Source organism: Phymastichus coffea, unplaced genomic scaffold (genome assembly GCF_024137745.1).
Source record: "Phymastichus coffea isolate CEN01 unplaced genomic scaffold, Cenicafe_Pcof_1.1 PCOF00091, whole genome shotgun sequence".
Classification (NCBI taxonomy): Eukaryota; Metazoa; Arthropoda; class Insecta; order Hymenoptera; family Eulophidae; genus Phymastichus; species Phymastichus coffea.
The window spans coordinates 143922-431115 of NW_026706902.1; the positions used below are offsets into that span (position 1 = coordinate 143922).

General features: G+C 40.5%; 19 protein-coding genes across 33 annotated transcripts; 11 read left to right on the forward strand and 8 right to left on the reverse strand.

Moving 5' to 3' along the window:
* The first annotated feature begins 26681 nt into the window (after nt 1-26681).
* Nucleotides 26682-27031, forward strand: LOC131669310 (uncharacterized histidine-rich protein DDB_G0274557-like). Its single transcript, XM_058944094.1, has 2 exons — nt 26682-26793; nt 26853-27031. The coding sequence occupies exons 1-2, from the start codon at nt 26682-26684 to the stop codon at nt 27029-27031; spliced, it is 291 nt and encodes a 96-aa protein (XP_058800077.1).
* A 6823-nt stretch (nt 27032-33854) lies between these two features.
* LOC131669304 (sialin) lies at nt 33855-39053 on the forward strand. Its single transcript, XM_058944088.1, has 7 exons — nt 33855-34289; nt 35595-35821; nt 35906-36142; nt 36220-36307; nt 36385-36605; nt 36671-37201; nt 37273-39053. Exons 1-7 carry the CDS (start codon nt 34220-34222, stop codon nt 37393-37395), a joined length of 1497 nt encoding a protein of 498 aa, XP_058800071.1. The 5' UTR covers nt 33855-34219; the 3' UTR covers nt 37396-39053.
* A 22-nt stretch (nt 39054-39075) lies between these two features.
* Nucleotides 39076-42510, reverse strand: LOC131669303 (protein CIP2A homolog). The gene is made up of 9 exons (XM_058944087.1): nt 42072-42510; nt 41780-42001; nt 41161-41657; nt 40927-41101; nt 40515-40853; nt 40249-40454; nt 39696-40179; nt 39393-39632; nt 39076-39306 (listed from the first exon to the last, which is right to left on the reverse strand). Exons 1-9 carry the CDS (start codon nt 42180-42182, stop codon nt 39082-39084), a joined length of 2499 nt encoding a protein of 832 aa, XP_058800070.1. The 5' UTR covers nt 42183-42510; the 3' UTR covers nt 39076-39081.
* Nucleotides 42511-42711: 201 nt separating this feature from the next.
* On the forward strand, nt 42712-59070 carry LOC131669274 (CAP-Gly domain-containing linker protein 2). 3 transcript variants are annotated; one of them, XM_058944041.1, is made up of 19 exons: nt 42712-42896; nt 43634-43771; nt 48745-48897; nt 49019-49177; nt 49892-50093; nt 50718-50922; nt 51445-51498; nt 52645-52785; nt 52865-53029; nt 53393-53413; nt 53991-54165; nt 54236-54907; nt 54993-55114; nt 55186-55498; nt 55584-57423; nt 57504-57594; nt 57857-58095; nt 58173-58351; nt 58430-59070. In XM_058944041.1, exons 2-19 carry the CDS (start codon nt 43672-43674, stop codon nt 58474-58476), a joined length of 4878 nt encoding a protein of 1625 aa, XP_058800024.1. In that variant the 5' UTR covers nt 42712-42896; nt 43634-43671; the 3' UTR covers nt 58477-59070. The 3 variants fall into 3 exon arrangements, with proteins under 3 accessions (XP_058800024.1, XP_058800026.1, XP_058800025.1); XM_058944042.1 differs by lacking the exons at nt 42712-42896; nt 43634-43771 and adding exons at nt 44360-45211; nt 48329-48397 and having other exon boundaries at nt 58430-59069; XM_058944043.1 differs by lacking the exon at nt 51445-51498 and having other exon boundaries at nt 42713-42896.
* Nucleotides 59071-59981: 911 nt separating this feature from the next.
* LOC131669311 (uncharacterized) lies at nt 59982-61531 on the forward strand. Its single transcript, XM_058944095.1, has 5 exons — nt 59982-60112; nt 60213-60433; nt 60527-60881; nt 60963-61339; nt 61412-61531. Exons 1-5 carry the CDS (start codon nt 59982-59984, stop codon nt 61474-61476), a joined length of 1149 nt encoding a protein of 382 aa, XP_058800078.1. The 3' UTR covers nt 61477-61531.
* A 355-nt stretch (nt 61532-61886) lies between these two features.
* LOC131669272 (protein phosphatase Slingshot-like) lies at nt 61887-167483 on the reverse strand. Of its 2 annotated transcripts, XM_058944038.1 has the most exons (11): nt 167144-167483; nt 158205-158263; nt 129121-129280; nt 108295-108473; nt 102023-102088; nt 69798-69992; nt 68240-68509; nt 67566-68131; nt 67002-67475; nt 66303-66761; nt 61887-66235 (listed from the first exon to the last, which is right to left on the reverse strand). In XM_058944038.1, exons 1-11 carry the CDS (start codon nt 167198-167200, stop codon nt 65031-65033), a joined length of 3690 nt encoding a protein of 1229 aa, XP_058800021.1. In that variant the 5' UTR covers nt 167201-167483; the 3' UTR covers nt 61887-65030. The 2 variants fall into 2 exon arrangements, with proteins under 2 accessions (XP_058800021.1, XP_058800022.1); XM_058944039.1 differs by lacking the exons at nt 158205-158263; nt 167144-167483 and adding an exon at nt 132022-132409.
* LOC131669273 (ATP synthase subunit a) lies at nt 83289-84545 on the forward strand. The gene has a single exon (XM_058944040.1). It carries the CDS (start codon nt 83294-83296, stop codon nt 84455-84457), a length of 1164 nt encoding a protein of 387 aa, XP_058800023.1. The 5' UTR covers nt 83289-83293; the 3' UTR covers nt 84458-84545.
* A 1579-nt stretch (nt 167484-169062) lies between the features above and the next one.
* LOC131669318 (zinc finger protein draculin-like) lies at nt 169063-176872 on the forward strand. Of its 4 annotated transcripts, XM_058944105.1 has the most exons (9): nt 169100-169195; nt 169441-169485; nt 170257-170412; nt 170500-170909; nt 170984-171127; nt 171237-171323; nt 171436-171500; nt 172804-173322; nt 173640-174685. In XM_058944105.1, exons 3-9 carry the CDS (start codon nt 170382-170384, stop codon nt 174124-174126), a joined length of 1743 nt encoding a protein of 580 aa, XP_058800088.1. In that variant the 5' UTR covers nt 169100-169195; nt 169441-169485; nt 170257-170381; the 3' UTR covers nt 174127-174685. The 4 variants fall into 4 exon arrangements, with proteins under 4 accessions (XP_058800090.1, XP_058800089.1, XP_058800091.1 ...); XM_058944107.1 differs by lacking the exons at nt 172804-173322; nt 173640-174685 and adding exons at nt 175220-175716; nt 176038-176194; nt 176405-176872 and having other exon boundaries at nt 169063-170412; XM_058944106.1 differs by having other exon boundaries at nt 169063-170322.
* Nucleotides 176873-177280: 408 nt separating this feature from the next.
* LOC131669312 (beclin-1-like protein A) lies at nt 177281-182789 on the reverse strand. The gene is made up of 15 exons (XM_058944096.1): nt 182599-182789; nt 182199-182380; nt 181956-182090; nt 181690-181875; nt 181553-181618; nt 181367-181477; nt 180523-181293; nt 180220-180438; nt 179810-180145; nt 178908-179084; nt 178717-178848; nt 178413-178601; nt 178284-178337; nt 178121-178210; nt 177281-178050 (listed from the first exon to the last, which is right to left on the reverse strand). The coding sequence occupies exons 2-15, from the start codon at nt 182367-182369 to the stop codon at nt 177781-177783; spliced, it is 2907 nt and encodes a 968-aa protein (XP_058800079.1). The 5' UTR covers nt 182370-182380; nt 182599-182789; the 3' UTR covers nt 177281-177780.
* A 357-nt stretch (nt 182790-183146) lies between these two features.
* Nucleotides 183147-190021, forward strand: LOC131669316 (peroxisomal acyl-coenzyme A oxidase 3). 3 transcript variants are annotated; one of them, XM_058944102.1, is made up of 11 exons: nt 183147-183267; nt 186818-186962; nt 187371-187496; nt 187563-187718; nt 187790-187937; nt 188014-188304; nt 188381-188788; nt 188855-189088; nt 189163-189317; nt 189394-189687; nt 189762-190021. In XM_058944102.1, the coding sequence occupies exons 1-11, from the start codon at nt 183263-183265 to the stop codon at nt 189852-189854; spliced, it is 2055 nt and encodes a 684-aa protein (XP_058800085.1). In that variant the 5' UTR covers nt 183147-183262; the 3' UTR covers nt 189855-190021. The 3 variants fall into 3 exon arrangements, with proteins under 3 accessions (XP_058800085.1, XP_058800086.1, XP_058800084.1); XM_058944103.1 differs by lacking the exon at nt 183147-183267 and adding an exon at nt 186554-186610; XM_058944101.1 differs by lacking the exon at nt 183147-183267 and adding an exon at nt 186571-186718.
* Nucleotides 190022-190165: 144 nt separating this feature from the next.
* Nucleotides 190166-192981, reverse strand: LOC131669320 (beta-1,3-glucosyltransferase). Of its 5 annotated transcripts, XM_058944112.1 has the most exons (11): nt 192705-192981; nt 192550-192644; nt 192093-192190; nt 191904-192013; nt 191637-191825; nt 191424-191554; nt 191180-191360; nt 190986-191121; nt 190766-190913; nt 190431-190704; nt 190166-190351 (listed from the first exon to the last, which is right to left on the reverse strand). In XM_058944112.1, the coding sequence occupies exons 3-11, from the start codon at nt 192160-192162 to the stop codon at nt 190184-190186; spliced, it is 1407 nt and encodes a 468-aa protein (XP_058800095.1). In that variant the 5' UTR covers nt 192163-192190; nt 192550-192644; nt 192705-192981; the 3' UTR covers nt 190166-190183. The 5 variants fall into 5 exon arrangements, with proteins under 5 accessions (XP_058800095.1, XP_058800094.1, XP_058800092.1 ...); XM_058944111.1 differs by lacking the exon at nt 192550-192644; XM_058944109.1 differs by lacking the exons at nt 192550-192644; nt 192705-192981 and adding an exon at nt 192312-192506.
* Nucleotides 192982-193290: 309 nt separating this feature from the next.
* LOC131669315 (E3 ubiquitin-protein ligase RNF10) lies at nt 193291-197594 on the forward strand. The gene is made up of 11 exons (XM_058944100.1): nt 193291-193877; nt 194456-194631; nt 194692-194903; nt 194980-195070; nt 195144-195325; nt 195393-195588; nt 195678-195809; nt 195888-196119; nt 196196-196447; nt 196528-196696; nt 196786-197594. The coding sequence occupies exons 1-11, from the start codon at nt 193802-193804 to the stop codon at nt 197234-197236; spliced, it is 2169 nt and encodes a 722-aa protein (XP_058800083.1). The 5' UTR covers nt 193291-193801; the 3' UTR covers nt 197237-197594.
* A 146-nt stretch (nt 197595-197740) lies between these two features.
* On the reverse strand, nt 197741-201415 carry LOC131669317 (heat shock 70 kDa protein cognate 4-like). Its single transcript, XM_058944104.1, is given in 5 exon segments — nt 197741-199205; nt 199208-199284; nt 199286-199835; nt 200559-200786; nt 201279-201415. Coding segments are annotated over 4 exon segments (1968 nt in total). The 5' UTR covers nt 200767-200786; nt 201279-201415; the 3' UTR covers nt 197741-198072.
* Nucleotides 201416-205041: 3626 nt separating this feature from the next.
* LOC131669288 (protein D7-like) lies at nt 205042-207514 on the reverse strand. Of its 2 annotated transcripts, XM_058944064.1 has the most exons (7): nt 207311-207514; nt 206697-207182; nt 206500-206634; nt 206175-206363; nt 205884-205973; nt 205758-205796; nt 205042-205591 (listed from the first exon to the last, which is right to left on the reverse strand). In XM_058944064.1, exons 2-7 carry the CDS (start codon nt 206862-206864, stop codon nt 205439-205441), a joined length of 774 nt encoding a protein of 257 aa, XP_058800047.1. In that variant the 5' UTR covers nt 206865-207182; nt 207311-207514; the 3' UTR covers nt 205042-205438. The 2 variants fall into 2 exon arrangements, with proteins under 2 accessions (XP_058800047.1, XP_058800048.1); XM_058944065.1 differs by lacking the exon at nt 205758-205796.
* Nucleotides 207515-212076: 4562 nt separating this feature from the next.
* LOC131669287 (malectin-A) lies at nt 212077-214050 on the forward strand. 2 transcript variants are annotated; one of them, XM_058944063.1, is made up of 5 exons: nt 212077-212334; nt 212398-212947; nt 213020-213202; nt 213286-213343; nt 213424-214050. In XM_058944063.1, exons 2-5 carry the CDS (start codon nt 212591-212593, stop codon nt 213630-213632), a joined length of 807 nt encoding a protein of 268 aa, XP_058800046.1. In that variant the 5' UTR covers nt 212077-212334; nt 212398-212590; the 3' UTR covers nt 213633-214050. The 2 variants fall into 2 exon arrangements, with proteins under 2 accessions (XP_058800046.1, XP_058800045.1); XM_058944062.1 differs by having other exon boundaries at nt 212415-212947.
* A 1444-nt stretch (nt 214051-215494) lies between these two features.
* LOC131669294 (205 kDa microtubule-associated protein-like) lies at nt 215495-268815 on the reverse strand. Its single transcript, XM_058944073.1, has 10 exons — nt 268378-268815; nt 265348-265457; nt 265037-265248; nt 264781-264963; nt 264559-264702; nt 263594-263687; nt 259933-260097; nt 227375-227947; nt 220348-220706; nt 215495-219643 (listed from the first exon to the last, which is right to left on the reverse strand). Exons 1-10 carry the CDS (start codon nt 268557-268559, stop codon nt 216704-216706), a joined length of 4962 nt encoding a protein of 1653 aa, XP_058800056.1. The 5' UTR covers nt 268560-268815; the 3' UTR covers nt 215495-216703.
* Nucleotides 262666-266504, forward strand: LOC131669295 (fatty acid-binding protein 5-like). Its single transcript, XM_058944074.1, is given in 6 exon segments — nt 262666-262898; nt 265621-265738; nt 265816-265876; nt 265878-265992; nt 266071-266175; nt 266251-266504. Coding segments are annotated over 5 exon segments (390 nt in total). The 5' UTR covers nt 262666-262898; nt 265621-265689; the 3' UTR covers nt 266311-266504.
* Nucleotides 268816-272240: 3425 nt separating the features above from the next.
* LOC131669280 (unconventional myosin ID) lies at nt 272241-281060 on the forward strand. The gene is made up of 15 exons (XM_058944055.1): nt 272241-272669; nt 275415-275521; nt 276017-276212; nt 276602-276821; nt 276907-277122; nt 277206-277409; nt 277491-277689; nt 277761-277930; nt 278013-278273; nt 278344-278588; nt 278665-278827; nt 279180-279512; nt 279587-279777; nt 279863-280111; nt 280189-281060. The coding sequence occupies exons 1-15, from the start codon at nt 272581-272583 to the stop codon at nt 280397-280399; spliced, it is 3054 nt and encodes a 1017-aa protein (XP_058800038.1). The 5' UTR covers nt 272241-272580; the 3' UTR covers nt 280400-281060.
* Nucleotides 281061-281137: 77 nt separating this feature from the next.
* LOC131669293 (ubiquitin carboxyl-terminal hydrolase 5) lies at nt 281138-284881 on the reverse strand. Its single transcript, XM_058944072.1, has 14 exons — nt 284822-284881; nt 284486-284595; nt 284283-284408; nt 284034-284210; nt 283847-283953; nt 283250-283774; nt 283110-283181; nt 282830-283019; nt 282605-282754; nt 282366-282544; nt 281908-282287; nt 281603-281821; nt 281419-281528; nt 281138-281351 (listed from the first exon to the last, which is right to left on the reverse strand). The coding sequence occupies exons 2-14, from the start codon at nt 284579-284581 to the stop codon at nt 281280-281282; spliced, it is 2403 nt and encodes an 800-aa protein (XP_058800055.1). The 5' UTR covers nt 284582-284595; nt 284822-284881; the 3' UTR covers nt 281138-281279.
* Nucleotides 284882-287194: the final 2313 nt, after the last annotated feature.

The window sequence follows — 287194 nt, forward strand, 5'->3', positions numbered from 1 at the left end:
ACCGCGCGCGGACTTTTCTGACTCCTCCTCCCCCCCTCTCCTCGTACTCCTATCTTCTCTACTGCCGGCCGAGGCATAAAAGGACTGCGAAAAGGCTTAATCGCTCGCTGTTTTAATTAAGATTGAAACCATTTGGAAACACTCGCCAAGCGAGTTGGCTCTATCGACGAAGCATTATAAATAAGAGTGTTGGAATGACTTTACCTTTTCATAGCGACGCGCATTACTTGTATTGCATTACTGACTTGCAAACACTGAACCATCGACAATGAACTAATCGTTAATAGGCCGTAAATGTTTTATAGTTTATACGACATTTTCAAAATCAAACCATTAAAGCTTCCTAATTTTGTATTTAATTATATGAGCTAAAGGCGCTTCCGTTTATTCGCAATGTCCAGCGACAAGGATAATGTACCACAGACGCATCTGTAATTATTAAATGACTCTCTAATGGAAGGAAGAAGCTTAAAATTAATTTATCCGTAAACTGAAAGTAAGCAGCTCTCTCGAAAGTAAGTAAGAGATTTCGTGATTTTCATTAAAAACTGAAAAAGCCGGCTAATAACCGTTTAACCGGCAGTCTAACAAGTGTGGAAAAGCTTGCGCGGGGGGAGGGGCAAAGTACGTGGGCCATTAGCGCGCGAAGAGAGGGACGTGGTGGCAGCTCGGCGGCCGATGTAAGGTCGTTGGCGAAACTTCGGGTCGGAAAGTCAGTATCATTGATTTTGCTAAGCACGATATTCGCGTACGGAGGTGGCAAACTTGAACGGAAACTTGGTCCGCGTAGCAGCATCGCGAGTTCTCAGGGTATGTACGACGACCATTTTGCGGTTGGCGCGTGTACACACGTACACGCGCTCAGTGTTGACCACTAGACGACGACGTAAGAGTGTCAGCAGCTTGCAGTGACTTTACTCCAACACTGACCAACGTCCGCGCACTAAACTCCCACCCAACGGCGGTAGCGCAAATGTCGTTAACGTCCGAGGTGTATCGCGTCCGAGGCAGTAGCATAGCGCACCTCGACAACAGTTTGCGCGCTGCACATGCCCATGCCCATGCCCATCTACGCCGCACACGCTAAGTGCGTGCCTCTTTGTTGTCTATGCCTCTACGGCTACTCGACTCTGATATTTACGTACAAGTGCTCAGGGCCGACCTTACTTCTTTTACGAAAAACTCTCAAGAGGACTATTCCAGCTCTTGCTAAAGTCTAGTGGGCACGTTCTATGGTGCTATTATTGCGTTTCAGATATCTTATCCACAGTTCTCTTCGATAAATTCAAATAAAAACTTGATTTCATTTGAAATTCATATATAATTCTGCGCATAAGATATCATTGCTATGGGAATTCTCGTATGTATTTGCTTTTGCGTGGGCTGGAAATCTAACAAAATCTATTTTTACACGACTTTTTAAAAATATATATTTCAGCCGTTATAGCGATATGAGTGTAAGAAAATAAAAAATTGAAACAGCCAAAGCAAACAATTTTTGCGCACAGAGACAAGGATCCTCCGGTGTTGTCTGCGGGATCTCCGACACGGGACTCGTCATGTTCAAAAGTCAAACACAACAGTCCTCGCGGTATACTAGCGCAGTAGTCGCGCAACAGCGTAGTCTCTCTTGCTCTCTCCGGCAAAGCGCTGAATAACTCTCGTCGTCGGACGGCAACGCTGTGCAAAAACTAAATAAGCAAAAAAGCAAACGCGAGAGAAGACAGTGGGCGCGCACGCACAAAAGGAAAAATCAGCGGCTCGAGCGCGAGGTATGCGCGAAAGTTTAAAGGGAGCGAAAGCGCGGTTGAATTGTTCAAGGAAACAATAATAAAAGTTGTATTAATTAAGAGGGCGAACCGTAGAATTGCTCTCGTTAGAAGCGCTCGCCACCGGAATTTTCTCGCGCAACGTTGCCTCTGCCACCCTCCCCCTCCCCTTCCCCAGCCCGCCCCCAAACAAACAGGCCTTATCGAGTTCGCTTTGTTTCTTGCCTCTGTACGACTCGACTGCTGTCACTATTGTTTATTTCTTCGCCTTGCTTTCTCCAAGCGTGTCGCGCGAATATTTTTCAGCTGCCGTGTGGCGAGTCAATTAAATTAACTTGTCCAAAAATAAGAAGTGGCCTGTTACAATGTAACGACTTACTTTGCCAAAGACTCCATTGTCGACGCTCGCAAGCCACAAAAATAATCTCACTGCACAGCCGACACATAGCGATTCTATAGAAATCGGTTGAAAGGTAGAAGCACGTAATAGGGCTGTTCCTTTCGGCATCGACAAGACCGCAAAAGCGATACACAGCTCTGTCCTTTAACAGGCGCGCGCGGCGGACATTAATTGGCGAGAGAGATCTTTGTCTGAACGCGCGAATCGGCATTGTCGCGCCGGTATATGCCGTAACTGCCTGCTCTGCTCGCTTACGGTTCGCTGAACTCATTCAATGGATTAGCCGCATCTCCTACGTTGCGCGTCACGTAATTGCGCCGCGAATTTCAATGGCGGAGAGTTGGGCCGAAGGTCACACAGAGATATTGCACAGAGCTTGACAATATTCTTGTCGCAAATGAGCGCGGGCGCAGGTGTTAACGGGGGTATTTTTGTTGTCCTTTTTTCGGCGAGATTTTCTGGTTTGTCGCGCGAAATGATGAGCTGCTACGCTGAAACTACATTACTGTCTTCGCTGTGGTGATGCTCATTTTTACGCTGCCGCGTGCCTGGTTATAACTCGGCATCGTCACTACTGCGCTGTTGGCGATGCGGAAACAAAAATGTTTTGTCAACACTTACCGCTACTGCGACAGCGCCGTTGAATGCGAGCCTTCTCAGATGTGGATATTCTCGTTTTCATTGTTGACTGAAAGCAAACGAACAAGTTTTCTATTTGTAGCTTTTGATCAAACGTGGCATGGCTACTTTTATACGGTTTTACATTTACGTTTGACCGTTTTATCGTTTTAATTGCGTCAATATTGAAATAATCAGCCAAGTCCAACTTATTTCTCGCACTGAACGCAATCTGTTCTTTAAAAATAAAAGGTAAGGACCGATGAGATTCTCAATGGCGTAATGATGCAATCGCAAAGTCTCATCGAATAATTGAAAAGAGTTAGAGCATCGCGTAAACTCCAGCGAAAGTACATCTAAGCTCCATTGACGAAATAAAAGCGGCAAAACGTGCAATACGATTCGACAAAGCGTCTACCGCAAAGCGAACTGGAAGCGTCCTTCTGGCGCGGCTGTTTTTCAATCTTGATGGCAATATCCATCTATCGAGCGAGCTTGCGAAATCGAACAAAGGAGCAGTCTCGCGCGCCTTGGTCGGTTCACTTTAGCACGAGCCCGCGGAAATGAGGGTGAGAGGGGGTCGCGTGCACGGACAATGGACGAGCGAGAAACAAAAAGTTGCTCTCTCCTCCGTACTCCTTTGACGGCGCCTCGTCACCGATAGACTTGGATTGCGCGCGAGGCGACGACGACTCGGGGATAGAGAGCACGAACAGATTTTAATATCGCGCGAGAAATTTGAAAAGTTCGACGAGATCGACAGCACAGGTGCTCCGACGACAGAATTAAAAGGTGAAAATAGCGAAAAATTCATTTCTTCAAACTCTAAGAATACAGAGGCGAGCAAACTTTCACGTCTAACGTGTCGCCTTTCGTATACCGCTTCAAACCTAGTTAAGCAGACGAGAAACCAATCAAAAATCTACACTTCATTTCATCTTAAAATAAGAACTGCTCGTAATAAAACTAAAAAAAACTCAATTGCTCTATGCGAAATAACGTTCACAGTCGGCGCCGAAAATACCAAGTTTCGCGCCGTCAATTCCATCTCCCTCTCAATAAACGCCTTCACAAAGTATACCACTTATAAAAGCTCTTCTCGCTCGCGCGGCCTCGACGCGAAAATAAAGCGTCCGCGTACTTCTTAATAAACAGAGAGAGAGAGAGAGAGAGAGAGAGAGAGAGAGACAGAGAGAGAGAGACAGAGAGAGAGAGAGAGAGAGACAGAGAGAGAGAGAGGAAGGGAGAGTAGGATGGAGAGGAGAGAAATTTCGAAGCGTTGCCATCATCTCATCTCGTTATGGGACTGTGCCCGCACGCATGCGAGTGTGGCAGGCGGAGCTGGGCCAGTCGCAAACGGCAACGAAATGGAGCATTCCTTTACGAGGACGCCCTTACCGCTCGTAAAGCGACGACTTTATGATGATAATTATAGGAGAGCGTAGTAAATCTACGCGCTGGCCAAGGGACTCGCCCGTCATCATGGATTCGCACGCGCTCATCCCCACACCCGTTGCTGCGGATTAGCCAGGTACGACGTACGACGAGCCTGTGTGGCACTCGAGTTTTTGCCATCCACGACTTGTGCAATAACGATAATTTTCCTTTGCGGTTAGTATAAAACATTTTCCAATCTATATGTAGAAGAGATCGATACGTTTACTCATCGCAGTCAATTTTTATTCGCACGTCGAACTTCTTTTCTTAATAATCAGCTAAGCGACTAAAAGCTTTCCTTCGCCGAGTGATATAATAACATTTTATGAACAGAACTCCAATTCAAACTGAATGATATCATATCAGTGATACACATACCTATTGTAGGAAATAGATTCAGACCTCTATATCAGCAAGAATTTCATTTTCATTTCTATCGCTCAAAACAATCCACTCCAACTTGTACATGAAGCATTCTGGCATATCGTATATACATTTTAAAAAATAACCAGAATGTACTGAAATAATAGTATAGAAATGCGAGAAGGTATCGTATTTGTTCAGTCGGACGGACAGTGGCGCAATAACTACCTTGTTTCCACAATATTCTGCAAATTCTTACGAGTACTTGATTTACCAAGGCCGGAGGTATATTCGATTACGCTCTGCTAGTTCTACACGTTTCACTCTACCACATGTCTCCTCCTGTATAGGTATAATGTTATTGCGATAACTTTTGTGCATGAGCCATACTTCAATTTTCCAATTGAAGCTACAGTAGCTGAAGTATGCTTTTACTCTTGAAATTGCTGATGCGAGAATTACAAGCTTATAACCGATGCTCTACAAGCTCACGTTAGCTATATTTCACAATTAAATGATTTTACTGAGAACTCATTCATAATTAACTGGTTGAAAAAACGCTTTATCCGACAACTTAAATATCACTGCCAAACAAATAGCTCGAGGAACTAGTATCTTAGAATCTCTTCGGCAAAGTAAAAGCACTCCGAAAAACTCTTTCCAATTAAACTTTCCTAAAGAGCCCTTGCCGAACATTTTTCGAAAAATCTGCCTCGGTGCATCTACAGCGTGTTTCTAATTTTCTATTTGCATTCTCGTCTCGCTCGAATTCCCGTGGTACACAGAGCGAAGTACGAATTCGAAAACGAGGCTATCTCTCTTCTGCTCTCTTTAGCATAGACACACACACGCACACACACACACACGCACGCACACGCACACACACACAAAGAGGATTGGTGTGAAAATACGCTGGCGGCACTCTCGCATATAAACGAATGAAATAGAAACTTGGATCGCGTCCGTCTGTCACGTATGCATATCTTGGGACGAGAGAGAGAGAGAGAGAGAGAGGGGAAGGAGGAAAGGAGGGAAGGAGTTGGAACTGACCTCCCACGGGACATACGTGGTGGTCAACACAGCCGAAACTGTCGGCGAAGTTACGTAAAATAGTTAGCGACACTTTCGTATGTACATGTGTGTATCACGTGCGTGTGCATTTATACAGTTGCATCCATGAGAAAGAAAATCTAAAAGGGGATCAGACGCCTCTGTGTGTAGCTGTGTATGTGTACATCCCTTGTCTCTGATGTATGGGCAAACACGCGCCGGGGACTTGTCTTTTCTTCGGTGAGATACTACGGCTACGTGACCGATACGCCTGAAATACTGGCTTTTCTATTTGCGGAAAGGGTAGCGCTCTGGAGATGCATGACATGCTGTGTTTTGCGATTGGACTACGTGATTTGCGAGGTTGGATGAATAACGTTCGTTATTTTTTTCTTTTCATCTCGAATAAGTTTGTTTTTATATTGAAACACCTTTTTCTCATGCTCTGTCAAGGACGTTTCTCTTTCGCTTTCTTGCCCTTTCTGCCGCTTTCTTTCTCTGTCTAGTCTGTAATATCAATGCTTTGTCATTCAACTAAGTACCCTCTTAAAAGCATTCGTGCCAATTTTAAAAAATGAGAATACTACGATAAGAGATACTTGAATGACGAAAAGCTATATACGGAGACAGCTTTAAAAATCAATGAAACAGTAAGATAAGGGATTATTTTAAAATAAACACGAAAAAGCTTTACCCTAAGACTTTCCGAGTCCTTTGTCCCTTTGGTCGGCGTCTCACCAAAAACCTTAATATCATTACCTTCATTAGTGGCGGAAACCAGTCCCGATTACAATACCTAATGAACCCATCGTGCGCATTTTCTCTGTCATTCGCAAAGCGCCTTCTTTTTTTCTCCTCTTTGAGATCCAAGGAATTTCTCGGGCTTCTCTAATGTAAACGACAACCTCATTGTTTTCTTTCTTCGCTTTTAATTCTTCGACTAATTTTGTGAGTGCTACGTTGGCGTGGTGAAACAATCACCGGTTTCCAATGTTTGTCATGCAAAGCAGTCAGATGGATCGAATTTTTCTTTGTATTAATTGATACTGGCAACTTAACCAGAAAAATTTTATCAATCTCTATACGAGTGTTTTTTTCAATGATGGCATATTTATGATGAATTTTTATGGAAACTGGATATATTTATTAATATACATTTTCAAGTTTTAATTCAAATCAAATTTCGAAGAATTAAAGCGTAAAATATAGAAAATCAAATTATCGACAAAATTTTTCCGAAATCCATATGGTTTCAGTTTTCTATAATTTAATCACCTAATTTTTTGTTACCTCACATTGATTTCTTTAAATTTACCATTTCTAAAACTTAATTTACATAACAGTTTTTCTGTGTTAACAATTTATAAGAATTGGAGAGATTACAATATAATTTATTTAAAATGGTAGAATTTTCCTTTTCATCTAACGTAGAAAAAAAGATTTATATATAATAGCTACTTCTTGTTACTATTAGTTATTAAAAAAAGTAATTTGTCGAAATTTTCTTGTATGGTACGAACATGACACTGCTTAAAAGCTTAAAAGTGTGGTATATTACTATCGCATTTCTATTTTATTTGACGTAACACTTTAAGAATCTATATCGAAATTTTTGAGAATATTATTACGCAACAAATTATCAGTTGCTTCTCAAAATGAAAAATATCTCTCGGAAAAATAGTTCTATAATTGATTTGCCAAAAGTCTACAGAGAAATAAATATTCGAAAATTTTCGCAATCACAGAAAAAGAGAAAGAAAAAAAAATAAATCAAATTAGCATCCAATACATTAGCATAAGAACCATAGCCCCATACGTCATGCATGAAAAATATGTATTAAAAGCGTACGTGACACGTCGCGGAGTCTGGAATAGAAGAAAAAAGTGAAGAAGAATTTGTAGAACGCCTCCGGTCTTTATCGAAAGGTCCATTCCTCAGGGGAACAGAACGGACGCTTTGGGTCATCCGCGCCCCCGCCGCTGCCGGTATCCCGTCACGTTACATGAAATATAGATTTCTCTAATGCATCGATATACATAGAGTTAGCGTCCAGTTTTGCCCGTCGGCCAACTTTGCTCCCTTAAAACCGTGGGGATCGAAATAAGGAGAGAGAGAGAGAGAGAAAGCGAGTATTTTCTTGTTCTCTTTCGTGAAATCCGTCATATTCAACTCTCATGCGACAAAAATCCATCATATTGTTGAGGATTATGGATCATAAGTGCGATTTGACGAATGTATCATTTTTTCAAAAATTTAATTTAATACAAACAAGTACTAAATTAAACTTGTGGAGATGAAATGACAATAATCATCTGTATAATTCAAGTGACAATAACCTTGAGAGTTTTTATTTATAAATCACCTAATACCAATACGATTTTAGAAACTATTTGTATATGCTAATGTTCATAAATACATCAAATTCCACTAGCAAAAATATGGGTATGTTATTCAAATGCGCAGAGAAATTTCATTTCCCATGCTTGCCGTGGAATATCGTTGGCGTAGGTAAAACAGTGTCGCTGAGGCAAATATTAAATTTCCTTGTATTTTAATTATAAAATGTAGCTCGGCCGCACGTAAGTAAAAGTTGCTGTACGCCGGCGAGTGAATGACCAGAGAGGCGAAAAAACACAGCGGCGACGAGCCTGAGTACATCGCCAGAGAGGGAGAGGAATTCTTGCGTAAGAGCCGCAAATGATTTGTGAATATGCAAGTATTATAGGGGGAGAGAGAGGAAAGAGCAAACGCGAGCCGAGCTTGTATATCCGCGGGGACGTTAAGGGTCAGAGAGCGAGTGAAAAAAAAAAGGCAGCGAACTCGGTCTCTTGAGTGTCTAAAGCACGGAAAATATTTGAGTGGACAGCCGCAAATTTATCGCGCGAGCCGACCCTTAATTTTCCACTCGTTGTATATTTTCACTTTGTGTCATCTAAGAGAGAGAAAGAGAGAGAGATAGACAGACAGACAAAGAGGACGTACGCGCGTATATACAATTTTTTTACGGCGTCATCGTTATCGTCGCCGCAGTTGGAAAGCAGATTTATTAACATTTTTTCGCAAACGAGTTGCGAGAGCTACCACGGAAACTAGCATTGGCGGACGATAAATTTTATTGGGTGGTAAAAAAAGCAAGAGATGAGGAGCTGTAAGTTCTGGAGTGTATGTAATTTGCTAATTGACAGATACAGTTTCCGTACCGCACTTTTATAGCTGTAATAATTGTTTCACGATTATCCAAGGATCGCGCGAAGTCTTTATTACCTTTTGCTCGAGACTTTACAAGCTGTTAATAATTTGTAATTTGATTTCCCTTGTTTTATTACTTTAAGCTGCACTTACTTCTATTTAATTTTTTTTTCTTCTCTTCTATTGCACTGAAAGCTTACTTTATTGAGCTTTTTATCTTAACATGAGACCAATCGAATTTGATTAAAAAGTTGAAAAAACTAAAGTTAATGTTGTTGTTATTAATTGTAAACTTCAAGAAATACGTCCACTTGGAACGCTACAGAGGTACATTAGGTACAGTACGCATTAGTCTTAATTCCCTATAGTTATGCTTAAGTAAACCCACCTCCCCCGCCATTTTTTAAAATAGTACAAAAGAAGAAAGCTTCACACGCATCATGACTGGACTTACAGTTAAATGTGGAATCCGAACAATCGATGGTTTTAAGATCATATATAATTATCATTTGTTTCTTTCGGATAAAGTCAAAATAGAAATGTGTACAATATTATCGGAATTCAAAAATTGATGTGTTAAGATTACTTAAATTTTATCAATAAATACATAATCATCGACTTTTATTACCAATTATTTGATCATACCAGAATGGAACTACTTCCCAATACTTTAGCAATTGATTGCGCCACGCACAGATAATACTTCATTCGTTGCCATTAAATGCCTAAAGTAAACAATTACAAGAGACAAATGCGAGTAATAAGTCATCGAAAGTACCAATCGACGGATAGTAAACACATCTGTAAGATTACGCCGTCGACCCTCTCGGCTTTGGCTCGCACCTGCAACGTAGAGGGAACGAGGACGGGAGAGGGGTCAAAACCTATATAATACACTCAGTTCGCAACTTGCCATATCTTACCCGGTCAGTGACGTCGATTAATCCGGTATTTCGTAGGAAACCCTTGGGAATCATTAGAGGCAAAGACGCACCTTGCAAGGCAAGTTGCGAGCTGATGCAGAATCTGTCCAAAATAGCTGGCTCCTTGGCCGTCGGGATTAAAGGTGCATTACCGCCTCTCGTCCCTGATTGGATACCAAAAGAAGGAGGCCGAGAAAGGGGTTCAGATTCGGCCGTTCTGTGCATCAACACTAACAGCTTTTGCCTACTTACTAATAGATGAGCACCATCACGTTAGTTAACTTTTATCAGCTGTTTAGTTTCATCACATACCTTAGTTATTCTTTCGTGGAAATTGTTTTATATATTTATTTTATAATATTCTAATGATTAACTGGTATTAACCAGCAGCGTACTGAAGAGGAACTTCCTCTTGTTTATAGTACATGTTTATAGTAAAAATATATAAGTAACAACATAAATACTATAAACTTTATATTTTAAAAAACTTGATGATAATATAAATACAATAAAAAAAGTAACTTCATAGAAGCTAACATATATTCCGTACCTGCTATCAATTTTTCTAGTTATTGTTTAACAATTTTTTTATAACTGCATAAAACTTTTAGTTCTATGAGTGTAATCGATTAATCTATTAAAAGTAATAACATTCTTACTGTTGTTAGTTTTAGGAATACAAATACTTTTGATTCTTCATTTGATATTATAACATAAAAGTTCTAGTGCATAAATTTAGTCTAATCGTAGTGGCCAATTTTTCTTTATAAATTTCTTTTTACTAGTTATTTTCAGATGTTTGCTGAATATAATTGAAGTAGATACACAATGCTTGTCAACACCTCCCTATACCTCGATTAGATGCCGTAATAAATTCATAATTACACAAATGGAACCAGTATTTTTTTATTAATGACTTTGGTAATCTATAAAAAATAAATAGCACATATTTATCTTTGTTAACGATGTAATTAATATGACTAGACTATTTTAAATTATAATCAAATATTACACCAAGATATCTATTAGTCTCTACTCTTTTAATGCATTTATTATGAATTTAGTTTTAACATTTGAAAGTACACTTATTTTATAAATACTAAAAGTCACATGGATTATTTTATCAATGTTCACTGATAATTTATTTAGCTACATATTTCAGTAATTTTATCTATAGCGATATCGCAACTTTGATCCCTCGATATCACAGCAGTGTCATATAGTTCCTATAAGATCATTTGCTTTACCTCTTACGCCATGTTTGTAAAATTTTTACAGTAAAATATTATGATCCACCATATAGAATGCTTTAGCTAAATCCAAAAAGGTTCCATCTGGCTAAACAGACGAATTGATATACATGTATTAAAAAGATATCTTAATGGTAAAGCAATATGATCAATTATGGTTTTGAAAACTGTTCAACTTTATTTTTATTTTACACACTACTTTTATAATTTACTATGTTATAGTATAATGAAGAAAAAGTCTCATCAATAAATTTTGGTAATTTCAATTTATCGTTGTTTAAATTTTTATTTAAACTTAACTGATGTTCGACATTAAAAAACGGTTATTCAAATGATACATAATTTAAAAAATAATGTACTGAGTTTTATTTTGTTGTATCCTCCTAAATCAGCCTTCGCCAAAATTCAAATAAATCGCATGTTAATAGTAATCACACGTATTTTGAATTGTCAACGTCGTTGGATAAAAATATGTTTATATCGAAGTCTTTCTTTTCTTTCAATGAGTAAAATAAAAAGTTTTTTTCCATTTCACTAGATTAACAACGGTGAGGCAGCCCAAGTGAAAAAGTACTTTAAATAACGAGAGCGATCACAAAGCAAAGCGCGCGGGCTTTGTAAAAAATTAGAGCCAACAAGCGTAGAAGCACGTCCGTAGCAAGCGCAGTCAAAGTAAGAAAAAAGCCACTCGATCGAGCCGTGAATTCCAAGCTGGAAATCAAGGTAGGTAGGTAGAGAGAAAAGGCCTTCCCCATCTTGTAAAAAGCTTACCTTGCCGCATACGGAGAGCCATCGAAGATCGTAGCTCGCTTCGGCGAATCCTAGACGAGAGCTCGAAAAAAGCAGCCCTTCGAGAGTGGAAAAAAAGAGGAAGCGGAAAACTAGCGAAGAGGGAGAGAGTTGCGCTGTGCGAGTGCAAGGTGCAAGAGAAGGCAGAGGCCGCCCACGGGGCGTTCCTCCGGCCCAATCGTCGACGTCTACCCCCACTATCGCATTCAACGCTCTCGTCAGGGGAAAAACGCACTGACCTCGATACGCGAACTACGGATGGACGGAGGAGAGCAAAAGAGGAGGCTAGGTGCTTGCTAGAGCTTTTTACACCAATCCTTTTTGCTTCGCTGCGCCGTGAAAAGAGATATGTGTGCTGCTGCTGCTCCCGCGAGCGCGCCAGCTATAGCTTTCGCAGATCTGCACTGGAATCGCAAATTTTTGGGATAATAAAGCGGCCTGCGGTGAGCCTTTGATGTTCCCGACGCTTTTGCATCTGTTGAATTTTGCGTTTTTGTTGGCAAGATGCCTCTCCCACACTCATATTTTTTTCTTTACTTTACCAACTTTTTGATGAAAATTCAGAGCAGAACTTGTGCGTGTTCCGGCATTTTTATCCTTCTTGTAATTTTACGTAGAAAAGTGTAATTTTGCGTATTAGCTACTAATACTGAATGTGCGGGTTTCTGTTGAATCAGTACTAATGTATTTTTTTGCTCGTGCTGTTTCGTGTTAATATTTTAATTAACGTTATTTTCCATACTTAAGACTGTCTTTTCAAATTTGTTTCTGTTTATTAAATACAAAATCAGCCATTTATAAAGGCAAATCTATATTATTTGCGTGAAACATCCATAACAGAAGACGTCAGCACTATCAAAGTAAACAAAAACATCGTTCCAGTCTCGGAAAAAGCTGTAATCCCCGAAGCGTCCTAACACATCGACACGAGTGTTTATAAGGGCCGATGGGTCGCGTAGTCAGAGAGGTGTTTACGCGCGCATAACTCGTCGAAAGCAAAAGAAAACGAGTAACGCGATCCTCGGTGGAGCGATTTAATGACCGGGAATCCTCTTTATGGTTTTGCGCAAGAAGCGCTCTTGCTCTCGGATCCCTCTCCCTCAACGGCAGAGAATCACTTTCTTCTAGTCTTACTTTCTCTCTCTCTCTCTCCGTCTGGCGTTTACTTTATATTTTAAGCTGTACACTGCGTCGGGGTAAAAGGACGCAATACTCGCCACGACAATACGACCCGTCACGTATTTAACTTGAGAACTCGTTCTCTCCCTGTGAATATTGTGCCCTTTGGACACGAGGCCAAGTCATGTTCGCTACTTTTCAAGAGCTTTTACTGTAAATCCTCTTTAATTGTAACATGTAAATTTTACTCAGATATTTTTTGTTCAATGACAATAACCGTACACTGATATCGTGTGACAATTAGTTTTTATTTAATTTTTCATGTACCGTGAATATATATAAATGTGTTTGCCTACAAATAGACAATCATTAATGCATTTTAAATTGAAATATATTAGAGGCGGCTCTTATTGACAACTTACACGTCCTTTTATAATCAGCAGAAAAATTAGAGAAATCATACTTTAGTTGTTGCTGACGCTCAGCTAGCGAGCGAGACAATTATTCATAAGTTCGCGAGTACTGAGGTATCTGTAGTGCTTGTGATCGGCGTACAGCCAGTCGTCGCGCGTGAAAAAAAGGAATAACAGGATAACAGGCGATCTTCACCCATCGGTCGTTGACGCACCAGCGATAAGATCGTTATCGCATAATCACCAGAAAGGCGATTGGGCGCTGTCGGGCGATATGGATGCATATGCACGAGTCGTGTATTTCATTTTCACCTACCACCTCGAAAACGAAAACGAAATACATACATACGCTTAGCGCGCGAAGTGTAAACAAACGTGCAAAGCGATCCGTAGCCGTGCTACGGCCACAAATTATGTAAATGGTGTGCGGCTATTAGCGTTAAGTTGCGAACGGAGAGCAACAGGGCTTATCGATAAGCTTGAAACGAAAAGAACGAGTATGGATGATTATTAGCGGCCGAAGATAATGAGAGCGGCGAATATGTTGGGTGCGTCTCTCGCGGGAACTCGCGCGATGGCAAACGGTCAGTGATGACCCTCCTCGCGTCACCTATGAGTGAAAGATAAGCGCGTGAAAGCGCATTGCACAGTTACAACTACTGCCCGTAGACTCCCGCATTAGCCCTCGCATGGGCTAAAGGAGCCATGCACATGGCGACTTGCAAAATATAGGTTTCCGCAATTGAAAGACATAAACCGAAGAGGGATACATATTTACCATGTTCCTCGGAGAAGAAGGCAGGTAGTGAGCCACCATTATCGCCGATATGTTAAGTTTATTTATATAGTGTTTGTTAATTAATATCCAAATTATTGTTCTACCTTGCGTCAAGATCATCTTTTGCCGTTCACTGTTAAAACTATTATTCTTTATTGGCGTTAAATCTGTGGTTTAAACTACAAACATCGTTGCAATAAATCTTGTTAAACACGACAACAATGTAGATGCACATCGCATCGTAACTTATTCCCATTTTACCTCACCGGAACATTAGCGCTGCATTTAAAACTTGGAATAATAGCTTAATTAATCCAAGGAAATTACATAAATACTCAAAAATAATCTTACATGAAAGATTCGTAGACGTGTATAGATGGAGCGCACGACATGATCTATCAAAAAAAGAAAAGATTCACTAGTAGTCCCCCAGATTTTTCGCCATCTCAACAGACTTATCAATGACAAGCAACTCTGTCTCTTCGACAATTCAAATTTGTCATTTAGTCAGCAAGATAAAGAAGAATACGGTGGCGAGAAACTCGGTTTTGGTAAAAAATAAAATCGGGGGCAGTAGGAGAGCTCGCGCTCCGTGATTTTCGTGTGCAGCAGCAATAGCAAACGCCCCCTCGTCATAGACCACGCGGCGCGCAAGCGGAGCCCGGGCAATTGAGTTAGGAAGGAAGAGACCAGTTCGGCAAACACTTCTCGGCTGCGCTCAGATTTATGACTTAAAAAAGTCCAAGAAAAAGAAAGAGAGCTGCTCCCCCGCTGCGCCGTTCTCCCTGTAATGTACTGATCTTGCCTTCGTCGACGCCGACGACGCACGACCCGTTGGTTTTCTTTCTCTTTGACTTTATGCTCCCTTTTTTAGTTGGACGATCGGTGTAGTTTTTTAGTATTTTTTTACATCTCAACAATGTTATATAATAAGAACACCGAAAATTCATTTGGACATATGATATAAACTGACACTAATTTTTTCAACGGCGACAATTAATGAGCCCTGTCAATGATCATTGCTCTTGGGAGTTAGCGCTCGAATAGGCTTCGATAAGTAATTGCACGCTTTTTTAGTATATCGTCTGAACCCGTCACCTCGACATCTCGCTCTCGCATGGCCGAAATCTCTCCATCCAGGCGCGCCTAGCATCCTCGGGCTGCTTCTCCTTAAGACGCAAGATCCCGAGGTATATAGTTGTTCACCCCCTGCAGACTCTCACGCACCCTCGGTTATACTTTTTTCGTTTCTCTCACTCCCGTGACCGGTCCGGTATCATCCTCGCTTCATTCATTCGCTGAAACATCCATGATTTATACGACTAGCGTCCCGACGCTCGAGGACTTACGGATTTCCTGCATCTTGATCTCTATCCCCGCTTGCTTACTTGCTTTCTTTCTTTTCTTCGCGTACCGTTGCGAATCTTCACGCTGATAAAGCCTACTCTTATTACCGATAAGACGAGCTTTTAATTTTATCAAACATTGCCTTGCTGATTTATTGCGTCTTTTTTTCTCCTTCTTTTTCCTTTTCTTCTCTGTGTCATTATAATGAGAATGCTATCACTATAATAAACGGAAAAAATATTTATCAGGAAAAATATGTAACTGTTGTCAAATGTATTATTCGAAAGCATTTTTTCTCTTTCTCATCAAACACGTAAAAGTTGGATTAAGCTCTACATATACTAAATTTAGAAATGGATTCGACCAAACAGAATGCAATATGTATAAAATTGTAGAATCTTCAATGAGGTTACAGTTTAAACAATCTTATTGTCGATATAAATTACTGCCCATATCCAAATCCTAGATAAGTCGCAAAGTAATATGGAATGAGACATAAAACGAAAGGGGACACGTCGTTACGTGCGAAACGAGAGTAAACTGGCATGAAAAGTATTAGCCCGCCACTCTCGCAAATTAAACTACAAAGTTGCCTCTCTCTCTCTCTCTCTCTCTCTCTCTCTCTCAGACGATCTTAAGGGCAATCACTTAAGCAAATATGAGAATGCGCGCGAATGCGGCACATGTGGGCACGTGTGTATCGAGGCGAGAAAAAAAAGAAGGTTGCCTATATGCGACGACAGAGAGCGCAGCACAAGAGGATAGGGGTCCCTAATTGAGAGACGAAGGAGTAGTCCGACAATTCCGATCACATACGGCCCTGTTTGGCCAGGAACGAGGTTTGCTGATTCGTATGGATATGGGAACGCGGTGTGCTGGCTTGGTTTCTTTGGCACGTAAGATACGGAAGGACTGTGAAAAAGAGAGACCGAAGTTAGATTAGAATAGGTTAACAGTGTGTATGCATACGGGGTGTGTCGGCTGCGGGTAAGCTGTTGCAAACCACGTACCCGTTTTAATATTTTCGAACCTGTAAGTTCGAATATCAATCAATTTCATTTGAAAGAAAAATCGCAATTCGGATCTTTCTCAACATACGATGTCGAAATAAGAAGCAACGTTTAACATGTGAAAATTGAAGATCCCATTAATCAACGGAAGCTATCGACTTGCGTCATTCAATCAGCTAATTCTTTGATAGCCGTCTATTACAGATCAAAGGAACACCCAAAGCACATCGAGCAAGCGGCTTTAACCTATTGGTCTTGCGTACTAAACTAAGATTGTATTTGCTTTGAGGGGCTTTTGTGCTTGACTCGAAATCTCAGGTCATCCTCGTCTTCGCCTTAGCTAAGTCATGAGTAGAGAGAGAGAGAGAGAGAGAGAGAGAGAGAGAGAGAGAGAGAGAGAGAGAGAGAGAGAGAGAGAGAGAGAGAGAGAGAGAGAGAGAGGCAATAGGGCAACCTGCAGAGTTTCGGCGTGGCCATTTTGATCTGACCATAAAGTTCGCTCGCTAGAGAAGTCCAAGGACACGCGACTCCTTAAACTTGACCTCTAAGCAGTTACGTCGCTCGCTCGCTTGCGCTCTCTCAAGCAAGTATAAGTTTGCGCGCTGCCAAAGTTTTGCGCGGCGCCCAAGCCGACTTTCATAATGCTTCGGCGAAATTTTATTACCACGACCGACAACGCCGGCGCATTATATCCACGAGCAACGCCGTAGGATAACGAGTGGACTCGCGGATATTTGCATATTGCTTTCTGCGAGTTCGCCAACCAAGATTTGCTAACTGTTGATTCTGTTATTAATGAGACCGATTAAGATTCCAAAGTTGCGTTTGTAAAGTTTCGAGCTTATCTCTCTCCTCAAGATTTTCCTCGATTTAAGCTGTTGACAAAAGTTGGCTTGGTTAATTCGAATGTTTAGTTAATTATCAACTTTATCATTGCTAATGCTTATTTATTCGAGATTATTAATATTTCATTATTTACAAAAATTTCATTTTTATTTCATTTTCAAACAATACATTATAGTTGAAGATTGTGTAAATAGTAATTGAAAAGTGATACGTTGAAAAATCATCAATATTTTAATTACAAGTATTCAGGATGACAAACATTTCCGTGTATCGGATTCATTTACTGGAAATAAAAACTGCAATAAATGCTATTTAGTGAGAAACTTGTTAGTCAAATGACGTACATTCGCATCGATCTAGAAGAAGTAGAAAATGAAAACAATATTATCGACTGCAAGCGTCCATTCAAGCAAATACCGAATTTCACTAATTTCTTGCATGTAACGCGCGATTGAGCAGTCAAGCTATACATACATAAGCAAGCGACAATTTCTTATGTGTCGCGTGATCAATGAAGGCGGCCTGCTGCGTCGCGTCGCAGGTGCTATTGCGGACGGCGAGGAATATTGTGCCCGCCTAATCGGCCGGCCTGTCACTCTGACCGCAGAGCCCCCCGAGGACCCATAAATCGAAAGTTCGAAGCGGCCGCACTCTCTCTCTCTCTCTCTCTCTCTCTCTCTTGTGCCCGCGTATGCTAAAACGCCACCCCTGCCCTTCCACGAGATAACTCGGGAGTAAACTTCGCCCTGTAGCAAAACTTACTTAGTTAGACGAAAGAGTCGCCTTACTTTTCAGAATCACTCGCCCACCACCAGCCGATGGGGGATTAGAAGGGCGTCAATGAGATAAATGCTGGACCAACCGAGCAAGGAGCGCGCGAGATCTTGCCAAAAAGCGACAGTTATACCACAGATAGAAGTTCGTTGTGATCCTCCACCCCCTCCTTCGAGTTGCTGAGTTTTACACATTTATTCATGATGCCAGGCCAACTCGCCTCGGAGGTGGGTGTTTGCTACCTTAGAAAGTGCACTTTGAGACTGTCCAAACAAAAGGCAATGTCCGATAACGGTACCCTTTGTTTGGACGAGCATCGATCGAGTGAAGCAAAAATATCTGTCACTGCATGCACGAGTTTCGAAACTCTAATCACAATAAAACTTTGGCATACCACTTGGCTGTCGCGCGCGTTTGCTCTGAGGGTAAATGGCACTCGTCACACTAAGAGTCTTATTCCCTGTGGTAATTATCGAGGATGAGAAGAACTTTCTAAAGAATGTCATTTGCACCAGTCACGCGTGCGTCTCCTCATTTAAAATCCCCGAAATAATTACACCGAAAATACCACAAATTTCGCGAAGCAATCAACCATAAAGACGTTATAGGATAAAAAACGAAAGAATTCCGCGGACAAAACAATTAGCCGAGCTCGCACAAGAAGATCTCGTCACAAGGGGGTTGGTTTCAGGCTTCGCGATTTAACGATGGGTGAATAATTACCTATGGCTTTATGACCCAAACTGCTTGGCGCAGTTATATTTATGAGCCGACAATGACGCCGCGACAAACAACGCCAGAGCTGTAAAACAATTTGCCGTGCGCTACGTGGACTCGTACTACTGAAAACGAAGCACCTGTCGTACGAGCTATCTAGTGCTCGGGGAATCTTTACGGGATAGTCGACGGTTAGTTGATGGTGAAAAAAAAGCACAGCTATTCTATCAAAGTGTCGTTATAGCATTTCGCAAGATAGACTAGTGAGACAAAACTATTCCGTACAGCGTTTGATGGCCACGAACAGGAAGACACGCGTATCACGAAAGCCAATAACAACCATCGAAGAACGCGTGAGAGATCGTTAATGGCTCAAAAGCTTCTCAACAGCGGAATGCTATACAAGGATCGTTTATACGTACCGTTTTTACATAAAAACTGTCGAAAACGCTTGAATTACAAATTCAATATACGAGCGATGTTATTTGTTGTTCAATCGAGGAAAATGGCTTTTAAGCAATTTCTACCGCTAAGGTTAGTCACGTATTCACAACTGTGAAATTCATCGGCTAATATCGGCTTTCCGAAATTTTATTTCGTTAATTTCACTTAGACCTTTGACCCTTTCTCTCCGACAGTCATCGAGTTTCAGTAAAAGGCTTAACTTATTAAAAGTCCAAACCCTCTTAATCATCTTTTATCTAATCACATCTTATAGAGCTACACGTTTTCCGGCTGAACAGTACGAGTTAGATTCACGTTGGAATTTATTGTTATTTTTGTAATCATATTATCATTGAAATGCAATAATTTATTCAAATAATCATAAACGAAAATATTTTGTTAAATTGAACTTATTCTACTTATAATCAAAATCAAGTGATAATTATAGTATTTAGTGTCATAATATAGTAAATTTCTTATATATGAAAAATAATGTCTTGGTCAAAAAGATTAATTTCTTTGTAAAATATACCAGAGTTCATCAATCATTTCTGTTACATATAAACTATATTGTAAATTTCAACACATAACCAAAAAATGTTGGTTATATCGGAAAAGTTGCAATCTATTTTTACTAACACATACTTTAGAGGGAGCAATTGAAGTATTTGTAAAAAATTAGGCAAACTTCTCATGGTAGTAACAGCCTGTGAAAAACTTACAAAGTCAGTTGCTCGAGGTGGAAGCTCGCTTGTCTCGAAAGGCCTGTGTCTCAGCCCAAGGCAACATCGGCGGTAGTGGCTTGAGCGCAGAAAGGAAGCATATGGCAAATAATGCGGCGTTTACGGTTCCCCCGATATGGTGCGGCGTTCTCCCAGAGAGAGAAAGAGAGAGAGAGAGAGAGAGAGAGAACGATGGAAGATGGTTTGAGGGCCGGTTGGTAAGGAGGCAGCGGCTGCTGCTGGCGGTGGCGTGGCGGTCAGCGCGTATGCAATATGCCAAAGTTTCGAGGCCTCCTGCTTCTGCTCTCTCTCTCTCTCTCACTCTCTCTCCTCGGGAATCCACTGAGAGAACAGTATAGCGCTCTGGTTTGGGAATTTAATTACTGTATAGTGCCTAGATTGTAGCTCGGCAGCCGGCCCGGAAATAAACTCACCATTGTCGCACACCAGGTCAAGAGAAAGAGAGTGGGGGGGGGGGTGACAAAGAGAGAGAAAGAGAGACCAGACTCTTTCGCGCGCACGAGACATTTTGATAAAGTGCTATGAAGCGATAGAATGAGAAAAAAGTGAGGGAGGATGTCTAAGAGTTTGCTTTTTGAATAGTGAAAAAATTATTAATAGACGGTTGGATGATCATCACTTGATTAAATTAAATTAAATCGAGCTTGTTGCTTAATACAACAATAAATAGCATAAAGTGAGAACCAATTAATTGGTGTCTTTTCTGGAACTGGCGTTACTTAAAAGGAAATGAAGTTGGGACTATAAATTGTTTGTATTTTGATAAAATAAAATGATAAAAATTAACATAGACGCAATTTATCGATATAAGCAGCTAATAGTGATTGAATAACAAGTTGTTAAAATATACAAAATGATTTATTAGTTGATAAAATCTTGCAATTGTATTCGCATGCTTCTTCAAAGATCCTGTACAAAGACAAAATGAGTTAAACTCTGACTGGTAATAAGAACACACAAAAATGCTAAAATGATCATAATGCTAAAAATTTCAAATAATGAACATCCAAAGAGCGATGAAAAAGAGAAAATTGCCGTGGAAAAAGTGTACGAAGCCGCTCAAAGTAGAATAATAGCGGCCCGCTGCTGCCTATCTCCTTACACACTTGACTATACACAGATCGCAGATCTCGCAAATGCGCGCTCGGTCTAAGCGCAATCCAAATAGGAGGCGCTCCTACTCTCTCACTCTCTCGTTCAGCTTGTCTCTGGCTTCGCTTCGAGGTAGCGTTTTAATGCACGCTCTCTCCCGCGGAATATCGAAATCTCGTCTTATAGGGCTGAAGTGGATGCGGAGCCGGCGGAAAAGCGGTGCGGTGGCGTACGTATATAGCGCGCGAGCGGCAAGCACGGCGTATCGGGAAAGGATAGAGTGAGTGAGTGAGTGAGGGCTAAGACTAAAATGAAAGTTGGAAGCGCCGGGACTTGCCGCAGCAAATCCGGCTTGATTAAAACACTGTTGGAGGAATCCCGCGCGCATACCCCTTTAGCTTCTATCTCCTTCTCTCTCTCTCTCCCTTCGACGAGCGCTTATATACGCCTCGACCTTATCCCGGGCTACGGCCGTCACACTCGTAGAGAGAGCTCACGTTGGTAAAATAAGCAGATTTATGATTAGCGCATTTTCGACCGTGCGCACAGGCTTTCAGATTTTAATGCTCTGTACCGAGTGTTTAGGAATCAATAGTTTCTAGGGAGCACTCCTGGCTTTCAATTGTATTTCATTACGAAGGGAACGTCACTTTTATGATAATTACAGTACAGAAATAGCAAATAATTCTAGACGGCAAATAGCTTCAAAGTATCAATGTCTATACACATCCTTCGATTGGAAAGCATTTGAAGGGTTAGCTCATATCTTCAATAGAAGCTGCTTTCATTGATCGCTCAGCAAGAAATTTCCTTTAATTGCATTAAATTACATCGCAGAACCGTCATAACTTTTTGCATGAAATTTTAGTTAGCATCCTCGAACCTCAATGACACATCAGCATTCAACGAAAGCGTTCAATTTGCCCAAGCAACACCAAAACAATAAAAATCGGTAACCCTTTCAACAGACAAAAGTTGAACGTTGGTGGCGGAGGGAGTGAGTCGCTTGGAACAATTCTTAGGCTGTCTCTTTCTCGACTAAGCCAAAGCACTTTTCTCTCCCTTTCCGCTTATTTGAGCGTGCACACGCTGGCGTAAGAGCAAGAGGGAAAGCGTTACGTATAATCTTAATGCAGTCTTATGCGAAGCGGAACGAAGGCTATATTTCATTATAACCCCGCAGCCCTTTCTAGGCTCACTACTAACCCTTTCCATTTGGGCTAGATATTGAGAGAGGATCGGGGGCGATATCCAAAAGCGAAGAGGGACTCCTTTCCTGAGCCCACTCTGATACTCTCCGCAGTGCGAAGGTGGAGAGGGGGTCGAAGAAATTATCTCGGCAGGACAGGCGCAAAAGAAGAATGCTAAGAGTATATCTACGGAGGGAGATATGAGCGTGAGTTTAGCGCCAGCACAGTGGGATATCGCGATTGGCGTGGCGAACCTTCCTGTGTTCTCCCAGATGATTTTCCATGCTCGCGCAGTGAGATATTACCCTCTGCGTTAAATCCCTGTCCTCCCGAAGAAATCTCGAGATACGAAGGACTGAGTTAGTCTTTGAAGTTTCATCTTAGCTATCGCTCAAACGAAGCCCGTTATCGTACAGGTAATATTCGAGTTAATGGCTTGCCTGACCACGTACTTTACTTATTCTACTTTAAATATAATTACAATCGTGTGACTATAAATAACAAATTCTAATATATTTTTTTAAATAAATACTCACGGAAGCCGCAGACATTATTTTAGGGATGATTTAAATGGCAATTATTAAATTTAATGCATGCTTCATTTCGCCGGGACATGCGTAAATTAGACTCCGAAAGCAAAGTTGCACCCGCATCAGTCTTCACTCGTCCTACCTAGCGTACTACGCGCGACATACAGGTCTCCGCGTTTTGCGGTTGGCCGAACGCTAGCTTCGCACAATTTTAAGCTCGTACAACATGCACTCTCCGTACATTCGGCCATCTCAAACTATACACTAATATACTCATGTTATACCGAATATCCACGTGATTTATCACTTTGCTTTCCACGCAATAACAAAAACTTTCAATAACGTGCAAAGTTTCAAATTCGATCTAATGTTGGTTATATCAAAATCATTCGAATTAATTTCTTTTCTTAATCGCTTTTTCACAAGTCTTTTATTTCGTTATATGTACAAGAAATACTCAAGAAAAGAGGAAAACTATTTTTTTAACACATGCCGGCCTTTTGAAAATACGCTGTCGCCTAACAATTGCAAGACTAATAGGTAATCAAATCGCAAAGACTACTTTTTAAACTATTTTCACTATCACTCTATTCACTATTCACTATTAACTGGAAGACCAATATAAAATATATATATATATATATATAATGAAAGCGATCCTGAAAATTAAGAACTGTAGGGATCAAAAGACATCAATGATTTTTAAAGTCATTTTTAATCTTTATGATTAACGTAACATAGTACAAACAAATGGCATGCCGTCTTTATTGCGAAAGACTGTTGGTGTGGGTCATGCCGGGCTTGCAGCCAGTTTTACATTTGTTGCGGACCCCTGCAACGGAGTCTCCTTTATCGTATACTGTGATAGGATTGCAGAGCGTCAACGCACGCTTGATAAACCATTGATTTTATTCTTCCGAATAATCAAGTCTCGCAAGTTGCAAACACGCGTGACAAAAAGTCACGCATATATGTTAGCCTGGAATCTCATCGTAAGTATTAGCACATGACTCGGCAAACTCGCACGTCAGCTCGTCGAGTTATTGGCTTCTGCCTTTTCCACGTCCTAATGCACTTTGCATCTGTTCTGTTAATTGTTTTTTTTTTTCAATTTTTCGTAAATATACAATAAATTTAATTTATGTACTATTTAGTTTTCGTACGTTTTTAATTATTTTTGTATTCATTGTGAATTATTAACATCTTAAAAAAAAGAATATTTACGTTATTTATTAAATAATAAACACTAGAAAATCCATCAATTATATTGATAGATTATTTTTTCAAAACTTTAGTAGACGAAGAACTTTTTACAAAAGATGTTAATACAACTACTATATTTTGTTTAATTTAATATTCTGTTTTATAATACAGTTTTGGAATATAAATGAAGATAATCACTATGCTGGCTAACCTCTCTAATTAAACACATAATTAATTATATAATTATCGTTATGTTTGTTCACTGAGCACAACAAAAAATTATTTAAAATAAATCAAGAAATATAATTTGATTAGTATATTCTTTTAGCTACGTCATCAACTGATATAGCCTAAAGACTATTGAGAACCTTTGTTTAAATAATACAAGACTTTCGTGTGTCTTCGCTTCAACATTTTTCACTGATAAATTCCGAAGCGCAATTTTAGGAAACTGTTTGTTATCGTAGACCTTCAATTTCCAGAATAAATTCTTTTCTGATAAGTAACAAAACTATTTGCTTACAAATACTTCCTTTTCATTAAAAGACAAATGATTTCACAATACATATGGTCTTACTGTAAGTAAAGCATTCTTCATCTACCAGTCAATATTTACAAGTAGTAGTACTGCCTTACAATAAACGCTAAACTAATATTATAAGAATTATAAAAGCCACCGCACATATATCTCAATTACGAAAACGTCACATGCGAGAAAATTACTTAAAATAGGGAAAAAAACACGGTTTATGAAAGCTTTTCTCAATATTTTAAATAAAGTGATTCTATAATTTTGTAACTAAATAGAATAGATATTACAAATGTTATTCCATCTACTAAACATACCAACCAAAAAAGCGAACAAGAGAAAATTATTTTGAATGACCGCTATTTGATGCTTCATTTGAGGAAGGATAAAAACATTGAATGGAAATATGAAAAGCAGTGAAGCAGTGGACGCGTATGAAGCGAAGGAAAAAGATAAAATTGAAGCGTCCGTGGTGTAGTGAAAGCCCAGTAGACAAGATAGGAGGTCATCGCGGGTAAAATCCATGTAGGTTGCATGCGCTTTTGCCCGCGGCTGGGCCAGATTTTCGGGCAGCGGCGGAGCGAAGTCGCTGAGCAAGCTCTCGACTCTATACAGCAATCAAGCTCCGCTGCAGCATGGAGTTCTCCTCGCCGCTGGGCAGTGGTGGCGGCGGCGGCGGCGGCGGCGGCGTCGGCAGCAGCGTTTTAAGCCGAGAGTGCTGCGCCGGATGGACGGACGGACGGACGGACGAACGGAGAAAATGGTCATGACGTTACGGGGTACTCGCTCGCTCCAGGAGTTGCCTGAATGAAGGCAGCGCGCTCGTATTTACGACGTTACAATGCCCCAAGGGCTCGACCCTACGAGAAACCTCCTGAGAGAGAGTCTCTGCGCGAGCAAGCAAGCGCGTATGCGTGTATGTACTTGCTCTTTGCCTATTTAGATGTAGCACCCAACCCATACGCCCCGCTGCCACCGCCGCCGCCGTAACGACCGTCTAAAACTCGCGTTTTTCACGCCCAAGCAACAACAAGAGGATGAGGTTGCGCCTCGGAGTTTCTTATAGTTTCCGTGTCCCAAGCGTACGTTCCGATGTGAGCTGTTAGATATCGTATCCGGCATTGCACCCTAACGTACTTTATTTTGATGAGCCTGACAATGAGCTTTGAATTGGCATTTTTACTTCGGATAAATTTTACTGATTTTTCTTTATTTTTTTCTCGGCAAGCGACTTTCACATACATAGATAAAACTTCCGGTTGATCATCAAGTTAAATCTAAAATCAACATAAATATCATCAACCATTTATTATCACAATTTGTAAGTTGGCCTTTGCAAAGCCTTCAATAACAAACCTTTTAATTTACACAATTACTTTTATTGGATATGAGGATATTTCGATATGAATTGAAATGTAACTAACGTTACAAACTGATTCATTTCAACTATATTTCTTAATCCTGAAGCATGCATGTATTTAACCATTAATAAATATTGTTATATCGCTCAAAGGCGTCGTCTTATAGTTTTCTTTATTCCAAGGACTTTAAGTTCATTTTTCAAATTTGTAGAATGACACTATGCTGCCTAAGTATACCCATGCATATTAACTGCGATTTCTATTTTCGTTAAATATTTTTAGAAAAAATATTACATACTTCATTTAAAAACTTTTCGCATACAAATCTATTTTTTACTCTAGTTATTAGAATACTATACTTTCGCGATGTAACAATATTAGTCTAATAAATATTTTAGCTTTAGTCTCGAAACAAATTATACAATATTTTATCTTTTCCAGCAATAGATGAATTGTTTCATTTCAGGATTTTTGTGCTTATCAGTCGCAATATTGTTTACTGAAGCGAAAAATAAATTTCCTACTATGGTAGTATTTCTGTTAATCCTATTGGGTCTTTGAATAATACGAAGCTCAAAAATAGTTTAACTAATAAACCTATTTAATTAAATATTAACTATATTCGTCAACTTAATAGTCAGACAAACAATACTGCAATAGCAAAATTATCTCAACATAACTAATAACACTGTCGCCATGCAACATTCTACATCAACTTCAACTCAAGTATCTAATCCTCCTATCTAGAGATATATTTATTTAAACGACTTATCTTCGATTTAATAATATTAGAATCATGGCCATCACCGTGGTTATAGCTATAATCATAATCATAAATATCACTATGGTCACAATCGCAAACATGCTCGCTGTAACCGTCACAGCTATTAGCATATCCACGATGTTTTGTAAGTATCATCACAAGCACAATAATGACTTTAGCCGTCATCATTATTATAAACTTAAGGTCATCGTCACCATCACCAAGAATACGATTATAAAAATAAGCTTGAGTACAGGCTCCAAAATCACGAAGGATATCATCACAAATTTGGCCACCATTATCATTCGGAGTATCACGAGGAACATAAGCACGAGTGCCATCGTCACCACGACCACAAGCACAAAAATGACTACAACCATTAATACAAACACGATCAACACGACCATAATTATATTTAGACCCGGTTATCGTCGTCGTAAACTCGGCCACAAACATCATTACCGGATCATACAAATATTTCATGACTATTTCTATGTCATCACATTGACAAAAGCATGGAAATCGCCCGGAAAAGCAGAGACTTGGACCACATTACAAGCGAAGTCACTATCATAACTATAAGCATTCATAGATAATTTTGGTAGTGATTTCGTTTCTTTCATTAAAAATTACCATTTTTAGAGACATGAAAGATTAATAACAGCTGTAGTAATAATAGCCAATTATTTTATATGAAAAGCGTCACCTGAGTGAAGACTGCAATACTCTGTGAAGCTTAAAGTTTTTGCAATTATATTCAGTATTGTTCGATCAATAGTACAAAGTAATCATGATACACTTCGTATCATTAATTCTGATTGATTTGGATATTTTAATAGCTATTAAAATGAAACGGGTCCTTGAACTGTTTAAAAGCATTATCCGACATTTATCTTTTTATTTTTAAATTTAAAAAACCAACATACCATAATCTAAGTGATAACTTTGAGATTTGGGAATACTAAAAATTTTCTATCGGCCAGTTAAGCTTTTCTACTATCAATATGTAGATTAATAGCTGTCCTTTGCCCTCATATACGCATCTATTCATTATATTAAAATTTATTACTAAAATTAATAAAATATTGCACGTTCTTGAGTACAGTTTTACTAATTTCTAAATAATGTCACTTAAAGCCGGTTAAAGAACTGATGCGTGTAAATGCTCTCATTCCTGTAGTCCTAATTTCAAATCAAATGAATAGAATATACAAAAAGTACAACCAAAGGTCACTCGGCATGCATATGTAAGCAATTCGAAATATACAAGCAATGAAAACAGTCAATGCCGAGTAAAAGGTGACAGTAAGTATTATATAAATCTCTGTAAGCGGATTAGACCGTCTGGTTTTACGCTATTTTAACTAAGCGTGTTCTACTATCTTAGCCGGATTAGCCTGACCTTAAACAGATTTTTTTCTCACTGGGGTTCTCGTAGAACTTTTTTTTTTGATGTCTCGAATGATGCGTTAGATATTTTCTAATAGATTTCATGCCTTCGACGTAAGAAAATAAGCTTTTCTTTGTTTAAAGTATATGAGTACTTCTCGATGAAAATTTTCGACAGTCAACTTATATTTGTCGTGTTTATAAAACATACAGTCCGATGTATAGTATCATACCCAACAATCATCACAATACACAATAAATCAGGTGATTAGAAAAAACTATATCAATAAGAATGTATAGTTGACGAAGGCTCAAACAAGTAATGGAGCACTTTCTGTTGAGCAACACGCAAACTTTGAGCGCTTTAAACTTTCATCCATCGGCAATAAAGGCGGACTATTATCCTCTGCAATTGATCCCCTATTCTGGTGCACCGACAGTGAGTCACCATTAATGTATAATCCTGCAAGCTCGAGAAAAATCGTTGCCGTTATGGTAAATAACATTGGTCTACAGTGGGCTTTACCGACCGAGTGAACTTGCGGGGTACATGTTGAAAGGAAGCTTCAACTTTGCTGAATTTACCTACAGAAACTAACGCGGACGCGATAGTATCCTTTGATCGCATTTACATAATTCAAAATGAGAAAGTTTTATGACTTCAATATAAGTTTGATTTTATTTACGAATTTGATTTCCTATTATTTGATACTCAAAGTTTAGTTCAAAATCACAAAAATGAAACTAATGAATATTTTAGTTGATATTCTTTTCTGTACAGCTAATTACACATCTCTGGTAAATTTTGAAAATAAACTTAACCATTGAATAGTACATTTATTTAAATACAAAATGGCGATCATGCGCTTCACCTGTATCTATCTACTAATACTAACAGCCTTGAGCACTCCGACCCTTGACGAGAAAATTAAAAACAAATACTCTCTCTAATTTCGTTAACTTAGGCCATCAGAATTAAAGAAAAATAAATTAAAAGTTTTCAGACAAACAGCGGTTTTATGATGTATGTATTATACGTATTATCGGACATGTTGATTTTTTTGAAACTAAAATAAGTTGACGTAAAGCGAGGAAGGCAGAGAAATCTGGGTAGGCAGCTTTTTATTTTCTCTGATGGAGAGTTAAACCATGACGCAGGTTAAAGCTAAATATCATACAGGAGTATTTGAGAATTTTCATGTCTTGTTTAATTTGCGAAGCAGCAGAATAATCTAACCGATTAATGTCCTATATTTCACCCGAGTACTGAATAAACCTATATATATCGTGGTTCTCTTTAATTGAACTCTATAGTTTATCTGTCCATCATTCGTATTTTCATGAAGCAAACAAAACGACTAAAAATATGAAAAAACCAATGGAATAAAATTCAACAGGATTGCCCGATCATCCAATAACCTTGTTAAAATAAGTCACTGAATATCATATTACCAGCCAAACTAAATTACACCGTGGACGTTCATAAATTGTTTCCGCGATAAAATCTCTCTGGCTAGGATAAGGCCGCTCAAGTTTACGAGCTTATGCGATCTACGTATGAGTGCAATCCGTTTTCTCTCCCTCTTCCACGGATAGCAACACCAACCTTCTCTCTTTCGCTTTCCTCTCCTTCATTCTCAATTCTGAGCATCATGTTTATTTTATGCGGCTGGATATATCTATTACGATTTTCCGCGATATATTTTTACGTATAAGAGTTCGATCTCGCAATACGGTATTTATATCGCGTGTAGATCAATGTTATCACTTGCTTTTATTTATTTGATAAATTGATGTAAATTATGGTTGATCCTACTCAAGCGAATATTAATCTTGATAAATGATTCATACTTATGCACTTGCGAATATTAGTATCACTAGCAATTGCTGATTGTAGTGCACTCAGAATATTTAACCATTCAACTCAATCCGATAAGTTAATTTAACTTAATATGTAAAGCAAATATGATGAGAGCTTTCATTCCATAAAATCACAACAGATACTTGTTTTGGAACAACAAAAAGCGTTGATTAAGGATTTGAGTAAGCTCTAGTTCTCTACTACAGTTTTAATCAGAAAAGAGAGTGCGACAAACAGACAGGTCTTAGACAGAGCTCAGAATTGAGGTTGAAAAGCGCGGCTACACGCCCCGAGAGCTGCGAAAGGGCACAAGAAATGGCCACTTGTGACCGCTATATACAATGCTAGGTAAACTAGCATGCGTGCCGGTTAAAAGGGACTAAACCAGACAGCTTAATTAGTGGGATTCTATACTGTCTCTAGTTTTTTATACTTTTATTATTTGTAATATTTAAAATTTTGAATAATTATTTTTTTTACAATAAGTAGTTTTTACGAGACATTGTTATACTACTTTTCATATTGAGTTTATGAAAAAAAAAAATATACTTACTCCGCATTTGTTTTCCAAAACTATTTCATTTTATTTCTGCCTGCCACTTTATCAAAGTATTTCTTCGTTGTTATTAAAATTCAAACTTTTAAAACGCGTTCTCGATCAAGTTTCAGTTTATTTGCCTGAACTCTTACCAAACAGGATAATTAAATTCAAAATGTTAATTGTTTTACATTTCGATTAATTGATTAATAAAAGACTGGAATTCATTGGCATTTAAATTCCTACTATAAATCTAATTTATGCACCGACATAAATTTTGCAGCTGACAACTTTAATGAGCTTGGCAACTTCAAAGTGGCTTGCCGAAGAAGTGATAACTTTCAAGCCGATAGTATATGCACAACAGTATGTGTATTCCGTAAATAATTTTTAACTTACAGGCAACGTAAACAATAGAATTGGAAATTGATTGGAATATGAAGAAAACGACTAAACATTGCAAGTATGAAAATGAGAAAGAGTGCAGGATGATTTCCATTAGCTTGATCAACGTACGCGCAAGTAGTACGAGTCAAGTGCTGCGGAGCCAGCTTTCAATTCAACGCATGAGCACGAGCGCGGTACTGCTGAAGCGCGCATTACCGCTCGCGAAAACAATGAACGCGTCAGCGAATAGAAAGTATCGTCTGCAGGAAAGAGGGTCGCAAAGTGAATGCGAAGGGTGAAGCGCGTAAACAAGATTGTTTTCCGTGATTGAGAGGATGCCCGATAGCTTCAAAAGTGTTAACTGGCGCTCGGGAACTCCCGCTTCATTTGATTAACGCGCGAACGCACGCAACGCAATTTTTTTTTTACCAAATAACCATTTTCTTTTGACCGGATAAACAATGAAAATGCAACGGTCAGTCGAGCAGGGAGAAAAGCGAATCGATTATTCGTGTATTTGCTGGATGCACACCAAATTTGGATAAATCAAGAGTATCACGGAAGAGGTCTATCATCCGCGGGCTGTCGTTGTAATCGATATAATACTCGCTCGGAGCCGGCAGCGAGCGAGGAAGCGGATAAAAGAGCGCGTTTCGTGGCCGAGAAGTTGGAATTAAAACGGATTGTCGTCCACGAGTACGAGCGCGAGGAAAAATCGGTTGGAAACTTTGGCAAGAGGGTGGGCGCGCTTGTCAAACTTCTTGCCAACTTTCATACTTGTACGTGTAAAACTGCTGTAACGACTGCCAGCGCACACTGTTTTTTCGCGATTTTACGTGTTTTATTCGTTATTGGCTCGCAATACCGTGTGTCGATCGATCCAACGCGCAATCACGTTAACGCTCGAACGGTGCAGCTCTGGTTGTTTACGTGCACGATGCGCGCTCACGTGGTGCGCGCGCAGAAAGCGCGAGCGGCACACGCGAGCAGCCGAGGCGGCCGCTTAGCGGCTACTGCTGGCGAAGAGCTTCAGCCCCAGACTCTATACTACTCCCTCTCTCTCTCTCTCTCTCTCTCTCTCATACTCTCTATCTCTCTTGTTCTTTCGCTTTCTCGCTTGCTCTCTGTTCTTGGCTTATAAAGTTTGTTTCTGCCGCCTGTAAGAGACTCTTTCTGCCGATCATTTTTAAATGGCCTTAGTTTGTTCTTCGAGTTTTATCGCGAGGCTATATCCTCCCTCCCCCTCTTACTCTTCTCTCTCTCTCTCTCTCTCTCTCTCTCTCTCTCTCTCTCTCTCTCTCTCTCTCTCTCTCTCTCTCTGCGCTTCGCTCTTTTTTCATTCACCAAGAAATGAGAGTTTGGTATGATTAGCGCCCAGTTGCAAAGTTCGAATGGGGGAATGCTAATTATTCAGATTTGAATACGTTGATTGGATTTCTTGCTCTTTTCCTTCTTCTTTTTTATTTCATGATAATAAAAAAAAGTTTGTGGTTCGTGGCCTTCTTTGTGTGACTGATGTAGAATTTTCATCTGGCGAATCTCATTTCTGTTTCGCGAAGTAAATATTTATTGGAACAAAAAAAAAACAAAAAAATGGGTTATGACATATGCAATGAAAATGCCAATATTTAATTGATTTCTTATAAACCTGTTAGCATGGTGAAAATATTTTGGAAAAAAGAATGAAAATGATATTATTGAAATCTGAAAGAATTCGAGAAAATAAGTAGCCTAACAGGTTTATTTATATCAATTAAAATCGATAAATCCAATGCATAAGCGCATTTTGTCTACTCGTAACTATCTTATCCTCATTCACCTTGTCATATATATTTACCCCGAATTATTTTCGCGACATAATCCTTTCGCCTAGTTGCGTTTTTCTTATTTTATCTTTTGCACGCGACTGAGCTTTAACTATACACACACACACACACACACACACACTTATGTGTGTTAGCTTGCTTTGTCTCGATGCCGCCGCCGCGAAAGTTGGCGCACCCCTCGGCCCGCCTTTCTCTTTTCCATTCTTCGCGAAAACTTTCTTTCCACTTTCCCCCTCGTTGAACGCTTTAACTCCGCAAGCTCTCCCTCGAAAAACTTACGATGGCACGAACTCGACTAACTCGATATTTGATTATTTTTTCTTTGGATATATTTTTTATCAATATGCCAATTCGTAGGTGCATCAGATTGTCCGACATCAACTGTTATTGTCAAAATAATTATCCGAATATTCATTGTTAACTTAAAATTTGTTTCAATAACTGATCGAATATACATTAATAAACAATCTCCGAGCTGTATTACTTGTACATCAAGAAATACATGTGCAAGTAATAAATATACTTTTCGAACCATGGATTTCTATCTCACAAGATACGAAATTTACTTAATCAAGTGATAAATCAAGTTTACAAAAATAATTTTAAGTACTGCTTAATTTAACCCGTCTTCTTTAATTTTGAGTAAAGCCTACTTGTTATTCTCCAATTCGACGTTATTAATTCATTTTGTATGCATAAAACCATAATCAAAGCTTCACATAAACAGAATAGATATGCTCTATTCCAAGAATTGTTTCCTATTTCTACATAGATAAATTAGTGCCATTATAATAATTGAATATATAAAAAAATAATTATCAAAAAAATGATAATGGCTGTGCGTGGTCTGAAACGAAAATAAGATGTCAAACAATTATCCCTGTTTAAAATACTATTTATTTGATTCGGTCCAACAACAGCGTTCTACAAAGTGGTAAAACAACTTCTTACCTGAATAATAAATCTGTTGACGCAACTGTATACATTTGCGCAACAATAAAAATATAATTTTACGATAACCCAACGATAATCGAAAACTTTATCGTTTAATAAAGCTCTTATCTTGCAAAAGCATAATCCGCTGATAGTTGTCACCTCCACAGGTTGATAAACGACAAGGAAAACATGCTACAAATTGGCTAAACGAACGGAGCACAACAGAGAGCAGACAGCGCGCCACGAGTAAAGAACTCCGTTTCCAATGCGCATGAGCGAGTCAAGTAGTTGCCTTCTGCAAGTGTAAGTGAGACAAAACACAACGCAGAATATCCATACGGTATTCACGAGCGTAAAAAGAGGAAAAAAAGAGATAGTAGTACGTCGCGGCAGTGATGGTGCAGTGGTGTGTGAGCAAGACCGAGACATAAGATACGAAGAGGCGTACTCGTGCGTCAGAGTATAGGAAAGCAATATGCTGTTCGGATGTGAAAGCCAGTAACGTCATTAGCACCACAGGCTCTCTCGATTTACCGCGACGCAAAAGACTTCCACGAGAGTAGGCTACAAGAAACAACAAACAAAACGTATAAGACGCTTTAACGAATCAGCAGGACGGTGTTGACAAAGAGTCATGGAGGTGCTAGATCCCAGCGTCTCCAGGGACGATCATCCACTTTGTCTTAATGACACTCTACAGAAAGGTAAATCTTTCATTCTGCTGCTATGCTCTCAGTGTTTATTTATGTTGACGCATACTAACATTGACACCTACAACATCAATTTGTACTCCTCTTCATATATTTATATTCAGTCAAGATAATTTTTTGAGGACCTACTATAAAACTAAACATGTTCTAAAAAAAGAAATATTCATATTCAATTGCTACCATTGTCGTAATCAGGTTTCTTCTGTTCACGGGCGTGTTGTCAGTGTATAGGTACCTTTGTTGGAGAGTCTCTGACTAACAGTAACGGAATGACACAATACTATATATAATAATAATGGTAAATGCTGTAATTAAGCATTAATTCTTTCATATAGGGTGATGACACGAAATAAATTCAAGCGAATTTATATTTTTTATACACTATAAAGTAATGTTTTGACTTTTTTATATCCTTGCTTGTACAACTTTACTTTTTCTAAAACCTGTTATTAACGTACAATCGCTAATAACGCAGTAATTATTGCTCTCGAAAAAGCTATCAAAGAATAGTACAAAGTGATATGTGACTATATATAGACATACTTCTAGGACTGTAGTACTCTATAATTTTTATTTAAACAAATGTTATATGTAATCTAATATTTGTCAATTACAAATATCAGTTTTAAGATTGTCATCTCTTCAATTGCATACTGATAAATTCAAATTACAGTTAACTTTATATCATTTTTTACAATACTGTAAAAAAAATGAAATTCCTGTTTTATCACCAAAGCTTTGGTTATTTTTTTAGTATTAGTATTATAAATAAAATACATAAAATCAAGTACATAAATAAAATAGTGTACTATTCTTTTGAAATTAACTCAGAAATATCTTTGTACACTAGTACTGAAAAGACTTGAGTCAGTAACAGATAAAAATATGATTAATTGTTGATTTGCAACTGCTCTTTTTTTCAAAATACCTCTTATATCTTTTGAAATTTTTAAGCAAAGTCACTTATATAAATTGTTGGAGCTTGGCATGAGAACAAAGCTAGTATCAAAATGAAATTTAACGTTATTGAACTTGGGTTTTTTCTGAATATATCTGTGAAACTAGTGATGTAAGCAAACATGATATGAGCTGTAATAATCAGCTGCTTACGGAAGTTAAAATAAAAATGTACATATGAGTTGTAATCAACATTAACTTGTGTATGTTTCATCATTATCTCTTTGTATAAAACACAAAGCTAATTCTTTTTGAGTTGATTTTATATCAGAGCAATGATTTCTATATCTATTAACTAAAAATTATTATTGACTCATATATTAATATATGTTTTTATTATAGTTTATTCAACAGAAAATCCAATAAGAGATACATCATCATGCATAAAGGCAAGAAAAATTTTTGGATTTCTTGGTTTTCTTGGATTCGCACTAGTCTATTCAATGCGAGTAAATTTATCAGTAACTATTGTTGCAATGGTAAATAAAACCAATCCACATCATACCAATGCAAGTCTACATAATAATTGTTCAGAATATGCTCCTAGTCCTAATCAAACTATTATTCCAGTAAGTTGCTATGATGGTATTTTAAATAATCATATTTTTTACTTAATGTTAAGATCTTATTAATAATCTAATATAATTTTTTAGAGTAAAGGAAGCTTTGATTGGAATGACAAGGATCAAAGCATTATTCTTGGTGCATTTTTCCTGGGCTATGTTTTAACAAATGTACCAGGTGGAAGATTAGCTGAAAAAGTTGGTGGAAAATTAGTTTATGGATTAGGAGTATTCCTAACTTCAGTTCTCACAGTTATCAGTCCTTTTGCTGCTATGTGGGGTTTTTATCCTTTCTTGATCATTCGCATAGCAGAAGGTATCACTGAGGTAAATAATAATTTCTGCATATTTCAATTTTCTTATGCAGTTTTAATTGTATAATTGCATTTTTAATATATTTTCAGGGTGTTACCTTCCCTTCTATGCATAGTATGTTAGCACAATGGGTACCACCTTTAGAAAGAAGTAAATTTGCAGCTTTAGTTTATGCAGGTAAGTTAACACTATGTATAGAGTGCATTAAAGCAAATTAATGTGACACTATTTGCTAAATGATTTGTCTCTTACAGGTTCAAACTTTGGAACTGTAATTTCTATGCCACTGAGTGGTTGGTTATGCGACCAAGAACTGTGGGATGGCTGGCCCCTATCATTCTATTTATTTGGTGGTCTAGGAATTATTTGGTATGTCTTTTGGTTGCTATTTGTATTTGATACTCCTGCAAAGCATCCGCGAATCGATCCACAAGAAAGAGCATACATAGAGTCTCTAGTAGAGACCAAAAATGAGGTATATAAAACCAATTCGTTGAAATACTAAAATAAATGTGACCTCTAACAATATGTTTATAATAGGATAATAATGATAGCGTACCATGGCGATCAATATTAAGCTGTTTGCCACTGTGGGCAATAGCTATAACTCAATGTGGCCAGTCATGGGCTTTCTACACCCTTCTGACCAAATTGCCAACCTATATGAATGATATCTTGCGTTTAGACATAGAACAAGATGCATTCCTATCAGCTTTACCGTACTTGACGGCTTGGATCATGGGTTTGGTGATATCCGCTTTAGCAGACGCTTTGCTGGCTCGAAATCTTATTTCTCCATTAGCGTCGTTCAAATTTTGGAACAGCGTAGCCTCACTAGGACCCAGTCTCGGCTTTTTAGGAGTAATCTGGGCTGGATGTGATAGATTTACTGTGATGATGATGCTGTCAGGTTTAGGTTCTCTCTATGGTGCTGTTTACGCTGGAAATCAAATGAATCACATTGCTCTTGCACCTCGCTACGCGGGTACTTTGTATGGCATGACCAATGCTCTAGCGAACGCTTGTGGATTTTTAGCACCCTATGTTATCAGTTTGATCATCGGTGAACATGTAAGTTGCGTTTTGTAATTTATTACTTACGTGGACAATAGGTATGATGTTTTTTACGGTTATTTTTGCAGGAATCAATGGAAAGCTGGAACATAGTATTTATGCTTGCGGCAGCCATCAATTTGGGGGCAAATTGCTTCTATTTGTTGTTCGCTTCAGCAAAGGAGCAGTCTTGGAACCGAGGAAATAATTGATGACACGTATTTAATAAGAAAAAAAAGACACTTAATGTGATCAGCGACATGCCGTTGGATCGTCTTGCTCTCAGCACATTTTAGCTTATAACGTTTTGACAGCTTCATTCATTTTCTAAAACAATGTTGATTATTGTTTTTTTCTTATTCTGAAAACAATTAAAAATTGTTATATTTTGAAGAAAAAAATTGGTATAATTAGTATATCTATTTAAAAAGTATTGTTTTGTTTGAATGTTTGTTCAATCAAACGGTGATAACTTAGACAAAATATTTAGATTTAAGAAAATGATGCGAGTGCTGACAATACTATTATACACTATTATTTTCGTCGCATTAGCTCTCTTATTTTTTTCTATAAGTCTTTACAATATATGTCTTAAAATTTTACAATAACGTTATTTCAATTACGTTAATTACGTTTTATCTTAAAAAATTTTCTACGTTGTATGCTCAATTGCAAACATGGCCTTCCATCTATTTTTAATCTACTTTTTTACGTTTGTGATAATTTATCCACTTATTGGTTAATATAATATGTATTTACCGTTACATATTTGGTGAACGGTATGTTTTAGAAAAATGTAAAGGTGTTAAAGACTCTCAAACTCTATACTCATAGTCTACATCTAAAGAAAAATGCGAAATTATGTTACAAAAAATTTATATGAAAATATTAAACTTTTCTAAAAGTATACCGTTTGCAATTATCTATTGTAAATATAAAGCAAACCAAAACTAGAGTTGATTTTAATAAAAATTTTGATATTTATTGCGCAATTGGTGTCAATTATAGTAAAATTCCGATTGATCGTGATTAGATGAAAAAATTTAATGATTACGAACTAGAGATATAAATTGTTAAGAAAAATTTAGGAATAAAATATTGAAAATAATAATGTATAAACCAATAATACCATTAGCTTTAATAATTCATAATATAATATTCAGTATTGAAAAAATGCATTTCATTTTATGACTAAGATCTTGCTGGAACGAGATATAATAAATTGTTTAATAGTGAAATGAAATAACCTTCTAAATTGACAAGTGCAAATTATAAATTACTATGTTTACATATCAGAAACGTATTTTAGTGATTATATTACGATTCCAATTGTAAAAATATATGAGATGGAAGTAGTGAAAATATAATATGTAAAAAATAGTATAGTTATTTTAATAATAATTATCATCCATTAGTGCTGAACATATAAATATTTTTTTAGATCTCTGCCTCGATCATGAAATAAAAAAGGAAACGATTTCAAAAATTACAGGCAATATATAGTACAAAATACATCTGAAATCCTTAAAAATTAATATAATGTAAACATTCCATTTGCAGCAGTTGTAAACGTAAATATTGATCATTATAAGAGACTGAAGAAATTTATCGATTCTTCTTATAAATTATTGTCATAGGTAATATTTAAAACGGAAAACCAACTGCCTTACGATATTTTATAATTTACCAGTCGTGTGAAAAAATATTGTAAATTAAAAAGAATGATAGATGGTTTAATTTAATCTACTTTTTAAATAACAATACATAAAGGCATTTATCTTCGGAAACAGTTATATTTACACCGTACTATTGTTTATAAATTGGACATTTTTGTAAATTATACATAAAAGTTATTGAATTTGTACAGTATCGTAAAAAAATCGTTTATGTCGCATTATTTAAGCGCTTAAATCGTCCTTTTTCTTTGCTGTTAACTCAAAAATCATATCACGCATACGACTCAAATCATGCAGATCATTTTGCAATTTTTGGACCATTGCTTCTTTCTCAGCAATTGTCTTTTGGTACATATGACACTGCTGAGCTTGCTGTTTTAGTTCTTGATCTAATGCAGCTATATCTTGATTATTTGACGTAATTTCTCGATTCTTTTCTTCGATAATCTAAAAATATAAAAAGTATTATTATTGAATAAATATATGAAAAAAGCTTATGTATGTAATGGAAATAAACGTTAACAATACTGCACCTGATCTTTTTTATTCATAGATTCTTGTAATTTTTGAAGTAATTTACTGATTTCTTGCTTTTCAGTCGTTACTTCTTTTAGTTTTGCGCTTAGCTGTTCATTTTGAGATATCAGTTCTTTCACTCTATCGATTAATATGGGAATTTCTTCAGTTTGTTTTTCCAAATCTTTCAGACGCGTGTTATAAATATAAATTTGATGTTCCTTTTCATTAACAATTTTTTTCAATCCAGTGATTTCCTGAAATAATACAATAGTTTATTTTTAACTATAAAATCTATGCTAAAACTTAATCTTATATACCTGTGCTTGTGTTGAATGTGTGTGCTTAGTCTTGTCTTCTATTTCTTGAATTTTCTTTTTTAATGCAATTTTTTCTGCCTGAGATCCTTCCAAACATTGTTGTGTATTGAATAAAACTTGATGTAATTGACCTGACTGAGCCATCAACTGGGCTAATCTATGCTGAAGACTTGTGGCATGATTGGTAGCTGCTTCTAAACTAACTTGCATAGCTCTTTCTGCATGTCTCATTGTTGCCATTTTATACTCATATAGTTCCATTACAGCAGATGTTGTTATATCTGATACTTTATCAGTTTCAAATGCATGTTCAAGCTTTGCTATAAATGTATCAAGTCTTCCTTCTTGAGCCATTGAAAATAGTGGAATTGAATCATAAGCATGGCCATGCACCAAAGTTTCTGGTACTTTTGTTATAGTTGTTTTCTGTTGAACTAAAATCAATGGCTCTAGTTCTGCCATACATTTTGCAACAGCGGATATACTGGAAAAAATAGATTTCTAAAATATATTTAGCTTTATTATACAAGCTGTGCAAAGCTTTCAAATTTACCATTCTTGTGGATATCCCACTGTAGATGTCAATTGTAAAACTTTTTGCTTGACATCGCTGTCTCCAGTAAATAAAGCTGTAGCCATAACAATCTGCATTTTTTTCTTCTTTAATATTTCTGTATACAATGTAAGCCACTGAGTATTATTAGTTGCCAAATCTGCTACAAGAGCTAATGCATGAATGTAAAAATCTGTCGATGGATCCTAAAATGTTTGTTCAAATTTCTTCAATTTTGAATTAAAATTATTTTAATAACTACTTACATGAAACAGATTTCTTGGTTTTTCCAAAAGTCTTGAATCATTGCTTGAATCCAGAATAGTTCTTAACAAACCTTGCATTTTTGGAACTGTCAATACTTCTAATACTTTGGTTCTTATTGCAGGTGTCTTAACTAACTCTTGAAAGAGTTGCATTAGTTCTGTCAAATTTTTTTCATTTTCAATTGTGTTTGTTTCGTGATTTCCATCCATGTCATCATCCTCTTTGATTAGAAGTGTCAATACTGATAAATCTAGTTCCTCTAGTACTTCCAAATTATTTTTGGTTCTTCGAGAGTCCACCACAATATTTCTAATTAAGGCCAATGCATTAGTACAAACCTATATAATACATATTTCATAAAAAATATGTTATACTTATACTTATTTTATGAGTTATAATTAAATGTATTACATTGTTTATAGGCACACGTGACACAGCAACTTTCACAATTGATGGATATAACTGAACTAAATCTGTTGCTTTCAACTTCATTAAAGAAAGTAGAAATTCCATTATAAGATTAGAACATTCTTGGTCAGATTTATCCTTGAGAGTTTCCAAAATATTTTCCACATCTTTGAAATAACTAAAAGCATTAATATGTTAGCATTGTGAAGTAAATAAATGCAGTAACTGTAGACTTACTTGGGATATTCTAATAAAACTGATCTAAAACGTTCATTTTGCCTTATATCATCAAAAAAATCAACAATGTGCCTCAATAAAAGAGGATCTTGATTTTTTAAAGTAGGAATAATATTTGTAAAAGTCACTGTTGCGACATCTAAGATATATGAATCTAATATATCACTGTTTGCATGTTCTAAAATAATTAATAACTTGCAGCACTGTACTCTTATATTAATATTTTGACCACTTGTTTTAACTACACTTTGCAAAAATGTTTTAGTATTTACACTTCGCATCAACACATAAACTGCTGGTAAATTTTTATAACATAAGTTTACCAAGACACTTAGAGATAGCATAATTACTTCTTCCTCAGTAGATTGAATTACCCATTGAGATAAAGTTTTTATCAAATATGGTAAGTGTGCTTCTTGCCACGAAATTTTAATGCCATAAGTTAATTGTTGTAATAACTTTAGAGCTCTTATTCGTTTTTCTGATGTCAAATTAGCCTAAGATAGTAATTGGCACATAAAAATATAATGTGAAAGGATTTGTTAATAAAAGAATATCAAAAAATCAAGAATATCAAAAAAAGAATATCAAAAAATCAAGCAAATTTAAAAAATCTTACCTCTAACAGTCTTGTTAAAAGTGGTGCAAATTTATAAGTATGAATAAGAGCATGTCTAGCTGCTGAATTTTTACAGGCAGTTTGCAAAACATCTACAGCATTCCATATCAAAGTTGATCTTGATCCCATAGTATTCATCATCTCATATAGACTTACATAAAACAGTGCAGACACACTCGAACCAGGATCAAAAATATTATAATCTAATGATGCACTTACAGCCTGAAATTAAGTCAACATTATTATAACATAAATAGTATAACTTTCCAATTATAAATATTTGAATACATACATCAAGGTTTCTTTGTATCATCGAAGCTGAGGTCTCATTAGGATGTTTTGCATACTCTGATGCAGCAGAAATAAATGATCGTATATACTGAAAATTCTCGATTTCTGGCATTTTGTTACATTAATTTACAGGTCACAATTAGTACAGTATATCACTGAAACATACTTTCATATATCTTGATTAGTCTATCATACAAATATATAGTACGATATTGGCACAAAGGGAAGAAACGTCAAACAAAATGCTAATGGTTATCAGTCAATATATATACTTGATTGTCAAAAAAAATGGCAATGAGGAGATCCACAATAATAACTGACAAATACACTAGACAAACACTAATTTAGCCAAGCAGACGCGACAAAGAAAACCTAACCGCAAGTACGACACGCGAAACCACACAAAAATTTACAAGCGATTTAGTGATTTGATCCAAGCATGGCGCGCGATGTTGTCCGTTAGTCCTCGCGCCGTTCATTTTTAAATATTCTACGTACCCTCCCTTTTTTAAACGCGCCAATCCTCGCTTTGGTTGTCCTTTACTGCCACCACGCGAACGCGGACGATTCTTCAACTTCGATTAGATACCATTATACTATTGCACACAACGAATCTACTCTACTCTTCGTTCGTTCATGAGAAGGGCGCGCGTGAGCAAAATATGTGCGTAAACGTCATGCTTGAGATCTCAAAGCTCGCGATCGCACCGTAATAATACCAGTTGCGATATCTGTTTGTAAATTGAGCGATGTATCCGTAATTGGCCTCGATTTACCTGTGACTGTTCGCACGTGCTGGTGCTGTGATCAAAGTTCGAAACTGTGTGTACGTGGTAGATTTTGTTGTTGTAATAACGGATGCTGCGTATTACAACATTTTGTATATAGACTGATATAACCTCAGTGCAATGCACATTTTTTTAATTGAAATTGATTTTACCTTTGAGAGATTAACGTTCCGCCTCGAGAACTTTTTACTTGCAATTATCAGTAGTGTCCATCGGTGGGATCTATTAGCTAGATTTAATTGATGTTATTCAAGCTATCAGGTCACAATAAAAAGAATGAGCTTCTTTGTTAGCTGTTAATTATTGGTTTTTTAACTGTCCATTGTAGACTACACTATCTTAAATATGATACCTTTGAAATCATAGATCATCTATGTAGTTGGATGTTTTTTATTTGTTGCTCAATACAATGTTTCAACCTACATGATAAGTTACACTTATCATTTTACCTTATTGATCTATTGTCTTTTAATGTAGTGTAATCAGAGCAATCAATAATCATTGAAGTGTCTTGTGGCAGTGTTATATTTCACACCCTTCTACAGTGCCTAACATATAATTGATACGTAAAAAAAGTTACAAGCAATGTCAAAGTTCTATCTGAACTCAGTTGTTCTCTCAACTTGGTACTAATCAAATCTGTTATATTTTCCAATTTCAATACTTCACCAAATGAGAGTTTGCAAATTAGTTTTGTTTCTGCGATACATAAAAATGTGCATTGCTTCTGAAAAAACCAGTGTAGTATAATAAAAGTGCTTCTTTGCTGTTTTAGTATTGTTGTTAGTGAGTGCATAAATTAATAGTTCAAAAATGGCTGATAAGCCTTCCGGAATCAGACCGCCTTCAAAAATTGGTAGACCGGGCTGTACAGTAACCCCCAAACCAGCCATTCCATCATCACCATCAGCAAGTAAGCTTATAAATGCAATTTATAAGGTATTTTTGAAAAATATTGGTATTGAAAAAAAAGATTTCCTTAAAATTATTTTGTTAAAGCATTCTATATTTTTATACACATTATATTTATTATTTACAAGAGAAATAAAAATAATCATGAAAATTTATTATTTTCATTAAAATGAATATTAGATTTTTAGTTTTAATTTGATAAAATAATTTTTGTTGGAAATTGAAGAAGATTTTATTTCTCAGTAACCGTTGTCAATACACATTTTATTATTATATTTGATCGTTTATACTTTTTTCCGCTTTGTAATTCTGAGGTGAGTAATTTTCGAACAATTTTTATTCAAACAATTAATTACTTTAACTTGTCACATTCAATGACTAAACAAACGTAATAAAATTAAAGTGTGCACATTACTCTGGTCAATTCGTGAGAAGGTTCGAAAATGAAACAGTAATATGCCGATCATTAATAATAAATTACTTGAATTGCAATTTCAATGTATTAAAAAATAATTATAAGATATTAAAACCATTAATAATAACGCTCTACTTCCATTGTCATTTAATATTCAAACGTACATTATCCTTCTCCGCGCAGTAGTTGGAATTCAGTATATTATTAGAAGCTTTTATTTGTCCCACTTGCATGAACTGTTTGAATAAATATTTTCATTGGGATCCCTTTTCAATGGAGAGAGCAGCACAATGTACAAGGTATACAGCACGAGGTGCAAGCGTAGTGTGTAGTATTGTTCATTGATTTAATATTTGCGTAGTTTATTTACTAACAAAATAGGCAAAATCTTGAGAATTCTAACTTTACAAAAATTAGTTTGACTACATTCATCTATTACTACTAAAAATTATTTGTTCAAAATGAAACAGATTTAGAAAATTGAGTTGAAAAAATCGGTATAATTCAATCGTGACTAAATATACCAAATTACCACATATTATCTATATTGAGATTATTTTATTCAATTAAGAGAATATACGTACGGACACGCACGCACGCAGTACGCACACGCACATTCAACGTAAGATCGACTTTCCGATTCCAAAACGTGAAGAAACTGTCTACACAAATGGTAAAGATAAAAACTATATTTGCGGGAAAATACCATGTGTTTAATCAATAGTTGCAGAACAACAAATAAAAGTTGCTCGAAGTTTAAGGACAACATTGGAAAAAAATGTGCCGTACATTTCTTTTCACCATGTACTATAAATATATATATACATGTGTTCTCCCACCGTACGCCAGCAATGCGCGTGCGATTCGAGACGCCCACGCGCCGATGGTGTACACACAAGTATCCGAGCTGCGCGCGAGAAGAAGCATTCGCGAGTCTCGATCGAACCGCAGACACCTGAGGACTTAGCGAATCTCGAGTGTATCTATTTGCCGCAGTCAAGACGGGATCGTTCAAGAAAAGAACTCGTAAGACTTGTCTCCAACAAATTCTTTCGTTTATAATAATAACAATAACATCCGTCTACGTGTTGTAACAAAGGGTTCATTTCTTCCTTTTTTTTATCATTGTTACGAAAGTGTACGTGAGAGAATATTAATATTTATTTTCCCCGGGTTGGGTTTTGAAATATGATTTAATCGAGTTGTTGTTTTTGCGAAATAACGCGCGACGAATACTGATCAATGCTAATGTTTCATAGCTTTTATATTGTTTCAAATCACAAAAATTATTAACCTAGATATTCGCACTCGCTAATGAATTTTCTAACACAACGAATCATTTTGCAGACAAACTTGCTGTATTTTTCGTATAGCGACCTGGTAGGTTATCGTGGAATTTAATTTGCTAAAATGATAAACACACCAAAGCTAGTCAAACTGCTTATTAACTAAATAATACAGTCTTGTAAAAGATACATTTTCTTAAAACGATAAACGAGGAGATTTTAATTACATTTGCAAATGTAAATTTACGTGACGATCGACGCACAAATCTTCCCAAACAAGACAAGAGTTGTTAAATCCGAAAATGTCGAGCCACTCCTAGTTTTCATTCGATCGGAATGATGTTGCATATCACTCTCGGATATTCGACTTATTTCGTGAGGTTGCATTGTCGGTACATAACAAGAAATCGAGGGCGATCTTACCTCATTGGTCTCGGCTCAGTCATCGTTTAGTGACGCATGCAACTCACCGATAGCATTATGCAACAACGTGCTGACTTCTTGAGTGCATTTGCATTCGAAAAGTTCGTTTTGGCAAAAAAGGGGGTTAATGAGGGCTTTGTTTGACTTAGTTTTGTAATGATCGACCGCCAGCTTCAGTTAATCGTTTCGAGGTCGAAATTCAAGCTTCGTTGCTTATCTTCGATTTTATCCTCAAACTAAAATTACAAAAACTTATTCACACTCGTGAAACTTGGGCTTTTATTACACGAGCTCGATTCTCCATCCAACGCACCGGTGATTCGATGATGTTGCTGCGATTTCACGCCATCACGTGAATTGCCATTGTAAAAGTATTACACTACTAATCAAACTTTACAACACCAACGATAATTTTATCTCGAAATCCATTACACACTGAGGTTAATTGGAGCGCGCGCGGGGCAACCAAACTTTACAATCTCAGAAATCTCTATGCGCTGAAAGTTCGCGGCCGCATGTTTCCAGGAAATATTTTGATTCCATATTCGCGACGTTTCGTTGCACAACATTACCGCCCACACAACGGACAGTTTCCTCCTTTTTTTGTTTTCGCGTACTGGCACCTTGGAGGTATGTAAACAATGTATTCAAGGCTTTTCTCACGCGTATGGGTTTTCTTAATTAGCGTTGGCAAGAGATTTAACCAAGGACCACGTAATAAAGGATTGATGTCACTTTACACGCCGATATATCGATTCGACTTGTAAATGGTAATCACGGAACCATAGAGCAATAAAAAATATATGATAGAAGGTTATAAGGCATGTTCAATAGTTGGCGTGTCAGTACTATTAATTAGATGGCTCGCAAGTATTGTTGTTAGTCATCGTATTGACGAGAGAGAGCGAGAGAGAGAGAGAGAGAGAGAGAAAGAGAGGAAAGAGAGAGGAAATGATATGTTTTGGCATTCACTAGTTTTATCGATTGTATTATTTGTTTTATTTATTCAAGTCTTTGGAAGTGATTCAAGTAGTTGGGTATTTTCACTACAATAAATGGAAAACTATTTAAAAATGAAGAATAAAAAATCAGTCTGACGAGTCGTAGAAAACTATGCGAAACGGATTAATTCTACGATCATTCTCGCAATTTCGAAATAAATCGTAGCGTCGTAAATGAAATTTCGTACTTCTTTTGAGCACTCGCGCATTAACTTGAAAGGATATTGCCGATCGAAGCAACCATTCATCAAAGGCATTTAAAAAGGCATCGCGAATAATCAAAGCTCGAAACAAGATCTTAGAAAAAAGTCATTCCTCGTATAGACACATCGTGGTAATTTAAATATTGAGTAAAGGCCAAAACAAGAAAAACTCGCAGGCCATATACGTAAGCTTATAACTTTGACGAACGTCGATTAAGCAAGATGATCAGCAGTGGTGTGTTTGTAAGGAAAAACAAAGTAAAAGATCAGACAAACGTTGTCAGTCATAACAGTGGAAGATACGATATCGTAAATTCCATTTGCAAAACACCCACGACATAACTGGCTGACGCGACCTACTACTATCGCATACGCCCACGGCCTTCATAAATACCTAATTGCATCTCGCTAAGCTCAGCGATACTCAGATATCAAAATGCGATCGCTCTTGGTTACGAAGAATCACGATTCTCTTCCTGCTTGGGTTTCACGCGCGGGTCAGCGTGGCGACTGCCACTCCGAAAAACAATGTCATTGTTGCGTCGGCCGCCCGCCTCTGCCTTTTAATTTGCGATCGCGCGGAACGCCTTGCAAGTCCATGGTTGCGTAATCCCTTGCAGCTGCGGCGCTACGCGTCGCGCGCGCATCTGTTCTTGAAAAGACGAGCAATCTCGGCGTCTATCGTTCCATCGTTCCATCGATGATTAATTTGCAATATAGTCAGAACTATCTGCAAGCAAACTGACTGCGGATGGATGTTTACGAGCGAATGTGCTTTGAGTGTTGCTCGGGGCTTTGCACGTTTTGCCCTTCCATGCACTGTACGTAGTGTCCACTCAAACAGAACACTCACACAGAAACAGAATTTCATCGCTGCTAGCTGTCGTGCGTCCAGCTGAGAAATCGAGAGACAACGACCGGTTACGTAGATTTTCACGCGCAAAATTACTAAAACTAATTAATACTAATAACTAATGTCAATGCGATAAAGTCAATTGGAAATGTCTTCTACTGGTCGGATCTCGCGACTTGCGTCGCACGAGAAATATACATAAGCGACTTTATCGTCGTTAGTGGGGATTTGAATGATTTCAAAATAAATTTGGTTAAATTGTATTAATTGTATTAATCCCTTAATTGTTGGGTGAGTTGTTTGCTTTTCGTGCACTTTGTACTTGCTGTACAGCTTGTAGTAGGATGTTTGTTGATATGTTGCATGACACGGCGCAGATTCCATGGAGCCACTTTGGGAGTCTCACGGGCGCCGTTTGAGCGAGGCTGGAGTCCGTAGAGGGTCAGGTAGGTTGCTTGAGTCCACGGCTTTCGTTGCTAAATTATTAGTCAAATGTACGTATACACGGTAGTCGTTTTTGTTTGAGACGTGCATGTTACTTGTGTCGGTGTCTATTGCACGATATTATGCTGGACCACGTATGTACCTTGTTGGCTCGGATTTCATGCATTTCAGGAAGTCACTGTCATTCATATCTTGAATACGAATAATTATATAGAAAAGTGTCTGTCGATCTCTTGACTCGATGCGAAAGATGTAGTAGCATATGACACGAGCCATTGAAATAGTGCCCCCCGGTGAAAAAGAGGTGAAAAAACTGGTTGACGATGGCTTATGCGTATTCTTTAAACAGATAATAGCGTGGTGCTGACGGAGGACACGGACAGTTTTATCATTGGCGATCGCGTCTGGGTCGGCGGCACAAAGCCGGGTCAAATCGCCTACATCGGCGAGACCCAATTCGCCCCTGGAGACTGGGCTGGCATCGTTCTCGATGAGCCCATCGGTAAGTGCAAGCGCGCATCGCGCCATTTCGAATTTTCGGTCGCGCGCGTCGGCCGCGCACGGAAAATTCGAAACGGCAGGCCAGGAGCGCGCAGGTGATAAGAGATGGTTGTTTGCTCCAGGCAAGAACGACGGCTCGGTGGCGGGCACCCGATACTTCCAGTGCGAGCCGAAGCGCGGCATCTTCTCCCGGCTAACGAGGTTGACTCGCTATCCGCTTAGCTCGACCAGCTGCTTCTCGCCAGCCGAGAGCTTCGGCAAGTCCGTGTCGCCCTCACTGAGTAAGCACCACCGTCAGCTCTACGGCTCGCAGCGCTGAGGAAGCCTCTTTCGTCCAGCAGCCCTCTGTCCGTCTTTTTCTCTTGCCTCCGCCATCCCGTCTGTCGCCAATGCACTCCTTGCACCTTTCGCGCGCCTACATGCCTGTGTCGTTTTTACCCAGCACTCGACCTCTGTACGCTCTGTCCTTCGTTTGTTTTGCTTAGAAATTCACGCGAGAGCGAGCGAGAGGCAAGATCCTTCGGCTGTCAACTCTTGGTCTCCGCGTGTTTTTCTTTCCGACCGACGATTAACCGAAGCTCTCTTCTTCCAAGTCGCATTTCGCTGAGATGCGCGCAGCTAACGGAAGGATCTGGACTCTCCTCGATAGTTGTACGTTAGGCAGAGAGGATGCATCAGGTCAAATAAATACTTGCGACTAATAAGCCGCCTGTTGTGTTTGCACATCGCCACATCGCTATTCGATCCTTGGCTGCGAACGGCGAAATCCGAGAGAAGCTGCAGCCGCGTTACGCATCGAATGCGCACGGCACCGATCGACCGAAGGCCGACGCCACCTCGAACGCGAAGCTTCTTTGCTAATCGGTCCGCGACGAGGCCGCTCGCGAAAACGCACGCCTCGCACGCTTGGCTGCCGGCGCGGTCCCAAGGAAAAACCCAATGAAAACGCAGCGCAACAGCCATACCGAGCACGCGTGCTTTGACTTGACCCCCAGACGCATCGACGACCAGCCTCGCGTCGACCACCGCTGCCAGGGATCTACAAATTGGCCAACGAGTGATCGTCCAGTCGAGCCAAGGCAGCAAAACCGGTATTCTCAGGTACATCGGCACCACGGAATTCGCTGCCGGAGACTGGTGCGGCGTGGAATTGGACGAGCCCGTTGGCAAGAACGACGGCGCGGTCGGCGATAAGAGGTCTGCTGATCACCACCCAACGTCGCGCTGCCCGTTAGGATAATTTGGTGTACTTTGACCATTGCGTAGCAGCTTTCCGAGGCTCCTGAGGTCCAATTTTCACCGATGAGATGCTTACTTTTGCGACGACTTTCACTAAGCTCGCGCGAAACGCTATAAGCTAAGAATTTTTACGCGATCGATACTTTCTAGCAGTCATTCGCCAAGTCAGGATATTCTTGATTCTTAAATGTCGGTACTGGCTGGAAAAAGCTGACTCGCTGCTGTCTGCGTTATAAAGCATGGAAACATTGATTTTATCGTCGATCGATAAATGGTGTACAGTATGCAATTCCATGAGGACCAAATTAACAATAAACATATTTCATAATCGACGTAACTTATAAAAGTAACATCACTAAGTGTCTTTTAATAGGAATCATTTGTAAAGGCAATCAAACAAATCAATGTCTTCATCCCTTCTAACGAATGGACCTCGAGTGTTACGAGTGGAACGAATACTACTAACTCCCAACAAACAAGTCAAATGTACATACAACTTATCCTAACGTGCAACAACTGACAACTGTGTAATTCAAACTAATTGTCTCCGCGTGTGCAATTCGCTCACCTCACCAATTACAGGTATTTTGAATGCCGTCCAAAGTACGGACTGTTCGCGCCGAGTAGCAAGGTGAGCCGTTCGCCATCGAATCGTCGAACAACGGCTGTAACGCAACGACCTTCCGGTGCCGCGCTCAACGCTTCTCTACGAAAAGCCGGATCGCGCGAATCTCTCGCTTCAAGCGTAGCGAGTCGCGTCACCACCACTGCGTCTACAGCTTCCAGGGTAAGATTCAACGTGCCTGAATGATGCCATCAACAAGGCTGTCTTGTCTGCTGTCTCTTCCGTTCTGTGCCATCGACGGGCTGTTGATTGTGTTTTTACTAACTCGTTTTGTTGATTTTTTTTAATAACAATATTGAGTACCTTAGAAAGGAAGTACAACGGTGCTATTAAATGTGCTTACTTGATTAATTTAGAAAAATAAAAAAAAACGAGCTGCCAAACAAAGAAAAAAAACGAATGTTATACTTCCTTGAAACACAGTTCAAAGTTAAACCAAAAGAAACGTAACAGCATACTGTAACTTATAGTATTAAACAAAACTTTATGTGTCAAGAACCGTATTCTGACGATGGAGCATTTGATCTCAGACAACTTTTAAAAGGAAGATGTATACTTTATTATTATTGTGACAATAAATAATAATCCCTGCATGCGAGTCCCACTTCCAAGTGTAGACATCGCATGTGAATGTTACCATGTCTTTTTTTTGGTTTTGTTTCTTGAGCTTGTGACGTCTTGCAGATACAGAAACCTGGTTTACCACATACTTCCACACCTGCCAGAAAAACAACGCAGGTGAGAACAAGGTTTTCTTTTTTGCCATTTACCTGCTCTTTGCAGTGGTATTTGACAATTATTCTATAGCGCTGCATGTGTACCTATAATAAGCTTTCATTTGATCCGTGTAGCGATGGTAATGTAGTTTGAAAATCAGTTTGACTGAACGTAGACGTAAATGTTGCTGTAGCGATGCTGAATTTTAGATAAAATGCCAACTACGTAATACACTACAAATTTTCAATGTGTTGTATAAAAAATATATCGATATACCTTTTCCTATAATATAATGAAAAAATAAATAAAGGGATTGAAAATATGATAACGTCACAACAAATATCACGATTATCTTAATTAACTTTCTTAAAATTGCATTGATAAACGGAAGGTAGGTATTTGGATACATCCATATTGGGCATTGAAAATACGCTTATAAGAAAACACGAATAACAATCAAGTAGCTTATTAAAATCGTATTACAAACAAACAATCTATCTGTTCTACATCTACAAATAAGTTAACAACACTTTCACAGCACCTTTTATGACAATATCTATTACTCTAATTTAGCTAATTTATCGTATTGCATTGAAAGTTTGATCATAAATTCAGCATACTAATAGCCTGAATAAAAAACAATACTCGTATCCTCCAGCAAAATAGAAAATAACAAAAGTAGATAAATGTAGCATCAATGAAGTGCCATATGAATTATATGTAGGTAGATGGCACCACGAGATGAATCAAATTGTAGAAGTTTATAATAGTTATATGGATAGACTATCCAATACATAGATTATTCTAATACTGCGACTTTTAGAAGAGTATAAGTATAAAAAATAATTATTACAATAACACTAATGTGTGCTAATATTATGTAATTTTGACAATAAAATTTGAATCGTATACCTCTTTTGTCTTTGATTTTTCATACTAGTATTTTATAGTTAAATAACAGTACATATTATAGTAATTATAGAATCAGATAAAATGGAAAGAAAGTTAATTTGCATAAGCGTTGAAAAAAATTTCCCGTTAAACTGCAATTTTATTAGATAATAGTAGCTTTACATAATGGCAAACAAATACACCAAGTATAATTAAATAAATAGTGTTTCACGTTGAAAATAAAAGAGAATCTAAAACTATACAATCGTATTTTAGGAGCTGTTGAAGGACAGGAGGTTAGAGATCGAGATTTTACGCAAAGAACGAGACTTAGAGCGCGAAAGAGTCACCAAAGCTGCTAGTCAAGCTGATGAGGCTGAAAAAGCTACTGCTAACTTGAAAAAAGAATACGATAAGGTATTTTTCATTTGCCTAGAAGCAACATTCTAATTTTCTAATTGTAATATCTAATTTAATTAGTAATTTGGAATTGTAGTTTCGCGAAGAAGCCGAAAAAGCAGCACGAGAAACTCAAAATACTCTAACTCAACTTTTGGAGGAGAAAAATCTTCTAACCACACAGTTAGAAGAAGAGCGAAGAAAATGTGAAGATTTGCTGTTTAGATTTGAAGAAGAATCGATAAACAAGGACGTTATTCAGGTAAAACTCTTTAAGTAAAATTTAGAAATTAGGTGGTTTAGGGTACAAATGTAGCCGATTGTTATCTTAACGGTAATCTATTAGTGAAAATAAATTACGTCACATTTACTTATGGTGATGGTCCCTCCTTTGATGATAAAGTAGATTAATATAGTTTACTTGATAAGCATAAACTAGTAAATTAACTAGATTTATTAATTTTTTTTATAATAAAGAATACATTTCTTTTAAAAAGTTTGAAAAAATTTATTTTCTGGACTCTTAGAAATGTAGGGAAATACTAAATCTATTTTTTTTTCTTTTTTTCGGTCGGTATACGACCAACTATGACTAACCAGGCAAACGTATTATATTTATTTTCAGAATGAAAACACCGAGCAAAGTGTGAGTATACACCCGAAGCCTTTTGGGTTTGAAGATACACTCAAGATTCTATTTTACACAGCTTGCTTCATCGTCGCATTAGAAATCTTGTTTGACTTTTCGCACAATCTTGCCAAATTTTATTTTATCTGCTTGCTTATGAATGCGTTTGTAGCTTTTTATCGATAGTTCTTCACCTCGCATGTAGCATCTTTCAATATTTACTATTTTGTTTCTTAAATCTTAAAAGTATAACTTGTATGTTAAAATGTTATTTCAATGTTACTGTTGTATATTAATTTAATCTAACATTGTTTATAAATATTTTCATGAGCAACTGTTTAGTATATATATATAATAGCAAGATACTCGGTAACTTGTCGTAAAATGAAAGTTTCAATGTTATTAGTCGTGTTTTTTTGTTTTTGTTTTACTATGTTGTTAGAAAAAATGTTGTTTGAAAAAAATATTAAATATATAAATTAGCATAAACTTAATCTTTTTCCCCCTTTTCTATGGCGCTTTTCAAACATCGTCTAGATGATTTTTCTTGTTTAGAATAATTTGAAGTATTTTACAATGTATATTGGGTAAATAGGTTGCAAATGCTGTTTACGAAAACAAAATCAAAGGCCTTGAAAAACAGCTATCAGAAGAAAGAGAAAGAGTAGTACAACTTGAAAGAGATAGTACGAAGTTATTTGAAGCCGAAGAAGAATTAGCAAAACTCCGACTAGAATTACAAACATCTGGTGGAAAAACAGAATATTCAGGTAAAGTGTATTACATATAACTTATTTTACTTATCAACGTTTATTCTTACAAACTCCATGAAATTGCCAGATTTGCAAAAACGCTATGGAGATGTGAATAAGGCAAAAGAAGAATTTGAAAAGCTTTTAGAGGAAAAAAATAAAACTGTTGAAAAATATGAAACGGAAATTAATGAAGCGAATAAGAAACTTCAAGAAAAGGAACAAGAAAATCTTGATAAAGAAGAATCCAAGTTGAATTTACAAAAAGAACTCGAAGAAACTACTCGACAGTTACAGGAAAAGTGTACGTTTATTGATGAACTGCAAATAAAATTCAAAGCTCAAGCAGAATTATTAGAACGAGAAATTGAAAAATTAAAAGAAACAATTAAAACTGTTTCTGAACAAAGTGCGTTCGAGCGGACTAAGTTTATTGAAGAACAAGAAAAATTATTGAAGGAAAAAGATGAAATTATAAAGTCAAAAGCAGTAGAGTTGAAAGCAGAACAACAAAAATTATTCACGATACAAGAAAGTGTATTAGAACAGCTCAAAGCAGAAAACACTAAACAGATCGAAGAATTGTCGGAATCTTTTAATATACAATTAAATTTGAGAGATGATCAGATTGAACAGGTTACAAAACAACTGGGTGAAAAGGTTCAAGATATTAGTAATATATCAGCGGAATTGAATGATTCCAAAAATCTTTGCACTACGAGAGAAAATGAAATTAAAAATCTAATTTCTGATTTGGAAGGTAAATAATATCCATTTCAATAATATCAATGGCAATAATAATACTTGTGATTTTGATATATTTTACTTCTTGTGTTGTTCTATAGAATCTAAAGTAAAATTGAATTCTTCATATGACCATAATTTGGCTCTTAATAAAGAAATTGATGACTTAAAAAATAAATATGAAGAAGAAATCAAACTTATAACTGAGCAGAAAACTAAATTGGTTAGTGTAGTAAATACAAATTGTTTTATGTTTTAATGGGAGATATTTATGATAATACTTATTATTTATAGGAAAATGATGTTGGTAGACTGACTGCTGAATTAAATAATATGAAAGAGCAATTGAATACATTGAATGAGTGTATAAAAATTAAAGATTTAGAATTGTCTAAAATGCAAGGCTCGAAAATCGAAGAAATGGAAGAGTTAAGAAGGCATTTTCATGAACAAATGGAAGCAAAGAACAAATGTATTCAAGATGTTACTGCAGACGTTACACAAAAATCTTCAAGATTAACGGCTTTAGAAAATGAATTAGCTGATTTGAAATCAATTATAGCAAATAAAGATGAAGAAATAAAACATTTATCCGAAAAAACTTCAGGTAATATATATAATCAAATAACTTATGTTTTATTGTAAAACTACTAATTAAAAGTTTATACTTACTACCTTTTACTTTTGTTCAGAACTACGAGATGCTTTGACTCTGTCAGAACAAACGAAAACTAATTTAGAAAGTGAATTAAAAATGTACGAAACGAATGTAGTAGAATTGAATGAAAAATATGCAAGAGCAGAAGAAAAAGTTGCTGAATTAACTAGTAAAAAAGAGAAGCTAGAAACTGAAATTGCTAATGTTGTGAGTACATCAGTTGATTCATCTGGTAAATTAGTTAAGTATAGCGAAGATTTACGGCAAAAAGAGAAGGAGTTAGACGAATCACGTGACAGAGAATTTAAACTGCAAAAATCTATAACTGCTACTGAAATGAAAGTAAGTGTACTAGAACGAGATCTAAGCAAAGTCAATTCATTAGTTGATGAAATGCGTTTGGAAAACGAGGAAATAAAGTCGCAACTAGTTGCCGAAAAGGAAAAAGTAAAAGATGCTTTAGATAAATTCACACAGAGTGAAATGACTGAACAACGAATATCTGAAAAGAATAAAACGCTTCAAGACGATTTAAAGCAACAATCCTCTGAATTATTAGAACTAAACAATACACTGAAAGAAATACAAGGAAAAAATACTCAATTAGAAAAAGAACTTGCTGCAGTACTAGAGAAATATAAGAATGAAAAATCAAAGTTAGAAAAGCAAATTTTAGATGAAGGTAATGATCAAACCGTGTTAAAAGATAATATTGAAACTTTAGAGAAATTAAATGCTCAGATGAAGAGTGATCAACAGGCAATGGATGCTTCAATTAAAAAAATAGAAGAAAGTTTGCATACCAAGAATCAATATGCAGCAGAACTGGAATCTGTAATAAGTTCTAAGGATCAAGAGATTAAAGCAATTACAAAAAGTTTGGAAGAGATAACAACAGAAAAAGAGGAAATAAAAAATAGTTTTACAGATATCAAAGTTAAATACAATAATGCTCTAACAGAATTGACTTTGTTGAAGTCATCAAATGCCAATTTAGAATCTCATATGACAGTGGAAATAGCTAAACTTAAGCAGGAATTAGAAGATGAAAAATCTACTTTAGATACTGCTTTGAAAGAATCTAAAGCTTATGAAGAGTTGGCGAAACAAAAGTATACTGAGTTTAAAGCTACCATAGAATTGAAAGAGACTGAAATTAAAGCGTTAACTAACAGTTTAGCTACTGAAAAAGGAGTCACTGATAGCACAAACCTGCAGCTTCAAACTCTACAAGAATTTGTAGAAATCAAAGATAAAGAATTGACATCTAGCGTCAACCAAATAGCATCACTTAATGAAAGTATTAAAACTTTAGAGTCTAATGTCAGCTTTTTAAAAGACAAGTTGGATATTAAAGTTAAGTTGATAAATGAATTAGAAAGTAAGATAATTGAATTGAGAAAATCAAACGATGAGAAAGCTAGCTATGATGTTAAGGAAAAGCAAAAAGAATTGGATGATTTGATTGTCAGACATGCAGAAGAACTAAATTTAAAAGAAATGATCATTACTAAGCTTCAAAATATTATGGAACAACAAGAGAAAGCTGTTATGGATGCAATAGACAAGTATAATACCTCTGATGAGCTTATTAGAAAATATGAACGAGATTTAAGTATGAAAGATCAAACTATTTGTGAATTGAAAGATTTAGGTGAAACTAGGCAAAGGGCATTACAAGATTATGAGGCAAGGCAGAATAATATAGATATTTTATTAGCTCAAAAAGCAGATCATATTGAGTCGAGAGATAAAACTATAGCTGAGCTACGGAATAAGGAGCAAAAATTGCAAGAAAAGATTGAAAACTTTGAAGAGCAAATTAATTTTAGTAGTGAAAGAACATCTCTGCTAGAAGAGAATTTAAAGCGAATGTTCGTACCAATCAATTGTGAAATAAATTGTTAACTGGAATTAATTTTTTGTTATATTAAAAATCATTTTGTATTTTCAGGGAAAAGGAAAATAAGCAGCTCACTACCAGTTACAATGAGATTGTTGAGAAATTAAATATTGTCAACGAAAACCTGAAAAACAGCACAAATGTAATTTTTCATGTTTAATAATTGTTTCCACATTCTAACCTCCAAATTGCACCTTCGGTGCTTGTTTCCGACTTTAATGCGGAAAAATACTGTCCCGTAACCAATGTGAAAAAACTTTTTGACAAATCTCGTTACTGCCGGAGGCTCATGTTGTAAATTTTTCATTTCGTCAAAAAGGCCTTACGCACCCGTTAGGAATGTACTATTTTAACTATTGACTGCTCATTAATGTTTTCCATAAACATCGTTTTTCATCTTTCAGAAGGATACCTCAAATCATAAAGTTACTAATGATAAGACTGAAGAAAGTGCAAAACCTATTTTAAGTAGATTGGATGTTGATATAGAGAAATTGAAGGAGGAATACGAGTTAGCTAAAGGGCAAATCGATTTTTTGAACTCTGTTATTGTTGATATGCAACGTAAAAACGAAACACTAACGTGTAAAATTGAAGTCTTAGAAATGGGCATTCCGTCGCAAGAAGCTGATGATTATAATCTGTATATAAAGAACTTTATATTTCGAAAAATAATTTTTAGAAGTCGAAGTTTGAATAATCAATTTATGTAATTTATAGAAAGATGATTCAGAAAAAAAATCTCCCTCCTAGGATGTTCTGTGATATATGTGATCAATTTGATCTACACGAAACGGAAGATTGTCCTAAGCAAGCGCAAGATGCGGAACCTGTACAGCCGATTAAAATGGATAAGAAAAAAGTATTAGTAGAAAGACCGTACTGCGAAAATTGCGAAAGTACGTGCGAAAGTACATACCTTTAATTATTCTCTGCGTGCATTTGAATAACAATTTGATTCTATGTTCATTTTATAGTGTTTGGCCACGACACTTCTGCTTGCGAGGACACTGAGACATTCTAACGCATGGTTCTCGTTTTTGATTTGATAATCTTGCCAGAATTGTTGAAAGGATGTATTCTTGTTGATCCTAGATGCTATATTTTTATATCAAACTTAGTTAAAGAAAGATCTACAATTTCATATCATTTCATTTTACAACATTTAAATATTATTAAAGATCTTAGCTTATATTTATTGCATCGTTCATCTGCTACCAATTGAAATCTTCTTAATTTATAAAAAGTTAACTCTTTTTAACCAAGTAGTCTGTCGTGTACACTGTTATTTATAGTGTTAATTGAAATTCATGAAATGTTAAGCCGATATCATATTTGTAAATAATACAAAAAATGAAACGCGATACCGAATTTGAAGTAGAATTTTTTTCAATTGCTATTTTTAATGTAAGTATATTACAATATGTCAAAATTATTGATCATTCGAATAATCATGTTGGCATTCATTTAGGACATTTTATATAAAGAAATAACTAAATTGCCAAAGTCTCCCTCTTTCAAAATATTAATATTAAGTCGAATCATTATGATTGATCTATAATTAATTAACTAATTATTGAAATTAAATCAATAGCTAATTTGTATATAATTGTAAAAAATTAAATTAAAAGAATAATTTATATTATACTAAAAATAAATGACGATTCTATCAAAAATATATTTTGGTTGTTGTGTAATCTTATTGCCTGATGCTTGTCAATGAGTTATATTTGCTTTGATGAGTTACTAGTAGAACCGACCTTACATGTAAGTAAAAAGAATTACCAAAAAATCATTTGATCATTATAAAATATCTTCTGAAAAAATGTTTTAATCTTTAAAAACAATTGCTTGCAAGTATTAAAATATTAAGTAAATAAACTTCTGCAAACTTCGTCCTCACGTTTCATTCGGTTAAGTTTGAAATAAAACAGAATCTTAATCAATTTGCAAATCTAATCACAATAAAAAATAAATGACAAATTTGTCGCTATTAAAATGACAATAATTACTCGAAAATTTACTGTTCGTGAGAAAGTCAAATGTAGGTGTACAAAAATAACGAGGTATGTAGAAAATATTGATCATACATATTTCGTGACAAGTATCTAGTTTGCTTAATTATTCTCCATTTCAAAATTCTAGAATTAATTTCAACTTTACCGATAAATTCATGATTTGTTAGAATAAATCAATATCTAGTCTGAACAAAATGAAATAGAACGTTAATTTATAAACAATAGTTTATTACGCTGAATATTAATAATGATCCTATTCTATTCAATGCGTCAGAATTTCCTGCTTCTGCAGTTGTCCTTAACAACGGAATCAATACTCCTGAGTGAATTCAACAACGGTACGTTCAAGTATTACGTAGAGATTATAAAAAACATGTTTTTACTCTATACTAGAGTCTTTTCAACAAAGTACAGACGTGGATTGACAAAGTATGCTATTTCATTATTGAAACTGAAAAATAATTAATCTTTAAATATCGATATATTTAGTTAAGGTTTAGCTACAGTGAATATGGAAAGAATCGTTGAAGATCAAGAAAAAATTCAGCTTTACCATACCGAATTAATTTTGCATGACGTTTTGTATAAAATTTTTGAATATTTGAATAGACATGATCTAAATGAAGTATCAAGGGTTTGCAAGTAAGTCTTATGTGACGTTTTTCTATAAAGTGTCTACGTTTCAGATAAATAGCTTATGGTCGTTGTTTAGAGACTGAATTGGTTACTCGATTGATTAAAGATCTTGGTACTGGGCTGCCAAAGTAGAAAAAGCCAAGCGTGGTCCACAGATTATGATATTACAAGCAGTAGGAGAATTCGGTACGTCAGGATCGACAAAAATTCATCCCGTTGGCATCGATGACTTCGGTAACTCTCTGAGGATTAAGCCTACAATCGGTATCTTCTTTACTGACGGAAAGTATGCAGCTCCAGCCGACTGCGATAGCGTTCCCTACGAAAGTAATTTAACTCTGGCCATTACAATTTTCTATTAGCCGTGTGCCGTCTGAAAGTTACTTGAAATTATTAACGACGATATACTCACAATTGTAGTATGCACTGCACATCAATGGGCGCAACCTGAAGATTGCTTTTACGTAGCAGTTGAGGCTTCGGCAGTTTATGTGGATAAAGATAAAATTGGAGGAGAGAAAAATGTGACTGCCGCTGTATTTTTTCCCGCATTATCAAACGTAAATTATGTATCAGCACAAACGAGCTCGCACTGTATCGTGCAGTACTTTGATAGGAGAAATAGCTTACTGTCAGAAATTACTGAAAAGCTATTTGTCACCGAGTCCAATCACGTTTGTTTCATCATGTTTATATATCAATGGAAAGACGAACCAACGTTTGATAATTACCATGAAAACTTTTGCAATGAAATTCTGGACACGTTGAAGACCAGGTTAGTCGAAAGCTAGCCACAACTAATAAATGAAAGATTGCCAGCGGTATACTTTGAATTTTAATTTCTACTTTTACAAAGATACACAGCTGGTACTTACTCTTTGTGGGGCGGAGCCATTAATGATATTTACACGAGATCTGCGGATGACAGGCCCTGGTCCTTCCATTCGACGAGCTTTTGTGCTTTAAGCTTATCCAATTCTTCTGTCAAGTCATGGTCCATAGCGATTGATAATAATTTGCCATATTTGGAAATTCAATTGATTTTAGCGGATTTCAAAAAACAAGTCTGTTTAAAATCTTCTTCAATTGCCTTTCTCATTATTTCAACAGACGAAAATAATTACGAAGAATCAAATATTAAAATCTTTAAAAATGTTTTTCCCACCATTAACATTATAACTATGTTCAATAACAAAAATCACGCGGTGTTTTCTGTTAATTCTACGGTGACTGGTACGAATTCATATTGATTGATGCATTTATCGTTTATTTTCGACTAAAATTCATTTTCAATACTTTTTTCAGAAACCGAACCAAAATTACGACACATGAATTCATATGCATTTATGATTCTAACTTACAAGCTGTGATACATATTAAAAATTCTTTGAATTTGTTATTGTCAGTAATTCCAGAATAAAAAGCTAAACATATTTTTAATGATAAATATTTTTTTCTGACACGTCGTTACGGAAAGTACGACTTTGCCACATGCTCAGAGAGAAACGTGCGCTTAAATTCGAGCTCTTCACACGTTGTTTTGAAAATCCGTAACTAACGTGTTCGGCAAAGAGATTCTCGGATCGTATACCTCTTGTAAACGTAAACCTCACACGAGACAAGAATCTACTTATTCGCACTATTTAGGTAATGTACTATTTCCTAATTTTTATTTATTATTCCAGGATAAATCTTTCAATCAATTTGAGCGTGAAAAATATTTATTTCAAATTAGTTTTATTATAAAGATAAGCGATATAGAAAAACAAAAACTTTATCAAGCAATAAACAATTTTATTTAATACAAACTATGGTACAAAATTTATACAGAAACAACGCATTATTCTTCTTTGTATAAAGACGTTGTATTCTTGCTCATGACAGCAGCTTCTCTTCGCGTTCAAGACACGTACACACGTAAGCAGAAGTGACATGGAGAGGAAAGTGGAGAATCACTAAAAAAGAGCACATCAATTTTCAATTAAACGAACTTGCTTGAATTACTAGCAACTAATCGCTTGGTAATCAAGAACAGAGTACATTCATACGCATCTCCGCTAGACATTATATTTTACATGTTCCGGTTTCAAAAAATACAAGATTCGGTCTTTTCTTTGCCTCCTGACAGTGCGCATTTTTGTGAACGTTGTGCAATGAAAAAACCAGAGCCTCGTCGTTGGCGAAGGAGAATAAACACTTTCATGAAAGTGTTTTTTTTTTTCACATCGCGTACAGTCTTATAAACGAGTAAGTAGATACGTATTTAATCTCTAAGCAACGATGATCAGATATTCTCAAAACTACGGCTCGAAAAGAGAAACGAAATGTTATTTCTTATTAACAACTTTCTAATTTAACCAATCAAGTTTCTAATTATAGGTTACTTGTCACTCGTCACTTTGACATCATTTATTATCCTCTATTTGTCGGAAATGTCACGCAATAATAAAATATATTTAGTCGTCGTTAAATGTGCTCGATTTATTGGGCACGTAGTGAAAATCACCAGGCGAGCTATAATAAAAAATTGGTCATCGATTCGGCGTTTTACCTTACGATTTTACTTTGAAAATATCTATAAATCTTTAATCAGTTTTTTTCTCGAAATAAAAGTGTTATACCGACGCGTATTAAAGCTTTTTACACGCACGAAAATTATGTCATATATATTGAATAATGATGATAGGGACAGGCTTTCAGCATAAGCAAACAGTGCACATCGATCATGAACGTTCAAATAAATCTGACAATAGAATTTTTTATTTTTTAATAGATTTGCATCTTATAATATTTATGTATTAATCATTAATCCTGTATTTATAGAACGTGATCATATAAATGATACAAGGTACTAATGAACCAGGAAAACTTTTTTTATGCTCGACATCGAATGTTCAAAGCCCATTATCTACTTATGTAAAATGCCTGAGAACGATACAATGACGGTAATGATATGTCTTGAAAAAATATCTCCGATGATATATAGTAGAAAAACTTATTTTTATTCACTTTTTTTAATGAGCAATAAGCACCCTCCAATTTTGTTTTCATGTTAAAGACTTGTACTTTTGGCTTTCGAGAATCACGAGATAATTCTGACGAGGCATTACTAAATGAGAAATTGCATCGCCAGCTCTAAAAGCAATCCTAACATTCACTCATACACAATTTTCAATTGTTCAAACGTTAATTATAATAAAACTATAATAGTGACATTACAAAATTTAGCGTGATATTTTTAACAAAACTATTACAGATAGAGACTGGGTAATTTTTTAATAAAAATCGCTCGAATCCGCTTCAGATCAAATTCAACGTTAGCTTTCAAGTAATGTCATAAATCATTTATTTGCGTGTAATAAAAGTATTACTTTTTTGATAACAGATTTTAATTATATTTAATATAAAAAACAAATTTTCAAATTTACAATAGAATTTTGAATTACTCAATTAAAAGTTCGTTTACTATTACTTGGTATTGAATTAAAATTCGAGCGATTTTTATGACTTTTATAGTCTTGACGTTTTTTTTTTATTTTTGCGTATATTTGAAAACGTTATTTTGCGTTAGGTCACGTACAAATACACACAAGTTTGAAGCACTTTCTCAGGCGCTTAGTTTGCTATAATCACATTACTCACTATAAATATCTAGTAGTATAGTTAAATGTGTCAATGATGTGTAGTGAACATCGCGGACGCATTTATCTTTCATATTCAACGCTCCGTGTGATTTTTCTCATTCCATGCCAATCAAAGATAAACACAAATCAGCGTTGTGAGGCTCAAACATTTACATTCACAGCCTGACTGAGTACTCACATTATTCTTTGATCGATCGTAATTCACTTATCGCATTTCCCTATTCACATTCCCATACAGCTTTTGTTTGTTTTTTTGCCAAAAAATTATAAATTTAGGAATTAATAATGTATTAATTCACTCGATGTACTTACATTCACTTAAATTCTTCATCGTTTAAGCAAACTGTCTATAATATTTGACCATCTTGACGGGCCACAAAATTACTTAGAATAAATTATAAACAACTCATCAGCAATTTGAAGAGCAGTGCTTTACAAATCATTGCAAATTTGATCGACATATTTAGCTTTTATTGAAGAATTATTTGTATTTTTTTGCAATTAGATTGCCATTGTATAAGTCAGTAAAATGGCAAGGTAACATATTTTGGCATGAAAATAGTTAACTAGAAATTATTTTCAATCTATACGTGAAAGGCATAGATTACATAAAAAATTGTTTATATAAAATCTTTCTTTTTCACAATAGTACAGTTTTATCAACAAACAGAATTAAATTAGACTCAATATGGAAGTAACGATTCTTCATTTTAAAATTCTTTTTAAAACATTTCTACACACAATCCAGCCTTTCAAAAATGTATATTAAAAATTGATGTGAGCGTAATCAACAGTCACTGATTAAATTGGCAATATTTAAAGAAATTTATTTGTCTTGTCGATATTAACGAACGTTGTTAAAAAAAGAGTTAATTTACAAAAAAAATATAAACATTTTTTCATCGATTTGAAACATACTTCACTTCTAAAAATCACTAATACATAAACATTTGACTTTGGTTAAATCAATACAACAGAAGAAAACGACTCAGCGATTTTAAAATCATTACCGGAGAAAAAAGAATAATTCGTTTAAAAACAGACCGCAAGAGACAAGTGTCCATTTTGAAACAAAAAAGAAAAATCCGCAAGACATCGTCGCTTCGCACAGTAAATCTAAACACGATAAACGTCCGTTAAAATAACTTAGTCTTATATGCATTATCGAGGAGATAGAGAGATCACACAATTTTTTTTCGAATAGCTCCCGACTCAACTACACGTACATATACATAGTAAACTTATTATATATATATATATCACTAGGTCAGCACGACCATTCACATGGTATTGTAAACGGGACTGCTATGCCTCGGCCTGACCTGCAGCCTGGCGAGCGGATGAGTACGGCCATGCTGCTGCTGTTTCTTGCTCGCTGCTTTGGCGACGACGCTGGCAACCACTTGGCTAGCCGACGGCACCGACGGTGGCCTTCCTGGAGCTTCGGTGTCGTACAACGATGCCGAGTGGTGATTGATGATCATTGGTGCCGAGCGACGTGCCAGATCTGGTGCAATCTTGGCCTTCGCAGGCGGATGTTCTACCGGATGGTCTTTGTTGTGATGGTGATGGTGACGATGATGGTGATGATGATGATGATGATGAGGGGTGCGGAGTTGAACCTCAGGCGTTCGCTTGATCTCGGGCTTGGCTACCTCGTACTTGCCCACGAGGACTCTGACCGACAAATCCTCGGCGCTGCTGCCCGAGGGAGGCTCGCTGCTTCGTTTGACGAAGGCCGAAGAGCGTGATTCGCATGCTTGGATCTTGGTCTCGTTATGCGGGATCACCGGCGACGAGGGCAAACTGCGAATCTTGACGTCCTTCTTTTGGCGCAGCGAGCAACTTTCATCAAGACTGCTAGCATCCGGACTTTTCTCTAGTTTGCTCGATGACTTGGCCTCGAATTCCTTTTTGAGATTCTTCACGATACCGTGCGTATTGCGCAGAGGAGCTTCCGATTCGGGTGAGTCGTCGATCATTACTGGAGCAGTCAAATTAGCTGGCGAGCGTTTGCTAAATATAGGCTTGTTGCAGAGATTTTCCAGGACCATTTTGTGATGCTTGACCGACGGGCACTGAGGGGTGTTGACCACACACGGACTCGAAGTTTCGCTCTCGGATTTGCAGCTACGCAAACTAACTGGAGTGAGCTCGGCGTCGGGAGACAAGGCCGAAGGTGCTGGCGCGCTGGTCGACAGTCTGCTGCAGCTCGTCTGGTGTGACGAGGCTGGCGAGATGTCAATCGGCGCCGCCGCGCTTGAAGTGCCGTGCGAGTCACTTGCAACGTTGATTCGACGTTCGCTGACCGGCGACGGAAGGTCTCTTCGTCGAGGAGTGGGCGAGGAGGTGAAGTGCAGTAGAACTGAATTGAATGGCTCTGTGGGGTTGTCGAGTTCGGTTTCGGCCGATGCAAGTCGCTCGGTGATTTTCTCTTCGGCCGGCGTCGGCTCGGATGTCTGCGTACAAACCCTTTTTGACGTGCCTGCAATAAAAAAAAAGTTCCATAACGAAAATACTCGCACGACTGGCTGTGCCAAATGCAACCGTACCCGTGGTCGAGCTTTCTTCGAGTTTTTGCTTGGTGCGCTTGACGGTGCCGGGATGCCAAGGGATTTCCTCCTTATCGTACGGGAAGAGTCCACTAGAACCGAGCGAGTCGCTGGGCCGCATGTCGTAAGAGCCCCAGGAACTGTTGCGCGAGGGCAAGGTAGCCCACGAACTATGCATCGAGTTATTGTCCATGACGACAGCGCTGTCATAGCTGCTCCACGAGCTTTGCCTGCTCGGTGACTCTCTGACCGTCTGCTGCTGTGGCTCGTGTTGCTCCTCGCGATCGAACACTCGATCCAGTTGCGCACTGAACGGGTCACCTTCCCTCTTTAGTTTGCGCGCTACCGTCGTCGAATCGTCTTCGACTTGCGCTTGCTGCTCAAAACCCACGCGACCGTTCGTGTAGATACACTTGACCTCTGCCGATGCGGTCCAGACTAGATAATTGCCATTGTTACCTGTAACAATAATTGTCAAATAGCCCCTAAATATCTTGACATCGTTCGATCGTACGCGCAGCCTGATGTAACCGTGTCACCAATGTTAATCATTTAATTCTGGTTGAATAAGCTTATTATGCGACCGCACCTCATCAGTTAATTTTCTTTATAATATATATAAAGGGTCTTCAGCCATGTATACGTGTGATTAAATAAAGAAACTTGTAAGCGAGGTAAATGAACGCTGAATCGTCTCACCTTCCTGTTGATTGTCGTTCAGCTCAGTCGTGGAGTCCGCGTGCCCATTTTCAACGATAGGACTAACTCCTTGTTGCTGCGACGACTTCCCACTACTGCCTTCACCGTCCGAACTACTCGGCGAGGATGGCTTACTGCTAGCTGCCTCAAATTGATTGGTGAGATTCAACACGAGTCCTTTGCGTTTCTGTCCTTGACTTCCACGCGTGTGCCTGCACGAGGTTTTGTTGTTACTGCTGTTGCTGTTGCTGTTGCTGCTGTTGATTTTGGAGGTGGTGTCCGGACCGGGCAAGTGGACAACTTGATTTTGCGAGACGCTGTACGACTGACCGTTGTCGCAGGGCATCAGCACGTTACGTGACTCTTGCTGCTCGAGTCCACTGGGCTTCGGGTTGGAGCCGCGCAGCAGCTCTTCGCGAGTCACCTCGGGATTTGCTGATTTGTCGATGCTCTCCAGGGACTGCGATAGTGGAGCTAAACAAAGTGCGTCCCCAATAAATCACTGCTGCTATCAAGGGATCAACGATTGAGCGAAGGCTCGGCTGAAAAGAGGCAAAGACCAACCTGTCGGAAGAACGTCCTCGGTAATCTGGACGTTGGGCGACCAGCTTTTGGGCCGCTGCCCAATCTTCTTGAGCTCGGCGCCCGACTGCTCGATCACACTGTCATCCGTATCGTCGACCCGATCGCCCGCCTTCTCCTCCTTCTTGGCGCACTCCTTGCCCGTCGGCGATTTCAGGTTGGTGTCGGACTTGGACCTCTGCAGCTTCTCCTTGTTCTTCATGGCGTCGAGTATGCCTTGATAGGTCTCCAGTTGCAGCAGGAAGCTGCTGTTGGGCTTGATGCAGTTGCGCTTGTTTTTCACGTGGCTGAGTGCCTGCGAGAAGTCCCAATTGTAGGCCTTCATCGCGTAAGCAATGACCACCGAAGCCGAGCGCGAAACGCCCATCTTGCAGTGCACGAGCACCTTCGAGCCCTCCTTCTTAGCTTTGGTTATGTACTTGAACGTATCGTCCCAGTGCTTCAGCAGGTCCGTTTTCTCGTCGTCGTATACCCGCACGTTCAGGTAGTTGAACATGCCCGGGAAGAAATTGTCGATCTCCCGTGTGACGTTCAGTATATGTCTCACACTGAAATAAAAGCAATGCTCGATTAACGCCGGCCTCGTATTATTTAATGAACCGCGTCGATCGTTGCTTGTTTTGCTATTTATTGGCAGTTCTGCACTGCGCACCTACCCGTTCTTTTGTAATTCCTCTAAATTACTGGCATTCCACTCGCTGCCGAGATAAACGTGGTCAAATATCTCGGTGGGCGCATCCATTTGGCCAAGAATGGTAAGCATCTCCTGGTCAATGAAGGGCTTGAATTCGCCAAGATCCATGTCCAGGTCTTCTTCAAGCCGCGTCCTTATGTATTTTGATGTGACCTCATCAAGATCCACCGACATCATTATCTCTTTCAGCGTCGAACGAATCACTTGCTCCGTCTCGGCTCTTTCTCTTGGTCTAAAAAATTAATTGTTTTTATTGATATGCATACTTTGTGCCCAACGCTATTTAGCCCTTCAACACTGCATTTTTTTAATTAAATCTACAAAACTTTTGGCTAGTCGTCGTGATTTTCATTAAATAAGCTATTAATAGTTTGATTTGTTGGATAATTTGTCATGAGAAACTAAATGAATTAATAATATTAATAGGAAGCAATGAATATATACCCGGAATGAATTTTTCTTTTCAGTTGGCTGTCTACCAATACACGTAAAAATAATATAAGGTTTATTAAATAGAATTTGATTATAAAAAGCAGAGCAACGAGAAAGAATGAAAAAACATTCGGCAATCGATTCCAAAAAAGGCATCTCTCTCAACGCGCCGCGTCAAAGTTAAATTTAATCCTTCTCGACGGCAAAACTCACGACGAGTATCTCTAAGAGTTTTGCAGTGCCGCTTGTCGAGCGAGGAAAAAGCAAAATTTTTGGCCGCAACTCGTGAAGGAGACGAGAGAGAGAGACAGAGAGAGAGAGAGAAATAGCGAGGGGGAGGGAGATGAACTTGCCGCGCAAAACCTGGAAATAATTGCAAGGACAGCTATAAAGATTCGCCGTAGCGTCAACAAACGTTTAGCTGGCGCCAAGCCAAGTTAAATCCAAGAGGTTTTCTCTCCCGAGTGGCTTGAAGCGTTTGGCAGAAGGTGAGAAATCTTTTACGGAGGCTGTGCACCTTTTCGAACCTGCTGCTCGCAATGATGCAGCGAGAAATCTTTTTATCCGATTACGATGAGAAGCAGGATTGATATAATTTTCGGACTTGAGAGGATTACCTACGGTTGAGCTGACTTTTATTACGGCTTTTTACTTAATCATGAAGCATGCTCGTAGAATGTTTTATAAAGGCATATATTTCGTTCGGAAACTCGAGATACCAACGGCTTTTTTATTTTACTGGAATGGAAAATCTCAATAAGGAAATGATTAGTTGATGAAGGTGCAATATTTTTGGTAGATCTCCAAACTATTCGTCTTTCTAGAAAACTCATCAAAAACTTGACAATGCTATGGAGAGTAGCTGGAGCGAGCTTTTTAAAAAATTGCGCGTCTACAGAATTGCGACCGAAAAGGCTTACGAAGTAGTAAAGGAATTTGATATGACGTTTGTAAACTATTGATACAAAATAAATAGGATTTGCATACGTACAACTGGAATTGTTGAATCAACTACACAGAAAGTATTTAACATACTCGCATTCGCCGATAAACTGTTGAAATGTTGAAATGTAAGTCAGGAAACTTACTTATTTCGCACGCTGTCAGGGGATGGCGGCCTTCGGGACTCGAGGTTGTCCATCGCGTGCCACTCGTTAAGGCACGAGCGATCGCTCTCGATCCTTTGCTCATAGTAGCTCACCCAATCGTGCGACAGTCCACCGAGGAAGTAGTTGTGCTCGCGCGCTTTGCTCGATACCTTGTGCAACGTCTGCAGCGCCGACCTGAAACAGAACAGACACCAGAAACGTTAGAACAAGCTTCATCGGTCTTCGGTCTTCGTGAGTTTGTGTGAGGCTCTAAGAGCTGTGATTATTATTTCCTACGCAGTATATAAATAGACATTAAATTTCATTTGATTAAAATATCTACTGCGTACGTTTTATAATTGTGAGGGGATGTGCTACCCACTAATATATCATACGTATTTACGTGTAGGTTCTACGTAGATACAACGTATACAGGGAGATCTATGTCCAATCACCCTCAATGAATCTAATTATTGAACGTCAATACATACAAATCTTTCTTAAAGTTGTCGAAATGATGATTGCCATCCTCTCGGTCCGTCAAAATATTGACTCTAGCATTCATCTTTCATTCGCAAATCAAAGCTATTCGCTCGTTTCTTTGGGCAAACATAAATTATTTATTCATGAGTATAGCCGTGTATACGACAAATGAGTGTATAAAGCATGCCTGTCATACAATACGCCGAAAATAAATACGGCAGCGCAGTATTTCAATAGCAACGACACCTCCGATATTCGCAGTCTGGGATCGAGCGAGTGTCGTAATTTACGAAAAGCCACAGTGTGCCCGTACGCATTCACGCGCGCAAGCCAAATATTAATTTTCGCTACTCCCCACCCTTGACTGCTCTTGCAGCTCCGTAAATCTCGTTTGCTCTCTCTCTCTCTCTCTCTCTTCACCGAAGGCAGGGAGAGACGAAACGTCGCGTCATCGTGAATTGGGTAGTTGCGCAACTGCTCGAGAGACACGGACGAAGTCAAAGCCACACGATCGCACTCGCTTTAATGAGGGTGCATTGAACGACCATTTTTCTTTTTATGTAAGCTTGAACATACACCGAGCGCCGCCGACGTTTTTTTTTCTTCTCTCGATTGAATAGCAAGAGTCGCGAGTTCCCCCCTCTTGCTGCGATGTCGATCACACACGCAGTGCGCCGTGGCGCTCGCAAAAAAATCCAAATCCAATAATCATTAGATTAACAACTTTGTGTGGCAATCCACAATTTCCAGAAGCAGCATCCCGTCAATCTGCAACTTTCGCGCTGCGTATCTTCCCTCTTTCCCACGTAATCCTTTGAGCTGCTGGATAATTAGCAGCGTTTGGGAAATGAGCCGCCAATCGATTACTCAATTTCGACGGGTTAGCCAATTTGTAAGACTTTGGTTGCAGCCGTCTCTTATTTATATGTATTGTATAGAACGGTTCGTTCAGGGGGAGAGGGATTTATTTGGATGGAAAGGAACGAACGTCGTGACTCTAGTTAAAGAACCATTAAAGACTTTCAATGGAATGCGGATTAATTCATTGTTTTTTTGTTGGAATGCAATTTCAGTGCGCAAGCCAGAGAACGCAGCAGTAAAATTGCTTTCGGTTCTTTCTCGTGCGGATGGCGTTATATGACCGCTGTTGGCAGCGTGTAACAATTCTTTTTTCTTTCGTTGTTTCTTTTTTTCGCAACTAGAAAATTTCAATTACTAACTTTCTAATATACGCGGTTTCAATAGAAGAGGCTACTGCAATTGTAGACTGAATTTTTATGATACTATTTGAAGGCAAATGTTTTTTATATGAGCGTTTTTTAATAAAAATTGTTGGAATTGAATCACAAAAGTTTCATGAGACCTATGCATTGCTCGGTAAGTTATTCAAAGTTATTGAAAGGTGAAGCTAAGCTGCCCCTTAATAATCACTTTTCATCCTCAAAGTTGAGTGATTCGGCGCTTGTATTTCCTCAATATAACCAATACAACTAACAGCCACTTCCTTCTTTTCTCGCGTAAACTTCACACTCCAAATATATATTCTCGTTTGTTACGATTACTTTGAAATTTACGAGGCGGAAAGCTTTGCGCAATAGATCATATCGATAGATCGAGAATTTATGAAACGGATAATCATCGCGAAACTGAATAGGGCGAAAAGTGATCGTTGTAACAGTGATAGACCGCAGCGGTAGGCAAGATACGAATGTAGTATTTCGCATGTAAGGAGCCTTATGGGAACACACGCGCACATGCTCAGCATTGCCGAGGACAAATTGATATGCAAGTCAGATTATCGTTCATGCAATCAAGCTTGAATCGGCGTCTAATTAGGGTAATCCCGGTGAGATATCAGTTCATCGCTGTGATGAAAGAGAGGATTTCCTTATGTGCGGTGAGCCCCCCCCCCCTCCTATAATCAGAATCCGGTTCGATAGCCAAACGCTCGTAACCTTGCGACAAACAAACAAAAAGCCACGGCTTTACCCTTTCGTCACTTACATCCGTGCAGTTTGTGTTTTCGTTGTGCAAAAAATATTCTTTTTTCAGCTGATTCAATGACAATCCGGTGCTGGGAGAAGCGAAATGATGCAATATAACAAAGCAATCGAGAAGTTAATCAGCCAATCATGGCGCCGTGTTCAAAGATGATTGCTCGTTATTTCAGTTGCAATGGGACATGCCTGGGAAAATGGAAAGTTACGCGTATCGATTTAATTATTGTTCATAGCAGAGAAGTCTCTCGAATCCGATATTTTTTGAAGCCACACATAATGAGCTGATCGGAGAAAGTTTTGCGAGTAAGTGCGCCACGTAAGAATATTTTGTATTTTTTAATAGCGAGATGGTGCATAGCTTGCAAACATATATTTAAGTGAACGGTGGTAAAAATCACCCGAGGTAGTTGAAGATTACAAAACAACGCGCTCACGAACTCTTTTCACCAACGTTGTTGTCTCGTGAAATAAATCCAGTCCCTTTCGAAGGCAGCGAGAATAATTCACGGCGAGTCGCATTAAAGACCGTCCCGCGTATTTTCGAACGACTTAATTCGCGTCGTTAAAATAAAGAAAATACACCTTTGACCGTGGCTCAAATCTACACACGAACACAAACTTATCGTCTGCGTGAATCTTTGGCGGTCTTTTATATCGGCTCGTAAAATAGATTTCGCGCCCACGCGCGCACACATTGATATTTTTTCCTACGCGAGGTATAAATAGCAAGCAAGAGAATATGCGATAGTCTAGTGAAGAGAGAGAGAGAGAGAGAGAGAGAGAGAGAGAGAGAGAGAGAGAGAGAGAGAGAAGATGAACTATGGAATGTAGGCGTTGAAAAATGGGGAGTAATAAGGTATGGCCGAAACGAATGTTAAGGGTGAGAGAGAACGAAATGCACCTTGGTATGCCACGTACGTACGTTGGGACTGTATTCACGAGTTGGCTTTTTGAGATTCACCGATACAAGTGCACGCTTTTATGACTTATACGCACCGTCTGCGTGGGATTCGTATGCTGCTCGCGAGAAAACACTGAATATTAAATTTCATGTTGTTTCCGAGAAACAGGTGAGTCTGCGACGTCTGAGAGCATTCGAAGCGAAAGCTTCTTTCGCCATATTTATTATTGCATTCATCTTGTTGGAAAAAATCAGGAATCGCTCGCCATCGATTCGACTGTTGGCTCATAAATCTACAAAAGTCTGAATAAATCATCTCTCGATCTTGGACTAGAACGAAAGAAAAAGAATATTTTCGGCCGACTAGTGTGTTGGTCCGGTTCGGCGTGATGCATATTTTTGTTATGCCGGCGTTGTGATCGAACCGCGAGTGAGAAACAAAGGGGAAATCGGTATCGCGGGGTGATCGTACCGGGACGAATGTTTCGGTTGATAAATCAAGGAGAGGAGGGAGGGAATAGTGGGCGTCCTTGGTCCCAACGCGAGAATAACGAGGAATGTGAAAAAGCGAGCGCGATTCCGAAGAGCCGCGTGCTACCGACGTGTTTCCCCTTTGTATTGGATGGCGACCACGTGAGAAAGTTGGCCGCTTGAATTTAATGAAAATACTTTTTTGCGCGATATTCGCCCAAATTTGCATGCTATCGAGATTGTCTACCGCTCTTTTTCTCCATTTAGCCGGCAATAAAAAGCAGATATTCGACAGTGATCGAAGGTAATGCTTTTGCTCGATTCAATTTTCCCTTATACTTGCGCGAGTGCGCTCGAGCGCATAAGCGCTTTCTCTCGCAAATCTAGCGAGAAAGCCTTTCTTTTCGTTGTAGCAACAGCAAGGATGTATCGGTGAACCATATCGATCGATGCCGTGGTGTGTACGTGCGTGCGCGCGCGCGCGTGTGTGAGGCTGCTATGCAAACGATGCACGATAAAGCCGTTGTATTTCTCCTCGCGCTATTGCACATGCCAGTCAGATATGCTGATCGGAGTAGTGTACGCGAGTCTGCTTTTTTTCATCTAAAAGTCATAACTTCTTTTTGGCGAATAACGATGTCATCGAGGAAGATGTTAATTAAGATGACGGCGTGAACAGAGAACAAACATCGTAACGGAGAAAACGCGTGGGTGAGACTTTGCTAATTGAATCTGAGAAAAACTTTCTCTCGATGTTCATCGGCTGTCAATCAAATGTAGGCGACCGACAACTCCATATCCTCACCGTTAGCTTCATTCCAACGAATGTTACACGTACAGCCGCGAGCGGTATGTGCTCTCGAAATCTAGTACAGCAGGTGTCACTTAGAAAACACGCCGAGAATTCGATTATGCGCAAGCGCAATGTATATATAGACACTGTGCGCGTAACGAGAGGCGAATTATCGCTCAACCGATAAACGGTGCGTGCCCGCGTCGAAGAGGTGTAGAATGGAACAAAGAGTAACATTAATTGGCTTATATCGAAAAACCCGTGCGTTTTTCGATACACGCGAAAAAACGAATTGATTTTCAGCTGTCGAAAAAAGGTTCTTGGTTGCGACGAAAAATAGACATCAGCTCAGTTTCTTTGGCGTAGCAGCGAAAAAACAAAATATATATGTAGATACTTCCGATGATAACTGGCAGATTGATATTTCTCGCACTAGTCTATTATTGGATTGCGCGTACGTCTTTATTTTGCGCGAGTTTAGCTAGTGTGAATTCATGAAAAATCAATCTGATGAATACGAGTGCATTGATCGAACGTTAGTGAAATGAGAAAATGTAGAAGCCTAGTGCCGTTAGTAGCTTTTCATGCAAGTTCACAGTCTCCCCGATACATCTATTTTCGTCGAGGTCTCTATGATTCCGAACGCTTCTGCGTATGCTGACCTTGGTTAAGAGAAAGCAGAGAATATCATAATAATTCCAGTAGTACAAAAAACTTATAAGACAAAGCTCCGAGATAATCTACGTCGATGCTCTAATCTACGAGATCATCTATCACGTTTAATTATCCAAGGAGGTTTTATTTTAGAATATCAATGTTAATTGTCGTCGGTCACGGACTTTTTGATAAAATTGTTATTGAAATGTTAAATAGTTCAATCTACATCCACGCCTACGATATTGTTACGTTAGTGAGATGCATTTAGCAAATAGAAACAATAAGTTTTCAATTTATATTCGAGGATGAAATAAAATACCTTGGTATTCGCGACATGCCAGGAAAAATGTCAACGTAGGATTTTCTCCTGGCAATGTTAGCTAACCAAAGGAGGATTGGTAGGATCAGAGCGGCCAGCGCGTAAAGTACCCCCAGCGAAATCATCGCGTACGAAAGTTCTTTTCTGACGATGCCACAAAAAAATCTGTTGATCCTGCTTTCCAATGGCATAAGAAATAAAAGAATGAATCAGCGTTCCGTTTTCTCTCGATTTCTTGACGTAAATCCGCGAGCATCGTTGCCACACAGCATCACTTGATCTTTCTCGCAGTAACACGTAAAATTCACGAATTGCACAAACTACAGGCAAAATCGTACGGCAATAATTATACTTAAACACTCGTGCATCGCAAAAACGTAACGATCGCACTGATTCAATTCGGACGACTGACGGCAGTCCGAGTGCGGAACAGCAGAACGCGTGGGTACATCACACGCGGACGCAGCGAGAAAAGAGAGAAAGAGAGAGAGAGAGAGAGAGAGAGAGAGAGAGAGAGAGAGAGAGAGAGAGAGAGAGAGAGAGAGAGATCCACAAGTGGAAGGGGCACGCGAATGACGAGGGGTTGCCATATTTAGTACTGGCGGCTCGTTGTCTGTCCGCGCGCACGTAGACCTAATGAATTGACAATACTTTATGAATGATCTTGCTAGAAGTCGTTCGATCGCATCTGACTCGCGTGCAAGATTGACCTCGTCTCGATGGTTTTTGCATAATTCTATGGAACATTTTCAGAAGCTGCGTCGTAAAAGACGAATCAGGCTATTTTATGGGGGAAGTCTCGTTTGATTTGAATGGACACGAGAAAGAAAGAGATGAATACATCGTGACATGTCAACACGCTTAATGCAATCCTGCCGAATCAACATGTACGATATTTCGAATAAAAGATCTGACACATTGGTGAGGCGCGAATTAATAATTCGAGGCCACGCGAACTGGAAGTGAACTAGAAGATAGAACGAAATTATTAAAAAGGAATACTCGACGCGTCATCCTCGAGGATGGTAACGGAACTGATCTGCTGTTTTTATTTTACCGTTTTTTTTGTTCTCTCGCCGCATGCGTTATTTCTCTTTCACGCATCAAGCCAGAGTAATTTCCTCGATTATCGATCGAACTTTTTCTCTCTAGCCGGAGTCTATTGTACGGACGTTAACTTTCACTTGAAAATCATCTCTTCGAGTGAATTGATCGACCGCCGATTGGCCTATTACGTGGTCGTCGTATGCTTGTTATCCACGCTTTCCGATGCCAATTTTTCTTGTGGATATGTTGCTTGAAACAATTAAGAAAAAGCCACAATATCGATTGTCCCTTCTGCAAGGAAGTTTGCAGTCAGTCTGCAGATTTTAATCAACAAAACGTAATCTATTGTCGAGATCGAATGAGACAGTCGCAAATGAAAGTGTTCCAACAATACAACTGTTATTGTGCCGTTTATAGACGTAGATGGTTTATCGAATCGATGATCTGGTAATTAAATGGCACAATTGCGGTAGCCGTCTGATTTTATCGACTGCTGTAAAGTGCTTAATAAATTGCGAATAACTTTGCTTTAGCGAGCAAACACGGTCTTTGTCTGACTTAACTCTCTCGGCCAATCGTTTTCATAAAACCGCGCCGACACTAAAGTGCCCTCCTTGAAGAACAGCATTTCCATTCAAAATTCTTTGGAAACTACTTCGCCCTCCTTTTTCCCGAACGAGCATCGTGCCAGCGCGTGCAACGATAAAAATCGTGCCGATCTTTACGCGGAATAAATCACATAAAAATACCGACATAATCGTTGAAAAGGAAAAAAAGATGAAAAAATAGTGAGCGTCTAAAACAAAGGCGCTTTTCACTGCCAGAGAGACATCCTAGTCGAGGCTTGCTTTCTCTCTTTTCAAGTCGAGCAGCCGACTTTCCAAATAACCAATTTTTTCGCGACGGACACTCCCCTGTAAGCGAATAATTCGGCACGGGAGAAAAACGCCTTTCCGTGCAAGATCGCGCGAAAGCAAGGTGTTAATTAACGTGACAAGGTAACACGCTTCGTCCGCGCGTGGCTTGTGAAGTAGAAGTAATTAAAATCGCGAATCCAGTAACTACGCCATAGCATCAGAGAGGTTCATTAAAATCGAAACATTTTGTCTAGTAGGTTGATTATTGTGTAGATCAAGATTTGGCGTGAACCAAGACTTTTTTTCTGTTTTCGTTCCTCTTACGTCAGTCTCCCATGTTAAATATTAGTTTTCCGCCTCACGTTTGAAAGTCGACACTTATTTTTATAACCACGTTTTTCATCACTTGTAATGACGTCATTGTAACGTACTTGAACACGATTTTACAGAGAAATGAATGGTCGATCGATGTTTAAAAATAATTGAACGTGTTCATCTTGAAAGAATATTCTTGCAAAGAATCTCATGGAAAGACTTTGATAGATAGCGTTGATCTTGGCCAAAGAAAGAGAGCTGAAGAGCTAGGACACCGTTGTCCCTGATTAAAATTCCAAAAACTTGGAAATTTTATTTGTCTGCGCGCAATTTTATTCGTCTCTCTTTCTGTTGGTCGTTCAATTAGAGCGCAGCGTGGTCGCTCGCATATATGGTCAAGTTCTCTTTCCATACAAGCGTGCACGATCCTCCGTCCTTTTTATTCTTGGGATGCTACACATATCCCGTCTGGCGTCGGCGGTAGCCTCAAGGCCGTGCCAAACGAGCGCCAAAGGTCTCGGGGATGCAAGCGACTCGCCGCCGCCGTGCCGGCAAATTGCTGTGCTGTGGGGCGGCGAGCTTCTAAATAATTCATGCGGCAGGTGCCGTCGCGCTGCACTGCCTCGTCGAGCATTGTTTTCATCATACGGTATCGCCCGGAATAGCGCTGATTTTTAGGCCCAACCAAGTAAATATTTTCGCGATAATCACTGCAATTAACCGACTATTTATTGAGACAAGAGATAAACCAGACCAAAGATAGAACAACGGCATTCCGTTCAGCCGCTTGAAAATTGTCTTGAAAGTGGTTGGTTGTTTTCCTCGTTGGGAAAAGCGGTAATTAAAGATTGGAACAACAATTTGCACTAAAACCCTATTTAAGTGGAAGGAAAAACGCCTCTGAAAGTAATTTTTCAACCTATCCAATTAAAATATTATTATAAATTACTCTGGAAACACGAAACTTCCAGTCAATTTCTGGCAGTTGAAACCTTAAGACCTCCTATCCGACTGATTATTTTCATGCTGTACCCATTAATTAATGATCCATTACGAAGCTCTCTTTTACGCTCTTGACAACGCTAAAATAAAAGATGTGGCTATCTCTCGAAATTGCATCTTCCTATAAATAGCAGTAGCCTTCCACACCTGACAGAGTTGGAGCAAGAGCAAAACGAAACGGTAATATACACCCGTAATAATAGTACCTCTTGCTTCGCTCTCGGGAAGAAGAAAGAAAAAGAAAGAGAACGCGTCGTTCTGTCCGCGGTACAATAATTACCGCGACTACGACGAGTTCTCCCCGACATGCCATCATTAACGCTGGCCAGAGGCATCCAAGGACAAGGCGCGAGGTGCCGGATGCGCCACGCGCGAAACTCCTAATCGAGAGAAGCCTTCCTATAGATTTCACGTACGCATTAAAGCGATGCTGTTTGCCGATGATTGCATAGGTAGAGAAGCATAGACGACACGCTTATAATGACATCGTCTTGTTCTCTCTCTCTCTCTCTCTTCGTCGGCTTGTAATTTGCGCTCTTGCATGGTTAATCGAAAAGCGCCCAGATGCGCGCCAAGAGATACGGCTACGCTCTGATGAAATTTTAAGGCATTGTGGCGAACGCCTGGGAAAGCGCTGTTACGCAAACTGAACGACGCTACGGGATTATTGCGCGAGAGCATGATTGTCGCGAGTTCAAGGGTTTCAAACGCTACACTTACTGCCTTGAGTCTGCCAATAATAAAGTGATCAGTTAATTGTTTTACAATAAAGCTACAAACTTATGTAGACCATACAAAGTCAGACACTGGCTGTATGCGCGTGCGTATGTATAGTTTAATTGTAGAAAATATCTCGTACTGATTGCTCCTTCGGAGCAAGTGCACGAGAACGCCGGTAACTCGCAGGTATACCGCCGTGCGCACGGTACCAAAGTTTCGTTATTCACTCACATCTACGACAATTTATCGTGCAGCCTCGTCGTATTATACGGGTTTGAGTTCTTTGCTCTCTGTTTGTCGACGACGAGACCTAGCGTTCGACTAACTATACGTACGTGAGTGCAAGCCTACACTGTAGAGTAAACCAGCCAACGCTCACTTGTGTGTTATCTGTCCAACGTGCCGAGAAGTTATTGACCATTAAACAAAATTTACTATCACACTCGCTCGCGCACGAGCAAGTTTGCTGCTTGGGGTTGTCTTTGCTCCTGCTGTTGCTCCCGTCACAGTAGGAACTTATATTTCGTGTCGCCTTTAGCACGTGCACGAAAGCTTAGCAGTTCTGATGACCTCGATATATCGACGGTAAGATAAATGTCGATACAAGCTTAAGCTGCTATTAGAGAATTGTCACTAACGATCTTAATAGGAGATTTAAAAAAAACTAATCAAGGTCATCGTCTTTTTGATAAAGAAACTCTAACAGAAAGAAGATCGGCGTTTACGTCATTCCTATGAGTGTAAATTTATTTTTATTTAACTCACCAATGTACGTACATTTTTAAAAGTAAATTATTTGTAAGTTCTATAAATTTCTATTATTTCACTTTTAATAAAACTAAAATAACTACTCCTTCTCAGATGGGCTTGTAGTGGTCGCTTCATGTGGCGTGGTTTTTCCTATTTTAGTAGAATCTAAAATTGTTTCACTCATTTTTGGAAATTTAAATTCTTTACGCAACGAGAATTCACCAAAGCTGTCGTGGTGACTTTTTGCATCATGCGCATGATGATGATGATGACCTTCGTGACTTTTATGATGATGGTCTTCGTGATGTTTGTGATGGTGATGATGACCGTGATGATGATGATGGTCTTCGTGATGTTTATGCTTTTCATCGTGTTTATGTTCTTCTTTATGTTCGTGATGTTCCTTATGTTTGTGGTGTTCGTGATGCTTATGGTGTTCGTGATGCTTATGGTGATGGTCATGCTTGTGTTCGTGTTTGTGTTCTTGCTTATGTTCCTCCTTGTGTTTGTGTTCTTCATGGTGTTTATGATGTTGATGATGGTGATGGTGATGATGATGATCTTCGTGATGCTTGTGGTGATGATCTTGTTTGTGTTCGTGTTTGTGTTCGTGGCCGTGTTTGTGATGGTGACCATGGTGATGTCCGTGTTTGTGATGGTGATGATGACCGTGCTTATGATCGTGCTTGTGGCCATGCTTATGCTCGTGGTGATGCCCGTGTTTATGTTCTTGATGATGCCCATGTTTGTGCTCGTGGTGGTGGCCATGTTTGTGTTCATGGCCGTGTTTATGGTGATGATCTTGGTGATGTTCATGCTTGTGACCGTGCTTGTGTTCATGGTGATGTCCATGCTTATGATGATGATGTTGATCGTGTTTGTGCTCGTGTTTATGCTCATTCTTATGTTCATGCCCATGATGATGATGGTGTGATTCAGTTTCTTTATGAGTATGATGATGATGATGTTCATTGTGATGATGATGATCGTGATGATGATGATGTTCATTGTGATGGTGATGCTTGTGGTGATGATGATGATCTCCTTTATGTTTATGCTCATGTCCATGTTTATTTTTGTGTTCGTGATGATGCCCGTGCTTGTGCCCGTGATGTTGATGGTGTTTGTGTTCGTGATGGTGTTTATTCTCATGTTTGTGTTCGTGCTTATGCTCGTGTTCGTGGTGATGGTGATGTTTTTCCTTATGTTCGTGTTTATGATGGCGATGGTGGTGGTGACCATGCTTATGGTGATGGCCGTGTTTATGTTCGTGTTTATGTTCGTGTTTATGTTTTTCATGGTGCCCGTGTTTATGTTTATGACCATGATGATGGTGATGTTTGTGACCATGATGGTGTTTATGATCTTCGTGGTGGCTGTGTCCTGAGTGATGAGAATGACCATGATGGTAATGGTGTCCATAATTACGCAAGTACATGGCACCTTGCGATAAGGAATCTACTCCACTGAATGGTTGAGATGCAGAACTCGTAATAGAATGCGGAGAGAGTTCAACTTTCGTAAAGCTACCATCATCCAAACGCTTTGGAGTCGTTGGAGATAAATTGCGTGAGCCTGAATAGAAATTGGTACCATACTTCACTTGATTATTAACTTGATGATTTTGTTCAAGAGGCGGTGGTTTCAAGTATAAATTTTGTCGTGGATTAAACTGATTTAATAAACCCTTTTGCTCAAAACCTTGTGAGTTTCTTGATTCAATACACCGCGCGGCAATTAAAAGCCACAAAAATCCAGATATGAGGCACTTTATCTGTCACAAAAAAAGAAAAATATTTAGTATAGTTCTTTAAATATATTTACATGATATTCTAAGTTATTAATTACATAATTGCATTTGACTAATTAAGCTATCAGAAACTTACTAAACTCAAGCTTGAATACTAAATATTCAAAATGAACTTGAATAAAAAAAGCTGACTAGGATATTTGTACAGTTTACATAAAAAATAACGGCCTATAAAAATGTCATTTCGACTCATGTAGAATATGACTATATCTTGTTAAATCATAATAAAACTATATTAAAAAAAAACAGTTACTATACTTCGATAATCCACAAAGATATAAATTATTTTAAATAACTTTCTTTGACCTTAACATAACTGTTTCAAATGTATTTTGAATTAATTAATAATAAAAATCTTTTGCTAAACTATCATAAATGTCATTTATAAATTTCACCTAATTTGTATGATATAGGAATTTTAATTGATAGCTCAAAATAAAATTATTTATATAAATTTTAACGATAAATATATTATAACAAATACTTTGATCATTTATGACTTCAAAGCGTTACTACAAAATTATGTTATCATATTGTTAAGTAAAGTATTTGGTTGCGATGATTTACTAATATGGTTGAATCGATAGGCGAATGCGCGAGTGCATATTTTATATATAAATGACAACTTCAATAATGTTAACCTAACCATTGAAAATGTAAATAACACATGAGTTATTATTTTGTTTTAAATAAATGGTATGTATAGTGATTAATTTGAATTAATTGATTTTAGCAGCATCCATTTTTAATGATTTCCTACGTACTTCAATCTATAAAAAAATCCAATCTTCTAATTTATTAGATTGACTTCACTATAAATTGATATTTCTTATATTGGACCCAATACCTTTATTATTCAATAAATCGATATATTATAAAAATTATAAGCTAACAAAAAGTATGTATTTATAATTAACAGATTATAAATGTATCTTTTTCTCTATTTTTTCTTATTTCTGTTTACATAATATTATTGTTTCCAAATTAATAGTGCGTGAAAATGTCCTGAAAGCTGTTTATCGATGATTTGAATGAATATGTTTAAATAATACGAAACTCCCCTATGAATTTTTAACAACTTTATTGATAATATAATTCAATAACTCTATTTTATTCAATTCTCAAATTACAAATATTGTAAATCAATATTCTAATTAATTTAATGTGAACAATCAAACATGATGTCTAAGGTTTTTTCGGTGGAGTAACTGCTGCACGTTCTTGTTTTACTTGATGCCCGTCATTCATCATCGAAGCTTTATCTTCAGGGAATGCATATTGTCTGAGATTTTGCGTAGCGTCATAATCATATTGTGGGTTACTGTGATCACCAAAATCTACAATATGGTGGTCACTGAGACTTTTATGGAAATGATGATGACCATGATGTTTGAAGTGTTCATGATCCTCGTGATGCTTATGGTGATGATGATGACCATGGTGGTCATGATGATGATGACCTTCGTGATGTTTATGGTGTTCGTGGTGTTTGTGATGTCCCTTATGATCGTGATGATGTTTGTGTTCCTCCTTATGTTCCTCGTGGTGATGATGATCTTCGTGATGGTGGTGTTTATGTTCCTCGTGGTGTTTATGATGATGGTCTTCGTGGTGACCGTGGTGATGTCCGTGTTTATGCTCATGATGATGTCCATGGTGGTTATGGTGTCCATGGTGATGATGATGTTCGTGTTTGTGTTCATTATCATGTTTGTGATGGTGGTGTTGATGATGACCATGTCCGTGTTTATGATGATGCTTGTGATGATGATCTTGATGATGATGATGATGATGATCTTGATGATGTTCGTGTTTATGTTCATGTTTATGCCCGTGCTTATTTTCATGATGATGTCCGTGTTTATGCTCGTGATGGTGACCATGTTTGTGCTCGTGACCATGTTTGTGGTGATGACCATGGTGATGGCCATGATGATGACCATGCTTATGCTCATGCCCATGTTTGTGGTGATGTTCTTCTTTCTCTTTGTGCTCATGATGGTGGTGGTGATCGTTTTTATGATGATGAGCATGATGATGATGATGTTTATTGTAGTGATCATGTTTGTGATGATGATGATGTTTACCATGATGCTTATGTTCTTCATGATGCTCATGCTTGGAAGTATGATGATGATGATGACCGTGATGGTGTTTTTCATGGTGATCATGTTTATGGTGATGTTTGTGTTCATGTTTATGGTGATGTCCATGTTTGTGATGCTCACCATGTTTATGGCCGTGTTTATGATGATGGTGGTGACCGTTTTTGTGGTGATGACCATGTTCATGTTTCTCTTCATGTTTATGTTTCTCATCGTGATGATGACCATGTTTATGATGATGATGAGCGTGATGGTGATTCTTGTGCTCTTCATGATGTTTATGCTCATGATGCTCATGGTGCTTATGATGATGATCGTGCTCAGCGTGGTGTTTATGATGAGCGTGATGGCCGTGTTTGTGATGATGGTGATGTTTATGATCGTGATGTTCTTTATGGCCATGATGATGATGGCTGTGATGGCCATGTGATCGGTAATCATAGCCGGTCGATGCATGTAAATTATCTATCCCTGAACTTGCTAAAACTGTAATATCGTTACGTTTTTTTGTATCTGAATTTTTTCTTTCTGTGTTATCCGATCGAAATAATGCAAATGACTTAAAACCGGCCCCATTTCCAAGTACGTGACGTTTTTGGATGAGATGCTGGTATTGATTAATGCTATGAAGTTTTATATTTTCTCTGGTTTTAATTTCACGTTGAGTAGAAAAGCTTGCCTTGTTAATAAGTCGTTGTGCTTCGATCGATTCTGTATATTGTAATAAAATGAACAGCCACAAATACCAACATAGAAGGCACTTCATCTGTCGAGAAAAAGGATTAAAAAACCTTGTTAGTAAATATTTTACCGTGGGTAAGGTATATTATTATTAGTGTGGGTATGATCAATTCTGGCTAAAGAAACTTACTAAATGGTAGCTTGTATCTTTTTTGAAAGTAATAAGACAAAGTAACGATAATGATAATTTACGATTCTTGTGAAAATGAATAAAATTAGAACTTTGATATATTTTATTTCCTTTCAATGATAGATAATTATTAATAATTTAATTGTGCAAAAGAAAATTGAATAAATAAATCTTATAACTATCACCTTCTTTTATGTAGTCAGGTTTTGAACAATTACTAATAAATCTGTGTGTTGGCCTATTTCAATGAAAAATAGAATTTATTGTCTTATAAAAAATTAAAGAATAACTTCAATTGCTTGATATAATTTAGTTTTGATAGCTCTTTAATATTCATTTTGAGAAATATATAATATAAATTCATCTTGATACTATTAACATATCGCAAGTAAAATTGAATAAAAGTATAATAATTATTTAAATTTAAATTTGAATCGGTCATACGAACTGTAACACGTATCTTTAACGTGACACTAGTGACTTGGTCACATCATTGAATGATCATTCAATTAATAAATACATTTAAAGGATTAAAAAATTGAGAATTGAGTTGTTATCAGGAAAAATAGGATATTAGGAACATCCAACCTGGTATTCTATCATCTTTGAATTAAAAAAAATTGCTATTATTTAGAAGTACTATTTTCAAGGATATTATTTCGAAATGTTTTTCAAAATATTGAACTCCGTAGCCTTTTGTTATAAAAATATAATTAAAAAGTAAATTTTTAAAGCATATTTAAAAAATAAGTAGATGTTGATAAAGATTATGTTAAAAGTTATGCATTGGTATATTTATACGTTAATTAAATAGAAACAAAAACGACAATAGTATTTTAAGAAATTTTTTTTGATAAACCACGCTACTATTGTTTCAATATCTGTTGAGCGTCCATCCACTGTCACGATCCCAATTTGCAAGAACAATCTTGAACAATAACCACAGAAATCAATTTCATCATTAATGCCTCCTGATCGTTAAAGTTGTAATTTTTCAGGATATCACATACGCTTAACTGTTTTTCTTGGAATCGGAAATCGAAGTAATTGATTAAATATTAGCAAAAATAACATAATCACAATGAAGAGCATCCTCGTACTCTTAGATAAGTACATTAATAATTGTATTTCATGATGTTTGGATTTATGTCATATCAGCGTTAACGGTGTACGAATGATAATTGTGTACGAATGAGAATTGATCATGGAGCAAACAGATTAACAGCCTTTAAACGTAGCAAATCTCTAACTTAAAATAAACCACAAAACTTGTTGCCGTTGTTTATATCCTTTGTGATATAGGCAAAAATAACCTCGTTCTGCCAAGCCTTTAACAAGCATGAAAATATTTCAGTGTAGGACATGAAGTTAACAAAAATACAAGATCATTGTTTCGTGAGATCAATCTTTCAAAGCTTAAATTGTTTCTGTCTCAGACAGCACTCATTAAAGAAATAAAAATATCTAACGTCGTTTAAAAATTTATTCTGGATCGTGGCTTACATTTTCGTGAAATATTATAAATTTTTCTTGAAACTATTTCTGTAAAACATTATGAAATTACTTATCTCATTGCATGTGTTTATTAAATATTTATTGTTATAAATTAGTATAACAATAAATATTACATATATATGAATACTTTCATTTATTTTGCAGTTAATTTAAAAATATTCTTCATAAATAGATCATAAAAAATATATTCAGAATCACATTCATTCTGCTTGCTGATTTCATCCTTCGGTTGTGTTTATGAAATAGCTTGAATATCAACTACCTACTTATTTATTATTTTATATTACATATAAGAGTATCTATAAGAATACCCATCAGGAGATCGTTGATAGTCCATCAGTATTAGCATGAGAAAGAATATTCAGATAAGAAATTTTCAAATCATACTGATCAGATATTTGCACCGAACTTGCTAATTAACCAGCATATTTTTGGCTTTATTACTTAAAGCAGGCATCATTTTTACTTTATTCTACTTGTTAATGTTTGTGGTTAACTGGAACTGAGTTATAATTCACCAAAAAGTGGTCGTATAAGCGTCAGATTTTTCGTTGAAAATAATTTACAGTATTATCTAAATTTACTGTTGTATATTTGTTTGCGTATTTAAAAAGAATGGTTATACTCTTCTGGTTGAATCATGAATGATTCTGAATAATCTTTTTAAAACGTGATATAGTAGACATAATCCTTCAATGATGCATACTCTTCAAACATTTTGTCTTTACACATATGTATTTAAAACGATAGACTGCGAGTTTTTATTAATCAACACTGCGATATTGTAATATTATTCCGAGCTCCTGCAACTTGACGTGCACTTCAGGATCGATTTGTGCTCTTTTAAAAATGGTTTATTTCACTTTTCTCTTCCTTAAGTGCCAAAAAAGCTTTATAAAACGTAATTTTCATGTTGTTGATGACGGGTTAGCTGTCGATTTAATAATAAAACTGATTTTGTCAAATTTTTGACTGTTTGCAATTAATTACTTTTATTAGAAGAAATTTTTATTCAGACAAGTAGCATGCTCGCTGGCATCTTATGCACTATGCTTTTCATAATTTTCATGAAAAATATATAAATCGAATTTGAAGCATTTAAACATCGTTTGAAAGAGCATCCTTAAAAATAATGGTATCCGTACTTCTTAGTAATAGACATTTTTCGTAATGAAAAGTTACAAACGTCGAAGTTGGAAGTTCCTATTATATTTTGTTCATGAGCTCCATAAAAAGTCAAAAATACATACTATCTATCTATCAAACTTTTGTTTCTCGCATATGGAAATGTGGATGTAATTGAAAAATATTGAATTTTGGAAAGTGATATAAGTGGATCTTAGTTAATAAAATCATTATTATGAATTTCTTAATTTTTTAATAAATTTATTGAAATACGTGAATAAAAATTAACATAAACTAAAATAAAAAAAATGCGTGTTGAAAAATAAACATATAATTAAGTTTCAATATATCTTACATTTATTAACATTGAATAATTACAATTGATGACAAATTTCAATAATTCAGATTTACACTACTTGAACTAAAAATGGTTTCGACGAAGTGGATATAACATCTTGCGACTTCAGTTTAGTTGATTCTGATACAGGGGTTCCATCTTCAGGGAAAGCATACTTTTCATGATTTTGAGATGCACCAAAGAAATGATGTTGATGACCTTGGAAGTGATGATGATGATGATGGCCTTCGTGTTCTGCATGATGATGGTCTTCATGATGTTTGTGGTGATGGTGATGGCCGTGATGAGCATGGTGATCTTCATGATGTTTGTGATGCTCATGATGTTTATGCTCGTGTTTGTGGCCATGATCTTCGTGGTGTTTGTGGTGCTCATGGTGTTTATGATGTTCATGATGATCGTGATGATGTTTGTGGTCATGGTGATGCTTGTGGCCTTCGTGATGTTCTTCTTTATGTTTATGGTCTTCATGATGATGATGTTTATGCTCCTGGTGATGGTGGTGATGATGGTCATCATGATGCTTATGATGATGATCTTGTTTGTGTTCATGTTTGTGTTCATGACCGTGTTTGTGGTGATGACCGTGATGATGCCCGTGCTTGTGATGGTGATGATGGCCGTGTTTGTGATCATGCTTGTGACCGTGCTTGTGCTCGTGGTGATGCCCGTGTTTATGTTCTTGGTGATGCCCGTGTTTGTGCTCGTGGTGGTGGCCGTGTTTATGTTCATGACCGTGTTTATGATGATGATCCTGATGATGACCATGGTGATGTTCGTGGCCATGTTTATGGTGATGATGGTGGCCATGATGATGATGTTGGTCGTGTTTGTGTTCATGCTTGTGCTCATTTTTGTGCTCATGGCCATGATGATGATGATGCTCCTCAGTTTCTTTATGGGAATGGTGGTGATGATGTTCATTATGGTGATGATGGTCGTGATGATGATGATGCTCATTGTGATGGCTATGTTTGTGATGATGATGATGCTCGCCCTCGTGCTTATGTTCCTCGTGATGCTTGTGCTCCGAATGATGATGATGACCATGCTTGTGATGATGTCCTTCGTGATGGTGATGTTTGTGCTCGTGCTTATTTTTGTGATCATGTTCGTGTTTGTGGTCATGGTGATGGTGATGGCCGTGGTGATGATGATGACCATGCTTATGTTCACGATGATGATGATGACCGTGTTTGTGATGATGGCCATGTTCGTGTTTATGCTCGTGGTGATGCTTATGGTCCTCGTGATGATGGTGACCATGTTTGTGCTCATGACCGTGGTGATGTTTATGTCCATGATGATGTTTATGACCATGATCGTGTTTATGCTTAGAATGGTGACTGTGATGATGTTTGTGCCCATGATGATGGCCGTGTTTATGGCCATGGTGATGCCCATGGTGATGACCGTGATGATGATGATATGAAGCCGAAGACAGACTGTCTAAATGAATACGTCTCTGTATGGGAACACTAGCTGCTAGCGCTGAAGCTACTGTAGAATATTGAACTGCTGCAGTATTATTTTTTATGTTCAGATAATTTTGATGCTGCAATCTCGGAGGTTGTCCAGCAATTGATGGATTTTGTATTTCAAAGTTTAATCCATAATTGATTGTTTGACTATCAAGTTGACGCTTTTGCTGAATATGATCAGTACTCGCTCGGACATTTTCAGTGGTTGCTACTACTTTTGGGCTTACTATCGTACGATAGGTATTTTGACCATTCGAATTTACAGCACTAGTTAGTTCAATAGCCGGAAGTATATTTTTCGCTTCACCAAACGATATTGCGACTGTTAAGCACAAAAATCCTGAGATGAGGCAATTCATCTGTTGTAGGAAAAAAAATATTAAATTTAATTTGTTACGTGGTTAAAGCTAAAATATTCATTAGACTAATATTTTTATGTTATAAAATTATATTAGTCTAATAACCTGGTTGAAAAAACTTACTAAAAAGCGGCTTGTATACGAAAAGACCTTAAATCACGTAATAGTCATTATGTTATTACGATGCTCAATAATTTTCTCTAGATTACATTCAAATTGATAGCATGATGAATCCCCCTTCTCTACAAACGTGACAATTAATTAAAATGGAACTAAGGCTGATTGCTACAACCTATCGTAGGGAAGAAATATTTGGGTACCTGCGGGGCTTAAAAATTTCAAGTCAACTGTTGGATATAGCACTGCAGAGTTCATAAATGAACTTGTTTCTAGATAATAAAAGTTGTAAGACGCTTCTTTCCAGAGTTATAGAAATATTTAGCTTGTTTTTGAAAATAAGTCTTTAAACTGTTGATTATTTCTTGTTATGGTGTAATTTTCACGTTTTTTAGTAATAAAACTTAAGAAATTAAAGTTGAGTAAGCCATCGAACCAGGCGTTAATCTGCTGAAAACAAAATGATTTCGCCAGTCGATAAAAGTAAGTTCGCCACCATTTTCAGGCCACGACTCGGCTTACAATCGCGAACGTGACAACACAGCCGTTCATTCTTTATGACTTGGCTGCTGCTATTGCTACCACGGAAACAACTCCTTCGTTTATCCGTTGCAAGGGCTAAATACGCGCATGCTTTAGGAGTAAAAAGGACAGATGCATGTTACATGACAGGATCACAACCTGCTATTCTGTTACCACTACTTCACTAATCGCAGTGAAAGGAATCGATTTGTGACGTCATTTGCATTCGCGCACAACGCTCATACGTGCCCATATGTAAAGGAGCGCTGTCGATCTGTGCTGTGAATAACATTAGACCCAACACACAAAAATCCTTCTTTTGAGCGATGAGCTGATTGTGCAATGAGATTGGTGAGCTTGTCAATCTGGCGAGATGTGTAAACTCTGAGTGGTTCAATAGAGTTTGACTTTTAATATTCAGGGGACAAAATACTGTTTTTGTATCACTTATAAAATGAAAAAAATTATGTGGCCGGTTGTACTCACGGTTTTTCTTGCGTATCACGAGAAATGTCAACAGTCGCTTACCTGAAACAAAAAGAAAAAAGAAAATTCAAAAATTCGTTAGATTGCGAATAACGGGCCTTTCAAACTATTAAAATACGTTTATATTGAAAAATGTCAATACGCTCAAGTTACGAACTTTAATCTGGAAAAATGATGACGTTCAAAATATTGGACGAGACATTCAGTACAGACATTGCATAATTTGCAGACGAACCTCATCCTACCTTTGTCTTAATTCCCTTGAACACATGCGCAAGATTACCAAAACGATAAAGTCAGTCGCAGATTCGAAACACCCGAAAGAATCTCAATGAACAGGCTTCTAAACAATGTATTTAATATGTAGCTAATGCTCGCAAATAGATAAGTGAGTCAGCACGATGTGCTGACAGATGAACTATTACAATAATTAGCCTACCAGCCGGATTATTTCGTCATCTATCATATTGTACCATAATATTAAACTTTAATCCTTTCTTCTTTTTATCTGGAAATATTGGAAAATAAATTAAAGTAACGAAGTGATATGCATCAAAAGCGACGGTTAATGAAGAACCGATCAGAAAAAGCCACTCGAGACCGCTGTCGGCAAAGAAAAAATGGCCAATGAAGAAGAACCAATAAAGAAAGATTCGTTTCACGGTCAAGCTGGCCCTTAACCCAACGGGCCCACAGATAACGGTTCATTGCCTGGAAAGACACGTACACGCTTACTTTCGGGGGGCCTTTGTCACGGAGCCGTTACGCAAGATCGGCCTGTCCAGATTAGCAGGCCTAAAAGTAGGTGAATTGTAGTAGTGATTGAAAACAATATTGGTTATGTGCGCTCGTGTGCTTTTTCTTCAATTCGACATAATTGAGTCTCTAGAGATCTTAAGTGCCTTACAATACACGTACTTACGTCTAATTAAATCTCGTATTATATACGTTGACTGCTCTTTCTTTATATGGCTCATGGCGGATGATTACGCAAATAAATAATGGCATAAATTAGATTCGATCTTGTTTAATTGACTCAAGTGCTTAGGAATTGATCTCGACTATATCGACTAGGTGAAATTATTATTACAATGAATTGCTGTCGTAGATGCGTTGGCATAAATAACTATCGATGTAGTTTAATTTCTCAATAAATAGCCATTCCTAAATAGTCAAACAGTGCAAACACAAATTTTTGCTAGTGCGACAAAACCAAACGAGTATTGCTGATAGAGTTGTTCGATATAAATTAACTTTCGCATAATAGTATTTATGCTGATGTAAGAAACATAAATCCAGTACTGTTTTATTAATTTCTTAACAACCTCGTAAAATATTATACGATTTTATAAATTAGTATAGCAAAGTGAAATAAGCTATTGAACCCGTTATTTTTTCACCGGCAAAACTGCAACTGGTGATATTGATTTCGTGACTTTGCAAGTAGAACAAATCGATACGTGTGGTGACGATAGATTCGTCTTGCATTTTCACAAGATAAGGTATTTTTAGAGCCAATGACGTAGGTTGGCGTGGCGATGGCGATAGCCCAGAAACGCCTACCGTCACGGTGGCGCGAAAGATGACAATAACTAAAGTATCTAGCATCATGCACCAATGATATTTCCATTCAAAAAAAAGGATTAATTATTGTTTGTTTAATTCTGTAACTGCTCATCCGCAGTGGATTGAGACCGAAGAAATGTCGAAAATGTGTAGAAATGCCAGTAATAAAAGGCTATCTCGATATCGATGAGCAGTTTATCATTTATCAATTGGACTGATTTTTCTCTCAAAAAAAATGTGCACGTCAATACTATTTCCGCGTTCAAATCCAGTTATCGTGCCTAGCTCTTGCAAGAGATCGAGCGTCACCCTTGTTGATAGATTGTTGAAGGAACGCTCGTACCGACTAAAAACTCGAGCGGACAGCCTGATGGTTGGGAACCAAATCCAAACGCAAAAATTCTACTAAGGGTGCATCTTTCTCTGTGTACATGATAAAAGAAATATCCGATACAACTAATAAATGACCATTCTTCATATTTTATTCAACGATATGTTTTGTTACCAAAACAATATTTTTATTACTGTCATTTAGATGTAGCCTTTCGAATTTCGCCTTGTTTTTTTTTCATCTGTCAAAGTTAGTTTTCCGTCGAATAAAAAAAATAACGAAACTAGTTGTTCCAATTAATGACACTGACATAGGTGCTTCGTGAGTTAGTTATCAAGTTTCTTAGAAACTAATCTAATTGATTTCTTACCAGAGACTCCATTTAAACCGAATGAGCTTTCATCCATTATATCCGCACGCTTTTTTTACCGTAGACACTTGCGCGTGCGTGGAATAGAAAAAGACTTTCTGCAGGCTTTAGAGAAGCGCGATTAAACGTCAGTGTATCCAGTGTAGGTCTCGCGTATAGATCAGCAAGTACAAGAAAACGTTCTGCTTCTAGAACCGCGCAGAGTAAGCGGTAACGATATTTTATCTGGCTGGTAACATTGTAAACTTGTACCTTCCAACAAGAAGGAAGGCTAACGACGACGTCCATCCCCGGGGCCCAGTTCACGCCCACGTATATACTTCATGCGTGCGTTACAGTTTCGCGCGCAATCCGGTTCTCGCTTCTGCCTTTGGCGAACGATGTCACGCGGCTCGTTTCCAGGTCAGCGACTCATGCATCTCGGTACGCGTATGGTGTGTGTGTGCGTGCGTGCGTGCGTGCGTGCGTGCGCGTGTGCATGCGTGTGTGTAGCGAATGAAAAAATTCGACGTGAAACTTTGTAAAGTTCTGTCTGATGTTCATTCTAAGGTAGTTTCACTGAACAAATTGACATTTTTCTCCTTTAACGTAAGTTACCAATTCTTGACCCTTACTAACGAATTCACTCAACAGTTTGAAGAAAAACATCAGCAAGTAAACGAAAACGGCACTACAATACGAATCAATTTCACGTTGTATGAAGATTCATGAGAAGGCTTGCCTCTTTACAATTGAAATTATCGTCGTATCTTCTCGCGCATTTATGAAAATGTCAATCGCCTCGCGTACACTGTAATTTCGCTGCATTACAAAGCAGTAAAAAGCCAATCCTCAATTCAGCGTAACCTGAAATTTACTCTCGCCATAAATTACTTGGAGAAACACTTGCTCTTGCTTCTTTTGTGCACTCCGCCCTGAAAACGTTTGCACACACTGGCGTGGTTATACAGTTTTGTAGTTTGTCGTCGGTAGCCGCAAGAATATCGAGATTGTTACAATGACACGCAATTTATCTGAATATGAAAACAAACAAAACGGTGGCGACGATTGTCTCAAATCTTATAGAATCATTATTTTTTTCGGCTTTTTTTTTAGACAATCCGTCGACGAACTGATTTTTGCTTGTCCTCGTCGTGAAGACCAAAATAAGAATCATTCCGTCGGCGAGTTTTTGCAAAACTATAAAAAAACAAATCAAATATCGATAATCCAATTACGCCGCGGACATTGGCTTAATTGCTCGGCACTTATCCCCAGGACAAATGGCGCCGGCGATTCGGACGCCACGACTGTTTTTTTTCCTGTCTCGCGTGCGACGCAGTTCATTAGCCGCGGCATTTCACTTTCGCGCACACAACTTGCCGATCGCCGATCGTAAAAGACGAGGGCGAGTTTTATGAACGTTGCCGCCGCCGTTGTTCTCCGAGATTCTCATTTGCTATTTTACGTGTTAACAGCTTGCGCACGGCTGGATATACACTGTATCTAATTGCCGAAAATGAAGCGTGATTTTTTCAAAAACATGCATAGATATGCTCAGAGGTATTATTTGTTATAATAACTGATAATGTCTTTAATAGCTTGAGAACTGTACGTAGCACGCATTCACAGTTGCTTTGCCCGAGGTCGAAGTTCTCACGAGTGCAAGTGTTTATACGGCAGAAAAAAAATAGTCTGGTTTTAGCCAAATCAAGCTCTTCCGATTGAAACGAAGTCACCAACAAGAAATCAATTGAACGAATATCCGAGAAACTTTATAACTGACTCATGGAACACCTATTCAACGGCCACTAATCAAAATAGATATTTTATATTCGAGCCATCGAAAAATCAACTCAAGTAGAAGAACAAAACGGAGCGACCAGTTCGATATTCAAAGCATGAATCTTCGACACCTTTTCGACGAAAACAAAAGACAAAACCGTTTTGCTTTTGCAGCACGGTCGAATACAAATAGGCATCTTTACTCGCGGACTTGACCGTTACGCGCACGTGCTTGCTAAAAAGGACACGTACTTTGCCTTGACCTTGATAAATGAACCTCCCTATTAACACGATCGATCGATCTATCGATCGTGAAAACCAAAAATATATTGGTCGATCAAAATCAGCGATTCGCTACTCCCTTTGCCGCACACTTAACTTATCTAGTTTATTCGCGTGCCCGAGAGTACGAACGCGGATGAATCTTAACAATCTCATAAATCACTACCATGAATCACCCGACCAGCCTTACGTGGAATGAGGGTGATTCTTTTATTTAAAATACGTAAGATGTCGGCTCTTATTCATATAAGAACATTTCAATAACATTCTTGTGAAGGTTAATTTAGCATCGAGAAAATGAAAAGTAAAAGGAGCTACTGAAAGCCGACGATTTATGTAGACTTTAAAAGATCATCGGTGAAATGAGGATTGAACACAACACAAGTTTTCACAATCAGATACCAGCAAATAGTAGATAAACAACGAAAGTGAGAGCGTGCTTCTGATAGAAAATAAAAAATAGAAAATGCATTCCTAATTATACGCACACATACAGGCTCGATTTGGGAGCGCTTTGTGCGAAATCCAAAGGCGTTTCTCAATAACCTCCTTTGCAATGCCGGAACACAAGTGTGACTTATCTTGGCGCCGAATCTGGCTATATATATTAATGTTCGGAGAAACTGCATAACGATAATCCCTTTCGAATAAGTTACGCTCGATCACTGTTCTCGTTTGCCTTTATTATTTTTATTCTTTGCTGCCTGATTATATCGAGTACATTTTTGCCAATTCAATTGTCACTCTGACTATAAAGCACTCTTCCATTTAACGTTTTTTCAGATTCAAATCTGATCCACACATAAAGCGTGTAAAAGTAACTACACGGGCATGAAATGAATGGAAGGCCAGCGTTGAATTATGATACTTTTACTGAAAATACACATGAAATCAGATTGAAGGTGCTCATTAATTATTCTTAAGCCATTTCAAATCTTAACGGAATATTTTGAAAATTTTCAAAATATTTTTATTTGCTGAAATTACTTTGGCTCGCATTATTGTGTGTTCAATCGTACACTGCTCGAATCATAATACGTCATTAAAAATATCGGTAAATTCATATGCTGAACAGCATAAGTACGTTGCGATACAATATATACCGTTAATTTCCTCAAACATAATGTTTTATATGGAAATAACAAAAACCTGTTATTGTACATGTGCAATAGTGAATACAAGTTGATACATTAGAGACATATTCAGCATTACATTCTTATTATTTTACCGTTAAATTATTTGATAATATTAATATAGCTTCTTTGATATTTTTATTATCTGAACGTATAAACGAATCGAATTCAGCTGATCAATACACATCAGCAAAATAAAGTGATGTACAGTTATGCCATTTTCCGTGCTTATTAAAATAAAAAAACTTTGTATAATATAATGGAAGAACCGTTTATAAATGATTTCATTTAATATTCATTACCTTTTTATGATTGATATTTTTTACTGAATTTTAAACAAATAGTAAAAAAATATGATATTTAAGCTCGTAAACATACCGAATGTGTTTTAAGATAAAAATTCAATCGTCCTTTTATAATTTACACATATATTTTTATCTATTTGGTTATATTGAAAAGAGAGCTAAAATCAAGATAAAATCAACAGCCATCATCGTATCGTACCATAAAATAATGACCACTGTCCAGTTGGACTCTTTATTAGTTGTCGTTGCAAATGCTGGACACTATAAACGTTTTATAGATAATATTTCGACAGTTCTCTATTAAATGGCGCCAGTATATATCTATTAATCACTGAGTAACGGTCATATCATACTTCTATAGATTCTTGTTTCTAACAATCAAGGGTGAGTTATTACAAAATTTTATTTAATATTGATTTTCGAAAGCTCACAATCCTATCATGAATAAATTAATATTCATCGTCATTATCTTTATTTGTAAAGTAAAAAATTAATTGCAATACTTGATCTTATGTGGTACAGTTACAATGCATCGAGTTCACACATAAGTCGACAAACATTCGAAAGTCCGATGTATCGACCTACTATGATGAAGCACGTACCAAAGAATCAGCAATGTTTAGCTTATGGCGATTGCACAAATAGTACACTGTCCAAGGTAATGGTATGTGATATTTTTTGGGAATCGCTGAATGGCAAAACGAATATTATTGAACGGTGAGGCACTGATCACTCTGATACTTTGCGATTTCGATGATGACAAAGTGGTAGTCTATTGCCATATAACTTGTATGATGACCAGCCTAATAATCGTTAAGAACGATTCTGCCGAAATGTACAAAATTTCAAGTAGCCGTTGATATTTCGGGATTATCTGGCCATAAAGTTGACAAACACATATATGATATCAGACAGTATGGTTGTTATCTCATCAGTTGTTTCGAATCTTTGAGAAAAGTATCTATAATGATTACGGATTATTACGATATCGACAAGATCGCACTTTTGAAATTCGATTTCCATTTCGAATTGAATCACAATGCTACCCCAAAATCACAGTCCACAACATAATCGACAGAAGTTTCTTTTGAATAACAACCAAAAAATCTATTGTTGCTAACATGGAATTACCTGGATAAAAATGCAATGTGAAGAAATTTGACGCAATTTCATATGAAAATGAAACAGCACTGCGTGATTTGTACAAATCTTAAACGAGTGTTTTGACATCAAAGATATCAACTAAATGTATAGTGTAAGAACTATTTAATCTTACATAAAATGTTTGATAATGTTACAACTCTTGATTGTGAAAGCGAAATGTTTCATTCAATCCTTGATATTAATAGCTAAAAGCATCCTCCCTCGGCGTATCATAAATTAGGCCAAGCAACTGGAAAAAGAAACAGTTGCGGTATGAAACCCCCCAAGAATTTCCGGCAAACGGTATCTCCCAAAGAGCGAGTCGTGCAACACGAAGCTGAATAATCATCGATACCCAAAGACGGATTTTCATCGGTGTTAAATGTGTCGCGAAGCGTCGTTTAATTGGGAGGGGGATCGAGCCGCGTGCCGCGGATTTAATGAGTCACACGGTGAAAACTAATTAGCTTCCGCGAGTGCAGGTAGAAATTGTCGCGCCTGCAGAATCGAGGTCAATCGCGCTGGTGCTCGCGCGTCGTCGTGCCAATTTACTGCCGCGGCCTTTTTTGTTCTCGGCTCGCAATCGACGGGGTGTCGTCGCGCGCGAGAGTGATTTCGGGGAACAAAAATCCGAGAGGAAAGAAAGGACGCATCGCTGCTCGCGAATTTCCGTAGGAGGGAAATTTTCGCCGACTGCTGGCCGAACGGCCGACGCCTGGACGCCGATCGAACGGCTGATTTTACTCGCAGTCTGAACCGCTTTGAATAAAAATGTGATTTGCAGCCGATTGTCAAAGTACAGCGGAGCTCGGTTGCTCTCGTCAGACGTTGTAAGACGCCGTGCGCGCGCGGCCGATCGGTCTCTCGTCGAAGCCGTGAAAATTTTGGCAAAAAGGCGCGCGCGGAGCCGAGTGGGGCGCGCGTGCACTTCGACTGACTGGGTGCGCGCGAGGCCGCCATAAATGGCGCGGGCGTCGCTCGGCCCAGTTTACTCTCTCGCTCTCTCGTGCTCGGCACCGAGCCTTTGCCGAAAATAGGCGTCCCAACACGTACGCTCGACGTCGATTGTCGATTTTTGGTCAGCTCTCGCCAAGCCAGGCTAAACGCACACTTGCATATTCGCGTCTTTTGAGCGCTTCGCTTGTTCGTGCGCCGCGATTAGCTTCTACTTGATTTTTTTCTTTTTCTGCTCGATTGGATTTTCCGAGTATTCTTAGAGGCTGGCTGGACTTTGATGAGTTTGTTGCCTTCGACCGAGTGGTAAGCTTAGGTCGATCGTAAAAAGGTACGCAAAGAACGCTCGCATATTATTAAAGAGGGTTAAAAATGCGCGTGAAATATTCGATTTTGGCAACGAATCGGAAAGCTCGCCACTTTTATTTTTTGCAATTTCTAATTTGCGCAAATATAGCGCGCGTTCGTGCTGCTATTGCCAAGTCGGCTTGAAAAATTGAAATAACGAGCGCGTAGACGGCAGTATAAATAAGCGGCTCTCGCTCGCGCGCCGATATAAACGCTGCAAGGTAAATTATTAAAAGCACACTTAGGTTCTGGCGAGCACTTACGCGGCATAATCCCCCAACGACGTTCATGACTTATAAAACTGTTATGCAAAAAATGACGGCAGGCAAAAATAAAAGAGAGAAGTGGCTTTGCGAGCCCTCGTAAATACATCCGGCGTGGCGGCGCTCGCGCTCCTTACGTAAATAAAATAAATACTGAAAAGGCCGTTTACAACGGGCAGCTCTCTCTGTCTGCTGGTCAGCTCGCAGTCCCGGGCTCATTGACAGTCGCGGCGACGCGTGTCTCTCTTTTGTCTTCGACATCATCGCCTTCCACACGTATGTTTTCGATGCCGACTAGCCTCGCTCACAGAGTAGATCCATACAAACGAACGAGGGAAATATGAGTTATCAACGTCATTGTCATTAAACTGCCTGAATTTCGGTTCTGTCGAACGCTGCTCGGATGCACTTCCGCGCGGAACGATCAACGCAACTTTTGGCGTCGAATCGTTCAAGAACGCCGCTCTTCGAATTCGAATGCGATTTGTTCTTTTGCGAAAGCGCATACGCGTCGCCGTTCCAGTCGTAAACTGCGTCGGATTCGCACTAGCTCCCAAACAACAATAAAAATAACAACAACAACAACGACAACAACGAGTTTCACTTTCGACCGAGGTGGTGTCAATGTCCTCGCGCAAAACGTCGCCTCGGAATACAAATTCGGTCGTCTAACTAAGCCGCGGCCGCGACGAGTTTTGGTTATTAGTAAGCAATTAACGCCTACGCGTGACGAACATTACCCACTAACCTCGAAGCGGCCAAGCGAGATAGCTTGTATAGCCTGAGACTCGCGTACAGAACAGGTTGGCTTGGCCGAGGCTGAGGCTTTTGCGCTTGATCGAGCCGACCGATTACCGACCGCGAAGAGGCAGCAGAGAACGCGCGCTCTCTCTCTCTCCTCGACGAGGTCAAACTCATTCCGCACGTCCAACCCCTTCCACGATAATCACGCGCGTGCCGTTACGTACCAGGGTGGTCGCGTGGGCGCAGCTTGCAAAGAAAGCTTCCATCGCGACATTACGGTTACTCGAGAAGCGATTTCTCGCTCTCGAACCACTGTCGTACACAGCTTCATTTTTGCCGCTGAAGAAAGGTTCCTTGCAGCGATCGGTAAAGTACAAATGCGCGTAACAACGCGTCATTTCTCCGAGATAAAATCAGACAATGCGAGCACGAATTTTTGCCATCTAAAAAGTCAGCGTTGCGCCTCTGCTTTACGAGCGCTAGAACAGTTGAGCCGCGGAGCCTCGCGAGCACACAGGCTTTCACCCGCGACCGTGCATCCCGAAGGCTTAAGTGGCAATTGTTCGATGCGTACCGAGGTTATATGTATTTTCGTTTTTACTGCGAGTCGAGAGTGCAAGCTGCAACAGGCTATAATGCGCTCCTGATAAGCATGCGGCTGCCAGTGTAAATGGTTGCGTAGCCGAAGCTATTTTTTGCACGTCGAGAGTATACGGACGGGCTGCAATGCTCTCGTCAGATTACTTATACAAAGTTGAAATGTTAACGGATGAGGATCAAGTGCTCTGGCCTGGAAGGAAAACGAAAATGAGCTTGACGCTTCGGAGGTTTCGAAGCCGATCTTTGTCGTCGAGTGCCAAGCTAGGATAGCGTGTGCGCGCGAAGAGCAAACGCAGCGTCCGCAACGCGCTATCGCCGTTGGCGTCGCGTCGCTTGAACTATTGACCGGCAATGAGAACGGCGTCGCGCTTTGAGGAAAGCGCAAACGAAGGCAAAGCGTAAAAAGCCAGCGAAGGGCATCGATCAGCGACGCCCACGCACCAGCGCGGCTACGACGACGCGACGCGCGGCCGCTTGGCGCGATTAGTGCCACGAGGCGTGGGCATCGCGCGCCGTTATAATTGAGCGCGCGCAGCCGCAGCGGCGTCGCGCGCACCGATTCTGCGCCGATCAACCTACAAAGCCGCACAAAGCACGGTCAATTTGTTTGGCGCGAAGCTGATCGCTCCTTATTTTTTACTATTTTTTAGCCGAGTCCCGCAGAGTGCGAGCTACGTTTCGCGGGACAACGAGTCTACGCGCGTATTAATCTCAAATTTTGGCCTTTCATCGAACACGTCCATCGACACACCTACAGTGGAAAGTAAAAGCAGCCAAGCGAGAAAAATCATTCCGTTTGATGTATGAATAGTCGGTTTAATTACGCAAACAAACACGCGCCAAAAGCGTATCGATTTACGAGCTCGAGGGGAAAAAAAGCACGGACCTCGATAATCGTCGATTGACCGAGGCGATAGTCTCTCATTGTCCTCGAGCACTTTTCTCCGTAGTCGCGCAGATAATCGTCGTCGACGTCGAAGCTTTGTACACGCTTGGCTTTCTCTCTTTGCAGCAAACACGTGTTTTCCGCGTTAAATCATCTCGTAATAGCTCGGCTGCGCGCTCGATAATGGGCGCGATTTACGACCGATTGGCATTCAATTAGAAGTCGAGCAAGCGAAATTGCCATTTTTTCCGTGAGCCCACGAGTGTCGATCATTCGTTCACTCGGAGCTTCAAGTTTGTCGGAAACTACTCTCCTTTCGGCGCTTGATTTACGTGAGAAAATGTGCTTTCGCGCCTTATACACTTCATATTGTTCGCCGAACGCGCACACCAAACTGATGGCTTTGCAAGATATTTTTCTTTTGCAAAGCGTCTTAGTTTAGATACGTGTACGTGGTTGCGGGGAAACTTACCACATTGCTTGAACGGAGACAGGCTTAAAGATGTGCTGACAGCCGCAGACGCTGACGCTGAAGCCACTGTAACAGACAACGAAAGTACACGTTAAATTGCAGTCGCGTACAGATCAACACAGCTTCTGCTGGTCGTTTGTGAAAGCGATCAGATCAGAAGTCTTCGCATATTTGTAAGTAGCGTCGCATTAGATATCTCACGTACGCCCGTGTGATGTCGACTGAATTATTCATGCACGTAAGCCGGCACTGTTTGTTTAACGCATTGCCCAAAAGAAAGTCGCACGCCAACAGCGTGCAAATGCATTTTTTCTCATTTCCCCAAGTACACGTTCGTTTGAGCATCGATCTCTTTTAACGCAAGCGCGGCTTTTTTCTTTCTCGCTCTCCTCGCACGCGGAAAGATCGAAGCGCGATCCGCGTATGCAACGAAATAGAGTTCCGTAGCCGCGAGATATCGCCGCGATAAGCGAAAGAAAAATGCAACTTCGATAAACGAATTATCCGTTTGAAAATCAGCCGAACCGCGCGCCCCTACTCCGGCATCCTCGGAAATTAATTATAATGCTCCGACGCACGCACATGTAATATAAATCGAAGCTGTAACGTCACAGCCGTTACATAAAAGCCGCTTGCAAGCGTGTTCCCGCTTGAAATTTCGATTTCACGTATGTCGATGTATACCATGCGTATATACCAGTCGAAAAGTGAACGGCTGAATGGCGCTGCTCTCGGGATTCGGCGTTTAGCATGGGCACGCATGTGAAAACGATAGATAAATATCAGTGTTGCCGAGCGAAAATCTTGCTGTAATTGTATCGATTCTATGCTCGCATGCTACGTCGAAGCTATGCCGTATGCGAGATCATTTTGATGTTCTATTCGATACACGTTAAGCGGAGAAAACTGGGCTCGATCGGTCTAGCTAAAGAAATGATACAACACTTTCTATAACCGAATTTTCTTCGCGTACCAAAATCGCAGCTAACGAAGAAATTGCAAATTTACTGTTCGAAACTCGACTGTTTTCGAACGACGTTTGCGCCATGAGTGTGAAAAACTTGGATTTTTATTAGACTTTCGCTGACATAGCGTCTCTACATATTTCTAATTGCAAATTATTGCCGTATGGTTTTTATATTTACATTTAGCAGTTACTTGACAATTCAACAATAGAAAATAAACGTTGAATAATGATTTTGCAAGACCGATAACGTTCCATTGTTGCTATTGGTATATTTTGTTTAATATTAATTTATGTCACCTAGATAAGAAATGTGGAGTTACCATATGAAATCTCGCTGACAAATAACCTAGATACCGTCATGTGCGGGGGTTGTTCAATAAGCCCGTGACTTCTCAAAAGATATAGTGCTGTTATCGTGTTACCGCAACGTATTTTCTACTCTAAGAGAGTCCCATCTAGTATGAATACGTATACAATGTTTCAAGTTTATACGTTGATTTAGAAATTTATTACGGTTATTGAATTTAGTTTTTCTTTGTCTATACAAAATCATGAAAAAAATGAGTTTTGTGTGCTTAATAAACATTATTTTCTACGCGGAAAATCAATTAAAGTAATTGAAAGAAAGCTCGAAAAGTAAAATGGAGACTCTGCTACATCGCACGGCACGGTTTAAGTGCGTGAGATTAACGAAGCTCTAAACATTTCAGTAGCATGCACACGGAACATTTTACACGAATGTTTGGTCATGACAAAGCTCTCTGGAAAATGGGTGCCACGCTTGCTCACAGTTGATAACAAGCGAGCTCGTGTGGTTACATTTGAGCATGTTTCAATATATTCCAAAGGGGTTTTTGTAACGTTACATTACTGTTGATGAAGCGTGAATTCGTTATTATATGGCAGAAATGAAAAATCAGTCGAAAAAAGCGAAGACGTTACGATCAGCCGGAAAAATCATGAACACTATTTTTTAGAACTTAACTTGCATAATATTAATCGATTACCTACAGACAAGAAAAAGTATCGCACAAGAATATTATGCCTCATTATTAGAACAATTTAACACCATACTGAAGAAAAAGTAGCCCCTTCTAGCGAAAAAAAGCTTTTTTCCATCACGACAATGCTCTGCCACATATTCGATTTACGCTATGAAATATTTCCTTAGCCACCTTGTTTTTCAGATTTGAGCGCTTCGGAATATTTTTTTGTTTGCGACCAATGAGCATTTGGCGGAGTTTCGTAAAAATTACTCTGCAGGGGGCATGAGAAAGCTTGAGCGCCGCTATAATAAATGTATAGAGTTAAAGGGGGACTATATTAAAAAATATATTGAAATGATTAAAATAAATGTTAAACTCGCCCTCTTATTAAAGAAGCTTCGTGTGCTAGAAATAGAAATAGTGAACGAGGATGAGCAGAAATAGGACCTCCTTCGGCGGCTAGTCCTTGCAACAACGGCACTCCTGTTTCTTTCAAGGAAGTCTCAGTAACGTCGTACGCAAAAAATGCCTCATTAATGGCCCGAGCGTACAAAGCGCGTGTTCAATGCAGATGTGTCACCTGCGCTGCGCGAGCACGCCTACGCAAAGTCTAAATAAAGTATAACGATACTGCGGCAGTATAAGTAACCCGCATCATCGTCCATCGGCGCGCGCGCGCACCTCGTAGGTCACTGACACGCCAAGAACGCAAACTGCACTTGCTCATTTTCTTCGGACACGCGAGGCTCCCTTTTGTCTGCGCTCGATCCTCGCCCTCCCCTCTCTGCTCTCTCGTCGACTGATGGAGATTTATCAGCTCCCGGCTTTAATTGCCGGCCGCGTTGGGCCGCACGTATGACTCACACCTTCGCCTCATCGAACGTTATTCAATCGACTCCGTACTATCTGCGCGCATCTCTCGAAAGATCGAGATCGAGCGGCGTCCTTTTCTGCAGGGTGCTCATCGTGGGGCGCGCGCAAGCTCCGCGGACTCGGGGATCTGGTGGCGCGTCGGAGCGACGATGCTTGCGCGAAGGACACATCGACGCCGCAGCTGCCTTACGTAAAGCATACGCGAGCGCCTCCCTCGACAATCACTTGCATTTCTACGCGAAAACTATCGGCACTTTCACTGCGCCGCGTGCGACTTCCGTTCGGGCAAATCGCCTGTCCAATTGCTCCTCGCGGAGGTGTCGAATTCAATTCGGTGTATACGACACGGTCGGCGTTTAGCCTCACTACTATACTGCTACTGTCGCCTATTCCCAACGAGCCAGTTATAAATTGACTTTCTACATCGCCTTTTTCCATTATGAATGGAAGTCCAAAAGTGAAAGCTCTTATTATTCGTTTTCCTTTCTTTTGGACCCATATTGGGTAGGTAACAGTCGGCTAATCCCTAATTTATGGGTGGTAAGCTCCTCATTGTGCGATTCTTTAATTTTTGTCGCTTCCTACGTGTACGTTTAAACAAACGTTGTTTTTGCCGGTCTATTTATCCGCGTGGCTTGAATATACATTGTTCGCCAGTAGCGCTCGTTGATCAAGAAACCGCGGCGCGTCTCGTTATTTTGAGATATAATATTTTACTCCTGGCCACTTTCCACTCGACGAAACTTCATCGCCTGCCCGACATAGTGGCAAAACAAGCGTAAGAGGACATCATTTTAATCCGAGATAAACAATGCGAGTCCACAAATCAGAAACTGGAAGAGGCCTGTTTCCTCTCGGGTTTCCCATTATAACGCGACGATAAAAGTGCGCACTGACTGCTGCTGCGGCGATTTGTTCCGCGCTCCACTTGCCCGTTCGCGTTTTCACAGTGCTCTGCTTTTGTCCAAAAGCTTTGTTCCTCTTGCGCCCAGCCTACGCTCTGGCGTGATTGCGTGACTTTTAGTTTCCTCCGATCTGACTGGCATTATCTTCGCTTCGAGCGGTTCGGAAGCCTCGTACCGTCAGATTAACTCGAAAAAACTTTTATCACTTCGGCTTTTTATCAATCCGCCATTTGATTAGTTTGTCGACCCATGGAGTCGTTCGCATACTGCCAAAGCTTCAATTTCATACTTGGGCATAGATCTCGAATAGTTTCATTACGTTTAATTACAAGTGAGTCCAAGTTAGCGCGCAACTGCAGCTCACTTTTGACGAGCGGAATCAGTTTTCAGTAAAGTTTGAAGAAGCGCATTAAGCGAGCACGTTTTTCCTATGATGTTTTTGTCGGGAAAAAGTCGTTAACGCGCGCGCGCGCGCGTGCACGTTTTTTCCTATTTCCACGCTCGAGTCATCGCAGGGGTCAAGTAGCGGTAGCTTGCGGTACAATTGTCTCGTGGTCGTCGTGCGTACGCACAGAATTGCCGCCGAGAAGCGACCGACTGGAGAAGCTTTCGCAACTAGTCAATTGGTGTGTGCGAGTGCAAGCTTATCACGTGCCTGCGCAAACGAATCGGCTGATAAATTGCGAGCGCTCTAGCCGAAGCAAACAATCAAGTGGCGGCGCGCGGCGCGTAAATAAACACGCTAGTATTTAATATCGGCGGCGTCAGCGGATCGGTAGCCGACAATTACTCGCGCGCCCGGCAATCGTTCACTCGGCAGTTCTGTTTGCACGCGGCGGCGCGCGCCTGCGAGGAGGCAGCTGTCGCGCTGCCCCCGCGCGCGGCTTGCGCAACTCCGCGAGAGAGAGAGATCCGCGAGACTTCTTCTGCCTCCTTAATCGCTCGCGTCCTGTCGCGTGTCCGTCCTCGCAGCTGCGAGCCGCCGGCGGAAAAAAGACAATTTTCTCATCAGAGACTCGCAGCTGCGTTGTGATTTCAAGTGGTTAAGCTGTTGCGCCGCTCGTTTTTTTTTGTACGCTCTTTACGCGATGATGATGGACGACGTTGTTGTTGCTGCTCGCTGCTCCAGACGCCCGCCTATTAAATAATTTGCTTTGCCCGATGGTCGATACGCGCGGAGGAATGCCCTTTTTACGACGACTGTAAACTTTCTAACGGGGAAAGCGTTTTTGCCAACTGCACATTTGTCGAAATGCAATAAACGAGGGCGAGACGTGCAACGGAACGGAGAGTGAGAGAAAGTGCTGAGCCGCGCGACGAGCCAAAAACGATCGAACGATCGAACCATCGAACCATCATCTCTCTCCGAGCGAGCTTCCTTTCTCTATAGTTTCGTCGGCGCGATCACGGACCATCGATGTGCCTATCTCACGGCTCACTGTTTTTTTGCGCGCGAGCCTTGCCAGAGCGAAAGTTTTGTTTGGCTTTAGCTATTGGATCGTGAATATGAAGGATGCTGCTGCGCCGGCTGCTGGAATTTTTGCCGTTTGCAATGCTCAAGGCGGAGTGAAACTTTTCTCGAATGTCAGCGCGCGCCTAAAGATTTTAATCGTGCAGATTTCTAAAATCCGCCAGAGGCTCTTTGCAACGAGTTACCGAATTTGGATTATCGATTCCGCCTGCACTCCGTATGACACTTTCACGGCTCGGCCTGCTCAAGTCAACGGATCTAAGTACTTTGACGATCGATCGTCAACGACAACGTTGTGTTTGAATCGAGGCCGCATTGTTCATGGAAACGAATGCCGAAAAAACGCAACGACTGCTCGACGCTTTTCACGGTATACTAACAACGAGTGAAGCAACACGCACGAGTGCAACGAGCAAGAATTACAATGCGTGTGCGCAAGAGCTCAACGTGCTGCGCACTAATTGTTTTTTCACGAGCGTGCAAGTATCTCATAATACTCTCGCGCAAGACGACATTTACAGGGCGATAAGCAGAGACGTCGAGAACTTTGAGGTAAAAGCTTGGGGCGCATCGCGCGCATCGCGCGCATATTAAGGCAGTTATCAGGCTGAAGATCAGTCGTGGGCGTTTCCACGATCGCGCACGGGGGATGCATGCAAAAGAGAGGGGGAGAGGGAAAAAACTTTTGACGCTATCGGCGGAGACTATAATTGCCGCGCGGCTCGTCAACGTCACGCGAGGCCAATTAAGCCCGCGTCACTTCCGATTTGCAATCTGCTCACGCACGCGCGATGGACCATCGCGCATCCTTCGTTTCCGCGGCTAGGTGCGCACGCAAGCGAGCCTCTTGGAATGCCAATAACGCCGCGCAGCATCACCGACTCCTCCGCGGACCGATTCGGGCCGCGCCGCACGTTCTCAAGTAGATTCGCTCGGCGATAAAGCCTCGCAGAAGCGGCTTACGCAACGAAGGCACCGTTAGGCACTTTCGACCGCCCGATTAATTTATTCAGATTGGCGCGTAATCGGCTTAACCTCATCTCATCGAGTGTGCGTAGAGGTGTACTGACCCATCGCCGTCGAGCGTGATGGCCGTGTCGGCGAGTACTCGCAGTACCAGGCCAACGGTTGCGCGCTCGTTGCAATCGATGCCCAGCAGACAACTTTCCTCGGCGTCCTGGCGTCCCGTGCACGATACCACCACGAGGTAACGCGTTCGTCCTGGGTGCACCGACTCCAGCTTCACAGCCTGCAACATACAAGAAAGGCCCATGGTCAGCAGCTGCTCAACAAAATACTTGATCGAGTACGAATCGGCAGGGGGGAAGGGCGAGCTTGTATCCGCGGCGACGGACACCACGCATGCGGAATAGGCCGATAAATAATACCGACTACAGCGGCTCGACGGAGTATCAAGCCACGTACAGGTATCAGCCGCGGCGATCGCGCGGCGATCGCGCGGCAATCGTCTATTAGCGTTTCCCCTTTTCATTCGCAAAAAAATATGCTCGAGCGGCCCTTCATAAAAATCTTTCACTGCGGCGCGATCCGCTAACGACGTCGTTACGCGCGCTCGGAGTAACCATCGAAAATCGCCGGGACTGCACAATTCGCATGTTCTTCATCGATCAACGCTGCTCGGACACGACTCGCAGTGTTGAATCGACAAGATGATGCGAACGATCTATGGTGATGAAGCACTTCGGCATGCGCTGAGCGCCAGAGGATCGTTCGAGTTGCGGTGAAATCGAAACCGATCAAGTCCACCCCCGCGAGACAGACAAACCACAGCGTGGAGCCTGCTGATCGTGAAAGTGCGTGTTAGTAGTCGAAAGAAAGCCTCCAACCGGAAGGAGTTGCATGGGATTACATACCGGTTCTCTCAAGACCAGTAGTGGACCGGTCTCTCTTACTAGGCGTGCAGAGCATGGGATAAAAAGTCAAGCCAGCTGCTGCCGCTGCTGCCGCTGCTGCCGCCGCTGCTGTGCGAACGCATGGCGAACCGATAAGATTTGCTTTTCGAATTCCCGAGAGAGTTGTTTTAGTCATTGCGGATGACTGTCGGTTAATTTGCTTTCACGAGTTTTGTTGGCGACTTCAGACTTGTTTTTTCATTGATTTTGCAAAATCAATTTTTCACCGGTGTATCACAGATCCGCTTTCTTTGTATTGACGAGCAGATGATGATGTCGAGATTGGTTGCGTTGACTCATGGATATATACTTTGGCTTGGTTTATTAACATAAAAATACAGCTTTGCTCGTATAATTATCCAGTTGTTAGTATACGCAAATTCTATTCAATCCGTACTTTAAAAGCCACGCTTATGCATCGCCTTTTCAAATTTCAACAGGACAATGCTCACAATTCTCAGTAGAATTCAGCAGTATCAGCGAGCATCTATCCAGCGCGCCATGGATCGGGAAGTGACGTGCTGAAACGAAAGGAATGAACAAAATCGCCAGCAACTAGAACGAACAACAAAACGAAAGACAACTAATAGTGGCGGTTGGAATGTTATCGAGCACGAGGAAAGAAAATTGGCAAAGTAACAAACTCGTTACAGCGCGGCTAACAATCGTAATGGAGCACGCTCTCGATAGCTTTTAAATGGTGTACGCCTCGAAATCGCCTGCTCGGCGCAACGTTCCGCGCCCGGCGCTGATGAAGCATTACGATATCCTCGTCGTCATGCCGCTGCAACAACTGGAATCTCTAGCCAGCAAAACGAACCAGATAATGCATAAAGAGGCCATGGTTGTATTGGCTTTTTAATCGATGGGTCTTGGACGGATCCAGAGAGAGAGAGAGAGAGAGAGAGAGAGAGAGAGAGAGAGAGAGAGAGAGAGAGAGAGAGAGAGAGAGAGAGAGCTGAATGCCAGTCGCCGTACAATCGCCAGCGCAGCAACAGAGAGAAAGAGAGCAGCGGGCATAAGTGTAACAATGAATGTCGCGATAAATTATTGGTAGACCGAGATAACAAACCGTTAGCCGTGGGTGTGCCAAACCAACTCGCGCGCCGCTAAACAATCTGGCGCTATCGCTGAATTAGGTAGCCCGTGGAAGCCCCTACGGCCATTATTTACAACACTTGTGCAAATATCCGTCGGCGCGCAGGAAAACTGGATTCGCGGCCGATCGCACGTTAATTATGATTTAATATAGCGATAAGCACTGATTAATTGCCACTGCGCCGATTCAGATCGATTACCAATCGTCCAAGTCGAGAGGCAGAAAATCGTTATACGATCGTTATCGTCTAGACGAGCTTCGCTAGACGAGCTTCGAAAACAGCGGCAAAAGCCGCAGGACGTTGCACTTCCGCGACTCGCGCGCATAACCCTATTAAGCCTTAGTGGTAGCTAATTAGCCAAGCTCTCTTCTCTCTTCTCTCTCCTTCTCTTCCTCCCCCTCGTCATCGTCGTCGTTGTCTATTGTATTCGTCAGACAGAGTATTATTCGCCCCGATGAAAAAGTAGGACGCGCGTCTTGCTTTCCTCGCAACGAGAGAAAATAAAAATGCGTCGAATTAATGCGTTACAAGGCTCGAGTATCACGCGAAATCCCAAGTGGTTATCGAGCAGCTGCTGCATAAGGCAGAGCCGATCGATTTCAATTTTCTCTCTCTCTCTCTCTCGCGCGCTAACCTACAATATAATTAGATCCGATACCTGCCGCGCGAATTTTCATTGATAAATAATCGCGCGCAGCGAACACAAGGCACGCTTTCCATCCTGACCTCGATGCAGATCGGCGAAATTGGGTGCTTCGACAGGTTGAAGTTCGCAGGCGAGCCAAGTGTTGCTTCACGGAGATCAGTGCTACAGTTCACGAGCTGCTCAGGCTTTTTCTCTGCTGCGCGGCTAGTCGACGCTTCGATATTTTCAGATTTCCGCCGACTGAATTGCTCTATTTTAGAGAACGTTGGGTTGATTTTCATACTCGATTTGGTAGAGCAAACATTTCACACGATGCTTTCACTCAGTCGCGATTCAACTCGGGTATTAATTTTTTTACTTTATAATAGAACGATGTAACTGATGATCGCAAACCGTGAATTAATTCTCAGCATTCATTTCGAGCCCGGAATAAACGAATACGAATCTTGAAGATATTCATCAGAAGCATACATCCGTGTGGGTTCGTTGGTATGCGAAAATCTACCACAGCGAGCAACTGAAAAGCCAATTGAAAATTATTCTGCAAGAAGCATCGCGAGGTCGGTAGCACCACTCGATCCATCTTAATCGACGAGAGCACGTACCGTTGAAAAAGAAATCCCAAAAGAAAGGGAAAAGACTACGTCATGTACGCAGCGACGCGGACGAGCGAATCGTCGTCTTCGCATCGAAAGTTCAAGCAAACGTAATATAGTCCCACGTTACACGGCACACGGCGCAAAAACTTGGAGCTGGCGCGATGGAAAGTTGCAGAAAATCGGAACGAGGGCTTGTCTAGCAAATAGCGCGAGTGTGCCCGAGTTAATTGAGGAAACGAATCATACTAGGCGAAGCACACGCCGATTACTCAATTTTTCCCAGAGCTATTAATCATCAAAAGCACGCGTCGCTCAAACCCTAATCAACTTCGGTCTACGCAAGCGCGCGCGCCCGATGCAGAAAAGCCGATTGCGCGCCCGCCAGTTATTTATCACATAGTTGCGACACAGAATCCGCCTGTTCGCTTTACCGTTGCGCCTGTTTCAAATTGCTGGATTTTCAAATTGCTGCCTGCTCTGCTGCATCTTCCACGAACAAAGAATCCCAGCCACGTTCTTGGAACAAAAAAACAATGCAGCCTCCGGGCTACGCATTCCAGTGCCGAAAAAGCAGCTGCACGTGTTGTGGTACGCGTGTACACAAAGAGAAAGGGGAGGCGAAAGGAGGAGGCAGGTACCTGCGAATCGCGAGAGAACGCACTAGACGATAATATCTCCAGACGCTCGTTGTCGTCTGCATTTAAGTGTAAGCAGTCTCCGCCCGCGCCTTTTTTAAAGCATCCGAGCGCACACAAAGCAACGTGGAAGCACACCGATTACCGCGAGCGTCGGAATTCAAGTTGCGCGTTCTTTGTTTGGTGCTGCTGCTGTTGCTGCTATTGCCTGACTTCCTTAGTTCAACGGCGATCATTCAAAAATTTGCTTAAACGGCCTGATGAGACATTAAGCCTGATTATTTGCTTGCTTATGTTATACCTCTGAATGCGAATGTGGTCCTTAATTTTTTCAACAGATATTCGTCAGTTGTAAGCGAGTATTTTGGGCTCGATCGAAATATTCCAACGCTAACGTAGTTTAAGAAAACCATAAGTTCATCGATGAATCGGCCGATTCGAGGCAGCGAGTCATGCTGCGTCTCCAGACTACACAGGCAAAGAAGCCAAGTATTCGAAATGGTGAGGCAGGGCTAAAAGATATCGAGCGCATTAAAATTCCTGGATAGTAGCGGACTGGTCGGAGAAAAAGAGACGGGGAATAAAATAGACGATCCGATGATCCTTAACCCTATCTCTCCCTTGATCGAGCTCGCTATTCTCTCCCTTCCGCGACAACGACGACCTTGGCGGCCAGTCACCTTCCCTACAAGCGAGCCTGCCAAGGTCAAGATCGCCGCGACAGATAGCGCGACACACACACGTACCGCCGGAATTCGCCACAGCTTTCCATGCCTGCAGCGCGACCATGCCGCTGCCGCCGCCGCCGCCGCCGCCGCCGCGAGAGACAAGTGCAGCTCGGATACTCTGCGCGCTGAATGCGCGATCGGCAGGCCAATTCTTTTCCTTTTCTCTTTTTTGTGCTGAGCTGACAAACGACGCCGAGAGTTGGCTACCGGTTTTCGTCGCTGAATCCATAACGTCATCGAACAGTTGTATCGACGGGAGACGGGCGAGAAATTTGAACGACTGCCATGGAGGCTCTCTAGAGCTGCTTGCACCAGTGCAATCTTCATAGGGATGTGCACGCCAAGCGCACTAATTAAATGACAGCAGTAGAGCGTCGATGGAAAAGCGGCAAGTCCGAACACGAAAGCGAAGGTGTTACGTATAGAAATGTCGAGCGAAGCGCCGTCGAAGGCGCTCTCCACACTTGTGCGAACTTTCCTCTTGGAAATGATAATCCATTGCAGCGAGAAAGTGGCGGCGCGCTGATTCGATTTCGTGCTAATTGAAATACACGCCACAAATCATTGCGCAGGATATCGTTAAAGCCGAAGCAAGACGAGACGGCCGGTCGCGGAATGTCAAACCGTCTAACCGTTATCTCTCTCTCTCTCTCTCTCTCTCCGCCAGGGAGAAACTTTTGCAGTGGCCAGGCAACTAACCGTACACGCCGGCGCGCTCTCCGACACATCCATTTATTTCATCGGCATAACAGCGTGCAGCAGATTAGATTGCGCGCCTTTTCGTGCTCGCTTAGGCGCTTTCGTTCGCCAGTGCATTTGCATTTTAACGATGCTCCTTTCGTGCATCCTTCCACTTGGAAACAAAGCATTTTTCACAATAACACGCGCTCCACGCTGCCCGGACTGTTTAATTAAATGCTCGCGGGCAGGAAAGGTCAAAAATGAGCACTGCCAATCTCGAGACACGTCGCGCTAGCGCACAAGTGTTGCGAGAGGCCGATTCGCGCGAATTCAGCGATTATGCAAATGTTGCAGCAGCGCCACTGGCGGGCTTTTTATCGCCTGTGCATATCCGACGCTTGTAGCAAGCGCTCGTAGCAACGGTGTAGCGCCTGTCGCCAGGGCGCCCGTCGCGGCTCCAGTCAACTTGTCCTCTAAATACGTGGTCGCGCGATGTCAGCCTTTTCTTTTTATGACAAAGACTGCGAAATCCGGCTTCAGTTTATTTTATGTTTCCAGTGAGTTATATACGCGTGTGAATTTTTCCCCGAGACCCGAGCGCCTGTCTAATTTTTTCATTGCATTTTATGGATGTGGATGCTTTGAATCATTGTCGCTGCAGCTATCAAACCTCACGAGTGCTAATAAATTTGCCAGGACCGATCACACGAGACGTTTACGAAATTCATGTCTCTCCCACTACTTCGCGTGCAGCCGACGAACGAAATAAACCAAAATATATACTTTATTTAGCCAGACATCCATTGACACTCGTTCGAGACAAAGAAAAAAAGAAAAAGAAAAAAGCGAAAGACGAGTACCATCGGTAAATCTGCCATTCCCACAGGTTCAGCGTACTCGCGTTGCGTCTTCTCCGTCTGCCTGAAAAAAACTATATGCAAGGATTGCTGCAAGCAAAATGCCGGCATAGCACTATACAGATATAGAGCAGCAGAGCTCGCAGAGGCAGCAGCGATGTTGCACGAAGAGAGGGGGAAAGAACACGAAAAGCCAAGAGCCGATCGAAGGTGGTGGTGCTCTTTCCAACAACAGCGCGCCTATGTGTACATCCGTATTCGTGACTCACGCAGACGCACGTACTTTCTTTATTTCTCGTGTTAAACGCTCAATTACGCTCTCGCGAACGACTTATTTATTGCGCGCGATTATTATTCATGCCGCTGGAAATGCACGCTCCGGAGACGCGAAGGGCAGGAGGCTGACGCCGTTGACTTTACGATGTAGAACAATGTGCGACTGCACCCTTGACTCGATAACATTTTAATCGGCGTTAAACATTTTAAAGCGTCGGCGGCTCTTATGATTATTATTATAATTCGAGATTTGCTTGAAAAGAGGGGCTGGCGTTGGCTCGGCTGAATGGCGCGTCTGATGAAGCTCGCGTCTGATGAAGTGCGCCAAATTGCAATGGTAGATCGCGTTGGCCAACGCGTTATACTGTTGCACTCTCACTCTCGAGTCCGAGGATACTGCTTGACGCAGCTTCGAGTGCAAAAATACAAAGTGCTGTCGAAGAAAAAGCCTCGAGTGCAGACACAGCCGAAGCCTTTCTCACAAGGATAGCAGCGAGACTCGACAGAAGCAAATGTACACCAAGTTGCAAGTGCGCTACTGCACTTTATCAATATCTGGCTGGGCGACGGGCAACCGAATACCGCTAAACATTAACGACACCGTCGAGAGGCTTCGAGCGAACGCTTCGCTTTGCTCTCTTACATGTGCGCCTCTTTGGAGAATATTCTCTCGAAAGATATTGCATCTCGCGCGATTGCAGCGCCGAAAAAGGCTCGAACGCCTTCGCGCCGTGCACACCGCATAGCGGCCCCGACGTTTGGATTTCGTGCGTTTTCTCGTCTGCACTTGCCAAGCCGATTGCCGATAAAAGCGAAGGCACATCGGAGCGTGGCGTTATGTTCTTTCGAAATAACGGTCCTGCGTGCCAACCTACAGTTCCGTAAACGATCCCTTGCGATTTCATTCTTAGTGCCGAGCACTGCGAGACAACCAACAAAATCATCGACGTTTGTACGATCGCCGTGAAGCGCCTTTCGCTCCTCTGGATATTGATTTAGCTTCTTTCGGCGTAAACAAGAAAATGGCGGCTAATAAGCGTCGACGCAATTCACTTGGCGTTTATTCCAAAACAAGGTCTTCCGAACCGCCGCATGCCAAGTGCATCAGTTTGTCGCGTCAATATTCTTATATTCTCACTCGCGCGAGCGCCAAGAACGAAAAATTTCCGACTTTTGAGAAACGGTTGGTCCGACTGCGAGTGGCGCGGCTCGCAATCGGCCTAATAGAACGAGAGTGCTCGGTGACACAGCCTCGGGTATCGAGATTCTCGATTGCAAACATTTAATTGTCACTTAATTCGTAAGCTCGATCCACCTCTGGCTGTTGAAGAGAGACTGCCGGTCACTCCTGATCGGCGTCGTCGAGCCCAGAGAAACAGATTGGAGCCCATTCGCTTTGACGCTTGAGCGTGACTGGTAGCTTCGCGCTCCTAAATAGAGGCGTGAAGCGATAAAAGCCAAGTAAAAGTACTTCGGGAGATGCCTCGCGCGGCACTCCTCTCCGCGCTAGCTACACGGGAACGAAAACAGACAAACGGAAGGGCCGTGCTGGAAAGGAAGAACTCCTTTCCGTCGCTCGCCGGCTCTGGCGAGATCCAGCGCGACGATAAAGCGCGCGCATACAGTTAGTAGGTCAAGCCGCGTGCGCGCGTGTGACGACAATGCGAGGCAGTGTGTCGAAGCGCGCGCGGAGTCATCGCTTTTCGCGTAACGTGCACGCAGCACTGAGTTTTGCCGTCGCTGCACGAATTCGTTTGCTCGCCGGCGACAGCTACTTTCCCCGAGCAGCGTTCACCCATTCAAATGAGCGGGACGCCACGATTGTTCCCAGTTGGCGGCTGAATTGGAATGGACACGGTGCTCGTCGCGTGCGTTTTCCAGGTAGCAGAGGAAAAAAAAAACCGGCCGTTATTCATCGCATGCCGCCTGGAGTCATTGCGAAATCGACGCGCGCCTTTATGACGATCGTCTTCGCGCACGTGCCAATGGAGTGTGCTCGCGCGGCAAGGTCTGCGATTGTGCAACGCAGGCGGCTAGCTAATTAACGCGAGCTTAATCTGTGTCGAGGCGTCATCGTAACTATCGGCGCGCGCCTCGCGCCTCGCGCCTCGCGCATCGATCTTTTCGACGATCTTTCTGCAAATAACTTGGCGAGCGTGGCCGTTCTCGTTGAGGCGCAGGGGCCTGCGACCACTGCCATCGCACGAACGCGACCGCGTGTGCTCGACAACGAAGCCCTCTAGCGCTGCGTGAACGTCGATCGCAGCGCAGGGCCCGAAACAACGGGGACTATCAAACAACGCCTCGCCGCCGACGCCAGCGATCGCCGCCATTGATTGCCGAGGTTCATTCACAATGGGATACTCACTCTCAAGCTTATCATCGCCGCCGTATAACAAAGCTTCTGTACACGCGTACAGCGCCGTTCAATTGGCGCTGCGAGCGCATCTGCAGAATGATGTTGCTTAGCAGTGCAGGCGCTTTAATTGGATTTCCGTTTTCGCGAAATCGCAAAATCGCGAAATCGCGTGCGCTGCTGGTGAAACTCGTTTTGAACGGCGCTCCGAAGAGAAGGACAGACGAGGGATCAACAGACTCTTGGAGCGCTGATTTATTTACGCCACGTGGCACGTTCCAAATATCACGCGAGTGTACGCCAAGCCGCTTTATTCTTTTTCCGCATTTTCATTATACAGTTAACGCATGAGCGATGTTTGAATAAGAAGTGCGCAAGACTTTTCTCAACCTTCCGAGGGATGATCTTCTCATTAGAAATTAAATTTCCAGCTGTCTGCGTTATTCGATTACAGAACAGCTTGCCTGTTAATAAACGTCTGTTAGCGACGCACAGTGTACGAAATGTGAATTTGTTTTCTGAAAATCGTAAGTCTTCTGAACGAGAAGTGTCAGTGAGAGGAATGTGGTGGCATTCGAAAGTTAAGTTCATTTAATTTTAGGGAAAATTGCTACGGTATAGATTAGTCAATCAGTTATAAATTATAAATCAATTCTCCAAGTTGTAAATTTTCAGATAATTTTCATTTTTCTCAATGCTTTTCCAAAGCAAAAATCATTTTCCAAATAAATCCATACAGTTTCGTGTAGCGTTTGGAACGAGAATTCTGAATCTGCCGCCAAAAATCCCTTTAAAGTTATTCGTCCATGAGAAGAGGGCGTTCGATTCAATTATTTTTCTTGTTTTTTTCTATGCCGTAGAATTTATAGATTTTCAAACGATGATTTCAAATCATCATAAAAATTGAGGTTATTCCTCTTTATCAATCTGGATCTCTGACTCAAAGTTTAGAAAAAATAGATTTTAGTTATGTTCCATTGTTGTTTGAGCTCGCTGTAATGGATACGTTTTTTCACGAACTAAAAACACATTCTTCATCAGCAAAAATCCATTAAACGTTACGTTAAAAGACTAGTTCAATCTGAATAACACGTTTAAAGTAGGAAAAATAGCAATGATTTCAGTTTTTCAACACTCCGTACTGACAGCACATACTTTCCGCACGCTTAGCCAAAAACGTGCCTTCAAAAACGATCTTTCCAATTCCAACGTCGTATCGAAACATACTATATCGTACATGTTCGAAAAAGAGATTTTCGCCTCGTATCTTTTTTCATCTTCGTTTCGCTCGCGTGAATGCCACAGGAGACGAGAATTTTTACTTTCCCGCACTTATGTCGTAATGTACTATATATAATGTTAGTTTCATAACCATAAACAGGATTCATTATATATCAATTTAAAAAATTTTCGTACGTGCCTGCTTATAACGTAGTATGTACGTAGTTGTTAATAATTATTATTCTATGCGGTAGAATTTTTGTGTATAGCTCATTTAATTTTTCTTGATGTTGGGTGCAAGACAAAATTCACGTAATTATACTGATAATTTACCCAAACTTTCGTGATTTTCATCTATGTTTTAAATTTTATTTTGTTTTTATATACTTTTGTGTCATGCCAAAATTCTATCAAATTTTATAAGACAAATTTTATTTTATATGTAGTGCAAAATAATTTTACAGGAAACTTTTTCTTATTTTTTTCTTGACAACCTAAAATGGTTCAGCTCATTCATTTATTTACTACTTACTATTAATCTTTTTATTTACTTATTTTATATAAATGTTAATCACCTAACATTTGATGGTTGTAAGTATGTCTGCCTTGCGAAATGATTGGGAGATCCAAAGTATTACAATATTTGCTGTAATTAATAATTCATCATTTGAAATTTTGTCTTGTTATATGAAAACCGTGCTGAAATATTTAAATTTCAAAAATTTAAGAATTTCATTTCCAATTGTAAGTAACCAACTTCAAAAAATTATGTGTCTACTTACTTACCAGCGATGAACTCTGTTATGTCTGAGGAAAAAGATGTTTTAAAAACTTTCATTTTTAACTTGATCAGAGTTAATAAATTTAAGGGACCTATTATATATATCGCTTTATAAAAGAAGTTCGTCATTCGATTTTCACGACTAGTCTGACGTACACGATCAGTCATATATTTTCGAAACAGTTTGTGTCACGATTCATTAGCGCCTCCAGCAAAAAAAAGTTACTGGAAGAGGTAATTCCCTAGATGTTTCATACATAAAGTTATTTTTATGAGTAAATCTGTTCATATATTATTAACATCTAAAAAATGAAAAACACATTATTCCAGTTACACCGAAATCCTTATAAATTATGTTTATTACAAGTGTTTTTTAATAATCAATACTTACATCAGTATATTTTTTCTGGTTTTGCACAACGATATAACTAATATAGGATCATTACTATGAATGTTATTAATGTACTATATAGTATTGTTGTATATTATCACGGATTGTGTATACCCAAAATGTACAACTAGCATCAGCGCATTGCATCACAAAGCGCTTATACACCGTGGTAGCACGACACCTTTCTCACCAACGCAAACATTGAGACGCGACAACGTCGCGGCATTTAGCGTTTCCGGAGACGGCACGACATATATCGTCAGCCCAATTAACGCTGAATCGCAAGTTTCGTGCCGAAGCTTCGAGTAAGCTTTCGGCCAGACCGTGAGACAAAGTCGCCCCCCTCCAAACTTACGCTACATACAAAAATCACGGGAAACAAAAGTATAAATACTACCACGCGTGATGCGTGATGCACAGAAACACTCAAGAAGGAACACAGGAGCCAAATGCGCGACGCGTTACTTTCAACCCGCACAACTTCGCATCTAGACTCGCAATTATTTTATTTGGGGTGTTACTGCTCAAGCAAGAGTAACCAGCGCCATGTGCTTAATTAATTCATACGGCGCGAGTATTAGCCAGGATTTATTGTTTCGCTATATCGCTGGCAGGATATCTCTCTATGTTTTTAGAACAACAATAAATATTCTATATCTGATATCCGTTAGTCATTTTATTCCCATCTTTACAATTATCTCCGTTGCGGAGAGAATTATATATACCCGATTCAATATTTATAAATTAATTATTAAGTTTTTTTTGAATGTCAGTATTATATAGTATGAAATTGTTGGGTGACTCTTTTGTCCTTTCATTTGTAACCGTAATTCTTTCTACCTAGGGTGCTTAGCCTTATTTTTACATTGAATAACATTTTTACATGACACAGAAAGAAATAAAAAAAATGAAATCTAAAAAATAGATAAAAATCACGAAGCTTCAAGTTTTGGTAGACAACCAGTATAATCGCGTGATTCTTGTTTTACACTCTACATCAAATGAAAATCAAATGAGATATAACGCGAAAATTTTACCGCATAGAATAATAATTATTAACAAATACGTATATACTACATCGTTAGTAAACACTTGCAAAAATATTTTAAATTGATGGATTATGATTCTTGTTGATAGTTATGAAGCTAATAATATAAATTAAAATCATTACCATTGTCTGTACTTTGGAAGCGTTTTCTAGATTGAATTAGTAACTAACGTAACGTTTGATGGATGACTTACTAATGAAGAATGTTTTCAGTTCATTGAAAAACGTATCCACTGCAGCCGACTTCAAATAATAACAAAACACAACGAAAAGCGTCGATTTTTTCTCAACTTTGGGTGCGTTTTTCAGATTCATAAAGTGGAATAATTTCATTTTTATAAATGATATGAAATTGTCCTTTTAAAATCCACGAGTATATATGTTTCTAGTTCATAGAAAAAGTGCTGTTTTACAGCATCCACGTAAAAAGAAACAAGATAAATAGTTGAATACTTAACTTTGAATGCTTTTTTCTCATGGACGAATAACTTTAAATGAATTTTTGACGGCAGATTTAGAATTCCCATTTCAAAAGTTACAAAAAACTGTATTGTTTTATTTGAAAAATGATATCTTTTGTGGAAAGAAATTAAGGAAAAAGAAAATTCTTTGAAAACCTATAACTTGGAGCATTGATTTACCATCGAAGTGATTGACTTATCGATTCCGTAACAATTTTCCCATAAACTACATGTAACTTAGCTTTCGATTGCTGCCACATTAATCTCGCTATCACTTCTCGTTCGAAAAATTTACAATTTTCGGAAAAAAAATTCACATTTCATACATTGTACGTCGCCATAAAGAACAAGATTTCTACGAAGATATGCGAAGCGGCAAAAAGCCAAGAACTCGAGTATAGTGCGTTTCCGCAAAGACGATCCGCTAAAAGGACGCTACTTTACGCAGCTCGCACTTGCTGTTTCTTCGGTTGACTGATTATCGCGGATGAGATTTCAATCGAGATGCACGCTTCCGCCTATTTGTGTTGTTTTCTTGCAGCTTCAGCTGACAATTCGTTTTTGCGGAGTGCCTGGTTCTCGACAAACAAATTATTTGGCAAAACCCAAGGCTGCTCTTAATGGACAATTGGTCAGTTGGACAACTCGCGAGAAAAGTTTGAAATATTTGCGCGAGTCATGTAGCGCACAAATGAGCTAATGCATAGACGCGTCGACGGGAATGACGTGGCGCGAAAAATGTTGCAGTCACGAATTGCTCGCGGTGACGATGCTTATTTATTTATCTATAACCGCTGCGCACTCGCGCATCCTTATCAGCTGCAATGGAATGCGCGAAATATTCGATCGTCACAGGCATTTGCCGACCGCGCACGCGCACGATCGTCACGTACTTTGGTTAGCGCAGGCAAGCGGAGAGAAAATCTCGGCTCACCGGCGAAGCAGCCACATCACGGGTAATCAATGAAAAAGGCTGCGCGGCGGCTGACGCGTCGTCAATCTTGCGCGGAGTGATCCAGCGATTTTCAAAGAAGTTATAATCCAAATGCGGCACGTGCCTAACTCGCGCGTACCGCAGACTCGGTCGCCGTAGCCGTCAAATTTTGACAAAGGAACACCAGAGCTCGTTCTTCTTCGCCTTTTCTTTCGAGCACTCGTCCGACTTTTCAAAGCCGTAGTAGCTCGTTTCAGTTTCAGGCTGCGTTTCTGCCCTCTTTACCTCGTTGCATAGTTGACAGAAACCAAGAGTGCGGGGCGAGGCAATTTTTCATGAGTTCTTTCTCTCTTCGCGGAATTTTGGCCCGGCCAATTGGATAGTTCGCTCCAGCGAAGCAAGTCTGTCTCGCGCGACGCGCATGCTCTTCTTGGCTTTCTAATGGGATATCGATCTGTGCTGCGTCGAATTAAAATCACTTCCACAGCTGATCACGCGATAGGCAGGACATTTATTATCGCTGTTAATTGAAGAGATTACACAATTTTCACGCCCTAATTGGCAGAAATCTTTCTCGATAGCTCCTCGACATTTCTTTCGTCGCGGTCGTCCATTTTTTCAAAAACCAAACATTCGGCGGATAGGCTCGCCTTATTTGACGGAGCTACAAAGCACTTGCCTCAAGTAAATAACGATGAGCAAACTTGCGCGCGGCCAAAAGATAAAAGTGCCTCGTGATCCACCTAGCGATGAATCAATAAACTATGCATACTTTCAGATAAAGCCTAGGTGCGAACGTACATCGGCTAAAGCCAGGCGGGTTTCGATGACAACTTTGAAGCCGACCGAGCGAGCTCTCGCTGTAGTCTGCACACGCTGAAAGAGAGTAAACGCTCAATCGTCCCAGGCGCGAAAAGAGACTTGCTCGTTTAAAATAAAAAGAGAAGCGAGAAGCGACCATCCCGCAAGCACACTTTAGTGTTAAACTCTCCTTTCTTTGGCATAGCACGCTCAGCGTGCCTCTCGCGCTTTTGGCAACGCGGTCGTATTGATCGTCATGAGTAACGGCGTTGCAAATTGGTCATTTGGCTTTCAATACGCGCTCGCTAATTTGACGTCGATTTTCACGTTCAGCAAGACCTGTTCCGCGGTGCGGCACATCGACAAACGCAAGCGTAGACCGCGAGTGCGAGTGACGTGCCGCTGACAATGGCGGCTCATTGTTTCGCGCTGGATGCGCAAAAAAATGCGAGTGCGTGGGCAGGCTATTGTTGACGAGCGTGTACCTCGTAAATACTACATGCTGCTTGCAATGTCGTGGGCTAGCATGAAGCTTCTAACGGGATTTATCGAGGACGGGCTGCGACTGACTTGCATGGGGCGAAAACAAACCGGATGATCTCGGAAAAGACAGAATCGGTCACGACATCGGACCGCTCGATAATATAAATTTGGAACGTGGCTATTGGCGATGGATGAAAGCGAGGACTGGCGCTCGCTTCCATCTCAAAAAGTCTTAGAAATTGCCGCTGTAACGATAGCAGTAAGCTACGGCGCATCGCTCGGCGCTCTAAATTTAGCCAAGAGTCAGTGCCAACAAACCAGCACCTGTACAGCCAGGTTGAAAATAAGAAAAGGCAGGATAAAAAGGACGACGAAGGCAGCTAGTACTAGTCAAACGGTACGTCGCTGTCGCTCTCTCTCTCTCTCTCTCTCTCTCTCTCGACTTTTTGCCACGGCCCGTTACTTTTTACGCGAGAGAGCAAGCCACGCCGAGGTGGTGGAGGAGGACGCGCGGAGCAGAGAGCAGCGCACGAGCGGGACCTTTTATGCGGAAAGTGTCAGCGACCTTCTACTCTTCCTCGCTCAACAACTTTAACTTCCGGCCCTTTGTGCGACTCTCTTGATCGACTGCAACTGCGAATGCTAGGTAGCCTTGGGGATCGTATCGTGTCTTTGGCGCATTTTTTTACACTTTTTGCTACATTCCGTCAGGTGCTATGGCCGAAATTTCTAATGAATACACACTTTATTTTCCTTTCGTTGGGCTACGCCCAACTTTACAGCTATTCGATGCATATGACTTTCATTATCAGACATTTTATCAACTTTTGTATGACAAATAAATTTGCTCTGTAAGTAATGAAAATTGAGCTTTAAGATACTCCTATAAACTATTTTCATGTAGAAGAATGATTTTACAATAAGTCTGCAAGATAAATTTGAAATTCATGCAAAAAAAGAACAATTCATCAAGGGAGCAACATAAAATCAAGGTTGAATTAAAAATTTTATTAATTATTTTCAATAAGCTACGTTGATCATTATCCACTCAAACCTCTTTATCAATTACGAAAAATTATCAACTGCCAAACCACGGCCAACGCCTCTTTAACCATCAAATTGAAATGCCCGAAAGGCCGAGCAACTTTCATAAAAATAGCAATGTACGATTATTGGCAACATCAAGGCCAATTTGCAACGGTATATTAGCAAAGAAAATGCCCAGTAGCGAACAATACGCTTACATACACGCGCTCTCAGCGTGTAGCACTATACCGGAGGCATTTTCTCGACACCGCGGCTTCGCTCAGAAGCAGCAACAGCAGCAGCAGCCTTGACCCGATTGAAGTAAAGCGAGAAAGACAAACTGAACTCCCGCAATAATGTCCACTTTTTTCCTCTTCTTCCCTCATGGACCAAGGGCAGCATTCGAAAGTGGGTCGCGCCGATGCATAATGAAAACCTCTCCTGGTTATTATCATCATCATCATCATTATTTTTGTTGTTGTTGTTGTTGTTGTTGTTGTTACCCGCGAGGCTCTTTTGAAATGAGACCTGTGCAGGAGCTAGACAACGCCAACATGCTAACGGTTGACGGTAATTTCCCTCTTATTTTTATTTCTTCATTTACTCTTAGATTTTCCAATGTTTTTTTACAGCGAGCAAGCCTTTTCACCACGTTCTTGGTTAATGAGCTTCACGAAATTTTCGTTGCGATAATTACTGAACACAACATTTTTCAAGAGAAGAAAAACCAGTGATAAAAAGTGGAAGGGGAGACAGGACAGGTGAAAATCCGAACAACACGCATCTGTTAAGAAATCTTTTTTCCGAGTTGAAGCGAAACAATGCAGCAACACACACTTGCTTAATTAATTAGTATTACACAGGTCTGTGTAGCCTATAGTAATGAATAATTTGGAATGCAAAGTCCACAACCGGTTGTTTATTCGCAGTAGCTCAAAGATCGATAAACGAGCGTATAAAGATCTCGATAAAGATCGGTCTATTTATTTATTTGTTTGGCCGTCGTGGCTATGTAATGAACACGTCAGCTCGATGGGTGGATGCGATGATGATGCTGTTGCTGCTTCGTGCCGGGCACAAGTAGCGGAAATCGTGAACTTTCATTGCTACTTCCTTGCCTGAGGCAAGAAGCCGTCATCTTTCGCGCCCGTGCAAGTGGGTCGCGTCGCGTCTCCAAAGGACGACACTTATATATACCCGCGTGCCGTGCTGCTGCTGCCGATACCTGTGATTTACGGGTGCTTCGTGAAATACCTTATCTTTGCCACTTTGTCCCATCACACCGTTTATTCTTTCTTAGCTTGTTAGATATTATGTGTTTTGTTATCGGTCTTCTGTGACCTTCGATTCGCTTATCGATACCAATGAAACGTTTGATTTCGTACAATTCACTAAAATTTCAGATTGCCAGGTTTACATAAGCAAGTGGAAACTTTCAGCTCGTGTTTATGATGGAAACACTTAGCAGCGCAAAGTATGATACGCATGCAATAAAAACTCACAACGAGAGGAAAAGCCAGCGCAGTTTGGTCGACAAACAGATCTCATAACTCACCTGTAACACACAACAAAATCAACAATTAGACACGAAAAAATCCAAGCCTGAACTACAACAAATACGCGATCTTGCAAGCCATTCATTTTCATCTTGTATGTATATATTTTGAAAATCTCCGCGGAAATGTATTCATACGTCGTTCTCGCGCATAAGGAGCACAAAATGCACGTCACGTATGCTGCATTTATACGAGATGCCGAGCACGCTACTACAACTTTTTTTCACCGTTACCGTCTCGCGTAAACTCTCTAATTTCCGCCAAACTTTGAAATGAAAGTCCAACGACTGAGGACTAAAGAGGGCAACTTACTTATGCTCTGTTTCTCCAACTCCGAAGGAGTACTCGTGAACTTAGTAACTTCAAGTTTCGTGATTAAGTGGCTCGAGTTCAATTCCGTATGGATAATTAACGTTTGCTCCTTTGCAATTACAGTTTCTAGATAAGCCAAGCGTCTTTCCCCCCGCAACACGTCAACTCGTTAACAAATCAAAAGCAATCGAGATAAAAAATGTAGGTTAGTCCATGAAAGTTCACAACTGCCAGGCGCTATTAGATAGATTTTTGCTGCTGATAGCGCCCGGTCTACGATTCTTTTTTCTTGCTATTGTCGTTCATCGGGGACTTTTCTAGAAAATTTCTCTCTCTCTCTCTCTCTCTCTCTCTCTCTCTCTCTCTCTTGTGCGCGCGAGACACGTCCAAAGGTATTCCGCAACGTGCGACTGGCCAATAAATTAATTTCTTTTTCCGCGCGACGCATAAATAACTCCGCTCTCTCGCGGACCTCTTCGTCTCTCTTTTCCTTTCTTACCTGCGATTATATAGTGCCGTGGCAAAAGCCAAGTATTATCAGAGCGAGAGAGACAGCGTCATATATGGCAACGTGAGTATGTGGACGCGTTGACCCTCGGAACTGACCTTTAAGCCAAGCCGCGGTAAATGATATCGAGACCTTTAAATTAATCTTTTCACGCGAACAAGCTTAGAAATAAATGCTCTTGTAGTGTGCAAGAAAAAGTTATATTAATAACATTAATGTGTGAGTATTTTGCTTGTTGGTACAGATCAAACTAAGATAGATGCTGTCGTAAATAACCAAAACAATTGCATGAATATTTCTATCATGTTATATTTTTATCTGAAAAATGAAATTAATCTTCTTTGCATAAATTATTCAACATTGCCAAGCTTGCCCGCTATTTCTGAACTGTAAGTTACGATTATAAACGTTCGAAGATTAATACGAAAATGCGTAAACAAAAATTAGTGAAGTATGAACATGTCATACGACTCTCTCGATGTAAGCTGTTAGCGAAATGCGCAAGAGAAGATTATTTATTGATAAACGAAGAAAAAAAAATGAATATTATCATCCAAACGACTATTTTCAAAACATTCGAGTAGGAAAAAGTCAAACTTTTTCTACAACTACGTATAGCAGCAATAATAAGAAAAACTGATGTGTCCTTCGAGATAATTTCGAAAAATTAAACTCGATTGAAGCTGTGAAGAGAACTCGTGGAAATAAGGCACAATCAAGTGTACATAGCCAGACACTCGAAATAATACAACAATTAAGACGAGCAAAAAAAGTCCAGCTTTTATTTTCCAAGCGAGTCGCAAGTGCAGCAGGTAGCCAGCATGCGATTCGAACATTAAGCATCGGCAGTCGAACAACGCATTCGTTTTTTTCTTTTCGACGGACTTTTATTATCCCCGAGGGAGCCGAATAATTGCGAAATAATTTACGTAAGATTGCAAAAGTTTTGCGCGGCAATCAGCATGCGCACGCACCAGTAGCAGATATCAAGCGCAGGAGACGAACAGGCACGCAAGTGAGCGAGGCTGCGAGCACGGGGACACAGGCAAATCAACCTATGTATATTACACGGCTATGCTCGTCGCCTCTTTATTCAAGCGATCACACGGATGGCCGAGCTTAATGAAGATATTAGATTTTCAATAACTCGCTGTTGCAACATACTTGAGCTTGTTAGCCGATCCCACGACGATGCCGCGCGTGGAAAATGTCTTTATTTGAATGTGGAGCGACGTTCGGCCGTACACGTATATGTCTACGTAGACGTGTGTGTTTCTTTCCCGCGGGGCACATAACAATCTATATAGAATCTCGCGCTCTCGCCAGACCATGTGAATACGGTTGATAGGTTACATGATAATTCCACGGATTTTAGAATCGTGTTAAGAGGTTGCGTAAACCTCGGCGAGCTACCGTTTTTCTATAACAATCTCCTAGATGTTTATCTCGGATCCTTTATGGAAGCGTTCAATTGATAACCGGAGTGTTAGAAAAGCTCCTTCGGCGTTCTGTTTTCAATTTTCGCGTCAAATATAAAAATGCCTATCTGTAAATGGACTTGCTGCCCATAGACTAGCTCCGAGCAACAATCAAGGACAAGAATTTTCGTTATCTTCTATCTTAAACCCCCGAGCGTTATCGCTTGCATCTCCGGCCACTCGATCGCTCGGAAAAACTAATTCAGGCTGTATGAGGTGAGTGCTTTCTAATTGGCGTAGAGCTCCTAGCTCAAGGTCGATAACAACGCGAGCAGCAGCAACGTTCAACCGGTCGAGTTTCTTACAGATATATTTTACGTGTGTGTTTAAGATTTGCATGCGCGTTGATAGTCATCGCGGAACTGCCAGTTAGAGCGCGAGACGCCAAGGCCGTTATTACACAATTGACAAAGGCGCGAGTGCAATTATAGTCGGATAAATCTCCACGAAACCTCCACGAAATCTCCACGAAAATCCACCAAGGTCGTGCGGCGAAAGTGCTTGTGGATATGCTGTGCTCAGACCAAAGCTCTGGCACGCGCTCGCTTGTTCGCTTCGCGGGATCGTTCGTTGCGTTCGTTTACTGCTGTCGTCGCTGTGCGTTCGGCTGCGTGCACTTCAAACCAGATCTATTAGCGTAACACGAAGACAGGTGAAAATCCGACGAAACGCTGCACCACGCTCCTCGAGCGTTCGCCAGACTAACGATGATCGATTATAGCTCGACCGCGAAATCGAGTATGCTTTTCGTTTGCCAACGTAAATACCACTGATTAATCGGCGATCGACGAGGATACATAAAATCAAATCGCGAATATCTAATAGAGGCTCTGCTCTTTCATGCGCACGTAAAACAAGCGACAAAATCATAAAAAAAAAGAGGCGGGGATCGCACAGAAAGTGGCAGGGGTTTGCCGGTGAAGGTGAGCTGCAAACTAATTATTGATCCGATTTTGAAGTATCGATTACCGAAGCGGCTCTCCTAAATCCACAAGTAGAACGAAAGGCATACTGATGATCGAATGAGGCGATCAATTGACTGCTGCTGCTTCATCAATATTTCACCGAGCGATACTTCGGAAAAAGTGTATAATCGCATACTAACCATTTTGAGGGTCTCTTCGGGTCGAAGCAGGTAGAACATGGACTGTAGATGTTGTTGGATGTCGCAGCCGGCTGCCGAGACGCGCCTTGATGGTCGAGCACGCTCGTTCGGTGGCAGCACCAATGCCGCGCCTTTCCCCGCGAAGTAACATTCGCTTAGGCTGCAACAAAACAATCAGTAATTACAACTCTTTTTTCTTACCGACCGTGCCATTCTTTCGAGTGAATTTTCAAACGAATCGTTTCGTCATGCCGCCACTTTCGATTTCTTTGATTCCTTTCGATAAGCTTTCATTGGCGCCAATCAGCGGTTTTATCAAAAGGCAACCGAGCTCAGCCGGCATTCCCTTTGGAGCTACGAAGACTCTCCGCCCGCAATTTGACGTCGAACTTTGCTTAATCAATTGTCGCATACTCGAGAAATTCGCATCATATCTGCAATACTGACGAACAATAAAAAACAAAAATAGCAAATAGAGATGATTCATCGTCGCGCGAGTTGGATGAAATGTACCGCTAGGGCAATCAACTGCGAGGTAAACAAATTAGGTAATATCGGTATCTTTTGCGCGCTCCTGCTTCAGTAAGCGAAAACCAGCTTGAGAATGCGCAGAACAGTAAAAATCGTCAATCTTCACTTGCACACCTTTTCCAGAATAATTGCTCATAGTAGCTGCCGCTCAACCATACGCTCTGATTGCTTTGACTTCCAGGACGAAGTTAATGCTTCGAAAAATTTCGTCGGTATTATTTCCAGAAATTACGGAAGTGTGGCAATACATCACGCATTCGCGACAAACTCTGCCAAATTACTCGGTGAACGAGCCTCGCGAGTTAACTCGCGACCGCTACAGCACATGAATCTTTCATCGAGCGTTTGAGGAAGAAGTTTGGCAGCGGCTGGAATATCAGTCGATGAACGCGCGCGTACACATCCTCGCACGTTTTGATAGGGTTCAAGTGCAATGCAACTGTACATGTGGTTAAAGCACGCGATCACTTCCGCAAAGGTTGCCGAAGAACCGACAAAGAAAAGCGAAGGTCCGCTTCGAAGGAATAATCGATATTTTCGAATTCCAAGCTCGTCTCGTGGAATTTCCATTAGACGCTATTATAACAACTGCGCGACACACACACACACATACGCACACACACATCACACTTTAATATACGTTGAGTAGAGCGGCGGCGGTGACAGCAGCAGCAGCGCCGCCTCGCTCGTCGCGCATTCCAATACGATGATAGAGAAGAAAAAAAAACCGGTCACGCTTATTTTTTCTTTCTTTATCGCCGATGTTTTATAAACGGCGCGTCGTCGTCGTTGCTGGACTCTAGTTCAAAGGAGTAAATAAATAATTAGGCGCGCGCGTTGCGCGACGCACAGACCGGAAATCCGAAAAGCGCATCGTCATGTTGGCTTACTACGCTTCATGGGTGGACTATGAATAGAGAAACGACGACGAGCGACGCCTCGTTACATTCTCATTATCAATAGTACTGTTATGAAGACCGGTCACAGCGAATTATCCCTGCCTATGTACGTTTTATCAAGTGCAGCGGACATACGTATAACGACCGATTGCAACTGATTTTGAAGGGGTTTGCTGGTCTGTCTCCGATCACCTGTTTTAAAGGATACATTTATGAGTTGTGCTTATCGTATTGTTGTACGCTTTACGTTTGGTCGATTCGAATTGTAAGAATACGCCAAATGTAACGAGTACGATCTACAAGAGGCCGAAGTAAGTGGCATAAAATTAATCAAATTCAACTTTAAATCTTCTAGCAATCGATTAAGTCTATATTCTATCCAGAATATTTTTTCAAGCAGTACTGTTAAAAACACAGTCTTCCCTCTACCGGATAGCAGCTAATGTTACAATAATGTTCTGAAACTTGAGAAAAAATTATTGACATTGACCTCGACTACTAAATTCTCAAGCGCTTACGACGCGTTAACTCGAGCCCACTTTCATCAACAATCGCAATAATAGGGTCGTCATCAGCGAGCTTGCTGCACTTGCGGCCGACCGCGCCGCATAATTGAATTTCCTCTGATAAAAGATAGGCAGAAGCTAGAAGCAACGCAATAACACTGTACGCGCAAACTCGCGCACGTACGCTGGTCTGCGGCCGTTGAAAGAGGACTTATAAACTGGTTACGTAGACATCTTCGCGCGTTTCAGCGCAGCCGCGTTGACAGACCGATTTCACTCCGAGCAAACGCTTCTCGACTTTGACGAAGCGCGCCGCACGAAATTATCTAATGGTTGCGCAACGGACGAGCGTCGTCCGACGGCCCATTGATTTTGTTTAGTCGACTTGTGACAACGCGTGCGATTGGGGCTTTGAATGGCGCTTCTCGGAGGCGTCGGTACATAGCTCCACGAACAAAGGTAGCAAACGCGAGGTGCGTCAACATAGAGAAACCTATCCAACTATTTGCAGAATCGAACAATATTACAATCAGTTGCGTAAGGGTCATCGAACGTTCGTCGAGTCGTCTCGCGTCTCCGACTGATGCATGAAGTATCGACTGCTCTACGCGGACAATTTTACGATCGAGCTACGCATTGTTTCGAGCGAGCTAATGTGAAACGCTGGCACACTCTCCCCACCAGTCGTTGGGACGTAATCTGGTGTTACAACTTTCGAGCACAGACCATTTCACGATTGATAAAATTGAGAAGTATCAGTAAAGAAGCTATTCGCGGGGTGAAAAGACGCGAACGTTTCCCGCGCTCTGAGTGCAACCGTCGCAGATTCGACAGGTAAACAGCGCCGAAACAGCTGTCTTTGCCGCCACGCTCTCGCTTCCTGTCCAAGATCAAGTTTCAGCTGCTCGCCGTGGAATTTAAAGGCTATCCTCCACGCGCGCACATGGGCGCGCGCTGCTACGTACCTAATCGAGCGGGGAATCGGTGGCGATGGTAGTGGTGGCGGCGTTGGTACCCTAGGCGCCGTATCTCCAACGGCTCCGAGGCTTTTGCTCTTGTCGTTATCCGTTGCGAAGGCTGATCTCACGCACACTTTTCTGATAATTGACAAGAGCTGCCCGACAAACAGAACAGCCGAGATTTATTTACACGCGCTTGTTTGTCTGTTTTTCAATGGACAGTCAGCAAAAATGCTTTCGAATGTGCTCAGGAGACATTTTTTCGAAGAAATCTACAGACTCATTGCTGATAATGGGTGCAGGGGAAAAGGTTCGACAGGACAAACACTGAAAGAAAAGGGAAGACGAGGGACAGGAAAAGACCGAACTCTTGGGTCCAGCGTCCGCGGAGATACTAAAACTACGTCGCGACGACGACGTCTGGCAAGTTTGTACCGCGTGGGCGAGTGAGAGAGAGAGAGAGAGACTCGCCCGGGGTATTATTAGCTCGTTGCAGTGCGACTCTGAGCCAAAAATGCTTCGCTACAGACCGATTCAGGGAAATCAAGAGACTGAGGTGCGATCGTTTCCTCGAGAAGACTCGAGCTTTTTGGCTCCGAGTTGGCAACTTCGGCTGAAGGTTGTGCCTTTCGCCTAATTGTTCAGAGTTATTTTCATAGGGAATTTCCATAACATGCTGGCATTCGTTCATTCACGCTTATTTGCAAAATTTAACACTGACGAAATGGAAACAAAAGCAATTGACGATTCCAACCTAAATTGTAACGATTGTAACCCGGAATCTTGAGAAGTACAAATTGTTGTGCGTATGTACTCTATCACTGACGATAGAACCCAAGTATGTCCAAAACAGTGCATACCTTTAAAACATCGTTCACCTAGATTATTCGGGTGGTAGACCGTCACAAAAAGCTTGTAAAAGTTGAAAAAAACGCCGTGTAAATATCACAATCTGACTCTGTTAGGGTTTCACTGATTGATCCTTAAAAATGTCTTTCGCTCAAACGCTCAATGAACTTGCAGCAATGCTCAGCTGAACTCAACTTTCAATGAAGATCGCAAACCCGACAATAAAGCGCAAAGTCCGCTAACGCTAGCGCCTTGGCCGAGCGCACTGAAAAACTTTCTTTGTGCGCGATGCAACGCGTATATATCATTCGCGCGATAAAGCGTATTATTGTTGTCGAGTGTGCGATCGTGACAACGCGCCTAGTTTATTAACACTTTCTACATTTTGTTTGAGTTTCTGCATTTCACTTTCCATTCCACAACGGCAGCGCCAGCAGTCTCGCATATTGATTAGGCCAACCGGGGGGATAGTCGCGATATGCATTTATCCTTGGCTACTCGGGACGGCTAGACGATAAAGTTCGTGCGTCAAACGTGGAAAGTTTGCTGTGCGAGGCGTCGCCTCTTCTGTCTTCGGAGAGAATACATCATTATTATTTCATTGGAATTTTCCCCTAGAAAGTTGAATTTGAAAGAGGCAACGTCGAAGAAATCCGAAAATTCGTCCAATCATACGAATAGCAATACATCGACGCTCCGATAGTACCTTACCCGCTGCCGAATGGATAAACGCCTTTCTTTACAAAAAATAAAAGGTAGGATCGACGATAAATCGCATTCCGTTGGTAATGCAGCTACTTAAAAGCTACTTGGAATAAAGTAGAAAATCGTGTTGCTCGCGATCGCGCGGTCTCGTAGTTCTTGGAAGCCATTGCGAAAACGCTGCCAATATTTATTTATACTCGTTTTTCAAAGGGTCGAGTCAGAGGTCGCAGCTTATTTCATCGGATCATCGGTTAATTTTGAAGAGAATGGTTCTTTCTTGTACTGCTCCGAAATTGTATTCGCGACTGGAGCAACCGGCTAAATAGCTCGGCGAAAAAAGTCGGAAGATGAAACGTCGCCAGAGCCCGATGGCCGAAGCAATGCAAAAGCTGTCCTTTGCGGAGATGACAGCAATCGCGCCCAGCGGAAGCGGCGTCGTGCTTGCGCTGACGTCACGACTGGCCGAGGCGCGCGCAGCAAATAACAACGGCGTTTGCCGTGAACGAGGATCGATTCGCGAATGCATATCACTTGTGAGCGTCTACATGCACATGCACTGTCACGTATCGTCTTTTCTCTGGGCGTCGTGTACTGCAAGCAAAGATCGCGCCCTGCGCTCTCTTCGACTACACGCTGAGCGTCTTATCGTTTCCGCGAAAAGGCGGCATTGCCGAGCGAACAGCTTTTCTCCGGGCGACGCTCGGAAATTATTTATAAGCAAGAGTGCAATTGAAGCTCTGTGGCGCGAATTTAATGAGCAAGAGGCGGCGATCGAGCGCGCGGCTCGACATAAAAGTCACATTCGCAGAACGACGAAGACGACGAAAGGGGCAGGGCTAAAAATATATATATGTACGTATAACTCGTCTTTCTGGCCGTACGCGGCGCATCCGCGTTCCACAGACAACTGCACAATTGCGACTCTCTTTCTCTCTATCTTGGTCCCCGTCGGCGCTTACGCAACGTGAGCTGGCTTTTCCGGGGCTACTGCGAGAAAGCGAAGCGTCGAGTCGACGGGCCAGATTTTAGGCTGGCTTACAGGTGGCGATTAGGTCCGAACGATCGAGGGACTGTGGAGTATCGCCTTACCGCGAGGTCACATTTTGCAGGATCGAGAGTGGCAGGAACAGTCGCGGCCGACCACCCAGGCCCGACGCCAGTAATACAACTCGCGCCAATTGTCCGATCGAGTCGCGCGCTAACGACTCCTCGTCATTTTCTTGTCGCTCGTCGATGGCAGCCCGTTACGTGCGCGCCCTAACGGCATCGGCACCGTCGCGCCACGCTTCCGCACTCGAATCTCCGCGCGGAGTTCGTTTGTCCTCTTCCAGCGAAAAAAATGGCCGATCAATCGACCAATTTTCCGTCGATGCGCGGCTCAAATATCTATCGTGTAATTGACGAGGCTCAATTCAATTAAGACATTGGCTGCTATCCGCTGGCGGGAGAAAGTTTTCGTGTCCCATGATTCAACTCTGCACTCGCGGATATAAAGAGAGTTAATGAATATAGCCAGCGTTGGAAATCTCCGCGGCAGCGATTGAAATTTGAAGAAAAGCTCGCTCGCGCTCGACAGCAGTGTAATATATATATATATGAAACGAGGCATAACGATCATTCGTTTGAATAAGCTATAGAATCGGCATCTACGAGTAGTTGGCGTACACACGTGCGAGGACTTATTGCACAAGCGCGAGCGAGCGCGGAAATCCAGATATCGCACATAGAAGCAAGTAGAGAAGTGTCGAAACGAGAGCGGCATTCCCAGCTGCTGCCGGCTCATCGAAGAAACCAGGCAATGGTGGATAGCCAGCGTGAGAACTTGCAAGCCAATTGTCGAATTACGAGAGAAGGGCCGCCGCTGCGATTCCCACGTGTCGCGGAATATCCTACAATGCAGCTCTCTTCGAAGGCTAGCCAGAGAGATGACAATGTGCCGCGAGAAGAGAATGTTTTATTGGAAGAGAAAAAAATTATGCGCTTATTGAATTGTTATAATTAAGTATGCCTATTAATTTTGCAATGCACGCGTGGGTTGCGATTTAATAGACGTTTGTTGCCTGCTCCACGCAATTGCCCGTTGGAATAATATCTTTGCCGTTCGTCCACAACGTGGATATGCATATGCGACTGCTGACACAATCCGTAACGTAGCGCGTTGTGGTCGCGACAACAAAAGGTAATTCGTTAAGCGCAACAACTGGTGCACTGCTCGAGAGCAGCGTAATTAATGTTGAAAATAAAGTAAAGGCGTAGTAGCGCGAGGGGCAGTCATCGCTGGAAAACAGGTTACTACGCCAAGCCGATAAAAGTCAGGCATGCGCACAGGGCCGTTTGTCGGCCGTCGAGCATTATAGAAAATCAAGATTTTCCTTGAGAAATCAATTGGCGAGCGGCGAGAAGCACAGGCCTGTTGGGCTCGCGATCACGCCGTGCACGCGCTCTCGCATATAATTAGCGGCTCTGCTATAAGCGTTAAGTAACAGTTACAAGCATTTACATCGTATTATACTTGTCGCGAGTACTTTTATCGTGCCACCACACCGTAGCCTCCATCCTTCTTTTTACTCGTTCTGTCGACGGTCGATTGCAGGTTTTCAAGTGTGCCAGATGGGCATAAATTGCATCGCGCGCTGTGCACCCAAGGCGCAGCTTTTAGACGACGACGGAATTAGAATACAATTGTGCAGCGCGCCGCGAGAAATGCGACACTTTTGCGCTTCCGTGACTATCTCTACTGTGTAAGCATGCCAGGGCTGTATCTCCAGTCAAGGACTTGCAAATCTCCCAGCCAAACGGAAATTCTAAGCTAGTTGTTTTGCCACTGTACGTCGCGATCACTTTCTCCCCGGAGCGTGCCAGTAAAGCTCGCTAAAGCGAGCTAAGTATGCGTCTGCATCTGACCAGCTCTACGGCTTTATCGATGTCCACGCGTGCACGTATCGTTGCGAATAGCAAGAGCAAACTTTGACGAGATTTCGTCGTCGGCTGATATCCCCATTATCCAAATAAACGTTCGCAGACCGCAGCCAAAATCACGCTGGCGAAATATTCGGCAAGCCAGGGCTGACTTCGTATCCAAGTGAAATAAAGAGTCCTGACGTCTGCCAAAATCTTTTCCCCTTTTTCGTGAGAAAGACTCATCTCTCTCTCTCTCTCTCTCTCACTCTCTTTCTCTCTGTCGAGGCCATTTCTTTGTTTGAGGCCGATGCTGCGCATTTCGCAGGAAATAAAGGTGAAATATCATTCTTCCTCGATAAGGGGGAAAAAAGGCCTGAGAGACTTCTTTCCTTTCAGTCGTTTTAGTCTTGTGAGCGTTCAATTTTGAATTCATTTTGAACAGATTCTATCGACATAAATCATTCGGTGATTAATTATTTTCATCAATTCAAGTTAAACGGATCATTGAAAATGTCGTTCGTCAAGCAAGTTAGGTCGGCATAACAACAAGTAAACAGACATTCGAAGTTTCTTTCTCGCGGGCAGTTCGGGAATAGAACTTGAAAATGGTTTAACTCACACAGGCTGTGCAGCACAAAGCCTTCGCCTGTATTCCCGTAACGCGAATCATCATCATCAGTTACACAAGTAACTGCAAATCAAACCCGCAAGATAAATTTAAACTCTTTGCTCGCTCTTAATTATGCCTCACAGTTCAAACACACACGGACTCGGCATTCTTCGAAACTTATTAAAAACAAATTACACACAGAGTACGTATAAACAGTTTCTCACATAAGCTAAAACTGCATTAAATATAAGAAAGTACAGCCATCGAACTCACAGCGCATAGAGGATATAATTTGCCATCTAGAATGAAGAAGCCTATAAAAAAAAACAAGAAGAAACAAGAGCCGAAGGGAGAATCGTGTTCTGCTCGCGGCGCGCTGAAAATTAGCGTAAGAGCGCAGTGCTGTGTGCAGTTTGAACAAAAAAAAAGCGGAAGGAGGCTCGCGATGCTCGTTCTACATACACACACACATACACAAGCCTGCTTGGGATTTCTCAGACTCCCAGGTAAAATTCGTGCGTCGGAATAAGTAGCGTTATTTTCATTGTCACACGAGGGAGAGAAGAGGCAAAATGAGGTCGTCGATTTACACGACCCTCGGGAACAATCGAACCAACAACTGCACTATTATTTGCATTCCCGAAGCTTTGAAGATGGGATCACGAGTTTGCGCGCGCGACTCGAGTGTATCTTTCGAATGGTGCTTACCGCTACACCTTTCAGCACCGTTGCAACTCACCTGAAACAAACAAACACAAGAATTTCGTTTATATTTATGGCACTTCGATCTACTTGCAAATGAAGATAAACGCGAGAAAGAGCGAACGGGCTAGGTAACCTAGATCCCCCTTCGTAAATCATACGGTCAAATCGCGACACCCTAGCAGCGAAGCATTATCAGCAGACATCGTGCGTGCATCGTAATTCATGATACGATATACGTGGACCAAAGAGAAAGAGACTGACGCGTTGAATGCTGCCCCCGCCTCATTACACCTCACAATGTAAAGATCAGAGGACGTGGACCTTTCCATACACAAATCTTCCGGCTCACAATACGCAGACACGCGCGATCGACATTGCAACTTTGTCTTTGTTTTGCGCCAAGGCCAGTATCGGTACGCGCAGAGGCGGAGGCGCGAAGGCAGCGCGAGAGAGAGAGAGAGAGAAAGAGAGAAAGAAGCTGTGAGCTTGGAACCTGCCACTGTAATTGCGGTCTTCTTCTTTTTTACTTTGTCGGTGCTTTGTTGGATGGCGTGAAAATTACTTGTTTCGCGTGATACAAGAAAGTTACTTTCCATGTTTTACTTTCGAATTGCAGGATGGATCGAGCATACAAATCAGAATGGTATTTTCTGTCTTGTGCGCTTTTTTCGTCAAGTTATACACTGCACTTTCGAAGTAATACTTCATGTATATTGGATCTTTTACGGTTTCATCGGTTCAGAAATTTTTTATGATAAATATAGTGCTGTCCTAGTTCACGAAGCCACGTTATTGTCCATTTGTTTGATTTGAGCATAGGGGCACGGTTGAAGTGGTGACTTCATCACTTCGATTACATTTTTCATCGAGGAGAGTGAAAGCAGTATTTTCAGTTACAAATTTCATTTAGTTAGCTTAAAAAGTATTGTAAACAATGGTATATTCAATTATTTGAAATAACAACTGATAAAAAGCATAATGAGTTTGTTTATTGATGATAAAAAGGTAGGACTCGATTGAATTTGTATAAAATGGTCACGTGAGAATAAGCAGCAACAATAGAGACTCAGAGAGGCAAGAGCACCAGCAAACATTTATTCCCGTGCGAGCTACGGCTATGCTCTGAAACTTCGAAACGTAGAGTCTCGAAGTGGCGTTTTGAATAAAACGAGTCGTGTCCCCCGTATGGGTATCACCCGGGTTTGGATAATACCTACGACGCGCATTACGTAAGTGCCGAAGGGCGTGCAGCGAAGAACAAGCAGCGTTGCAGAGAAGCCTCACAGTCAATAAAGCCTCTCCTCGTCTCTGCTTTTCTGTGTGTGCGCGACCGTCGTATAGCCTGCAGGCGCCTCACGGACGAGTCTAGCGCAGTCTGCAGTTACTTCGAGCGGCAGCTGATGCAGCCGACGATTTACCTCTGTACGCGGGTGTGTGTGTGTGTGTGAAGGGATTTCGTTACGGAGCACTGGTTTTTCTCTACTGCCACGCATGAATGTCAAAATGCTGCTTTTACGAAAATTAATAAGAATCACAGTGACGTGGCTTGGCTACCACTAACAGAGGCATCGAAGCTCATCTCGCTGAAGATTGCAAGTTCCAATAAAGAAGATAGCAAAGAGCATTGAGAGCGAGCATTCGAACCTTGAGGCAGTCACCAAGGGGCTGCACCTGCCGTTGCCTTTCTCTCCCGCTCGAGCTAAAGCCAACAAGGGAGAGCGAGAAACAAAAGAGTCTCCGAGCGAGAAACATGTATACGATGCCGGGGAGAGAGAGAAGGGAACCTCCAAGGAGAGATAGACAGAATCGCACAACGGGCGAAAAAAAGTAGCAACGAGAAGTTGCCCATGGGAGCGAAACTAACTGGTCGCCACGCGATTGAGTGCTAAGATTTTTGCTCCACTACCATGAAGTGAAAATAGAAGTAGCTAGTGTTTTTGAAAGTAGAACTGAAGAGGAGACGAAAGAAAGGACTAAGGACTGAGAAAAGTTAAAGTAGAAGAGTCTGGCGTGAGTTAGACGTAGCGGAACGTCGAACGTCGAGCCCTTTATATCTTCATCGCGAAAACTTTGCGGTGACGGGGAAAAAACGCCATTCTTCATGATTTAAGTAGACTTTCGTACACGAGAAAGAAGAAGGATTATCGGTGGTTCGATGACGTACCTCGATAATTGTCATTCGCACGGGCTATACAGGTATACCGTTAAGCGAACTTGTGAAACGGCCTGCCTGATCAATCGGCGTCTTATTCGAGCGTATAGCGACTGTTAATAGCCAAGAGAAAGAAAGAAAAGCAAAGTTGACTAATAGCGAAGAGTGTGCTGCAACGACGACGAATCCTCGGGCCAATGACATATCGATCAACGTTGACTGTGCGCCAAGTCAAAGCAGCCGACTCCGCGTATATGCATCGCGCCCGTTATATCGTGCGGCTTTTACGCGTTCAGCCGGCCAGCGCGAGACTTTGTTCGCTAAATAGGAATTTTTTATGCATCACGATCGCAGGACCTGCGCTTCCTTTCACAGAGGGTTATCGGTCGCGTTTGCCTTCCATAAAACATGCCTTTTCAACAACCAAATTTTTACACGTTACAAGATCTCATGATTTTCCAACGCTTATCGAATGACCGACTGCGTAATTGAACTGTTTTTCACATGATTCTGTAATAACCGCCAAACGCACAAGCATTAAAAACATGAAAGGTTGCAATAGAGAAACCTGCGCAACATCCAGCAAAAAGAATTTCAGCAAGCGAGCGAGCACTTAATTCCGCCTTAACTATATGCGATCTAGTCATGAAAAAGGGTCGGGACAAGCGGTCACAAGCACATCGAAAATAATAGAAGCCACGGGAGAGAGAGTGCAAGTCGGTAATTTTCTCGATGGGGCACCGCCTCGTCGGCGATCACGTGTATACTGCACTCGTCAGCATGCAACAACAATTAACGCGTCTCGTAGTGTGTGTCCGTGTATGTTGCGCTAGCGCGTATCCGCGGCAACCTGTCCCAAGCATATCACCTCTCTCGCTCTGATCGATGTCTCAAATGCTGCGACACTTTCACCTCGCCAGCGAAAACTTGCTTTTTTTCAGCAATCCAATTGTTCGATGAAGCTATTAGACTGCGAGTAATTAAGGGCTCACGACGGCTCGTTTTTGCGCAACGACGTATGGCGTATAACACGGCCGAGCATTATAAATTGAATGTCGTGTGTTGCGCTGCTGCTATTGCTGCTTATCTCGTGAAATTGCGAAGTTGAGAAGCATATATGTAAAAAAAAATGAATTGTGGCGCTTACGAAATGTACGTTATGCACGCGCACTGCGGTTACGTCACGCGGCAACCAGCAGTGCCCGACATTGAACTTCTTTCAAAGTGCGTGTATGTAATTTAGAAGAGCGACAGACACGTTATAAAACGCAACGAGAAAAAGGTGTTCTTTCTCGCAGCGAGATTCGTTGAACCCGTCGAATTTTCGTCTTCTTTATTTTTTTTCGTGAAGTCGATAACTGTCGGGGCTATAAAACGCTAAAAAATTAATGACACGACGCGACGATATTTGGCGAGTTTGCGCGGAATGTTGCCACGTATAATCTGTTAAAAGATGCATACCAAAGTTGAAACGTATATTCTCATTGGCTGACACAAAGTAATCGATGTGAATTTCGCTCGACACCTCGACATTTTCCTTTTCCTATTCCGATTCACCAGGTTTCCGGATACGATCACATCAAATGCGCCATCGAACAATCAGCTGCCACTGCCAAGTGGGCCCTGTACGAATATGTTGGGTCGCTGCTCTCGGAGCCGAATAAATAATCCGCTCGGCATCCTTAGTCGAACAAGGGAAAAATCCCATCGCAGTCGGGTGTACAAAACCACCGCGCGTCACGGGGATTTGGCGCGTGTGAATCGGCGGTGTATAATAGCAGCTGCGGGCACATCAGCTGACACAGGCCGATGAGAGAGCGAACGAGGAAAGCAAGCGCTTTAACCAGAGAACGTTCGCGTTAGCAAAGCCTAGCTTATCTCGCGTTGATATTCGACGTCCCAGAATCGCGCGCGCGCGCCCGAGGAAAAAGTCTCGTCCTGTGGATAAACAAGATCATTTAACTGATATTACTCCACAGACTTACGTTTCGGTTGTTTACGCGAGGACGCTACTTTTTTTCCTGCTTGCTGATCGTCGAGTTCGTTGCTCTCGACGTTGGGACGGACCAAAGTAAAATGATAAGAGATTGGATGAAAGAACGAAGAGCGTGGTTTGCTGGGGGAGCAAGCGATTCGTCACAGCGCGCACGTAGCGACTATTCGAGTAGGATTTGCTCGGCCATCCAGATACACGTCCCGCGAATTATCGCCGATAATTAACGAGCACTGGTAAAATCAAACGACATCTTCGCCTTCACTGACTCAGCTCGAGCAATAAATTCTAATGGCAGAAGGCAAAAGAAAAGTACGAAGATAAATCACGCTCGCGAGCTACAATAGCATAACGAACACGTGCTTTATCTGTTGCGGGATTGGAAAAAAGCTAAGAGGTAGACTCTTCGAGAGGAGTTGAAATCGAGAGAGAGAGAGAGAGAGAGAGAGAGAGAGAGAGAGCGCGAAAGGGAGGGGCGGGGGGGAGGGGGGTCGGTTGGGCCCACGGCATGAAGGACACTCGGAAACCGGAGAGTCTGATGCGACGTTGCCACGTGCTCTCGAGACATTCTTTGGTGAAACACGTGCCGAAAATCGGTCCACTGATGCTGCAACAGCAAAACTTCCAAAGTCGGCGAGAGACAGCCTGTTCTCTCATATCAGGAGCAATGACTTGTCTTGCTTGGCCAAAAATTTCTTTTTTTTCTCTTGTACACCTGTCGCGTCATATAATCTACGTCAGGTAAATATTTACCACGGTTTGCTTAAAGAAGGCGTTGGACGCCATCATAGCAAACACTAAAAAGCTTTCGAATTTTATTGTTACGGGCAGTCGATGGGTTCGCGAGTTACGCGTGAATAATTGGTCAAACTGCAAAAATATTGGTTCATTTCCTTTTCACATGAACGTTATTCTTCGACTCGACTTTCGATCTTCTAGACAACCGAAGCTACGATAATAGAGTCGGTCAATAATAGAAGTCCATCCTCGTAATCCCGCGCGAGCAATAAAGATCGCAAAGTCTGTGTTTGGGTGCGCTGCTCGCTCTCCGAGTGGAGGAAGCAGGAAGTGTGCACTCGGTATGCAAGAAGAAGAAGAGAAGAAGAAGAAGAAGAAGGGGGCAATAAAATCGATGCGCTCGGGCTCAGGTAAAAGTCGCCTGGCGCTGCTGTAAGGATCTGTACGACTGAGAACCACTGGAAGGGTCGGCTATTCCACTTCTCATCCAGGCCTCTAACTCTATATACTGCCACTTTTTTATTCGAAAGAGAAAGAGAGAGAGAGAGAGAGAGAGAGACTAACTAGTGCGGCTACGGATATTTCCATGCAAGTACGCGTAGACTGGGCAAAAACCTGCGACACGTGTCATTATCTGTGCGAAGCTCGCTTTTTCCAAGAACTAGCTACACACACAGCACGGATAATGCGCAGGGATTACGCGCCGATCGACGATAGATAGATCTGCGCGAGAATTCGCAACACGACGATCAGTGACAAAAACTACCTATCAAGTCAAACGTTCCACCACCACGGGACAGACGTCCACTACTTTTGCAATTTTGCAATGTTCCGTGTGCGTTTCCCATGCACACCCAGCCATCGTCCGATCATCAATTCCAGTAGCTAATCTTTCGCCGTGCTTTGCCTCCGATCGATTCCACTCTTACTTATTTTAAGTCCACGACCCAATTTTCAACTCGCCCACGGCTGTAGAGGCTGGCTTTAACACGCATGTCGAATCCCACACTCGATTCGCCTTTTCACCACTGTCGAGTCCTTCGCTGAGTTGATACCTGATTTATTTGAACAACCGACAATTAGCTCCATTCCAGTGGCAAGTATGCGTGTTTTCTTTTTCTTCCGAAAACATAACCATTCGCGCTGCACGTCTTTCCGAGAAGGCGTTATGAATATTAAAGCACGCTGGTCTACGCGTACGCGCGCGGGCTCTGAGGCACCTTGCTATAGGAGACACGCGCACATGCATTATAAAAGTTGAGCGCAATGGCATGTCGGAAACATCAATCGAACTCGCGCGAATGTGTAGTGGAAAAAAATCCCAGTCGTGTGTTTACAAACAGTTTTGGCTTCGCCGGCGTAGCGACCCACTTTACAATGGTACAAGCGTCACGCGAGCCAAATCAGCCGTAGAAGCCGTAGAGCGGCTGAGTTAAATGGCGACAGAAAGAAGAGCTGGCAGCTGACCCACCTGATGTACTGTATGTAGCCGTGCCTGGCGTCCTCGAACAAGAAGCCCGGGTGTCGCATCTCGATCTTCTCGAAGACCATTTGTTCGGATGTCTCTCTCGTGAGAGCTATTCGGCCAACAACGGCGCAGCGGCCCACTCAACACGCGCCGTCCGCTCACTTGAACCTCATCCTCGCACGATCGTCGCGTCTACATCGTACCAGTATTCGTTCCGCGTTGAGATCTTCCGGTCGATCACTTGACGCGCACGTCCATGCACTTTTGTACTGGTTCTTCGATGTCCGTCGGGGCCGACCAACGCACTGGACACCCAAACTCGCGCGCGCGCGCGAAAACTAGCGAGATGAAACTACAGAAGGGTGGGGGAACGAACACAGCAACGCTGCTGCTCGGGCAACGAGCGCTGAGCAACTGCCGGCCAGGCCGGCTGCTATATCGTACAGAGCTTGTGGTGCGCGTCGCTCGGGCTCGAGTTCCCCCCCACCACTGCTCTGCCGCCGACTGCACCGAGAACACTCCGCCAAAACAACCAGCAACGACGCGCTCGCGACGAGAGGCGGTTTTTCGAGTAGCTTTTTATCCTTTTTCTCTCTTTCTCTTTGTTTAACGCTGTGTTATAGCTGAAAAACTGCCACGTGCAGACCGATACTTTCGCTTCTCGAAAGAGCTTCGAGGGCATGCTTCGAGGTGAAGGGATTTCTTCGACAAATAGTACTTGAAGCGCAAACACAAGATACTCTTCATCTTTGATTACGGATATTTAAAGATGCGATTTCAAGTTTTATGTTATTTCATGTCATTTCGAGCAATATAATATAATATAGGCCTCAGCCTCCCTTTCATAAGGAGAAATGCACCGGCCGCTGAAATCTAAGCTAAAAACGCCAGTTAGCCATTTTTAAACGCTTATCGACATGTACTTTCAATTGGCAATGCTCGAACAGAGACTTTGCTTGCTTCGAACAACCTCAAATACGCATGTGCACGAAAAAAATTGGCGCAACAAGAGAGCCGGAGACGTTTGGCGCGCAAAAAGAGAAAAAAGTAAATAACCAGGAAAGAAAAAGAGGCAGAGGAGGGTCTCACTCTGTCTCTCTCGAGGTGGAATCGCCGGATGCTGCGGGATACTCTCATTTCGCATTCTGCCTCTTTGCTTGTTTTCTCTCTCGCTCTTTCAAGCCTCTCTCAAAAAATTCCTTTTTTCTTTTTTTCTTTTTTTCTTTTTTTCTTTTTTTCTTCGCTTTCTTTCTGAAGAGGCGCGATACAAGCATGAGAGCACGGACAAGAGCCACGGGCTTTTGATCGCTCAGCTTAGAATTAATGCCGGCAGGAATGTTTTTTCGCCACCAAAGACTTACGTGCGACAAAGAGGATTTGGGGCGAGGTGATGATTTCGACAACTCACCTGCAACATAAAAGTGAATGGATCGTTAGCAGAGGAATTCGCAGGCGGCGATATTACGAATAAATTCGCGTCGAACGAAGCATACATCGACGAGCGACGCGCTTTGCGAACTACAAGATAACAGTAGATATGATAGTTCTGGTAAGGGGATTAAGCAATTGGACGATAAGTCGAGCGCGTGCTCAGCACGAGGCGAAAAATAATAATTGTGGGAGAGCGAGGAAAACGATATTCGTTACGCTACGCGCTTCAAAAGACAGGCGAGCCAAGGACGATGAAAGGCCGAATTATTTACCAGGAAAGACACACGTTGATAGAGGCGCCGCGGGATCTTTCGAAAAGACGCACGGTCATCACTCGACCGCTGTTTGTCTGAATTCCGGAAATTCTGGAAATTTGTATGCGAGTCAACTGGCGAAACATCGAATGACGATGTGCGCAATCAGCCTCTAATCGCGTATGCGCTTTCAAGTTGTTTTTAAAGTACGCTTTGTAAGGGGACGAGGCGCTTGCATCTTAGCGTAGACGATGCGCTGCGGGTGTTAACGTGAAAAGTGTACTTGTGAAATGGCGGCTGTCTCGTCAACGGAGCGTGCATACGAGCCACTTTTCTTTATCCAAGAATCAAGTTTCGACCGACAGACGAAAGGGCTACCGATGCCAAACGAAGCCAGAAAATTGGCCACTCGATCGCAAAATTTAACAAAATGTATGGAGAATCGTAAAACAGTCCGCGAAGAAAGATATTTATCGATAAAGAACCTTTATTCCTTTGATTTTTCTGACAATGATAGGGAAAAATGGCGAGGCGTAAATCAGGCGTCGAATGGTATGTACTTTGGATGAAAATCAGGGGTGAATCCGTAAGGAACGAGTTCGAAGGCGAGCCGAGGAAAAAAGTGAAAGACGACAAAGAAGAAGCGCAGGCCGTATTTCATAAGGACATTAAAATGAGGCCGCTTTGGGTGTATCAAGACATTATACAGGCTGGTCGCTTTGTAAGCAATGCAATTTGGAGGGCGAGAGCAGCCAGCAAATCGTAAATCAAGGGCAATTACAAGGCGATCGTGAAAAAGCAAGAGCGAGCTTTCTTTGATAAATCAGAGGCAGGCCTCGAGCGATGCGATGCGCTTCGTGCGCTCACGACGCAACGATGAATTTTCATAGGCGACGATGAAAAGACTCGGCTACCCCGCGCGATGTCTTGCAGATATAAACTGGCGGCGGCGGAACAAAGCGGGCAGCATTTGTTAGGATCGTATGTAGGTATGCATGTATGTATGCGAGGCGGCCGCCGCGCGCCAGCTCTACTCGCTCTTTCTCTCTCAAGGCCGGTCAAAGGACTCACGATCTTTACTTTGAGCAATAGGGGATGCGTGCACGTGGCGTGAGAACAAGCTCGCGACACAGATGGACAGATAAAGGCATCTCGCAGCGGGCCTTTTATCGGCTGCTGTCAAACCTGCTTTTATTTCTTCACCTTTATTCGCATCACCATACCATTGGATTTCTGCATTTGCCATTTTCATATTTTGATCTTAGACGGCAGTTGCCGAAGCTCGTGAGCACGTCCCTGAACGATCGTGATATATTTTGGCTTCGATGAATGTGAATTAATACGTAGCTGTTTAACATTTCTATCGATCCTTATGCCTATACAGCAGTGACAGTTCGCCTACAACTCTGTGACGCCATCTGTATATCCGACAGACCAATCAACTAAAATAATTTAATCTTTTCTTCGAAAAAAGGGCTCGTCTAATTGAACAACGCTAGAAAAAAGCATGAAATTATATGACGGTTTCTCATCTTCGAGAGAGCAGTCCACTAATGTTTTTAGCGACATGTCGTTTCCATTACTATGTTGCAGTTAAGCGATTAATTTTTACTTCAATTATGCATTGGCGTTCTCGCAACGGCAACGTTATCCAGTCTCAATTTTACAAAAATCTTCGTTTAATATTTTGACATTGTAAGCGAAATGACAATAATCTTAACTAGTTTTAAATATGCAAAATCTTTGAAAGTGCACATTCTGTACATTTAGTTTGCTTTGACTGCCTGTAAATCATAATGAATGTTCATTACTCAGAGAAGCAGAGACAAAACGAAAAGGCACAAAGAAAGTAAAGGTGAAAATTGAAAGACTCGCAAGGGAAGAAAAGCATGAGCAGTGAAGGAGAACAGTGAGAAATGAAGAGAGAGAGAGAGAGAGAGAGAATTGGAAAAAAGCTAGTGGCATTAGCATAGCCGTTTGAAAGACTGCCCTCACTTTGTCCGAGCGTGCGAGCGCGCATTTGAATTTGAAGTGGCGACAGCGCTGGCATTGTGATCCCGTATCACTGGCAAGCTACAGTAGAAAGTCGCATTGATTTTCCGTTGTGCGCGTGACTTGGAGTGTCGTTGCAGCGGGCAACGTTGAAAAATGAAAATTGCACTTGCAGGCCAGACCACTCGGTCGGAGCAGAGCGCGCGTGCAAGCTCCGCTGCTGGCGCGCAGGCATTGCAGTGTCACTTAGAAAGTAAAGTGCAATTATGCAACGAGCTGTAAAACCTTACGGCATTTTAATAGTACGAACTTTACGACTGCTCCTCGATGAGTGATCGCACGCTTGACGGCTCTCTCGCGCGGAAGTAGTACCGGGAAAGGATATTGAGCGCGAACGGGCGTCGCTGGCGCGGCTGTATTTTCATTTCCATTCCTCGCCAATGAGGTTCGCGCGCGCGGCCGCTTTTCTCCGGTGGATAGTTATTACTCTTTCGTCGACGGTTTTTCGCCAACGAATCGAATCGACACGCTCACTGGGCACTGGGCCCTGAATAATGTCGCGCCGATAAGCGAACAAAGCCGCTACTTTCGTTGTCGGTCGGTCGATGCAGCTCGTCGACGCGCGCTAAATCAGATTTGAGCTCGGGCTCTTTTGTCGAGGCCGAGCGACCGAGAGAAAAATAAAAAGAGGAGACGCGCGTTTCGTTCTATTTTTTCGTCACCCGAGACTATACGAGCGTGATTTGCTGTGGTCTGCGGCGTTCGCTCTTTGAGCGATTTTTCGAAATTTCACACCTTCGCGGTTTTCCTCGGCTGCCGTGTGTTTCGTACGCGAAACATGCGCAGGCGCGTTTTTTCGAGTCTCACTTGCCTCTTGTGTGAACGTATCGATTCAAAGTCAAATTACACGTCGGCTTATACAGTCCACTGGTTGATTTGTCAGCCACAGTCTCACACGACGAAAGTTGCAATGGGAGCTGTAAGCGTGACGAGGAGAAATGCAGATGGCGTGGCAATGAGGACTAGGTGCACGGCGACAAAAGGGAAACCGGATGAGCAGGTCGATCGGTTGCTCTTAGAAATTTGGGGAGCATAATTTATGTGCAGTCGATCGCTGCGCGTAAATAACAGAACGTTTCGCTGTACAACATTGTTCTACACGATCGCAGGCGGTGCGAGGGAGCTCGATGCGGTCTTGAAAGGGGAGAAACATAAGGATGGGTAACGAGCGGCTATGCTCGCACCGATCATTAAATTCCTGGCTTTTTTTCCTTTCATTGACGCAATGTTTGGATGGAACAATCGCGGGATTGAAAGTTTGGAATTACTTTTTATTGGGGCTGATTAATGGGCAACTCGCCGCTCGCTCGCCAGATTAAATTAGAGTTAACGAGTCTCTTGCTTTTATTTTCACTTGATTGAATTATAGTTGTGCCTCCTCGCGGCCGTTTTCTCCACAGGCAAACGCCAATAAATAGTTTATCATGGAAAGCGATGTCGTTTGTTGTTTCATATTACTCAATTATATTGTAATTGCAATTATCGTTCGATCGAGTATTTTACGCAACGAAGCGCGATCGCTGAAAGAAAAACCAATGGCTTTAATCGCCGATACTTGCAGTGCTCTCCGTACAATTGGCCGCGCAAACACAAGCAATTTTTACGTCGAACTTTCCAACGCTGCCTATTATCGTAGATCAATAATTACACTAAAAGGCAATCGATCGAGCATAGAATTTCACTTTGGATACAAGTGGCGCGCGAAGCAATGCAAACAACGCAGGCAACGGGCGAGGAGAAAGAAATGCAAATAGCCATGCAGCGTTGCTGACGGTACGCGAGAGTGCGTACAGTGCGGGTCATCGGCTCGTTAATTACGCGACGCGCGCCATACCGTTTGACGCTCACTTCCACTTTCCTGACTCTTTGCTCGGGCGACTGCGCGATCATTATCGACGAGCCGCGCGAGTTCGTTCGCCTTGGCCGCGTAAAAAGGGATTAGCTCTTTCGCGCCTTGATTGCCACTCGCGCGCGCGACCGGCTCGATTGGCTTTTCGGAAAGTTGAAGCACTTCGATGCGACGCTATTCTGCGCGCCGCCCTTTCCCAATTCCAGAGCGCTGCGGCGTTTCGCAGTCCGTACGACGAGCAATCGATCTCGCGACGCAACCGCAATCAGACACTGCTGAACTCTGCGCTCGGCGGCGCACGTGGCAGAAAAAAGAAAGGAAAATGCGATCGATGACCGAGCGCGTCGCGGGGCCAACGACCTTTCCGCGGGTTTTATGTGCCAGTATAACGTCGATCGGTCAAAGCCAATCAAGGATGACGATGCGACACACAAGTAACCCGAGTATACATCCACACAGTTCCGCGTCATCGGCTTGTAAATTGATCTCACCTATCCCTATGAAAACTCGCTTTTCATCGTCGCTTTATTGCTTTTCGCAACGGCGCGTCAAGGATTCCGCCAGCGACAATAAACAAGCACGGTCCGCGGTGTATCTGACTCACCTGCTGCAATATTTTTTCGTTCGCGCGAGGATTAGCTCTGATAAATCGAAAGTGCCGTTGCATTACGTAATCCTCTTTTCGAGAGGCCGGCAAAAAATTCGAGGTTATTTCGTGTCGCTGGAAACACACGTAATACAAGCACGGAGCCCGATGCCGTTACAGATAAGACTCCCCAAAGGCGCTTTTCCTCAGCTATGCGCGCGCCGCGCGATGACAATCGCGCTTGCGACACTTTCTTTTTCGTCGCGCTACTGGCACTGCTGTCCACTTTCGCTACTCACCGCGCAACGCCAAATAAAAGGCTGCTACGTGTTTGCTCTTTAGAAATATTATCAGCGATGAGCGCTGCTTTATTTTCGATTGCTGAATCGGGACGACTGGCGCACGCGCGGTCGACCAGCAACGCTGTAAAATTACGAGAGATAACGTTGCGCGAAGGTCTCGCTAGGGACAACGGAAGTCGTGAAAAGGATTGCAGACGTCAACGCGGATAACAAACTAATAAGCTGCGTCAATTGGCAAGAAGAAGAGAAATTCAGCAGAGGTCTTCTTAGAAAGTACAGCGAGTGGCGGCACTTCCGACGAGTCGACGAGCAAGCAACGAGCGATAAAGAAAAAAAAACAAGAAGATGCTTTGGCATATGGATTCGGCGCGTGGGCGCAACGGCCAATTTAACAGCCTACAATTCAGCGCGAAAGTCGCGGGGGTCCAGGAAAAATTTGCGCGCGGGGAGAAATGTGGGACAGGAAAAATTGCAGGCGAAAGAAAAAAAAAGAAAAAAGCGAATTTCTCGGCAGGAAATCCATGAAGGAGATTGTGAAAGTGTATAGCCACAATGAGGCTCTGTTCCGCGACAAATAAAATGTCCAATTGTCCATGACTGTTTTAACGAGCGATAAAACGGGCCTCCTCGCTTTCAAAAGCCAGGAAACTCGCCAGCGATTCCCCGGTAAATAGCTAACGATGCAACGCTGACAAAGGGGTGTGTCCTCCGCGCGATTATTATTTTTCTTTTCGCGCGCGTCGTTACGTCCACTTCATTTATTTGTTGTTTTTTCGCCGAGAGCCCGCTGTTGCGAAAGCACTGTCGAAATGCAGCCAATAGGAAACTATGCCTCTCTCGTAAAAACGCAATCAAGCTTGATTTATTTCAGTCGAGATTGCTTTTCCAGTAGTTGTAATATTTGGTCGCATGACTTTCGCAGCGTGCCATCCGTACGTTGACCGCTGCACTGGATTCCTAGTTGAATGACTGATGGGGCAATAGTCGTTGCTTTGCCTGATTTTCAGAGCGACCATTCGATCTTCATTCCGCAGTGATATTTTTATTGGTGCGGAAAACTTTGACAGGCCAAAGTACGCTTGAAGCCACGTTGCAAATCAGCGCACAGTCAAAATAAAAGCGAAATTATGAAGGCGTAAAACAAACAAAAGCTCTCCCGTGGGAGCGTCAAGAGAGTACAACAACCCGCATATATAGTTGGACACGCCGCTAAAAGAAAGTGCAGCCAACACTTGATTACACTCACACAGATCTCGCGAGCGCATCGACGCACGCCTCTCGACATCCACACACTCGCGCGCGACCAGATTTCCGCGAACAATGATCCTATTCGCGCTCTTCTATTCTCTCTCTCTCCCTCTCTTCGCGAACAATGGGGGGACGCGCGTTGCGATTACGATAAGGGATCTCCTTTTCCTCCCGAAACTTTCTCTTAACGCGTGCACTCCGGGTGATTAGCTTTTCGGGATGTTACGACTGAAAATCTAGCCTGGAGCCTCATACACGTTTGCTGATTGATTTGACTGCACGTATAGTGGAATGAAATTACTTGTTATCGTTGGGCTCGCGAGTGCGCGCGCTGTATTTCCGGAATCAGGCCGTAACGCCATTGTCTCGTTGTTCGAGCTCAATGGCATTTTTTTCTCCCGCGCTTGCGTGAATCGCGATAGCAGCTGGTTTTTCGTAAATTTATTGTTTTGCTAATCGTCGTTGTCATTCGTGATTCACGACTTGTATTCTCAAGCGAGTATCGCGAAAAGCAGCTTAGAAAAGAAAAATAAAGGAGCGTTATTCAATCGACGGCGATGATTACACAAGCGAAGAAGCAGTGCGAGCGCTTGGCATCAATTTCGCCAGAGCAAACATTTATCGGCGTTACGAGCCGGCAAGCGCTAGCTCGAGAATCTATTCTCATAGAAACTGACTCACGCGTGCGTGCCTCGATGCATCGTTGAATTAGATCGGCAAGCGAGTGCACCGACACGCGCGCGCAAGTACAACATTTGGCAGAGAGAAAAACACGAGAGTATTATGCTAAATGAAAAGAAAGCAACACGACTCTGAGCGCGCAAGCGCATGTAAGGGAAGTACATCGAAAACCCACTCTCGATTAGAATGCACATGGCGTGTATTACACGAGCGAGATATGCGCGACTAAAAGTCAACCGCGGGGTTGTCGACGGTTTTTCCAAATCGAGAATGCTATCGACGATTATGAATGCGCGTACACACGCCATCTGAAGTTTGCGTGTACGAGGAAGTTTCCCGTTGTCGATGTTGACTTATAAACATCGTTTCTGCGCATTCCAACAAATCAACGATGTAATACCAGTTTCACGCTCTTTCAGTTTTCGGTTTGCGTCCAACGCTTTCCAATTGTACACAGTGTGTTTATTTTACATCAAATCAACGAAATTCCTTCGATGAAATTCATTTGGGGACTTGATCATTTGTGCTGGCGTCAAGTTGTGAAAAATGAGCGGGCGCAGCGCTCTCGTTTAATTTATACCTGAGCGTCTCAAGCTCGGATAGCGCACACGTGCGCGCCACACGAATGAGTTCAATTACTCACGTAGATTTGTCGTAAAGCCCGAGACAAGATATCACTTAAAGAACCGTAAGTTGGCAAAGGCTTGGCTCGTAAATCAACCAAAGATTCGATTTCCTTGCTGCAATATCGCAGGAAGTACTGCGCGCGGCTCGGCTTTCCTAATTCGGAGATCCCACAAAACGACAGCAGAAAAACCATCGAACGATCGGCAAACATAGGTAAAGCTTGGTTGAAAACCTAATGGAAAAGAATACAAATGACGCAAGGCAGTCGGGCGCGATCAACGACTCACGCTCTGATTTGCCGTTTTTTCGTGGTGCGCGCGGGCAAAAATGGCACTTCCGGCAGCAATGGTCTTGTGTTGATGGCGTGATCGATGAAGCGAGAGAGAGAGAGAGAGAGAGAGAGAGAGAGAGAGAGAGGTCGCATGAAAAGCGCACCTAGAGCCCCGTCGAAATATACTGTTAGACTAACTGTGAAATCATGGCTATTCAGCTTTCGCGCCCCGCGATAACGTAAGCGCGAGTCGTGCGCACGTGGCGGCACACCGTACATTAAATATTGTACCTTCACTTCTTTTCTTCGCTCGCTCCATCCACATTTTCTTCGCAGCTTTACTTTCTATTTTTCGCCAACGGCGTTTTCCTTTATCATAGTGATGTTTCGCGCATCCGACGATGAATACGATTTTTGTTTAATTTTCTTTGAAAAGTGGCGCAATCAATCAGCCATTCGACAACATTACACTCGGCGTTTACGCAGCAAAAATTCCGACACGACAAAGATTGTCATCGTTGGTGGGTGCGAAAACATTGTTTTTGCAATTTTATGCACGTTGCTACCCGCGCCGGGGCGTGAAAACACGGTTTTATATACATTTCAATGTCCCAAGCATCAAGCTTACACGACCAATGTGGAATGGCTTGATATATCCAAGACTGTAAAACGTGCCAAAGTGAAACCTCTTTCTCGGCTGTTTTATGTTATTGCGGAAGTTCCTGTAATTACCTAGAGTCTGACTTTATGCAAACTTTGATTTTACGACGTTTCATAATTGATAAAACAACACACTGGTGAGCCGCTAAGAAAAAGCCATTTGCAAGTGTGCGATAAGCGGCTAAAAAAGAACGGAAAAATGGCAGCGCGACAAGCATAATCACTAACAAGCAAAACCTCCTTTACACGAGAACGTAGAAAGCCAAATAATAATCATGCAAATTGTCAACTCTCGCGCACACTCATTACAGTGAAGGTCAAAAGCCTTTGCGACCTGCTTTCGTCAAAAAGGGAAAATCTTTTTTGGATATTACGATATAAGTCTCGATTATCTCTTGGAGAGAGAAACTATAGACTGGACACGCATGCCTTTTCCCTTTGAATTATTCATCAGACAAGCGCGCGCACTCTCACGTCTCGAAACGGCGGCGCAGGCCAAGGGAGAAAATTCTCGGCTGACGAATGGACTCGAGCGCGTTAATGAGTGGCGGGCTCGTTGTAGATCGATGTGTCTTTGACAAAGCATTTTCGCCAGTTATTTGATTGGACTTGGTCCGCAGACATAATAGTAACTTTCGATTACAATTATAAAACGTGAACGCACACAAAAAAAAAATAATACAGCCACGAGTCTCGGAAACTGCAGTAAAACCATCGTCGAAGAAAAAACCACGATTTACGGCAAAACTTTCTAAAATAAATGACGATTCTAAGATTAAGCGAAATCCGAGCGAACTGAACGACGCAAATAAAGAGAAAATGCAGAAAGAGCATGAGATATATGTGCCGCATTGATTGTAATTCAAAGCAATAACAATCAACCTGTCCCGGCGACAACGAGAAAAAGAGCAAAGACACGCTGATTAGCCTATTGCAAAAGGTCTGCTGCTGCCGGTGGTGGTGGTGCTGCTGCTGAACGTACGCCGGTCTGAAGCCGAACAGACATTATCTCGGCGGCCAGATCGCACAGCGCGTTTTCCGTTTCGGCCTCGTTACACAGGCAGAACAAATCGATTCCGCGATCTGCGCCTCAGTAGCGACATGTTTTCTTACGCAACGATAGTTCGTAGCCTCTTGCATATAAGCAAGCAGTTCCTTAATAATTGTCGCGCTTCGAAGACTCGTTAATAAACGCGGCCATTGATAGCTCGCCAGTGTCCACTGGTCAATCATGCTGTCGCGCGAAAATGCCAATCGTTTGTCAAGCTCGAGCCTTTCGAAAACTCGCGGGATTCGGCATTTAATTGGACGAGCGCGTTGTCAACTTATTGGACGACTAATCCATCTACCGCCGGCAAGGCACACGACTGCAAATCTAGCAAGCCGTCAGCTCGACGAGTTTCAAATGTTGCAAAATACACTTGCAGATTACGTACCATTGAACTGCTTTCCAGCTGATAACGATCGTCGCGTTCACTAATCTGATGCGCTGCCGATGAATCGCACGTTCGCGCTCCGACGAGAGCCACAGCAGTGGAGCTGCGGACCCGAGCGCTGCGGATTTATTAATGAGCGGCGAGTTGACTATTTCCGAATATAAAGCAGTGAGCGAGCAATCAGCCATCTCGAAATGAGCTACTAAAAACTATTGTGCAACCAGCTTGAGTGCAACGATAAACGCCGATATTGATTTGAAAAGTGCCGGAGTGCAGGGATTTTATGAGTCTAAAACCAACCAAATTAATGTTTGTAGAATGTCGTAACAATGATATTTCGCCGAATAGACAACGGCATAAAACCAGTACTATAATTGGCTGGTGAATTTCTCCGAGGAGAGTGAAGCAAAGAAAAGAGAAAATGCAAAAGACCACGAAAAAGAGTTGCTTTTTGAAGGAAATCAAGAAGCAAAAAAGTTCGTGAAAAAAAAATTGAAGCGTTAGTTCGAGTCTATTTAACACACCCGATTGTCCATCGAAGCCTGTGGCGGACAGTCGGGCTCATAATGCGTCATTGTCTTTGGCAGAGGCTCGTTGACAAGCAAAAACCAATATTCACCGTGGTTTTTGATACCCCCAAGCGATAAGTGACACCAGACAGAGATACTTTCACAGCGTAAGCCAACAACCGCAAACTCATTTGCCTGGGCTTATTAGGTGTGCGTATTCGAGACTCGGCTGTTCTTTTGCCGTCAACCCCATTTCCTCAGTCATTTCCATTCTTTCGTCGCTTTCAGGAAACCAAACAACAAACAACAATTCTTTGGGCTCACTGATTTGGTTGTTTTCTATGATGTCTTGTGTAAATGTGGCAAACGACCGTTGCAGTAATATCGCTTGTCTCATTCAAATTTTCGATACTAAACTACAATACAGTTCTAATTTTTTAAAAATAAAGCATATTATTTTACCATGCGATCGTCATGAAAACAGTGCCACGTTGCAGTATTAAAAAATGAACATCAAACCATGTAATGTAATAATCACCTATTAATCTAATTGTGGATCACTATTAATTGCTAAAAACTCATAATTCCCTTGTAGATAGAATGTCGTTACGATCAACCTCGAGCCAGTAGAAAATGTAAAATCTGCATGCTCGTATATCAACGAGTTCCTAAATATTCACCTTTCCTCGTCAGAGCCTGATCGTCCCAAGGTTCGAGCAACGTCGATACTCGCTACCGGTGGCGCAACGGCTGTTCCATCGGTTGTTGGTCCTTTGGCGTATGGCGCGGCGCGGCGTGAAAGTGTTTTTGCGCGCGAGGAAGTGGTTACGCTTGGGGTCTCAAAACTCACACATCTTCCGTCTTACGCATGCTCGGCTGCGATATGACCGAGCGCAACTGTTGCCACGGCCTTTTTCCGGCATTGCGCTGCTTAGCCAACTAACCTTTCCATTCGATCTTCCGATCTGAGCGCGCGCCGCGCCGTGCCGTATCTTTCCGATTTCTGCGGGCGAGCATTAAAAGGCCTTTATCGCGCAGCCTTAGAAATACTCTGTATATAGAGACACGACAAAAAAGTGAATGAATAGAAAGACGATTTCTCTCTATCCGAGCGGTTTCGCCAAAGAACAAGATTTCCGAGAAAACCGCAGCGACAGTCCTTCGTAATAGCTTCGATAGTCGCTTGCTTTTTTTTCGCTCGTAAGGACGGCTGTGTCCGGGCGTTCGTCGAATTTCAATTTTCCGTTGCAAAATCGCTGCAGAGTTTCTCTCGCGCGGACCCTTGCCGCGTGCGTGTATAAATGCTTGCTCGCATCTTCTACTTCGCGGCTGCTGCGTACCGTACTCTTCGGCATTCCCGAGCGGAAAAAAGCCATTTTCACCGAGGATGACTCGTCAGCCAATTAACGCTTCGGACAATCTCTCTCTCTCTCTCTCTCTCTCTCTCTCTCTCACGGAAACGGAAAACTTTCTTTTTTTCGTGCTCTCTCTCTCTCTCTCGTTGCTACAATGACAGGGCGTTACGTTTAATTGTATTATTATGGGGACAATCGAACGAGGAAGTCGATTGTCTTTCGACTTCATTGCTCACTCTATTGGGCGTCTCGCTCTATCGTCCAGCCGAACAATACGCTCGCGAAGTTGATGGCGCGGACGCAAGTGTCGCGCGGAAATTGTCGACAAATATCATGGCTTTTCATCGGTGCAACGTCCCTCGGGTCAATCGACCGAGTTTTCTGGTTTCTGCCTGTGATAGTTTGAATATCCGATGGTAAGAGCTAACGATGAAAAGTGCAGCTCGTCAGGTGAGATAAGCACAACTCATTAGACGTAATAATCCTTGGTAAAAACAGTCCATCTTCCGCCAACAAAGCTTCTTCCTCGTCCACCTAATCTTTTACTACTTCCAATAAGATTAAATCTAATCTCTATGAGTGATCCCGCAAATACACGTCAGATATTTGCTTCGGGAAAAAAAAATTTCAAGATCGAACGCGACATTATTTGTACGCTGCAACCGCGTATCGCATATTGACATTGAAGGCGTTACTAAGCAAGGTATTTACACAAAATATTTTACGATATCATCCAAATAATAGACGCACATAGCGAATGTAATAACGATAAAATCATTTATTTTTCTAAGTGCCATGTGTACAAACCTTTTGACACACGTTCGAGATGCTTCGTCGTCGTCTACTGGCCCACCCGCACCGGAATCCTGCAAAAACACAGTCATTATTAATGTACTATCAATGATAAAAGATTGTGCATAAATGCGAAGTGTCGAATCGGCGTGTGGTGGGCGGCCTAATGAGCGAAACCAATATTAGTGATTACCGTGTGATTATTACCCGTGATGCTTGTTATGAATAATTATTCTAGGAAATTGATTGTTGTCGTGAGTATGGCGTCGCGCACACTAAATCGAACCTCGTCGCAATAAGTCATCGTTCATTGGCGCACTACCTTGAATAGCTCTGCTGCGCTCGAGCCATCGGACAATAATGAATCATCTCTCGCGAAAAATACTGCGTGTGACACACACACACACACCACATCCGCTGTCAAAGAACATGGGCGCAAGATTAACACGTCGTTCCAAGTTGGCACTGCAGCCGCATGTCACAAAAGCCATAGCGCGGACTCTCATCAGCCCCCCTTTTCCTCTCTCTGCCTTCTCGCGTCGCGAACAAAAGCAAGTGCACTTGGACGAAAGATTTTCGAGGGGGATGAGACTTGCTCATCGCCCCTCTCTTTTGTACGATCGTCTTGATAAGAGAGCGCGTGAGAAGGCTGCAACATGATTCAGCCCGCAACACAGAAAAAAGAAGTACGCTATATGATGTCAGAGTTGTAGTGCATGGGGTTGTTGGTCGACTGGTTGGGGCTGTAGCTTAACTGCGAAAGTAGAGAGGCCAGCTTGCTGCCGGTAATCCTGTATATCTGTATGAAAATACATGCGACTTAGGGTGTGTGTATGCGTGTATTTTCATTGCAACTCAGTCGTGAAATTGAGCAACTAGATAGATCTAGATCTGTGCATGGACTCGCGTAGGTGCTTTTATGACTTTCTTCTATGCCTCTCAGGCTTTCTCATTGAAACATCGATGGATATCGATGAATAAATTTCTATTTTGGTACGACCACAGAGTACAGGCACAGATCTGACACTCGAATGGAAAACAATTGAAAGATAAGGCTAATAGTGGCAACACTTCAACGTTTAAACACAAAGACAAATCGAACAGACGTTTAATCGAGTCTCGATTCAATCCAATATGCAAAAACTCATCTGGCTCCCTAATGCTATGTCTCGTCATTACGTAGCTCCCTTTAATCCAAATTTATCTAGGAGCGTGCCAACCCCTTTCTCTCTCTCTCTCTCTCTCTTTCTCTATTCAGTGTGCATGGTATTTTATCCCCTTAATAACAGCTTTATATATACACCGAACCTCTACAAAAGACGCAGATGAACAAAGAGATTAACTAAAATAGTATTATTTTTTTTACTTTCGATTTCCCAAGGTAATGTTGTCGCGAGGCTAAAGGAGATAATTTCAATAAAGTTGAGTGCTCCAAGCATTGCGTAATGGATAATCGGTGCGCAATGCTGATGCTGTGTACAGTTGAAGCTTGTTTGAAACCGCACAGGGGTTTTTCCCGTTGAAATTCGATGTCTCAGTCCAATTGATTATGGATCATTCTCTTTTCAGATGGTATCAGAGATGACAAGTGTTTAGCATGATCAACGACGAACAATTTGCATAAGCTTACCGGTAGCTGTAACAATTTATGCACATTTATGAGGTGTATCGTTCAATAAACAAATCTGCGTAAAAAGTCGTTTAAAAGTAATTATAACCGCATAGCCAATTAAAAAAATTAAGAACAATTAAAAAAATGTAAACCTCATGAGCAAACAATTGCGTCAAATGCGTCTAAAGATGCGTCTGTGAGCAATATATACATATATTGCGGATATCCAGTGGCAAAAGCTCCAGCCAAGAGGCAGCTTTCTCATTGTATAAACCTGATTGAGAGAGAGAGGGAGAGAGAGAGAGAGAGAAAAGAGAAACAAAACCCGTTGAGCCTCTTTCGGAAGAATTACCATGTCGAGAATACCTAATTGGCCACAGCAGCAGCAGCAGCTAGCCTCGAGGCCGAACTCGAATGAGAGACGATAACACAATTAGCTAAGACTGCTGCTGCCCCATGCACGTGAGCGTAAAAAACCCAAGCATGCTTTGTCTCTTTATTGCCAAGAGGAAGCGTTTCTCTTCTTCCCCTTTGGAAAAACACTTCGCTTTTCGCCCGATGCAGCTCGGAAGTGCGCGATCCTGCAAATTCAATATTTCCAACGATTAATTTTTATATTTGCGCGCTTTCTCTAATTGGCGCGAGTACAATTTCTTTCCGCTGAGCAAACAATGAAGGCAATGACGTAACGGAGGAGAGCGAGTGGATTCGGCATTAATGCCCGGGCAATTACCGACGAGGCTTCCGCGTTGCTCATTCAATTATCGGCGCGGGCGAGTTTGCATTGGTACAGGCTGCTGGCGAAGCGACTGCCAGATGTCACGGAAACGTAGTCGCGCTCCCGAAGCGCCTCTGATATTTCACGAGCGAGTCTCATCGCTTCGAAACGCCTAGAAAGGCCTGCTAGACCATTTTTGTCGGGCGCTCTTCTTGAAGAATCGACCGAAGTTCACGCGAGAAGTTCGAAAGGCTAGCCGCCATTTTGCAGGCTCAGCTCTGAAATAGAAAGAGACTAGGCGAGCGAATGTACGCGCTTCGTGGAAAAGCACTGAATGATTGGCATGAAAGACCACACACTGCATGCACGCCGCTGATGGCTCTTTGCTCCTTAGACTACGTAAACGTTCGATGATCAATCGACCATTTCAAGCTTTTCTCAATAGCCTAGCTTTTCTTTCGAGCTACCATGACATCCGACTGAACGCAAAAGCACGCGCAACGATACTCAAATCCAAAAATATTCGTTCGTGACGACTTTCACATTGCAGTGGTCATTAACGAAAAGTTTCTTTTTACGTACCAGTCTACACGTGTTTGCTTATGCTAGTCAAGATCATGTATACGACTTCTTGGCACACCATTTTATTCATCACTAAACAAAGAAGAAACAATTCAGAGACATGTAAACTTTGGTTGCACACCGATGAGTAGAGAGTAGTCGTATTGAAACTGACAACAGTTATCATCAATCGCGATCGACCTCAACGTCCATAAGTTGTTTAGGCCGATAGCAGCGATAGTTTACACGGGTTTTCGAGATGCCATTCACGCTGTGTCATCGAACGAATGAAAGCGTGGAGTACACCAAGAAAAGTAGTCATTCGTATAGTCTAACAATTAGAATGACCTTCGACAATGAATTTGAAATTCATAAAAGGTCAATCTGTTGAGCAACCAGTTGATTGTAATCTCAACGAAGCACGTGCGATTTGGAAAAAGCACACTTGAAACAGAAAATAAAAAAGCCAATAATTCGTATTAATCTCAATTTGTCGAAAAATTCAACTATCAGTCAAAGCGACGTACGAAAGAGTAGAAAGCCGCGAAGAGCTCTTACTTCGGCGGAGAAAAGAGAGTAAGCAGAAGTGGCGAAACAAGTCTTTGAAAAGGCGAGCAGGCGGCAAAGAATAGCGCGAAAAATCACCTGCAGCATGTGCTGCTCGTATTTCTACTGCGCGCGCGTGGAGAAGAGGGAGGGCAGAAAAAAAAAACAAGAACATCCTGCTTTGCTCTCGCGCAGGTCAAGTTTACGGGGCCAAAGAAGAAGAAGAAGAAAAAGCAGAAGAAGAAGAAGAAGAAAAAGCAGAAGAAGAAGAAGAAGAAGCTGTTGTAGCCGCTTCCATATGTGGCGAAAAGCCTTGCCACATGTGGATCCGAAGCGAAACTTGGTTGGCGACCAGTTGGCAAAACTGCAAGTTTGCGCTGCTATCTGTTTCAACTTTTACTTTTTTTTTGCATCCATTGTTCGGCATCGCGATTAATCGGCAGTCAGACTTTTACCGCAAAAACAGGCCGCGGGGAAATATTTTCCCAGTGCGCTTGCTCTCTGCAGGATGGCAAGTCAGTTTCGTGACCGAGGTGCTCGCTGCCGCTGCATCCCGTTGCGTCATCGACAGGACGACGATTCTCTCACTTATCTGTTCGGCTCTCACTCACGATAAAGTAGCTGGCGCTGCACGAAGCCGCATTACGTAACGACGTTAATGGATTTTTCGGCGCTCTCGAGAGAAATCTTAGCTCGTTAGCATTCATGAGTCTGCCGCCCCACCCCCGCCTCACTGCAGCCTTACGATTATCCTTGCACTCGATGTTTATTCATTGACATTGATTTCGCTCTCTATCTGTCGTGAGAATTGATGGGCCAGAGCTGTCGTAAGAAAAGTGGCGACACGCGTCGGCGTGGCAAAAATCAGCGCGGCACAATGGATGGCTGCTGTCGACCAGCAATATATCGTATTGCGCTTTTAACGAATTCATGCGCACGAGCAGGGCGTATTGACACCTCCCATGACGCCTAGCTCGAAAAGAACAAATCAAACGAGAGTGTTTTGCATGTAAATGGCAAACACACAGCAACAATGCATGGGAGCGCGCGATTTTTCCGCGCCGCTGCCACCGCCGACGAAGGTGCATCGTGCGCTTCTACGTACATGGTTGCGCAAGCTTTTCGGCCTGCACGTATGCCTACGCTGCGCACTGTTCCTTCTCTCTCTCTCTCTCTCTCTTGGGATTTGGTTACGATGTGCTCACCGCCATTTTTGCAGGTGTTTGTGTACTGCGAGAGAGACTCGCTTTATCTGTGACTTTCAAAAAAATACAGAGAGTCGGAGAAATTTTAGTCGAGCTTGTTACAAGTATCCTTGTTTGCTTGCAACGAAAGTTACAGGCTGGCCTGCAACAACTTGTCGAAATTCATTTTGAATGTTCAACAGCAAGAACAATGGCACGAAAGAGCGCGTACGTGCACTCACCATCATAATTCACAAGAGTTCATTGAAGCCGCCCCAATTATTAGGCCGATAAGTCAACGTTGCGGTGTTTGCCAATTCTCAGCTCTCGCCAGGCCTCGTTTATCGCCTCTCTCGGCCCACAGGTATAACCTCGAGCTGAAACAATGGAGCAAGCGCGTGCTCTCGCGCGGCCAGCCGAACAGCCCGACCTGAAAAGAAGCCGAGCGAGAGGCGTCGAGTGGTCGTCCAACAGATTGCCAAATCAAATGCAAACAAAAGGACGACGCGTGCGCGCGCGCAGCTCGCTCGTGCGGCGCAAGCCGCAAAGCTTGGTCCGAACGCTGACTCGATACATTCGCTCGACGTCCTCTCCGCGCGCCCGAAAGCTTCAAACGCGAGCCACGCGTCGCGCGCTTCCATGACCAAAAATCATCGTTGCGCTCCAGTGCCAACGAGTGTGCCCCGTGCACCACTCATGGGCCATTTCCGCCAGTGTACTTATGCTATTTTTGTGCTAAGGTCACACTTGGCGATGAATCTTCATGCTGCTTTTTCGAGGCGATTACGCTCGATAACTAATTGCAATGATCAACAGAAAATTTCAAAGGTTATCAATTAATTGGCGCTGGTATCAACGAATGACGCTTATTTTAAGATAAATCAGATACCGTGAAAGAAACTATTGACGAAGGCAGCAACGCTTCTGTTAAAAGTCACGAATGATCGTCGTAAAGCTCAACTAATTAGGTCCGCAACAGCACGACGAAAAGCCGAACAGGGGCCGATCGTCGGACGAATCCCTTATCAGAAATAGCCGCAGCGTCATCATCGTCCATCCGCTTTCAAACGAGGAGTGAGTCTTTCTCTGCTCGCGACTCGACCTGCTCATAAAGGCCGCTTGCGAACATCTTTACGATGGCAGTTAGGCCGGTTCACTCTCTCGTAATATGCAAATCGCGCGTGGCCGCCTGCTTGCGCGCCAAAATAAGAGCAAAGCGCAAGGCTAAGTATGTAGAACGGTTCAAGGGCCCACCGAATCGTCTTATTGACTTTCATCGAGTCGATAGAGCTCCTCGCCCTTTCTCGCTCATTTCGCGAGCCAATTAGCCAGCTAATCGATTTCTTTGACACGAGCCCAGCCGCACTGGACTAATCTGAATACGTGCGATAAATCCTAGAGAAATACATTGTCTTTCGCTTCGTGGACAGTTTGACGACTCCGGAGTCGCATGGCGCAACGGAGCTTTCGCAAGCTGGATGCTGCGTACTGCGTACGAGTGAATATTTCAGTGAAATGACATTCCTATCTGCTGGAAACGCTCACGGTAAATTGAATTTTACTATCTCGCTCATCGCGGGTACTTCGTAAAGCCGCTAATAAACCAAAGTAACTGCCATTCGCAGGTGCGCGAAAGATAAGCTCTCGGAGGCCTAAACCAACGAGTAGAAAGACTCGCAATGAAAATAATTCTGGCGGCTCATCCGAATGCAACGGTAGCCGCCACCGCCGTCGCCACCGCGTATCAGCGACGAGGCATCGGCGCGCAGTACTGCTTCCGGCTGGAAAAGCGCGGGCGATATATATCCGTCTTTGCGGCGGCGCGAACCCGTCCACGCCAGCAGCGGCAAGCTCGGGGTAACGCAGCGACGAGATAGAGAGAGAGAGAGAGAGAAAACTCCTTTTCAGCGTCCGCGACGCAAACAATTGCGACTGCGCTCTGGTGGCCAAGCGCGCGAGCTTGTCGTTTCGTTCGATCTCGACGGGCGAGCTTACAAGCTCCACAGAGAGCGCCGCGCGGAAAACGAGAGTAGCAGCCGAGTCCAACAGTTGTCCAACTGTAGGCGCGCGAACCGCACGACGGCGTTGCGCAACGCTTCTTCGAGGGCGCAGAGACGTCACGAGGAAACGCGTGCCGTTCTCGTATACAATCCCGTCTGCGAGTGCCGGTATAGACGATGAACAACAAAGGCCGGGAGATCGTCGAACGACGTCGCTCGTCGTGTCTGGGAATCCTCGGTGAAGAAGAGGAGTCGCGCGCGCGCGGCCAATTGAATAGGCAGCGAGAAACTCTCGTCAAGTATAGCGTGCTCGCAAGTTGCGAGCTTTTCTCATGCGGGCCGCGCGAATAGTAGAACGATCGTCATCACGGAGTGGCAGTTTTAGATTGCTCGTCGTTACGCACGCGCCGGTAGCAGCCTTAAATTCTCTCGATCCCAATCATCACTGGCTGTAAAAAGAAAAGAGGCTGGTCGAAGCCACGCACGCACTCCAGTCGGCTATTCTCTCAAAGGAGAAAAGGAAAATGAGGGATTCGAGGGTTGCGTCCGCGTTCGATTAATCGCGCGCATAATCGCGCTCGGGTACTTTCGCCGTTATGGCGAATGGCTTGCGCAACCTATACCGGCGCGGATGCCTCTTCCGTGTGCACTCGTACGCAGATGACATTTGCTGCCGGCCGCTCCGAGTGCAGTGCTCGCTTTCTTTGTTTTCTTCTCGATCCTCGCTGCTGCGCTTTGCCGCTTTCATTTCAAATAAGACGCGCGTATATAGCTGGCCATTATTGGTGCCATCAAAAAGCGCGCTCTACGCAAATACGAGAGCGGCGCGTGCGCGTGGAGCGTAGCACGGGCGCACGGAGATTCGTGTGCGACAAGAATGGAGCAAGGGACAAAAGCCGAAGCCTCGTCAGCTGCCTGCTGACGATACGCGCGCAAGGGAGCCTAATCTCTCTCCTTGTTACCAGAGCATAATCAAATAAAAAGTGTACGATGCACAATAAAGCCGTGTGCATGCTTCGGGCGTCCAGAGCAGACGGCCCATGCCTGGTTTCATTCACTAATCAGACGTGCTTACAATCTTTCCTTTCGCTCGGGTTAGTTTCGTCAATTTCATAGATTTATTACTGCCGAGGATATACATTATGTTCCCACGCACGCTACATAACTCTTCGTCTCGACGTGCGCTGCATAAAGCACCACGCCAAGTGTTTTACTTGCTCTGAAAAACTGCGAGGAGTCAAGGCGATAACATGCGTCAATAAAAAGATAAATCGGAAATTGAGGAAGCGCGCAAAAATGTGATATCTTGTGACAATAGCGCCGATGAGCATTTCTAATTGAAGAAAGATTTCTTTATGACCAGTGACTCGAGGATGTATCACACGTACACACGTGGCGATAAGATAGACAACAGCAGCAGAAGCTCAAAAAGAAACGCCGCTCGTATGCTTTGAACATGCGGAGACGGTCGTTTTCAAATTTTATCCAAATCCCATACTTCGCCACTGAAATTCGAGACAATCTTGCCTTTACCCACCACAATCCCGCATCGAACGACTTTCCCGCGTTCGCGTAAAACAAAAACACACGCGTTAGCGGGTATGATCGATATCCAACCCTCTTCCCCCATAACACGCGTACAACTCCCCGAGAGAGAGAGAGAGAGAGAGAGTCGAGCTCGAGCGTTGACCTTCACCTCGCTATCAATTTTGCTCTCCGTCTCTTTCTACACAGCTGTCGTCGGCTGTCAATAATTTATGTGTATTGTGGACACGCCGGGTAACAAGTGCCTCCTCGACTAAGGGAACAGGCCGTCACGACGTTGCATGCACCAACGAGAGAGCGAGAAAGACAATGGGAGACAAAGATAGGCTCTTGACTAAATTTTATCACTGACGCGAGTGGATTTCAATGTCGCTCCACACGTAGACACAGACAATGCAGATTCGGATGTCGTGCTAGAAATAGACAAAAAGGAACAGATGCGCGTGTGTGTGCACGCATAGCGCTTATCAGAATATTACCTTTCTCGCTGTGCGCGGCTAGAAAAACGTCAAGTACGCCTGACCATATAAGGAAACTCGCGTGCAGTATCTCGCGCGCTCTCTCTCTCTCTCTCCCGCTTGCATGCAATACTACACGTACTATCAATGATTTGCGGAAGATGTGCGTTGCCTTCTGCATTTTTCATTATTGTCCACTATTATTGACGTTTAGCATGGTACAAAAACAAACATCGCGAAAGAATGTTGACAGGTAGACCGACTGACAGCCAGCGGACGACAAATTTGTCATCACTCTAAACTTTATAACCTAGATGAGTTTCAACTTACCGAGCTTTGTGGCGAGCTGGAGACACTGGGTGAGCGTTGCACTGTGACCAGGGCCATCGCTTCTCACTAAAATACAATAAATCCTAAAAGATAGTCAGCAGTAGCAGCAACAGCAGCAGCAACAGCAGCAGTAGCAGCAGCAGGAGTACGGAGTTTTGCTGACGATAACGAGGACGTCAACAAAAAAACATGAGCACACCGATAATTTTTTTTTCGCACGGATCGTTCACTCGCGGATACGCGGATTTAGAAACGCGACGATGGGTCAGGAGCTGGACCGGGACGACGGTGCCATATTATTTTTCGCGCACAACAAACGGCATCACGCTCCGGGCGGCCATCTTTCCATACACACGCTCATTTCACATACACATGTACATACATAGTCCGGAGAGATAGAAAGAGAGCAACACAGAGAGAGAGAGAGAGAGAGAGAGAGAGAGAGAGAGAGAGAGAACGCGAGAGAAGACGAAGACAGTAAATAGTATAAAGCTAGCGTGTGTGTAAGCGCATGCGCCGAACTTTGGACTTAGCGGTCGGACAACTAGTGGCATCTATGAAGACTCTAGAAGAATACAGCTTGGATAAACTGCAAGTCGGTATAATGAATGAAGATACACACAAGATCTGTATCTTCGTTGGTATAATTGAATTTATGTAAACAATCTTGAAAATTGTAATAGCACGTTTGCATGAACAATTCCAAATCGTGTTTCATGCCATCCCAACAATAGCTAACTTTCTCTTTTTAATAAAATATATAAAAAATAGCGTCTATATCTTTTTATCGTAATGATGGAACAACAGTTACATATGATAGAACAGTTTTCGTTATGTGAAAAAATAATAAGTAGTACTCATGATAAGTTTTTGCAAAGGCTTCAACTGATCCAAGCTTGTGAGCTTTCAGTCAGCTCGAATCTTTGAGCTTCTTACCTTTAAAGCTCATGAGCTCCTCGATATTTCAGCATTTACTGCTTTTGAGCTTCTGAGTAATTTACACCACATAGTTTGATTTTTTATTTATTTATTCCAGAGTAATTATACATTAGTTACTTAAAAATAAAAAATAAAAATATATTATATTACAATAATATTGTAATCCAGCAGAGGAAATAAATTCCTGTTCGCTGGTCCTGATTTTTATGTTTTTAGTTAATCCGATCTTTGAGTATTTGAATATGTTTAGCTATTCATATCGCTTAATATTTGAAATTAACATGATCTCAATAAAAATTTAACATCAGTTTTATATTTATGCTCATGAAATCATAGATGATTGAAAATATTTTTGTTACGGATAGATCAAATTTATCGCTGAAAACAACGAGATATAACAAATAAAATAATTTGGTGATTAATTGAAGAACTCGACATTCATTATACGAATAGAATATTATGAATGTTTTACGTTTGTATATTAGTGCTGTTTTAAGTACCTGAAAGATCAATATTGTCCTGTAAAATGCTGGACTATGGAGTTACTCGAAGGATGGAATTTTATGTGCACGTAAGACCGTTTTTTGATATATGTCAATTTTATAACTACATAAATATACTTGCGATTAAAGATCAATATTTGTGTATTTCGACTCCTTTATGGATGAGTTCAAGAGAATATTTTTAATTATGTTGTCACCGGCTAATATGTCGAATATACTTGGTAACAGCATTTCAATTTCGTTTTATGTTTACTTTTAATACTATTATCTTCTTCGTCAAATCGATTTTTATCATTACTTCATTTGACAAACTGTCCAAGCCCAATTAGTTTGCTAGTTGAACGCTTTGTAATTATTCATAATGACCAGCCAATGACTGATAGTCGATTCGCGCGCAGTAGAAATTAATTAAATGAAATGTCGTTGTTGGCGGCATGCACGAGAGCGCGTGCGTCTTTGTGCCCGTTGCGGCTGACGTACAGCCAGCCTTAAGCTGCTTCGTGGCGGAGAGGTCTAGGAAAAACCTAACATGTGTATCTTTATATAGGAGTGTGATAGCACGCGGACTCATCGGTAGAAATTGTTTCCTTTACGCCGATTAGACTACAAGGTAAGACCCAGGAGCTGGGATTCGATCAGTTTCTTATGGGAAACCGAGCAGCACGGGTCCTTCCTTTCGATCGCATTTTGCCATCTGTTTACAGTCTTAGTGTATTGCATGCTGACCTTACTCCGCTGCGATCGTGTGTAGGTGTGAGTGTTAATTTTTGTTTAATTCTGTGCGCTTCCGGCTCTACATTCCCGCGGATCGTCGGTTGCTGTCGTGATCATTCGTTATACAATTCGGCGAACCAGCGACGCTACACCATAAGGGCTACAGCATCCCCGACCTGGCCGAAGGTACGCGCGCTACCTTTTGAGGTGGTTCTGACTCTGAGGTATCATTCGACCCGTCGACGGAATTAGGCAAAGCGCAATTCTTCGCGTTGTAAACCTATGACGAGTGTATAACAAATACCGTCTTTCTTTCCATTTATTTTTATTGAATTGTATTATTTCCCAATATTCTTGTACCTATATGGTTTTTCGTCTACCTGCCATTGGAGTTCTTTAATTACGACGACTAACTGTATATTTCATTTAATTAATAAACAAATCCCTTAAAACTTATGTACCATATACTCATTTGTAAATCCGTACACTCTACTAAATGTTAACAAAACCGCGAACGTGCATGAAGCTTATGTTTCGACTCACATGTATATTTTAGATAGCAGTGACAGCACACATGCAGACTAAATAGTTGTCGATCGTTTGCAGTGAAAAACGTAAGAAACTCACTACAATCAGCGTTGTTAGGCGTATAGGTGTAAACTATATATACTGTAAACTATAGTATTGTACACGTCACTTTTTTATTTTTTATAACATTTTTGTTTAAACAATGCAAATCAAGGCGCCGCGATTTCACTTTTGAACACTAACGCTGAAATGACATGATATTGAGAGCGCAGCTCCTGTTAGATGGCGAAACCTACACTATTTATACGGTGAATGGGTTTGGCAATCTGATATATTTCGGTATCTCAGTTCAATCTCAATGAATTTATACATCTTGTTTGCAGCTTTTGTGTACTACATTTATTTAATTTAACTTTAACTTCTTCACAGTACTTACGTATATTTGATAAAGGACGAGTTTATACGTTTCCACTTAAAAAAATTTCGTAAGTTAAGGCAAGTAGTTATTTTACAAGATGCGTATTCGCATGATTTATTAATATTCCACGATAAAAATGAGTGGCGTCTTTTTCTTGAAAAACAACGGTATGCAGTCAAAAGCTATAATAATATATTATCTAATTAGCTTACAATTCGCTGGAATACTAATAAAACAATTGCTTATGTTTGTAGTTAAAATGGAGCAAATTCAACCAGAGAAAATACAAGTGGTAGTAAAAAGTGTACCTAGTAATGGAATAATACTTCAGAATACTAAAGGTAAAAGTTTGAACGAAGAGGAAATCAAGACAACTGAATATTTTTTAGAAGTTGAAGAGCAAGATTCAGATGGCGATATTCATCAAGCTCAATACGTAACAATAGAAAACCAATGTGAAGATTCTCAGGATGTTGATTCTCAATTTGTACCGTTAGAGATAGATGATAATGGTCAAATAATTTTAGAAGACAAAGATGTGATTCTCTGGGATGAGCTATGTAGGATATGTGCCAATACTAGTGACAAAGTAGTTCCAATATTTTTTGGTGAAGGGCTCAAACATAACCTATGTAAAAAAATTGAAAATTACTTACCATTCAGTGTATGTATATATATTTTCCGTATACTCCAAATACCAAATAACTGTAATGTCAAATAATTTTATATCTTTTGAAGGTTTCTGAGGAAGATACACTTCCACTTCAAGTGTGTTATAATTGTGCAGCAACATTGCTAGCTTGGCATGAGATGACCCAAAATTGTCTCAGCGCTCAGCAACGTCTCATAGAACTACAAAATAAATTAAACTTAAAAAATCAGGTATCTTAAGACTATTATCAGTATGATTTTTATACATACATTTGTATAATACAAACAGATTAAACCTCGTTATGATAATACAATAGTACAACTGTCTTTTTGATTGCAGGTGCAAAATAGTGTTAGTGTGGGTGAAGATGAGGAAATAATTGATAATGGAACTGAAATGGAAACTACCAGTAATCAAGACGATCAAGTAAGTTTTAATTCTAAGCATTTTAGAAAAATATTTGCATACAATATTTCCAATCTTTTACAAATGTTAATATTTATATAATTACAAACATTAATGAACATTTAATGCACAGGTTGAAGATGAGAAAAAAATTGAACTAGAGGATGTACCAATTATTAATGAATCAGAAACAGACAGGTAATGTTGGGAATTGCTTATAAGCTTTATTAATACTTAGTTTGTAGAACAAACAGATGGCTGAGTAATTGAATTATATTTGTAATAATCATACTTTTTTGAGTACTGATGGTAATACAATATTTATGATGATAGTATAAACTAAATTATTTACTTGGCATATTATTCATAAAAATGAAAACAAAATATAGATAAAAGTAACTTATATATGAAATTCAACATACTTAAAAATGATACTTACATAATGGTAAAATTTAAATAAAAGTAAAGTAATAGTGAATTAAATAGTGTAATTTAATCTCTTAGATTGCATATAAACTTAAACACATTGGCGATTGTAAGATTGAAAGAAAAAGGAGTAATGACAAATGAAAGGAGGAAAGGACAGTTATTAGTAATTAGGTAAAAATGTGTATCGCAAATAGCAACGCAGATTAAATATCAGCGAGTTGAACAAGTGAAATATTATATCCATCATCGACATACGTCGTTCAAGCACAAGCGGTGAAGAGTGAGAGAGAGTAAGCAGTAGCGTCGGATTTTATTTACAGATCATGCGTACTGGAAGACGCGGTGGTGATCCAGGTGGTGACAAATGAGCCAATAGTAAATGTCAATAGTAAATCGCGAAAAGTGCGCGCAGAACAAGTTAAGTTGAAGGATCCTGATAGTCGCACGGTAGAGCAAAACAAAAAAGAACATCCTGCGGAGATCTGGATAAACGGAGTGAGATGTTACTCGTGCCCAGACTGCAAACGACTCAGCTCGACGCCTTACGCTCACGCAGCTCACTTGAAGTCAGCTCACGCGAGCAGCAGATCGGCAGCAACCTCAACGAAGCAGCAACGCAAGTGGCATTGTGAGCAGTTATTGTCAAACGGGCAAAAGTGCGACAAAGAATTCTCGGCCGCCTCGTCGAAGAAGAGACACGTGCGCGATGTACACTTCAAATTCAAGCAGTGGAACTGTAGTTTTTGCGCCCGCAAGTTCGCGTCCAGACAGTCACGCGACGAGCATGAGCGCACCCACACCAACGAGCGTCCATTCGAGTGCGAAGCTTGCGGCAAGAGGTTCCGTCAGCGAGCTTCGTTGTCTGTGCACAAGCGTTTTCACAGCCGCCTTGTGAGCTTTGAGTGCGAGATCTGCGGTAGGCAGTTCGCTCGCAAGCAGGACTGCCAGCGACACGTGTTCACTCACGCCAAACACGGTACGCTCGCGAAGCAACGGGGATAGCGGCAGCAGCAGCAGCGTCAGTAGCAGCAGCAGCAGCAGCGTTGACGAACTCATCGTCATTTGTTTGCAGAACCGAGCAGCACCAGCAGCACCAGCGGCGGCAACGGCAGCAGAAGGAAAGCTCCACCAGCTACATATGCCGGACGTGCGATCGACTCTACGAACAGGAGGTTGACCTAATAAAGCACATGCGCCTCGATCACGAAACGAAAGCTACGGCTACACGTTACGAATGTGACACCTGCGGCAGATCTTACTTGTCTAAGTTGAAGCTGCTGAAACACGTGCTTCTTCACGAGCGCCGCACACTGTGCAAGAGCATGCTTCAAGCGGAGGAGCAAGTGATCGAGAGCAGCAAAGTCTTTGATCGGCAAACTCACAAGCTCAAGTTCATCTGCCAGTTAGAGGATTGCAATGCTGTGCTGAAGAGTCGACGTGGATTTCTGAGGCACATGCGCGTTCACGAGGATCGTCGGCCAATCATCTGCGAGCACTGCGGCAAGTGTTATCGCATCGAGGATGATCTCAAGCGACACATCGACGATGTCCATCGCAAAATTAAGCGATACGAGTGCGACATTTGCAACCGGTTAGTCCAGGCAGATTAAACCTCCTGTTTGCTTTTTTCAATCAAATATTGCTTTGACTTTAGATCATGAATTATATCTGTTCTGTTGTCTTGCAAAGTCTGAAAAGTTGTTTATTTGTTGTCATTGCTTAATACATCCCCTCTGTTTGTGTTTGTGCAGATATTGAGCCAAGCTATGATTAGCAAAAAGAACTTGAATGAGCAACTTTCCAGGCGCTGAACAATTGCAAATGATTGTCGTGATTAATTGATAACAGATGACACGATCGCAAAGTGAATGTGAAACTGATCGTTATTCTAATTTGCCTGGACTATAGGTTCTTCGCGGCCAAAGGAACACGCGACGCTCATCGCCGCATCCACACTCGGGAGAAACCTTTTCCGTGTCCCGAGTGCGACAAACACTTTCGCTCGGTCAATCTTTTGGGTATACATCGACGAATTCACAAGGATCTTCGGCCTTTTAAGTGTTCCTACTGCCCAATGGCCTTCCGCGAGAAACAAAAGTGTCAGCATCACGAAGCTGCCATTCACACCAAGAATAAGCCTCACAAGTGCGATCAGTGTAATCGCCAGTTCGCCGCCAAGGGCGAACTCAATCGACATCGTAGTGTCCATTTTCCAGAGCATAGACCTTACATGTGCTCGGAATGTAAAATTGGTTTCAGACTTAGTCGTTACCTGCGTACCCATATCAAACGTTATCATGCCAAAGAGGCTGAAACCATGCTCAACAATCTCCAACGCCTCTGTCACGTAAAAGTTACCTTCAAAGACGAGTCAAAACAAGCTCTTGTCACTTAATCGTAATCGTTTGATGAGAATATTTTTTAAGCTAACTTCTTTTTACTTTTTATTCGGTAATTGTAGTTCATATAAGTTCATAAGTTTTATTTTTATCCATGTGATATGTCGAAGTAGTTTGTAGATTAGTGATCCTTTTTTTTGATGATTATGAAGATGCGTTCCGAGGATCCTAAAGTGAGAAAATTACGTACATTTTGTTGAGTTTTGGCTGGTTCTTAATCTCACAAATCGCGTTAGATAAATTTTAGTGAAATAATAATTTGTTACGGTAGAACGAAGTTTTCTACATTGTTATGAAAACGCTCGTATGAATCTAACAAGAAATATAGCTTTTCTTTTATAGTATTATAAAAGTATCATTCGTTAAATGAATTATTAGATAAAATATATTTTTTTATTGTTGAGTTCTTGTACTTATAAGTATAATTCAATACTCATATATACACTATTTATATCAATAATTTAATACTAAATGTTAAGTTTCAAGGCTTCGTGTATATTTTAATATAATTTATATTTATTTTAATATATTAATTTAAATATAATTGTTCCTACTTTTATACCGGCGCTATATTAAATATTAGTACAGTAGATTTATAGAAATGCGTATTCAATAATATACAATACTGAAAATAATATTAAATTTTTCATCAGATTTTTCAATACAGTTCTATTTTTAATTAATGTGTAATTAAGTGATGATTTCTTATACAATTGTTGCGTTAATCATAAAATGAAAAGAACAAAAGTTTTATTTACGGATGATGATAGTTTGAATCGATTATTTTTTATATTACAATTATAAGTCACTTACACAAGTAATTTAAGATTACAGTCAAGAATTATTTTTATACATAACAATAATGAGCCGTCGATTGTCCAATATTTTTTAAGTAAAATTAACTTGTGATGCATGAACAAACTTACAAACGAAATTTTGTACTCCATATTTATAATATGTATCCAATTGGTATCGGGTTTATATGATCTTTATCACATCTTTTGTATATTCGTAATATTTATAATAAACCGTAATTTTCAGTAATAAAGCCACTTTTATCGATACATACCCTCACATATTTGCTTACAGATCGAGTATAGTTCGTAGCAGTACTGGTAGTTTCAAAGATTTTCGGAAACGTTGCAAGCCTAGCACACAAACCAACGTTCATCAAAATACGTCAGTTCTGACTCAAGCGACTAGCAATAGATCTTCTAGCAGAGTGTCAAAAATCAAAGCAAATGCAGTGTTAAACGAGCAGGTATCAGAAGATGACCTTTCAGAGGTAAAAAAAGAAGAGAAGTCAGATAACGATGACGACTTTGAAATTGAAATCAAAGAGGAAATAGAAGATGAAAGCTCAACAACCAAATCCCCTTCGTGTACCAAACGTCCGCGAAGGAAGCAAAAGCTCGCAAGTCCCAAGAATCACGAGTGCAAACAGTGTGGCAAAGCTTTTCGACAGCGCAAAAGCTACGAAATTCACATGCGCCAGCACACTGGCGAAAAACCATTCACCTGTCATATTTGCGGCAAACAGTTTGGTCAAACGGGCAGCCTTTACTATCACCTTAAACATTTGCATGGTTAGTTCAACGTGTTGATTTTATTTTCATGAGATTTTCCTACCTAATAATAATTTTCTTTTGGCAACAATAATTAAGTAATTACGGTATAAATTTTATTATGTAATTTCTTGATATAAATTTTGATTTTATAAAATACACCATTAAATACGCGTTATTTTTTTATAGTTCGTAGTACTGCTAAAAAGTAAATGTTATTTTATTGTTTATTGTTAATGCAATAAATGAAAACAAATTTTCCGAAAAATTGTAGTACTGCTTACAGATTTAAATAATAGTGCAGATGAGAAAATTAAAACAAAAAATCTTTCTTTTGGATAGGTGGAGTAAAAAATCATGCCTGCGATATTTGCGGGCGTTGCTTTGCCATGAAAACTGCCATGGAGGATCATCGTAGAATTCATACTGGGGAAAGACCCTACATTTGCGACGTCTGTGGCAAGACCTTCAAGACTAAAGCTTCGCTATATATCCATAGGTATTATTACAATCTATAACTATTAAATACTTCATTTTGAAACGTTAATGCGAGTCCGTTCATTTTTATTTTGATTTATCAATAGAACGGTTGCAAACACACAATTTATAAGTGGACCACTTCGAAATCACAATAAGAATATTTTATCGAGTGAAATTAAAAATATTTAATTTTTATAAATCATGATGATTTCATTATTTTCCATCACAGCAAAATACACACTGATGAATATCCTTTCAATTGCTCCTACTGCAAAAAGCCGTTCAGATGGAAGCAACAAATGATCAGCCATCTGACCACTCATACTGGAGAGAAAAATCATGTATGCGAAATTTGTAACAAAGGTTTCGGAGTCAAAAATGAACTGACGAGGCACCGGCGTACTCACTCTACCGACAAACCATTCTCATGTCAGAAATGCGGACTAAGCTTTGGTCAAAAGAGATATCTTACTAATCATAGTCGGACAAGGCACAAGATCAAACCAGCGAGTACTACTTAATTTTTTACTTAAGATGACTTTTATTTATGGAATAAAAACAAGGGACAAATCTTTAATTTTCTTATTGCTACCTTTATAGATACTTAACATTTGTATTTTTTTTTCAGCAGTATTTGTAAATAGCTTTTTGCTAGCTTATAAAATAAACTTTCATTTTACACTACATTCTACTTTATTTAAATCCTTTCATAATAACGTTATAACAAACATTAGAAATTCATTCAAAGCAATCTATCTGTTTACATCCTTATTACAAAGATTATAATCTAGCTGTTAACTTTGAGCCCACTGTAATTCATTATTTAAAGAATTTTAGTACTGATGAAGAATGATTGAAAGTATTTCAAATTTAAATATTAAATTACTGTAAAAAATCGCGGTTGTAGTTTTTGAGCTGAAGAGTTAATACCGACTATCGCACTACGTATAAAAACAAAGTACTATTTAGATATTTTTTATTGAAAAAAACTTTATCATTATTAAAATATAAAAAACGGACCACATCTATCTGTTTTTCGATATCTTTGTACTTAACATTGTCATATTTGAACAGTTTTATTTGAAAAAAGTATTTTTTTCTTATTAAATAACAAATTATAATATTCCTTGATTTGAATTCACTTTGTTTACTTTGATCGAATGCCATAAGGTATATCACAAATTAAAACTATATAATAATATAATTATTTCCCCTTTATAGAAAAATGATATCTTAATTGTCTATAGTTAATACCTTTTCATGTACTTCATCACTGAAATCATAATATTACTATCAATAAGAAAAATAAAAATAAACTCAGATATTCTTTTTTTCCCACAAGATGACTCGTTAATTTTGTCACATTAAATTATACAAAAAGTCATTTTTTCATTTTAACAACGTATGATAAATTATATAATTTAATCATGTGTCAATACATGAAAGAAATCTAAAGTAACTGATCACATTTTATATCTTTGTTTTCTTGCTGAGTTTAGTAAATGATCCTTATTTAATTGTACAATCAAAATTATTTTATAAATTAACTTTTGAGACTTCTTTAAAATTGTAAAATGATAAAATGTTGGAGTTTATAATTAAAAGTTATGGTTTTTTGTTTTCTTGTTTTTTGTTCTCTGATGGAATTTTTTTCAACATATTTAATTGCTTGTCCAACTGTTCAGTTTTCTTCTTATGGCCTTCATCATCGACTCCGATTTCTTCAAATGTTCTTGATAGCTTATCAATTATAGAATCATTGTTTTCCTTAGATTTATTAAAAATAGGACTTGTTTTATTTTTTGAAAGTGCTGTTGCATAACTAATTGGAACATTAGAAGTGTTGTTAACCCTTTGTGGTAATTTTTTCAAATCCTGTAAATAAATAATTTTCAATATCAATTTACTCAATACTAATACAAAAAAGAATATATATTTTATTTGCCTCAAAAGGTATAAAGTTCTGGCTTTTATCTCTTGGAGCACTGTTGCTCTTGTTACCAATGTGAAGTGGTCGACGTAATGGTTTATAATCCTAAAGTAAAATAAGAAAAATATAATTAAATCAATACCATAGATTATCCTTTCATCTCTTTTATTTAATTTACCTCTTCATCTTTTTTATCAACAGACTTTTTTGGCAGCAATTGTGGTCCCTTAATCTTAATAAAAAGAAAAGAAAAATTAATACATAATTGTTAGAAAATGGTAAAACAAAATTAAATTGATAATATTACTGAAGAATTTGTTTGTATTTCCCTTTGATTTGTACTTTGATTTCCACTGTTTTCCATGATTTGATTGAAACGCATTCTTTCCTGCATTCTATGGTTCTTCCTTTTCGCTTTTGATAGTCCAATAATAGGATATACAATTGGTTTATCTTGAATAGCTTGAAGTGGGTTGTAGGTTTTGACATTGGCACCCTAAATTAAAATTTTCTTTATAAATAGAATAATGCACCAAAAATAATGCTTCTCTGCTCTTTCGATAATATTTCATTGGAATTGTACTTTTATAAGGAAATAATGAAAAAGTTACCTCATCCCAGTTTTCATCTGATACTCCGACAGGGTTGACATCAATTGGCAGAGTTTTTTGTTCTGCTTGTGATGCATCACAAATTGCATAATGAATTACAGACTCCCTTGCAGGACAATGATTCTTATGGTACTGTGTAAGACAAACATTTGATAATACTGAATATTACTTCTATTACGAGTAAAACTTACTTCAAATTCCACTTTATTGACTTTATGACGAGCATCAAAGGGGCACTGCATCATTTTTGATGCGGGAAAATTCTTGGAACATATTGTAATGTGAAACTGCATTCGGGATCTACGAATGCGATGCACAACGTCGTATGGGCAGGTCTCGTACGGATCAAATTCCATTTTTACTTTATTCTAAAATCGATAATATAAATTCAATTATGTTATAGTTTATTTGTGTCTTAAATATAAGCTGATAGTATTAGATGAAAAAATTAAGCTGTAAAGAAAACCGTTTGAAACTTAAACTACAAGACTATGTCAGGTTATCCGAATACTTGGATCTCGAAAATTTTCTTACGCTTTATATTATGATCACAATGGTTCGAAAAAGTTATAAAATAACAACGAAAACAGATTTCTAATGTCAACGTTAAATAAAATTCAATATTATTATGGAATGATGTGTAGTTTATACCTGTTGCTAACTGAATTTTTAGCCGGCACTCTTGCAAAGGTTACACGTGTTGACGCAGTGACTGAAAAACGATATACTGTGTTTACATTTTTGTCAGTGGTTCTCATTTGAACGCTAAGAGCCATCTATGATAATTGAAATATGTATAAGCAAATTTCGACACGAAGTTTGCGATGATCGCCAAGACCAAACGATGTAAATAATTTTAAGAATTGTAATGTATTTGATATCAATATTTATAAATTGAAGATGAAACAAGTTAGTTTATTATTTAATTAATTATTCTTTTTTATTTTTAATAAAAGTTTAAATATTAGGAATCTACAGGATTGTCAATCGAGGAAAAAAAGAAAAAACTATTTAAATAAATATAATATCTCCGCGGGTTTATTTCCAAAAATATTAGTTCGAATATAGTATAATAAATATTTGTAAGCATTTAACATTTTTCCAAATTTAAGAAATTTGCACCACATCTACGAAATAGTTTACCCTTTTTTGAATTAATAGCACCATTTATTTGTACAGATTTTTTTGGTGGCAATTTTTTCAACTTATTTAATTCTTGATCTAACGATTCACTCTTCTTTTTATAATCTTCATTATTCATTGCTAATTCTTCAATTGTCTTTGATAATTTATCAAATATTGAAGTATTTTCAGTTGAGTTGGTTTCTATTGACTTAATACTGTAGTTTCTTGATTGCTTTATTCCACTACTAAATGAATGGTTCGTATTTTCAACTTCTTCTGATGATGAAGACGACATAACTAAATTCTGCAGAAACAAAAAATTTTCTACTTTGATCTCATTAAGGTTGTTATAGAATTAATAACTAAAAGTATACTTACACCATTCATCAGAGTCATATTATGTGGACTTTCATTTCCACTAGAAAGATTATATACGGTGTCTTTTATCAGAATCTCTTCATTATTTTTATTATTCTTATCTGCTTCTTTAATAGTTGTTGATAACATCTGAATTATTAGCTCATCATCTTCACAGCTAAACACTGACTCAATTTCTGAAGTTGAAGAAATTGATGATGATAAAGACATACCTGAACTCTAGAAATAATTTTAATATTACAATGAAAATCTCATTAATACATTATAGAACCATAATTATATCAATATATTTGATCAGCTTACTGTACGTATAAGAACCTCAGCAAATTGATATTCATCATTACTTGAGGCTATACTGACTGTATCTAGTATTGAAAGTTTTTCTAGGTGTTCACTTTGTTCACTTTGATGCTGATAACATTGATATTTACTCTTATCAGAGACAATACTGATTGTATCAGGAATAGAATACTTTCTTTGTATCTTGTATTTGTATTGATTTAATGAAAAATCATTTTTACTAGAGATAATACTGTCTGTATCGGGAGTAGAACAGTTCTTTTGACTTTTAAGTTCATATTCACTAAATTGATTATCTTTACTGGAAATACTACTATTTATATTAAATATAGGACACTTTTCTTGATCCTTGAGTTGATTTTGAATAAACTCATAATTATCCTTGCTAGAGGCAATACTCTTTATATCAGATGTAGAAATCTTTTCTTGATCTGTTAGTCGATACTGAATGAATTGATAACTATTCTTACTGAAGACAATATTGTCAGCGTCAGAAGGTAGCTTTTCTTTATTGTTGGATTTATGTTGATTAAACTGATGCTCATCCTTATTAGAGATAACACTGCCTCTGTTATGAATTGAACATGCACTCTGGTTGCTACTATTCTCAGAATTTATGTCAATTGCTTTTGATGATTTTTTAAATATCCCTTGGTTTTCTGATGATTTTTTTGAGCAAGATGTTTCCTGACTGTTTGATGATGCTGCTCCAGAACTAGATGAATGAACTGAGGATTGATCAAATTTCGATGATGTTGATAATACTTCAGGAGCCTGTAATAAGCAATATCCTTTTTTAATTTGAGAAAGAATAGCTTGTGAAAATTGGCTAATGTAAATAGAATACTTTTGCTGTGCTCACAGGAGATGTAGAAATCTGGTTTGTATAGTCATCATAAGTTTTATCAGTCAGATGGGCAATAACAAATTTAGAAGGTGGACGCAAAGGTTTTTCTGCCTATAAACAAACCAAAGGATGATAAAATTATATAAATAATATGTTTAATTTTTCAATAAATTTTACTCAATCTACCTCATTTGTATTATCATGGATTTCATGAACTACTTCCATTGTACTGTTCCATTCTGAGTTTGTACTCTGACAATTACAAAATTTATGAAACAATTCTGATTATACAAATGCTAAATAATCATAAAATTTATATTTACCATTTGCCTTGAGTAAAATCTATTTTGTGACATATTTCCTCCTTCATTTTCTATTACTTTGCTGTACCGAATTCTTTCTTGTAATCTATGATTTTTCCTTTTAGCTTTTGAAACTCCTATGAGAGGATATACTATGGGTTTATCTTTAATGTACTGAATAGGATTATAAGTTTTAACATCAGCATCCTATTTGAAAACAATATTTTAGCGAATATAAATATTTACAAGCTATGTGTAAATTTTCTATTTAATTAAGGATAACTTACATCATCCCATTTCTCATCCCATTGTCCTACAGGATTAATATCAATTGGTAAGATTTTCAGTTTTGCTTGAGATACTGTATCATGAATAGCATAATCTATTACTGATGCCCTTGCTGGACAGGTACGTTTGTGGTGCTGAAAAATCAAAAAGGAATATTTAAAATCTAAGACCCTCATTGAGTAGATTGAAAATTAAAGAAAACACAAAGATGATAACATAATAAATGTACAAACAAAACGTACTTCGAATTCTATATGTTTGATAACGTGTCGAGCATCAAAAGGGCATTGAACCATGCCCGTTACATGTCGATGATTTTGAGCGCATGTTGTAACATGGAACTGCATACGTGATCGTCGAATCCTATGGAATACATTATATGGGCACGATTCAAACGGATCATGAAATTCCATTTTTTAATTCACTGAAAAAAAACACAGAACTTATTTGTTCAATCGATATCCCAACAATAATTAAAACATTTAACACTTCGATATGTAAATAATAATATAGTACGATATTGTAAACAATGTATATGCCACAGGTGAATAAGAAGACATGTGATAGTTTTAAAGAAATAACTGACATAAGAACACAACAAAGTAAAATAGTGCTTGGAAAATGTGCATTTGAAATATCCACCTGTTGCTGATGGAGATTGGTACCGATTTATAGTCTCACTGCTGCATGATGCTGATATTCGACAGATTTGAAGGTTGGTCGAAGCGTGTATTCGTATACTGACTGAGCTATCACGTTATTCGTATTGTCAACGATCATAATTAGCTTAGCTAGAAATGTAAGAATCAGGAAGTTTGTTTACAGTTTTGCCGGATCGGTAGGACGGTGGAGGATTTACGACAGACGAGTATATATAATATATATGTACAACACTGAGTGTATATCAAAGCTGCACTTAAATCTTACACGAAAAACGTAATATAATTTCTGAATTATATACGTCAAAATCGGAGCACGTGATTCATTTTTGAAAGGATAAAATTGTTTAAAAGTTATAAAAATTCGACAAAAATGTCGGAGAACAACGATAGAATTTTCATCAACGCCGATTTTTTTGCTTGTTGCTTAAACACAATATTGCCACTACACCATACAGAAACAAAACATAAGGGTAGACAACCATTCAAAGCCCAAAGCCAAAAGAGAAAGTCATACCTATATTTAAGTATGTTTACGTCCGAGATTGAGTGAAATATAATTTGTGACGTGTTATTGTTTTTCTCTTCATTGAATAACCTAAACCTTGGTGTAGTGCATAATAATAAGACAAATAGCCTTCGAAGTAATGAGGTATCGATATCAAATAGAACAAAACTATTAGGCAATATTTATCAAAATTTTAGTAGAAAGTAATTGGTTTTATAAAATAAAAACTTGAACGACAAAATAGAAGATTGGTATAAAAATTACACCGTTTTTAAGCACAATAATTACTGTTAATTTATTTGCACAGTTTACTAATATCTTATATTTTCTTATAAAATAAATCCAGACGATATTTGTTGTAATTTGGATCTTTTAAAACGACCTTGTTCCAATACCAAAATTCGCCTCCTAGAGCAATAATACCTAAGAAATAGCCAATCACTAAAGCCACTACTGCTCCTTGTAGTTTATCTAGGTCAATTAATGCTTTTTGTGCTGAACCTTCCTGTCTTAATTCTAAAGTTTTGGATTGTTGAATGATATCACTTAGCCATTTTTGAACCAAACCTGCTTCAACTACACGTTTAACCTAAAACAATTATCAATTATTTACAATATTAATTTATAAATAATTCTGTTGACCACAAAAACTAACAAGCCTATCAATATGATATTTTAATGGAGAATGTTTATCCATTCCCAAAGATACAGGTATGTTTATCACGCATTCATCCATGACATGCAAGTTATGATCTAAAAATTTGTGTATCATATCTTGAGAACCATTTTTTTGTAATTCAGCTTCTAAAATCTGTCTCTTTACTCTTTCTCTTTGCAATACGTATATATTTTCGTAATAACTGAAAGATCCATTGGCAACTCCTGCCACTGCATCCTGTTCATTAGTTACAATAGTGTATCTTTTGCTTAATCTTTGTAAATAAGAATCTGAAGAATTCATGAAAAAATCTTTCACTTCATTGTCCCAACTACCTACAGTTACATCTGATTGAACCAATTGGGAAATAGTGTCAATAACAACTCTAAAAAGACAGAAGTTCTTGTTATCTAAATGTACTATTTTTATAAATAAAATATTTCTTTTATACCTGTCAACTGAATTAGCCAGTGATGCCGTCATGCTAGCTTTATACGTAACAGTAATTAAAATAGTATAAAGCCACCACCATCCAATGAACATACGAATAGACCAGGCATTTGGTAACATAGGTAGAGAAACTTGAAGCAACATACTGTAGGTGTATAGAAAGCTGTTGTGTACGTCTGCAAACAGATACAAACCTTTCCATTCTTCAATTATTGGTTTTTTTTCAATAGATAAAAACCATTTGTTCTTCACAAATTTCTTTGTTAAATTGATCGTTGGTATTGTTTTATCCTCAAGATTGATGTGATTTTCATAAATATATGCAAAACTTAAAAATACTGTAGCAGCTAACAGTAACGTAAGAATGACAGCCACCCATGTGTATAATCTAAATGGAGAAAGTCACAATTGTGATGGAGCTTAAGAAAATTATTATTGTAGAAGTAGCAACAAAAACACAGCTACCTGAATGGTAAAATTAGTAATTTCCAAGAGTTTTCAGTGAGAGATTCAAGAGTTAAAAAAGTAAGACATTCTGTGTTATAAGGCCATGACAAATCTAAAATTTGCAAGTGCCTCTGGCTGTAGTGAATGTCACCCAAATAGAACACTGCATTTCCATCTTTGGCTTCGCCAAATAGTCCCGAAAAAGTGTCATTTTGAAGATTTCCCCATCTCTCGTTTTGAATGTTTTCTGGTAGATAAAAATCCGGCCGAAAATTCAACCTTTTGGCGATGATTAACAGCATCTAAATATAGAAAAAACAACCGCTGCGAAAATACATGTTAAATACTGCTAATTTGAATTATTATTTGCCGTACTTCAAATTCAATTCCCAGAGGTTTATTGGTAGTGACGACGTCCTGTAGACTATGGAAAAAAGTCTTTGCGTCTTCCGTCACTGCGGGAACATGCTCGAAAACTGCAACTCTGCAATCGTTAAAAACAAATTGGAACGCTTCCATTTTGAAAATGTGCCGGTCGTATACGAACCGTAATTTTTGTCTGCGCAGATCATTGGTTTTCGGAAAAAAATGATTGATGCCATATCGAAATCTATTCTGATACCAGCTGTCGATGTATTTGGTAACGACGAAGCCCTTGGAAATGGCTGGAAATGGGATTGTATTCAAATCGTACCACTCGCGCTTCTGCAATTGTTTGTTAGATCGACGCTTGAATTCCACGTAATGGCGCAGGAACACCACGTTTATTATGCGGTTCCACAGATAGCGCGTGCCCGTGTGGAAAATTCGGAAATCATACATTATTACGAATTGTCCTTGCGCGTTGATCAGGCGTTCTCTGAAAACCCAAATACAGCATTTCCCTTTCGTTCACGCTTCACATTTCGTCGCATCGGATACAATCGATGAACAAAGAAACGACACTCACTCTTCGCTGTACCGCAAAAAATCGACAACTTGTAGACCGTTTGCCATCAGTATAATGTAAATGTCACAACCTACATATTTACTTTCGTTTAATATTCGAATGAGTCGTCTTCGCGGTGGAGAAAATTCATCGTTTTCTCGAATGAGAATCTGCAACGTTATCATTGTATTTGTTGAAGTCTACTACATCAATGAAGAAAAGGAAGCTCGCGATTGTTACCGTGTATACAGGCAACGGATTATGAGTTTTCATTTGGGTCAGATCAAGCTTTCGTCGGTAATAAGTGTCGACCATTGATACGATGCATCGGCTACTATCAGCCACCTCGTCAATCAATAGCTCGACAAGTGTTTTTAATTGTGTATCCGATTTCGAATGAAACACTCTAAAACAAGATCAAACGTGTCTGCAACAAATGTCAAATTAAAGTCTAATGTGCTAAGAGAAACAACCTTTTGTTCTGGGCAAACGAACGATAGATCAGACAAGCGATCAAAATATTCAAAAAATACATTGCACGAATTCGATTTGCACGTTGATTCGCAACTGTACGAATCGGAGTAAAAGGTCAGCCTTCGAGCTTTTTTAGGTCGATCAATTTTTTATTTAGAGAGTGTCAGGCACTGTATTCTTCCATGGCCTCATTTGCCTATAAATCATTTGGTCGCGTTCAATTTAACTGCCCTATTGTTCGTCGGTGAAGGCTAATTTTCCTTAATGTCGATGTGATTCTCGAGAAATCGGGATTTTTTACGGCAAACGATGATGTTTCGATTTAGATGATGAAACACGAAACGAAAGTAGCGAACGTCTGGAAAAAGGAGGGTGAGGGGGGAGGGGGGTATCAAGGAAGATATTGGTCGATCAAGAAAATGCAGATAGTCGTGACGCAGCGAACTCGTAAGATAAAGAGTAGAACTGGTTGTCAGTCCGGCTCGAGACAGCCTCAACTCGATACGTCGGCCGGTGCGCTACGAGCCGTTGTGAGTAGCATTTGAAAAACACCAATTCACGTTGCGCAAGCAGCAATTCCGATGCACTATACGCTCCGGCCAAATCAAGCAGTCCGAGCTCATTTTTCCGACGATGCGGTGAACAATTTGTTACACGATTCGTCATATAACAATAAGCATACGGTTTGCCAATGTGACGATAAAAAAAGACGCCTGATAACCGTGAGTCGTTTGCAGGTTTAGTCCGAGACGTCTGACCACGATGACAGACTTTATACGAGATACGGCCAGAGGCCCACTGGATGTCTATCGCAAAAAAGCCAGTTTCGACTGGAAATTATTGAAATTACATTTGGAGGGCGAGGATACCATTCGATTTCAAGTGAGTATGTCGAGTTGTTTCATCGAGTGAAAGTTGGGAAGCGGCGGGTCGACGGTAAAAGGCGCGTATTTTTCTATATATTTGAACTACCGCGACGTACCTATCCAAACAGCAAAGACAAACGCTTATCTCGGTTGATTTGAATTAGCTGCTTGTAGCGAGCTACTGGAACATCGAGCATTTTTTAGCTGGAGTACTATAATTTGTGCCCTGACTGAATAAACATTATATATTTGAGCTGTTTACGTAACGTGTTTGTGCGTGATCAGCAGCCACATTTAACCGTTTCTTTTATCTTATAAGTGTGTTATTTGTTAAAGCTTATCGTACAATTTCTCGGCGATCAGTCGATTATTTTGACGGAATTTTGTGGAGTGACTTGACCAAATTTCGAATGTTATTTTGTAGAATAAGATGTGGGATTTCATGGAAAAAAGTCCAGCGTTCGAGCAGCCAACCAAATCGTTGACGTTAGACGAATCGAGAAGAAGAGCCAACGCGCAAATAAAGGCTATAGTAGAAAATGACGTTTTGGTAAGTCGGTCGCACGAAATGTCAGAAGAAGCGAGACTTTACTCAACTAAGTAATCAATTTGATAGCCTAGTGAAAGACGAGAATGGTTCAACTATTTGTTTTATTATGACCCTTCGGCACCCATCAAAATGGGCGTCATTTACGGGATGGTACCGAGTGTCTTGATCTCTTTGGGCACTGAACGACATCTCGATTACCTCGAGGACATGGCCAAAGGACAAGTAAGCATACATCTAACGTATCGCCGACAAACACGGTGCACATTTCCACAGAAACGTTGATAACTGTCTAGTTCGCCGGGTGCTTTGCTTTGACCGAAATCGCGCACGGTACCAATGCTAAGGGTATGCGAACAGAAGCCAGGTACGATCCGAAAACTCAAACTTTCATATTGCATACTCCTGACTTTGAAGCGGCCAAGTGTTGGGTTGGTGGTCTAGGTACGTTCATAACGTTTCGTTCGCCACCAGATCAATTCAAAAGTTTTGTTCGACAAGAGCTCTGCGATATTTATAGGCAAAACTGCAACGCACGCTATCGTTTATGCTCAGCTGATAACTCCAGATGGTAAAAATCATGGACTGCATCCTTTCGTCGTTAAAGTCCGCGAGCCCAGCACACATCTACCCCCAAAAGGTGTGACAGTTGGAGATTTGGGAGAAAAAATAGCATTGAATGGAGTTGACAATGGTTTCGTTTTGTTCAACCATTACCATATTCCGAGGACGGCTCTGCTCAACAAGACAGCAGACGTGACACCCGACGGAAAATACCTAGCTGCTATCAAAGATCAGAGCAAACGATTCGGTGAGCTTCCATTTTAGTACAAATATTTTCAGTTTCTATAGCAGAATTTACAGTTAAAATTTGAATTGAATTCAAGGTGCCTCGTTAGGAGCATTGTCGGCTGGTCGCGTGACCATTACTTCCATGTGTTCGATGTACACCTCCTTAGCTGTGATTATTGCTGTCAGATATTGCGCTTCCAGAAAACAATTTGGGCCAAATCCTCAAGAAGAATGGCCTGTTATCGAGTATCAAGTTCAGCAAGGTAGACTGATACCACATGTAGCTGATGCCTACGCAATGAAGATATTCTCCACGAACTTCATGATGACATTCCAGAAGTTCCAAGATCTTTTATTATCAGGCAATAGCAATGATACAATGGCATCGATGGGTATGGAAATTCACGCGCTATCTTCAGCTGCGAAACCACTTTGCGCGTGGACTGGTAGTGCAGCGATACAAGATTGCCGTGAATCTTGCGGTGGGCATGGATATTTAAAAGGTATAATGATAATTCGTATAGATGCTAGATTTTCTTCTAAAACATTAAATCATTTGTTTGGTTTAGTTTCTAGAATAGGTACTCTAAGGCAAGAACACGATGCTAACTGTACTTACGAAGGAGAAAGTAACGTACTTATTCAACAATGTAGTAATTGGTTATTGAACCAGTATTTGGCAGTTCTCAAAGGTAAAAAAGTAGCGTCGCCACTTGCAACAATTAATTTTTTAGAGGACGTGAATCACATTCTGAAGCTAAAGTTTAGCTATCAAACTGTCGATGAAGCAATGGGACCAGAAAGTAAGACAACCGATTATCAAGACAGTGCATAATTATTAAAATTCATGGTTTATTCATTTCATTAATTATTTTAGATTTGTTAATCTGCTTGAAATGGCTCATATGTTATTACATGAAAAAAACTTACGAAGTTGTACAATCATTAAAGGAAAAGGGATGTAGTGACTTTGTTGTGCGTAATGACTCGCAGCTTTTCAACGCTCGAACTTTGACATTGGTGTATGGAGAGGTAAAATTTTTTATTTACTTTTTTCAAAGAGGCTCTAAACTTACAAAAATTTGCCTGTTTCATAAAAATTTTTCAGCATGCCGTGACAAAACAATTTATTGAAAACAATAATGACTCAAGATATCTTGATAATGAAAGAGCAGTTCTTAATAAGTTATGTTCATTGTATGCCGCTGTGAATATTGAAAAAAAATTAGGTGATTTTTATGCAGGAGGATTTGCAACTCCTGTCAGTAAAATGGATTATTTAATACGTACGGGTATAATACGATTATGTAAAGAACTAGTAAATGAAGCTGTGAGTTTAGTTGATGTTTTGGCTCCACCAGACTTTGTTCTAAACTCGCCATTAGGGATGTCTGATGGAAATGTAAATTGAAACTACCATTCGTCATTGTTTATTTGTTAATAGTAACTGAAAATAATTGCGTTATATATTTTTAGATTTATAAGCATTTAGAAGAAGCTTTCCGTAAAGATCCCGAGTGTTTTGAGCGACCCACATGGTGGAAGGAAATCATGCAATCTAAATTGTGATATAATTGGTGCAATGGATCCGTAATAATGAATAAACTCAATGGTATTTTATTAAAAATTTACAAAGATTTTAAAAAAGTATTTATACATTCTGTTGTAATTTGTACATGTTTACAAATGGTGATTTATATAAAGCTTTAAATATAAGTTTCATATTTTAAATATCAGCAGTCATGGAATTTTATGAGTAATTGCTTTTTTATCCTACTTAAATACTGTTCCCATTTGATTTTCAATTCCATTGTGAAAATTAAACATTCAAACATCACTGAAATAATCTCTATGCTATTTAAAATATCACAATCATTTATAGTTGGTGCAAGTTAAATTTATAATTCCTCGTGCTTAATTTCATTTTGTAATATTAATGCAGTCTTGTCAGCTTCTTCAAACCATTCTTTATACAAAAGTTCTGGATGATCTATCATCCAAAATTTATGAAATGATATTGGCTCTTGAGAATCTAAGTAGCCAGTTGCATAATCAATAGGCCTTGCCTAAAATAAATGTATAAGTTTATTAGACTTTTATAAGAAAATGTATGTTATATATATCATTGAGAGACAGTCTATTCACTTGATGAAATAATGGAGAATGTGTGACTTTTACTCCTAAATGTGCTAAGCAAACTCCAAAAAGAAACATATCATCAGGAGTATTTGCACTAGGACATTCACATACTCCTGGTTTTATAATTTGTTCTACTAAAGGAGTTGATAAAACTAATCCAGCTCCTCCAGTTAAGTAGTCATAACCATGAATCTTTGTTGTACGATATCCATACCTCTCACCTAATGCCACAGTATTCTCAGGAATATAACAAGTAAGTAGTTTCATTAGTCGTCCCAAGCTAAAATACATTTTAATAATTATGAGAAATGTTACATTACGAAATTGATGAAAATAATCACCTTAATATGGTATCATCATCTGTAATTATAAGCCAACCTAGATTTTTTTCTTGAAGTATGGGAGCTGCATATTGTAATATTGCATAGGTTTTTGCACAATGCCCTTGCTCAGTACTGGGTACAACATGACCATCCTGTAAGTTTACATCTGAAAAAAATATCTTCAAAATAATTAATTTTGTATAATTAAAGCAGAATAATTTTATTCATTAATCTTTACCTAAGCAATCAGTAAAATATCCAATATTTTGAGCATATTTTGCCCAAGTATTGCGAATAATAGGCAGCCTGTCATTGTGATACTTAGCACAGGTTTTCACAGCAACATATGCATTTTGATAAGGTGATAATTTTGCCTGCAATGCAATACAGTTTATATGTGCCATCAAAATATTGATTAATTTTGAAACTTACACATGGATAGAATGGTTTAGGATATGTAGCACAGTTATCATTAGAAACTACACAAAATTCTGGTACATGAGTTAATCGAGCACCTTTACCTTTATTATAAATAAAAGTAGATAATTCATATGATGCATCTACAGAAAAGTCTACATTACTAGCTACAAATTCACTAGCCTTATTGCTTAAGCTGCAATAGAAAGGTTGAACAAACAATTAGCTAAAATTTGAATTTATCAATTTAAGTTATTACCTCTTCAATAAATATTTTGATATGGCAAAGCCAGAGGCTAAGTTTGGATATTTGAATTTTTTGGTGTGTTCTGCATAATGGTGTATAATAGTTGGCTCCTTATCATATAAAGCATATCCTATCCACAAATTCTGTAAAACATAAACAATCAGAGAAATAAAATTTCAAAGTTTAAACTCTTCCATAAAAAATATACATAATAAATAAATTTACCTTATATATATTTACATCATAACTATTTAAAACATATAAAAGCCTAGTCAAACGTATAGCTGTATTATCTGCACAAAAAACATACCAATCACCTACAATATTTTTATCATTTAAATATGCAATAATTGGTACTATGGTCCATGATCCATAAATATCTAGAGTATGAGTTAGAATAATTTGTGGAGGTTTCTATAAAGCAAATGAAAATAAAATATTATTTTAAAAGTAGAAATACATAAAAATTACTCTAAGAGATAAAATTTATACCTTTTCCAATGTATTTGCTTGTTTGATAATTTCAGACTGTAAAAGCTTAGCTTGTGCAGCATTGTATCCTTCTTCCTGACTCAAAATTATTATTAATAAATCAGCTGGTTCTGCAAATATGACATAAAAATTTAAGAAATATACCTTAAGATATTATAAACAGTCTCATAATGTCTTATAAATGCTTACCTAATGCAATTACAAAAGATCCTAATAACAGAACACAGATAATTGAAAAGTTTAAGTTTCTAGTTATCATATTTTAATTTTAGTCTATAAAATAGCACCTAAAATACAAATTTTGAATAATTACAGAAGAAATAATGGTAATCATCAAATATGATATCCCGAGCCGCGAGAATTGTTTCCAAAATGTTTTTTGCACTCACACTTATTCAACATACTAACCTTTCCCTCATCCGAAAAAATGTTGCAGAACCGTTACCAGAATTTACAAAATGTCCACCTTTGTTTCCAGAATAACGTTTCTGAAATATTAGTTATAGTTTTTCATATTTGGAAACAATCTGTGCAACATTTCTGTAACATTTTAGTAAATAACTAATATTCCAAAAACATTTGGTAACATTATTCCGGAAATGAAGGCCGACATTTTGCACGTTTCTGCAATATTTTTGTTAATTACCGAAAATGTTGGAGATATCGCAAGAAAATATGTTGCAATAATGTTTCTAAAACATTCTTGCTGGTTGTGTTTCTGATATTTTTATGCACGTGGATCTGATTAAAATATAAAATATATTTAAGTTGAAATAGAGATATATAAAAAAATAATCATACCTTGTGATGTACATATCATAATAAATAATTCATATTTTATTTATTTTTTACACTATTGTTGATGAATATAACTTTACTTTATTGATTCACTTTTGCACAGCAGTTGAATATTTAAAAACATACATTTTGTTACAAACAAAACGTCCTAAATCAAACGAGCATCTTGCTCGAATGATCAGACTGTATTAAAAGATCGGCAACAAATATTTGTTGGAAAAATAATCACAACTATTATCAAAATGTTGCCTACAAAGTAAAAAATTATTATTTCTGAATATGTAGAGGCAGATTTTGACTTCGTTTGTCTTGAACGTTACTGACATGTCATTCGGAGCTTTTACAACAGTGTAAAAAAATTAGTTGAGTTTACAAAATACAATTTGTTGACCGATCAACATTTTCGCTTCAAACTCATAACAAATTTAAATTTTTAATAAAATCATGGGTATTTAGTTAGTTTAACCAATTAAGCGATAACAAAATGAAATAAAAATTAATAGAAATCAGTATTATGACAGAAAAATTATAGCACGATACACAAGTGCTCGTCTTGGCTTGGCCGGGATTCAGTATGACCACGGAAAAGCACTGTCGTCATTATTATCGTCGCCATCACAGCGACGAGATCTGTGAGTGGCCGTCTGTTTTTTTGCGTGGTGATAATCCACGCTAGCTTTTTCTTCCATCCTTTCGTCGAATAAATCGGCGACCCGGAGGCTCTCTCCGTAGAGCCTTAAATCCTCAACTTCCCGAATAGAGCGCGCGAGTTTAATCGAGTGCCTGTTAAAGTGTGAGAACGTGCACCGCGATCGTTCCATCGCGGGGACACTCGGCAACACTTTATCTCTCTTCGATTCTCACTTTTATTCGCTCGCGAATTAACTTGACAACGGAAGATCTTTTGATCAAGACTCATTTCGGCACTGTTGATGAACATGGCTTACTGAAGAAGATGAAGGGTCTGCAGCAAGAATACGTTTCTCCATACGGAGGGGACCACCACCACCACGCATTCATCGTTCGCGACGGTAAAGACGGCCGAATTAGCCGACCAGGATATTTCTACGCAACAGCTACAGCTTCATACTTTTATTATCATGGACAAGAAGAGCAAATATCAACAGCCAAACCTCAAGGCGACTGCTACTGATTCTAAGAAAAGTCCAGGTTCAGGTGAACCATTTTATTCTTTATGTTTGTGCTCTGTTTGCTCGCAGCTCTCGCCATTTCTTAAACGTCACAACCAAGCATCTCGAAATTACTTTCTGATACTTAATTGTAACTAGCACCATCTATTTAGCTTTTCCAACTTTCTTTGAACTTTTGTTTTTGTTAATGGTTTTTTTTGCCTGATCAGAAACCATGTTATTTTCTTTAGTTGCAATTATGATACCTGGCTTTTGGTATATTCATAGTAATAAACTTCTTGACTTTACTTTTTAACTGTGAAGGTTGCGAGATTATATTTGTCTATAGTATTCAATGCTAACAAGAAATTCATACATAGTACAACAAGCGCGATATAAATAGTTAATTTATTGTTAAGTGTATGTAGTGTATATTTATACGTACTGCTTACATATAAATATAAACTGTATAAAATGCTTGAATGTTAAATTATCTTTATTTTGATAAATTACTTTATCAAAATAATTCTTTCATTAATTGTTAAAATTAAAGTTAAATATCCATTGTGATTGAATTTATTTTGAATTTTATGCATTACGTTACCCATGTATTTTATTTTTCAGATGTCAGCTCTTCTAAGCTTTTTCCAAAATCATCGCGTAAGCGAGAACCAACTGGCACAAATAGTTATCCCAAATATGATCAGCAGAGGAAGTCCAATGCACAGAAAACAAAAAATTTTGATAAGAGACCAAAACCTAAAGGATATTATCATGGCAGTTCAAAGGAGGATTCCAAGGTATGTTGACATTTACTTTTTTAGATAACACATAAAAAAACTTATATTTGCTAATTATAGGTAGTTGAAGATGAATCAGCTGAGCTTGGCTCAGTAATGGTCCAAGGAAGTAAAAAGCAGAACTTGAATCATCTGCTAAATTTTCATTATCCATCCCGTGATGTGCAAAGTGGATGGAATCGTGGAAGAAATGGCTATAGCAGTCACAATAATCGCTGGCTTCCAGCAGTTCATCGACACAAGTATAACAAAGAACAATTTTTACAAGCTAAGTAAGTCAAACCATTGAAATAGGTTTTTTTTAACAATAATATAAAAATATTAAAATAATTTGTAATTTGTCTTTAGCTGCCAATTTGTTGTTACTGCCAAGGGAGATTACTCTCTTTACTTGAATAATCCAGATATATTGGTTGACTGGAAATTAGTGCAACAAATTGTATTTATTAATATGTCATTATTGTTTAGAAAATGTGTAACTTTTATATTAATGTTTCTTTTGCTATTTACAGCGAGTTTATAGCTCTGAAAATCTGTCTTGTCCTATATGCCTATGTCCACCTGTTGCTGGAAAAATGACACGCTGTGGTCATGTTTACTGTTGGCCATGCATTCTTCATTATTTAGCTCTATCTGACAAGCAGCGTAAATGTCCTATATGTTATGAATCTATCCAAAAATCTGACTTGAAAAGGTAAATAATCAATCTACAAGTAGTAGTTTAAAGTTATACATGATAATTCATTTATTTCAATTTTCAGTGTTGTTGAAATAACAGAAAATAGTTTAAACATTGGAGACCACATTACCCTTCGATTGATGCGACGCCAAAAGGGATCAATGCTTGCAGTACCAGTTTCAGATATTGAAGCTTGCCCACCAACTACATTTTTATCTGTTGCTGAAAATTCTTGCCAACAAGTTTATTCAAAATTACTGTTAGCTAATGATAATGATGTGAGTTTTCAAACCCTTTCTCTGAAATTGTCAATTTGGTACGCATTGATTCATTTATTTTGTATAACAAAATAAATGGTTTATTGTAGATTATTAATATAATCGAAGCAGAAGGCGCTCATTTACAATATGAACTTTTGGAAGATCCAAATTCTCCTGAAAATTATTTTATTGAACAAGCTCTCGTTGAATTGTCTCTTAGAAATAATTTGTTACTGAAGGTATACTTTTCTGTTCTTGATTAATTTTTACTTAAATTGCATCTTATAACTATATACATATTATTTTGACTATTTTAGGGCATTACAGAATTAGATTCTGAAAAATCTGTAGCTTCTACAGAAAATGTTAAGATGAAAAGTCCAGAAACCCTTTTGTCTCCCAAAGAAGAAAGTCCTAAAAATAAAAACAATGATTTGAATCTAGTGAATAATAGCGATTTGAATGGACAATCAAATTATAACTTGAGTGACAATGGGAATGACATAGAACCTTCAACAAGCTCACAGGAATTTTATTATTTCTACCAAGGTATATTTTTAGATTAAGTTTGAATTAATTTCTGTTAAATATATTTCGTAACTTATATATTCATATCAATTTTTAGCCGAAGGTAAACAAAATGTTTATCTCCATGTAATGAACATCAAAATGTTGGAGATGCAATATGGCAGCTTAGAAAAATGTCCACGATTGATTTCGGGAAAACTAATTGAAAGAGAAGTTGGTAGCTATACTGAAGAATTGAGAAGTCGAATGCGATACCTACGTCATCTACCTTTAACCAGCGTTTTTGAAATAATCGAAATTGATTTACAGCCTCCGACTGTATCTGAAAATGTTATTGCGTATTTTGAAGGTGAGCTTTGTTAACAATTATATTAATTAGCACATTTTTTCATCGTCTTTGTAAATTAAATTCTATTATTTTCTTGTTAGGTCAAATTCTTTCTCGACAGAAGAAAAGAAAGCGTCGTGAAAGAGATGAAAGAAAGCGCGAGAAAAAAATCACAGAGGAAGAAAACAAACTCATGGGAAAATATCCAATTCCAAAGGTTCATATCGATTCTCGCAAACATTTCCCGCAATTCAACCCTGATATATCTGAGTAAATAAATTTACCTGATTACAAAGCCAAAAATGTATTTATAAAAAACAAAACAACCAGTGCTAATGTTTGCTTTACTAAATTTCTAGAATTGATACAGTATCACCTCCAGAATCAGTTGTAGCTTCGAGTCTCGCAAGCAGTCCGTCAATTTGCTCATCTGATGACATGTTATTTAAAGATGACGATAGACCAATACCAACTAATTGCGGACGATCATTTGCCCAAATGGTGCAAACCACTTCAACAAATAAATCAGTTGCATGGCCGTCTCGAGGCACTTCAAGAAACTTCGAGTCGAACGAATCAAATGCTGATAGTCAAAGAACTAAAGCCGATCCCATTGATTCTGAATTAGAGGAATATGTAGCTCCAGTTTATAATCAAAGTCTAGGAGAAGTCGTGGCCAAAGCATTTGAAAATTCAAATATGTTGAATTGCGGAGGTAGATCGAATGACAGCGTAGCCACAGGTAAAAAGAAAAAGAAAAAAGGAAAATCAACAGTCTTATTCACAACCAATATGGCTCGGACGTCCTAGCTTTTTTTCTACGTTTTTTCGCATTATACAATTTTGTTTTGCTTTCTACTTTCTTTCGACGAATGGTAATAAAAAATTTATTAAACTCAAGATTTAATTAATTAATTTAATGACAAGTTACACGAGCATTACTCGAGTATCCATTTATGTATATATTATGTTATTTTGTTTTGAACAAAATTTAATTACATTTGAAAATAAATAAAATCATGCAGAGTATGTTTGTTTACTGATCTAACATCCTATTTTATTTTTCATTTTAATAAAGTTAAAATCTAAAAAGCTGATTCATCTGAGAAATTAAACTGTCTATCCAAAAATACTAGTTTATTTTGAAAATAAAATAAACTTGATTATACTTTATCTTTAAATAATATTTGAAGCATGATGGAAATTTCCTTTCTAGTTATAAATACTAATTATTCAAATTACAAACTTATTTTGAAATGACCAGATTTAATGAATTTAAAAGAGAAGGGGGGAAAATAAGGCAATAAAACGTCATTGAAAAGAAATTTGGTGGTTTTATTTGGAATATAAAGTTGGAATTAGCTGTTTAAAATTGTACTATTACATGTTTTATTTGTATTATAGAAAAAAAGAAAGAAATAAAGACAAAATAAAAACGTAGAACATTATTCATTAAACCTACTTCTCAGGAATATTGATTGCGTGTAAAGTCTTAACTTTATTACAAACGCTTAGGATTAGAAACAAGAAAATGCTTCGTTACAAACAACATTCTAAATTTTTATTTTCCATTCTTCTCTCTGTACGGCATGGCGACTTTCTCTTCAGAACGAAGAAGTGCAGTCGTTGAAGATGTATCAAACAGCTTAGTCGACCTCTTCAATAGTGGGACCACCAGCGGGTCCACCACCCGGCGCAGCGCCACCAGCTCCGGGCGCTCCAGCAGCACCAGGGAAGCCAGGCATACCGCCAGGCATGCCAGCTGCGCCACCAACACCTTGATACATCTTGGTGACAATGGGATTGCAGATGGATTCAAGCTCCTTTTGCTTGTGTTCATACTCTTCCTTGTCGGCGAGCTGGTTGGCATCGAGCCACTTGATGATCTCGTTGCACTTGTCGAGGACGATTTGTTTGTCGCTGGCGCTAAGCTTATCCTTGATCTTCTCGTCTTCGACGGCACTTTTCATGTTGAAGCAGTAGGACTCCAGGCCGTTTTTGGCAGAGATGGTCTCCTTTTGCTTCTCGTCTTCGCTTCTATATTTCTCAGCCTCGTTGACCATGCGTTCAATATCTTCTTTGCTTAAGCGTCCCTTGTCATTAGTAATAGTGATTTTGTTCTCCTTTCCGGTAGACTTGTCAATGGCTGAGACGTTGAGAATGCCGTTGGCGTCAATGTCGAAAGTGACCTCAATCTGGGGCACACCGCGCGGCGCAGGTAGAATGCCACTTAGCTCGAATTTGCCGAGGAGGTTATTGTCCTTGGTCATGGCACGCTCACCCTCGTAGACTTGGATCAGTACGCCGGGCTGGTTATCGGCGTAAGTGGTGAAGGTCTGGGTCTGCTTGGTGGGGATGGTGGTGTTCCTCTTGATGAGTGCGGTCATAACACCGCCAGCAGTCTCAATACCCAAGGACAGCGGGGTGACATCGAGAAGCAGCAAGTCCTGCACTTCCTCGGATTTGTCGCCATGGAGGATAGCGGCCTGAACGGCTGCTCCGTAGGCGACAGCCTCGTCGGGGTTGATGGACTTATTAAGCTCTTTGCCATTGAAGAAGTCTTGCAAGAGCTTTTGGATCTTAGGGATTCTAGTAGAACCACCGACGAGGACGATGTCGTGGATCTGGGCCTTGTCCATCTTAGCATCGCGGAGAGACTTTTCGACCGGTTCAAGAGTGCCACGGAAGAGATCAGCGCATAGCTCTTCGAATCGAGCTCTGGTGATGGAGGTATAGAAGTCGATGCCCTCGTACAATGAGTCGATCTCGATGCTAGCCTGGGTGGACGATGAGAGAGTGCGCTTCGCACGCTCACAGGCTGTGCGCAGACGACGTAGGGCACGCTTATTGGCGGTGAGTTCCTTTTTGTATTTACGCTTGAACTCTTGCACGAAGTGATTAACCATGCGGTTGTCAAAGTCCTCACCACCCAAGTGAGTGTCACCAGCCGTAGACTTGACTTCGAAGATGCCGTCCTCGATGGTCAGAATCGACACGTCGAAGGTGCCACCGCCCAGATCGAAAATAAGGACGTTGCGCTCGCCGGTGGCCTTCTTGTCGAGACCATAGGCGATGGCGGCTGCAGTGGGCTCGTTGATAATACGCAACACATTCAAGCCCGAGATGGTACCAGCGTCCTTGGTTGCCTGACGCTGTGAGTCGTTGAAGTAGGCGGGCACAGTGATGACAGCGTTGCTGACAGTCATACCGAGGTAGGCCTCAGCGGTTTCCTTCATCTTCACCAACACCATCGAGCTCACCTCTTCTGGGAAGAAAGTCTTCGATTCTCCTTTGTACTGTACACGGATTTTCGGCTTGCCACCATCACTGATGACTTCAAACGGCCAATGTTTCATGTCAGCCTGGACAGTGGTATCCTCAAAGCGACGTCCAATGAGACGCTTGGCATCTGCAATAATAATCTATTATTAATTTATCCTAGGAATTCAACAAAGTATTTCATTCATTAAGCTAATTTAATATTGAATATTAGAAAACTTAAAATAATTTAAAAAATTTGATTTCAACTTATTAGATTAATTACAAAAATCATAAAGTAATTGTTCTTACTGATCATTTATGATAAAACATTTTACAAATTTTCCAAAAATATAAAGTTATTTGTAATGAAATATTAAATATTTTTTCACCGAAACAGTTAATAAATATTGGACATGAATTACAATATCAAAAGAGAGACAAAATTACGATGCACAAAATAAAATAACAAATTATAAGTTTAAACTTTGAGTTCCTGTAAAACAGAAAAGAAAGTGGAATATTGCTTGTTTATCTAATTGGAATTGAATTAATTTTTTTTTTAAATAAAGTGTACATTTCATAGAAACAAATAGTCACAACAGCAGGTAATGGTTCAAAATAATTGATAAAAAAAAAAGAAAAAGGGACCAATAAAAAACGATACACAACCCAAAATGCTGCTTTCAAAATGGACAACCTCGTAAAACCGATGAGTCATCGCACGTGTCACATGCGCTGTATTCAAGTGAATTTTCATTACAACTGACGATATTTGCGTCATTCTAATACAAACCGGAAAGGGGACCATGAACAATCGCGATTTCGGAACTCATCAATATGAATAATAGGAATTTTTTATGGCATAGCTTACCAAAGATGGTGTTGTTGGGATTCATCGCGACCTGGTTCTTGGCGGCATCACCGATAAGACGCTCAGTGTCTGTGAAGGCCACGTAACTAGGGGTAGTGCGATTACCCTGGTCGTTAGCGATAATTTCGACCTTTCCATGCTGGAACACTCCGACACAAGAATAGGTCGTGCCAAGATCAATACCAACTGCAGGTGCTTTCTTGTCCATTTTAGCTGCTAATGTTCAGTCTGTAAAAGTAAAATGTTGGATGAAATAAAATATTGTTACTATTTCTTTTAGACAAATTTTCACGTTATTTAAATTTATACTACAATTTTATTAGATTATATAGTTTAGAGATGGTCGAGGTGAATTGATATGAAATACTCTCAAATGACAAGCGGAATATTAAAAATTTTCACTTCGTAGCTGCATTGGCGATTATTTTTCGCTAATTGTACCTCAATGATTTTCAACTATTTCATATTTAAATAATTTCGAAACAAAATCTCGTGTAATCAATTAACAAATTCTCGTGGTCTGTAACATCTTTAACACAAAAGAAAAATGTCTACCATCCGTTGTTCTCACGCGCGCTCGCGGCCATTGATTTTTTTGTTGAGCACTATCACAGTCAATTTTTCAAATATAGCAACGAAATACCCCTTGGATTGACTCGATAAAAAAAGTAAGAAAAACCACGATTTTATAATTTCGATAAAAAGTGAAGTTTAATATACCTGATAATAAGTAGTAAAAAGCGTGGACGACTTGACGGTCGTAAGAAATGAAGAAGTCTTCAGTGTAACGATTCGCAACGTGAGTGAGGCGCGGCGCGACGGCGGGCGGCATATATGGCCTCCCCACCACGACGCTTCTCGAACATTCGGTCGATAACGACTAACGCGCCACCAGCCAATAGCGAACCGTTTTGCCGTTCGAACTCGCGCTTTGGCGCCTCATTCGCTGATGTAAAGATACGCCGTGAATCAAGTACACGTTTACCCGCCACATTTTCTCGTGGTTTCGCGAAATTACTATTGGCCATCTCATTACTGAAATGAAGTATTAAGTATTACATCTAAAATTCAGAACTGATATACGCTGTATATTTATTTATTCTCTTAAATAGAAGAAGTATCAACTCGCTCTCTGAAAAGTAAAAATTGCATAATACATGACGAGGTAATGCACGTGTATGCATTCCAGTGATCTTTGAAACGCGTGGTTTTCTCGTTCATTCTCGCATGTCCTTCCACATAAATGCCTATTACGTATATGTATTTTCCACTTTACGAAGTCGCGAAAGCAATGCTACTATTTCTACAATGTAGAAAAGGTTTAGCCATTTTTCTTTTCAAATCGGTACCACACAGAAAAAATGTTATAAATTTGACTAGAATAAAGATGTCCGCTTAGGTTCTATAACCAAGAATTTCTGGAAGCGTTCCTGGAATTTCTATACATGATTTCTTTGTCAATTTTTCTTCGTATGTAATTTAATGCGCTTTCCTTTTCTATTTGAGTATATACCTTTAGTTGACAAATAAAGATAAATTTAATTATTTTTATCGTAATTTAATTAAAACCATGAACATGTGCCACCGATGAATTGAGTGTCAATTGTTTATCACTTATAAAATGTTTAGCTAATCAGACATTCAACTCAACAATTAAAATGGTCAAAAAAGAATATAAATATCTGAATATACATATTAAACAATAATTTCACTGTGCCGCCTCGATAACTGGATTTTAACACGTGCAATTACACGTCAGTGAGCATAAAGTGGAATAATTGATATCTAGTGAAAGCCTATGCAGACGATCACGGAAAAAGAGCTCGGCTAGATATAAGCATATGAATAAGTTTGCAAGTATGTAATGTCACGTAGGTCGCGCGCTTCGTGTTTTGTCCACAGCACAGAGAAATTAATTATGAGAGGATATTGAGCGATTACAAGTAATTTAGACGCTGCGGATTTAGCTGCTACGTCAAAAGTAAAAAATCGACCATGGCATAGAGTCGTGTTAGATATAGATATAGACATGAACTTTGCTAGTGTAACGATGAATCAGCCACGCAGTTTTACCTTTACCTGTACGATCTAGGAAAATACACGTTAAATGCGCGAGAGCTGACTAATGAAACGTTGGAGACTTCAAGTACGACGAACTCATATATATATGTACAGGTTACGAATTCTGTTTAGAAATTCAAGCCTGTATTTATAAGTTTCATCGAGGAAACCGGAGCGAGTTTGCACTTAGTGAATCTATAGAACTATATTTGAAAGTTGTTGTTTAATTATTGAACATATTCACCTTGAACAAATTTAAAATGTCACTCACAAATGATACATACATATCAGATACACTTACGATATCAGATAATACAAGTATTTTTATTAAACGAGAATAAATGTATTTATCTATGAATTAGTTGTCGTATCTTTGATTATGTAAATGACAACTATTTGTCTTAATAAAGTCACCAATGCATTAAATAATGGGACACTGAGACTAATCATACAAAAATGACTGAATGTTATAAAATAATTAGACTACCATAAAATCTAATCAAGTTTATACATACAAGATAAATTGACGGAAAACAATTTTTCCGCCATTTATTTTTCAAATCTATCTTCGATTGACATTATCTCTGATTTTATACGCATTGAATGCGTTCTCAAGTTTTAATATTCTCCACTAATGTTGTGCATCATAATATATATTTGAAAAACTTTAAAATATTCAAGAACATTGCAGTTGGCGGCAGGCATTGCGTAGTGACCAGTGTTCTCAAGTTCTATATAGAAGAGATTTAATAATGTCTAACCGCAATTAAACCACATAGTTTATATTAAATCGAAAAAAGAAGGATATTAATTACGTAGTTTACTGGAAAAAAATGAAATAAAAATAAAAGGATTGCATTGAATAAAGAGTTCGAGTGATAATCAGCAAAAATTGGGCGGTTATTCTACGTTGCTTGCCGAAAAAGTCGTTGCAGTAAAATATTCAAACATGTGTAAAATCGACGTCTATTGAAGAATTTGGCTACGCAGGCGAGACGGCAGCTGCTACAATGCCTTCTCTTCCTTTCTGTGTAGCTTTTCTTTGCACTGTACTATAGCAACAGCTGAACGGATGTAGTAGGTATAACGGTGCTTTCGACCAAATATCTGGGTCCACCAACGAAGTCGCGCTTCGGAGTTGCCTTGGCTTTGACAGACTGTATATGCCGTGTTCATCACGAAAGGCGTTGTTAAACAATCGTAGAGATTTCTTTTGCGAAAAACGCTCTCCGAATAATTTCGACAAACGTCAATACGAGTGCGCTCACGACTGCATCTCTGTAAAGTAAATGATCAATTGACCCGATGTTTATCCAATTTTATATCACGAATATTTTTATTCGCAACATCTTGTCTCGGGTAGAAACGGTCTTCCGATTCTGTTGAAAGGGAAGCGCGCTCAGAAATAAAACGATGTGGCGCGGATCTAAGCACGAGCAAAATAAAGAGATCGTGTATAAATCAAAGTCTTTCAAAAATGAACAACACTTTTTCAATGAAGGACGCAAGTATAAAGTTGAGCCAACAAAACAACTAAATCCGCTCTGATAAAAATAGGCCAACGTCTAACAGAGTTCGTGCGAATGAATACTGGACGAACAGTGTACAATGATCCGCAAGAACGAATGATTCATCCGCTGAAGTTTTAACGGGCTGCATCGTCCTCGATCGCGCGGAATATCACCTATAGGCTTCTGCTGCGTGGGTCTAGCAAACTCCACGACAAAGCGACCGATAAGCAATGCCGACATGTCACCGGTCAAGAGTCATGGCAGTCAAGTTTGCGGCCTTTCGTTATATTAATTAGCACGTAGTTGGCAAGTTTATGCGGTGACTAGTGTGCCATAAATTTATTTTTATTAATTACTGTCTTTGCGTGACAGGCAAAGCAATGAGTTCTCATTGCTCAGCTCAATGAATAAATGTTTAATCTTTGGATTGGATTGCGTTTAAAGCACGCAAAGACTACACTAACTTCGCGAATGAACAGCACATCATGATCGAAAATACTTTAAGTGAATCATCTGTACGAATGTTAAATTTAATGGATTTACGGAGATATAGAGATTTCAATGATTGGCTGTATACTAACAATCTGATGACATGCATGTGCATTTTTTCACAGAAGTGTCACGCTTCAGAAGTCGTATGCTTTGGCAGATAGGCTTATGGATTATACCGTGAAGCTGAATATCTGAAATGCATTAACATCTCAAGTAATTATTTATCATTTATTATGAATGATTTTTCATGTTCTATCATAGTCTTCTAAAGGTAAAGATGTGGTTTTGCATAAGAAAGACTAGGCTTTAAACGTCTTCATCGAACTTCTTTCGATTTTTGAAATGAAAATATATCGACATATCAATATATGTGTATGTATATATTGATCAATATATGTATACATTGATATTGATTTTCAGTGGTCAGCCATACACCATTCTATGTGAAGTAGCAAAGTTACCATGAAACAAATAGCATTGAATTTGGCTTATATTGAATCCATAACTGCCATAATATCATACACTCAAGTATAAAATTAATAGCACAATAGCACAAAAAGGCTTAGATATTTAATGAAATCTATGGTTATATATTCATACATTTTTGAGTATATATTAATTCTGAAAAAAAATAAATTTTGTGCTGACCAAATGTTTACGATGTTATCATTGAAGAGAAATGATTACAAATATATAAAATAATGTCACCAAATTATGTAAAAAGTGCCAAAAATATAAATTAGTTCTAGAGTTAATAACCCTATTTGAAGTCTTTCAAAAATTATTTTTTTAAAATGCTTCTTTAATTTTGATTTATTATTTTTTCATTTTCTTCTCGATTGGAATTCTTTTCAATCTGTTTATTTCTTCGTCCAACTGTTCAGTTTTCTTCTTGTAGTCTTCGTCATTTATTATGATTTCTTCAAACGTTCTTGATAATTTATCAATTATAGAATCGTCGATATCCTCCTAAAAACATAACTTTTTTCATTTTTTGATACTGCTAGTACCTAATTAAATTGAATTTTCGCAATTTTGTTAACTTTTGGTAAAAATGGTTTCGAATCATGTTAATACAAATTTAATTTATAAGAAAAGACACTATGAATAATATTTCTTTTTTATTCAATGTTACCTTTTTATTTTCATTAGCAACCGACTTTTTGTATGGCAGCTGTGGTTTTACAATCATGAAAAGGAAAGATAAAAATAAAATGGTTTATGAAAGTGATAAAAGTATAAATGTAAAAAGTATATTTACTTTAGAAGGTAGAGAAATTTGATTTTTAGTTAATGGCGCTCCATTGGTTTTTTTGATAATCTGATATGGTATACGCAAAGGTTTGTCTTCCTAAAATTAGAAACAATATATGTAAATTTTGATTGATGTTTTTTCTATTTTATTCAACAACCCAGTTCATTTTTATCACTGACAACAAGTTCTTTTGAGGACTAAGGGTTCAATTTTTGAAAAAAGAAAAGAAAAAAGAAAATAAAATGTTGCCAAAAATAAAAAGGAAATGATTAAAAGTATCAAGTATACTATTATTACCAAAGAGTCGGATTGTATAGAACTTTGATTTATATCTTGATATTGATTGTTTTCCATAATTTTATTAAAACGCATCCTTTCCTGCATTCTGTGTTTTCTTCTCTTTGCTTTTGACAGTCCAATAATAGGGTATACTATTGGTTTATTTTGAACAGCTTGAAGTGGGTTGTATGATGTGAAATTGTCATCCTAAAGTGAAAATTATCTTTATAAATAATAATAATGCTCCAAAATAATACTGATATGTAGAAATTTGATGTTGCATTTTTATAATGGAATAATCAAACAATTTTGTTAACTAATGCATAATTTTCAATAAATGTACCATCCACTTTTCTGTATTTGACGTATCTACAGGGTTGACATCAATTGGTAAGATATTTGGTTCTGTTTGTAATTTTGTATCATATATTGCATCATCAATCACAGATGTCTTTGCTGAACAATACTTTATGTGATTCTGTGTAAAATAAACAATATTTGATAATATTGAATATTGCTTGCGTTACAAATAAAACTTACTTTAAATTCCGTTCGTTTGACTTTATGGAATACATTAAATGGACACTGCATAAAATTTGACGCTGGGAAATTCTTGGAGCATACGGTAAGGTGAAATAGCATTCGAGACCTCCGAACGCGATGTACTTTATCATATATGCAGGTTTCGTACGGATCAAAGGGTTCCATTTTTACTTTTTACTGAAAGTGACTTGATTGCATATATATAAGTAATGGTCTTTCAAGTGATATTGTTTTATTAGTAATCTGATTGGCTAAATGTAGTTACAAGTGCATTGGGCACCTTGTATAAAATAGCACAGCAGCTGACATGTTCAGCAAATCGGAGCTAATAAACCTCTAGGCGTTGTACTTTGATATGTTACACAGGTCAACATGAAATTTTTCCAAGAATATCAGTAATGTATCTCGAAATATTACGATGCGTTGAACACGAATCCGTTCTTGAAATTGCTCTATTACGTCGTACTTTTGAGATATCCTAACCTAAATGTGTAAAAAATATGTTTTTTGGCTATATTTGGCTATATTTTAGCTATATTTTTTTATTCAAACATTATGGGAATTTTTTTTTCCTAAAAACGACTCATACCATCTGAAAGTATAACTCTTACCCTTCAAAATCCATTTTTCAGATTTCGAATATCTTTTTTTTTTCCAATACTTCGTGCGGAAAGTGCGTTTTCCCGCACGCTCGGTAGAAAACGTGCGTTAAAAATCACACTTTCTACACGTCGTACCAACAAAAACGGTAAGGCACATGTTCAGGAAAGAGTTTCTCGTCTCGTGTACCTTTCCATCCTCGCTTCGTTCGGGCGTAAACGTCAGACAAGACAAGAATCCATTTTCCCGCACTTGTATCGTAATGTACTATTTTATCTAGATATCGTCAATTGAAGTTAAGTATTTTAGTGGTATTTTAACATCGCACAGGTCATTGTTTTATTTAAACCAAACCAAAATTAACTTCGAACAGATCTGTCATCAAGAACAATTAGGTCTTTGTATTTTTGTTGGAATTTTAACAAATACACCGAATTTGTAATAGTACATTACGATACAAGTGCGGGAATAGTACATTACGATACAAGAGCGGGCAAATAGATTCTTGTCTCGTGTGGCGTTTACGCCCGAACAAAGCGAGGGTGGAAAGGTACACGAGACGAGAAACTTTTTCCCGAACATGTGCCGTACCGTATTTTTTTATACGACGTGTGGAAAATGCGATTTTCAACGCACGTTTTTTGCCAAGCGTGCGGGAAAACGCACTTTCCGCACGGAGTATAGAAAATATTTGTTTCACACTAGATCCTCTATGAAAGTAAAGTGGAGCCTTGTTATTTCCCAAATATTCCCCGTAAGTCGTCCTACAAGAGTTTGGATTCTGAATAGCTTTACCAGGGACTGACGGTACTTTTTTAACTATTGCTTTGATGTTATATCTTTAACTATTTCATCTATTAAGTCAACAAGTGTTTCTATAGGTTTAAATTTATTGATGTTGTTTATTGGAATAGCTTCTGATTCAAAATACAAAGCTTTTGTTAAATTTATTAGTTTTATCCCTTATGATCGGGTTTATTGAGATTATCATTGATAATTTTATTTGCCATTATGATTTTTTTTAATTCCTCGGTGGATTTTAGTTGTATTTTTTTATAATTTTCTTGTATAATTAAGAATCTTGTATGAGATCTATTATGGTAAAAATTACAATTCCCTTGTGAACATATATATAGGTCCTAATATCAAGCAGTATTTTTTCTGGAAAATTTATATCCTCATGTACAGCTTCCAATATGGGATATGAATTTCTATAGTTTTTTTTAGTATTATTTGTTTAAATTTTTTGCAAATGAGTTTGTCTTCTATAATTTATTTAACACTTTAGTACTTAAGGGTTTTTTATTATCAACTTTTTGAGTTTCCTAATTCTAGTATTAATATTCTCAATCAATTTAAGTTTATTAGTTAGTTTATAGAAAAGTATTATATATAGGCCTTATGGAACTATTTTTTATGTTTATTATTGTTTTTAATCACTTTGGTAATTGCAATTTATTATATCTAGTCTTTTTGTTTTCATTATTGTAAATTTAAGACAGTTCTTGATAGCATTGATTCAAAAGAGAAAGTTTGCTCTATGTCTAGTAGGTTTTTATCAATTAAAAAAGCGATTTTTTAAAAATAATTTGAGTATATTCTTTTTATAGATTTTGAAGTCCATTTTTCTCCCTAAATACCACCTCCACATGCAATTATTGAGTTGATTATACTATGCAATAGTGCATAGTAAGGGATTCTTAGTATTTCTGAATTCATAATTCTTGATGATTTGTAAGAAATAAAAATTAGGTACTTGGTATTATTGTATATATTTTATAGATGTAGGTCCTATTTCATGTTACTGTCAATGGTAATACTTAAATATTTTATGTTATCTACTCTGTTTATTTTTATTACCTTGAACTATTTACTGTTCAAGTTTTTTGATGTATTATTACAATTTATTGTTACCAATTTCAATATGTTTTATATGTATTTAATGTTAATTTATTAAATGTTAATCAACTACAAATAATCACAAGTTGATTATTCCAAGCATCTCTGGTACTTATGTTATTCTGAAAGCCAAATTATTTTCTGTGTGTCCTTTTTTCATATATTTCAACTAGGTGAGAGGTCAGCAATATATATATAGGTCTGTGATTTTTAAGTGCGTGTTTTTCTTTTTATTTATGTATTGGAATAATTTCTACCTCTTTTAGCACATCAGGTGAAATTTCTTTTTCAATACTTTTATTTATTACATTCACTATAGGTGATGTATTAAAAAATATTTTTAATTATGCTTATAAATGTAAACAAAATTTCAAAATTTTGACAACTAAAATAGTTGAAAATTGGTACTTATATTTATTATTGAAAGTGGAAGTAAACAATGTATTATAAATATAGGGATATCCTACAAGGAGTAAAGCTTATATAAACAAATATGTTAAAAAAAATGTAACTATCAAGCATAGATAACGGCTCGATTTATTTAGAAAAAGGAAAAGCGGAAACCAAATTGATACGCTATATATTATCTATAGCTAAATACCTCATAAGTTGGTAGATTATCAGATTTGCTTATCACATTTTTTTTGTATCATATCAACATAATTAAATAATTATTGGCCAATTAATATTGATGGATATTGAGCATGTAGCATTGTAAAATTATTTTATATAGACAGAGTAATTAAGGATTTTTAATTTTCCTAATAACAGTTTTTATTGGATTCAAGAAACAAACTGCTTAATAACTATTAATTATATAAACAACAACAAAATGGCACGTGAAGCGTGCTTGACGATTAAGTTATTATATGGTGTAGTAGTAATGCGAATAAAGAGCTATCAACAATTATTTCATCAACCACTAATCTAAATGCTTTGCTTAGTTGCTTTTGAAAGAACCCTACTACAGCTTATTATTTATTATAAATTTTGAAAAAACCCCTTCAATTAATAACAGTACGAATTGAATTCGATAACTATAACATTGTTAATATTTTGAATTTATATATATAAATATATATTTCGAATATATAAAATGTGTTTGTGTATATATATGTGTACATTTAAAGAAGTTACCTGATACTATTTGTTAACCATAGTGCTTCACAGTTTCAGATATTTCGACAGGTTCAGACACATCAATTTTTATGAAATGTTATCTCGCGCGTATACGCAAATAGCTACATAGTGCGTACTGCGCAGCCGCAGCAGAGATTAGATAAGCATCATTGGTGTTGGGCCGAATCGAATAGTTCGCTTTCTGACTGCCTTCAGGTTGTCAACCCCCAGTTCGTATAAAGTCTGTTCGTCACGTTCGTTCCATATTAAATGAATTAATTGAATAGATTTACACCATGTAATTGAAATTGTAACGTGAAAACTATTTGGCTTTGGTAAATTGATATAATTTGATATATCATCAGCCGAGTTATATTTCAAATATACCGTTTGTAGCAAAAAACAATGGCTATTTTATTATTCATATTAGACCTCTAAAAATGTTATGGAAAATAAAACTAATGTTAAAATGAATAAATTGTGACATGTGCATTTGTGAGACGCTTGTTTCAAGTTTTTGAGATCACAATCGTGATGTTTGCGAGCGCTGCCTTGAGAATAGAAGAGTAGCGGACTATGATGTAGCGATTGTGTGCGCTCTTACGTCTTTCTTCGTAGTCGGGTAGACGTCTTATGTTAGCCATAAGAATACTAGTGAGGATATAGGCAATTAGTTTGTTATTCAGGGGTGCGCTCGTATAATCACTTAATTGTCTTGACATGGTTCCCTTTTCTCTGAGTCTCAGGGCTTACTATGTATGATACTGCAATAGTTCGGTTAACGAAAAGGAGAATAGATAGACCAACAGAGAGAAATTCTCACTCTTCGAGTTTTGACAACGGCTATAGTTACTTAATAGACGTTCTCTCTCGATCAATCTGTCTCTTCTTTATTAGTGATTTCGATAATACATTGCTTTTTGATGTATGCGCGGCTGTGGCTTACGATACTTACAATAGATTAGATGAACCGCGTATGTGAGTACCTTTAAACTACCTTTAAACTATAATAAGTGTATTTGAAAAGGCTCTGATAAAGTCTAAATCTAATTTCTGTTTTTAAATTTTCTCGGATATGTACGGGGCGATAAAATTGATGATTTCTGAAATGTGTTTATGATCATAAAAGTCATATAAACTATTTCACAGCTTTTTTTAGTTTGAATTTTTTTATTAAAGATTTTTCTGTTTGTAAAAGGGGGCAAGATTGAAAGTTATTAAAAAAATATATATAAATTATTGTTGGTAAACGTTTTAGACAGTAATTAACGACTGACCATCATTGTTGCTTTTAGCTTACATTTTACTGAATCAATTTATATTATATATGCCATTTTTAGATAGAATTTTTACTTTTAACATTAACATTTAACAAAATTTGAAAAAAGCTATGGAAGAAAATAGTTAAATTATATCGAGAATATAACTATTTCTTTGTATGCACATAATAACATTAATTAACTTTGCATAATATTTTATTTTAACTTTAACTTTTTTCAAATTTTCACGCTATACTATTTCAAATTTTCAGTAATATGTAGTACATATGTGTCGTTTATTTCCGATCAAATGAAATAGTTTATATACTATATTAATATTAAAATTATTTGATCAATATTTTAACTCGAGTAGACGTGGTGAACAGACTTTTCCTGAAGCGGGAATGAAGATTGAACGACCTGAAGTGCGCGACACAGAGCAGTTTGACAAAGTTATTCGATTTGGCCCAACACTGATCATTCCAAACTGCAAAGTGCAAACGTGTAACACTTGTCGTCGTTGGTAGTCTCCGTGTCAACAATAATAAAGTCAATATTATCATCTTCGTCTACTCTCGTGGTTTAAAATTAAAAAAAGAACAAACATTGACTGATAGGATAAACAAATACAAACCTGTTTGCGGAGTCTGGGCTACTGGCTTGCGGATGCCGAGTTTCGTGTATTCGTCAAGGGGGAATCCTCCGCCTACGCGCCTTCTGACGTCAATTTGCCGCCACTCGCACCTTAGTACCGTAATGTAAGTATCCATCTACCTGTACAAACTTAAGGAATTAGCATACTGCTATATTATCTAAATTAGTGTTTTTGAGCTTGCAGGCTTCAGGAATGAACCGGTGCTTTAGCTTTAATAGTTCTAACCTCGAACACCGGTCTAAGTTACCTTTTTGGAAATCTCAACTTGTAATGAACAGATTGTGTTCACGTGAAAGCTGAACTGCTTTTATTTTCTTATCTTTATTGAAGAGAAAAGTTACAGTTACAGAGATAAGACAATGTACAGCATAAAGTCCAACTATGGGATGCTTATGAGCCTGTTTCTTCTTGTTGCTTATGCTCCAGATGCACAATCTTTAGAAGTAATTTATGCTGTCAATGCTGGTGGTGATGCTCACACAGACAGCTATGGTATTCATTACCAAAGAGATCCTCTTATGGGGAAAGTAGGAACTGCTTCGGATTACGGCAAGCAGCTAATTATTGGAAGAGTCAATACTATTGATCAGATACTTTATCAGACTGAACGCTATCATCACAGCACATTTGGCTATGATATACCTATTGCAGAAGATGGTGAATATGTTATGATTCTTAAGTTTTGTGAAGTTTATTTCAACTCACCTAATATGAAGGTATTGTAAGGCACTACTGCTATCTGTTGACAATTATTAAAATGTTCATGTTTACATAATTTATTTTGACAGGTGTTTGATGTGGTTCTAAATGGTGATCATACTGTTGTAACTGATTTAGATATATTTGAGAAAGTTGGCAGAGGTATCGCTCATGATGAATATATTCCATTCAAAGTACTAAAGGGTAAACTAATATACAATGAAGAAGAGTCAGACATTCTTGGTGGTAAAATAAGAGTGGAGTTTATCAAAGTAATATAACAAAGTTTAATTAATGGTCAAAAGTTGTATATTAATAACATATTGTAAGTAATTCGTGGAATTGCATATTTCAGGGATATCGAGATAATCCTAAAATTAATGCTATAGCTGTGATTAATGGAGATATTGATGGTAAAGTTATCAAGAGTTTTACTTTAGATTTCACCATTTAGCTATTTTATTATTATTAATTACTTTACTTTCATCCATAGATGTTCCAAAACTAGGGCCAGTTCCTCATGAACCTGAAGAATATCAAGGAATGCTAGATGATGAGGAGGAGCCAGTTGTTCGAACCAGGCACACAAGTGGACCCCGTACACCAGATCCTTATGCCTCTGAAGACTCATCTATTCTGATACCTGTTTTTATTGCAATTGGAGCTTTTATTCCTCTACTGTTTTGTCTTTGTAAGTTGTAGAAAGTTTAAGCAGAGCTACTAATGGGATGTACTTAAAAAAACTGACTGCACCACCTATACCTATGTCAACAACAAAGTGTTCTCTTTAGACTAAATAACGAATTTAAAATATTGTTTATATTTGATTCGTTTTCGACAAAGTATTTGACGAGTTTTATAATTTATTTAATAAGTTGCACGTTTGAAGTGTGATATTTTATATAACTATAATAATTGTTCATGTGCAATCTGATTTTAACAAGTTGGCATGAAGAGAATGTACTGGCCTTAGACTTGAAAACTTGTGGCACTAAAATGTATAAATAATATTTTTTTAAATGCAGTGAATGTATGCAAGGGAAAGATTTTAAAATACAATATTTTGTCGACACTTATTGAAAGCGAGTTTTAGGTAACTGACGCATGAATAAAGTTGTTATTATTGGAAATTGAAGTTCATTTACCCCAAATTAAAAGAAATCAAAATAAAATATATTAAGTGCTTTATTTAGTGATTAAATAATCATTAACATCATTAATGATGTTAATGATTATTATTTTCAATAAATGAAATAATTTATTGGAAGCAAATTATTGAATAAAATATTAATTTGTTTTTACCTGGAGTATGAGAAACATTAACAAATAATATATAATGCATAAAAAGTATTGTATGGAAGAAAAAAATTTTATAAATTAGAAACATTTATTTTGAAAACATTCTATAAAATTATAAGAATTATATGCTTGGAGATGATTATGATAGAAAATGAATGAATCAAGTGAGACGTAAAATAATGCCAAGTAGAAAAAACTGAACGTTGAATAGCTTAGTGTAAAAAGTCATTAAAGTATACCAGTAACGCGGTTGTACCTTTGAACATCAGAGGTATTCAATAAATATACTTACAATCTGATTAGATATACAATCAAACCACCAATTACTATTAAAATGTTTTTCTATGAAAACCTGTTTTGCTAAAACGTTCTCCAATGTAGAAAAACAAATAAATTGTTTGTTTTTCGTCAAATCAACGAAATTGTCAATCCCTTTATTGCTTTGGCAAGAGCCGATCGTTGCTAGTATTATACGAATGAAAACTGCGCTAGTAGGCTCGCTCGAAGTGCTGTTACGATTTTCGTTCGCTCTGGTTCTTGCTGCACTCCTTGCGACATTGTTCTCTGTAAAGTGTAATAATCAACGCGCACAATGTCAACTAGACTGATATCGCTGAAAATAATCTTATTGCAAATGTGATCCACATTTTCCCTCTCCTGTGTTTCTTACTAGCTGCGTGCTATTTCGCCAATCTTGTAAACTAGATATTTTTTCCAAAAACAGTATGGTTTAAAAAACATTACACGGACATTCTTTGAAATAAAAATGTAACGATTCGCCCTAACAAGCGTTCGTCTACTCAAAACAGCGATGATTAGCAATATAATTAGCGATTCAACCAGAAACCTTATTAAAGTTGATGTAAGTAGATAGTCCATCATTAAAAGCATTAATTATGTTAATACTTATAGCCCTATAACTTGTTTAATATGTTACATGTTCGAAGTGAGTGATTAAAAAAGTTGTTAAGAAATGTTAAAAAATTTCCAAATACAATATTTTGTTCGTCTGAATGTATTTCTATAGTTATCTAATCTAGAAACAAAATTTTTATTATTGAAAATCTAATTTTGACTTTCCATAACTGATTTAATAATTAAAAAATTGTGTTACTGATTTTATTAAAGAATTGAACATATTGCTCTTAACAAGACAACTTATCAAAAAATAAGTTATTAAAACAAAATTAAGTTGCTTTTCTTGCAAATAACATCATTAATTACTAATTCATAAAAAAATGAGGATAAAAAAACAATGATTATAGTGATAAAAGTTAAAGATTTATTCAATTACAATGTTCTGTCAATGATTAAAATAAAACTATAACAAATGAAGAAAAAAAATATTCTCTTAAAATTATTCTAAAACCGAGCACACGGATTTACAAAAGAAAACCGATATTAGAAAAAATTCGCATGTTTATTGTTTTTGTTTTTTTTATATAAACGTTGTTCTTCATACTGATGATTTCATTTAATAATAAAGTTATCACATAAAGTCAAAAGTGCTGTACATAAATAGTAGTACGTATTAAAATGGTGACGATTTCGTTGGTTTTTACTCAACTTTTAGGAACAAACAAAAATAAATATGTCCTTATTATCAAATATGATATTGTTATATGGATGCACATACAAAAATGTTATTAAAAATATAAAAAAAAGAAACCGTCTTGTTTTGTTAGGTGAAAAGTAATACCGTCGCCATGGGGAGAGTTATATCTAACAATATACTCCGAATTCGTTTTGTCCGCGTCTTGGTATAAAGAAAGTCGATTCTGTGCGAGTAAATTCGTACTACGAACTTTAATGTTTCATCATCATTTTTTATCGTTTCATCTTTACCATCGATCATATATATCATCCCTCAACGACGTTTCTTCGCAAATATTTGGAGGCCATTGACGAGCACCACATAATTACGCATACTCAGAGCTTGCATAAAATACAATTACAATAATACCGGAACTTCGAACGCATCCGATTATTTACACAACAAAAGTTCAAGCCATTTATCCACTGCCGTGTTTTTTTTTCTTTTTATTTTTAAGTTTCAGTAGGAGATTTCACAGCACACCGAAGCAGTCAAGCAATTATGTGAATAGATATATAATAATAATGATCTTTGAATATAGGTTAATACATCTTGTCTTAAATTTGCGTTTTCTTTTGAAACATACATATATTACGCATTTTTTTTAATAAATGTGAGTATATTAAAAATGTATCCAATTCAACTTTGTTCTCCAACTATTATGTGTGAATGCGCATCGGGGTATCTGTCCATTGAAACTTAAACGCAGCACAAAAAAAAATTAAGATGTAAAAACTATTGGCCTTAACGTTCAATAGTATACGTATAAGCTATACTGATTTTCTCTCAATAGAGGAAAAAAGATTCATTTGATGTATAAATTAAGAAATAAAAAAGAGTAGGGTACAATTAATATCGATCCTGTTTATCACGCACGAATTCACTCGGCGGTGATGAGCTGGTTATCAGTGACCGGCTCAATCGGCGAAACATCCTTCATCGGTACATCTTCCTCGATATTCGTTGTCGTTGTGGTCGTCGTTGTGCTGATCTTGCTCTCATCGCTTTCGCAGATTCCATTCTGAACGACCTCGGTTTTTACGGTTGTGCTAGTCTTTGTCGTCGAGCTCACCTTCGAGTTGACCTTCGATGCGACACTTGGTTTCGCAGCCGTTTTCATTGCAGCAACGGTAGTTGATGGTTTCTTCGAGGGAGAGGCAGCTGGCTTAGGGGCCAACGACAAACGTTTATTTGCCGTTGTGCAAGTTGTAGTCGACGTCGGACGTGCTTTTGGAGCAGCGGTTGTGGAAACACGTGCCGACGAGATCTGCTTGTTAGCGGATTCCTTGATTTGTTTATCGATCATCGGCGACTTCATTCCAATCTTGGACTTTGCAGCCGGAGTCGAAGTTGTAGTGGCTGGAGCGGTTTTTGGCCTAGCCGTGGACGTCGAGCTCGTTACACCTGACATGTTCAGTCTCGAGGTGGCAGTAGTCTTGGCTGTGGTGCTCGAAGTCGGTCGAGGCTTGGAAGCTGTGTTGGTGCTACTGGCGCCTATGCTCATACGTGTGGTAGACGTTTTGACTAGGCTACTCTTGGGCGCACCGTTGCTCATTGGAGGCTTGACCTGCGTTCGACTAATTAGTGTAGGCTTAGCGGCAGCGGATCTGACGTCACCATTGGTTGTCGGTTTCTTGTCAGCAGATAATGAACCGACCTTGGAACCAACACTACTGAGTTTAGGTTTCGGCCCAATTGGTGCCATATTCGTGCGAGGAGCTGGTTTAGCATTTGCACTGGTCGTTAGCGCTTTGGCCGTTGATGTAATGGTTTTAGCAGCTGTTGATGTCCTGCTGGCCAAACTCGTAGTAGGTTTTGGAGCAACTGCGGAAGTTGGCTTGGGCTTTGACCCAGCAGTCAACGGTACTTTCTTTGACGGTGTGGTGGAGCTTTTAGTAGCGACGCTTGCTTTTGTTGGAGAAGTCGGCGATGCCTTGGCGCCGAGCTTGGAAGTCACTGTTGATTTCAAAGTCTTTGTCGCCGTAGATGGCTTAGATGGTTTGGTTGATGTTGCAGCAACTACAGCTCCAATTGCAGTTGTAGCAGCAGCAATTTCAGTCACAGGTACCGATACTTTCATTGTAGTTTCATTTGAAAGCAACGGCAAGTTTTTCATCTCGACTACTGGAGAGGGCGTAATTTCTTCGACATCCTTCGGTTCGTCGACGAGGCTCTCCTTTAAAGTCGGCACTTCCTTGAAGCAAATGTCGCCCTTGACTTCGCGAGATTGGGGACTCAACTGCTCCTCCAAACCAGTGAACTCTTGTAGAGATTCGGACAGATTTATAGGCTTCGTATCGTGTTTAACATGCATCTCGTGAGTATCCTCTTCAACGTGCATATCATACGTAGCCTTTGCGTCCTCGAAATATTTCTCAACGTTCTTTTCACAACCAAAGATTTTATCGTATGTCTCGTGGACAGGCTCCTTGATAGTTTCTTTATGAACAAGCTCATCGGTGTGCTTTTTACATTCAAACTCCTCGACGTGTTTCTCATGAACAAATTCCTCAGTTTGCTTCTTATGAGTCGATTCTTCGATGAGCATTTTATCGAAAGACTTTACAACAGTATCAGTCATTACGGCTTCAGCTAACTGGTCGTGCAAAGGATTCAAATCCTCCAGGCGGTTGGGATTGTCGAAAGCCTCTTCTGTTTCAGTTTTGAATTCGTCGAGCAATGCCTCGGTCGAGCGTGAAATGAGATTCTCCTCCTCGAACTTGCTCGACATAATTTCGGGCTCCTTGACTGGAGACACGAGAATAGCGTCGTTTGCCTTCTGCTCAGCAGGAGGTGCGCCAAAGTTCAGATCCAATGGATTCATCATTACCGGTTCGCTGAGAGGCTTCTCATCTACCTTATCTTCGAGATTGACATTTTGAATACCCTCGGTGAGATTCTGAATATTGTCGACGGTTGTGAAGGGATTGCTGAAAGTAGATTCTGGCAACTCGTCCTTGCTATGCTCGGAGTTGCGCATGTTCATCAGTAAATCGTTGTTGTCATAGGAGGACACGCGTTCGTCGACAACTGCTGAGAAGACTTCAACGCTGACATTCTGCTGCTCGAAATCAAAATTGTCCGTACTGTTAACGAGATCGTCTAGGTTGACAGCAATCTTGGGTACCTCCTCGTCGTTTCGTAGGCCATTGTGCGTATCCACCGAGAATAAGTCCTCGTCCTTAAGTTCGTGAACCTTATTAAGATCAAGATCTTGCTCAAAGGCTTGTTTGAAGTCGCCGGGAGTCATGGATGTAGCCATCGCGTCAAATTCGCCACGTTCGGAGCCAGTGTACGAGCAGTCGGCTCCAGTCTTGTAGAACTCGCTGGCGACGGAGTAGTTGGACTCATCGCCAAATTCTGCCTTGGTGGATGACACCTCGGACTCGTCGAGATTCATGAGGACAGTCTTCTGGCGCTCGTCTTCCAAGCCGCTGAAGAGGTTGGTGGTGGTATTGGGCGAAGCCTCGTTGTTGGAAAAGTCGACAATCTGGTCGTTGATCTCCGATGGCCGACGGCAGATCTCCTCTTGGAACTCCTGCTCGCTGGGAATCTTGCGATTCTTGAGAGCACGCTGGTTCTGCTTGAGCGGCGAGCCAGCAACCAAATCGCTGTTCATTTGCACCAGCTGGGGCACTAGCGGTGGCGAGCCGGGTGAACTGGGCACAAATTCTTTCGCGTCTGGATTCAGATGGGAATCCATATCCTCTTCCTCGTTTTCGAACAGCTTTGCTTCTTGATGCAGCTGTTGATGCTGCACCAGGCCGTCCTCTTTGAGCGGGACCGCTGCTACTGCTTTTGTCTCGGATTCCACTTCGATCTGCAATATCGCAAAATTACGTAAGTTGCCTTGGTTTGGTAAAGAGAAATGATATGTTACGATAGGTTATGATGGTGGCGTGCTACTCGAATAAAAGGTCTCGATACGATTCCAGTCACTTTCTTGTGGTTGTCTCGTGCTACAAAGTGCTACTACAACTTGGTTTCATCTTAGTAACACTTATGATTAATCATTCGCTCGGTGTTTCTAAGAATTTCGTATCAAGGCTGTATCATTGCGACGCGAGATTGCAAATGGAAAGTTCGTGACAAATAAAAGGGTAAGTACACCACCAATGGTGCACCAATGCTCGTTGTGGTGTTTGATAAATTTGACGACGATTGTCATTCTGCGCGTCGTCTTGCAGCTCGGGGTCGTGTACAAAATAGGTATTGCTGTATTTTGCAAACGACAGCGAGAGCGATGGACATTAGTAAACAGGTAGACGACGCGATGATATTGATTTTCGATATGGGTTAAAGTATTGAATAGTCAAGCCTCGCGTGTGCGCCAAAGAAGAGCAAAATGAGCATGAATCGAGCAGACAGACGAAGAAGCCTTAAGCTGATATTGTACGGCCAAGGTCGGTTGATACAAGTAGGGAAAAGAAAGACGAGACCGGTGGAGAATCGAGAGCAGAGAGGTAAACCGAAGGAAACCGAAGGAAACCGACGGAAACGGAAGGCAGCGGAAGCGCAACTCACATCGTTGTGGTCGAGCTGGTGCTCGAGCAAGGACGTGGCGACAAAAGGCTGCTTCTCCTGTGGCTCGGTCTCGTGAATCTCGTCGTACTCGGCGGTGACGTCGTCGGTGCCGCTGCTCTGCGGCCGGTTATCGTTGTCCAGCTCCGAGAAAAGCGCGCTGTCTTGCGCCGACTGCTGCTGTGGCTGCTGTTGACTGCAAGCTTCTCGCTCCTTCTCGCATCTGTCGGGTTTCGACGACTCGGCTGCTGCCGCCGCTTTCTTCTGCTGCTCTTCTGGTCGGTAAAAGTTCCACTCGTCCTCGCTCTCCTCGCTGTCGGCTACATTATCCGCCTGGCCGACCAGTTCGCCCTCATGACGCTCTGTAAACGACAAAAGACGAGCTTTTAGCGAGTGTCGAGGCGTGTCGCGCGCCCTACGGTTGCTATGCCAGTCGCTCTTTCTCTCTCTCCGTCTCCGCTAGTCGAGCTTTCGAGACTCGCTCCGAGACTCGCTCCTATGAACAATCGCGTCTTCCCAGCGTCGCGAACAAGGAGGAGGCAAATCGGAACGCGGCTGTCCAGCCGGAGAGCACTCGAGCGAACACGCGACGCAACGATTGCCTCATCGGCAGTTGGCGTTTGCGTGCAAAGCCAACGAGGCGAGGCGCGGCGAGGCGAGGCGGGGCGAGTCGAGCGCAAGGAGGCCGAGCTATCGGCGAACAGCCCTTTCTCCGCGCACACGGCCGGCCGGCCGGCCGGCCTGCCGCAAGGACACGATCGATTCGGCCAGTTCGTTGATCCCGGCGATCGCGTGACACACAAAGCTCCCCTCCGCCCTCCCTCGGGGCGCGCATAAAAAGATTGTACGTACCTGTCGACGTCCAGCGCCGCCATGGTCGTCTAGCCGTGCGCGCGCTATTAAGAGCGTGGGCGAGCGAACGAAACGAGCGTGCGCCTGCCCTTCGCGGCGCCTGCCAGCAGGATGAAACGGAGACACGGAGAGAGAGAGAAAGAGAGGAAGCCGGCCGGCTGCATTATCGATCGCTAGCGCAAGCGCGTAACCCACCACCTGTGCGATAAAGGCGGAAGGCTCTTTTCCTCCCCCCTTTCCCTCGGCAGACCGCGCGATCGAATTTTCGCCGGTCAGCGATGTCCGGGATGACGTGTTTTAGCCGCGATCTCGTGACAAGTCCAGCGGCTATTACGCTTCGCCATCGGGAATCTGTCGCTAGGAGCGCGTAGTCGACTCTGTGGGTTTCCAATTAAAGCGCTGACTTCTCTCTCTCTCTCTCTCTCTCTCTCTCCGCAACTCAACGCACGCGGCATGCAAGCTCGATGAGGACGCGCTGCAGTCAATTGATATCGCGCGCGCGTACGCTAGGAGTGCGCTGTAAAGATGATTTGGTGCGCGGACGAACCACGTATTGCCTCCCGGATAGGAGAGTGTGCGGGCAGCAACAGTGGCGGAGACGACCACGGCTGACGGAGCAAAGCTAATTTTACACGCGAGGCAAGACGCCGTTGCGCCGGCCGGCCGGCCAGCTGCTGCTGCCGCGGTAGTCTCGCATCGTCGAATGCATTTTCCGGTTGAAAATTTGTCGATACGGTGTGATCCTGCAGCAGAATGCCAACTTCTTTGAGCGAAGTGCCGATTACGATCCAGTAAGCGATGGGTCTGGCAAAACAATTGGCAGCGCGTTCGCGCTATCCAATCGAATAATACCGATATTCAATGAAAATAAGGATGATTGGCGAATAAATTCGTCGCGTGGCGAGATAAACGTAAGCGGCGTTGCACATGAGCGAGAAAGAGGGGCGGGGGGCGAGGCTGCCGTGGCTTTTCGCACATTCGTCATTCGTCGGCGCAATAAATAAGAGCGATAGGCGAGCGCCTCGTCGGCAGCAGCAAGTTACATATCATAATGCTGCCGCGATACGTCCTTAATGGTTAATCAGACCGAAAACTTGATTTACAATCGGCCGGCATGTGGGACTGGAGTAGTCAGTCTTGCGGCTACGTGGGCTCGAGCAGCGATATCTCCGCATAACCTACACGGTGCACAGAGGCAAGCCGGTTCTCGACGCCTCCTCTCTCGCCTTTCTTTCCAGCCCTGTATATGGCCTGCTAGCGTGACGGAGGGTGTGTCGCCGAACACAAGGGTGCTGTTCGACCAAAAGTGCTCAATCGTCGTTTGATGAGGCGCTCGGGGCAGTCGCGTACCGCGATCTATTTCTCTCTCTCTCTTCTCGATAAGAATCTGTTTTGTTTTGGTTTGGGAATACGTCTGTACTCGTGTCAGCGCCTATGACGAAGATTGTCCGCGACTAATAATCGACGAAAAATGTTAATTAAGAACGCGTTGGTTGGCTTGGAATTCAAGTTTTATCGCCGACTGCCATAGGGCTCGCAAGACGAGATTATTTACGGCACCGATTCACGCGAACGCGTAACTCTAGAACGTTTCGATAGCGCACACAACAGTACTTTTATCATCGCACCTACACAATACTCAAGGTCAACGGCAATTTTTCTCGCGACAGTCGCAAAGGCTTCCGCAGCACTGGCGTGCAGCCCAGTGCTCGATTGACTTTCTACTCGCGCGTAAGCATTTATGCAGAAAGTTTGACATGCAAATTAGGAGGAAACAATTGAGACACTTGGCAACAATGCGGTTGCTCCGCACTCTCTCGCATACAACGCCCGTCGTGCGTCAGCTGCGGCGCGGCTTTTTTCGTCGCCGAAAGGATTTTAATACAACGTCGCCGCGGCGTGCGCGAAAGCGCGAGTGTTAAATACAAAAATAGATCAGCCGCCTTGTTTGGCGACAAGTCAGGCTAATAAAGATGCAGTCTGCACTGCACGCACCAAAGAAACCACAACTGCGTTTAACATCTTTCCTTTTCTTTTCTGCAAGTAACTGATTATTTAACAGCTGGCGTGATTTAGCTCAACTGTCAAATGTTATACACTTGCGAGAAGATGAATATTATGCAACAACGCACGACATGTGTATAAACAATCAGCTGACATATAAACGTATATTCGCGTTTGACCGTTCTGGATTGTCACTTTGTAAGCTGTGCTACGAAAATAATTCGTGAGAGAGAGAGAGAGAGAGAGAGAGAGAGAGGGCGAAGAGGGAGAGGGAGAGGGAGAGAGAGAGAGAACAAGAGCGAGAGCGAGAAGAGCAAGACGGCTATTGCGTCAATCACCTGCATACGCCGAAGGAGAAAGAAGGCAAGAGAAAAAAATCGAGATCTTTCTATTTCAAGGCGTTCGTCTTGGGTTATGTGAAAAGGTTAGATGTCGCTCGCGAGAAAGAGAGCGAGCCAAAGAAAAAGAAGCACATATATACAATACAACACACGCCCCAAAATGCCCTCCGCCGAGAACCACATGCCAGGAACAAAAAGTATCTTGTACCAATTCGGCTCTCACTCGCTCTCGCTTCCTCTCTCTTGAATAAGCCGGCCTGCATACACGCGGCACTCCTAAAAAGGAAACGCTCACTCTCTCGCACACAACGTTCGAATTTGAATTTCTCATACCTGACACTTATTAATCTTTTCACTGTGATAGCGTTCACCAAGATTATCGCTGTACACGCCACTCTGCCAAACACCAACGCGTATTTTTTTTCCAAGAGGACAAATTTTTATTATTATTATTAATATTATTATTACTATTACTATTGTTACTATTTGTTTGGCGCGCGAAAATGAATCTTAGATGTATGCGCGCGCGCGCGAACGGACCAACTGCCGGTTGTGGCCTGTACAAACGACGTGTTGCTTTATACGCGTTTTCCTTCTCTTTCTTCCGTGAGCGAGAAGAAAGAGGAGCGCGTGCGCGTACGCGCACGCGTGTCTGTGTGTTTGTGTGCGCACGAGTATGCGCGTTCGACAACGAACTGCTGCGCGGCGCACGTATATCGGCTTATAATACCGGAAGGACTGCTGCGCCGTGCGTTCGCGGAACACATTTACGCGCACACGTACGAAGGCCGCCCGCCGCTGCTGCTGCCGCCGCCGCCGACCAATACCGTTCGCGACAAGGGCTGCCTCCTTTTAGAACGCGCCACATTCAAATTTTCGATTTCACCAGTCTTGCATTTTTCACCCATTCAATCATTATCTTTTGATTGAATTGTTCATGTGGGCAGTTGTTTTTTTAGATGTTGCGCCACATTCGAATGCCTTTGGTCTGTAGTTTGAAAAAAAAAACGATTTAATTGAAACAAGCACGAATTGTTAGTAATTAGTAATATATTAATGTATGTGCATGGCATATTTGGCGCATGATTTACATTAAAAAAACGCGCGCGAGTGCTGATTTCATAAACAACTTGTGACTTTTATTTGGTCGTGAATGAAAGAGCATTGATAAATCAAATGACCTTCTGGTCGCAAGCCCGAATTAACGCAGCGAAGACGAGTCCGCCTGAGCAGCCGAGACACGCACCGAAAGCCGCGAAACGTAAATCGAAGCCACGTAGAGCAGAGCTGGCGACGATGGAGAGGCGGCGAGTGGCTATCTCGGCGTCGGATTATCGCCGCGACGAGAAAGCGCAGAGCGAGCGCCTCGGGCAGCAGGGCAGAGTACCGCGCGTACGTGTGCAAGGAGAGCACCTGCCGCAGAAATAGCCGAGGGCGGAAGCGCGCTTAACGAATCGCCGAGAGAAGCCAAGTGCTGCCGACACGCCGGTTTAGCTGAAATCTGCCGGAAGCCCCAACGCCAACGCGCTCGCCGCGTCGCTCGAGCGCCGCTAATGCGCTTACCGCTTTGTCGTACGCGCGCCCGTCTTTCTCTCTGCCCTCGGCTTTACGCCGCCTTGGCCGCCCGCGGCCTGTGCGTTTTCCCACCTTCGCGCGATTTCGCGGCATCTTTCCGTCGACAGGCTTCCCGCTGGGATATTGCCTGTTAGCTCGGCCCCTTTTCTAGCCTCCAACTATACGCGCTGCCCCCCTAAAGATGTCTCCTCGTCATTTTTCACATCGCGATCTCCTCGCGCTCGAGCGCAGTCAATTAAGCGCGTCCCAAATTGAGGGCACTTTCAGCAAACTACGTATCAGGCTGAAAATCCACCTGCCGTGATTTCTATCGTAAATCGCTTAGCGTTCGTTCGTCGGAGCAATTATTTCGAGTCGCGGTTGCATTCCTAAACGTCTCGGCGCTGTGCATAAAGTTAGAGAGAGAGACAGATAGAGAGGATCCCGTTGACATTAACGTGGCAAGTGGGGCTCGGCAACAATGCATCCGATTACGGCCAATTAAAAATCCTGTCCACCTGTCGTCGTCTATGCAGTCTCCAAGTCGTCTCTCTCTCTCTCTCTCTCTCTCTCTCTCTCTCTCTCTCTCTCTCTCTCTCTCTCTCTCTCTCTCTCTCTCTCTCTCTTTTGCGCGCGCGCCGCTACTGCCGCAGTCTGATTCGCCCGTTCGAGAAGCGAACGGACGACAATCAGTGCAGGAAATGCAGCCACGCAGAGAGAAAGAGTTTTCAAAGTGGAACTTTGCTTAACCGGACCTCGCAATACCATCTCTCCTCTCTTCCCCTTTCTTTTGGCGCTGCTATTAATCGCTGGTGAAATATGACTATCATTCCTAATTAACTCTGTGGTGGCGCGCGAGACGCGTTAGATTTTAACGAGCGACGCATAAATCGCCAACTCCCACGCAAACTGCACACGTACGTGTATTTTATTTTTTCGCGGTGCAGCAGCAGCTCGAACATCGACTGCAGATTCGAAATCGAGGGAGAGAGAGAATATTTTCTCGGCTAGCCTGATGGTTTTATTTGTCGGAAAGGCGCGCGTACGTTTTTAATCGTTGCTGCGCGAAGAGAGTTTTATCAGGGAAACGAGTAGCAAACATTTCCACGTACACACGTACACGCCACTACGGATAATTAGTCTTCGTGTCATTTGCATAGCCTCTTTTCGTTGGTAACTCATCGGCGCACAAAATTCGTGTCTGCAGTGTCCCGATGGCGAGAGCCGGCTCGCATTTACGAGCTTGATCAATCGCCATTAATTATGCATTGTGATCGCAGAGGCTCGTTAGAGAGTGGATATATTTGATTACCATTTACGCGGCTAATTAATTATCGACGACTTGGCGTATTAACGCACACGGCTTGCTATTGAGCCGGGCATCGCCGTGCGCCGGCATACGTATAGAAGCGAAGGGTCCCCCACGCTGATAGACTCGCTCGCGTGCGTCGTCGTCTTGTGCTCGACGGCAAAGTTATTCCCGGGGATGGAATGCCAAGCAGACGAAAAAGAAGCGAGGAATCCAGTGATGTTATATAAATTGCTGCTGCGCCTGTCGATGGTCATCGCCCGCTTTTTCCGCAGCCAAGTTTTCCCTTTTTTTTTGGCGCTCATCCTCGCTGTGCGATGTTAAATTGCATTAATCGATGTAGATTTGAGAGGCGCGGCCCTCGAACGTTGAGCTCGAAAATGCAATTTCTCTACGCGTTTCATAATTCATAATTTTATCTTCGAAAATGAACTTAAACGAGAAATGAACATAAGTTGCGCTAATCATTCATAAGTCTCCGTTAAAACGTCTTCGCGACAAGTCCGAGCTGATTTTCGAAGAGTCACATGAAGTTCGGAAAGGTCAGACACACGTGACTCACAATTGGATGTCACAAAGCTAAATAAGCAGGCTTCGTTGCGTCACCGGCGCATCGCGTCGAAAACAAAGGAGAAGAAAAGCACGAGAGCGGGAGAGAGCTAGCCAAGGTTGAAAAAAACGTGTCGGTCGTGTCGCGAACCGGTCTGTCCAGCACGTGTCGATCTACATTGCACAATCGAGGAAAGTCCGTGGGCGCGAAAGCCTTTCCATATTTATGTTCGGACTGCAGCGGAGAAATGTCCGGAGTATGCGCGACACCGCGTGCGAACCCCAGGCGATCTATCGCGGGGAAAACCTCGCCGTTAACGACGAGTGCACTCGTCGATTTGAATGGCGCGTTTAATCGTCGGCGCCGGAGAGAACGCGAGAAAGAAAGAAAAAAGCTCGCTCGTTGCAGAAGCGTACTCACGTTTATCGTCGATCTCGAAAGCATCGTGCTGGCGCAGCTGCTCGTCGTTCCTCTTAGCGGGCATCTTGATGAGGAACTCGTCGGGATAGTTCTGGCCCATAGCTTGCTCGAGCTTGCCAAAGTCCTCGCGCGATTCGTCGATGACATCGACGTTCGTCTCCGGCCCGAGGTCGTCGTCCTCTTCGTCCACGTCTTCGTTTACGTCCTCGTCCTCGTCGTCGTCATCGTCGTCGTTGTACTTGGGCGGCTTGGGTCTGTGTCGGCCGTTGATCGGCTCGAGCAGCGAAGGGGCGGCGTAGTTGTTGTCGTCGGTGCCGTTAGTCTGCAGCAGGTTCGGTTTGGCGCTCGGCGACTGATTGCCGAAGCCAGCGAAATCGAAGGCAGGTGGTGGTGGCTGGTGCGAGTCGAGCTCCGGCTGCTGCGGCTCCATAGCGACGGGCCGCGGACTGTAGAAGTGCTTGGCCGCGATCTCGGATGGTGTTGTCAGAAAGACCACGATCACCGAGATGTTGTCGTCGCTCAGATTCTGCTTCGCCCACAACACCAAGGCCTCGCTCGCCGATTGGTAGTGGCCTGAAAAGCAAACGTAACGTGGTCTCTTATTCGTACTGGCATGGCCGCTGACGCCTGGTTTTCCGAAAACATGTGCGCCCCAACGCGGCCTCTCGTGGCGAGATCGAAAATGCTTGCCGGCATAGCACGCGCAACATCTCACTCTCGTTGGGACTAAAGCACTCGTAAATGCTCGCGCGCGCGCGCGCTCCACTTGTCTCGTAACTTAAAGCCCCCGACGTTCGATGCAGGCACGCGTGGGCCCGTGATTGTATTTTAAAAGCTGTCAACTCAGGTGTGCGCGCTTACATAGACGTACGATGAACGTGCTTTGGCAGCGAAAGCCAAATGTTTATCAAAGCCGCCATTCTATTCCCGTGTTTACTCGACAGTCGAGTCAAGCAAACCTATCGCCAGTAATAGTTCGAACACTACTCCCTAGCTTCCGCAGAACGACATTTCGCTCGTATCACTAGGCACTCGAGGCTGGAAAAAAGCGGCGTCGAGGAGAGCTTTCGCGCGGAGAGCAGCGCAAAAAGACCGCACGATCGAATAAACGATAGAAGCACGAGCCTACGTGAAAACAGACAAAAGCGGAATCGCGCCGCTGCGCTCGGCGTCGTAGCCCCATTGTTGTGCGCATCTGCATAATGGAGTGTAACGAGCTGCACGAGGCCCGACAAGCGAAAACTGCCAAACAGACTAATTCTTGTGCTTTTTCGTTGTCGCTACGAGGAAACGACGCTAAGTGAAGAAAGAGAGAGAGAGAGAGAGAGAGAGAGAGAGAGAGAGAGAGAGAGAGAGAGAGAGAGAGAGAGAGAGAGACAGCAGGAATCTCGGAAGGATAGCGTGCACCTAGATATATCAGTCAAAGGCGAGCTATATATACGCGCACGTGCGTCTGGTGGGCATGGTGCAACGACCTCGCCTCTCGCAATTGGCCGGCGAGCGAGCTTGGAAAACGAGAGAGCGCGAGCGTCGCTCAAGGGCTCGGCTCGACTCGTCGCTGCTCGCGCGAGATGTCGCCGTCAGGTGCGTCGTCCAAGCGCTCGGGCGCGATCGGCCACCACACCGCACGAAGAAGCGGTCCGGCGCGGGCTATTTCGATCGCGCGAGCGCGAGCGCGCAGCCAGGCCGAGGAAGAGGCAGGTGCACCAGAGCTCCCGCGGCCCGTGTCTCACGCTGCCCTCGCTCGGCCGTCGGCAAACGATATGACACAATGAGCGCGTAGGACTCTGATTTATGGCTGACGCAAGTTGCCGAAGCGTGTCGGAAAAGGGGGCGAGAAAGCGGCAGCGCCACGCGCCTCTGCAGCAGCCCGTTTCCGTATTATCGCTCGCGCTCGGCCCGTTACTCGCTTACTTATGACCAAGGCTCTTTGCCAATCTCACTGACGAAACGCAGCTTTGTAATGCTCTCGCGCGCTCGATCTTTGCATAATTTTCGATAAGGGCTACGCGAGCTTCGCGTGCCTTTCCGCACTTGTGGGCTGCTTGATTGATATACGGCGCTGCACTGCGCTGCCTTACTTTTTGCCGCACTGCGCTCCTTCCGTTTCAATCGTTTTCTTTCAACGCTCACGGCCTACAGACGGACCTGCGCAAGCTGATTTCCGGTACGAAGATTTACTCGTCGAGCGAAGTCGCCTGGCCACACGGACGGGCCGCAAAGGAAACGCGCGCCTCTGTGGCGGAGCACGGCGCGGAGGAGCTTGGCTGGCTGGCCGCAGGCGCAACAAGGTGTCGCGCGCGCAGCCGCCCGCTCCAAGAGGCGAAAAGCGTTGACAGCTGCGCCGGGAGGCACTCGATCACAGTCCCTAGATATATGCGCGCGAATGCCTCCGTCTGTCGCAGTGTTCGCCCACGGCCGCGCTATCGCGGCTCCGCGGCGCTGCTGGAAAAGGAAAAAGGTTGCGTCGCGAACCGCGATGACGCAAACTCTCGCGCGACGCGGCTGATCGGTCGTCGAGCGCTTGATTAGCCGGTCGGCCAACGGGGGCGGCGATCGGCGAGGACCGCGAGCGAAATGAAAGCGCGCGTGGTCCCTCGGTGGCTCGTCGATTAGCGAGGCGAGGCGGCACGTGCCGTCGGGAAGGGCGCATGCGCGTTGACGTAGCGGTGAGATGCCGACTGGCCACCCGGCAACGCCACCGCCACGCGCACCACTTTTTCTCGCTCTTTCTCTCGTCCCTTTTCCAGGCTCACGGGGCTCTCGGATCAAAGGACGACGGACGATGGGCGCTTCGCAACTCGCCGAATTCGCTTGAGCTCGAGCAACTGACGCGCTCCGTCTCAGCCATTTCCAGGGTAAAATCGGAAACGCGCGCCTTTCATGAGAGCATTGGCTACCTGCGCTTATAATTAACTTGGACAGTGCTATTTGCAGCCGCGACTAACGCGGCGCATCAATCGTCCGAATCGAACGAAACGTCTCTCCGTATCCGAGAATTTAAATGCACCGAGGCTGAACACGAAAAGGCTCTTATAGACGAAATTGCGCGATGGTCTCGCACCGCACCCAGCTGACTAAAAGCTGACAACCCTTGTGCGGTTGCGCCATCGCGCCGGCAGATGGCGCGATTGCTCGCGATGATTTCACCTTCGCAGCCATCAATGACTAATCCTTGCAAGCGGTTATATCATAGCGCTTTTTCTTCTGCAGGCGCGACTATGTGTAAAACCTGCCCCCTTGCTCTTTCGCTCTCTCTCTCTCTCTCTCTCTCTCTCTCTCTCTCTCTCTCCTTTGCCCCTCGATAGCCGTCCTTTCGTTCCTTGCACTGTGAACGCAGGAGGTGAGTCAACTGCGTTACGCATAGCCCCGAGAGGTCCCTTTGAATTTCCCCAACGATTGCCACCATGCACTCGGTCGATTTCGTATACTGATATATTTGCTCGTTCACGCGACGTGGACTTTTGTCCAGGCTGCTTGTTTTGTCGATTGATCACCAGTGATTGCGTTGTGATTAAATCTAGTGCTCGGTAATTGCAATTTGATTGGCACTACGACTGACGGAGGATCGTTAGTTGCTTTTTGCCAGAGTTTTACATTACAGGTTGAAGGATACTTCAAATTTAGTCATTTTTCATCGATAAATATCAGTCAGTAAGTTTCGTAAACAAAGCCGAGCGAAAATATTGCCATTACTCGAAATAAATGCACGAGTATCGTGGAAAGCTCGTGGAAGGAAAATCGAAAATACATCTGGTACGCGTTGTCATCTAACCACTCCGCGCACAACGCGCAAGAGAATTTATGGACTAGAAAAGCAAGCACAGGCGGACAGACAGAGCAGGCAGGCTCTTCTGGACGAAAATAGAGAAGGAGAGGCGCGCGACGCGAGAGAGAAAGAAAAAAGGTAGAGAAGAGAGAAACGCGTCTAAAGTGGTTGGACGCCCTCGCGCATATATAGAAAATCCCGCGGACAAACAAAACCGTCGAAATTCTAGAAGAAAAAGTCGGTCTCTCCGCTGAGAGGCGAGCGAGCCTTTTTGCATTGAGTTACCCGCGGAATATAGAGTTACCCCGCCTTCTCTTGGACATTACACAATGGATACATTGCCCTCTAGCGTTCGCGTCTACACGCGGCGCTAGTTTTCCAGCGAAAGTCGGAAACGTGCGAACCGCGAGGCGCAAGTCGCTTCGTAATGGGCGAACAGGGTCGGCCGACAGTTCAAGTTTGGGGCGCTACGTCGAAGAAGATAAGAGGCACCGGGGCATTCTTGGAGGCGCCTGCTCAATTAACGGCATCCCGACGAGAGAGGCCAGACGATTATCCTCTTGACGCCTCGATCTATCGACAACTTTCTCATTTTCCATTCCGTTGATTGGCGCTCGTCGAAGCGAGCCGGCAACGACGCAAGGCAACGATGCCAAGATCACGATTCTTAAGTATCGTTAGGCAAAATATCGCCGTTTGGACGCATGCTCGTTTATTCGCTGCCTCGAGTCGAGATTTCGCCAAAGAAAATTCGTTCGGCGAGTCAACCATTCCGAGAAAGAAGCCCCTACTCCGCGAGCGAATGGCGGAGCGAAAGCCTACTTGATATGTTGCTCGCGGTCGACGATGTAGCTGTACGTGAGCCTTATCGACCCTCCTTTTTTTCCTTTTTTTCGGAAGGGAGGGAGAGCGAGAGAGAGGACTGCTGGCACGCACCGCCGCGCCTACTGCGACCGACATAGGCGGCGGAGACAGAGGACAACGTCGAGGGGATGCAGCGTCTAGCTCTACTCGAAGGTATCCAGAAAAAACGGATGTTTGACCAGAAAGCAGCGTACATTATTAAAATTGTACGTTCGCCAACAATGGCCTCATATACATAAAGTCAATTAAGCTGCTCATCCAAGTGTAAGCCAATTGGTTTGTATACGTCGAATTAACATACATTAATTTGCATCTCAATATAAACGTTTTTTTTTCTAGGAGAAACAACAACAAAAATTGAATTTCTTTCCATGCCGGTGAAGTTATGCGTAAAAACACTTCACGCGCGAAGTGAAAGTTAAGAAAAAAACGGAAACGACTGGTTGTTAGATACGAATATAGCATGACTTGGAACGAATCGGTTTTTGGGGTGAAGTGATAAAGCGTTATAAACGAAGAATTCTTGCGCGAGGTATTTAATCGCGCGAACGATATAAGCTGCTTGGGCAAAAAGCACGTAAATCAAGCTTCACTCGCCGATACAATCTCCTTTGTCGCCAGAAAAACACAAAAAAGAAGGCTCCGTGCGCACGGGGTACAATGGGCTCTCTCTCTCTCTCTCTCTTTCTCCGCGCGGCGATCGATAGAAATCGGCGAGATAAATCGGCGGCGAGGCTCGCACACGCCCAAGATAGCGGCGCGCGCTAGTTCAACAAATCCTGGCGCGCGCGTGCAGTTCGAGCGATTGCACCGCTCGAGCTGTCGCGGGCCCGGCGAATCGGCGGCGGCCGATCGGTCATGCCGCGCCGGGATCGCGGCGAGAACGTCCAGGACGAGAACTGACCGTGACAGAGGCGCCGCTCGGCCGACGACGATCCGGCTGGCAGACGACAGCAACACTGCGCAGCCACTCACTTGTCACACTACTGCCTACACACTTGGATTCTGCGACGGCGGCGGTGGCTGCGGAGGAGCACGAGAGCTGTGTCGGGCGTGGCGATCCGCGATCGACTGACGGAGCAGCAGCAGATCCTGCGAGACGAGCGTCGGGACGTGAGTCATGCGGCCGAGCGGCGAGCGCCCAAGCGGCAGCAGCACCCCCGCCGCCAACGGCTCCCACCGCCTCGGCCGACGAAACTCACTTCCCCACTCGAGCGCTCGACTCTCGCTCCACGCTCATCGCGGCTCCTCCGCGCCTATATATATCCTATCTATACAGATATGCATCTTATGTTCGTCTTCCTCTCTCTCTCTCTCTCTCTCTCTCTCTCTCTCTCTCTCTCTGTCGCCACGCCAAAAGGGATTATCTAGTGTATGCTGTGAGCCGCTTTGTCAAGGCACCGATAAGAGGATTGCTGTCGCACGGAAATATGTTAGCGGAGCACTGCCGACGGATTTATTCAATATACTGCAGTGTAGATGGATGTTTTGACGCTTTTTTCCCGTGACTTTTCCCGGTATTATGTATGTGGATGAAGTTTGTCTAATACGCGGACATTTCTTAGACGCGTGGGCTTTAAGTTGTGGAAGCGACCCAAGTACTCGCGCCTTGAGGTCAATTCAGGTCGTACGTTGGAAATAAGGAAAGTGAGCTAATAATAGCTTGATTGAAATTTCCATTAAACCAAGCTCTCTCTGTGCAATATTTTTTATAGCGTTCTTACCGATACATTTGACGATAGCCAACGGTGTTTGTTATTTGGATTCATGAAAACCTGAATCTTTTGAAATATAAAAAAGACGTGAATTATGATTCACAGATAAATAGAGCCCGTCAGATCTGTATCGACAATGATAGGTAAAAAGACTTGCCTAAATATACGTATGTATTGGAAAAAAAAATAATGGTAACGAAAAAAAAATCCTCTAACAGCGTTCGTCGAAATTTGGTCGTCAACACTTGAGCCCATAAATTGTAAATGATTAAAGCTGGTAGTCGCGAAACGCTCCAAAAGGGATTCCCCGAAAAAGTCCGATTAAAAATAGACGACGAAGCGAAGTGATGCATAGCGCGAAAATAAGTACTGGGCGTAAGGAAAGGAAAAAGCCGCACTCTCGCCGCAAAAAAGCGCGCCTGGACGAAGTTTGGGCGCCGAGAGCGCGTGTGCAGAAGTGCGTTCGGCGAGGGACAGTGCGCCCGGAAGAAAAAGGAGAAACGCTGAAACATTATAATGCCGGCGCACGGCCGCGATAAAAAGAGAGAATCGTATTTCCTGCGCGCCGTTCGAGCGTGTCCGTTACTCATCGCACGTGTAAATATTTGCAAGCTCGCGCTGCGGCCGCCTCTATAGCCGGCCTCCTCCTCCTCTTCCACGCTGATTAGCTCGGGAAAACTAGCGCCGCTCGCGGCACAATAGCGACGCCGAACGCGCGCAGGCAAAAAACATGAAAAGTGCGCGGCCCCGGCCGTGTTCCTCTCTCTCTCTCTCTCTCTCTCTCTCTCTCTCCTCTCTCTCTCTCTCTCTCTCTCTCTCTCTCTCTCTCTCTCTCTCTCTCTCTCTCGCTCTCTCTCTCTCTCTCTCTCTCTCGCTCTCTCTCTCTCTCTCGCTCTCTCTCTCTCTCTCTCTCTCTCTCTCTCTCTCTCTCTCTCTCTCTCCATTTGCATATGCATGCTTTTCTTTGATATTCCTCGCGAGCGACCGAGCCGACTGCGCAGATCCTGAACTGGCGCGTGCATCGACTCTGCCGGGCGGCGGGCGCGCGCAAGCAATACCAATTGGCACCTACGGCTACTGTTTATGCCCGTACTCTCTTTCGATCGTGCGCGGCTAACATGATCGACGCGGAAAACCAACGAAATTGGCCCTTTTCCCCTTGTTCGATCAGTCGATTGGTCGATCGGTCGATCGGTCGATCGCGATTCCGAGAAGCAAGTACAGAACCAGAGGAAATTATCGACGGAGAGAGATCCAAGGTCTCTGTACAAAGACCTACACTCGCTGCCATGGGCCATCGTTAAAGCTAGTTTCCCGAGATAATTGCGGCAATAAAGCGTGCCGATTGTTCCAACTTTTGCCCGGCTGGGCGATAAACTAACCGATGCTGTTGCCTTCATCAAATAGCGCGGTAGGACGTTGTAACGTCGATTAGTGGTCGTGTAGCCGATCGATTGATAGCGAGTAACGCCGTTCGTCTGCAGCGCAATACTGTAGGTCGAGCTGTGCTTTTTATTTGCTGATCGTTGCAATGACGTGGCAGCTGGTCTACTTAGTTCGGGACGCCGCCAACTGGAGGCGGCTCGATCGGAAAAGCCGATTTTGCCCTTGGCCTGGCGTATGGCGCGGAAAAAAAACGCTTCCACGGCTGCACTGTCTCGGCTCTCGAGGGAAGGCTGTTGAACGATTGCACAAGCGCGCGCGAGAACGGATCAACGACCCACACTTTCGCCTGCACTCTACCTATAGCATTCCAAAGACGACGACAACGACGACGACGACGACGACGACGACGACAGCGATGACGATGGCGATGTCGACGGGAAGGGATCGAGCCTTGACCTTTTCGGCAAGAGAAAGACCGTAGCCGCGTCTAATCGAATCTGGATCGAGCGAAACAAAAAAAAGAGCACTAGTTATATTTGTAATTGAAAAAAAAAGAAGCGGAGAACGGGCGCGAATGAGCCGATTGATCAATGGGATAGAGGTGTCGGGTTTTTGTCTCATTTGCCAACAATAACGACATTATACACTCGACGGCAAGCCCTCACTTTGTCAGATCGACTTGTGCTCGACAATGTGTCCCCCCTTGCTGCGCTTTCTTTCTTTTCTCGCTGAGACGTACAAAAGCGTTTGCGCCATGTCACAATTAGATGAACACATGCACTCAGCTCTATTACGACAAAGAAAGCACAACTTGTCGAAAGAAATGGCTTTGAAAGTTTGCTTGTCGATGACGAAAGATTCGATGCAACGACCGGCGACACAGCTCGGGCTCCGTTTCGTGCGATCGGCGAGCAGGTACGTAAAACCTCAATTGTATCGACCGGAGCCGTACAAAGCCTGCCCCCGCGTAGCAAAAGCCTGTACGCAGCATCGGACTGAGCGATCGCCGGCGGCAGGCCTCTCTCGACTCCCTCGGCGTACATCCGCCAACTGTTTATCAATATCCGCGATCGCACGCGTGTGCATAGCCTTCGAGCCGCGACATATTCTCACGGAGCTGAAGCTGACGCGGTGAATCAATCAGCCGCGTGCGAGCGCCGGGATAAGTCGGCTGAGTATGATCGTGGGTGTCGCCAAGTCCGCTAAGTCCACTCGGCGCCAATTTTCGAGCGCGACGGGCGCGCGTGGCTCTTCGGCGTCGATACCGCGCTCGGATAATTAAGAGCCAGCGGGCTGTCCGCGTCAAGACGTCTATCTGTCTTATTATACGAGGAAAAAGTCTCGTAAAGAAGTCAAGCAAGAAAGTACACGTATATAAACAGAGCTCGCGTGGGCGCAGATGTTAAATTCATGAAGCGCGCCGACGCACACACGCAATTAAACTTCACTTCTCGCGCGCACGCGTCTGCCGCGCGCTGCTCGTCAATCATAATTACAGCCAACTCTTTCCCTCTTTTTTTTTTCGCACTCGTGTGCGGTACGGCCGATCGACGACTGTCCGCACCACGTTAGATGTCAATGCAAAACTAGCCGTGGGAATTTATTGTGGACTTTACAATATTACAACAGCGCTTGATAACACTTTTTTTCGTCTTTCTGTTTAATTAGCCAACGAGCAGAAGAAAAACCGAGTGATATTAGTTTTTTCTAATGAATTAAAAGGGAAGGGCGCGTGTGTCCAGACCCGCCTCGCCTCAGGTGGCATAGTAGGCGAATAAAACGCGGATCCCGTAGACAGTGTCGGCGCTTATCGGCCACAACTAATCACCAATTAAGCTAATGCCGCGTCTTCGCGCGCGCGTGCATGTGCTCACAGACCTGGCCGATCGTTGCGTGGGCCTACTTTTCTCCGCGAGAAATGCGTTTACATATCCGAAACTCCGTCATTATGTAAGCAGGTCTCGCGTGCGTCTTCCAAAAGTCGTACTATTGCGCATGACGCGCATGAATCAAAGCATGCTAACGAGAACGGTATTTTTGCGAGAGATGGCTAATGAATCGGGCAACGGGCACGGAGGCGAAAGAAAGCTAGCATACGCGGTCCAATTAGCCACGATGCGCCTATCAATCATGCACGGCCAAGGTGAGCTCGATCCGCGCCATTCGGTCTCCCCTAATGGACCCCCCCCCCCTCCCCCTCACTCTCGGATGGTATATGCGAGGGGGCTTGAATACGTTGAGTGATTGCGAGAGAGAGAGGCTACTACTCGCTACTTCCGGGGGAGGGTTTACGTGCTATTGGGAATACGAAGTGCCGGGAATTCTGCAACACCACTGTTGACGTTGGTCGTTGCAATCGATTTATTACCCAATCATGTATCTATTCGTACAATCTTTTCGTTTATTCAAGCATTACCGCCAAATATTATCATCGTTGAAGCAGATAAATCGCTATCAAAACTTTTTCTCTTCTCGTAGCTCTCGAGCGTGGAAAACAGAATGAAGCGATAAAATGAAAAAGTAAATAATAAGACTTAGTTTCCATAAAGTATGTTTACGAAAATGAAGTCAGTCCCAAAACGCATAGCTAACGATGACACGGTGAATGTCCTCATTTAAAAAGTTTACGGGACGTCCAAATTTCATAGACTAGCCAAAGCAGTATGGGGAAAATAAAAAAGCAGGTCTTTTATCGTTTTCACTGTGAAACATTTAAACGAAACTACGCAGACTCAGCACGTGGAACAGGTCAATCGTGACGTAACATCCGGCTCGTCTACGAAGCTGAACCAACCATTTTTTCCTCTTTTTCCTTACTGAAGTAGTGCACTGTGTACTTCGTGCCATTCTCACGGCGCAAAGATCCATCTCTCCACACCATTAACTCGCTGGCTCTTGAGAGTGTGAACTTTGCAAATTCGTGCCGCTTTGCAAAACGTGAAAGTTCAAATCATCAGAGTTTTGCGATTCCCACAAGTAGAAAGAGAGAAAGAGATACAAGAAGCTCGCTGTCTCGCAAGTCCGCGGAATCGATTGATCGGACGAAAAAGCGCGTAATGAGAATCGCGCGCAAAGAGATAAAAAGAGAAAAGCAGGCGTTGGTGTGCGAATAGCAGTGTTACCGCATCGCGAATGCCAAGCCGCTGACTCAGCGGTAGCGTAGCGCCGCCGCACCGAGCCCGTCTCTCGCTCGCGCCACTGTATAGCAGTCGCTCAAGAGCGAGTTAATGGCAACGCGAAAAAAGCCGCTGCCGCTGCTATACCCTCACCTACACGCCAACTTACGATCCGCGGATCGTTCTGTTTTTGGCGCACTTTCGCTGCCTATCCGGAAGCACTTCTTTACTTCGACCGGCGCATCATCTTATTTTAGCCAAGTTCAATTTTGAAACACGAATTCGCGATGAAGCAGCTCACGCGTGGGCAGGAGTGGTGTGCAAACGAACCATTACTGCTAGACGAAACCTTTAAACAAGTAGTTAAAATTATAATGTCGACTGCCACCTGCGGGGCGGCGACGTCGTACAAGCGAGTCGAGAGAAAGGGGCAAGCAAATAAGGATTTCCCTCGCGCAAACGTCTACCGAAAGGCAAGGCGATGCCTGCCAGATGCCCATTGACAGTCGACCCGGCAAAACTTTGTTCGCCAGGGCTTTGGCACACGTCACGCAGCGGCTTCGCGTTTTTTCTTTGCCCTGAACATAGCACAATTGTAGGTTTTCCCGGCCAGTGTATATATTATGATGAATCGCGAGGATGACCAGCCGTTTGAAAACTAACGGCGAACGGTTTTACTGGCATAACGTTACAATTGTTTTCTTGCCGATTCATCTGCCAGTTAAATGTGTTATTAAAGTCAGTTCTACGTCGAGATGATAGGTCGAGCAGGAAAATATCTCGCAGCGCTCTGCAGCAATCTCATTACAAAATAGTTGCGTTTTGCTGCCGCTGCACTATACACGTGCGCTACGCATGAAATTACGGTGCGTTCGTGTTGTAGAAAATATTTTTTGGAAAAAACATTCGACGAGCAATTGGACGAGCTATGTTATTTGCGATTATGCCGAAACATATGGTGCTGCGAAAGTAAGCCGGAAAAGTATTGGTAAGTCCATGGCACGTGAGAATTAATAATCGAGGCGGAGCGGAGGTTGTCAGACACGTGCTATGGGCTTGCCAATTTCCCAGCCGTGGTGCGTATATTATGTTTTCTTGCTCAACAAGATCGAAATTAACATGTTAACTACCAAGCCATAGTCGGTAAACGTAACAAGAAAAAATTTATCATTCGAAATAAGTAATAAGTCGGAAGCAGCGTCGAAGAGAGAGCGAGAACACAAATTTTCTTCTATCTCGGAAATATTTCAAGACATAAAATTCAAATGATAATAAAGTTAAATATCATTTTATGCTATATATAGTTGTGTGCAATCAATCTTTAAAAGTTTATCGAACTTTCTTAATTAACGCACTCATTTCTATACGAGATGCTTACAATATATTCAAACGAGATCGAGTAATTACAATTCGTATAGATATCGCTTGTAGATAAGTAACAGCATCACTACTTTATCACAAATCAAATCTTAATTACATCCTTAATGATCTCAGCAATGGACAGAATACATAATTATAATGTTACACTTAGAGCTATTTAAAAATTAGCATCAGAAAAATTTGTAAATGATACAAACACGATAAGTTTCGGTAGAATTGATTCTACGTAATTAAAGCTTAATTCAAATTAAATATAGCCATGATATACATGATCATCATTTAAACTCGATTAATCAAACTGATAATGATAATTGTTTTAAAATTTCAGTGTATTTCAAGTTCAATATTTAGAAACATGATTGTAAAGTGTTGTTATCATAGCTTGAATCATTTATACGCTATCGACGTTACAGGAAATGAGAAATTTTTATAAAACGGAAAAAACCGAAAATTAATAATTTTTAATAATTTTGATCTGTTGCTTTCAAAATTTGACGCTATCTAAAATCAACGAAGAGGGAAGTGTGGTTGTAAACCTTCATAATTATAGCTTGAACCTTTCGGGTGCGATCGAGGAGACACAAAATAACAAAACACGTACGCGTATTTTTGGGGATTCGGAAGCTTTCTGAAAATATATTCACAATTAGCGTCCAAGCAAACAGAAAAATATACAATCAAAAATGACGCAATGAAAACTTTTCACTATTACAAAGCTCTCTGTTCGAAGAAGCAAAAAACGTGCGTAACTAAAGCGTGGGCACCGTGAATCTCGTGTTTTCAGCCTGACTCACGTGTACATATCTATATACCACAGGTATAATTGGGAAATTACTGCATAAGCGAGCGTGTAATTACCCCTGATCGCGCGTGTATGCGTGTGCCTGTTGCGATTTACAGGGTGGAGAGCGTGGGATGAACGTTAATAGACTTTTACAAGTATCACTATCAATTAAAGTAAAACCTAAATTACTCTAAAACAATAAAGAACCGTCATGTTATAAACTGATAAATACATAACTTCTTTATTCAAATTTTTCCATCAAATTTATCTATTGATTTTCATATCAATATATGCAGGCAACGAATCTTTCTGTCGAAAACGTATTGGTGAACATCGACTTATTTATTCAGCCTGAAGATCCGGAAAAATGTTCGATACTCGTACAGCACGCATACTTCAAGATTTTTCAAGTGTATGTTTTTCTCCGAAGCACAGAGGGCAATGAAAGTGTGCTGAGTGAGAGACACCACCATCTGATACAATGGAATTATTAGGCATCAATCTCAGTGTGCAATCATTGGAATTTCAAATAAACCAAGGACAATGAATGGATGCTAAGTTTCGTTACAATAAACACCTGCAGGAATACAACATGACGGTGAAGAGAAAAAGAAGTTGTTTGAAGTCTCCTTTTACGCAAAGAGTTATAATATCATAGTTTATGAGGCATGAAATTGACTTGGATTTTATGCAGGATCGAAGTACAGATCGCGTTGCGAATTGATTAAAAAACTTTCTATCCAGCTGCCTTCGGCAACAATGAAAGATAAAGTCTCTATGTGCGAACGTTTTCTTCGTCCTTTTTCTGAAATTATTCTGCAATGATGACGCCATACTTTGAACTTAATTAGCAGCGTCGTGCGTGTGAACGAGTACGTATGTATATAGTTAAAGTAGCCCATCCGACAATGTTTTTGATAAATAGCTACGTGCTAGCTTTATTCTTAGCACGCTTTACTTTCTAGATTTCTCTATGATATTCGATGTTTTCATGCGTGCTGTTGTTTCGTGTATATCGACTAATTACGGCAAAAGAGTTTAATTATATAATAACAAACCAAATAACACTATTTCAGCAGTTTGAAGAAAATTGCGTGGACAAAAATGAATGTAAAAAAATGACTATCTGTCGAACTGCAGATATTAACGTCGACGAACTGTTTGAAAAGAATACTTTCAATTTTATTAAAAAAGCACCTTTACATCGTCTTTCTCATCTTATTACACGTTTTTTAATATAGTTGATTCGATCGATCGATTGGTCGTTTACGTGCGAACACAGCGACCATTTTCGAGTCACGAAGTTAAGTCTCATAACTCGAAGATTGACAAAAAGAGAGCAAGAAATGTTGTTCTTTCTCTCGTAGGTGATCGTGCTTCCTCAAGTATTCGAGCTCTTGGATAATTACAAGGTGTAAAATTTTCCAGACCGAAAAAAAATGCAGCTAACTAGTGCGAATTTTAAACGGTGTTAAAGCAATGAATTCACAGTCACTGTGCACAATTGCTTAGGGGTTCTGTAAGTTGCCTGACCCGGTCAGTCAATGTGATGATTCTTCTTAAATTCATCGTTTTGACTGGTCATTCATTACAACACCGACCAGTTAGTAAGGAAAGTAAGCAAAAAAAACTTATTGTTTTAATGAAGCGTCCTACCAAATTCCGGTTGTTCTAGTTTTAGCTATAAGCTGGTGGTCAATCCAACCGGAGAATGTATGAATATAATATACCTTATCATTTTTAAATTTATCTATATTCAAATGGAGCCTGATTGCTTTCGGAAGTTATAAAGCTATACTTGACAGGATTGATGATATAAGTCGCGAGTTACGTAATAGTTTTTTTCGACACACCGGCAAAAAACGTGCCCTTAAATTCGCAAGTTATTTCGAAAAAAACAGAAACAAAAACTGCAGCTAATATTTTCAGGAAAGAGATTCTCGTCTCGTGTGTTTTGCCAGCCTCGCTTCGCAAGCCTCACTCGAGACAAAAGTTTACTTTCCCGCATCAGCTAGGTTAATGTAATATAGTAATACGCCTAAGACGAACTGATCTTTTTTGACGTACATAGCTGAAAATAGTGTTTTATAACTGAAAAGAATATACTAGCACGTTTTCAAACGATATCGTTGCGACTTTGAATACGAAGGATCAAAATATGCAGGATTGATAAGTTTTTAGTTGAGTGTACTATCACTGTGCACGGGCTTGTACTTGGTTTTTAAAGCTCCCTTCAGCGTGCTTGTCTAGTGATTGTCTTTTCATCTAGCCTAAAATTTCACTGCGGATAAAACTTCTGGTATTATTATATTTCTGCTTTAAATGTCTAACTTAATATGCACGGCAAAGCTTTACGGGCATGCCTTTATAAGATTTAAGAGGGTCTATTTCAGCCCCCTTTTATGACTCCTGGCATGGGTTCCGCCTATGGAAAAAACTTCTAATATTGCCGTACTGTAGCTAGTTCTGGCCCGGACAATACATAGAACAAAGTTTTGGTGTTCCATGAAGTTTCCCATTTTTAAGCTAGATTTTTAAGCTTAATTTTCCAAATAGCTTTTTCAATCTTTTAAAGTGCAAATTTTTATATTTTGAAGAATTTTTCAAGACAGCGTTCACACGTTATTGTAAATATTCAACTAAATGCATGCAACTAATAAGTTGCAATTATCGCATTTTTTTTTCTATTAAAATTTATCTTTGGCTTTGCCTAATCAGATTAATAAGGTGCATAGTTGTTAATTCTTTTGAACTTTGGGCGCATATTCTATCTATAAAAATAGATAAGAAAGGATATTTATTTGACCTAACGCTAAATATTATTATTATAGGCTATTTTTATCGATTCTATAAAAATGTATGACTTTCTTCTATTGGAAATAGTTTGTTACATGTAAGCAATGTCAAGTTTTTATAATATTATCAAACAAGAGCTAAGATCAAATTCCTTTGCTGTTTGTTTTTCTTTGTTGATAATGATGGCTTTGTTGAAAAATTATATAAAAATAAAATTTCATAGTCACTTTTTCGATGAAAAGCAAGTTGTCGTAGATAAAAATTGTATAGACGTATTTAAAAATTAATGTAATTTGTGAACGATTTCATCTGATATTGTTATTGTAACTTCAAGAACTATGTTCATTTTGAACGCTGAGTATAGGTGTTAGTACGCTGTAGTCTTGGTTCCGTATAATCATGAAAGGCATACAATCAGCCTCCCCTACTACTTTTGGAAGGGTGTGGGAGCATTGCTTAGAGTACAAGCTGATTCCATCACAAAAGAGTCATGCATTTTCTTAGATTCGGTGAACATAGCCTGTAATTTTGAAAATATTGAGCGTTACAATAAATGGACATAGCTCCTTGCATATTTTCATACGTGAAAGGATTCTCCAAAATTATAGGTAAATCGACGACTCGAATATCTTCTTGTATCTATTTATAGTTGAGTGACTATCTTCGCTTATCATACCAAAGTTAAATAAGATTTGTAAGCACTGGTTAGTGAACATTGTATTATCGATTAATAAAGTATATAAACTTCCATAATTTAGTAGTACTACTCTGTAACTGTCCTGGTGTCTAGAGTAATCTTTATTGATCCCTAGGGAGGTCTTTTCGTATCAATATATCCAGGCAATGAATCTTTCTGTCGAAAACGTATTGGCATCCATTGAAGTATTTATTCATCCTGAAGAACCGCAAAAAAGATCGATACTCGCATACCTGCTTCAAGAATTAAAAGTGTTGCTCCTCGTTCTTTTTCTTCGCTGCATAATTACAAAGTAAGAGACACTAGCACTCGATACAATGGAATCATTAGGCATCAATCTCAGAGTACAATCGCTGGAATACCAAATTAACCAATGACAAGGAGTGGATGCCTAGTTTTTGTTACAATAAACACCTGCAGGAATGCAGCATGACGCTGAAGAGAAAAAGAAGTTCTTCGCTCGCCTCTTTTTTGCGCAACGATTCATATCATTATAGTTTATGAGGCATGAAATTGACTTGGATTTTATGCAGGACTGAAGTACAGATCGCGTTGAGGATTGATTATAAAACTTTCTATACAGCTGCCTTGGGCTACAATGAAGGATAACGTCTTTATTCGTCCGAGCGATTTGTTCGTCATTTTTTTATTAAAAAAAAAATTATTCTACAATGATGGTCCATGCGTTGGGTTTGATTCGCGGCGTCGTGCGCGTAAATAAACAACAAAACAAACTTTTCATAAAAAGCTATGCACACGTAATTCTACGTTGCTTTCTATATTTTGCTATGATATTGAATATCATTAGACTCGCTACACTGATTGTGTGTATCCACTAATTGTAAGTAGGGCAAAAGTAAATGAAAAATCCACCATGTAAAATCAGAATATTTTTACAGCTTGAAGAAGACTGCGTTGAAAAACAAAATGAAGTGAGAACCAATCATCTGCAAAGCCGCAGACGTCGACATCGGCGAACTGTTCGAAAAGAATGTTTCCAATTTCATAAGAGAGCACCGTAGTGCAGCTCGTTATATAGTTGATTCGATCGATCGGTTGACTGCTAGTCACGGAATAGCGCTGGCGTTCCGAATAATTGAAACTCGTGCCTCGCGCGCGCTTCCAAAGGGTCTTTTGTGTTCGAAGGGCATATCTTTGAAGCAAGTTACTTCGTGAAGTTTCGATGGGGGAAAATTGAAGGGTCTTCGATCGAGAGCATCTGATAATGAGCTTGATTCAACATTCTCGTTTTTTTTTTTTTGCAATTTTAACAACTTACAAATCGTGGCGGCAAGGTTTCGCAGGAAAATTGATTGAGACAATAGTGATGTCGCTGACGCCTTGAAGGCACAACAAGGTCGCAGCTATTGCCGACACGGCTACAATGTAGCAGTTGTCGCCGCGAGAAAGAGAGAGGTTGACGAACTCGCAAGCTTTCTAACCTGCTGCTCGTTATCGACAGAGGCTCTCCGATGACAGAAGCAAATCGCCGCGCCACTGGTGAGCTTTATTTTGGGGTGCGCACAAGCAGCATGCTCATGTGCTTGCGGATACACCAGGCGTGTTAAGTGCGCGAATAATCCCGGTGAGTCAGTTGGTTTTACTTTTGCACTGCCCCATTTGAAACGCCGTTGGTCTCTCGCACGAGCTGCATGTTCGTGCGGCCAACTGACAATGCGCCTGTAAAGTCGATAATAAAAAGTAGACCTCGCCGCGCGAAGGTGAAAAAGAGAAAACACAATTGAGTTCTGAGCGCGCGACCGCGAGTACAACTATACTCGGTAAGCCGCAGAGCACAAGGATCGGCCATCGGCCGCGGAGCGTCGCCCTGTTCTCTCCCAGCACGGCGGAGCTCGCTTTCCAACTTTTGTCGGCTTGTCCGCAGGTTTCACGCTGACCGCGCACGAGTGTCACTGTGCTTCGTGTTATTCGCTAATTTCGCTTGTTACGAAAGTAATGCGTCGATGGTCCAGAAAAGTCCGCGTAATCGTTAAGTAAGCTGGTTTTACACTTTGATTGTGCATTGTATTCTAAGCACGAGGCATGAAAACCGAAGGACGCGAGCGCGACGCGGGGACTTTCCCTCTCGTTTCTCAAAAATAAGCCTCCTCTCGGCTAAATAAACGTCAAAGTGGTATGCAAACAAGTCGAAAAAAGGAAGAAAAATACGACAGGGGCTGGTTTACGTGTACCATGCAAAAAGTCGGCGAATTTGTGCACATAAGCGAACCGCGACGGGTTGTGTTTATTATTAGAGACCCTTCCAGGGAGAGGGGGGGAGGGAGGGAGAGGAGAGACATTTGGCGTCACATACACGCGTGTAAAAAGCCAAAGAGGCAACTCTTTGACGGGTGCACGACGTATGTTCACCGCGTTCGTCATCCACACGCGAGTACGCACACGAGTGGTCTCGCACTTTCGAGGGCTTTATTGCGAGTTCGTGGCGCTGAAAGAGGACACAGCACTGCGTTTTCCGCAATGTCTAAGTGGCCGTTCTAACACCAAGTGCTTTGGTTTCCTTCTAAACGAAACAAATCTAAAGCCACACAGTGCAACGTGTAACTGGCGCTCGACCGTTGCACGAAGGAACTCGCCTGGCGCTTTTGAAGTCATGAAACTTCTTGAGCGTGTGTGCGCGAGCGAAGCTCGAAGAAGATACAGTCGCATAAATTACGCCCGAAATCTTGATAAACATTGCACGCCGCGCAAGAGGAGGGCTAAAGTTGTCGCTGCTACACTACGAATAAAATTAACATACAAAAGCTCTCTCTCGCCGTTTCATAAGTACGTACATGCTTTCTTCTGTCGTGCGAAACAAATATCAAACTTCAGATTGACGACTGTCGTGTTGGGAAATTACGGCGAGCTGGCAAAGATGAAAAAGAAAGGTAATGAGGGAGTGGCATTGCCCGACGAAAGCTTATTAAACGGCGATAAGAGGGAAAATCGATTAGCCGAAGAGGAGGAGGAGGAGGAGGAGGAGGAGTTACTCCTTGGCCATGTAGCGAGAGCTGAGAAGGGGCGGCCGACGTACTATTCTCTCGCGAGAGAGAAGAAAAAGCGTTAAGCGTAACGGTGTTGGTGGTATAATAATACTCGAGAGGAACGAGGAAATAATGGCATCGAGATATTCGTTGCTGCATATGCACCAATGTTGCAATTTATTATCGTTTGGGAATTGCCCCAGCGATCCTGCCCCGTGCAAATGGCGATAAGCGCCTGCGCGCGCGATTGCGGAATTCGAATTCATCGACGACGAGGTCAAGGCACGAGTGCAGCGAGAAATTGGTATTTTTATAGCGGCCGCAAACCATCTCTCGAGCGCGCGACGCCATTGCTGCAGTTTTTACAAGGCAGAAAAGATTAGAGGTATTGTGCAGCAAAGTAATTGGACTGGGACCAGAGGGCCGATTCGGTGGGCGCTGCGCGGTGTATAACGGATTGAGACGCATAGACAGCGATCGGCCCAGTTCGCTCGCTCATTTTCATCGTCGAAAATCGCCGAGACGCGTGCAGGCATTCCGATTTGCATTGCGAGGCCGAGATCGGCTTCGCGGCTCGCCACTCTTTCCTCCCCTTTCCCCCGTGGGAATGGCCGCGCGCGTTCGGCAATCAAATGGCAATCGGCTTTGCAAATGAGCTCGATCGACCGAGCTGCGAGCAAATCGCAGCTCCGACGCGAAAGTTCACGAGGAGCGCTTGGCCGAAGCAGTTTGACAGATAGGAGGTTCTCGGTGAGCCGTGTAGCGAGGTGGCTCGAAGCAGAGATGCAAATGCACGCAGGTATATACTCGCGGAGCGCGGCGGCGCGGCGGCGCACCGAGATCCGTCGATAAATTTCGCCTTGGCCAGGCTGGCGCGCGCTGCGAGATTAACGATACGAGCTGAGCACAAGCTTGCCACGCTTGCCCGTGCAGCGCTCGGTCTTTAGCGGGCCCATGCATAAGTGCAGCGTACGAGCGACGAGCGACGGATCGAGCGCGCCCGCCCCAACGCTCGCCCGAACTTACGACTTCCGAGACGCGGCAGTCCCCTGCGTGGGTGTCGTCCTCGTCGCGTGCTCGATCATAATAATGCAGTAATACTCGCTCGGTTTTCTTCACGCGCGCCAAACGCTGATTCACGCCGCGGAATCATTCTGTCTAGCTCTCGGCGTTCCACTCGAGTGCAAAGTGAAATCGACGTGGCCATTGGACGGACGCGTATATACACTGCGGCGCGCGTGCTGCTGTTTCGCACGCCGATTGCTAATTAATTTGGCCGAGCCGAGAGAGCGGGAGGAGTGCGATGTGCCTCGGAGTTTTGTTTTCCGAGGATACCGTTAGCTCGCAGGGGCTCTCGCTCCAAAGTTTTTACGGAAAATAAATAAAGATTACCGTTAGCCCCTCTCTCCGGATTCCACGCGGTAGCCGCTAGTTTGACTAATGGAACGCCTCGCGCGCAAACGAGAAGGAAAAAAGGCTCGCTCGATCATGATTTTCCGTAGGCGAGGCGCGATCGGCGTACGCGCGCGCACGGGCGCAATCGATGTCTCGCGGACAGGCTTGTCGACGCATCGCCAGAGCTGCAAATAAAGCGTCGACGCGATTTATCTTATCGCGCCAATTTTTCGCCGGTCACGTATGTGTGCCGCGCGGGTTAGCCTTTTTCACGACGACAAGAAAGCTACGAGATAAGATCGTCTACGTTTCGCGTGCGCTTAATAATGTCTGAACTTTGCGGGCCTTTATTCCGCACGCATTTACGTAACCAACTTCTCTCTGTCTCTCGCTCTCTCCCCCGAGTAATTATTTCTTGCGCGGGCAAAAAAGTGGGACGTGAACTTTGATGCAGTTGCGCGCGTGCACGGACACGTACGTACAGCGAGTTGTTACGTTCGATAAGCTTTTATGCTTTTATGCGTACATTCGTGCACTGTTAAAACGGGATATGGAGGGGGAGGAAGTTTCTCTCTTTTTCGTTCGCGACTGTAGGAGACAATTGCATGGAATTCGTCATGAGGGCGGCTCCAAGAGAGCGCCGTTTTGCGATAATGCCTGATAATGCACTACTGCGAAGCTTTTCCTCGTTATTACATGGCAGTGCCAACAGTTGCGGGCGCCAGCGTATGTTTTTTACACTGATTTTCGCACGCCTGCCACGGCGTCGGACCGATCTTTTCCTGCCTCGAGAACCACCACGCAGTGAGGTTTTCGAATGAAAAAATGCTGCAAAAGCTGTAGAGATGTCGCCACGACGATTTGCCGACGGAACGTGCGCAAACTGCCGCGAGAAACGAATGACCTCGATGTGTACAAATCAAACGGTTTAGCGCGAATGGGACTGTTGAGAGGGCAAAAAATGAAATGAAAACGTCTTGCGGCGGACGGAAAGTTGTTCGTTAGGTAAAAGAGGGCTGGGCGGATGGAAAAAAGAAAAAAATTATATATATATATATATATATATATATAACGCAAGCGCAAAAGGGAGAAGCAAAGAGAGGGAGGAAGTAGACAGGTTCTGAAGGATGATTCACCAGTTCGTTCGGCGCGGCGCGCCTCGCTTTGCGCTCGTCGTGGGTAGTAGGTGTTGCACGGGACAGTGGCTCTCAGTTACTTTCTACGTTCCCCTCGCGTTGCGCTTATTTTTCGCGGATAACATCAAGAAAACTCGCGCGTTCGATCTCGCAAAGTGGCTCGAAATTAATTATACCGCGAGTACCGAGGCCATACAGCCACTCGTTATAATTTCCAGTTGCTTGCAACATTTTTAATAATTCAGCAACGCCAATGATCGTTTCGAAGATGCCTAGATAAAAATAATTGACCCGGACGGGACTTTTAAAATATTTCTCAAACGCACACTAATTGCTGATTATCCGCGAGACAAACTACGGACGATGAATAAAAAGCTATACATCCATGAGATAGCATCAAAAGCCCAGAGCTTCAAACCAGCAAACACTTGGCGGTCTCTGGCGTAATTTAGCCGTCGACTTATCCACGAATAGAGGAAAAGCCACAAGCGCGCGCCTCATAATAAGCATAGTCGCCAAGCAATAAATTATCATTTCCTCGTGTAATGCAATTGGCCGTGCGCGAAAATTCTCTGTCCAACGTAAACTCGATAATTTACGAGAGCCATGCGATGGCTCGTTAAAAGGCCCCAGAGCAGGCCATCCTCGCGCGCAAAATCCTTCAAAGCAGCGTAAAAATTGCGCGCGCGTTGCCCTTTCGAACATCTTGTTCGCGTGGGGCGCGTGCTCGCGATAAATCAACCGTCAGGTCGATGGACGTACGAGAGATCACTTGTTGGACGCGCGTCTCTCTCCTCCGCGGAATATTGCCATTGACGAGATGTGGGCTCGCGCGGTGCGCGTTACGCGCGATAAATTTTCGATTCAGCGCAAAGAGGAGCTTTTACGGCTCTCGGAAATGATTAGCATGCAACTGTGGCGAAGAACGGGTGCGCGCGACATTCGATACAACATGCCCCCTGTTTTCGCTACGAAATAAAAAAAAAGGAAAAAAAGGAAAAAAAGGAAGAAAAAGGAAAAAAAGGAAAAAAGAAAAAGCTGAACTTGTGTTTCCGAATTCCTCGCGCGTGACCGTTCTGTGCTACTTGGCACCGTAGTGCGCGGAGGAGGCTGTCATACCCGTAGGTACAGCGTATTACCTTCGGGCGTTGGGGCCACCGCCTCGAATTCGATAGGCTCGTCTTTCGACGACAACTTCTCGATTTACCCGGGTAATTGAGAAAACAAAAAATATCGCGCTACCCAGGTGACACGCGCAGCGGCGAGTGCGCAGTTTGTTGCTCGGTGGCGAGGTGAACGAGTGTGCGTCGGTATCGGCGCTTTTTTCTCCGTTTTCGATAGTTGCGCTCGTTCCGGAAAATTGATGTCTGACGCGATTGCGCGCTACGGCGAATTTATCGGCACTCGCGCGACAAGGCGCTGCTTCTTTCACCAGAGAGAAAAACAATGAAAATTTACGATTCCTCTGCCTCGACTCTATTTTTAAATACAGCCTGTCCGCAATGCTTATTTATAAAGTTTATCGCCACCCGAGGATGGCGAACGGGACGGCCCGTGCAAACAAAGTATTGCAAGATACCGGGGCAAAAAGGATTTTAAACAATTTACTGTCCGCCAGTTGAAATTACAGAGAGTCGCTCGTTTACGAGCAATGTAAGCTTCTTATCTCTTGTATAACAACATTTAATTATCTGTCGAGTCGCAGATAAATCGTCAAGCGTCGCGAATCAACGTAATGAACTGCGGAGCGAAAAACAATCCGAGGTCGCGTAAGTGATGTAAAAATCTCTTGTTCTCTCTCTCTCACACAATAATGGCCAACGAGAGGCGCCAGTTGTCCTTTCACCTAATCACTTTCTAACCGCGATCGAATCCAAAAAATACAAGTAATTCGCAAAGTGTACGTAAATTCCAGGGGAGCGAGCGAGAGATTGGCGGCGGGGGGAGGCGAGTCGAAGTAGTCTCGGTCGAGCAAGCGAATGGCTCGTCTTGCTTGAGAGACTCTCGTGAATTCCTTTGTTTAATGCCTTATTGCGCGATATTTTAGCTACGGGGCCCGGCTACTATACTCCGCTTTTCACTTGTTGGTCGTTGCTAGGCGAGAGACTCGCTCCGCCAGCGGCGCCAGCTGCTACAGCCGCTACGTGCGCCTATTCCTACTGTTTTTACTCGTCTTGCGATCTAGCAAATTTCATCTCGAACGCCTTTCCTTTTCAAGCAAGAACGTTATGAGCTCAATGTCGATTGTTTCGTTATCCGTCGAATTTCGAATCGCGAATATTTGCAAAAGCCTCGATGAACATTATAAAGTCGCAAGACAATCAAAAGTCCATTCGAAAACCACGTAGTACAATATACATTTGCAATAATTAAAGAACCCGCATCGAATACGTCCAAGCCACTGTGATAAATGACGAAGAAGCCATGCGTACTCAGGCTTAATATGTCGTGAAATTAGCTCGTAATTAAAGTAGGACGAGAGGCTGAGAGACCCTTTTACGAAAAGTCGTAAACCAAGGCGTACGACTTTGAACTCTTTGGCCATCGCACGAAACCACATTTCTTTCGGATAGTTAAAGTGGCACACCGAGAATATATTATACGCCCTTGGATTCCTACGCACGCCGTGATACATCGCCCGAATAAAACGTCATGTTTGCACACACGTGTGTGCTCTGCCAAAAATGCCCCTCGTATTTTCTCATACAAAATTATTGTCATTACGCGCCTCGCGACAATGTTTTAACAAGCCAATCATCGTATTTCTCTCCCGAAAAGAAGCAACGGATATCAAAGTGAATCACGGCCAGATGAAGGATCGCAAACGACGAAAGCTTAATTGTGCGCGCGTTGCGACCAATTGGAAATTCGGAAAGTCAGAAAAAGCTAAGTTCCTCGATCGATCGGCGCTTTCGCGAAGCGCCCTGTTCTTCTTCCTCGCTCGATCCCTTCTTCAAGCAGACCTTCCGCGCACACGGATATCCGCCGGATATCCGCGAATCTCGTCGCCCCCCCCCCTGCCCCCTCTCTTTCCGTCGCTCTTCTGACCGAAAGCTTTAGGAGGAAGAGAAAACGTGGCAACGAGGGTGGCCATCGAGATATAGATAGAGTTTCTCCGCGTTTAATTCGATGCCATGGTCTTCCATCCCTCTCCCGACTTATCGGTAGCCGTTTCTTTTGTCGCGAGCTTTATGGACTGACGAAAACGTATTGTATTGGAGCAGCTCTCAATCTATACCGAGAAAATGTATTGCATTATTTTCTCGACTTTTATGCCGCTTTATTGACGGTCGCTGTAGCGAAAAGTAATCTTACGATGCGAGAGATCCAATCCTTTCATATATCGGAGGGTCAAAGTTGAAACAGCGTCTTTTGATGTGCTCACATAACGATACGCATGCGTCAAGGCTTTCATGCGACGAGATATAGATACGCGCCTAAAAATACAAATCCTCATCAAAAGCGTAATTCTATTTATGGACGATCATCCTATCAGCGCGGACTTGAGAGCGTAAACATGTACACGCGTAATTTGCGTAAGCGCGCAAATTGAAATTCAGGATCTCAATTCGAACGCGACTCGTCTGCTCTGTTGCTCTTCTCTTTTCTGAAGCGCAACGTACGCCTAGCGATAAATCATCAAGAGTCAGAGTAAAAAAGAAAAGGAAATATTTCGGAGAGGCTGTTCGTGTCCTTCGCGCGTATACACTTTTAGACGGGAGGGTGCGCGACATTTACCATGACCAGAAGAAACACACACGCACATGCGCTCGATTTATATAACTTATTACGGCTTCGTCTTGCGAGTGTTTTGTTGAAAATAAGGTCGTCACCGCGAGATTAAAAATGTGATAAATCACTCCCGTTTCCTTTTCTTGCTTCAGGGTATATACGGATTTACGTGATGGATAAGCGTGCAACTTTTGGCATATTCCTCAACAAGCTTTCGCTGTAGTATGAATGCTACGCATCGAATTTTCAAATTATCGCATAATGGAATACTCCATTACTAGTTTCATTTTTCGCGAGCATAGAAACGTATTTCAATTTTTTTAGGATTTTCTAGAAATTCAAGTCAAAATTCTCGACTTGCTTGGGACTTGTTAATTGTTTGAAATTACTTTTCAAATTCCTCATTTTTTAAAAGCTTGACTGTTTGTAACCTTGCTTTCGTATTTAATTTACAGCAATGTTGACGTTAAATAGTGAAAATTTCAAGTTCTTTACTGTGGTGTAAAAATCGTTCTAATAAAATTATAAACATTTTTTATTCTTAAGTTCTCCATCAATGCAAGGGCTCATTTGCTTCTTTAACCAGTACTCTAAATTAACTGAAGGATTTTTCGATATAGTCGATCGTTAACATTTTTATGAGAACTTTTTCAAATTTATCTAAAAAAATGTTGATAAAAGTGGTAAAATTGATTATTTCGGAAAATTATTCACTTTGTCCGGACCACTGATCTAAAGAAAGAAAATGAGCCCTTCAAAAATGATTCAAATTTCATGAAAAAATGTTCACGATGATAACTTTAATAAAATGTTTTTAACGGTACAGTAAAGAATGCTTATAATTTTTCCTATTTAACACCAGCTGGCCTCTTCAAATGTTACGTAAATTATGATAAATAAATCGAGATCTAGTTATATGGCAATGAATGAAAATTTGTACTAAAAAAAAAACATTTACAAGTCATTAAAAATGTTGAAAATCGAAATCGTGGAATATCCAGCCTTAGTTGCTCGTCACTTTTACAAAAGCTAATAAAATTATTGAATAGTCACGTGCAATTTTCAGTATAGATATGTATCATTTGGCTTAAACTTGCATTCAAGTTATTATCCGTCGACTTAAAAAGATGGTGCACAATGAGATGAAAAAAACTTGAAAATCAAAATCGCTACATTCTACAATTGAGCTTCAACTTCGCTTTCGCACGCAACGGAATGATAAGTAATCGCGTATTTAAAAGTCAATCCAATTATCAATTTAGCAGGGAGACGGACGAATAAAGGTAGCATTATACATGTAGAATTGCTCGGTATTAAGGCAGGCATGATACCACGCATTGTAGAGTAATGGGGTGGCTATGATTACGTGTAACACACACGTAATCCACAGCTGAAATGATAATTCCATTTGCGCGCGAGCGAGGCTGAATTACGCGTGCGCGGATTAATCGCGTTGGCGCTGGACGCGCAACGCGCGTGAGAGAAAACGTTGGTTTCTTGCACGATATATTGATAAAAAGCGATGTTTTGTCGGGCTCAACTTCGTTTCTAATAATACGTTGCCGTGAACATTCTTAATTGCTTTATCGTGTACATATGTAGAGTTTTCTTTTCATGTACAAGCCTGCGTTTGCGCGCGCAGTCGTTTTAATTAGACCAATTTACCGAGGAACAAGGAGGATCGTTAGAGCCTGTATACGCATCCAAATAAAGAATATTTGTGCATTCGATCGTTCGCTTTATGCCTGCACTCCGTACGAAGCAAATTTTGGTGGCGACTAACGAGTTACCAAAGACCATTGCAGTGCGCAGTCGCTGATGATTACCTGTCCTCCTGGGCGTCTCGTCCTAATATAGAGAGAGAGACAATGATATCGTCGCGGCGCGATAACGGATTGACGCTTAATTGTAAGCCGGGGAGAAAGGTTTTAATTGCGCAACAGACGGATAGCTTAATTAAACTCGTCGTTGACGGATGGCACACACGCGTGTTAATTATCGACGACTCGCGCGTCGTTAATTAATCTCGCGAGCGCAAATTGAATTTCCGGCGAATTTTTCTTTCCCTCTCACTCGGTTTTGCAAAATACAGTGCACGGGCATCAGTCACAGTGGGTACATTTTGCGGTGAGGGGTTTTCTATATCCTCGTAAAAAGCAGAAAAGTATCACGCGTGATACTTTGCAAGTCCGCTCGGCAAGAGCTGTATACTTGCGAAAAAAAAGATGCATTTTAATGACTGGTAATTTTTTCTGAATTCTCATAGAGTCCGTTATTTCCATCCCTAATGAGTATACATTTAGATTGACGATCAGGTCGCTCTTTCTGCTTTGCAGCGAATTAAATTACTATGATGCGCGTTTAGCGGGCAAGCGCACGTCGCAATGTCACAGCCGTCATTACGCGTAACCAAAAAGGAGCAGCTTGGAAATGCGCGTCACGAATCACGGACACACTGCTCACACTTGCGAGGAATCGCCGAGTTTGGCGGGAGGGGGTGGAGGGCTCGGTCAAGAGAAAGACGCGCGCAGAAGCACGCAAGTCGACGTGCACGCGAAAGCGTAGCCCGTCGTCATTCGGCGCGTGGCGCGAGCGCGGAAGTGACGTGGTCGCGTGAGCAGCCGCACGGAAGTGTTTTACGCGGCCAAACGCATTCCTTTCGCTCGCTCGACTCTACTGCAATTTAATTTTTACGCGCGCGAATAAAAGGAAGTTTTACATTCGCAACGCCGCGAAATAGTCTTCGTATTGGAAAAGAATAATATAAGATTGCAAGGCTTGGAAATGACACTCCACAGATGTGCCGCCGCTTGACTCGTTAACTTTTACGACGAGCACGCACGCGGACGAAGAAGTCCTGCCTCCCTTGGGGCGGCTGCTGCTGCTGCTGCCGCTGGTTATTGTGTTTGTAATAAATTGGGACTAGGATAAGCGCTTAGCGTCCTTAATTGCGAGCTTTCTCATAGCACAGAATAAACGGCCGCTCATTTTCTTTTGCAGTATGAGATCCGACCAAGGACATTCGGTATTTGCGCGCTTTCGTTGTTTTAACCTGTAGCAAAATCGAGAAGCTTCTCCTTCAGACTGCTCTTGGTGTGCTATTTCAAAGTCGAATAGGACGAGTTGCGAAGAAGGGGGTCCCCGACCGTGGTCGGAGCAAGAGGTGTTAAAGATAATGATTAAAACGAAGAAAGACAAGGGAAGATATCCGAAAGAGTCATCCCGCGGACGCGCACAAATGTAGATAGAACTGACAGTCTGCCGGAGGAGAGAAATCTAGAAGAAAGAGAATGAGAGAGAGAGAGAGAGAGAGAGAGAGAGAGAGAGAGAGAGTTGCGAACCGGGAAACTCACCGATAAAGGCCCGCTTCTTTCCTCGCTCTGGTCCTGTCGCGGATAAAGCTCCCCCGAGGGCGTATACACTGTCGCAGAGCACACAAGCGCCGAACACTTTACTTATATTCACAAGATGCACTGTACGTAGCAAATAAAAATGCAAGAAGACACTGTTATCGGCTGGAGGGAGAGCTGCGAACGCGGGAGCGAGTGACGGTCGAGTGAGCGGCCTGCAAGAGCCCCCCCGTGAAACTTACTAGTGCTCCCCCTTCCTGCTGGCGCGCGCGCGATCGCTATCCTCTCTTTCTATATAGGACCTAGTCGTGCGCGACTACTCGAGGCAGGTGAAATGTGGACCTATGCATTTCTCTCTCCCTTCGAGAGGAAAGAGGACGAGAATACGTCTTCCCGCGCGGCTGCAGCGATGGGAAAGCGCCAAGATTTACTCGCGATTAAGACTGAAAAATTTCTTGGCAGACGACGTGCCTTCGTTTAAACCATCATTGTTCTCCGATCTTTTGGCTTCTCTAATGAGAATGCTGCGCTCTTTTTTGAGGGCACCGCTCGTTAGCGCAATCGAATTCGGGAAGTCCATTTTGCGCGACTTGGCGAAGCTCCGACCCGCGTTTCGTCTCCGGAAGAGCTTTGGGCGAAGGTCGCTTCCGAGAAGAGCCACGCCGAGTGTCTTTCCACGGAAAACCGCTGGAAAAAAAGCCTCGCCTCGCGTGGATTTTCCAAAGAGCTCGGTGCAGCCGCGAGCGAACAATACAACAGAAGGTGCGATTATCGTGCAATTTTCTCCCTTCGGCTCTTTGAAAATGTGGAGCGCCGGATAACGAGAAAAAGACTCGCACGCGGCTTTTACTGTCTGGTTTCGTTACAACCGCTGCCGCCTTTTCTTACTGTATCTTGATCCCTCATCTCTCTCTTGCGAGAGCTTTGGAATGCTTGGTTTTTTCCTTCCTTGTTTTTGCGAAATTTAATTAGCTATTACCAGCGATTGGCTTTTAATAGACACTCGAATACGAACGGCCAATAAAGATCACTTATCGCCGCGCGGCTCTTGTGCGCGCTTCAATTCGATAACCTGTTTTTCGTATTTATAATGCTAATTCAGTGATTCTCTTCAAGCGCTGCGGATCATAAGTCGACAATAAATCGTTGTAAATGCAAAGTACGAAAAGGGTGTGTATGCCGCACAATTAGAAGAGCGCCATCGTCCCTTTTCGCTAATTCCACGTCGAGCGAGAAAAAAAACCTTGCCAAGTAATCGCCTTACGTTCTGCCTGTTTTTTCTGCCTCTCTCGGCTGCGGGAGGACTGTTCTTGTCTCGCGCACCAAGGCGAGAGAGAGCAACTTAGTCACGGGTGAACTGCCAGTGAGCAAAGGTAAAACGTTTTTACCAAGTACCTTTTGCGAGTTTTCGAGACACAGAGGGCGGGAGGGAGGGAGGGAGAGAGCTGAAAGAGAGTCCTTTATACTCGTTGCCGACGACGATATTGGCATTTGAATGCATTTATGGCGTTTGGATATGCGTTTGCAGAGGACGTCATGTTGGGTATTCTCTTATATCGTTGCTCGATTCTACGAAATTCTTCGGACTATGGGTTTGAAATTGTTTTGGATCGATTCACGAAAGCTAAGATACTTGATAAAGTTGGTCAGGCAAATTGATATAGCAGCGAAAGAATTAACGCACGCTTCATTAATTTAACGTTCAAATGGACAACGTGCAACGGCGATGCTTTCTCACGCGGAGTTGTCTCGCAAAGCCGCCCGTTGTCTCCCTCGCTTCAACGCAATATCAATAAATAGTGCAATACGAGCAGCAGCTCATAAAAACAAGAATAATCCTGGCAATAAAGTTTGCCCTTAAAACGCCTGCCCAACGGAAATATACGCACTACTCCCGATTCAATTTCCAAGACTCGGGTATTTCTTTTGGAGAGCGAAACTTTCTTCCAAACCGCGCAGCGGAATTCCCAGCAGACGCGCGAGGCGTCGTCGACGTCTTTCCATCCCGAGCGTCTCCGTCTTTCTCTTTTTATCTCCCAGTGACGCGAAACAGTGTCTCGAGTGCGCGCGAAGTGTGGAAGGAGACTCGACAGCGCGTGCACGCCGCCAGGCATAATCGCTTCATTTTTCCGTTTGCATTACAAGCGCCACGAATGACACACCGAGCCGCGTGCCCAATCGACAAATCAATTAGCGCGGAGCTCTCGATCCGAAAATACACAGTCGGCCGTAGCGGCTGCAAAAGAACAAAATAGCGGCGTGCTTTCTTTCGTCTGGCGAGTCTCTTTTCGCGGTCGCGCGTGGCGAGCCCCTGAACTGCTGGCACGTGCCAGTGCCGTAGTTGTCTCTCGAGTCCCACTCCGTTAATTGGGCGGCGGGCTGCTGCTCTCGCACACGGGGGAGCCTTGCCGATGCTATTTCGCAGGAGGAGAATGCGACGACAAGAAATAAACGGCGCATAGTTGGGTTTTCATTTGCAATTGATGGCTTGGAAAGTTGCTTTGGCCAGCGCTCGGGGTGACTTGGGTTCGCGCGGTGCCGAAAGAGCCATTTCTATGATCTCCAGCCAAGGCTCGCACGCTGTAAAACCCGCGGCAAAGCCATGTCGGGCTTTCCGTCTCGACCCTCGGCAAGCCATTGTCACCTCTAGGCGGGCGGCGGCGGCGGCGGCGGCTGCTGCTGCTGCTGCTGCTGCTGCGAATGCGACCGAGGGGGACGAACGCAGGCTAATTCGACGCGTGCCACTGGCCTAATCACGGGCTCGCGGCCAACACTCTAATTGGCGGAACGTTTGCATTGCGTTCGCATTAACTAACAAGTTGCTGCGCGGCACGCGAACGCTCGATTGATTTTTGAAACTTCAAAGAGTCGCGCTGTACGCCTTCAGCCCGCGCACGAGCAAAGTGCGAGCGTGCGCGCTCGGCAATCAATCGACATCGCCGGCGACAGCGACGCCGGTCTGTGATTGCGCGTTACCGCTTGCCATAGGGAACGCGCGCATCTTGTTTAGCGTTGCAAGAGGCCGCGCGTGCACGAGCGACAGCGAGATCATCGGCGGTGAACGAAGAGAGGATTTTCTTGCCGATGCGTCGACCAAACGATCGCAGTACAGCAGACGCGGTTTCTTCCTAGCGGCCGATGGCATTTTCTAGAGGAGCGAATCCGAAGCAGCAGCAGCAGCAGCAGCAGCAGCAGCAGCAGCAGCAGCAGCAGCAGCGGTGGCGGCGGCAGCGACGGCGCTCGAAACAGAGCGTAACAATGCCGCGAAAGAACCGCTGCAAGCATATATAGCTTGAACACGATTTCCTGCCTCGGAGCAGGCTGCAGCAGCCCGCCGCCGTATAGCGGAAGTTTCTTTATCCGCGACCAAGCAGCTCGGGAATCTCAAAAACTGCAGGAGCGAGCTTTTTCCTCTAGTTTTTTGCGTGGCAAAGAACTTGGCGCGTGTACTCACTCTGATTGCAGCTGACGTACTCGTAGAGCAGCGAGGTGACGGTCTCCTCGCTAACCTTCTCCCACAATCCATCGCAAGCGATTATCAGAAAGTCCTCCGTGCCGTCCAGTTGTACTTGCGTGATTTGCGGCTCCTCCGTGACGTAGGGCTTGAAGCTGCTGTCGCCTGCAAAACAATCGAGTTCAATGAGCGTGCGATCGCGCCAGCCAGCGAGAGAATCGGCTCGCGCGCGGACGCGGAGCGAGCACATCCGCGAGACGCGCACGATTCGCCGTGATAATCGAATTAAAGGCAGCCAAGGCTCTCTCTCGTGTTTTCGCACAGTCCATTTGCCACGGCGAACAGCCTCTCATCAGCGCCATTTTCCATAGGCTTTTTCTCCTCCTGCCTTGCTTAATGATAATTAAAGAAGCGATTAAGCCGCGCTTCCGGTATCAGCGCCCTCTGCGCCCATTATTGCTTTTTGCGATCCGTTGCGCCTCTTGTTCAGTCGAATTATCCGAAATATTGTGGCACATAAGGCAAATCATGAGCCGCGGCCGCGGCCGCTGCACGCTGCCGAGTTACGAGCCAACGTAAAAGCCTCGCGCGCGCGCGCGCGCGCCGTACTGGTCTTGTCCGCCGTAGCGCTATCGCAATCGCTATTTGAATTTGCAATCTCGAATGATGCGCGCTCGAGCTCCTTCCTCCTTCCTCCTTCCACGTCCACAACTCCGCGCGGGCACTGACGAACTACTTTCGTTTCATTCTCTTCCCCGATAATTTATGGCCGGCGAGGAGTGGGCGATCAACTCGGCAAATAAACGCGCATCCAAATGGAGCGCGCCGAAAGGATCTCGCGAATCAACGACCGATCGCAGGAGGCAAGCGGCGCAAAAATAACATCGCCGACCGAGTAGCACGCACATAACTCCTTCGCTGATTATTCTGCTGCTTGCGCTTTGAGTGGCCAAGCGATAAGCTCGTTCAACCCGATGTATACGTGTGCGTGTGGGTACGTGCGCGCCGCTGTACTCGCACATATTATCGTGTCAGCCGAAAGTATTGCAGGATACGTACACGAAACGTGTATAGAATTTTCGAGTACCCCCACACACCCTCGTCCTTGTTGGAACGTAAACCACCCTTCGATGTCTGCATTCAGTCTGCGCGTAATTCTGATTTTACGAATGGTTGGCGATTGTTTTATTGGTTGCTGGCGCAATCGTTCGTTTTCTAGTTAGAAGCGCACCTTGAAGATTTGCTCAGGGACGCTGCACGTTTCGTTATATCGACTACACTTAATGAACTTGATTTAGATAATCGGCGATGTAAAATTCAATGACTGAAAGTACAAGTTGGTAATGCTCGCGAATCAATCTGAAACTTGGTGCGCAAAATACTGATCGCAGAAAAGAAAAATCTATAAAGTGCAGTATATGAAATTACGAGTATCGATCGTGCTCGAGGATGGTACTCGTGTGATGAGATGGGTCTGACACCAATTTAACTTCCCTCCGATCCACGCTGCTCTCGAGTCAAGTGTGTAATTTGTATGCGATTAAATCGTGGCGCAGCGCAATCTCTCCAGACGAGTATAATAACACTCGAATGATTGTTCATAAGGTGCAAAATGATGCAACACGTCGTGTTATTCGGGGCTATTTATTCTTTCGTTGTATTTCGAAATGACAATTATTTTTGGCACTGATGACACATCAAAACAGAAAGCGAAGTAGCGGCGAATTACATCGCCAAGCTAATTAGAAACGTAACGATAGATTAACATCAATTTTTTTTAAGTAAAAGCGAAACTGTGTTATCTTGCGTTTGCGTGAAAGTCCATTGTTTCTAGAGATTTGCCAGTTGGTGAGCATCGCACCCGAGTGCATTATCTTGGCGTCGTAATGAGCTTCGAGCGGAGAAGAAGTAAATGCACCTATCGGGTACGGCGGCGAGTGCATTCCTCGTTAAAGAGATCAGCGAGGTGTGAAGAGTGGCGAGGAGATGATGAGGGAACTCGTTTTCGTGCGCGCAAGACAGTCAAGTTTCGACGAAAAACGCAGTCCGACAAGGCGCGTAAAGTATCTTGTACGCATGCGGGATTATTATTCGTTGTTTGTTTCATTTTTCCGCTACGGCACAAGTGTCAACCACTTATCACCTCGACATTCTTTTCGCTGGATTTATACTCCAGAGGCCGGCTTGTTTTTCGTTTTTCTTCACTTGTCGTGGCTTACGAGTGTTGGATTGAGGATTAACTTTGCTTCTTTACTTTCGTTATTAATCAATTCAGTTTGGTTGAGCACACTAAGTATTCGCTTAACATTGAAGCATGAAGATTAAAAAGGATTAGTTGGAAGACGCGCAACAAACGAAAAAAATGAAATTTATTTAATCTTTGTTATCCGTTGCACCGATACTCGACAGCAACAGCCAAAATGATAAATAAATTAATATTTAGATGTTGCACAGGCTTTATAAATATGCCACGTGTCTAAAACGAATTCCAAGCATTTGATGTAGAATTGGAGCGATTAACGTTGGCGTGGGCCTCGGCCATAAAAGTGGCACGTAATTAACAGGCATTTAATAAGACACTAAAAGTGAAGCTGGCGTTGGGAAGAGTCGCAGCAATGAATACGGACGTTTAAGCGACCGTAGGTATAGCTGCTGGATCGATCCTTGCGGAAAAAGCCATGCCAGCATCGCCATCTGCCGGTACAACTCGGCCGGTGCGGCCGGTGCTGCCGGTGCGTATGTGGGCTTCTGGGAGCGCTCGAACCAACGGCTTTCATCCGTCATGCTCCGTACCATTGCAGTTAGCAATCTCCCATTTCGTTTCCGGTTTGAAGCAACATCGCGTCGTCGCTGGCTGCGATATTGTTTCTGTCTCGCAGATCAGACCGGCTAAATTGCGTTCGACGCGCAAAGTGCAAGAACGACGACGCCGCTGCGTCAAACTGATCTACGCCGACACCTAAATTGTGAGTATCCTAATCATAGCATTCCCGTGTCTCATGCTAGTTACTCGTTTGCTAAACGAGCTTTCGCGTCGGCTCAACCCTGCGAAAGCCAGTTTCTGGCACTTCACTCGACTGCAGAGAAGCAAACACCTGTGGGTTTGCTTACTTGCAGCCATGTTATACGAATATATAACTAGAATACCGAATATGTAACTACATATACCGCTTGAAAGTTTGATTTTTATGTAACCCTTTTATTTGCCCGCCGAGTGGTTTTGTCTTTAAACGAGATGTTTGGACGGTGAACGAACGTGGCTAGTTATTTTTTTTTTAAATTATGCGCAGACTGGATATTTCTCGATTGATCGCACTTATTCATTTTGCGGTGCTCACATACTTGGTTACTCGATACGCGAGGTTTATGAATTGCAAACTTAACACTTTACAGAATTATCGTTTGATTAATATTGATATAGTTCACTATTATATTATTTTGAGTACCGTACATTTAAGTTTTACATGCGTCAATGCGCTATTTTAAAGTTCATCTCTGTAAGTAATTTTTTAATCAATAACTTTTACGTTCGAGAAGCTCACCAAAATTTATTTCAAAGGACTAGTTTAATATATGATTTTTTGTAATTGTATAATTAAGGCACACGATGCGGAACTCATCGAAGAAAAATAGGAAGTAAAATGAGTTGGTTAAAACTTACCAATGGATCTGGAAATATTTAGAACGCCATTTACTCTCCATGAACCAAAATATATAACTTCTCCTCCTAAATTCTCTATTCTCGCTTTTTCATCCTGGAAATCAAAATTAAAAACTTGAAGTTTTTGCTTATATCTTGCGCAATTACAACTACTTCACTCATTTGTTCTATTATATTCGCGACATGTGTTGAGAAATAAAATAAATAAATAAGGTAAATTCAAAAGTTTACAATGACCGAAAAAATAACTAAAATTCTTCGTGATGAATATCTTCTGCAATATCAAACCTATGAAGATTATTTAGACTCATTTATAACAGTTCGAGATCTTTTTCATTTGCGAAGCAAATCCATATCCCGACGTATTATTGAATTAGGTTACCACACGCCTGGAACATTAGAAGGCGATGACTTTTATAGGCGCTCGGAAAAAGTTGCAAGATATTTATTTTTACTGCAGAATCCTTTAGCATTATGTTCCGAATCTATAGATTCCGAGGATTCATTGCTGCAAGCTTTAGCTTACCGAGAAAACGCAAATAGAATTGGAGAATTATATACAATAATATTTATGCGATTCGTTGGGAAGTCGCAATCTCAAATATCTGGCTACATTGACTATAGTTTCAGACTGAAAACAGAAGACTGGAAGCTGTACTTTGAGAATAGCAAGAAAATTATACCGAGAAAAACTGACTTATCGTATTACGACTGGAAAAGCGGAACTTCGATTACAAACGAGTCTCCGAATTTCAAGCCAATGATAGACATTAAAAACGGTATCGTGTTTCAATGTTTGCATGACAGCGACATTGTATACGTCAATCCTAACTTAATATTTGAATCAGGCGACGCTCGCGTGGTTATACATAGCGACATTTATGGACGTGTTGTACTTTACGATCATGTAATTCCTTTTGAAGAATCAATAAACGGCTAATTTCTAGCCTACTTTGACAACTTACTGGTCTCCCTGGTGTATGAGGCACTGTCAAAAAATCTCCTCTTCCATTCTTTATTAATGCAGCTTGAGAATCACCAGCCCATGCAGTGTACAAAGTTTTATTATATATAACACAACAAACGGCAGTGGCACCGCTATTTTTTGTCTGAAATAAATAATATATACAATTAACATATATTCTAATAAATAGGTTAAAAAAAATAAATATTGTGATAATACTAACATGATCGCACTCTAAAAATCTAGTATCCGTAGTACGGAAAGCGTCGCGTAAGGCAAGTTCCAGATCGTCGGGATAATATCGACTCTCTAACAAATACTGATGAAGGTGAGTTGCGCTATATATAGCAGCTTCTTGTCCTCCATGACCATCAAATACTGCATAATAATTTACAACTGCATCATTCTAAAAATGAAAATGTAATATTACTTATCTTGCTTTTGAAAAATGACAATAAGAAATTCTTCCAATTAAATACCTTAATACCGAACATAGTATGTAAATCGTGTAAAACTACGGAACGATCTTCCATTTTTCTTCTTCTATTCTTAATTGCATGTGAAGAGACTAATGGTAGTGGAATGGACGGAGGTGGAGGCAGTAATGCAAGTCTGCTATTGTCCAGATAACGCTGACAAATTTCATTAACTTTACTTGTAACAACTTGCATTAACTTTAGAGGCGTAAAGGCTGTAAGACAATAGAGAAAATAAAATATAATAATACATAAATAGATCACTAGTCCTCTATTTTTAGAAATTAAAATTGAGACAAATACAGATAGTTTACCTTTGTTCTGAGGTCGATAACCACATTCATCTGGTTGTTTCTGAAACATACTTTCAAACTCCTCTCTTACTAATTTCACCAGGTAAGCTTGCAAACTTGGAGGACATATCCTGAAATTTTTAAAAATTAGACATTTTATATAAACAACGTAATCAATAAAAATGCAATAAAACATTTAACATCTGATTAGATAAGAAAACAATTGCAGCTTACATAACTATATCAAATGATGTCAAATGAATCGCTGATAGACTTTGTGCAATTTTGTTTCAGAAGTTGAAATATTCAGAAGATTGTTTTGAAATTGGAGAACATTTGAGACTGAGTATTGGGTGGTTAAAAATGGCTTCTCTGATCGGAAAATATCGGCAACAGTACTACAAATCTATTGGTGAGTACTTTTTGAAAAAGAATACTCTAGTGATTTAAATATGTTATTTTATTCATATTTTATATATTGTTGTTTAGGAGTACATTATGTTGCTAGTAAACTTATGTCTATGACAAGTCCTAAACTTCAAATTGAAAAAAAATGATGAAAACAAGTGGACCATTCAAACCAGAACGGCTTTATGTATAGTAGAATTAACATTTAAAATGGGAGAGGAATTTCAAGAAATAATGATGCCTAATGTGGTACTAAAGGTAACTGTCAGCTTAAGTTAATTGAAAATGTATTCATTGCAAAACTATAAACAATAAAATAATTCATAATATTTATAGAATGTAGCAAGCTTGGATGAAGATGGAAGTATTGTGATAAATTCGCAATCAGGCGATATGAAAGTTATTAGAAAGTATGAACTCAAAGATGAACAACTTATTTTGGTAATTTCTATTGTAAATCAACTATAGACAAAAAATAATGTATTAAATCAATAATACTTGTTTCCAATTTTGCAGAGTATGACTCATGAGCAGAGTGGACAAGTTTGCAAGCGTTACTTCAAAAAACTTTCTTAAAAATCCAAGTCGCTTTGCTTCTTATTATTAATAATTATTTGCTTCTCATGCGCAAACAGGATTGATCTTGTAAGATCAGTGATTACTACATTTATAATAGATATATATTATTAAGCATTGCTTAAAAACTCATTTAAAAAAAAGTACTTTATAAAATGTGTTAGATTTTGTAACTTTTAGCTTTTTAGCTTTAAAATGGATGATTCATCAATATTTTTTACTATATTTTACATATTTTATATTACTTATATTGAGAGATGTTACTGCTGTAAAATAAATGTGATTAACTTTGAATTTGCATTATATGCTTGCAACAACAAAAATTGCAAATCACTTCGTTACGTGGGTAACACGCTTTTAACGAAAAATCACTGGCTCAGGATAGTAATACTTGCAGGTGTATGCTCAGCAGCCATAACTTTTGATTCCTTGATTTTCCTATAAAACAAGGAGTTCGCGAAGCATGAAGCTCGATAAAAAATAAATAATAAGCTGTAACGTGAGCGCTGGGGTATAAAAATTATTCCCGTGAAATTTTCACGCTTTTGCGGAGTAAAGGAGTAATGTTTTTCAAAGGAAGAAGCCGCCGCTGGCGCGCATACGCGATGTATGCACCTCTTCAATACTCTTCATACATTTTTTCTGTATACTTAGGTGCGCTTCTCGACCGTGCCGCTACGTTATATGAAAAGAAAAGAGCGCTAAATGCACAACGAAAGGAAAACACTTTTCAAAGAGTTGCTCTATTTTTAATAATTGCAACGAAAGACAAATAATTATTATATTCGAGCATCTCGTATTTTCTCTAGTATGTTTTTGGAAAATTGATCTTGTTGAAAATATTGTCTTATCTGAGAAAACATCATGGAATGAGTTACCAATCTGATCAATTATTAAATAGTTCAATTAGTAATTTTCTTCGACTAAATAAAAACTAGGGCTGTCATAAATGTAAGTTTCCCTACGCCGTAATCCTGTGCACTAGTACAAAAAAAAAGCTCGGCCTAGATTTTCTCGGAAAAGTCGATGATTAGTTTGCAGTCTTATACATATTGTGTACTCAAAAATGCATGTATCGCGTTACAACAACAATACAGTACACACTGTATCTGGCCTACAAACGTTTTGAGAGCGTGTCAACGAGTAAGTCATCAAATTCTTTTTCTCTCGATTCACACATAGTCCCTGTAGATCGACGTATACCCCGGTGCAATGACTTAGTCGGTCGCTTCGCCGGAAGTACACCGCAATTCCGCCTACATCCGAATAGGTGGACACAAATCTCGATGCGCAACGCATGCTGTTAGGGACACACGCACAAGCATACACACACATATATTGAGCGCGCCAGATAACAGCTAGAGATAACGAGGTTTACGAGTTCGACGAGGCTGCTTTGTGAACAGAGAGAGGGACACACGCGCGCGAATGTTTGAGCAGCCAATTTTTATGGGTAAAAGTTTGACCTTGGACGATAATCTTGAGATGACTGACGAGACTGAAATGAGTGTGAATCACGTGTTTAAAGAACGAGTAAAATCAAGTTTGAAAACAATTAATTTTTTGTAAAACAACGAGTAAAATTAGTTTCTATTGAGCACGATCTATGCAAGCTTTCCAATAAAAATATGTATGTCTTAACTAAAATTTGATGCAAGTAGGTACAAATATTCGAGAGGATTTAACTACCTATTACATGTTTAAAATAGAATAAAGGACGTTTATTAGTTATTTTTCAATTCCTATAACTAGAGTGTATACTAAGAAAAAGAAACAATACACTTTCATGTTATCAAACGCAACAGAACCGCCAAAAAAGTACCAACGGTGAGTCGTGAACTTCGATTTGCGCAATAACATAAACAGTTACGTTAAAAGGGAAGCGCCAGAAAAACCTAACCTTATAACACGAGGAATCAAAACACATCAACTGTATTTTTCTTTGCAATGATGTACACGAAAACAAGAAATCTCGGCTTACGCAACTAGTGCAGCTGCTGTTACAAAGAAGGAGTGACGCGGCGCCATAAGAGCGGAAGAGAGTGATCGAGAAAGATAGTTAATCACCTTTGATTGAGATGCTGCAAAGTGATGTCGGCGAGGTCGCCGGCTAGCTCGCATTCGCGTACATCACGCTTTGACATCTTCACCGGTAGTTGATCCTCGCGGCAGATATTTGTCACGAAGTGTTCGAGGAAACGCCGGTAAGCCCCAAGATAATCACCATCGCAAAAATCCGTGGTCGCCATGGTCTCGTTTCGTCGTCACGTTTATATTTCTCGTATAGCACTGCACACTTTGCGTTTATTAGAACAGCAAAGTAGCTCTTAACTGCACGTGGAGATGCCTTCGTTGCGACTACTCGGAAAACAACACACACTCGATGCTCTTGCGCGGTGCGCGGGAATGCTGCTGGCTAGCTGTATATTTTCTGTATTAGCGTTGTGTATACTTATGTGCTGTTACTATCTCTTTCCTTTCGTTTGCGCGCGACGGCGACTACCCTCGCGTTTGCTTGCTCACCAATTGCCCCCTCTCGCGCGCGAGCTCTGAGCGGCGTGACTCTGCCTATGTGACGTCATCCAATGTGGGCGAATCTATTCATATTTATATATATAGTCCATGTACGCGAGTCTTGTCTTGTGTAAATAGTTGTTACTGTGCAGCTTCTGGCTATTCGTTTCTAAGGATGTAATTGTTGATAATACTTGCACTTGTATTGCTAATGGACTGTTATCTTTTACAATTTACACATTTCTTGCGTTGCACTGTGCTTTTTTTTATTTGCTCAGCATTTTACTTATTACTGTAAAAATACATTTCTTACCTGCTCACTTTTTTATTTTGGATAAAAAAATGTATTATTTAAGTGTCACAAATTTTATTAATTGCTTACGAAAATTGAACTCATGATCGCCTACTTTCCGGATAGTCATTTTAATTATAAAAACACGGGGGATGTTACGATGGAATCTGCAATCTCCGTTAAAAACAAAAAGATAACATAAAAAATCGCGGGTTGTATTCTATAACTATTATGCATAGTCTCTAAACTCAATGAAGGTTGTAATCTACTCACACTTTTGAATTTATTTCATATTTATTATTAAATAGTATTAAATCTTTGATGTTTTTTTCGAGTAATCCTAAGATATATTTTTTGCAACCCCATGCCCTTGTATAGCTGCGCTTGCCCCCTCCATATATCATCAGACCAAGTAACAAATAGATCTTATGCGGAGCGGGAGCGAAAATTAAATGAACTCAAATTCTGAAAGTTCTGAAACAGCTCCGTTGCGTACGCCACCTATTGAATGTCCACTTAATTTTGCACGGACACGGAAGACGGAATCGGGTACGGACTTTCCTAAAAAAATCGAGGGCGCCACTGGCATTTCTTGTCTCTATATAGACTAAAACCTATTATATATATTCTGTACGCAAGTTGTTATTGCGCGTCTTTTAGCTCTGTCCGTTACTACGATTAGATTGCTAATACGTGCACCTGACGTGCACTTACTGCTAACAGACTTTTTTACAATTTGCACATTGTTCGCACGTTGTATTGTGCTCTTTTCTATATACTCAGCGTTTCACTGGTACTGCCACAATGGTGTTTTTTACGTATAATTAGAATTTTTTAAATTCTTTCAAAATATTATTTTATTATTTAAGTATAACAAACGCATTTTAGTAGCTGCCTTAAATTAATTGTTTACTCCAAATATGTCAAGTAACACAGTATAATGCACTAATAAGAAATATTATGGCTTAGTGATTATGATAATTTGTAACTTCGCAAATATATTTGATGTATTGACAAGCCAATGCGCTGCCTATACTACTACTTGAAATTCATGTGCCTATAAAAGTAATCAAGTGTAATTAGTCAAGTTTATTTCATATATATTACGCGATATGTTATAGAGAATTGCATCACGTTTTATAATCAAATCAATGGCTACATCTGATGGTTTCCGCAGCATAACTACGATAGATTGTTTTAACATAAAAATCTAACAGCATCATGGATATTTTTAAAAGAATTATTATAATAGTAGAATGTTATGACCAATTGGACAAAACTATATAAATATTACTGACGAAGACACTAAGTATTTGTGGTTCACGAGTAGGTAAATCGTTTGAATAAGTCACTTATTTATACATTCATGAATTAAAAAACTTTAAATTTTATTAAAAATATAAAAAATACTATAGTTACAAACTTCATGAGATCTAATATCGTAAGTTTTGATAAATATTAGAAGAGTGAAACTAGCAGAAGGTTGAGATTTTAACGCGTCACGGGTTCACGTAGGAGTCTCCATCTATCGACCTAATCGTGCCACGAAGTTTGGCGTTTGCCCTCGAAGGAAAATTGTAATGAAAAGGAAGAGTCCTTCCCATGATGTTTGAGAAAAAGAAAAGAGTAGTTGAGATTAAAGGTCACATAGCGAACGACGTAAGTTTCTCCAAATAAAGGAATTAGCGACTGTTTGCGGTTAACTGAACGTTTCGAACCATCGACGTGAACAAAAATATTTTCAAAAAAATGCCGATTTAAAAGTTTTTTATAATTCTTTGCGAAATTATGCTTCAATAAAACGAGGTCATCTTGCTAACATATACTTTTTTAAATGAGCCCACCCCATTGAAACCGGTTGAACCGTTCTATAGGTATAAGGAAACAAAATATACAAAAAAAATCAAATAAATGTAGAGGTTCCTCCTTTTGCAAAGACGGGTCGGAAACAAAAATAACCAAATTATCTATACGTGCTTCAAGATAGTTAGAATCTTTCGGCCGAGTACATGCGTATGGTAAAGAAAAAACACTCGTCACACATACATATTTTAAAATTTTGAAATAAAAAAAAAGCAAAACGCAAGGAATGCAAAATTTAGCAGCGCGCATAATAAAGCCACGATTTGGATTCATGTCTGTATTTCTACAAGAGAGTAGAAAGAAAATGAACCCTACGACCTGCTAACCTTTGACGCTTGAAGTCATTGGCTCTCCTGCTTACATTATACCTACGAGTGCGCGTAAGCAAGAACCTTCATCACGATTCTCGACGATAATAATCTCTCTCTCTCTCTCTCTCTCTCTGTCTGTCTCTCTCTCTCTCTCTCTCTCTCTCTCTCTCTCTCTCTCAGTTTCTCGCTGGCAATTCACTCAGGGTCAATAAACGGCGAGCGCGGCGGCGAATACGCGTGCGAATACCAGCCACCGCCACTGCTGTTGGCCTAACCTCCAAGACGACTCAACCTGACGTCACCTCTTCTCGCTTGGCAATATTCTCGCTCTCATTTCGCATTGTTGTTTTTTTTTTTATTATGCCGACCGCAATCCATGCCGTAGATTCGTTTCGCTTCGCGGTCGAGTATGTGTTGACAAACAGTCTCCTTACATCAAAACTATAGTTATTGTTAAATATGGAAAGATTGTTATTGCAAAAGTACTTGCGAAGGTTACGATATCAATTCGTATATTTTTGCAGCGATCAAACAGTTATGACTAGAATAACGCGATTGAATAAAACAATATTTCTTGAAAAATTTAGAAAGTATATAATACAGATTCAACTAATGAATTCTTAACAGGGGCGACAGGTATACATTCCAGACCAGAGACGTGTTAAAAAGTACGCTCGCATAGATCGCATCTCGTTTCTTGCGACCAAAAACCGCCTTCTCCAGTTTGAAAAATTCAACCGACCACCTTCTGACGGTCACAAAACGCAACTCGAAACGAACCACACTAGCATAAAGTTTATTCCCATGTTTCCTCAACTGAATCTGCCATCTCCGTTGCACTTTCACCTGTCGCCGATTAAATGCCAGTCTTTCTTTACCATAGGAACAGACTCCAGCGTCGATAAATTGGAAAGGAGAGAGGAGCAAGCAGCCGCTGGCACGGCGCCAAAGCCAATCCGCTGTTCTCGGCAGCAGCAGCGCGCAGCGCGCTTTTCTGCCGCAGTTGAGTCTTGAGAGTGTAGAGTTGGCGCGCTCGCGGCTCGCAGTACTTATAACATATCATCACGGAAAGTATACGTACATCCATAGTAGAAATAAAAACTTTCGCAGGCACACATGAGTCATCAGCGAGGGCGGCATATCGGGGCCAATCCGTAGTAAAAGAGAGATTCGTTCGCGCTGTACGTGCGGGGGCAGCAGCGTAAAGCGACTCCATATCTTGCAGAGTGTCCGGCAGCTTATAAGTATATACGAAGAATAACGTCAGTTGGTCGTCGCCGCGAGTCAACAATGGTAGCACACGATGACGTTGGCATTGGGGACTTTGTCCTACTCGACGAGATCACCCTCGACAAAGTTGTCGAGAATCTTCGCGTCAGGTAAAACTGAACAACATTGCCGCATTGTGCATGTAAACGCCGCACATTGACTAGTTAGTGTCGTTTAACAGGTGGGGGCGCAAATACAATCGACCGTGCATATATGTTGGTAATGACAATGAATCCTACCTTGCGCGCATAGCATCAAATTTGCTTTTTTTTTATAGTCATTTATCATCTCTGGTACCAGGGTGTGGCGTATGATACACAGGTGGTTCTCACTTTCGAATGGCTTCTTACAACCCGAACTAATTTCGTGTCAATAGGGCATCGATTCGATGTTTCCAATCGTGAGCTGTCAAGAACGCCGAGCTTGTTTTTATTAATTTTTTCCTTCCTTCTCAGGTGTACACCCCAGCACTGCATCTACATTTATGCACACGCGGAGTGATTTATAATATTTTGTTTTTCGATGAAGAGATGACTTTGAAACTGATTTTTTTATTCGTACTTCTGCAAAAGTGTTGCTATGCTCTTGAATTCCTCTTTTTTCCTACGGATGTCATAGTTAATTTTGCTTTTTCAAGATAACTTATCGCAAATGTAATGTTCGTAATAGATAACTCGACGGACTACGAGCCTAAGTAGATCTTTTTTTATTCAATGTCAGTACTTCAATCAAAAATTTTATTTTTAATAAATTTGCAATTTTCTTTGCACGGATATAGAATTTTATTTGGTCTTCGTCATTAGCAAAAATTTCCAAACTTGATTAACGAAGCAACGATAAGAAAAATAATTTAGCCTCGTGATTATTTAATATATAGCGTAGAAAGTCGCTCTATACTAATACTATTAGAATTATTAACGAGCTCGTTAGTGCACACAGCAGTGGCGTCATACAGAAAAAAAACGTCGGCTGACATAACATGCGTCGATAATAGGAGAAACAATGATTAATGCCGTAAAATGTTGTACTAGACCGAGAAGAGAAAAAAAATGAACGTACGGACATCAAGTAATTCGGTGAATCAGAGTAGATTCTCGGTTTTATTGTCTATTAGAGTTGTTCTGTCCTTTATATACTTCGCGTGTGGAGATCGAATGAGTTAATTGCTCCGAAAATTGATTTGCTTCTCTTGAACTTTCGCCTAGCACGTAGAGATTCGCCTTGCCAATTAGAATACAACATCCAGTAACGTAGCGTGCGAACCTTCCCGACGCTCGTCTCATTAGCTAGTCAAATTTTTTTTTTTTGCAAGCTAATTAGCGATACAGTGAGACGCAACAACCCTCGTTAGAGGAAACAATGAGATTATCCGCGAATCACGGAAATCCAAAAGAGCCACGCACGTTTCCGTCGTCAACATAATAGAGACAGTCCAAAATCCTTGCAGAAGATGTTATTTTCGGAAAAGTTCACGCTGCTTTGGATTTTATTCGCGCAGCTTCGCATGTGTGTTTCGTTGTTGTATTATACACGCGCGTCTTCCGTGAGTCACGTCTTATGATGTCAGCGCGCTTTCACGCGCGGAGAGTTACGCATCGATTGTCGTCAGCCTAAATAGATGCCTGCATGCCGTTCAAATTAGCTACATTTTGCGGTTTTTCGGCAGCAGCGATTCCGCTTCTTTTTTTTTTTTTGTTTGTCTGTTAAAGACATGGGTATGCGTTTCTAAGTAAAACACCTTGTCGTGGGTGAAAAATTCAAGTGGCAACGAAGACGAGCATGTGCTTCACGTCGGAAGTCTGCTCTCTTCTACCTCTCTGATAACGTCGAACGGTTTTATGCACATCTCATAAAAAGAAGCGCCACACTCACATTACTTTTATACATTTTACAATTCGACCGAACCGTCTTTGATTTAACTGTGATCGATTAAGCTTGTCTTATCAAATTGACGATAGCTATCAGTTTTAAATAAATAAAAAAATACGAAGCCGCACAAAAAATCACACTCGTTAACGCAGATTGATAAATTCTATTACAGTTTTATTACGTAATTGGAAATTTAAAGCAATCGCAAGAAACATAAGTGTGTGTTTCGTAAAGAAAAAAAAATCGTGACCTCAGAGAAAAGAAACGGAACGAGGATGAGTTAAGCCAAACGGTTCGCTGGTTCTTCGCTTGTTTGTCATTCCATGATCGTAGCCAAATTCCTGGGCGTACGATTTTTCCAAAGAGTGCGTGCGAGCGCTTTCACGTTCGCAACGGTAGGTACTGGTTAGACACGATACGCTTCGTTTGTTGAATAGATAGTTCATACTCATGCGCGATGATTGCTACGTAAATGGGTAATGGACTGATATTTTTCCTAACGCTGATATAGAATTGTCAGAATGGGCGTGATCATTAAGGAGATTATTTATCGATGAGGCTTGAATTTGCGACCAGTCGTATAAATTGTATGAGGATTGAGTCATCGATTGCAGATTAAGAGAATTAAGATTCCAGGTGTATGATTCGCTGTGTACGTTTTATCGAATGAATTGAATGTTGTGGTTTGGTATGGGTAAAAAATCAACAATCACACACTTAGCTAATCTCTGAAAGAGCATATTACAAAAGTCTTGGCATATCTTCAGTCGTTATTGTACTATCTATACTTTTCCGTAAATATGTATCGCTGAATATTTTGCAAATATATTAAGATAAACATGTACTAGAACTATTAATTGTCTCTCAGGTGATTGTTTTAGCTCGTAAAATAAACTCAACGAATGAGACAATTCTGATAAGATACATAGAAAACTTGCCGCGAACAGTTGAATAAACTTTATATGAAATTGCAACTTGCATTACAGATTCAATGGAGGAAAAATTTATACCTACATCGGTGAAGTGTGCGTCAGCGTCAATCCATACAGAAGTACAAATATCTACAGTCCCGATTATGTGGAGAAATACAAAGGTAATTGTTAGAGCAGACAAACGATCTTTTAAAACAGTCAAGTTTCTCCATGATTAAGTATCGCGAGCTAGATCGGACTTTTTCCAGCGCAAAGAAAAAATGAAAGTGTAGGCTTACATAACGAGCTCGGTCTAATTACCTTTGGCAATAAAAATTGCGATAATGCGCATAGCCGAGACGAACTGTCGAATACAATAGCGATGCATACGATGCTTTACGAGCGGAAAGTCGTAAAAGCTTCAAACAAATGGAATCCCATGAAAGTTTTTAACTGTCTAATTTTCCTTTTTTGCGGCTCGCGCGAACACTGCGCACATGTTCTTCCGTATCGGAGGGAAAGTTTTTTTCTGCGGTCGTTATTGCATGCTGTATGATTTTGAAAACAGACCACGTTCTATACGTTCTTTTTCAAGCACTCGACAGTTTCTGTATCCGACGGTCTGATCTTGACGCATTTTGATTACAAAAAAAAAATAAATAAACCTTTTTTTCTAGATCGAGAGCTTTTCGAGAACCCACCGCACATATTCGCGGTGGCGGACGCAGTGCACAAAGAGATGAAGCAACAGGGTCGTGACACTTGCATTGTGATAAGTGGCGAGTCTGGTTCTGGCAAAACGGAAGCAAGTAAAATCATCATGAAGTACATCGCAGCGGTAACTAACGTCGAGGGCCAGCAGGAAATCGAAAGGTTCGTTTGTGGAATCCAAGGACGCTTATTATCGCAGTTGCAACGATAACCAACTTTTAATCAGCGCTAAGCTTGAAGTATAATCGCTCGCGCACTTTTTTTCTTCCTCTTGAGCTTACTCGCGCGTCGATCGAGATTATTGTTGGCGTTTACATCGCTATTTCTGATATTGCCGCTGACCTATTTTGTTGGGAATAATAGCCCAGTTGTAATTAATTCAAAGGATAATTATTTGAATGACAACTATGAAAACGTTTTCGCGATAACGTCATTTTAACTGCCGAACTAAACTATCGAGCAACGATAATTTTCCTCGTTATGAAATAATTTCAATTCAAATGAATGATATTCCAAAGTTACTTAATCAGATAACAATAATTTTTTAATAGGGTTAAAAATATACTCATCCAGTCGAATTCCATTCTGGAAGCTTTCGGAAATGCAAAGACCAACAGAAATGATAACTCATCAAGGTTTGGCAAATACATGGATATCAATTTCAATTTCAAAGGTGATCCCGTTGGCGGAGATGTCACCAATTACTTGCTGGAAAAATCAAGAGTCGTTTATCAACAAAAAGGCGAAAGAAATTTCCATTGTTTTTATCAGGTACACGCAAAGAAAATATTTCCTACGTAGTTAAGTTATGTAAAAATAACTGTCAGATTAGTGTATAATTATCTATTTCTTTCAGTTAATCAATGGCTGTAACGATAGTGACTTGAGAAATATGCGGATAATTAGAGATATTGCTACTTACAATTATATTAAGAACGGCGCAGACAGCAATCAAACAAATTCAAATGACAAAAGCGATTACAAGACAGTTATGAATGCCATGTCGACGCTTGGATTTACGCAAGTAGAAACTCAAACAATTTGGAACGTTGTTGCCGGCGTATTGCATTTGGTGAGAATCTACCGAGATCAGTATATTTTGTGTAGAATGTTGACAGCATTAATTACTAATATGAACCAAATTGCTATATATAGGGCAACATCACTTTTACTCTTGACGAAGACAAAGTTAATATTAATGGTGACAAAGCATTAAATGATGCTGCTTATTTACTGTGCGTAAATCCAACGGAACTAAAAGCCGCACTAATTCAAAGAATAATTGCTGCTGGAGGTGAAGTCATGCAGAAGACGCATACTTTGACCGAAGCTGAATATGGTAGAGACGCTTTGGCTAAGGTATTTTTTAAATATTACTATAATGGTTATTTGAAGAATTTGGAAATATATTGCTCTGACTGAGAGTTGATATTTTTTAAGGCTGTGTATGATAGGTTGTTTACATGGATCGTATCACGCATAAATAGCACAATCAACGTTACGTCGAACAATATTTACAAACGTTATAGAACACTGATTGGTGTTTTGGATATTTATGGATTTGAAATTTTTGACGCCAACAGTTTTGAACAGTTTTGTATTAATTATTGCAACGAAAAACTACAACAACTCTTCATTGGTAAGTACGAACTGTGCACTGTTTAAGTAATTTCTTTGGATGAATTATAATAAAACTGTTTATGTTTGTAGAGTTGGTATTGAAGCAAGAACAAGAAGAGTATAAAAAAGAAGGTATAGCGTGGCAAAATATCGAATATTTCAATAATCAAATAATTTGTGATCTCGTTGAGCAAAATCACAAAGGAATTATATCCATTATGGATGAAGCGTGCTTGAACGTAGGCAAAGTAACAGACGAAGTAAGTATATGTGATTATTTTATATTATGCACAAGTTACATCATTATATCATATTACATTCTTACATCAATACTTTTTTTAGATGCTCCTTGAAGCTATGGATAAAAAGTTGGTCGAACACAAACATTACACATCTAGACAATTGAAACCAACCGATAAAGAATTAGCACATAAGACGCAATTTAGAATAAAACATTATGCAGGCGATGTGGTTTATAACATTAATGGATTCTTGGACAAGAATAAGGACACCCTATTCCAAGATTTCAAACGATTACTGTTCAAAAGTAAAAACTCAATTATTGAGAGCATGTGGCCGGAAGGCGTACAAGACATCACAAAGGTATTCATTACTAATTTGTCGGAACAATGTTTTAATCCAAAGTCGTTATAATAATCATTTTATTTTATAGACGACGAAAAGGCCTTTGACAGCTGGAACTCTTTTCAAAAATTCCATGATTGCTTTAATCAAGAACCTCACCAGCAAAGAGCCATTTTACGTGAGATGTATCAAACCTAACGAAGTTAAATCTCCCGTTGTTTTTGACGAAGAAAGAGTCACGCATCAAGTTCGATACTTGGGACTTGTTGAGAATATATTGGTCAGGCGAGCTGGCTTTGCTTATCGACAACGTTATGACAAATTTTTGAAGAGGTGATTGCTTAAAAATTTTTGTTTACTTAATACAGAAAGAAATGAATCTACTTATTAATTTTTTTTAATTTTACAGATATAAGATGATTTCTCGATATACGTGGCCTAATTTTAGAGGTAAAGATGACAAAAGTGGTGTGAAAATGATGATGGATGACAAAGATTTCTCCAACGATGTTCAATACGGACATACAAAAATCTTTATACGTTCTCCTCGCACACTGTTTGCTCTTGAAAAGGTAATGGAAATCTTGAATAATAGTTGACTCATATGCATCTCTACGAATGATTATGTACAATTGGCCTTTCAACGAAAATTAATCTCTTATCATAATGTATGAAATTAAGCACATTTGCGAAGTAGTGCATTATGTTTATAGATTAATATATTTTGTGCATTACTGTGTAGTGTAACAAATTAATGAAATCATCTATTTCTATGCATATTCAATAGTTTATGCGAAATCTACAATGTTGAACGTAAAGTATCTGTATGTGCATGGTGAATTTTCATACACTTTGTGTAATGTCTCCGTCGATATTAAATTATAAGTTATAAACAAAGTTCAACAAAAATAAATTATCTTTTAGGCTCGAGAAGATTTGATTCCTGGGATAGTAGTGTTGATTCAAAAAATGGCTCGCGGATTCATGGCTCGCAGATACTACAGGCGATTAAAGGCAGCCTACACTATTGCACAGTACTACAAAAGATACAAAAAGCGCTCTTATATAAATAAACTTCGAAATACGTTCCAAGATGCAGAGAACGCACCTCATTATGGCAAGCACTTGCCTTGGCCAAAGGAAAATTTCGCTGTCAAACCGGTAGTGCCTTTGCTGAAGATGATGTATGCCAGGTGGTACAGTTGGATGATTCTGAAGAAGATTCCAAGAGAAGATTGGCCTCAATTGCGCCTGAAGGTATTTCAAATACAAAGAAATAACAACAAGAGAAGTAGTCTTAATTAAATAGTAAATACTTCATTGTTTTATAGATGTCAGCTACTGCAGCAATGCGTTCAAAGCGACTATACTATGGTCAAGATAGAAAGTGGGAAGGCAACTATTTATCTCAGTTCAGTGAGAACAATCACAATGATATCTATAATACATCGATGAACAATCTTAAAAATGCCGACCACTTTAAGACCATATTATTCAGTGCCTTCATTAAGAAAACTAACAAGTGAGGATTTCTACATTATTTACCATTCATTGTGTAATTATTTGATTGTAATTCTAAAGTATTTACTTTTATTTTTATATTTCAGATTTAGTAAGCAAGCAGATCGAGTTTTAGTTGTTACAGAACAAGCTCTATATAAATTAGAAAGTTCTAAGTTTAAGAACATGAAAAAAGTTATGAATATAGCTGACATTACAGGCCTTAGTGTTTCACCTGGTAGGGATCAATTGATAATAATTCACTCCAATCATGGAAATGATTTCATTGCTTCCATTGTAACGACTGAAGATAAAGTTGGAGAACTCGTGGGAGTTCTCAGTAACGCTTATTACAAGTAAGTAAATCATAGTTTATACTGTTGTTAAACGATAAGGTAGTTAACAAAATCTTCAATTATTAATTCCATTTTAGATCACGCAAAGCTGATGTGCAAGTTACAGTTGATTCAAAATTTAAATGTATGCTTGGAAACAAACGTAAGATATTAAAAATAGAAGTGATACCTGAAGTAACGAGGCCAACTTTCAAGAAAGACGGCGATAATATTATTTATGCTTTACCACCTTCAATAGACATCATAGATGATAGAACCAACAGAATAAAAATAAAAAATACAAGTTAATTTTTGACAAGATATTGATAAATATCATATTTTTGTAAAATAACCTTTTATATTTCTTTTTATAAAAACTTTTTAAAAAGTTGTATATTAAAGAAAAATATTTTTATCGTCATTTTTGAAAATTACTATGTAGGAAATATTGTTTTATAAATGTTTTGCCATCAAAAAACTCTAATCATAGCAACTTACTCCAACATTAATGAAATATATTTGGATATTACTATATTCTATTTTGCTGCTTATTTTATGTCAATAGACTGGTTACAATTTTTTGAAAAGAGGAAAAAATTATAATTATTTGTTACAAGACGTGTACGATTTACGTGTACTTTAGATTGCTGTGAATATATTTATGTAGTTTATCTTTAACTTAGTATGTCATACGCTTAATTTATGTCCGCTCAATTATTATTAAGAATAAATTGTTAAATTAACGTGAAATATAACTTGGCAAAATTGATAATAGTTGGTCATATTAATGTTGCTGAGTAAAATAAATAAATGTATTGTTATTACTATAATTATGAAAATAATATAAGCTGTCTTGCAAAGTACTTAATTAGTAAGATATTTTTATTTTATAAAAATATATTGTTAATTTTGATTATTTATAGAATGGTGCAAAAAACAAATTGCATTTCTGCATTAATGATTGATATATTGTAAATTTGTGCCATTGAAAAAATAATTAATAATAATAATTGAAAAAAATAAAATTTATTCTATAAAAAACTCACATTTATTCATTTTTAAAAAGTATATACAAAAATTGTAGAAATCTTATTTTAGAAAATAACACTCGTTTAATCACTTGTTTTATTTTAGTTATAGAAAAGCAATAAAATTATTTATACAAAAAACAAGCGTTATATTGTTGTAACTAATTCTTATCGAGGCGTTGGTACAAATATATGTAACCTAGTTCTTTCGCTGGTTTTTCAGATAAAAATACCTAAAATATTATATAAAGATTTTACATGAAACATTATTAATACATCTAGAAAAATATAACAACTTACTTTTTCATCATTAAAAATGACCCACTTTCCATCTTTGAATAAGTAACAGACATAGTGCCCAACCATAGTTGACGTACCCATGTGAGTAATAAATCCCACTAGTTTGTAAGCTAATTTTAGAAAGAAAAATTAATACACAATGAAATAAAAAATATTTCCAAAATTGTAATGTTAAAAAACTTACATCCTGGTCCGTCTCGGTAAGATGGTTCTGGAGGTTGTTCGTCGACTTCCATGCACTGACCATCAAGTTCAGCTTGATGACTAAATATCCAATCTGCAGCACGTTCCAAATTATTATCTGTAGCTTTCAGAGCTTTGGTTGCCTGTTCCTTCGTGAATCCCATGGCCATCACCATTTCCAAAGCATCAGGACGAGGTGTAAATGCATCAGCGCTTGTATCTTGAGGTAAAATTATAAAATATGAAAAAATTAATATGAAAATTTTTCTTAATTTGATGTCATAGTTGAAAAATATAAAATCTCACTAATTCTTTCTGTTCCAGGAGGAATAAATGTATCTGAAAAGTCTTCATCTGAAATATGCTCCATAAGCCATTGGGTAGCTGCATCCATTCCACTATTTTGAGTGAAATACAATGCTTTTTTACAAGCCTCTGGAGGAAAACCCATGTCACTTAGCTGAGTAAGAATGTTCTTATCGTAAACGGGAGGGGGTGGTGCAATATTGGTTTCTGGTAACAATTCTTCATTAGGCTGTAAACCTTTGCTCCTCAAAAATTCTAAATCGATAATATCTGGCATGTCAACAGCAACATCTAATTTAACAGGAGTCCAATCTTCTTTGGCAGTGAATTTTCTCAAATGCAATAAAAGGTAATCAGGGAAAGAAGCTAGTCTTGTAGTTCTGCAAGAACGTTGGAACATTAAATATCAATTTGTAAATTTAAAAGAACAAATAAAATTACTTTATAAAAATAAATACTTCGTGGCAGTTGTTCTTGCATTCAAGGCCGAGCTGTAAAATTGCTCAACAGTTTCTACTCTGGCAAAACTTTCTAAGCAAGAGCGCAATTTAAGTCGTGGCCTCACAATATTAAGATCAAATTTATTCTTGTCTTCTCCTGACTGACTCTTTTCTGCTTCATAAGCAGCAACTTCTTCCTACAATTATTTGACTGAAAAGTTAGGAACAGTTTATAATTGTTAAAAATTATGACTTACCTTATTTATTACTGAATCCATAGAGATAGGCACAGGTAGAAGATACTCTGGCTTTGACGTATATTTAACTTTTCCAGAACTGCATTGATAACGTTCTTCAATTTTAAACTTGAAGCAATCAGCTGGATTAACTTGATGACGACTGTTTCTCTGAGTAGAAAATTGATAATGTATAAAATAAGTATAGTAAATATTATTTTACAACTGTGATTTTAGTATACCCACATCTAGTAAATTAATCAAATGCAAGAAGAATTCTTGAGCGTCCTGTTGTCGGTTTGACATAAATTCGCCATGACCACGTCCCACTAAGGTTTTAAACATTCTTGGAGATATTCCTTGGCGATTATCATTTATACCTGATGTTGGAAGTTCAGAATATTTTCCAGAACATAAACCAATACCTAATTTTGCCCTGTATATAAAAAAGTAACAGATTCTGAATTTATGAATCAATATGTAAGATTAATCATAAATAAATATATAGACATTCTGTCTCTTTTACATTTGAGTATTAAAATCATTTGGTGCATCTGATATATTTTGATCAAAAATCTCATCTGCTTTATTCACAAACCTGCAAATAAAATTTATAAATCCTTTTTATCTATATCAAAGTCAAACATACTTGATAATAATACAAACCGCTCTATGAAATCAGGAATTGTGAAACACATTTGCATAACACTATTCAAATAACATGAGTTTCCTAAATTTACTAGTCCAGTCAAACCAGGGCCATAAAGAGGTGTGAGTTGATTATTCCCCTCCTGCATAGCTATCATTTCCCCAAACTTTTGATTCAATTCCAACTCCAATTCCACCATCGATTTCTCTGTCTTTTCCATATGGGCACAGTTGATTCCCCAATGTGACAAGTGAAGAGCTAAATTAGGATCTTCAACCATATCATCTTCATCATACGAGTAAACATCTCCTTTTCCATCTCTAGTTATAGTTCCTAACTTGACTGCTAAAGGGTATTTACACTTTTGATAATGTGCCACAGCATGATTGTTACCACCAGTTCCATCATAAAACTTCCTCCCACACAAAATCGAACCATCAGTCAAATTCAACCATAGATTTGTAGTTAGATCACATTCCTCACATTTCCATCCATTTGGTGGAATTTTCTTGCCATTATCAAGCTGAGGTAGACTTATGTGTCTGTATGAATAACGGAATTGTATTAAATTGGTAAAATTACATTAAATGTAATATAAAAATAATGGTTCTTACTTAGTTATTTGTCTTGTTTCTCCATCCCAAGTGCCACTATGAGCAGCTTTTTCAGCAATTTTCAAAGCAGATTCTGCTTTCAAAATAGCTTCCACTGAGTCTTTTACCTTTGAAAAAAGAAAATAATAAAATAGATTCAATTGACACAATAGGTTTCCTGATAAAAATAGATGTATTTAACACTCACTTGCTTTGGCAAATCATCTTTTGGATAAGGAATAGTTTTAAAATCTGGCATGACTACAATAGAATAACTTTCTTTATAAGTATATTTCTGGGAGTCTGGATTGAATCCTCCAGGCGTTCCAATAGCAAGACGTGTGATTTTCTTATCAGGACCATCATCTGTTTGTTCTACTGATACCTACAGACAATTTTATTGACATCAAAATGATTAGTATATGAAAAATTATAAAATTTAATAAATGATTCATACTTCATTCTTTGTTCTTTTGATATGTAAAAATACTGCATTTCCGATATGTTGAAAGTACTTTGATACATAATCAGCACCAAATCCCAGAAAAGTTGTTAGATTCACATACAAACCAGTTGGAGTTTCCTAATAATACAAAAATATTGGACATTCGTATCTATTTGTTTAAAATATGATAAATAATTGATAGTTGAGTAACTTACTGGAGTATCAAAAGACAAAACACATTCGTCTTTGTAAATTTTATCATTATGCCCAGGTACCCTGATTTTTCCTAAATGTTTTGTTAATTCATCCATTTTGTACAATAAATCTGAAATTAGACGTGAAAAGTACGTTATAATATCATTATTTGGTATTTTCTCCTACCCGAATTTGCGATTCTAACCTAAAACTAAAAAGCTACGCCTAAAATACTGTCGAAATATGATATTCAAAATACTGTATTATTAAATTTGCTTGAAATGAAATATTAGTGTATGGATCTGAATTTATTTGAATAAATTAAGTCAGCTAACTGTATTTACAGTAATTCATACCTAGTTTATTGACTGACTCAGCAAGATTACAATTTTAAATGCGGCAAGACGATGCTTGAAACTTATTACGTTGCAAAAGGGCGCAGCCAATAAAAGAAAAGCTTTAGGTGCATTCCCATTCCTCGAAAAGTACGCTTTACTATATATGCTTCAGTGGAATTTATGATTCGATGTGGTACAAAGCTTAAAAATAAAAATTGCATATGTATTTACTCTTTAAATAAATTTTATCTTTTTTTAATGAATATTCAAGTTTTCTTTTGTTTATTTTTTATTAAAGTGCTGAAGAGAAAACTGAGGATTTTTAGGAAATGAAAGAAAATCGACGTTAGTTTATTATTAAATATAATATTTTTAGAATATCAGCTATAAAAATATGTAAAAGCCTATCTTTATTATAGTTTGGATATGTTTTCGTATAATTAAAGTTAGTTCTAAGTAAATTTATATTACGAATTTTATAATATTTCAATATTATTTATCGTTTTACCTTTATTATCGAACATAAATGTTATCTCTTTTAGTATATATTTGGAAGCCATTAACGAGCACCATATAATTATACATACTCAGAACTTGTATAGAATACAATTTTCAATAATACCGTCATTTGGAACGCATTTAAATATACATACGATAAATGTTTAAGCCATTTATCCATTGCTATTTCTTTTCCTTTTTCTAAGATTCAGTCGGAGATTTCACGGTTGAGAAATTATATGGATAAATGTATAATAATGATCTTTATGTATATAGGTGACTGATGATACATCTTGCCTTCAATTCGGATTTTTTTGAATCATACATATATTGGCATTTTTTTAATAAATGTGAGTAGATGTGAATTCAAATTGAGAAATCTATCAATCGAAATTTAGTTATACAAAAACAATTAAAGTGTAAAAACGACTTTTGCTCAGTCCTCTGATTGATTTCTGATTGACAATTATAATTGACAATAATATGGGTGAGCTGACCACTAATGCCATTAATAACACTGAGCAAAACTGTCGTTTGTCCAATGAGTATAGTATATATATAGTATAGTGTGATTTCTATTGGCAGCAACTTTTTTAAGTATGGAGTATGGAATGGAGTCATTGCATCAGTACATCAGCGCCATTTTACGGCGCGAAGAATCAAATTACATATAAAGATACATTATACGTATTTTTATTCTTACACAAATACATAAAGATATAAACTTAAGTGTACTTGAAGTATTAAATATGATTATTGATGATCTAGTTATATAGAAAAAAATAACTATAAATAATGTTAATTTGTTTTGCATAAAGTTAGATATTAATTTGGATTTCTAATATAAACTCTGATATAATACTGTTTATATTTTTATCCACATGGAAAAGAAAAGAAACAATTGAATAAGATCACAACTCAACATGTTTACCTAAATTTTTAATTATCTCAGTTTTTTTTTAAGAACAGGTTGAATTGTCAAAATAGATCTGTTCAATGGTGTTTTATTCATTGCCACATGTAGAAATATCGTTTTAACGCTATTAAATCTATATAAATAATAATTAAAAGACGCATATGCTCATTTCGAATACTATTAATTGTAGTGATCGCTTTCCTGAGTCCGAAAATTTGGAGAACCAAGACTTATTGTTTTTTCTATGATATAGTACTCACAATAAAATGAAATGTTAATAACAGAATTCTAAATTATATTCGTGGTTAAATTTACTATATAGATCTGAGTGTGGCTATATTCTATATATATTTAACAAAGCACCACTTTGGGCAGTTTGTCGAGCACATTTATTCGCATTTTCATTTTCGCGTATACCCTTATACGAGGGAATTCAGATTAACTTAATTTTATGACCCAATTTTCTGCAATGAAGTAACTTAGTTTTTAACTGTAAAATGAGTGAAGAGACAAAGTTTAGTACCGTGAGTATTGATTAACGGTTTTAAGGCACTTTCTGAGTCGATAAAAATTCTGAAGGTAATGTTTTCACTAGTAATGATTTTATTCAAAATGTAATTTAAAGAACCGATTTTTGCGGTGAAAATAGAAGCTAAAATCGAAACTTTTAATGTAAATTGAAAAGGGAGAGCAGGACTCCAAGCAGCAAAACCAGCTAAACAACTGTCGTTCATGGTCACTTTTGATCCGTCAGTGAAAATATCAATTATACTTGGTTCTACAGGAAATAATATTTCAAATTCTTTAGGGAATCTGATGAGTTTATTAAAATTTCTTTGCCTGGAACTAGTAGATCGGAGAGTTATCCAATGAGTCAGGATCCAATTACCTGCTGCCATCTAGTGAGAGACTTTTCAAACTTTTTGAAAGTGTGGTAAAACTTCACAAAGTTAGAAATAAGCTTGTACATTTGAAAA

Bases quoted from the DNA above. Each gene is read 5' to 3' on its own strand.
- LOC131669310 (XM_058944094.1), top strand. From the start codon at position 26,682: ATGGCCATCACCGTGGTTATAGCTATAATCATAATCATAAATATCACT. The intron at 26,794-26,852 runs GTAAGTATCATC...TATAAACTTAAG, and splicing joins TAGCATATCCACGATGTTTT to GTCATCGTCACCATCACCAA.
- LOC131669304 (XM_058944088.1), top strand. From the start codon at position 34,220: ATGGAGGTGCTAGATCCCAGCGTCTCCAGGGACGATCATCCACTTTGT. The intron at 34,290-35,594 runs GTAAATCTTTCA...TTTTTATTATAG, and splicing joins TAATGACACTCTACAGAAAG to TTTATTCAACAGAAAATCCA. The intron at 36,308-36,384 runs GTAAGTTAACAC...TGTCTCTTACAG, and splicing joins TGCAGCTTTAGTTTATGCAG to GTTCAAACTTTGGAACTGTA.
- LOC131669303 (XM_058944087.1), bottom strand. From the start codon at position 42,182: ATGCCAGAAATCGAGAATTTTCAGTATATACGATCATTTATTTCTGCT. The intron at 42,002-42,071 runs GTATGTATTCAA...ACTTAATTTCAG, and splicing joins TGATACAAAGAAACCTTGAT to GCTGTAAGTGCATCATTAGA. The intron at 40,180-40,248 runs GTAAATTTGAAA...TATTTTTTCCAG, and splicing joins GTGGGATATCCACAAGAATG to TATATCCGCTGTTGCAAAAT.
- LOC131669274 (XM_058944041.1), top strand. From the start codon at position 43,672: ATGGCTGATAAGCCTTCCGGAATCAGACCGCCTTCAAAAATTGGTAGA. The intron at 43,772-48,744 runs GTAAGCTTATAA...TTCTTTAAACAG, and splicing joins TCCATCATCACCATCAGCAA to ATAATAGCGTGGTGCTGACG. The intron at 53,414-53,990 runs GTGAGTATACAC...TTGGGTAAATAG, and splicing joins ATGAAAACACCGAGCAAAGT to GTTGCAAATGCTGTTTACGA.
- LOC131669311 (XM_058944095.1), top strand. From the start codon at position 59,982: ATGGAAAGAATCGTTGAAGATCAAGAAAAAATTCAGCTTTACCATACC. The intron at 60,434-60,526 runs GTAATTTAACTC...TCACAATTGTAG, and splicing joins CGATAGCGTTCCCTACGAAA to TATGCACTGCACATCAATGG. The intron at 60,882-60,962 runs GTTAGTCGAAAG...ACTTTTACAAAG, and splicing joins CTGGACACGTTGAAGACCAG to ATACACAGCTGGTACTTACT.
- LOC131669273 (XM_058944040.1), top strand. From the start codon at position 83,294: ATGATGATGACCATGATGTTTGAAGTGTTCATGATCCTCGTGATGCTT.
- LOC131669272 (XM_058944038.1), bottom strand. From the start codon at position 167,200: ATGGCCCTGGTCACAGTGCAACGCTCACCCAGTGTCTCCAGCTCGCCA. The intron at 108,474-129,120 runs GTTAGTATGCGA...TGTATGTTGCAG, and splicing joins CCGAAGAGACCCTCAAAATG to GCTGTGAAGCTGGAGTCGGT. The intron at 69,993-102,022 runs GTAAGTTTCCCC...GTTCTGTTTCAG, and splicing joins GTCTCCGTTCAAGCAATGTG to GTCGGCGCTGCAGACGTTGC.
- LOC131669318 (XM_058944105.1), top strand. From the start codon at position 170,382: ATGAGTGGCGTCTTTTTCTTGAAAAACAACG. The intron at 171,324-171,435 runs GTAAGTTTTAAT...TTTAATGCACAG, and splicing joins CCAGTAATCAAGACGATCAA to GTTGAAGATGAGAAAAAAAT. The intron at 171,501-172,803 runs GTAATGTTGGGA...ATTTGTTTGCAG, and splicing joins AATGAATCAGAAACAGACAG to AACCGAGCAGCACCAGCAGC.
- LOC131669312 (XM_058944096.1), bottom strand. From the start codon at position 182,369: ATGGAATTTCATGATCCGTTTGAATCGTGCCCATATAATGTATTCCAT. The intron at 181,294-181,366 runs GTATTCTATTTA...TGCTTATTACAG, and splicing joins CTCCTGTGAGCACAGCAAAA to GCTCCTGAAGTATTATCAAC. The intron at 178,602-178,716 runs GTAACTTTTTCA...ATTTTAATTTAG, and splicing joins CAGATGAAAACTGGGATGAG to GGTGCCAATGTCAAAACCTA.
- LOC131669316 (XM_058944102.1), top strand. The intron at 189,318-189,393 runs GTAAAATTTTTT...AAAATTTTTCAG, and splicing joins TGACATTGGTGTATGGAGAG to CATGCCGTGACAAAACAATT. The intron at 189,688-189,761 runs GTAAATTGAAAC...ATATATTTTTAG, and splicing joins TAGGGATGTCTGATGGAAAT to ATTTATAAGCATTTAGAAGA.
- LOC131669320 (XM_058944111.1), bottom strand. From the start codon at position 192,162: ATGATAACTAGAAACTTAAACTTTTCAATTATCTGTGTTCTGTTATTA. The intron at 192,014-192,092 runs GTAAGCATTTAT...TCATATTTGCAG, and splicing joins ATCTTTTGTAATTGCATTAG to AACCAGCTGATTTATTAATA. The intron at 191,555-191,636 runs GTAAATTTATTT...TATGTTTTACAG, and splicing joins ATGATGTAAATATATATAAG to AATTTGTGGATAGGATATGC.
- LOC131669315 (XM_058944100.1), top strand. From the start codon at position 193,802: ATGGACAAGAAGAGCAAATATCAACAGCCAAACCTCAAGGCGACTGCT. The intron at 193,878-194,455 runs GTGAACCATTTT...TTTATTTTTCAG, and splicing joins TAAGAAAAGTCCAGGTTCAG to ATGTCAGCTCTTCTAAGCTT. The intron at 195,810-195,887 runs GTATACTTTTCT...TGACTATTTTAG, and splicing joins GAAATAATTTGTTACTGAAG to GGCATTACAGAATTAGATTC.
- LOC131669288 (XM_058944064.1), bottom strand. From the start codon at position 206,864: ATGGAACCCTTTGATCCGTACGAAACCTGCATATATGATAAAGTACAT. The intron at 205,797-205,883 runs GTAAATATACTT...GTAAAACCACAG, and splicing joins AAATTTCTCTACCTTCTAAA to CTGCCATACAAAAAGTCGGT. The intron at 205,592-205,757 runs GTAACATTGAAT...TTATGTTTTTAG, and splicing joins TTGCTAATGAAAATAAAAAG to GAGGATATCGACGATTCTAT.
- LOC131669287 (XM_058944063.1), top strand. From the start codon at position 212,591: ATGTACAGCATAAAGTCCAACTATGGGATGCTTATGAGCCTGTTTCTT. The intron at 212,948-213,019 runs GTATTGTAAGGC...TTATTTTGACAG, and splicing joins TCAACTCACCTAATATGAAG to GTGTTTGATGTGGTTCTAAA. The intron at 213,203-213,285 runs GTAATATAACAA...TGCATATTTCAG, and splicing joins TAAGAGTGGAGTTTATCAAA to GGATATCGAGATAATCCTAA.
- LOC131669294 (XM_058944073.1), bottom strand. From the start codon at position 268,559: ATGGCGACCACGGATTTTTGCGATGGTGATTATCTTGGGGCTTACCGG. The intron at 265,249-265,347 runs GTAAACTATCTG...ATTGTCTTACAG, and splicing joins TTATCGACCTCAGAACAAAG to CCTTTACGCCTCTAAAGTTA. The intron at 263,688-264,558 runs GTAAGTTGTCAA...TTTGATTTCCAG, and splicing joins CTCATACACCAGGGAGACCA to GATGAAAAAGCGAGAATAGA.
- LOC131669280 (XM_058944055.1), top strand. From the start codon at position 272,581: ATGGTAGCACACGATGACGTTGGCATTGGGGACTTTGTCCTACTCGAC. The intron at 276,822-276,906 runs GTACACGCAAAG...TATTTCTTTCAG, and splicing joins ATTTCCATTGTTTTTATCAG to TTAATCAATGGCTGTAACGA. The intron at 277,410-277,490 runs GTATTTTTTAAA...ATATTTTTTAAG, and splicing joins GTAGAGACGCTTTGGCTAAG to GCTGTGTATGATAGGTTGTT.
- LOC131669293 (XM_058944072.1), bottom strand. From the start codon at position 284,581: ATGGATGAATTAACAAAACATTTAGGAAAAATCAGGGTACCTGGGCAT. The intron at 283,182-283,249 runs GTTTGTATTATT...TTTTATTTGCAG, and splicing joins ATTCCTGATTTCATAGAGCG to GTTTGTGAATAAAGCAGATG. The intron at 282,755-282,829 runs GTGGGTATACTA...TTTTCTACTCAG, and splicing joins ATTTGATTAATTTACTAGAT to AGAAACAGTCGTCATCAAGT.